The sequence below is a fragment of the Lepidochelys olivacea genome, assembly GCF_965140295.1.
Source record: "Lepidochelys olivacea isolate rLepOli2 genome assembly, chromosome: 4".
In the NCBI taxonomy this organism is placed as follows: Eukaryota; Metazoa; Chordata; order Testudines; family Cheloniidae; genus Lepidochelys; species Lepidochelys olivacea.
The window spans coordinates 13,532,292-13,820,649 of record NC_140414.1 but is presented as its reverse complement, the minus strand read 5'-3'; the positions used below and the strand labels follow the sequence as shown (position 1 = coordinate 13,820,649).

At 44.0% G+C, this 288,358-nt stretch overlaps 1 protein-coding gene across 1 annotated transcript; it reads left to right on the top strand.

The window, feature by feature from the left end:
- Positions 1-116,513: 116,513 nt before the first annotated feature.
- On the top strand, positions 116,514-236,763 carry TECRL (trans-2,3-enoyl-CoA reductase like; the record flags this gene model as incomplete). The annotated part of the gene is made up of 13 exons (XM_084625483.1): positions 116,514-116,747; positions 140,884-140,935; positions 180,063-180,107; positions 185,692-185,795; positions 209,819-209,934; positions 212,156-212,261; positions 214,426-214,498; positions 216,750-216,793; positions 222,902-222,959; positions 225,099-225,184; positions 227,250-227,295; positions 235,280-235,335; positions 236,575-236,763. 13 exons carry the CDS (start codon positions 116,514-116,516, stop codon positions 236,761-236,763), a joined length of 1,209 nt encoding a protein of 402 aa, XP_084481609.1.
- Positions 236,764-288,358: the final 51,595 nt, after the last annotated feature.

The window sequence follows — 288,358 nt, the reverse complement described above, 5'->3', positions numbered from 1 at the left end:
TAAAATGCTTTGAGATCTACTGATGAACTACATGAGAGCCAGTGCAATGCCATCTCTCTTTTCTCTCTCTCTCACACACACATATTATTTTAGGTATAAGGAACATCACTGGAAATGGCAATACCTCTGAAACAAAAACTATATATCTATAGGACAAACTCATGAGCCAGAAGTCAGGATCTGATTCTGGACTCACTTGCAACCCTGAATATGCTAGAGCTGATTATTCCTCCGATATCTTTGGCTTGCAGAATTGCATTCATGTTAATACTGGGAAAGTTACCATTTGAATCTTCCATCTCTAGTAAAAAACATAGATTGATTTTATAGTCTTGCAAATATGAAGATTTATTTTCTCTCAGGATACATATTGACAGAAGCTGCTTTGGTCAATATTTCCTGTTTGGTTTAAAAACCAAAAAGTCTTGGCTTTCATTGCAGTAGATTCAGATAGCTGCTTGTACTCATTGTACTGTAGAAGCACAAGAATAGCATAATGCTGCCTAGGCAGAGGAAGAAGAATTATTATTTGTATTATTGTAGAGTCTCAGGGCCCCATAGGAGCTGTCTTTCTAGCACAGAGCCAAACACCTTATGGTATAAATAGGCGAGAGTGAGACCAGGTATGAGGGGAAGGAGAGGTGAAAAGACTTGCCCAGCATCACACAGCAGAAATAGGAGTAGAATCCAGATCCCTCACTCCGTTTTTTATTTCTCAGCCCTATTGAACCATGCAGCCAGGGAACTCCCATGTCTGAGCAGGAAGTGTAGTCATATTCCTGTGACGGGTTCAGTCACAGAGACCCTCCCCTTGAGACTGCCACCTGATGTGCTGAGAGTACCTCCGAGCCCATGTTCCCTGCCAGCTTGGGACTTCAGAACCCAGCCTTGTTGAGCCAGACACACTAGCCTGCTGAAAACACAGACTCAGGTCTGAACCACATCCCCCAAAAGCTGCAGACTTAACTGAAAACAGCTTAAGATGTGCTCCTGTCTCCAGCACCCAGGTACCCAGCTCCCAATGGGATCTGAACCCCAAATAAATCCGTTTTACTCAGTATAAAGCTTATACAGGGTAAACTCAGAAATTGTCTGCCCTCTATAACACTGATAGAGAGATATGCACAGCTGTTTGCTCCCCCAGGAATTACTTTACTTACTCTGGGTTAATTTATAAGCAAAAGTGATTTTATTAAATATAAAAGTAGGATTTAAATGGTTCCAAGTAATAACAGACAGAACAAAGTAAGTCACCAAGCAAAATAAAGCACACAAAAACATACAAGTCTAAGCCTAACACATTAAGAAACTGATTTCAGATAAAATCTCATCCTCAGTGATGTTCCAATAAACTTCTTTCACAGACTGGACTTCTTCCTAGTCTGGGCCCAATCCTTTCCCCTGTCACAGTTCTTGTTCCAGCTCAGGTGGTAGCTAGGGGATTTTTCATGACTGCAGCCCCTTTTGTTCTGTTCCACCCCTTATTTACCTTTGGCACAAGACAGGAATCTTTTGTCTCTCTGGGTCCCCACCCCTCCTCCTAAATGGAAAAGCACCAGGTTTAAGATGGATTCCAGTACCAGGTGACATGGTCACATGTCCTGTGAGACCCCAAGCCTTCATTCTTCCCGGTCTGACTCACAGGAAGACTTACAAGTACTTAGAGCCATCTACAGTCAATTGTCCTGGTTAATTGGAGCCATCAAGATTCCAAACCACCATTAATGGCCCACACTTTGCATAATTACAATAGGACCTCAGAGTTATATTTCATATTTCTAGTTTCAGATACAAGAATGACACATTTATACAGATAGGATGACCATACTCAGTAGATTATAAGCTTTGTAATGATACCCAACAAGAAACCTTTTGCATAGAGCATATTCTGGTTACATTATATTCACCCTCATTAGCATATTTTCATAAAATCATATGGAATGCAACGTCACACTCCCCATTCGCCTTGGTGTACTTCTGCTCTCATCTTTCTATAGCAGAAAGAGATGCGCTGCAAACATCCATTCCATTAGGAGTCCTTTCCTGTGCTGTGGGAAAAACGAACATTCATTTGGCCGGGCATAAATTTGTATTTCTCAAGATGCGGAAAACAAACAAACATGCTACCTTATTAATTGGTGCTGACTCACAAATATGCAGGACAGATATTCTCCCCCGCCATGTCCCCCCCCGCCATTATCAAGATCTACTGAGTATTTTCTGAAGGAAAATTAAAAGTAATTATTACCATCAGTTTTTAAAATAATTAGCTATCTTTTGGTACCGGGTAAACCACAATGAGTTTGTGGTTACTTTGGGTTAAAAAAAATTCACCACATTCTTTTGTATCTACCCATCTGAACAAGCACCTACATGCTCCTCAAGACAGCTATACCAGTGGTGCAGCATCCATCTTTGGACTCTTCCCTTTGGGCTCAGTCATGCGAAGGCTTACATGCCCCTGCAGGAGGGTAAAGGGAAATGTTTTCCCATGCAAAATTTTGAGGTTTTTGGCAAAAAATCAAAAGCAGAAATATTTTGGCCAAAACCCTGCAATATCTGCATTCTGAAATGGCACCACATTTGTAGTTCAGCTCCGGCATGTTCCCATTCTCCTCTGTTAGTGAGGCCCCCTGGTTGGACGACAACTCCCATGATGAACCATGTTCTCCCCTCTTGGTGAAGAAAAGCCAGGCATGATGGCACTCACATGACCACAGTACAACAAGGAAGATGCAGCCTGACCAGGGAACCCAACCCTTAGATGAGAAAGGATGCAGGAGGCAACCAAATGACAACTCCCAAAAGGAATCGTGGCTGCATTTCAGAATCAAAACATTTTTGGTTTTGGCTGAAAACTGAAAATGTTTCCATTTTCAGGCATTCAGACTTTTTATGAACATTTAAAAAGCTCTGTGGAAAGAATAAATGTGTTGCAAAAAAAAAATTGTTGAAAACCAAGTTTTCCACCAAAAAAGAGTTTGAGATCAAATGTAACCACGAAAAGGTAGTTTGGTCATTTGCTGTAGTTGACCATGTGATGCTACAGTCCTTCAGGAAAACCCAATCGACACTCAGAACTGGCATGTGCTTAAATTGCACTGGAAGAAAAAGTCTTTTGAATCCTTGCAGTGCAGGCAGTCTAGGGAAAGGGCTCTTTTTTGGTCAGGTTATTAACACAGATGGGGAATGGGTGCTTCATTCTGATTCTCTTCTGCACTGTAAAGCAAGGGCTTGATTTGCCCTGTCCCCATGTATTTTAACAGCCCCTCTTGTCAAAAGCATGATCAAAGTCTTGATGAATATCCATTGTGTGAGCGGAGCAAGCAGACCTTACCTGTTAGAGCAAATCGCTGGCATTGGTGTTAGCATGCAAATCTTGATTTATGACCCCTGTCACCACCTTGTTAAGCTGAGGCTCTGAGAAAGGGGGCCCAGAACAACCTTTGTTTGCTGTGCTGGTTTGGATGATCTTCCTTCCTTTCGTGTGCACATGTGCATTGAGATTCTTGTCCTAGGCATTTATTTGGTCTTCGCCACACAATGGCTATTGCTAGACCAAAATACTGACATCACTTTTAGGATGCTCAGCTGCCACCCGTATGGCTTCAGATGACCTTAGCTTCATTGGTATTCAGTTAGAGTCAAAGACATGCTTGCCTCAGCTGTCTGGGCCTTGGTGAGCAGGTGGAAAAATGACCAGTTGAAAATGAGTTGTTAAGACCATTACAGCGAAAAGATGGATGCAATTAATTTTTCATTATGTACAGTGTCTGCGGATTGTAATCAGTTTGGATTGTTCCTCCTCTGAGGCACAAATAAAATGCAAATGGCTTTAGAATGAAAGGAAATGCTCTTTATGATGTACAGTGCTATTCAGAGCTGCCAATGGCTTGGAATAAATAGGAATGGTGAGGATTATGCGATGAATCTGCCTAGGAGAATCTAATATAAGTTTTGGTGCGGAAAAACCTCAGCTGCATTTGTCCATCAAGGGAACACGCTAGCCACCAAGCAACAGCGCAAGGCGTTAAACCTTATTTAATAGTATTAATACCAAGCTCTTACCAGTAGATCTCAAAGCATGTTACAAGGTGGTCTGTAGCATTATCCCCATTTTACAGGTGGGAGACAGAGGCACAGAGAGGGGAAGTCACTTGCCCAAAGGCAACCAGCAAGCCAGTGGCCAAGCCGCAACAAGAACCCAGGTCTCCCAGCCCAGCACACTGTCCACGAGGTCACACGATTACTAAGGAAGGCACTCGGGTTTGGTTTAGAAAAACCCACTGTGCAAATGGTTATGGTGGATGAAATAGCCATTTTACATTCATGCTTTTTTCAGTGCAAAGGGAGCAAACCTCAACAGCAACATCCTCTCGCCCAGCTAGACATTTATAAATCCCCGAAGATACACGGCCTATGAGACTTTCTTTCCTTTGAGCTTGTCCCCAGTACTGCTGCCCCGCAGAGGCCAGTCGTATTGCAAACACCGCACCTGGGGATGGCCTCCTGACGTACCACACCTGTATCTTTGGAAGGGCTGTGTGCTGGCTATCCAGTGGCTTGGGCACTGGACAGCTCCTCCGGAGACCCAGGCTCTGTTCCTGGCAATGCCAGTGACCTGCTCTGTGTCTGCGAGCGAGGTAAACAGCTCTCTGCTGGCTAGGGGAACACAGGGCTGAGCACTGCAACCGTTTTCCCAGCCGCTTGTGTGGAGAGAACGAAGCAGGCCCCTGGTTTTGCCCCAGCTCTGAGTGGCTGCCCTTCCCCAGGAGGTGGCATAAAGCAAGTCAGATGCACATTTAGGCAATGGGGCTTTTCTCTACAGCTCAATAGATTGGGCAGGCTGGAGACCAAAAGTAGGACACGAATCCTGTGTCTCCCAACAAACAGAGGGCAAGGTCGAGGAGGCAGGCAGCAGGCATTAGGAATCCATGTAGCTCAGCTGGAAGATGGTGCAGATATTGTATGGTGCAAGCAAACCAGAATACATGGTAATGAGATGCAGTTGGTAAATCAAATGACCGGTGAGGCTGGGTGCGTGGGAATAAGGCAATAACCCCCTGGTAAAATAGCACAGCGATACCATGCGTGTCAAAGCCATAAAAGATAATTAACCCCAGTTAGCTCCTGTCAGCTCTGGGGGGCAGGGATTGAATGTGGAGCTCCTAGAGGCAGCCACAGGCTCAGGTAGTCTTGCAGTGGGGGAGCTGGATAAAGCCTCTGGCAGCTTCTTTCAAATCCTAATTCTGCTGCCCTGGTCACTGTAAGGGGGAGAGGGCAGAACCAGTACATTAGTATCCCAGTAATGGGAAAGAGGAAGAGAAGACAATAGACAGCATTCTCTCTGCTTTGGGTAAAAGCTAAAGTGGCCACAGTATATGCAAGTTTTACTAACAGTCCCAGGTTCATATGATGTACGAGCATCCCACGAATTTATTGCAGGCTGCCTGACATATCCTGCTTTTTATTCACTGGTGAAAATGTTTGGGGTTTTCTTGTTTTGTTCAAGACATAGTGCTATCCTGGTTAAAAATTGTTCCATGCCTCCCAGGAACAGTCAATTCAATGGCATGAGTTCTTCCCTGTGAGGAACAAAGAGATAAGTCAGTTCAATGAACATAGACGCATATCAGAGCTGTTGTTTTGCTCAAACTGAATATGAATGACACCTGTTCGATGTTGTGCCCGAAACTCATTCACCTCCACGCTTTCTCCTGTGCTGTCCCGCCTATATAACATTTCCCTTTACCCTCCTGCAGGGGCATGTAAGCCTTCTCTTGACTGAACCCAAAGGGAAGAGTCCAAAGATGGATGCTGCACCACTCATATAGCTGTCTTGAGCAGCATGTAGGTGCTTGTTCAGATGGGTAGATACAAAAGAATGTGGTGAATTTTTTTTAACCCGATGTAACCACAGACTCATTGTGGTTTACTCTGTACACCTGTAAATATCCGCAAAGTCTTCGACAAAGAAACTTGTCAGTGCTTAGGCAGTTGGTGCGCTGAGACTAACAGCTTCCATGTTGACCAGTAACATCTCATTATTTCCTTTTGCTCCCCTGTTTGCTTGCTGCATTCACCCATTGTCTTACACTTTGTAAGCTCTTTAGGGCAGAGACAGATTGTTTTTTTTTGTTTCTACAGAGCCGAATGCAAAGAGGCCCTGGCCTCAAGGCACTACTGGAATACAAATTCATTATTAGGATTATAACATTGAATTAATAGAAAACAAAAATTCTCCACTCTGAGAATATGCCTGTGTCAGCTCACAGGGTGGCACTCGTGACTCTTTTAGATAGGTATTTTATGACCCTGATAAATGCAGCCACAAAAGTGTCCTTTTTTATCTGGAAAATATGGTTTCTAACCTTAGGTCCTGATCCAGCAAACTTCATGTGCTTAACTTTATTCATAATCCTGTTTACGTCAGTGGGAGCACTCACGTGAATAAGGTCACATGCCTGATTGCAGGATTTGGGGCCTTCGTTTGTTCTTTTTTTTTAATGAGGAATTAGCCTAGTGTTTTGCCCTAAGAGCTGACAGCTACAACTATGTTTTGGGAAATAATGCTAGGTGAGGTCAAGTGACCAATGACATTACCAATTCTGTGTGATCTAAGCAGTGTTTGATCATGCATGTGGTACACACAGGGTGGGATGTCCAGAAGTGCTCAGCATTGCCCTAACTTGGCTCCCATTGAAGTCAAAGGTAATGGTTTTGATGTCAGTGGGAGAAGAGTCAGGCCAATGTGCTTTAGAAAAATCACACCCACAATGCGCCCAGGTTTTCCCCAGGTCCCCATCTGAAGGCACTTCAGGTTTTTAGCAGTGTGTGGCTTTGGCCTTGTCTAAGCTGGCAGCAGCATGTAGGGTACATGTAGTTACACACCACGGTGAAAAGCAGGCTGTGTCCACACTGCGACGTGTAGCTACATGTGGGAGTGAAAGGCTTCGGGATCGGGGAGTCCCACAGGGAGCAGAGACCCCATGAGGGCCCAGCAACCAAGGAGAATGAATGCAGGTATTGCTGGCCCACCCTCGCAGCAGCTGGGGCAATACAAGAACTGAGAAGTAGAGGGGCCGGGGCAGCTGGCAGCGGAGCAAGCAGGCCAGAGAAAGAAGGCCCTGCCAGCAAAGTGGTGCAAAGCTGCCCTACAGCGACGACGACACGAAGAAGGGACGATCAGTCTGCAGAAGCCTACAGCACCAAGGGAAGAGCGGAGGGTACAGATTCTGCCTGCCTGGGCTATGGGCCATGAGCTGTGACCCAGTGGAGTGGGGTGGGCCTGGATTTCCGCACCTCTCCCTTAACAGAGATTTTAGAGCCAAAGGGGGGTCCAGGCCCCTTGAGGACAAGGATCAGCTAACCCCCTCCCAAACATCAGGGGAAGATGGTACACCCCACAGTGAGACAGAGATGAACCTCCTGGCCTCCAGAATAGGACTATAGAGACTGAGATGAGAAGAGCATGACTGCCCCATCAGTCTGAGTAGACTCTGCCTGACGCCCTGTCTGACCAAAGGGGGGCGCTGACGCACTGGGTCACCAGCCCACTTGGAGGCAGCGGGGACAGGCTTTGGCATTAGGGAGCTGCTGGATCCTTTTACCACTCCCTCTGCCTTTCCAGAGCCCTTCCCTGCAACTGGGAATGGCCCCAGCAGTAGGGAGCCCGTGGGACACTACACTGCTAAAAATAGCAGCACTGATGCAGAAGGCACTGTTTGGATGTGCAGAGAGCCGGAGGGGGTACGTACCCTAAGCATGTTTCTACTCTGCTCATCGCAGCAGTTCCCCACCACCTACACTGCTATTTACACCCATGCTGGGGGACGTGCAGTGTATGTACTCTATGCAGCGCCAAAAGTGACAAAAAAAAAATCCAACAACCCCCCCAACAACAACCCAGAGCATTTCACTGAAGAATGTGAATCCGGAGGGGAACTTCTTATTAGAAATTTGAATCTTTCTCTACTTTCTATTTCTATTTAATATTTTATTAAATAACTGCATTTTGCTTTCTTTGAATACATGCTCTGGGCCTGATCCAACAGCCCACAGCTGTCAATGGGAGTCTTTCAATTGGCTTCAAGAGGGTTTGGATCAGAACTTGCCTTCTGAAATGCCTTCAAGCTGCATGGCAACTTTAAAAAAAACCCACCATTGTAGAGGCTGAAACAACATGTGTACCCCAAATGAAAACACACAAACACAAAAGTGAGACAACCCTGGCTAAACAGAGTAAAAGGGGCCATGAGAGACAAGGACATCTTTTCAGAATTGGACGTCAAATGCTACTGAGAAAAATAGAAAGGCACATGAACTCTGGTGCATGAACTCAAGTGTAAAAGTCTAATTTTAAACAGAACAAAAAAGAGTTTGAAGAGCAACCAGCAAAAGACACAAACTAATAGACACTTTTCCAAGCACATCAGATGCAGGAAGCCGGCCAAGCAACCATTAGGGGACACTGGACTATCAAGTTGCTAAAGGAGCACTGAAGGAAAACAAGGCCATTGCAGAGAAGCTAAATGAATTCTTTGTATCCATCTTTACTGCAGAGGATATGAGAGAGATTCCCACATCTCAGCTAGTCTTTTCAGGTGACAGTTCTGAGGAACTGTCCAAGACCGAGGTGTCTATCGTGGTGGTTTAAGAATAAATTGATAAATTAAAAGTGATAAGTCACCAGGACCAGATGGTATTCACCCAAGAGTTCTGAAGGGACTCCAATATGAAATTGCAGAACTGCTACCTGTGGTATGTAACCTGTTGTTTAAATCAGCCTCTGTACCAGAAACTGGAGTATAGCTAATACAACAGGTGTCAGAGTAACAGCCGTGTTAGTCTGTATTCGCAAAAAGAAAAGGAGGACTTGTGGCACCTTAGAGACTAACCGATTTATTTGAGCATAAGCTTTCGTGAGCTACAGCTCACTTCATCGGATAAGCTATTACCAGCAGGACAGTGGGGTGGGAGGAGGTATTGTTTCATATTCTCTGTGTATATATAAAGTCTGCTGCAGTTTCCATGGTATGCATCCGATGAAGTGAGCTGTAGCTCACGAAAGCTCATGCTCAAATAAATTGGTTAGTCTCTAAGGTGCCACAAGTACTCCTTTTCTTTTAGCTAATACAACAGTGATTTATTTATTTTTTAAAAGCTCCTGTGGTGATCCTGGCAATTACAGGCCAGTAAGCCTCTCCTCACTACCAGGCAAAATTAGTTGACACTATAGTGAAGAGCAGAATTATCAGACACATAGATGAAAATGATATGTTGGGGGAATAGTCAATGTGACTTTTTTAAAGGGAAACTTTGACTCACCAGTCTATTAGAAATCTGTGAGGGGGTCAAGAAATATGTGGCACAGTGGATATAGTGTACTTGGACTTTCAGAAAGCCTTTGACAAGGTTCCTCACCAAAGGCCCTTAAGCAAAGTAAGCTGTCATCAGATAAGAGGGAAGAGCCTCTCATGTTTAAAAGACAGGAAACAAAGGGTAGGAATAAATGGTCTGTATATACAGGGGCCCCCAAGAATCTGTACTGGGACCAGTGCTGTTCAACACACATTCATAAGTGATCTGGAAAAAGTAACCAATGAGGTAGCAAAATTTGCAGACCACACAAAACTACTCAAGATAGTTAAGTCCAAAGCAGACTGTGAAGAGTTACAAAGGGATCTCACAAAACCGCGTGACTGAGCAACAAAATGGCAGAGGACATTCAATGTTGATAAATGCAAAGTAATGCACATTGGAAAACATAATCCCAGCTCTACATACAAAATGATGGGGTCTAAATTAGCTGTTACCACTCAAGAAAGATCTTGCAGTCTTCATGGATAGTTCTCTGAAAACAGCTGCTCAATGTGCAGCAGAAGTCAAAAAAGCTAACGGTATGTTAGGAACATTAGGAAAGGGATAGATAATAAGAGGAAATATCGTAATGCCACCATACAAATCCCACACCTTGAATTCTACATGCAGTCTAGTCACCCAATGTCAAAAGAGATATTTAGAGTTGGAAAAAGTACAGAGAAGGGCAACAAAATTGATTTGGGGCATGGAGCAGACTCCCTAGAAATTAAAAAAGCCTGGCATTGTTCAGCTTGGAAAAGAGACGACTAAGGGGGGGTGTGATAGAGGGCTATAACGTCATGACTACTGTGGAGAAAGTGAGTTAGGAAGTGTTATTTATCCCTTCACATAACACAGGAACCAGGTGTCACCCAATGAAATTAATAGGCGTCACTTTTAAAACAACATAAGGAAGTACTCCTTCCCACAACACACAGTCAACCTCTGGAAGTCATTGCCAGGCCATGTTTTGAAGGCCGAAAGTATAACTGGGTTAAAAGAAAAAAAGAAATTCATGGAGGTTAGGTCCATCAATAGCTATTAGCCAAGGTGATCAGGGATGCAACCCCACCATCTGGCTGCCAGGAGCTAAGACTGGATGGCAAGGGATTGATCACTTGATAATTGCTCTGTTCTGTTCATTCCCTCTGAAGTGTCTGACACTGGCTGCTGGTGGAAGGAAGGATACTGGGCTAGATGGACCATTGTCCTGACCTATTGTGGCTGTTACTTTAACTTAGGGGCCAGATTTCCCAAAAAGCCCAGCGTCAGCATCCACCATAATGAGTTCTGAGGGTTGTTTTTTTCAAAAGCATTCAGTGTTGGCCTACCACAGCTGTCACTGCAGTCAATGGCTGTTTTCACATTGACTTCAATGGGAGCAGAGTTATGTCAACACTGAATGGTTTTATAAGTCACATGGTAGGGGTGAAGTCCCTGTTCCATTGCAGTCAGTGGGAGCTTTGTCATTAACTTCAGAGGAGCCAGGATTTCACTCTAGGTGTCTAGCACAATGAAGCTGCTATCTAGAGCAGAGCCTTTGGAAGCTACAACAGTATGAAATAGAAACACTAATAATAACCAAACACTGAAATCTTTAAAGGTGATGGAGCTATGGATACCTGTAAACTGTGTTGTAAATCATCTTATGGTTTTACATTTTCTACCAAGGGAGAACATTTCCACTAATTTGAAATAACATAGTATATAAAACAGCATATCTGTTGTGCTTCCTTGTATGGCATAGCCAATTGTTCAATTGAACAGAGTGTATCCTGGAGATTTAAGAAACAGAATCCGCATAATTATGGAATTTATACTGACTGCACACAGAAGAGGCTCTCTTCACGGTGCACTGGCAGGATATGTGACATACAGCGAAATGGGAAGAAATGAGTGTTCAGAAAAGAGCTAGGGCAGCTATGAACCAAATTAAACTATTAATGGTTGGGAAGCCGGGAAGAAAGGCTCTCTGTCAACCTAGGTCAAGCCAGGGCTGTGAAGTGTAACCAAGTCCCACCTCTGACCTGCAAAGTCATCAGTCTATCAGCGCTGCCCCAGCCCTTTTCTTTATGGGCTGATTTTAATGGGTTTGTTAAAGCACACCTTTGACCTCATCTGAAAGTTTTTCCCCCCGTGTTTGCTGCCCTCATTTTGCCCCTCAGGACCTTGTTTTGTCATGTCCCGGTCTCTACTAGAGAGACATCTTAGCTCAGCCATGTCTTAGTGCCGTTATATTTGCTGATGTGCCATGTTAACAAGGTACAGCACACTTGCATATTACCACCCTAGAGCAACCTTCCTCCTTCTAATATATTTCCTCGCATTATATAATGTGTGTTTAATGTGGCACCCATAACACAATAGGGAACTATCCAGACACTCAAGAAAGGATGGTCCCTGCTTTGAGGTGCTCACACGCTAAGGGCTAGAGATTGTTGGGAATTTTCTGTCTGCTACAGGGTGGCTTGCCCAGTGGGCTGGAGACCCTGTGGCTAAGCCAGCCCTGACTACAGGATAAGCCCCCTCTCTCCCCGCCCAGCATTGAGAGGAATCAGGGGTTCCAATATAACAAGAGTCAGGGTAATCACTGGTTTCAGAGTAACAGCCGTGTTAGTCTGTATTCGCAAAAAGAAAAGGAGTACAGCTGTAGTTCACGAAAGCTTATGCTCAAATAAATTGGTTAGTCTCTAAGGTGCCACAAGTACTCCTTTTCTTTTAGGGTAATCACTGATAGTGTCCTGCTGGGGATAGAGCCAGGCAGGGAGCCAGAAGGCTCTTGCATGGTCCTGAGTCTCTCGGGAGAACTCAGAGCAAGAGAGGGAGTAAGTTTTGTTTTCAAAAGGGGGCTGGAGAGCCATGTCTCTTGGACAGTTTAGACACAACACGTCCTGCATCTTGACAAGGGGTTAGACTAGATGACCCTTGCAGTCCCTTCTAACTCCCTGTTTCTAGAATTCTAAGGAAAGCTCTCCAGGCAGGGAGAGACCCTGATCAAACAGAGGAGAGACTGGGAAATCCAGACAGGAAATAAAGAGGTGAGGTAGGAAGTGGTCCAGGGAACGCTGAAATATGGATAAAGGAGCAGACCTAGCTGTGCAGTACAGTGCCCGGGGCTGGAATCCAGATTAGAGGGTGAGATTGGGTTCCGCTACTGGCCCCGAAGAGGGGGCATACAAGCCCCCCCCAATGGTTGTTGAGCCCAAAAAGGGGGCAGCAGAGTGAGTAGAGGACTGGTAGAGGAAGAGCCACAGAGAGGGAGGAAGGATTTGTTAAAGGCAGGTTGGGACTTCTAGTTTGGACAACTGTGACCTCTCAAGGTGTGGACAAAAGACTGTGACCTCGCTGGAGGGCTGAGTTACTGATGGAGAAACCACCACAAGGCTCAGGTGACCACTGGTAAGGGGCTAGCGCAGTGAGAGAGCTGCAATGCCATGCCCAGCCACAAGGGGATGCCTAGCGGTGAATGGACTCTTGTTACGCTGACAGAGTGTCTTTTCTCAATGGAAAATTCAATTTCTGTAAACTGGAAATTTTTCTGTGTTGCCAAACTATTTTGAATGTTCATTGGGAAAATCTAATAGAAATATTTCTTTTTGGGTAGGGTCAACTCCTAACTGAAATACTTTGTTTTGTCATGCTGAATCAAAACCTTTAGTTCTTTGTCAGTTTGGCAGCTATATGATTCTGCCTAAGCCACTGCCATGATCCATGGGAATTTAAGTCTAGGTGCCACATGCCCCATTCTCCTCTGTGGACTGGGATCCCTAGTTGAACTACATCTCCAATGATGCACTTGGGTCTCTCCTCTGGTAGAACTAGCACAGTGCATCATGGGAGTGGCATGACCATCGTGCATCATGGGACTTGTAGACTAATCAGGGAGCCAGGTAACTGAATTATAAGTCACATGAAACACTGTGGTAGCTCACGCAGATACGATTCAGTGTCAAATCAAGGTGAAAGAAAACTTTTCTGCATTTCCAAATCCACATGTCCTGAAAGTTCTGTTTTGTGAAAATATTTGATATTTTGACTTTTCATCCCAAATTGGGATAAAAACAAATGTTAAAATATTGGAATTTTCTTTCGTACAGAAATGTTGAAGTTTGTTTAGTTCTCTTAAAGGACAAACACAAATAGACAGATTAGTACTAAAGAAAACAAGAAAAATCACTTTATGTGCAATTCACTGTAGGCTACTTGACAGAAGTACACTTTTAAAAGGACTTAAATATGGAGACGTGTCTGACTTTTTCTGTCAAAATCTATTTTTTTGTGTTTTCAAGAGATTAGGCTAGACAATCATAATGGTCTCTTCTGGCCTTAAACTCTATTGGTGAAATCCTGGCGCCATTGAAATCAATGGGAGGTTTGTATTGACTTCAATGTGGTCAGGATTTCCTCCGGTGACTATGTTTTCAAGAGCACTTTGGTTTGTTGGAAACTATTGATTTGATTGGATCTGGCCTCATTTAGTTTTAATCCAATCCTGGGTATAAAACAGAAAGTTGAGAGATCTATACAGGAATGTGTGGGGAAGAAATTAAAACAGACCTCAAGGAGCTTGTCCTCAGCTGGTGCAAAATAAAATCAATGGAACTATGTTGAATTGCACCAGTCGAAGATCTGTCCCAGAGAATATTTTTTCCAAGAGACGTGCCAATGTCCAAGACAGTCTGCAGCACAAGCAGGGAAACCATGCTGTCTGCATGAGATCAGCTAGCTGGCTGTTTTAAAGGAGAGTGTCTTCATCAATATTTCCATTTAATTGTTTCTGTGTTGTATGTTGTGCTTCTCACAAATCAATACACAAGGGGTGGGACCCATCTATGTCCCAATCCGTAAACATTTTTCCTAACAAAGACTAGAACATATAAAGTGTCTAGCATTGCTAGACTCTTTATCTACATTGCTAGGAAGCTGCCAAATAGCCTTTTGGTATTGTAATGAACTTTCTCTAATCGTTTGTTCTCTCTGCTTCTCCCTTGGATATGTTTCTATGTCACTCAGGAGTCACATCAATAATGTCAAGATACATCAAATCACAGAGCAGCTATTAAGAATAAGTGTGCTAAAAAGCCACTCATGCTTCAATTAGGCAAGCAATTAGTAATAGGTTTGGGGCACCATCAGCAGCACATTGGTGGGGTTTTGTTCTTTTTGTAGGAGTGACAATTTGTGAAGCAGCAGCAGGCAGGATAAAGAAAGCGATAGGGCAATAAGAATGCATGGCCTGGCTTTCACTGACTACACTTGAATGAGCAGAGGTCCCCTCTGTTGAGCAAAGACAGCAGCAAAAGGTGTTTCTTCCTTAGAGCTGTGTTTGCTCATCTCCTTGCTAAGAGTTTACTATTTAAAGCAACTGAAATAATAAGCAATAGGCTAAAGGGGGTCACACTCAATTGAGACTGAAGCTGGTCAGAAAATTTAAGTTGACACTGATTCTCAATAAAAAAATACCTTTTTTTTTGGTGAAAATCAAAACATTTAGAAAAAAGTGTCAATAATTAAAATTTTGGTCAAAACATTGAATATGTCAAAGTATCCTGTTTGAGTGTTTTGGAATATAATATTTCAAATTTTCATATCAAAATTACTTTTAAAGAAGTATTTTGTATAAAAAAAATAAAAGATCAAAATCAGGAATGAAATGTTTTGATTTTTATCAAAAATGTTTTTTTAATTTTTGTTTTGATAGAAGTTTCAATTTATTTTGTCTTCTACCATTTTGAAGTCACAGAATTTCCCACAAGATGGAAAATCTGATTCCCATCCAGCTCAAACAGAGACATTATCTTGAGTCTAACTTGAGCAGCTTGATCCATATTTATTGAATAGGAAATTCAGTGTCTTTGGAGGGGTTGCCAACATTGCAGTCCTCGTTTCTGCCATTCAGCATGCAGAAATATTTCAGATGGTAAAACCACTCCTCACACTGGTTAGCAGGGACACCCAAGAGTAGCCCCATCTATTTCAACAAAAGGGATCATGCAGAGGGAGGATGATCTTGTGGTTAAGAAACCAAATGGCAACTCAGGAAACCTGAGTTCTATTCTTGGCTCTGCAAGAGTCTTCCTGGATGGTATGGACAAGTCATTTATTCTCTCTGTTTTTCACATGCCTGTTCGGAAGAAAATGAGATAATAGTATTCCCTTTGTCTCTTTTATCAATTTAGATTACAAGCTTTTTCTGTATGTAGAGTGTCAAGCATAATGGGGCCCCAGTGTCTCTGGGGGCTTTAGGTGTGACTGTATTACAAGCAGTGATATAAAAATAATTTTGGGAGTAACTACTCACCAATGTGAGTAAGGCGTTTACAGTATGTCCCTTGATGAATATCACAGGTAAACAATTGGCATCCGACCCATTGTTTGTTTGCAAAGATGGTACATTCTGTATTCGAGCTTATCAGGTAGTCTCCCAAGTCACATGGTCTTGTGGCTTACTCCTGATTGGATGACTTAAACTTTAACAGGAGAATAGTGAAAGAATAGCAAAGATCAAATAATGCACGTCCAGTAGAAATTCATGAGACTTTGCTGGTTTGTGAATAATTTGGCCACCTCTCTATTTGTGACTAATGAACAGCAGGATCCCAGGTATACCAGTCCATTACATTGGAGCTGTTTGTTCATGAAACTGTGCTTTCTTCATAGGCCTGATGCTTTGTGCATCGCAGTCAATGTCAAAACTCCCACTGATCTCAAGGGGTAGAAACTGGTCCTATTTGATGAGTTCTAGTAACTATTCGCTCCCGAGCAGATTATCAATAACGGGTATTGCAAAGTCCTTCTGAAGCTGGGCAGTAGTTATGGTGGCCCAAACTCTATGGAAGTGTAACTTGTGGAAGTCAGTGGTGTTATGCCAGCTGAAAATGTGGTCCTGTACATATCCTGAAGCACTCAGCACTGGCTTTTGAAAATCCCCTGCCTCCACCTCCTGTATTTTGTACTATGGGTTTGTTAATGAATCCCTGCTAAAATTGAGGATTAGCATCACAATAGACATCAGGCCAATAATTATATGCTTGGCGGGCTAACAAGCCTTGGAAACAAATTGTCAGAGGCGAAGTATGTGCTAAAAGTAACCTGAGTGGTTAACTGAGTCTTGTTCTCTTCACAGCAACTTCAGTGGGAGCAAAGCAACATTAATTGTGTGTCCAGGAAGGCGGGAGGCCTCTAGTCCTCGTTTAGTGTGTGTCTGAAATAAGCTCATCTGAGATCAATGCACATGCAATAGATTGTGTTGCAGTGTTGTCAAGGTTCCTTCCCCACTCTGAACTCTAGGGTACAGATGTGGGGACCTGCATGAAAAACCCGCTGAGCTTATTTTTACCAGCTTAGGTTAAAAACTTCCCCAAGGTACAAACTATTTTACCTTTTGTCCCTGGACTTTATTGCTGCCACCACCAAGCGTCTAACAAAATATAACCGGGAAAGAGCCCACTTGGAAACGTCTCTCCCCCGAAAATCCCCCCAAGCCCTACACCCCCTTTCCTGGGGAAGGCTTGATAAGAGTCCTCACCAATTTGTACAGATGAACACAGACCCAAACCCTTGGATCTTAAGAACAATGAAATATCAATCAGGTGCTTAAAAGAAGAATTTTAATGACAGAAAAGGTAAAAGAATCACCTCTGTAAAATCAGGATGGTAGCTACCTTACAGGGTAATCAGATTCAAAACATAGAGAATCCCTCTAGGCAAAACCTTAAGTTACAAAAAGACACAAAAACAGGAATATACATTCCATTCAGCACAACGTATTTTATCAGCCATTTAAACAAAACAGAATCTAATGCCTATCTAACTAGATTGCTTATTAGCCCTTTACTCTGCTCTGGTTCCAGCAAAAGCCACACACAGACAGACAGAGAGAACCCTTCCCCCCCCCCCCCTCCAGCTTTGAAATTATCGTGTCTCCTCATTGGTTATTTTGGTCAGGTGCCAGCGAGGTTATCTTTAGCTTCTTAACCCTTTACAAGTGAAAGGGTTTTTCCTCTGGCCAGGAGGGATTTAAAGGTGGTTAGCCTTCCCTTTATGTTTATGACAAATGTCTATAACAGCTTAATCAGACTAGGTTCGTCACTCTCTCAGCGAACAGAAATGATTCTTCAAAATACGTGGAAGATGAATACATTGCATATGTACCTACATTTCCTTCAGTTCCATAATGCATGGACACACACAGGCTTGCTGTTGCTCAATCTAACTCTCCCTGACACTTGCTCATTCACCCATTGCGCTTTATCAGATTAAGGACCTCATCTCTATTTCTCTGCCACAAAATTTCCCAATCAGCTGTGTGGTGCGGCCAATACCAAAGGGGCTGAACAATAATTATGTATAAGTGATGAGTGTAGATGGCCCAAATGCTTAATGCCTCCTCTGTATTCCATTTGCCTGCAGCCTATCCCATGCAGCATGGATTAGTTTGCTACGGTCTGCTGATGCCTTTCTATCCAGACAAAACATCCCCGCAGGAGAAAAGGATCAAATACCTTTGTTCCACGACAGGCCAGAGGACCTGGCCACAGAATTCTTATTTATTCTTTTTCTTTATAAATGTCTGTGAAATCTGTTTAATAATTGTCTTTGCTGTTTCAGGGAAAGGTTATTGCAAAGCTTGTTAACTACAAGTGGCCTCTTTCTGGTACATGCGGTTCTAATGGGAAACAGAGCAGGGTTTTCAAAAGAACCTAAGGGTCTGGTATCTACGCTGCAGGAGGGGAAATTTTCAGAAGCGTCGAAGTGATTTAGGAGCACGAGTGACTGCGGTGGTGATGCTGCAGAGTCGTTAATGCTGCTCGGGCTGCCGTTCTCGGGGCTCCCGTGTTATCTGCGCTAGCAGGGAGTGCAGCTGGCTGACTCAGCAGATCTCAATGTTGTTCACAAAGAGAGACTGGAGGCTCGGTTCGGTGGTGAAGGCACTCGGCCAGGTTCATTGCTGACAAAGCGCGATCCTAGTGCCCCGTAGGAGCTACACGTGTATGCTTGTGACAGAGTGCCCATTCGATCAACATTGCCGTGATGCTGCCCCCTAGACCAGTACAAAGATGCCCCTCCTCTGACTTTTCCTTTTTATACATTGATACAAACTGGTTACGGGTTACACTCCAGATGTTATCCCTTATACCTTATTTGAACAAAACATCCTTATCCATCATCCTGTCATCTCCTCCTTCTTTTTACGAGGGGTCGGTGTGTTCCTGTACCATCTCTTTGGAAGGCGTTTATGTAGTTACTTGAGATCTGTGTGGTTTTGCACCATCCTCTTCAGTCAGGAATTTGCTTACTTCATTAGGTGACACCTGGTGTGTTACTATTCTGCCAAGGACAGGCCTACTCTGGTTTACAGCCTTTGGGTCACACTGCTAGCTATGCTTAGGGCCCCAGCCAGGTCTACAATCTGGACTATGAGAGGTAAGCAAACAGTTGCAACGCCTTCCCCCACAGGTAGGTACTATCACAAGGCCAGTGATTGCGAGCCAATAAGGGTCTGTCTGCCCCAGCAATAGAGCAGCCATCATGGAGACATTCCCCAAGATGGCCTGGCTAGCCAACTGGGAAAACCAGTCTGAGGCGGAAGGGGGACTTCACACCTAAGCTCCGTAACCAGGGCTGTGGGGTAATATGGAAACGGGGCTCAGACTCACAGGGAAGGCGGGGACTTTCAAAAAGCTCAGCTATTCAAAGAAAGCGGGGGACAGATTGGTGGGAGACAAAATGAGACCGGGCTGCATCTCAGGAGCGCCTTAGCTTCCAAAAAGAATGAAAGTCCATTCTACTCCTGTAAATTATGAGGAAACCCTCTCTAATTTAGCTTGTAGGGAAGCGGGATATCAGATGAGGCTACGTATGCCTGTTGGCTCTTTGTTGTTTTAAAATCCCCTTTTCTCTAATGCTTTGCTAAATGAAAATACACCATTTTAAGGGTCTTTTGGTCACCATATCAGTGGTTACAGGCTCAGAAAGGGGGAAAACACAGGTGCCTGAAACCCAGCTGGACCTGCAGGGTGATAGGCATTGTAATATTACAGGTAATATAACCAGACCCTGGAGAGCAGGAGAATTGCAAGAGTCCCCCCTGAGGCAGGTGTGGGCAAGAGGCCCAAGACACGAGGTGGCTGCCATTCAGAGAGACTGGAAAGGGGACACAGATGCAGCTAGCCCTGTAACTGTGACAATACTGACAGCAAAGTGTGTTAATGTTAAATGTAAGAACATCTAAGGATGGGGAAAATAGCCCAACCTTGATGATACAGTATTGCACTGATATGAGGGAGTGGGTTCAGGGGCTAGAGCACTGCACTGGGACTCTGGAGAGCAGGCTCCTATTCCTGGTTCTGCCACTGGGTTGCTGGGTGACCTTGGGCAAGTCACTTCACTCCGCCTGCTGTGTGCACACCAGGGAGTTACAGCACAGCACTTTGGTGTGCACTGCTATTCACACCCATGATCCGAACCATGGAACAGTGTAGGCATAGATTTGGTTAAGTGCCTATGGGACAAATGTTCCTATTAAACAGTTTTAATTTATACCCTGCAGGCTAACTATAAAGACTGAGGACCCTCCAGTTTGTGGTTCTGTGCCTTCAGTTTAGGGATGTAGATGGAGCTGACTGAGGGGAAAAATACAAAAATTCTTGTTTTTTGTTGACTTATTTCTCCTGGGTCTATCAGTGTGTGGGAGTGTTGCTGTTTTCAGCACAACTGCTTTTGCTGTACTAGTTGACTAAATAGAGGGCTTCATTCCAGGGCTGGAATCCTTCATAAGTGCCTTCAAATGAAGGACTTTAAGCAAGGAGAAACGGGAGTGGGAGAGGGCCCGGTCCAAAGTCCACTGAAGTCAGTGTGAGTCTTTCCACTTACTTTGCTGGGCTTTGGATCAAACCCATAAATAGTACATTTATTAATAATAATTTGTATTATCATAGCACATAGGACCCTGTTGTGCTAGGCACTGTACAAATTCAGAAGGGAACAGATAGTTCCTTCTCCAAAGAGCTTACAATCCAAGTACAAAATAGAGACAACAGATGTAGAAGCAGACTATGGCGAGATACAAGGAAAAGCTGAGAGAATAACTCAAGAGACCGTGGGTTAAATAATAAACTCTAGTGTCCTTACATTCCTTCACAGCACCATGCACACCAATGCGCTCCATAAATAGTTGCGCTGGTCAGAATATGGGGTTTCATCAAAATCATCTTTTTTTTTTCCCACGTGAACATGTTGATTTCAATGACGCTGACTAATCTAATTGCCTTTTATGATGAGATTACTGGTTCTGTGGATGAAGGGAAAGCAGTGGATGTATTGTTTCTTGACTTTAGCAAAGCTTTTGACACGGTCTCCCACAGTATTCTTGTCAGCAAGTTAAGGAAGTATGGGCTGGATGAATGCACTACAAGGTGGGTAGAAAGCTGGCTAGATTGTCGGGCTCAACGGGTAGTGATCAATGGCTCCATATCTAGTTGGCAGCCGGTATCAAGTGGAGTACCCCAAGGGTCGGTCCGGGGGCCGGTTTTGTTCAATATCTTCATAAATGATCTGGAGGATGGTGTGGATTGCACTCTCAGCAAATTTGCAGATGATACTAAACTGGGAGGAGTGGTAGATACGCTGGAGGGGAGGGATAGGATACAGAAAGACCTAGACAAATTGGAGGATTGGGCCAAAAGAAATCTGATGAGGTTCAGTAAGGATAAGTGCAGGGTCCTGCACTTAGGACGGAAGAACCCAATGCACAGCTACAGACTAGGGACCGAATGGCTAGGCAGCAGTTCTGCGGAAAAGGACCTAGGGGTGACAGTGGACGAGAAGCTGGATATGAGTCAGCAGTGTGCCCTTGTTGCCAAGAAGGCCAATGGCATTTTGGGATGTATAAGTAGGGGCATAGCGAGCAGATCGAGGGACGTGATCGTTCCCCTCTATTCGACATTGGTGAGGCCTCATCTGGAGTACTGTGTCCAGTTTTGGGCCCCACACTACAAGAAGGATGTGGATAAATTGGAGAGAGTCCAGCGAAGGGCAACAAAAATGATTAGGGGACTGGAACACATGACTTATGAGGAGAGGCTGAGGGAGCTGGGATTGTTTAGCCTGCAGAAGAGAAGAATGAGGGGGGATTTGATAGCTGCTTTCAACTACCTGAAAGGGGGTTCCAAAGAGGATGGCTCTAGACTGTTCTCAATGGTAGCAGATGACAGAACGAGGAGTAATGGTCTCAAGTTGCAGTGGGGAAGGTTTAGATTGGATATTAGGAAAAACTTTTTCACTAAGAGGGTGGTGAAACACTGGAATGCGTTACCTAGGGAGGTGGTAGAATCTCCTTCCTTAGAGGTTTTTAAGGTCAGGCTTGAGAAAGCCCTGGCTGGGATGATTTAACTGGGAATTGGTCCTGCTTTGAGCAGGGGGTTGGACTAGATGACCTTCTGGGGTCCCTTCCAACCCTGATATTCTATGATTCTATGATTCTGTTTTCCTTTTAACAGGCAAATTTGAAACGCAAGATTGCACTTCCTATCAGCATTTCAAAATGTCCAAACTGTTGAGGTTTAGAAAGAAGCTACGTCATTTCGATTCAAAATGTTGATTTTTTTTTTCATTTTGACATTTCTGAATGCAGGGTTTGTTTTGGAGTCGTTCTGCAAAAATGCTCAGTCTGTAAACTTTTTGTCCCGTTTAGGGATGTGGGGGGGAGTCAAAATATTGGATTTGACTGTGAAATGGCGACTCTGTTTTCCCAACAGCTCTAGTAAATCAGAATCCCTCCACTGGGATTTCTTATTAAAATATCATAGTCATTTCCGGTTTGATGTCCGTTTACGTGCTGGACAGTATCTTGTCTGATTTCTAGGAAAACGCCCTGCTTTACTGTATTTTTTTTCTTTTAAAGATTAAAAGGGATCTTGCTCATGTGGAAAGGAAATTCTGAAGGACACCCTGATTCAGCCAGGTAATTAAGCATACATCTAACTTGAGGCATGTGGATAGCCGCACTGAAATCAATGCTGAATTGGGGTATCAGAATATAGATATAACCTCTTATCTGAATACACATGAAAAAGATGGTGTTTTTAGCCAGGGTTCTCGCTCTCTTTATTAGACCATCACAAAAATTGTCTGTGGGTTTGTATTTAGTCAAGTAACCGATCATAAATCCTAACTTCCATTATAGGATATTACACTTAAAGTACTATAGATTCTACACAACACCCATCCCACAGCTTTTTTTCAGCTTTGCCTGTGGAAGTAGCGCTCTCTTGTGGAATAAAATAGAAATTCATGCTCTGTATTGCCGAGACCTACACAGCAAGTTAACCTGTCTACAACTCTAGAGGGGTATTTGTTACATCTAATAGATTTTCGAAGACACCAGATTACTTCCTTGAGACTTGCAGCACATGTGTGATGTATAATTTAAGTGACAAATCTATACATGATTTTTACGGCCACAGAAGTTTTATGCATTACAATCAAGGATGAATAAATTAAGAAATCAAGCTGTGCATGGCATGAATTTTATAAAACATCAGACTGAATATTTCTGTGGGCAGTAGGGGCTGGATTTTCAAAAAAGCTCAGCATCCAGTAACTCCCACTGTTTCCAAAGAGAGTTTCTGCTTTTTGAATAGCTGGCTACTTATTTAGATGCTGAGCTCTTCAGGAAAATGGTTTGAGTAGGACCTGTTCTGTGGGTGTAAATCAGCAGTGCTTCCAGGGCCGCCCAGAGGATTCAGGGGGCCTGGGGTCTTCGGCAGCGGGGGTTCTTCCGCTCCGGGTCTTTGGGGCACTTCGCCGAAGACATGGAGCGGAAGGACCTCCCGCTGCCGAAAACTCTCGTGGGGGCCCCTGCAGGGCCCGGGGCCTGGGGCAAATTTCCCCACTTGACCCCCCCCACTCTGGGCAGCCCTGAGTGCTTCACTGAAGTCCATGGACCAATCCAAAGTTGGTGTAACTTGACTTAACTCTAGTGATGTCCCTGGAGTGATGCTGAGGATCTGGCCCTATATTTGGACAATACCACAAAAAATTGGCTTGGATAATAATAGCCAAACTACATTTGGCAGGAGAATAAAGCAGAGAAAAATGGCTCCAGGCTGTTATATGTAACCAAGAGCAGTATGGTATGAGTTCGATCTAGAATGAGCATTAGGAAACCCAATGTACAATACAGCAGCCCCGGATATCAGGGTTATGGTTCAGGGTCAAATAAATGAAGATTATGGGCCCAATCCTCCTGTCAGGCACTTCCCTGTCAAAATTCCAATTGACATCACAGACCTTGCATCCAGTCCCAGTTGCGGCTGCCCCTCTCTGTTACACAAAAGGGTGTGAGTCCATGGGAAATGTGCAGGGGAAAGCCATCACACAGCTGGCCTGGTCCTCAGGCTTGCTGTTTCTGCTGCGTAGCCATCTAAACTCCTGGGACTCTTCTGCATTGCTCAAAGGGGAAGAGAAGTAGTAGAGGTGACTGTAAAGAAAACGGGAGGTGCTTGTCTTATGCACCGCCCAGCAGGAGTCATCTTTGTAGGGCTCCAGAGGAAAAGGAAGGTACACATTTATGGCACAATCTTATCAATACACTCGAGGGAGCGTGTTGTAATGCAGTATTTCCCAAAGTTTTCAGATCATAGAATCATAGAATACCAGGGTTGGAAGGGACCTCAGGTGGTCATCTAGTCCAACCCCTGCTCAAAGCAAGACCAATCCCCAACTCCAACTTGAATAAAGGCGACCCCAAAGTCAAAATTTTTCATGACACCCACCTTACATTTACCATCAGAGGAAAAAATCCACCTATGATAACACCGGTAAGCCTGTACAATTTATTGGTGTGTGTTTTGGGAGGTTGATAGTAAGGGTCAGAGTGTGCTGGGAGTGGGGGAATGAGATTTTCTTTCCCTTAAATCATAATATATTTTTCTACACCCTACCGACCCTAGAATTCAGAAGATCTGGGTTCTACCCCAGCTCTTATACCAAGCTGCTGTGTGACCTGGGGCAAATCACTTCACTTCTCTTTCCCCTCCCATATTTTGACTTGTCTGTTTAGATTGTAGAAGTTGTTTCTTACTAAATGTTTGTAGAATGGGACTCTGATCTCCAGTGGTGAGTCTCTGTGCTACCATAATAAAACCACTGAATTTTCTTTGTTTAGTCTTTATGGATAGTGCAACCGTATGATATATCCAACCCTTAAGTTTAACAATATTTGTGTTTAAAATATTAAAATAATTAAAGGAAATTTAAAGAAAAGACCTGATCTTTATACTGGTTAAAGAGGTGAAATATTCTTAGAATTACTTTTTTTTTCTTTCCTACAAATAGCCAATGTGTTAACTTGATGAACAGGAGAGAAATGAAGATGTCAGTGGTTTCTCGCTAGTTTTTTTTTAAATGGCCTTTAGATCTAGTTGCACTTTTTTGAAATCTGAAAATGACCTTAGCTTTGATATTGCTGATAGTGGATCTCAGGTTTTGTGATGGAGACATTGGCTGAAGACACCTTCATTCCGAAAACATAAATACATTTTAGAAGCTGTCAGCAGTTGTGAAAAAAATACACATAATTATTCATGAATGTATGTGACATCAGCATTCATTCCAGCTGTTCTCACTGTGATCTGTTTATGAGCTTTCTTTGCAAAACATCAAAACGTTTCCCTTAGAAGGCAAACATGAGATGGCATGATCAGCATGTCTTTATTAGTAGCACAAAAACTTCCACTTGGTCCACCTACCTCTCCAAATGGGTGAGGTTCGCAAGCTGGGTGCAACAGCATCGCACATCCCCCATGCATTCTGGGATACAGGAAGTCCTGGAGGAGGTCTTATACCTGGATTGCTCCGGCCTGTCACTGAGCTCCCGCTAGGTACACCTGGAAGCCAGCTAGTGGCGGATATTGTCGGGGTCCAGGGATGCAATTGCACCAAGGTAAATCTGGCCCAGGTGTGCACTCATACAACAAGTATCCATGAGTTCACATCTCAGATTTCTTCCTGAAGTGGTGTCAGAATTACATACCAATGAACTCATCCACTTCCCTGTGTTCTTTCCCAAGCCTCATGCTGGAAGGGCAGAAGAAAGGCTGCTCACGCTGGATGTGTGCAGAGCCATACTGTTCTATCTGGATAGAACACAGTCTTTCCAGAAAGCACCCAGACTCTTTCTGGTTCATGTGGAGAGAGTCAAAGGATAAGCTATGTCTACACAGAGAATATCAAACTGGATTGCCCAGTGCATCCGGTTGTGTTACTGGCTAGGAGGCATACATCTTCCTGGTTGAGTATGTGTTTACTCTACCAATATGCAGTCTGCCTCTGTGGCTTCTCCATGAACCTGCCTGTTCAGGATATTTGCAGAGCAATGACCCAGTTGTCCATACACACGTGAAAGAAACTGCAGCACAGATGCAGGCAGCCTGGGACAATGCAAGATTTGGAAGATCCGTATTACAAACCATATTCACAGGTACTCCTCACACCTGCCCACTGCGAGTCACCAGCTGTGGAATAAGCACACGGACTGGCACATGAAGAAGAAGATACTTACCTGTACAGTAACTGGCGTTCTTTGAGAGGTGTAGTCTGTGCACCTGGTTCACACCCCAAGCCACCATCCCTCTTACTTTGGTGTCCTGATGGCATGGGATCTCGTGTATGATGGGGTGTGATGGGGTATGATGGGGTGACTACCTTATCCACTTGCAAAGCTTGGGAGGAAGGGAAAGGTGAATGAGCTTCCCCCGCAGATACTGCTGATTTAGAAGATACTTAGAGGTATGTGCACTGGACATGCATTCACCAACCATGGAATATATATACGGACTGTATATCTCAAAGACATTCAGTCACTCTACAGGTAAGTTACCTCTTTTTAAGGATGGGATTTAAAAAAAACCACTAATGTCTACGCTATGAAATCAGGTCGATTTTATAGAAGTCGATTTTTAGGAAGCGATTTTATACAGTCGATTGTGTGTGTCCCCACTAAGCTCATTAAGTCGGCGGAGTGCGTCCACAGTACCGAGGCTAGCGTCGGCTTTCGGAGCGGTGCACTGTGGGGAGCTATCCCACAGTTCCCGCAGTCCCCGCTGCCCACTGGAATTCTGGGTTGAGCTCCCAATGCCTGATGGGGCAAAAACATTGTCGTGGGTGGTACTGGGTACATGTCGTCAGTCGCCCCACCTCCCTCCGTCCGTGAAAGCAACAGCAGACAATCATTTTGCACCCTATTTCCTGGATTGCCCGCGCAGACGCCATAGCACGGCAAACATGGAGCCTGCTCAGATCACCGCTGCCATTGTGAGCATTGTAAACACCTCGCCCATTATCCTGCAGTATGTGCAGAACCTGCGAAAGCAGGCAAGGAGGTGACGGCAGCGCGATCACAATAGTGATGAGGACATGGACACAGACTTCTCTCAAAGCACGGACCCAGCAGCTGTTCAATGCGAGAAGCCGCTGGGGATGGCATCGCAGTGATCAGAGGAGAGCCAAGCAGGCTCTAAAGCCTGCAGTAGGGGGCAGGAATCCCAATTTCCAATCTCAGGGGCTGCAGAAAGAGTTGTCTTTCCTGACTAGGTCTCAAAGAGCTGGACATTGTTATAGCAAGTCCTAGACCAAGGATTCACCAGGGGAAGGTTGAGAGCCCTCCACTCCTGGGGAAGTTCCCACTCCTTTTTCCCCTCTGTCCCCTTCCCCCACTTTCTTAACTTCCCTTCTCCCCATCTCTTACTCTCTGTAAGAATCATACAAGGACCATGGTTAAAAAGTGAAAGGAAAAGTCAGCGAAACCAATATTCCCATTGTTATTGCTGCTTGTTGTGTGCCCCACGATATCTGTGAGAGTAAGGGGGAGACATTTATGGTGGGGTGGGAGGTTGAGGCAAATCGCCTGGTGGCCGATTATGCACAGCCAGACACCAGGGCGGTTAGAAGAGCACAGCTGGGTGCCCTGCGCATCAGAGAAGCTTTGAAAACCAGTTTCATGCCTGGCCAGGCTACGGTGTGAAAGTTCTGTTTGTTTCTCCTTGATGAAAACCCGCCCCCTTGGTTGACCCTACTTCCCTGTAAGCCAACCGCCCTCCCGCCTTCGATCACCACTTTCAGAGGCAATAAAGTCATTATTGTTTCAAAATCATGCATTCTTTATTAATTCATCACACAAATAGGGGGAAAACACGCAAGGTAGCCCTGGAGGGGTGGGTGAGGAGGGAAGCACCGAGTGGGGTAGTGGATGAGGGGAGGAGGGAAGGACAAGGCCCCACTACAGTTCAAAACTTATTGCATGCCAACCTTCTGTTGCTTGAGCAATCCTCTGGGGTGGAGTGGCTGGGTGTCCATAGCCTCCCTCCCCACATTCTTGGGCTTCTGGGTGAGGAGGCTATGGAACTTGGGGAGGAGGGCAGGTGGTTATACAGGGGCTGCAGCGGTGGTCTATGCTCCTGCTGCCTTTCCTGCAGCTCCACCAGACACCTGAGCATGTCAGTTTGCTCCCCCATTAGCCTCAGCATTGTATCCTGCCTCCTCTCACTGCGCTCCTGCCTCCTCTCATCGCGCTCATTTAACGCAGGGGTTGGCAACCTGCGGCACACGTGCCGATTTTTGTTCCGTTCACCCAGGCCGGCAGCGGGCTGAGCGCAGCCGGTGGCTGGAACCCCAGACCGGCAGCAGGCTCAGCGGCTCAGCCCGTTGTCGGTCTGAGGTTCCAGCCGCCGGCTCCTGCCAGCCGGGGTCCTGGCCGCTGGCCCCGCTCAGCCCAGCCTGGGGTTCCGTCCATGCCCTTGGAGATTTTGGCATATATACTGGCATTTCGTCTTTTGGAACGGAGTTCTGCCTGAACGAATTCTTCTCCCTATACAGCGAACAGATCCAGTACCTCCTGTTCCGTCCATGCTGATGAGCTCGCCACGCTGGCCAAACAGGAAATGAAATTCAAAAGTTCCCGGGGCTTTTCCTGACTACCTGGCTAGTGCATCTGAGTTGAAAGTGTTGTCCAGAGCGGTCACAATGGAGCATTCTGGGATAGCTTCCGGAGGCCAATACCGTCAAATTGCGTCCACAGTACCTCAAATCTGGAACAGCGATGTCGATTTTAGCGCTACTCACCTTGCCGAGCTGGAGTACAGAAACCGGTTTTAAGAGCCCTTTAAGTCGACAAAACTGGGTTGGTTGTGTGGACGGATTTAGTTTTAATTCGACCCAACACGGCTAAATTCGACATAATCACATACTGTAGACCAGGCTCCGGAATTAAGTGCCTAATTCCTATAGAAGGTCAATGGGAGTTGGGTGCTTAACTCCTTTGAGCAATAAAGACAAGATTTTCCAAAGTGATTAGTGGTTTTTGGGTGCAACAGAACGACCAACTTGACATCTTATGGGGGCCCAGTCTTCAGGAAGAGCTGAGCACCCGACCTCTCAAAATCAGGCCCCTTTAAAAAATTATAAATGGGGCACCCCAAATCACTTCAGAAAATTGTGGCTTAAGGGGCCGATCCAAAGTCCACTGAAGTCAATGGAAAGACTTCCATTCAAGGGACTTTGGATCGGACCCTAAGATCTACCCCTAAACGCAACAAAGTTTTCTTTCTTTTCAGACGGTAAGAAACAGCTGAAATGAAATGAAAGGGGGAGAACAGCAGAGAGAGATTCACATTTAAATAAAGCCCATTTTGCAGATGCTAGGGTTAAGGTGCATAGCAATCAGTGCAGCTGCCATGTTTTGCTCTAATTGTCATCCCTGTTGTTCTTTTATATTCAGCCCACATGCTATAAGAAGAAATGAAGAGACAATTTCATATCCGCTAATGATTATGTTGATGTTATTAATTTAGACTAAGGATAATAATAAGATAGTGTGCATGAAGAAAGAATTCATTATGAAATTAATTGCTCTGATTAGGGGCAACACATGAGATAAGGTTTACATAGCATTTAAGAAACAATTAGTTTTGATGGCTATTCGGCAGCTTAAGACATGGAAATCTGGAGTGTGAGTTTTACATTTCTCCCCCACCTCCATTCATATGCTAAGTCCTCTGGTAAACATCGCTTGTGCAAAAGAAAATTGAAATCAGTGGATTGCAGCAAAGCTGGGTAATGAGGTATTATTGATACAGCCTGTAGATGTTCCAATTATTCCTGCCTTCGGTTTGGAAATGATTTCACAGCAACACTAAAAAAATGGTTTGACAAAGTCAGTCTGAATCTTTCAGTTGTTGTTGTTGTCTTTTTCCCTAATAGACATGGAAAGGGCTTGATTATAGTTATCTTTCTGAATATACTCTTGCTCTTTCTTTAGGTTTTCATTCTCTCGAGTGCTCTCTGGTAGAATGGCACCCTCAGTTTGTGGCACACCTGTTTCCAATTCATCGGCCATAACTGAAACGGAACACGGTTTTGTGTCCCTGGATCTTACTTGGCTTTGTTCTTGTTCCCCCTAAATTCTTAATGAGGAAGCCCGGGAAAAGTGTCTCTCTCCTGCAGGACAGCTAGTGTGTGTCATGGGTGGGCTCGTCACTGGCCTAATTCTGTTCCTAAAGAAGTCAGTGTGAGGTTTTTTTTACCGTGGACTTCAATGGGAGCCCAATTAGGTCAATACTGGGCGCTTTTGAAAAATCCCATCCTAAAACCAGGCTCCTCAGAATAAGGAGAGCTAAGGTGTTCCCAGCGTGTTCTGATTCTACCCTGCGCTGGCGCAGGAAGGGTTAATGGGAGTGAGAGCTCAGTGAAGGTACCTAGCCACACCTGGAAGGTGGGCCAGCCCCTACTGAGGAGCTCCACACTGGGGAGGAGCTGGGGGCTAGAACAAGGAGAGGAAGCTTGGAGCAGAATGGGGCTGCAGGGGAGCCAGAAGTCTCTCTCTGGGACTGGGGGTGAGGGTGGGGGAAAAGAGCACAAGCAGGGGTTTCGCTGGGGCCCAAAAGAGGGATAAAAGGCCAAGCTTGAGGACGGCAGAAGTTTCTATTTTTACACTGGGATTGATGGGGGATTCCAGGGGAGTGCCCTGTGAGTCCTAGCCCTGCAAGAAGGGTGAGTTTAGAGAGGTTGTGGAGAGGCCTGCTGACAGGCTCAGGGAGATACCGTATAGATAGACCTCGCCTGGTAACTGCAGGTTCCCTGCACTGGAACCCAGAGGGTGGTAGGAAACCACCCTCAAGAGAAGGATGATGGAGCCTGTGAGAGAAAGTTCTGAGGACGATGGGGCCAGAATCCTGACGAAAGGACTTTGGATTTTGTTACCCTGGAAGGGGTGAACTTAACATGACCCGGCTGGAGGGCCCAGTTACCGGAAGAGGGATCACTGCAGGGCCAGAGTGACTGTGGGCAGCGGGTGCTAGAGAGGAGAGAGCCTGCTATGCCATGCCCAGCCATCAAGAGGCGCTCTAGCAGTAAGTCCTCCTTTCACAGTCAATCACTGGGATCTTTGCCTGCTCTTGTAAATTGACTCTGAGCATGAGATTTGTGCATGAGATTTGCCTACTTCTGTCCAGCCATCATTATCCATGAGTTTTGTCTGCCACCACCGCCACTTAGTTCATACCTGGAACCAATGGCAGTTAGCCAAGTTCACTAAGCAAAGCGTATTGTTGCTCCTTTTCCTGACACCAGCATTATCCCGCTGCCAAGCAGTCGCTGAATTCTGGGCCCTTGCAGGTTGGCTTCAGAGTGGAGAAGAAATAAATGATGCACTTCAACAACTCCTGGAATGAGATGGTCAAGCACTGTTCAGTGCATTCCCTTTCTTCAGTTATCTCCTCCACTCAACATGCCCCAGGGAGCAAATTTGCCTCAGGAATGACTCTAATCAGAGCCCAAGGCAAAAAGAAAACTCTCCTGCTGCTCACACAGCTCACTCTCCCCTAAAGGTGCCTATTTCATAACCCCAAACTCAGAACACAGTATGTCTTCCTATGAATCAGAACTTGCTCGCACACTAAGGGAAAGTATTTGGAGTATTATCTGTAACAGCACCACCTGGTGCCACCTGTCATAACACTAATATGGGCCTGATCCATAGCTCACCGAATTGAATAGGAATCTTTCCAGTGACTTGAAGGGCCCTTAATGTATTTTCTAGAGTTGCTTATTGCTCTGAGTATGGCTCATTAACTTAAATTCATATAAAATACCAAGCTTTTAAAATCACAGTTTGTTCACTTATATGGACATATCCTTTTACTACCAGGAATAGCTTCTAGAACTAGGATAAGAGAAAATACACCGTGGGAAAAGATATCAACCATAACCAGATTCAAAACAAAGAGCAGGGCCTTGGGCTTCTCAGGCTCCTTGCTCCTGTCCCCCAGAACTCTGGCCGTAGCAGCTTCTGTAGCAGTTTATGGAACAGCCACTTTCAGTTTACTTTCTACTATAAAAAATAACGACACTAAACCTCCCACTGACTGCGCACCCCTGCCAGTAGATCATGTGAGCTGAGTAAACTGCAGGACTGGGGCCAAAATTTGCCATATTGAATATTCCCCAATAGCGAGCCAAATTCTTCTTTTGTTGACTTCAGTGGAAATCTGTGAAGTCAATGGAGTGGCTGTGGAATTTGCATCAGTGGAAGGGAGAGCAGAAGCTGGCTTGCAATTAAATGACCATGGAGCATAATCGTCAGATGCTCCTGGTCCAACACTCAGGAGAAGGTCCTAGAGGAGACATTGCTTGATAGGAACTTAGAAGTGCTGCGCTAATGCAGCACATTGGAGCCGACTCAGAGCAAAGAACATGGCACAGAAGTAATGACCAATAGCAGAGCAGGCTGCGGCTAATTTATGACTACGGTATAATGACAACAACCTTCCCTCCTCCCATTCCCCCCTCCCGCCCCCTGCCATTATATAACAGAAGGCAGCACTGCAGCTGGATATCAAGGTAATAAAAATCACCTGGATGATCAATAGGACTCCCCGTCCACTAGGGCTTTGAAGCCTCTGCTGTCATGCTTTCTGCTGTAATTAGGCCTTGATGAACTTAAAATATTTAATGACTGTGAAATTGCATGTCTGCAGAGACAATGCACATCTGGAATAACTGCCCGCAATTCAGCTGCCTTCGGAGTCCCACACCCAGGACTTCAAATAGTGTTTTCACAGTGAACCTGAAGCCGGTTCTTTGACATGCTAATGCCCGCCTTGGCTATGCCTGACAGCCAGACTTGATGGTGTAATGACAAACTTCAAAGGGCCGAGGACGCACTTTACAATTACTGGGGCTTTTGCTGGTGTGGAGGAAGTCTAGACTCAGACCAGTACACAGTGAGCTCGGGACCGCCCCATCGCAATCTCACCTTCTCATATTGAGTCAAAGTAGGAAAGAAGAGGGAGAACCAACCCAACAAACCCATAACTGCCTGCTCTTGAGATCAAACGGGAAGGCATGTTCGACGATGCAAATTGTCTGAGTGCAAGAGCAGCTGCTTTGTATATATATTAGAAAAAGACAGCTCTTGGGGATCAAGGTGGGTGGGAAGATGTGTGAAAACTTAATCAACTCCTCCTGACAATTGGCTTTCTCAGAGCTACAGGATGCAATAAGGAATAACTGGAAGTTTCTTTTGTTTGTTTCCCCCCGCCCCTGAGTCTCCCCCCCCCCCCCACATTTTCTACTGTTTTGCCAGCAAGGAAATGAAATCTTTTCTCCTTATCAGAAGTAGCTGTCCTGTACCACAACACAGTGACTCAGAAGTGGAGATGAATTCAGATTTGCAAGTTTTCTCCGTAAAGAAGCAGCTAAAACCTCCCAAAAACCCTTGTCTAAAATCAGTGCAGACCTTCCTAAGCACAGATAATGTGAACCTAGACTTTGATTAATAATTCAATATTACGGTGGCACACAAAGGCTACAATTAAGATCAAGGGCCCATTTAGCATGGTGTTGTATAAACACATCGTAAGAGCTTACACTATAAAAGGACAAAGCTGTGTTATTACCCTCATTTTGCAGGTGAAGGTCAGAGATTATGTGATGCGGGCAAGCGGGCTGTGAGAGATAGGGATTAAACACAGATCTTCTGAAGCCAACATCACTGTCATAACCACCAGGCCCTCTCTTCACTGGTACAACTGGTACAAGCTCTGTTTTACCCTCGGCTACACTCCGCCCTGGAGCAGCAACATTGAGAGCTGGCTTGGGCCTATTCCCAGGGCAGAAATGGCCTAAAAGGAGTCTTTTCCCCATTCTCTGCCTCTCTTCCCACATTGCATTGTATTTAACAGGAAAACAACAAATTGCCACTCAGGCACTAGGATATGTGCATCCTTCAGCCTGGATTTCAGGTAGGAACAGAAAGGTTTGCTTTTATTGCTCACAAAGGAGAACATGGAAATGGCCACATTGTGTCAGACCAATGGTCCATCTTGCCCACTATCACCATCTGTGAGTCCAAGACACCCCACAAGTCAGTCTCCTCCTCGCACATGGAAGGTAGTTTGCTCCTGGCCTCCACTTGCCACTTCAACAAGTCTGGCCTTGAGTCAGGGGGCTGGTCAGGGGGCTGGAGCCAGGACAGCTGCATGCTCATCTGCGTCAGGATCCAAGTGAGCCTTGTGAGGTGGGATTCATACCTTCCCTGTTCCCTAGTACAGGTGCACAGTCTGACTCATAGTCCAGCCAATAAATAGTCATTCTTGTATTCAGTTGATTAAGTGTATGTATTGGGCCCGTTAATTTCAATGGAGCTACACTGATTTACACCAGCTGGCCCCTTATGCCTCAAAAGAGTGCCTATGAATAAAAGGTTATATTAGGTAACCCCCCACCCACCCACACACACAAGTGAGCACAGTGCTATCTTCCTTGGGAAGAATTTAATGGGGTGGTTTGTTTGTTTGTTTTTAATCTCAAGGTGACTTACTGCCTGTTTTTCCGTAATGAGATGTGGACGCCTGACTTCAATAGCTTTTATTGGTGGCAAAATACAGTCAGCAATCAATTTTTGTAATTGACTAGAGAATGTAATTTACCCTGTAGTCTGCTTGGAAATGATGCTTTTTATGAGGAAAAGGGGAGGAATGGGAAGGAATAACTGGAAGTAGGACTGGAGAAGGCCTTTCATGCACTGTGAAACAAGCTGACTGGAGTGGAGGGCACCAGCCTGTTAGACGTTGTTAAACGTTCCCTCTGTGCACTTTGAACTCCCTGTGTGGCGTGAAGCCAGCTAGCACCCCTGGCTCTGGCCTGATTTCATGGCTGCTGAGTTCAACTCACAGATGTATGTGGGAAGCCCTCCCAGGGGCAGCTACATAGAGCATGCATGGCCACTAAAGTGCCACACTGAAGTCCAGGACTGCCCCAACTGGAGAATGGCCTCAGGGAGGCAATTGCAGATGCAATGGCTCCCTATACTCACGGCCTCAGCCAAAGCCCATTGACAGCAGGGTCCATGGGAGGAGGGGGGGTTCCTCTTGGATTGAACGGGTCTGTTATGCCGAAGAGAATGGTCCAGCATTGGAGCTGTTAGGCTGGACAGAAGATGGTACCCATATGAATAAAAACTGCCCAGAAGCTCACAACCCCACACCCTGGCAATCCCCCAGGTACATCACAGGACAGCACAGAGGCCAGGTGGCAAGAAGGGCTACCTGGAATGGGGACTGAAGTGGGATGTAATGTAAATCTGTTATATCCCTGGTTTTGTTAGCACACTAGGTATTAACAATCAAATAGGCCACCTCTTGACTGATTGATTTCTAGAGGAGAGGGAAGGCGTGGTTCACAGTAGATTGCAGGAGTATCGGAAAGCAGGGAATAAATTTCCCCTGCACATTTAACTAGTGTCAGGTTCACAGTGTTTAAATTGCAGACACCATATTATCGGCACGTCCCATGCTGTGCAGCTTTAACATTGTACCTTTCTCCTGAGTTACTTCTTGCTAATGATGCCACGAATGCATGCAGGTAATGAGCTAGAGTGCGACTTTACACACAGGGGTGAGCAAAGGGGTGCTGTCTCAACTGTTCCATCCCAGCAGTAGCCATGCATCTTAGCACCTCTTGGACACAAAATTCCTCCCTGGCATTGAGGACCAGGATAATAATTTATTACTGCCTCATAACAATACTATCATCCCATAACTCCAGTCGAGCTCCTCCTCTCTGCCTCTGCTGGCTCCTGAGTAGTGCGCTCACTTAACCCATTCCCTACACCTCCCTCAATGCCTTCTCCTGGGAGTAAGTAGATGAATGTCTTGTCTTACTTACTCTTACACCCTTGGACCTCAAGACTGGTGAAAAATTGATATTATTGGTGAAGTGACTGAAATGAAAAATCCCTCCAAACTTAAGTTTGGGTCAACCTAAAATGATTTTTTTTTTCTTTTCTTAAAAAAATAAAATGTTTGGGGTTAAATGAAGAACTGGTTTTGTTTGGACCAGAAGCAAGTGTGCTGTGTTGGTCTCATTTTGTGTGTTTGTTTTTTTAATAACAACTAAATAGAGCACAATTTCTAAATAAAATTCAAAATGTTTAGAAAATGTCACAACAAAGTGTTTCTTCCCCCAGTCTCTTCCCCCAGCCCCCCCCCCCTTTCTTTTTTTATTTAAACAAATCTGTTAGCTGAATTTGACCCAACTTCATGAATAGTTTTGGCCAACTCACAACTGCTCTTTTTTTTTTTTTTTGGCAAGTAAATTATTGTCCAAATACACCACCCAGCTCTGGTTCTTTCCCGCCCTTGCTCAGGTCCATAGCCTGAGTCAGATCTAGCTCTGTTCTAATTCAGGGCTCAGTTCTGGCATATGTACCTTGAACTACTTGGCGGGGGAGGGGGGTAAGATATTGTACAATATGGGCAAAGGCAGCAGAATCAGGCCTTCCATGTTAATTGAACACGTATTACATGAAGGGCCTGATTCTGCATTCTTAATTCATCCAAAGCTCCCAGTGAAGTCAGTTCCAGCTCCTGATTAGCATCAGTCAAAACCCAGTAACGTTGACACTGTTTCTGCATAGTCAACAACATACAAGTGTACACCGAGTGTTGCAAGGATGTATTTTAAAGCAAACCAAAACTTGACTGAAAAGGCTTAATTAACCTGAAGAGAGTAAAACCACAACAAATTTAATTTTGAAATCTGTGATTAATGCATTTTTCTGTTGTAAATGATGTACCAGTTTAATGCATTCCTAAATTGTGTCTTGACTGTCTTAAATAGCATTCAATTTTTTCTCTGTAAACATACACTTCAAATGTCAGATGAATTTAATATTTCATGAAGGATAATAGACATCTCTAACATCAAGGGGCCTGATTCTCCACTCCCTCCTAGTATATCTTCACCAGATCTTCTGCGGATGTAAGTGGCCATAGCTGCATTCACGTCTATGGAGCTACCCCAATTTACACCAGCTGAGAGCCTGACCCAATGATTTCCAGAGTTACAATGGAATATTTTAGGTTTTGTTTTGAATGTCTTCCTTCACAAAAAAATTAGAGCTGGTCAAAAACTGGAGTTTCCATCCCATTGCAAATTCCCTTATTTCGATATTTGTTCTGGACCTGAATTTTTCACAGAACAGGAATTTCTGAAATGCTCCAGTTCAGAGACATTGCAACATTGCCTCATGCCCAGAGTCTGCTTTGGGTTCCCTAACCAACTACATCTCACAAGGTGTACTTCTTGTAAGATGCCTGTAGTGTCCAAAAACGGGCATTATAGCAGGATGTGGCATAACTTCCTTTATTTTGTATGATGTTTGAAAAGCAAGAGGCTGAGATTATAAGTGAACCTTGAGATTCGAAAACCATTCTAATGCTTCTGGGGTAGCTAGGTTAATCCCTGTTCTGACACCATTGTAAGTGTGAATAGGGCAGTGTCACATAGTTTGTACCTCAACACAGTCACAATTTGGTGATTCTTTGATTTTTCTATTGGTGGAGAAGATACCACACCTTCTGCGTGTTGTCCGAATGCAGTTGAGTGCAGTCTGCTGCCTCTAGGGAAGGCAGAATCCTAGGACTTCTTCTATTGGATCTTCAATCAGGTCTTTGTTTGGGACATCACAAGGAGACCACGACTCAAGCCAGCGAGGGCTGGTGTCCTTTCCGTTGGCCTGTAATGTTGACACATGTATCCACAAAGACTTCTTGTAGTGCAAGGAATCAATGTCTTGAGTCCATAGAATTGTTGCAATTTTTGGATAGGTCCTCACTGTTGAGCTGCATACTTTGCAGTGAGGGCCCTATTTGAAGGAAGGTTTGGTCCTGACACAGCCATTATTGCCATTCCTTTTCTGACTGGAAGGTCCTTTAAGGGTATCCCGTTGCTGATTTGATGACATTCATTGTGCTTTCACATGAAGAAGGAGATTGCATGAAGGCTGTCATCTCCTCCCCTGGGGGGTAACAAAGACACACCAATAGAAGCAGTCTTGTGTGGCCACTCTGGGGAGTGGGAGGATAGAAGTCTTCAACATTGTCTTGGTGAGGATAGGCTTGTTGGAGATGTCCTGGGTGATCATGTCGGCAGCACATGGTCACATAAAGGGCGAGTCAACATTGACACCAATGTCTATGGGTTTAGGGCTGGGTTGGCACCATGGGATGCTGAAAGCGGTTTGTTGGAAACACAGTTGGGAGCAGGGCTTGGTCCTCACTGACTTTTGAGGATGTTCGGAGCATAGATAACTAGAATAGCTATTAGAAACCATACAGCTGGTACAATCGTAACCAGCAGCATCATGTTACGAAATCCTGGGCCAGATCCTCAGCTGATGTGAAGAGTGGTACCCCTATTGAAATTAGTGGCACTATGCCACTTAACACTAATGAAGGAACTGGCCCTCTCATTTTAGCTTGTCTGATGACCACTTTGTATGTTTTGCTAGGACAGTAGAGAGATGAGGGGTGAGACAATATCTTTTATTGGACCAAATTCTGTTGGTGAGAGAGACAATCTTTTGAGGAACACAGAGCGCTTCTTCATGTCTAGGAAAGGTACTCAGTGTCACAGCTAAACACAAGGTTGAACAGATAGTTTATTATAAGTAGTTTGCACATATTATAGGGGACCATTCAAGGTGAAGTAGCCTGTTAACACCCTGTAGTCATAGGACAAAAAGGGAGGTCAGTGGGTTACAGATTGTTGTAATAAACTATAAATCCAGTGTCTTTATTAAGACCTTGATTTCTAGTGTCTAGCAAAGTTATGAATTTAAGCTCCCAAGCTCCTCTTTTGAAAGTGCTGTGAAGCTTTCCTTTGAGGATGGAGAGGTCAGATATGGAGTGATCACTTTGTGAAAAGTGTTCACTCAAGGGTGATAGGGTGTTTTTGTTTTTTATCATTTTCCTGTGAGTTCATTTGAGAACATAGGGATTGTCTGGTTTCACCCACATAATTGTTGTTACAGCATTTAGTGCTCAGAATGAGGCACACCACATGCTGTGACAGTCACTTGTAGGACCAATGGATCTAGAAAGGGGTGTTGATCATTGTAGCAGTGGAGATATGGCTCCAGGTTTTACATCAGTTGTTCTGGCAGCATCTGTTCCTGATTTGAGTTGGTGTGTCCTGGTCTGTGGGGAGCTTCCTTCTGATGATGAGCATGCAGAAGTGTGTGTGTGGGGGGGGGTTGTTTGAAGGCCAGAAGAGGGGGTTCAGGAAAGATTTCTTTCAGGATAGGATCCCCATTGAGTATGGTTGTAGTTGTTTGATACCCCATATGGGTTCCAGTGTGGGGTGGTAAGTGACAATTAGGAGTGTGCAGTCAGAGGAGGTTTTATTCCTGTATTGAAGCAAGTTTTCTTGGGGGTATTTTGGTGACTCATTCCATAATACAATCTACTTCTCTGGTGAAGAGTCCTTGTTTGGTGAAAGCAGTTTTAAGTGTGTTAAGCTGTATATCCAGGACTTTCTTCTTGGAGTATTTTCTGTTGTATCTGAGTTCCTGGCTGTATATAACAGATTTTTTGGTGTGTTTGGGATGTCTACTGGATCTAGTAAGGAGAGTGTGGTGATTTGTGGGTTTCTTGTATACAGTTGTCTGTAGGGTTCCATTGTTGAAGTGGACCATGGTGTCTAGGAAGTTGATGCTAATGTGGGTCTGTTCCAGAGAGAGTTTAATGGACCGCTGGTGATTGTTAAAATTGTGGTGGAAATCTGAGGGAGTTTGTTCTCTGTGCAGAGGATGAAAATGTTGTTGACATATCTCATGTATATCATTGGTTTTGTGGTGCTTTTGGATAGTAGTTGTTGTTTTTTTCAGAAGCTACAGTGCACAAGGAAACAAATACCATTAAGCATCCATTTACATCGACGTGAAGATTGATTTCTTAAATTTAAAGGGGGAAAAGACTTGACTGTGGGATTTTCATAGCCCACTTGTTTTTGGTATCTACTCTCTACTTTACCTGGTTGCTAAGTACATGGCAATAATAAATGAAGATAGATAACCTAGGGGGAACATAATTGCACTGTAGAATAGTTCAGCCAAACTTTATTTTTCAAGCAGTTACAGAAGAAGCTTCTAAACTTAATATGACCTAGAAACTGCAAATTACCCAATACTCCCAGCAGCCCTAATTAGTGGGCGAAACTGAAGCATTTTACCACAACCTTCAAATCATCTCTTTGAATTCTCTCTTTGCTTCTACGTCTCACGAGTTTCCCCAAGTGTTTTGCTTGTCTCATTTCATATAGTTAATGAAACAACTCAATCAAGGAGCTGACTTCATACGTGAGCAGATTTAGCCTGAATTCTGAAGGGCTGGAATTGAAAATAGCTTCCCTACTCTTTGTCTTCCTCCTTTTAAAACTGGGCATTTGGTCCTCTTTTAACAAACACAGTTTGTCAGGTTTGAAAGACTGCATCCTCCCTTTTCCTCAAGGGATACTTTCCGTCTGATACCTCAGATGGAATTCATGAGAGCAGTTATGTAAAATGGGAGCCCCAAGTGATTCAAACCTAATGGCCACAGAGTCGCCTCTTGAGTTTGATTGCTACTGTGCAACCCCACCTTGTGTGATGTGGGACCTGGCTTCATGCCCTGTGTCAGATCTTGTGACTAAGATGCAATTCACACTTGTCATCACTGCAGTGGTTCTGGAATTGAAACACATTTCCAACTATGTATCTGTAAAACAAGAAGCAAGAAGTTTAGCCCTGGGAATAACAAAATCATGCTTAGCAAACATTTTGTTTCAGGTCAGTTTGACCCAGATCAGCATATTTGGTTTTATTGAATTGATCCAAACTGTTTCATTTTTGAATCGGTTAAAAAACCAAAATATTAAACAGTGCTCCCAGCTTGGTCAGCTGGGCCTGTTTTTTACTGAGGGAAACATAGTCCTCCAGGGATGCTGGCTCACAGAAGACTATGGAGGACCAAACTGCAGCTCTCACAAGGCAATGCACTAGGGAAATGCAGCTTCATGTTGATCTGAGTTGAAAAGGGAATCTTGAGTCAAACAAACACAACAAAATGCTGAGATTTTAGGAATGTCAAAATGTTTTTGCTAGAAAATGTCGAAACAAAACAGATAGATTTGTGTTGATGGCCCACCAAGGATACTTAGCTCTCACAATGGGCAATAGAAGAAACTCATTCTGCCCACATAGCTCTTCCTGTGGACACCTCAGCAAGAATATGGGCAATGGCTAACCACTGTGAGTCATCAAGCCATGTAAGGACATGTGATATGCTCATATGATCCTGGACTCCATCTTGGGCCAGTAACTTTCCGTGCACCTGGGCTGTAAGGTTTGTTTGAGACAGTGAATTTCCATGCACATGGGAGAGGGTATAATATACCTCTGAGATCTCCATTTTTGCCTTTTTCCTGCCTTGACTTTCTGGACTGTGGATTTACAACTTAAAGGAGCATATTGGACTATGGACAGAGGGCCTTCCAATCTTTTGGAAATTACCAGAGAGACTTTACAAGCCAGCAGTCTATAACATCACTGCTAGAAATCTGATCTAAGGACTTCACAATTATTTGCATGCATAGGATCTATTAACCATTATTAACTCTCTTTTTTTTCTTATTAAACCTTTAGTTTTTAGTTACTAAAGGATTGGTATCAGCATGATTAGTGGATAAGTTCTGAGTTATATTGACCTGGCTAAATGCCTCATCTCTTGGATTAGAAGAGCTCTATATGTGATTAATTTGGTTTTCAGTACTACTCCCCATAGAGTCCAGTGTCTAGATAGTGAGATGAGGGCTGGGATGCCTAAGGAGACTGCTTTTAGCTCCTTGTTAACCAATGTGGTGAGACAGAAGTTTACTTTTGCTACTGGCTTGGTATAATCTAAAGAGAGAATAACCATCTGTCTGGGGGGAGTCTGCCCTATTTCTCAGCATTTTTGTCCTGAATTTGGCATCCTCAGCTGTGACCCCTGAGGCACGATGAAACCCCTTCCCCCACCCCCCCACCCTCCCAAACTGGGTGGCATTGTGACCTGCTGTTTTGGGTTGCAGTGTCACTCACTGGAATGTGGTCCACCAGATGGCCAGGCCATACCTGAGTGGTGTCATGCTAAATTAAAGTGAGTGGTTCAATTGGATGCACCGTGTGAAATTTCTGAGGGTGCCCCTGCTTATAACCATCTGTAACACCTTCTACTTATGTAGTATTCAGACTGGTCCAAAGTGTTCAGTTAAAACTTTGTAAAAACCAGAAAATTGGATTTTTTTATTCAATAAAATTTATAATGGAAAATGTCTACTTTTGACTTTTCCTCATGAAAACCAAACCTCCATAAACCAAAAAGTTTTTAGTGAAAACTCAGATTTCCTAGGGGAATGTGATGGAATCACTTCAGGTCTCATGGCAAGTTGATACATGGACTCCAATTGGGTCAAATCAACAAAGATTTATTGCAGGGAGCTGTCCCCATCCAGGGAGGAAATGGGCCACTGTCCATCATGGTCAGACACCAAACTTAAGCGGGGCTTAGACAGGACAACAAACTCAGTCTCCTAGGTCCCAAAGGAAAACATACTAACCACAGGAAGCAACCCAATCTAAAAGTCCCATGCCAGGCTTACCTACCCTCAGGGAGGCTCTGGCATCCAACAGTCTCTGATTGGCCCTCGCCCCTGCTAGGCCTTCTTTCAAGGAGCTAGCACAAGATATATACCCCCTGTCGCATTTGGCCACTACAGACCTGGGCTTTGCCCCCACTTAACTATTTCTTCCAGGCTTGACACCCCTTGCAGGTGTAGCAGAATGGACGGCTCTCTTCAACCCTTTTTGGTCAGCGTGGAGTCTGCCCACCTCGTTACAGGTGGGGGAATGACCCACCCATTTTCTAGCCAAGATCATAACATCTATTGATCATTTATTAACCCTTTATAAACCAATTACACGTGCCCTTTGGTTAAAAGAACAAGATAACCCTCATCACCCATTTCTCCGATGCATCCTTCACAACAGTGCTGCACTACTCAGTCATCCCCTCTCCTTCTATCCCAAGGAGCAGCGACCCCACTCCCTTGTGGGTGGAAGAAGGGATGGGATGGAATTGGCTGGGTTACAAGTACAATGTCCTTCAGCTGGACATGAGTCCCAACCACTCCTGCCTCTGTCTGTTAGAGGAGCGTAGAAGAGAGACAAAAAATGCTAGCTAATGCAGGTGCAAAACAAAGGAACAAAAATATCTGATAAAAGTAACACTAATTAAAATACTGGAATCCTGCTCTCGACATCCTTGAGCACAGCAACGCTGAGCCTCTCTCCACCATGGCGTCTTCATGGATGGTGTGAAGGCACAGTAGGAAATTACATTTCATATGTAAGTGTAGAGCCTGGTGCATGACAAAAGCATTGAGAGCATCCTATAAGAGTGCCACCTACCTAGTCTAGCTTCAGGCTAGCTGTTGCTGCCTCAGTGTCCCTCACTCAGGTTGGATCTACCTACCTTCTGGCCTGGTTTAGGTGCTTCAGTGACTTGACCCTCTAGCTAACACATTAAAGAAAAACTCCACCCTTCCTAAGAGATCACAAAACACACCCACTAACAACCAGCCCTCCAACACAAAGAGTTCATCACCCCAGTCTCAGCCATGATCCACCCCATCCTTCCTGAGGATCTATCTTTGCTTTTCAACCCCTCCTGGGCTCCTTTGAGTCTTTCCATGCTCTCTACCAAGCAGCATCTCCCAGAACTTCCTACGTGGAGTATCCCATCTTTCCCTTTGGTTTGCCACGGGCTTATCTCTACCCCTGGAGGCCAGGCAAGTCATATGGCTAAATGAGGCATGTGACTCTTATTCTCTCCAGCTGGGGAGGTGAGCTAGGTTCATCACAGGTGGGGCTGGGCCATTCTTACCTTAAAGGTCCAGTCACTTTGTGACATATCTACTGGAACAAGTCAAAAATGTGAGCAAGTGCAAATGGGCACTCTATACTATAGATATTATGCACCTGCTCCAGGGGCTGAGCTGGGTGTGGGGAAAGAGGTGCACAAACCCACAGGCCCTGCAACTCTCAGTGCTGTACTTGGTGCTCTGTGCTCTTGGGAAGCAGGAATAGCATGGGTGCGCTCCACCATTGGAGCAGGCCCTGGTTGTGTCACATGAATGCTACTCACGATGGCGGTGCCATTCTCTAGTGTAGGCAAGGGCTAGCTCTCTCATTTCCTCTTCACGTTTCCATATAATAGCCTACAAGTATATTCCTTTCCAGCATCTCCCTCCCTAGTACCTCAGGCCTGGGATCCGTGTCTATAGCCACCAGAGTGTGCAGCCTACTGGTGATTTAGACTGTTGGCCCAAAGTAGTTTGTGACAAGAGCTGCAGTTCTGGATCACAACATGTTCTCAGAGGTTGGGGATTGATAACAACATGGTTACAATCTTCTGCCTCCAGTCTCACAAAACCCACAGCCAGATGAGCGATTAGAGAAATCTCTGCAGACCCAGAGATCGGCGCTGGCCCTGACTTTGCATCACCTGAAACAAATTTCCCCAGAAAAGGGATGCCAGATGTCTGCAGTGCATCCCTCTGACAGACAATAGGGAGTCTTTACTTGATGCCACTTTAGCTGGTGCCAGTGCCCTGCTGCTCTTTGCATACAAATCCCCTTCTCCCATCCCCACCCCTATCCATGCGTAGACATCTCCCATCCACCTGTGATGGATGATTGGACACAAGCCAATTAACTGCGGGCAGTGTAGGTGCCACAAGTCTATAAGCCCTGTAATGACCACGGTGTACAGTGGCTTCTTTAGGATTGGACCCTCCTGGAAGCAGGCAGGCCAGTGAGATGACAAAGAGCCATCAGGAAGAAAAGGTCCCCACTAGGCAGCTCCTTGAGCAAGCTGGATGCCTGTGTGACTCTCCAAGGACTCAGTGACTCATTAGAGCCCCACAGGGATGCTGGTGTCCCATGGGAAGTAGCAGAGCTTTCCCTTCTTCTCTATCCAGCTCTGGGGAGGGTCAGTCATGAATGGTGAGACTGAATGGCATCATTGTCTGGGGAGCCATTGGGGTCAAAGCAGCAGCCACTCTTCCAGGTACTCTGAGGTTATTTCAGTCAGCCAGCCAGGAAGAGGGGGCGATGGTACAGGAATAGGGGGCAAGCCCATTGGATTGAGACTGTGTCTCTCCCACTGCAGTCTTGGCACCGCATCCTTCCCCTGTTCAAGGTTACTGGAAGACTTCCATTGTCTTCAACCGGAGCAGGAGTTGGGACGCTGATGAAATACTTCACAGCTTTGTGAGTGGCCTGGAGTCCCCCATAGGGGCTGAAGGTTGAGGAAAATCTCTGGACTCAGGTAGACTTCCTCCTGCAGGACCTTGTCCTGGCCAAGGTACCCATGATTACACTCTCTGCTCCAGAATGTGATGAGTAGATAGAGAACATTTCCTTCTCTGTGGTAACTTTGGTATTCTTGCAGCCAGTTGGTCACTTATTCTGTCCTAGTTCTCTGCCCCCCCAGTTTGGTCAGGAAATAAACTGGGGGGGACGAAGGGGAGGGCTCAAGGCTCCTGGGATGAAATCCTGATCCCTCTGAAGCCATTTGCTGGTATGGGACCAGGATTTCACCCCTGGGGGATGTAGCTAAATCTCCCTAGGTGCTACATCTTGGTGTCTCCTGGATATTCTGTGGGATTTTCCCACATGGAATTTGACCTTTAATCTCTCCTTCTTTTTTACAAAAGTTTCCAAAGGCCTTAAGGTGACCCCTTGTCCCTTATTTTAAGGGACTGTCCCCTGTTTCTTTGATCTGTCCCTTTGGGTGATGACACATCCCTTATTTTAATACTATGATACATACCATTTTAAACATTCAGTGGAAGCTTGTGATAATTGCACTGTCTACTCGAGGGCAACAGAAATATACACTTGAGAGAAAAATACATCATATGCTAAGGAAAATGATCTTCCCCCTAAAATGTCCCTTAAAATAGAGCATTGCCCCTTATTTTTCATGTGGTTTGCCCTTATTTCCATCCAACAAAGGTGGTTACCCTCAGAGGCTTTGACCGGCAAAGTGACAGAGAGCTACTGGCTAAGCACAGAAAGGTTCAGAAGTCGCTGTTAAGTATTTATAAAATAAGGAACTCTTCACCCCTGTACTGCCTCATTCTGTAAGTGGCTGTGTCTAGCGGAATTTTCATGTGTAATAACTCCCTAATATTTGATCCTCAAAGATGCTTTGGGCTCCCTGCAAATCCCCACGAGCAACAGAACTAGGAGGCATAAATATACATTCCAGTGAAATCAGTTCGTAACCACTGAGGTTATATTTATTGAATGTGTTTGTGTTCATGCTGCTGCTCGACCAAGGAAGTGAAGCACTTGGATTGTTACTGTACCAAGTGTCAGAGGAGCAGCCGTGTTAGTCTGTATCCGTAAAAAGACCAGGAGGACTTGTGGCACCTTAGAGACTAACCCATTTATTTGAGCATGAGCTTTCGTGAGCTACAGCTCACTTCATCGGATGCGTGCACTGTATTTTCCACGGTATGCATCCGATGAAGTGAGCTGTAGCTCACGAAAGCTTATGCTCAAATAAATTGGTTAGTCTCTAAGGTGCCACAAGTCCTCCTGGTCTTTTTACTGTACCAAGAGTGCCACCTAGCGGTGACCAAGGACTTCTGCACTCCATGCATTGCCACAGTGAGAAATGTTTGCTGAACATAGAGTACTAAAGAACTCAGTATAAGACCTTTTCTCAACACCGGCGTTGTGTGGAGAAATGTTTCTCTGCTTTATTCTGTTGGCACACCCTTTTCAGCTTTTCTTTACATGAGAAACCGTAAGGGTGTGTCTAACCCCTCCCCTCCCCCAGCCGATGAAAGGGTTAATGTGGCCTGCAAAGAAAGGCCCGTTGGCCGCTGGAGGGATGAGTCCCAGCTGGGAGAGAGCTGAGTGGTTCGTATAAAGGCAGGGCATCTGGCACAGAAAAGGGCTATAAACAGAGACTGAAGTGCTGCTCCCCAAGGTTATGAGAGGGTCAGTGGAGTAGTCGTATTTAGCCTATTAACTGGTCACGGTGGGTTGAATGACAATTTATATCTATTGGCTAGACACAGCAGTGGGTTATGTAACACGGGTAAGGTTAAAAAACCCAGCTGATCACCTGAGATGGGAATGCAAAGAAGAGCTCTTCATGAAGAATTGAGATGCATTACGGTGACGGACAGTGCTACGAGGGGTTTAGTGAGTGTTAGGAAAGTGGGGAGACACTAAAAAAGCTCTGCTAGGTTGTTGTAAGGAGACAGAGCAGGGTAAGAGAGTGCAGTGGCACGAGTGTATGAGGAAAATAGCGAGTGGTGCTTATAGACTCAGGAGATGAGTCTGCTTCACCATAAAGCACACAAAGAGGAAATGGGCTGTAGGAAGAAACTTTGTTGCTGTTGTTCTCTGGAACGAGATAATGAAGAGACTGGGAGGGTTGAGGAGGCTGCCTGGGGGAACTCCTCTTATGAGTTGCAATGTTAAGGGGCCAGGAGAGAGAGAGAGAGAGACCAGCCACTGGGATGGAGCAAACTTGGTGGTGAGGGGCCCCAATAATAGGGCAGGATCTGGACTTCCAGGGGGAGAGTCCTGGGACATGTTCAAATGAGGAACAGAGGGGGATGAAAAATCAAGCCCGAGGAGGGCAGAAGGGGGCTTACGTTTATATTTTTGGTTTGGGATTTATTAGGGGTCCTGGGGAGAGCTCTGTGAGTCCTGGCTCTGAGAGAAGGGTGAACTTCGAGAGGCCTTGGGAAAGGCTTGCTTGGTACGAAGGAGTCCAAGGAAGCAGCAGCAAGGAGTCTGGAGGTCTGAACTGAGACTGTCTGTCCTAGGTTTCCTGGATTGGAGCCTAGCAGAGAGGCTGGGCCTGGATTCCCCTACCAGACACTGGGAAGGTGACATGAAACTCCTCACAAAGGAATATGGCAGCCCTGGGGAAAGTTGAATTACTGAATTACTGGGCCCAGTGAATTACTGGGCCCAGCTTCAACAGCAGCAGTCGGTTAGTTATTGTTTTTTTTGTTAGCCCGGAAGGGCTGTGACTAAACCTTGACTGGGTTGGAGGGCCGAGTCAGGAGAAAAGGTGGACTGGAGTGGCACTCGCCAGGGGGCACTAGATGTGGAAGAGCTGCCACACCACATGCAGCTGCAAGGGGGCACTCCTAGCAGTAAGTCCACCCTTCTACAATAACACTTTCAATAAGCAACCAGAAATTCCCCTGACGTACCTCCCATGTCAGGCTAGGTAGATTTGTATTACTATGCAGGTCAGAGCAAAGAGTATACACAAAACAGTATACAAGGGAGTAATGCCTGCAGGAATTGTGGATGCCAACAATGCCTGGTTCAGTTTCTGCATCCATTTCCGCTGGTGTCAGTCTGGAGTAACTTCCTTGAAGTCAGTGGTTGGTCTCCTAAAGGGCCATGTTTAAATTGTAATTAAACAGCCCAGCTGCAAGAGAGAAAATATAGGGCCAGAGCCTAATGTCACATCACTCGTATATCAAGAGTCAATAGACTATTGAAGACAGTGGAGCTATACTGATGTCAAACTGGTGTAAGTGGACTGAGAAGCATACTCATGGGGACAAGCATATCCTGGTGTAACACTATTGGACTTGCACCAGGGATGGTTTTGGCTGACATTCCCATGACCAATCTGGAGACTGTCCAGGATCTCAGTGCGGGGCAGTGAGGTCTGTTTGCTGGCCCCACAATGATGACTGGTGGAGATAACAGGCCGTTGGTCCTTCCTGGCAAGAAGACAACAGCAGGTTGGGTCAAATGAGGACTGTGAGGAGACAGAGGGATGCCTGGCCTGATGGGGCCCTCCATAGGTTTAGATAGCTCTGAGATCCTGTCCCTGGTGTCTGACTATGTCGAGACTGGTTGATTATGTGGTTTTACATATACCGGTAGATCTGCTGTGAGCTTGGAGATGGATTTTGGTGCTCGCCAGGCTGGTTTGCAGCATGCCTCCACCCATAGCTTGGCTATGACCACTGTAGGACTTGCAAGATTTGTCAGCTTATTTCCCTTCCTGTCCTAATGTACAGGAGATGGCAATCAATATTGCCTTGGTTATGCTGGAAGGGGTGGCTCCTGGGAGCACACTGTCTTATCTGCTACAGCACCATACATGGCTCACAACACTAACCATTCTGACCTCTGCCTCACCCACCTCTGGGGGGGGTGGGGTTACTGTTGGTATGGATCACCATGCCAGTTATGCAAGGGGAACTTGGTCCCACACAGCTTTCTCGGCTTCTGTCCCCGCCAGGTCAGGTGTCTGTGTAGCTCATATGTTGTAACTGAGTGAGTTGCTGCGTGCCATTCAGTACTCCCCGTGTCTTTCCCCAAGCCAGACTTTCCCATGATGGCTATTGTGCGTAATTTCATGCAAAAAGTTTGAAAAACTGAAATTACAAGACTCACAATGTCCTGCTTAAGTGAATTTTAGAAGCTTATCTGCAAGGGAGGGGGAAAATTACTTCCTTGAAATGTAATGGGACATCAATTTCTGGATTAAACAAACTGGCCAAATTTTCATGGTGAAACATCATGATAATATTTTTACCAGTTTGCTCCAGCCCTTCTATATAGTCACGTTTCCACAGAGGTTTCCAACACCACGTTACCCCATCAGAAAACTTTGCGAGCCTACAGATAACTATCTTGAGGTCACCAGGGATATTTAGAATGGGTGTTTCAAATGAGCACAAGGGGAATTACGGCACCTACGGTGAAGTTCTGGCCCCACTGAAGACCACAGCAAAACTCCCATGATCTTCAGTAGGGCCAGGATGTCACCCCTAGATCACAATGAAATTCAATAAGAACAGAAGGACCTGTGAGGCAGCATGCCTGGTTATTAGACCAGAGGAATTGAGAGCCAGGACTCCTGGGTTCTGAGCCCAACTACTACAAAGTCATTGTATGAGCTTGAGCAACTGATTTAACCTCATTAGCTGTCTTTCTCAGTTTACCCATCTGTAAAATGGGAACAATGCTCACCTATATAACAAAGGGGTTGTAAGGCTTAATTTACTGATCTTCAATACAATAGCATTTTCATTCAAGGATCTCCAGGCATTTTAAAAAAACAAAACATTATTATTATAGCACAATTTCTCAGGCAGGAAAACAGGCAGTTTTGAGTAATAAAACCTGCTTTCTCTTTTTATTCACATTGGACTTGTGAATATTTACACAAAATCCAATTTTTGGCTCTTGATAATTTTAGCATGATGGCCATTCCTTGGGCCAATCATGGGGGATGGTGGAGTGGGGCTTTTTGGTCATGCACCAGCAGAGATTAGCTCAGTTCTCTCAAAACTTGTAGTTAATCAGGACTGAACTCACATCTGCAGAGATTAAATCAAATGCACATTCAGTGTCCATCTGACTGTATATTGCCAATCTGGAAAAAGGAGCAACGTAAAGATCTAAATTGATAGTGTGATGACCTACAGTACAGAACAATGCTTTTTATCAGATGAATGAGCCATTAAAGATAGCCATGACTCCAAAAAAATAAAATGTAAGATATAAACGTATATTTTCTCTGCATGCACACTTCTTGTATGGTTCTTCATTTAGGTCACACAGGTTTTAATATTTATCTCCCCCCGCCCATCCCCCTTTATAGGCATAAAGATGAAAAGAGAAGCTAGATTCAGTGGTTTTCAACCTTTTTTCATTTGTAGACCCCTACAAATTTTCAAAGGGAGATGCAGACCCCTTTGGAACACTTGGACATAGTTTGCAGAACCCCAGGGCTCCATGGACCACAGGTTCTAGTTCAGCCACAAGCTACTGGGCCTGATGCAGGACTTGCTGAGTGAAACTGGATGGCCTGTTCTTTACAGAGGGTCACACTAGATGAACATAATGGTCCTGTGATGGGGATTAAGCCCCATCACCTGTAAGGCAACAGAAATAACCTAATTAGGGATGTTCCATCCTCAGGAGCTGATTAACTGATTGGATTCTGGCCAGAGGAGGTGGGGCTAGGTGGCATAAGGAGCTGAGGGAGCTCATATTTGGAAGACACCCAGGAGAGAGGCATCAGGGAGAGTTCACTTTTCCTGGGAGAAGGCCTGCAGGAATGTCTGATAGTTTAGGCTTGTCTGTGGCCGGGAGTAGAGCTACCGGAATAGGGTTAACTCCTGCAGTAGGGCTCCTAAAGTGGGGGAGACCTGGGCTAGGGTTTGTGAAAGCCAAGAATGAGGTAGAAGCCTGTGAGGGACAGAAAGTTGAGTGAGAGGGTACTTAGACTCGCTGCAGGGAAAAGCTTGGGTGGCCAGCACCCTGGTGATGAGGGGAGAACTGGAGGCAAGTCCAGGAGGAGCCAAGGGCTGGCTGTTTGGAGGTGCACCCAGGAGGAGTAAGTTTTAGGACTCAACCCAAGAAGGGTCCTGAACAGTGTGTGACTTGGCCGGAGGGCTGAGCCAGAGAAGACCCCGCAAGGGAGTCCAGAGAAGGGACTGTCTGGGACTTAGCCTCATGGCTGAGTACATGGGTGTCAGAAGGAGTGTGAGGCAAGTCCCCTGCAACGCTACATCTGGGCATGAGGGGGTGCCCTAGAGGCAAGAATCTGTGGTTCTACCTCTACTCTGGTTTTAACTCTATGAATCACTTGTGGCACCCCATTAAAGTAGATATGATGCAATTAAATCCCTGAATGACATAGATTTTCATAAAGCCACCAAAAGGCATCTTCCTGACTTCAGGGCTATGCCATGTCAAATTTCAAGATCCTGCTGTGTACTATGGAGATGGAAGATGTATTTATTTTTATAATAGAACACATAAGGCAATGCAAATATATGTGTATATTCTGTTAGGAGGGAGGAAGTGCTGGCATTTGACTTTTGAGAGACACATTTGCACTTCCAATCTTAATTGTTGTGTTTTAACTTGAAAATCCATTAAAGATTTCCTCTGCTGTGTACTGTGCAATGGGGACATGATTGAAGAAAAGGTCAGTCTTCACAAACCACTAGTGAAAATAAATACAGATAACTGTGACTGCACTTGTTTTATAGTATGAAGCCATTTTGCTGCTGTTCTTTAAACTAATTGAATACTTACCTGAAAGCCTTCATTATGAAAAGTGTGAATTGGGAGTGCTTTGCTCCAGGTGAGCCTTGAGTGGGCCTGACTGTTTTAAAAAAACAGCTAGCTGCAAACCAGCTGAGCGGCGAACAGCAGAGAGGCTAACAGAGGAAGTTCTCCCAGGGAGAGAGTAGTAGTCACTGAGGAAGCTCGTAGAAGGAAGGTAATATGGATGGGGAGCGTTCAGCTGTTGTGACCTGCACTGGATGTGCCATGTTTGTCTTTCTTCCACAGGACAGAAACGACTTTGTCTGTACAAAGTGCAAGCTGGTCTCCATATTGGAAGAGAAGGTTCAAGGTCTGGAGAAATAAGTATTGACCCTGCGCTGCATAAGAGAAACTGAAGATTTCCTGGACAGACGTCAGGATATACTTCTACGGACACAGTGTTCTGAAGATTCAGAGCAGGCTGCACAGTGGGGATAGGAGGATGAGTGAAGAAATTTGGCAGCATGTGTCCTCCAGAAGAAGAAAGGGGAGCATCCATGTACCAGCAACACAGATACAGGTAAGCAACTGTTTTCATATTCTCTCCACAGGTACTAATGCGGAGAGTGGACTAGATGATACATCTGAAGGAAGGGAACAGAAGGAGACTACGCCCATTGGAAGGCATGAGATGCACTGTCCTAGGGATGGGGGTTCCACTACCACCGCTCCCAAGAGAAGGAGGCAGGTGGTGGTGGTCGGGGACTCTCTCCTCAGGGGGACTGAGTCATCTATCTGTCGCCCCGACCAGGAAAACTGAGAATCTGCTGCTTGCCAGGAGCTAGGATTCATGATGGGATGGAGAGACTGCCGAGACTCATCAAGCCCTGGGATTACTACCCCTTCCTGCTTCTCCATGCGGGCACCAATGATACTGCCAAGAATGACCTTGAGCGGATCACTGCAGACCATGTGGCTCTGGGAAGAAGGATAAAGGAGTTTGAGGTGCAAGTGGTGTTCTCGTTCATCCTTCCCATGGAAGGAAAAGGCCTGGGTAGAGACCGTTGAATCGTGGAAGTCAACGAATGGCTACGCAGGTGGTGTCAGAGAGAAGGCTTTGGATTCTTTGACCATGGGATGGTGTTCCAAGAAGGAGGAGTTCTAGGCAGAGACAGGCTCCACCTAACGAAGAGAGAGAAGATCATCTTCGCAAGCAGGCTGGCTAACCTAGTGAGGAGAGCTTTAAACTAGGGTCACCGGGGGAAGGAGACCAAAGCCCTGAGGTAAGTGGGGACGTGGGATACCAGGAGAAAGCATGAGCAGGAGAGCGTGAGAGGGGAGGGCTCCTCCCTCATATTGAGAAAGAGGGATGATCAGCGAGTTATCTCAAGTGCCTATACACAAATGCAAGAAGCCTGGGAAACAAGCAGGGAGAACTGGAAGTCCTGGCACAGTCAAGGAATTATGATGTGATTGGAATAACAGAGACTTGGTGGGATAACTCACATGACTGGAGTACTGTCATGGATGGATATAAACCATTCAGGAAGGACAGGCAGGGCAGAAAAGGTGGGGGGAGTTGCACTGTATGTAAGGGTGCAGTATGACTGCTCAGAGCTCAAGTATGAAACTATAGGAAAAAACGGAGAGTCTTTGGATTAAGTTTAGAAGTGTGAGCAACAAGGGTGATGTTGTGGTGGGAATCTGCTATAGACCACTGGACCTAGGGGATGAGGTGGACGAGGCTTTCTTCCAGCAACTAACAGAAGTTACTGGATCGTAGGCCCTTCTGGTTCTAATGGGAGACTTCAATCACACAGCTATCTGCTGGGAGAGCAATACAGCAGTGCACAGACAATCCAGGAAGTTTTTGGAAAGTGTAGGGGACAATTTCCTAGTGCAAGTGCTGGAGGAACCAACTAGGGGCAGAGCTTTTCTTGACCTGCTGCTCAGAAACCGGGAAGAATTAGTAGGGGAAGCAAAAGTGGATGGGAACCTGGGAGGCAGTGACCATGAGATGATTGAGTTCAGGATCCTGACACAGGGGAGAAAGGAGAGCAGCAGAATACAGTCCCTGGACTTCAGAAAAGCAGACTTTGACTCCCTCCGGGAACTGATGGGCAGGATCCCCTGGAAGAATAACATGAGGGGGAAAGGAGTCCAGGAGAGCTGACTGTATTTTAAAGAATCCTTATTGAGATTACAGGAAAAAAACATCCCGATGTGTAGAAAGAATAGTAAATATGGCAGGCGACCAGCTTGGCTTAACAGTGAAATCCTTGCTGATCTTATACACAAAAAAGAAGCTTACAAGAAGTGGAAGATTGGACAAATGACCAGGGATGAGTATAAAAATATTGCTCAGGCATGCAGGAGTGAAATCAGGAAGGCCAAATCACACCTGGAGTTGCAGCTAGCAAGAGATGTTAAGAGTAACAAGAAGGGTTTCTTCAGGTATGTTAGCAACAAGAAGAAAGTCAAGGAAAGTGTAGGCCCCTTACTGAATGAGGGAGGCAACCTAGTGACAGAGGATGTGGAAAAGCTAATTTACTCAATGCTTTTTTTGCCTCTGTCTTCACAAAGTAGGTCAGCTCCCAGACTACTGCACTGGGCAGCACAGCATGGGGAGGAGGTGACCAGCCCTCTGTGGAGAAAGAAGTGGTTCGGGACTATTTAGAAAAGATGGACAAGCACAAGTCCATGGGGCCGGATGCGCTGCATCCGAGAGTGCTAAAGGAGCTGGCAGATGTGATTGCAGAGCCATTGGCCGTTATCTTTGAAAACTCATGGTGATCGGGGGAGGTCCCGGACGACTGGAAAAAGGCTAATGTAGTGCCCATCTTTTAAAAAAGGGAAGAAGGAGGATCCTGGGAACTACAGCCCAGTCAGCCTCACCTCAGTCCCTGGAAAAATCATGGAGCAGGTCCTCAAGGAATCCATTCTGAAGCACTTAGAGGAGAGGAAAGTGATCAGGAACAGTCAGCATGGATTCACCAAGGGCAAGTCATGCCTGACTAATCTAATTGCCTTCTATGATGAGCTAACTGGCTCTGTGAATGAGGGGAAAGCAGTGGACGTGTTGTTCCTTGACTTTAGCAAAGCTTTTGACACAGTATCCCACAGTATTCTTGCCAGCAAGTTAAAGAAGTATGGGGTGGATGAATGTACTATAAGGTGGATAGAAACCGGCTAGATTGTCAGGCTCAACGGGTAGTGATCAATGGCTCCATGTCTAGTTGGCAGCCGGTATAAAGGAGGGGTGCCCCAGGGGTCAATCCTCGGGCCGGTTTTGTTCAGTATCTTCATTAATGATCTGGAGGATGGTGTGGATTGCACCCTCAGCAAGTTTGCAGATGACACTAAACTGGGAGGAGAGGTAGATTCACTGGAGGGTAGGGATAGGATACAGAGGGCCCTAGACAAATTAGAGGATTGGACCAAAAGAAATCTGAGGTTCAACAAGGACAAGTGCAAAGTCTTGCACTTGGAACAGAAGAATCCCATGCATCGCTACAGACTAGGGACCTAATGGCTCGGCAGCAGTTCTGTGGAGAAGGACCTGGGGGTTATAGTGGACGACAAGCTGGATATGAGTTAACAGTGTGCTCTTCTTGCCAAGAAGGCCAATGGCATTTTGGGATGTATAAGTAGGGGCATTGCCAGCAGATCGAGGGACGTGATCATTCCCCTCTATTCGACATTGGTGAGGCCTCATCTGGAGTACTGTGTCCAGTTTTGGGCCCCACACTACAAGAAGGATGTCGAAAAATTGGAAAGTATCCAGCGGAGGGCAACAAAAATGATTAGGGGACTGGAACACATGAGTTATGAGGAGAGGCTGAGGGAACTGGGATTGTTTAGTCTGCGGAAGAGAAGAATGAGGGGGGATTTGATAGCTGCTTTCAACTACCTGAAAGGGGGTTCCAAAGAGGATGGCTCTAGACTGTTCTCAGTGGTAGCTGATGACAGAACGAGGAGTAATGGTCTCAAGTTGCAGTGGGGGAGGTTTAGGTTGGATATTAGGAAAATCTTTTTCACTAAGAGGGTGGTGAAACACTGGAATGTGTTACCTAGGAAGGTGGTGGAATCTCCTTCCTTAGATATTTTTAAGGTCAGGCTTGACAAAGCCCTGGCTGGGATCATTTAGTGGGGATTGGTCCTGCTTTAATCAGGGAGTTGGACTAGATGACCTCCTGAGGTCCTGATATTCTATGATTCTATGCTACTATTGATAGGATCCATCTTCCATTGGAGTGAAATGGCTCATTTTTTATTTAGGTAGTGCACAAAGCCCCATTGCGTGAATTTTATGACAAGGTCTCATGTAAACCTTTGAGATGTCCAGGAAGGTTGTCAGTCCTTCTAAAATGGTGTCATCCTCAGGCATCTTTGTTGGCCAAAGACTACTTTAAAGGTAAAAAACCCTCATTATGAACGAAGGGGCTAACCATGAACTGCCACCTAAGTGACTTCTGGTTAGCGAATTACTCTTCCGGTGTCTGCGAGGCAAGATGAGCGAGGTAATATCTCGTACCCCACCCTTTGTCTCTCTAATATCCTGGGACCGACATAGCTACAACTACACTGCATAGCAATGGAAGTCTTCCACTGTGTAACCTTTTAATGAAGCTGAGAGCCAGTGTTGTTTGGACACCTGCTTTTGGCTCTTGAAATGAGTCTTTTGCTTCTGTGTGACTTTGTTCTTTCAAGGTTGACCTTTAAACATTATCATCTGTTCCCCCTCCCCTTTATTGGTTGCTCAGGTGCTTGTATGCTGCATCTGCGGCTCATTGTTAGTTTTAGTTGTAAATTCATTTGGATGTGGGTAGGTCTACACGGCAATCGGGAGGTGTGATTGCACCACACATGCTCACGTTCGACCTAGCTTTGATCTAGAGCAAAGCCAGCTTGTGACACCAGACTTACACCAGTTAGCTCTGCCCATCCAGGACTCTGATATGTTCTCAAGCAGCCACCCGCCGAGGGTGACCTGATATTCAGAGCTTTGTCTTATACTTTGTTTTACCTTTTAACCCATTTTCCCTCTCCCAATTGTTCACACTTGCTATCTGGCCACCTGACCACCGTCCCTCCCGCTGAGGCTTCACTGCTGTTGTTACTTGAACAAGTATTGATCTAGCTAGACAGAAAGCCAAGATTTTCTTCCCAGTTAACCGCTTTCCCACAATTAGAAGGCTGTCCTTTTGCAAAAGGAAATTGGCCCTTCCATTTCCACTTGATATGGCTGAACAAATAGAAACAATGGCCTAAGTAAAAGGATCCGTTTGTTGTGGGTCAAGCAGGTGTGGCAAAATCCTAGTTTTTCCCTCAAGGCTTTTTATGGCATGTAGGGAAAGTGAGCATTTCTTCCACCACCATTCTGTCTCAAGCCATGGCTGTATATATTGTTGCCTTTCTTTGATCCAAGTGGCTAGTCACATTTCAGGGGCCTCGGGGCACATTCCAGCCAGGGGTAAAAATTGATGATAGAATCTGGCCTTTTCTTTGGTGCAGTCTTTTGTATTTACCAGGAAGGTAAGAGGTTCTGCTTCTCTGAATGCAGGAGGAACAAGAAACAGAAGAATAGTTTCTTAACTTACAACCCTCAACCTGTTTAGCCTGCACCAGACCCAAAACTCTCACCAGCTTTTTCCAGGATCAGACACCGTGCTTGAAGGCTGCTGCTTGGTTTTTTTGCTCTTTATTTTTTTTACTTCTGTCTCTCCCAGTTTCCAATCTGCTTTCCTTTCCCTCACACACATACTTTATCCAAAACAATACTCCACAAAATACTCTGCCCACCCAGTGAACTTATCCTAACAGCTATGTTAATAGAAGAGTGCATTCAGACCCGATCTCAGGTGTTTGTGACCCATGCAGTCACCAGGACCTACCAGTGTAACAAAATGAGTGCCTTACTGGGTCAATCCATGCTCCATCTTGCCCAGTATCCTGTCTCCGACTGTGGCCCAGGTTCCATAACATCTAGTCCAGAGTTTTACCCATTGGACCCACCAAAAAGTACACCAATTAAATATACTTGGTCCTGTGCCACCATAGGGGTATTACCCAGGGTTTTTTCAACCCAAAGTCCTTGGTAACTTTCCTCTGTGCAAGGTGGTGTCAGGAAATAAACCAAGGGAGACATGGCCGTCCAACTGCTAGATGGTTGAGACAAACAGGACCACACAAGAGTGCTTTCACTTAAAGCTATACTTTACTTAGTCTCAAACACTTATATACATCCACAACAGGTTAGTAAAACACCCACAACCCTCAATTACTGAAGTTGGGTGTGGCTCCTGAGTGGCACAGTGACAGTTTTCTGATGGCCAATCTTCCATCTGCCACTGGGGACCACAAGATGTGTCCAGAGTCCAACTACCCCAAACTTTCTTCCCTTATTCATTACTATTACAATAACATATCACTCAAAGAAAACTTGTTAAGCAAGCAATTTCACAGGTTAAGCAAGAGGTTTCCTTATGATCGTTGATTAGCCAGATGTGTTTTTTCAGAGTTCGCATGCCTTGAGGCCCTGACAGACCCATCCCTGAGGGCACATATAGAGGAGCTTCTTGTTTTTCTAAAATACATACCTCAGCAATTTCAACAGAGATCTCACCAGGAAGGATGAGGGGTCAAGCTGCCCTTCTGTGGTCACCCAAACCCCCTCTCCTCCTGCTTCGGTCAGGCTAAGGCTGCTGCATAGGCCCACTTACGGACTACTGGCTTGGCTACTTTTACCAATAAGGGGTAGTGGTTCAGGTAGTTTACTGGTCCACCAAGATCTTCCCGTACGGGGGGCTGGAGTAGGTGGCCTCTCAAGGTCCCTTTAAGCCTTGCCTTTCTATGAAAAAGAGAATGAAAATGGATATGTAAAAATGGCATCTCATTACTTGACAGATCTGCTTTCAGAGTCAAGCAGAAAAATGTCCGTACTGCCTCAGTCCTGCTGGCACTGCCAAGCCAGTACTGAAGAGAGCAGGGAGAGCAAGCTAGATTGTACTTCCGCTCATTATTGACAGAAGTGCTAACTTAGGCCCCCAATCCAGCACAGCGTACCTACATCCTTTGTTTTGCTGGACCAAAGACTAAATTCCAATTGCAAGGACAGACTCTGCCTTCACTTACACTGGTGCAATACCACTGAAGAATGGGGGTGCATAGGCATAACTCAGGACAGAATTTGACCTGCCGGATTGTCACTGTGACTCGTTCACCACCAGAAGCAAAGGACAGACACAGGTAGACACACCCAAAGAGCTCCGCTTGTCTTTCCAGTTGTCATGGTGATCTGCAGGCATTTAGAAACACAATCTTTCAACTTGCACAGTGAGCAAATTTGAAGCGGCAATTGCTGCTGGGTTGCCAATTCCCATGAGTGAAAATCATGGGATCTTTAGTGTTTTTCTGAAAGCCCCTGCTCCTAGAGTTATGTAATTACATGAGAATCGCAGCTTTCATTTGTGAAAAGTTTCTAACACTCTCAGTTGCAGAAAGAAGCTTGGAAACGTGAACTGTAAAAGGTTCAAAAACCAGTAGGCAAATGAAAAGATCCTTACTTTGACTTACAAATCATATGAATTTTAATTATAATCCATCTGATTTTGGGGGCCTGCCTTGTGATTTTGGAATGCTGGGGTTTGGCATATTGTCACTGAAAACACAGCTGATCTGGAACCCTACTGATTCTTCAGAGAAGAGCTATGCTGTATGCATCTCTTACCCACATTTTCTCCCTGAACCACTATGTGTTGATAACAGTAACTTGAAATGGATAGGCGGGAGATTTACCAGCAGTCACATAGTAATTAACACCAGCTGTAACTCCGTATGTGTTGTGGATTCCTGGCACTGCAAAGCAGTATGCCCACACTTGTTGCGGATTGGAAATTGCTACGCACGGAGCAGTATGCTGGGGAAGTGGCATCGTGATGACATAAGATACCACTGCAGTTGTTATACATTTTGCATGGAAATCTGGCTGTATGCTGATCTATAAATTGTTTCATTCTGCAGTGTTCGTTCTTTCCAATCTGTTTTCTTACTTCCCCCAAACCAGAGATAGCCGAGTGCACCAGTCTATGTACATACAGTTTTCCAGACACTGGTTATATTTCCTCGGCTGCTTCTGTTACCTTAGTCACAGTAGATGCCTGTTATCCAAATTGAGAACAGATAGTTGATTCTAAAATGGCTTGATTTCTCCCCCTACCCCACTTTGAATTTGGAACTGGATTTTTTTTCCCCCACCGGCATAGCTGGTTACATACCTGTATAACCCAGAACAAGTGCTGAACATGATATATTAATCAAAGCCAATATATGCATATTTTGGAAGGTAGGTGGAGTTAAATTTCAATAATACAATGTTTACATGATTTTGAAGTGATACAATGTTCTCTCTATCCTAGTAAAAATGAGAGAATAGAAGTTGATAAAATACAGTAGGAACCAAAGAGAAACAGTCAAGTGAAGTCAGACAACTAACAATTTTTACAAGTGCTTATATACAAATGCTAGATACTAAGTCTAAATACTAAGATGGGTGAACTTGAGTGTCTAGTATTAAATGAGGATATTGATGTAATAGGCATCACAGAAACTTGGTGGAATGATGACAATCAATGGGACACTAATACCAGGGTACAAAATACATAGGAATGACAGAGGAGATTATGCTGGTGGCACTGCACATGAAAGACAGCAAAGTGTAAAATACAGTAAAAACCTCAAATGAATCAAACGCTACCATAGATTCTCTATGGATCGAAATTCCATGATTGAATAATAAGAGTTCAGCGGTAGGAACATACTACCAATCACCTAACCTGGATGATGATGGTGATTGTGGAATGCTCAGGGAGATGAGAGAGGCTATAAAAATAGAAAAAAAAACCCATCAGTAATAATGTGGGATTTCAGCTAGGTACACGTCACCTTAAGATTTTTAAAAACACCACAGTAGAGGCGTAAATGAAATGTATAGCCCAAATTTGGAGGCCGGGGGGGGGGGGGGGGGCGACACAGTAAGAGGACCAAAAAAATGCCACCATGGCCAAACAGAGTAAAAGAAGCAGTTAGAGGCAAAAAGAATTCCTTTGAAAATTGGAAGTCAAATTCTATGGAGGAAAATAGAAGGATAAACTCTGGCAAGTCAAGTGTAAAAGCATAATTAGGTAGGCTAAAGAATTTGAAGAGCAACTAGCAAAACACTCAAACTAATGGCAAAAATCTTAAATACATAAGAAACAGGAATCCTGCCAAACAATCAGTGGGACCACTGGATGATCAAGGTGCTAAAGGAGCATGTGAGGATGATAAGACCATTGCAGAGAAGCTAAATTAATTTTTGTATTGATCTTCACTGCAGAGGATGTGAGTGAGATTTCTACACCTGAGCCATTCTTTTAAGGTGACAGAGCTGAGGAACGGTTCCCGATTGAGGCGTCAGTAGAAAAGTTTTTGGAAGAAATTGTTAAATTTAACACTAATAAGTTACTAAGGCCAGCTATATTCACCCAAGAGTTCTGAAGGAACTCAAAGATGAAATTGCAGAACTATCAACTGTGGGATGTAACTATTGCTTAAATCAGCTTCTGTGATGACAGCTAATGTGATGCCATTTTTTAAAAAAAGGCTGCAGAGCTGATCCGGGCAATTAGAGGCTGTTAAGTCTCTAATTGGTAAGGTGGTAAGGTGATTGGTAAGGTAAGGTGATTGGATATAGTGTACTTGGACTTTCAGAAAACCTTTGACAAGGTTCTTAAGCAAAGTAAGCAGTCATGGGATAAGAGGGATAAGAGGGAAGGTCCTCTCATGGCTCAGTAACTGGTTAAAAGATAAGAATCAATGGTCCATTCTCAGAATGGAGAGAGGTAAATAGAAAGTCTCCCAGGGATCTGTACTGGGACCAGTGTTGTTCAGTATATTAATAAATGGTCTGGAAAAAGGGGTAAACAGTGAGGTTTTGCAGATTACACTAAATTACTCAAGATAGACAAATTCAAAAGAGACTGCAAAGAGTTACAAAGGGACCTCACAAAACTGGGTAACTGGGCAACAAAATGGCTGATGAAATTCAGTGTTGATAAATGCAAAGTAATGCACATTGGAAAACATAATCCTAACTATGCATGCAAAATGACGGGGTCTAAATTAGCTGTTACCACTCAGGAAAGATCTTGGAGTCATTGCGGATAGTTCTATGAAAACATCTGCTCAATGTGCAGCGGCAGTCAAAAAAGCTGACAATGTTGGGAATCGTTAGGAAAGGGAGAGACAGAAAATATCTCAGATATTTAATAAGACAGAAAATAAGACAGAAAATATCATATTGCCTGTATATACATCCATGGTAAGCCCACATCTTGAATACTGCATGAAAGATCTGGTTTCCCATCTCAAAAAAGATATTAGATTTGGAAAAGGTACGGAGAACGGCAACAAAAAACACAAGGGGTATGGAACAGCTTCCATGGAAGGAGAAATTAAAAAGATTGGAACTGTTCAGCTGAAAAAAAGAGAGGATAGGAAGGGGGGATACAACAGAGGTCTATAAAATCACTAATGGTGTGGAGAAAGTGAACAGGGAAGTGTTATTTACCCCTTCATGTAACACAGGAACACCTAAGGGAGTTGGGCAACCATGGCTCCTTTGAAAATCCAAGCCTCAGTGTGTATTTAAATGCTTGTGTTTTCTTAATATGAACATGTTGGCTTTCAGAATAAAATATTAGATGCTTTAAAGAAAAATCAATAACTGAAATGCTGTTTCCTCCCCTGTGTGCATGCAAGAATAGATGAGCAAAGCCTGACAAGAAAACAAATAGGCTGCTAATTCAGCAATGAAAAGGATAATTCCCACTGAATTCCTGTTTGCTCCTGCTTATGGAAATGTACATAATAGCAGAGCAGAACATGGGGGGAATCACAACCTTTTGAATAATGTATCTGTCCACAAGAGGGTGCTGCTGCCTCACTGCATAGGAGAAGTGAGCGCCTAGAAGAAGGAAAAGAGAAATAGCAAATGTTTGATTTCATTCCAAGCTTCTCAGTGAAAGATTTGATTTGTAATTCAGTCAAGTCATTCCATTGCTGCTCCCTCACTTCCTATTTCTTAAAACAGCCCCCTTTCCTGGTACGAAATGCCCTGGCATGTGCTCGAAACAAGGCTGGGGATTTAAAGTAACTCAGGAGGGACAGAAGGGTGCAGCTGTTCCTAATGTACAAGACCTGCGAGGGAGAGCAGGCCGGAAGGGACACCTGGGATGTTCAGTGACAGGCCAGGCTCCTCATGAGTTGGCCCTTAGTCGTCAGATGAAAGCCGCTCCTGATGCCTTCACAGAGATACAGCAGGGGCTCCTGTGCTTCCCGCAGTAGAAGTAGAGTACGCACATCTGATTATTTCCACTGACGTCGGTGGCTGGCTGCGGTGCTGGGAGTGAATTGCGACAGATGAAATATGAAGCTGTGCAAGTCTGACATCCAGAGGGAAAACTTGCTGTGTTTCCACAGTGGGGAAGAAGTCAGATGTTCCCTTTGTTTGACGTGCCAGGGGCTAAGTAGTTATGAGGAGACTGTGCATGTAAAGGCCCTGTTTTTTTAAAAACTAGGCTATGCTGGAGAGTATACCCCACACCGAAAGGGTTGTGGGGAGCTGGAGAACTGAGCTAGGATACCTGGTGGCAACTACAGGGCATGTCAGGCTCAATTAAGGAGGAGACCCTGGGTGGCTAATCTCAAAGAAGGATTTCAAGGAAGGAAGCTCAAAGAGGATTGGCCTTGAGATCCTCCCAGGGAAGGAAGAAGTCAAAGGAAGCAGGAAGGAGTCTGAGCAGACCCTGGCTGCTCCCTGTAGGGTTCCTGGACTGGAACTCAGATTAAGAGTGCCTGGGTTTCCCTGTCAGTCACTGAGAGGGTGTAACCCCCCCTGATTCAAGGTGTAATGAAAGCCCAGAGACAAGGGGTGTCAGAACTAGTGGGCCCAGAGTCAGGGCAAAAGACCTGACACGAGGGCATTGGACAATTTGTTGGCAGACTTTGTTACCCCAGCAGTGGGGAGAATGGGACCATAAATGACCTGGATGGAGGCTTTCACAAGAAGAGGCAGACCATTGCAGGGTTAGAGCAGGTGTAGCAGGGGCCACTGGACGAGGCGAGTCTGCTACGGCACACCAAGCCATGAGGAGGCGCTCCAGTCAGTGCGTCACTCTGACACCAGAGCCTCAAGTTGGGTTCAGAAGGCTGACTTCAGGCTCTTCTTTCTGAAAATCTTGGCCACGATTCTGGGGGCATTCCTTACAAATAACATGTTTAATAGAAGAGGGCCCTCGCCCGTAGCAATGTCCCCTGTGAAAGGAGGGCCATTTGTGCAGCATGCCCAAGGCCGTGGGGGAGCCCAGATGAATTCTAGTGCAGTTCCTGCTCTGAAGGGAAAAGGATCTGGTGGTGGGGACGTGGGTTAGCGATTGTGGATGTTGTATGCAGTGTCTCTGAGGTGCAGCATGCAGACCCACCCCTGACGGAGGGGCGCAGGGCCAAAGTGGCTTCTGTGTTTTTTTCCAAGGGTTCATGTCACAACCTAGATAGCACGAGGACCTAACTTACAGCAGCCCATCCCCGGCTGTGTATGGGTGGCAACACTGCCTCGAATCTCCACAGGGCACCCCAGCCTCTCTCCGCCCTGACATGCCCTTCCTCCCCCTGACACACCCTGGAAAGTGGGGCCTGGTGCTGTGCAAGGCCACTAGGGAAGCCGAACTCAATGCTGGTGCTGGGGAAATTCTCTCCTGATGAGCAGAGAGTCCTTTCTGGTCCCTGTATGCTGCCATGGCAGCACCCAGAGCAACGAGGTGTAGAATCCCCATATCTTGCAGCTCCCCCACCATTTACATTCCTTAGCAGTTAGAAGAACTGCAGCTACTGTAATCTGGAACACAGACCTGGGTCGAAGAGCTCATTCTTTATACTGTGGGGGCTTCCATTTGTCACCTGAAGACCTAGAAACCCCATTAACATCCTTTGAAAACACTAGGCATGTCAAAAAGAACAGGAGGACTTGTGGCACCTTAGAGACTAACAAATGTATTTGAGCATAAGCTTTCGTGGGCTACAGCTCACTTCATCGGATGCATAGAATGGAACATATAGTAAGAATAGATATGTATATATAATATAATCAGAGAACATGAAAAGGTGGAGTAAGAGGCTAATTAGTTAAGGTGAGCTATTATCAGCAGGAGAAAAAAACTTTTGTACTGATAATTAAGATGGCCCATTTAGACAGTTGACAAGAGGGTGTGAGGATACTTAACTTTAGGGAAATAGATTCAATATGTGTAATGACCCAGCCACTTCCAGTCTCTATTCAAACCCAAGTTAATGGTGTCTAGTTTGCATATTAATTCAAGCTCAGCAGTTTCTCCTTGGAGTCTGTTTCTGAAGCTTTTCCGTGGCAAAATTGCCACTGGCTGCTGAAGAGACCTGAACAGAGATTCAGGCAGAGGAGGCCTGCAGGTTGGTGCTCTGTACGAGTGGGAGAACTTCAGGGAGTCTACTTCAGGAGATCAAGGGGAGGACACTGGAAGCAGGAAGACCTTCCTGTTGGGTGGAAGACCTGACTAGGGATTTCTGTTGTGTAGGCAGCAGCAGAATCCTTTCGATGCAGTGGATTTAGGATGGGCCAGGTGGCAGGACCTGGGTTACCAGTTCTGATGGATATTGGACTGAGGTGTGCATGTGACCAATAAATGCAACTCTGGGAAAGGGGAAGAAAAAACAGACTGGTGGAAGCTTCGTTGATGCACTGGCTACTGAGGAGGCCCACTGATTTATGTGGGAGTTAGGAAACAGAGGCGGAAGTAGGGTCTGATGCTGAGTGAGGAGGGTCCTTGCAACAGTGCGCCTGGAGCTGTACAGCTCTTTTGCAAGAACTTCCAAAAAGAGCACGGAGCTCTGCCGAGCTGTCCCAAGCCCTGTGAAGCCAGGTTGGGAGTATTGCTTGCAATCCGCTGCAATATCCAGGAATGTAGTAATCAACAACTCTGCTACTTTCTTTATAAATTGGATTCCTGGAACCACTTATTATGCAATCAATGACCCTCTTCAATTTGAAATGATTTACAGTATACCAAGCAGCAAATGGTCTAATACTCTGGAGACTGGATTAACTATTAATTGCAAGACTTGTCAATTCTGGGGTCAAAGATGGGATACTGCTTTTGAGAAGCAGCCAAAGCAAATGGGAAAATCCCATGCAAAGATCTGTAGGTTCTTTAATTGCCCTCATTTTGGACCTTGCATCAATGCAAAGAGATACGAAGCAATGCATATTTCAGTCAATGAGTGAATGTTACTGCGTCTGAAGGCAGTGTTTCAGAAAGCAGCATGGCTTAAATTGCAGGGCCTTCACTCGTTGGAATCTCTAAATGGAACTCAATTAATGGATCATTGCTGGGTCTGCCTTAGGCAAAATAAATACATTTGCCAACTGTAGTACACATGACAAGATGCCAGATATCTGAGTTAGGCTCTCAGAAGAAAATTCAGAACAGTTAACTCACTCATTATGGGCAAGATTGTGAATCCAAGGAAATTACTTGTATGAGCAGCTGCTCAGCGGTGTGAGTAAGAGGGCCACATTTCGAGCTTACCTGTTCTGTGTGGGCGAACAGGAGAATTTCTCCATGTACCATAGTGGATTAGAGAAAGGGATGTTAGGAGATAAACCTGGAAATATACAGGACGCTAATTGGTTAGAAATTCCCCCATCTACCAGTAAAACTGCATCCCCTGTTAAAAACAAACATCTGTGGGGATCTTTTCCTGGGTTGCTCATGGCCTGTTTCCATAGCATGTCTTGCTGTGACTGGGATCCTGTAAGATCTTAGATGCTAAGAGTGGAAGGTATCTTTGAGGTATATAACAGCAGGAAAGAGCCACATTCTGATCTTATTCACTCTAGTGTAAATCCAGAGTAACTCCAATGACTTCAGTGGATTAACTCCAGATTTATAGTGGTGCAACTGACAGAATTTGGCCACATAACCTAATTTAAGTTTTGTGTCAGCAACTCTAGAAAGTTAGCCATTAGCCTTTGCAAATGCCTTGTACCTTGATCATTTTTGCTTCTGTGAACAATTGTCTAAAGAATTGGAAGACCTTCTTTAAGGGGGTTTTTATCTGGGGGGAGGCAGGGCTGATACTTAGGCTCCAGCTCCACAACTGGTATAAATCAATGTAGCTCCCATGACTTCAATGACTTCAAATCCACAGATGACAGGTAGGAGACTCAAGGAGCTTGGCTTGTTTAGCCTAACCAAAAGAAGGTTGAGGGGAGATATGATTGCTCTCTATAAATATATCAGAGGGATACATTCCGGAGAGGGAGAGGAATTATTTAAGATCAGTACCAATGTGGACACAAGAACAAATGGATATAAACTGGCCATCGAGATGTTTAGACTTGAAATTAGATGAAGGTTTCTAACCATCAGAGGAGTGAAGTTCTGGAATAGCCTTCCAAGGGAAGCAGTGGGGGCAAAAGACCTATCTGGCTTCAAGATTAAACTCGATAAGTTTATGGAGGAGATGGTGTGATGGGATAACATGATTTTGGCAATTAATTGATCTTTAACTATTCATGGTAAATAGGCCCAATGGCCTGTGATGGGATGTTAGATGGGGTGGGATCTGAATTACTACAGAGAATTCTTTCCTGGGTATCTGGCTGGTGAATCTTGCCCACATGCTCAGGGTTTAGCTGATCACCATATTTGGGGTTGGGAAGGAATTTTCCTCCAGGGCAGATTGGAAGAGGCCCTGTGTTTTTTTTGCCTTCCTCTGCAGCATGGGGCACGGGTCACTTGGTGGATGATTCTCTGCACCTTGAAGTCTTTAACCCATGATTTGAGGACTTCAATAGCTCCGAGATAGGTGAGAGGTTTATCGCAGGAGTGGGTGGGTGAGGTTCGGTGGCCTGTGTTGTGCAGGAGGTCAGACTAGATGATCCTATTGGTCCCTTCTGACCTTAGTATCTAGGAGTCTATGAATCTGTGATACCAATTTTTACCAGTTGAGGATCTGCCCTTTAGTTTTTTGGGTACCTGGTGAGTCAGGTGACCCTGATTACAGGAGGCTAGAGCTGATCAAAAGATGGAAAATTCTGTCCTGTACAAAATTCCAGTATTTCAACCCTTATTTTCATTCTGCATCAGGATGAGCAATGGAAACATCAACTTTTGGCAGAACAATTTAGAAATGTCAATGTTTTATTTTGACATTTGCAATTGGAACAAAATGGTTTTGACGTGACTGAAAGGCAACAGTTTTTAGTTTCAACTCCATTCATAGCAATCGATGCATCCTCCTGAGCTTCCGCAGTGTTTAATCAGAGTTGGAGTTCCAGGTCCCCCACAACCCCATTCTCCCCTCTGCCTTTCGCTCTCTGGTAGACTACATTTCCCATGATGCATGGGGGTCTGCGCCTGTGGCTGTGCCTCCTGGGACTTTTGGGCTGACAAACTGAAAGAAAACTTTTCAACTTTTCTCAAGGAAAATTCCACCAAAATCAATGTATTCCCATGGGATACTTCAGTTAGAAAATGGGGTTTGTCAAAATTGGAAAATCTTATTATGAACTTTCGAACCAGCCTCCTGATGGATATTTGAGTGTGACCCACAAAAGGCTGCAGAACAAAAATTCCAAAGAAATCTCTTCTTTAAAGCAGACAAAGGGTAAAATGGCCAGTCGTGAAATACAGTTTAAAGATATGCCGCAGAACACTGAGCAATTTTTTTCCAGTTCAACTTCTTTGCCTTCCTCAGCAAGTTTCTCCTGAAAAAAGAAGAGTTGAAGGGGAAGAACAAAAAAAGAGGGAGCTGCAGAAATTGCCATGCATCAAAAGATGTCATCAATGATGGGTACTTATGCAACATTAAAGCGGCATTAAAAGTGGCAAAACGGATGTTTTTGGTTCTCTGGTTTTCTGTGTGAAACATTATTGCATGTGGATCAGTGAGGATAGTACAATTGAAGAGGCAAAACAAAAGGATGAAGCGTGGAGACCAGTGAGCATGAAAAAAGGAAAACAACAGAATGATCCATTCCACGCTAATTAAAAGAAAAATCACTCTGTCTCTTGCACTCTTTCTTCCAGTACATTAGTTGTTGCCGTTAATGCAATGCATCAAAGTGACAGGATGCTCTGCATCATCTTAAGAACAAATCTAATCAAATGGCAAAACAAAAGTAATGGTTAGGCTACATATCCAGGAGTGGTGTTTGCCTTTGAAAAGGGAATTATAAGGATGCCTTGACGGTGCAGCAGATTGGCAAAGTGATCAAGTTGGCATGCAATTATCAGTTTATTTGATAGTTTAACATGATTCGCTTCTGTGGCATGTTGATATTAATTCACTATAATTTGTTTTTATGTTAAGATTGGAGCTGGGCAAATAACGGACTATTCAGTTTCTTGGCAGTTCTGAAGAATCAATAAAATGTGGTTTGAATTTTTTGGCAAATAGGAAAAAGTCTGAAATCTTGTTTGAGTCAAATGACACATTTTGTTTTGATTGCAGGCATTCTACTTTCCTTTACAAAAGCCCAGGGAATGGGGGGTTAGTTTTAACAAAACTGGTGGGGATATCTCCTTTGATGCCCAACCGTTAGGGCACTCATCTGGGAGGAATCATAGAATATCAGGGTTAGAAGGGACCTCAGGAGGTCATTTAGTCCAACCCCCTGCTCAAAGCAGGACTGAGTTATCCCTCTCTGGGGAGACTTGGGTTCAAACTGCTGCTCTGGAACAGGGACTAGAACCCAGATCGCCCACTCTCAGATGGGTAGGAATGGGTAAGGAGAACACCACCGCCTCCTGTTGTGTGAACGGAGCTAAGTCCTCAGTGAGTCTAACCCCGAAAAGACCTCTTTTGGGCCAAAACTATTGGACAAACTGTTGTCAAATTCACGAATAGTTCTGGTCGATCCAAAATTGTTTTGGGGGATGGGGGTGGGAGAAGGGCAAAGAAGCTATTCTTTGGAAAAGTGTCACACCGCTTTAGTTAGGAGTGAACTTGTGAAATGTGATCTATGCGTTTATGTAACTGTTAAATATTAAAAGAAAAGGAGTACTTGTGGCACCTTAGAGACTACCAAATTTATTTGAGCGTAAGCTTTCGTGAGCTACACGTGAGCTGTAGCTCACAAAAGCTTATGCTCAAATAAATTTGGTAGTCTCTAAGGTGCCACAAATTCTCCTTTTCTTTTGCAGACTAACACAGCTGCTACTCTGAAACCTGTTAAATGTTAGGGATTTAATTCATACTGTACATACAGTTAAATTGTTCATTGGATGTTTCTTGATATCAGGGTTCTCAAGAAATGAACACTTACAGATAGCAAACAAATTACACCTATTTGTGATCCAAACAACCTAATAACCTATTTAGACCTAAATGAAACTGGAATTAAGATTGTACATAGGTACCATTGACTTAAATGAACATCTTATTTTAAAGTAAATAACTATTAAGATACTGTGAAAGTCTTGTTAAATAGACAGTCCAGCCCCAAAGTTTCAATTCCAGGCTACAGTCACAGATCCAGTATTCTCTGCTTACATTGTGATGTGTCCCATTGACTACAAGGGAAGAACATAGTTGAATTATATCATGCAAATTGACAGAATAAGGAGTAATGGTCTCAAGTTGCAGTGGGGGAGGTTTAGGTTGGATATTAGGAAACACTTTTTCACTAGGAGGTTGGTGAAGCACTGGAATGGTTACCTAGGGAGGTGGTGGAATCTCTTTCCTTTGATGTTTTTAAGGTCAGGCCTGACAAAGCCCTGGCTGGGATGATTTAGTTGGGGATTGGTCCTACTTTGAGCAGGGGGTTGGACTAGATGACCTCCTGAGGTCCCTTCCAACCCTGATATTCTATGAAATGGTAGAAGAAAGTTTTGCCCATTTCTCTTTAGGGCTTTTGAGTGTTTCTAACTTAATGCAATTATTCGTGTTCTGCAACATTATGTCCCAGAGAAGAAGGCAACAGTGACTGAAAGGAAATATAATCCTAGTATTTGCCGTTGAAATATTTGACTTAAATAAAAAACAGCTCTGTAACATCCAGAGCAATATGTTGTGGTTAAATTCATTGATTGTGTGTGGATATATTTTAGATCAGTGGATGTTAGCATACTTGATAAATAATGCAGTTAATTGCCTAATTATTACAAAATCAAGTGAGGAATTTGGGAAGCATTACAAGTAGCAAAGAGATGACTGAAAGGCAGAAGAAAAGGGAAAGAAGGGGAAATCAATTAAAAGCACTTCTTTCTAAATTGGACAGAATGACTTTGAAGTCAGTAAAGAGAGTTAGGCAATTTCTATCATATATTACGAGTGGTTGGATGAGGCTTCTCTGCCATTCAGACTCATGATAGCTTTGACCTGGATCCTGCAAAGGTGTCAGCACACGGTTACCTTTATGCTACGTGAGTTAGTCTAATTGAAGTCAGTGGGACTGCTCAAAGCATAAACTTAAGCACATGCATAAGTAGAGCTGGTTGAAAATTGGTTTTTGTATGCAACAGCTTTTTGACCAAAAGGGAATTTTCCATTAACATCTTCCTTTTTGGGGTGTATGCTTTTTTTTCTTCTTTGTTTTTAAATGAAAACCCAAACCTCTTTGGGTTTTGGTTTAAAAAAAACCCATGTTTTTGTTTTATAAAAAACAGAACTTTTTACTAAAACCTGAATTTTTACCAAAATGTTTCAGGTTTGTCCTCAAACATGATACTTCTAGGAAACTTAGATTTTAAAACTGTTTCAAAAGTTTCTATTAAAAAAAAAACAACAGGGCCAGGAGGGGGGCTTTTGAGCAGCTGTGTTTGTGTGTCTTTACAGAATCCAGGCGTTTGGTAGCAGTGAGTAAAGATTTAAAGGAAGACCAAACCGTCCTCTGAAGGTTGGGATTATCTGGGCACAGCAAAGAGGGTATTCAACAGGGAACTGCTTCCAGCACCCTGGCTATGAGGTCAGTTTCATGCTATCCCAGGGGATTTGGAGCAGACCTTAAGTGCAATGGCTCCAGAAGATCTGCAGTGCACAGGACGGTGATTGCTCCAGGTTCTTGTTTGGGGCTATGGCAAACTTTTTGTATCCTCCACTGCTCTGCTTACCTATGCAAGGCACCATCTAGCCCTCATAGTTCTAGGAAACCCTCTCTACCAGTTCTCCCCCAGGACCTGATCCGAGTCCCTCTGAATGGGAATCTCTCCATTGACTTTAGTGAGCTTTGGATGGGACCCATGTTGAGTATAACTAAGCCAATCCACCCTCTTATGATGCTCGATGAAACACTGCACTTCCATCTTTAATAGCAGCGAGGGGACAAGGAGTTGATCAGAACTGTGTGGGTGTCATGGGGCCATTTAACAATTATTGCCAGATCATCCCATAGGGAGAGTGGTGAGTCAGGAAGTCGAGACTGTGATTTGTGTTGGAAGAGAAGGCTGGGACTATGCTGCCTGCCTATCGTGCCATAACGATGCAATTAACTTTTGTCACCCTTGTAGCAATGTGAAGCATGTTGCTTGTAAAATTAAGATTGACAAATTTTGCAAATTGAGGGGGGAGGGGAGGAAGGGGGGTTGGGCAGCAATCCACATTCTGCAGCGCGGATGTTTGCTTTTTAAAGAGAAAACAAAATCCAGCTGTTGCGAGGCTGGGGTTGTGAGTCAGGGGAAATGGCACCTGCTATGAAAAGTTGGATGGCATGCCAATCACTCGTGTGCCACCCTTCCTTTTAGCGTGTCATATGAACCCCTTCAGGAGTAGCACTACAAGGCGCTGCAACTCAGAGACCCCTCCGAGGCTCAATTCCTCCGCCCCTTCCTTCTCTAGTGGTGGAAGATGGCCCTATGAAACTGCTGGCCTCTCAGAGTAAATTTCAGCGCTTCCTCCATGTCAGATCAGCCTGCCTTAGCCAGTAAGTGTATGGGTGGGGAGAGTAAAGCTAAGTCTCCACTCATTTGCCTCCCCACCCACCAGCTGAAGTAAAGGACACAAGCAGATAGCACCTCTTACTCCTCCGCACCCAGCACCAAGTTCTGAGTAGCCAGTGCTGGGGCATCAGGGGCTTGCTTATTCCCTTGCCTGGGCACGTAGTCCAACTCATCACCTAGTGCCTAATATTTAACCCATCCCTCGTATTTATTTGCAACTTGCCCATGTCACCCTATCTCCACCAAATGTTTTTAGACAGCAGGCTGTTTAGTTTTCAAACATGGTCTGAAGCATACGGAGAAAAGACGTACAATAACCCCCCCCCCACACACACACAGTCTGTTGCTTTTGCTATAGTAACTGGTTCTGTATTTCCTGTCTAATCACCTTTAATTCCTAGCCACTCTCTTTTGATGAACTTTTCTGTCCTTGTCAAACACATTGTCACTAGCTAGCAGTGCATTTGCCAATCTGTAACTTACTTCACTGTTCATCTCACGGTACATGTAACAAAAGCCTCCTTGCTTGTCTTTCTGGTTTTCCTCGGCTATAAATTATTTTCAGGTTCTATACAATGCCTCATGGCCTTCACAAATCTCTTTTGTTTACAAAAAGGAAAAAAAAAGCCATCTAAATCTCAGAAAAGGAGATTTGTCATATGTGGTTCCTGTATTTCAAGTGGTGCTCCTTCCCGTCTTGTTGTCCCTACCACTCCCCAGCTTTCTGTAAATAACACACTGGACACAGGTCAGTCCATTTTAGTAATATTTAAATGCCTTGATCTTCATTCCACTGACTCTTTGGTCTGCTAAGCCGTCACCTCTGGTAGCAGTGGTTTGTGTCAGGCCATCAGGAGCTGCTGCATTTGGAAACCTTTTTTACTGTAGGAAGGGTAGTCTAGTGGATAAGGCACTGGACTGGGACTCAGGAGACACAGGTTCTATTCCTAGCTTAGCCTTTAACCGGCTGTGTGGCCTTGGATAAATTACTATGTCTCCCCTGGATTTGAGTTCCCCCTCGGTAAAATGAGACTAGTGTACTACCTTGTGGGGTGAGGGGTGTTGTGAGACTCAAATCCACAGATGGCAGGGAGGTGTTCAGATACTGTAACAGTGAAGGACAAGAGGTTTGTGTTCAACTCAGTTTGAAATGTCTGTTGCCTGAGAGACTAATCTAGTCCCCCACTAAAGTCTCTCCATTGACTTTAAGGGGCTCTAAATCCACAGAGTATGGAAGGCGAGAGAGACTCCGAGCTAGACGCTTGGAACTCTCTGAATAAATAGATGTGATAGAAGCTCACCTGATCTTGGAGGTGGCTGAGATCTCCACCCTGCTCTCCTTCTTGGGTCTTTATTGCCCTATATTTAATGGGTTTAAACTGGAGGATGAGTTTATTGCCAAGTGTGTGTGCTACATACCGGGTGACCTGCATGGCATGACACCAATAGGAAATAGGGGCCATCTCAGTGCTTATGTGATCCTTTGTGTGCAGGTAGACTTGACAATGGGTTATGCAGCTTTCAGTGGGTTTGTCTGTTGGAGTAATCCCTACTTGGAATGGCCCAATGAAATTCTCGGAAGCGAAGGCTCTGGATTCTCAATCATGGATGATTCTCACTGGCCAAAGAGCAATGCTAGGGAATGGCAGCGAAAGAAGTGTACACTCTTTCTCTCCCCACTGACAGACATCAAGGGTATAATTCAAAGTTAGCACAGGACAATGAGTGGCTTGCTTAATTGTATTTTAATAGTGCCCCCAACCCCACCCATCTGTGTTTGCATCCAGCCCTCCTGCTGTGGGATCTGACAGGTAACAGATGTTAAGCGTACACTGAGCATACCTACAGGATCGGGCCCTAGTGGCGAGAGAGGTGCTCCCCTGCCTACTTGGAAAATCCTGCTTTGGGGACTCCGGGACTTCCCCCTGAATGAAGGCTGTGAGGATTTGTCTACACTGCAAAGAAAAATGGTGGCACTGAGACTATTGGTGAATTGACTCAAGCTTGTGGAGCTTGGGCTACAGGGCTGCAAACAGCAGTGTAGACGTTCAGGCTGGAGCGGGAGCCCAGGCTCTGAGACCCTCGCCAGGTTCCAGAGCCCAGGCCTGAATGTCTACACTGCTGTTTGCAGCCCTGCGAGCTAAGCCAATTGACCAGGGCTCTGAGACATGGTGCTGCAGGTTTTTCTGTACTATTCTGAACTGCTCACTTCCTGTGATTAGGTGTCTGTGCTTAGAAGGCTTTGTGCATGCTGGCCAGGGCACCCCTAGGCACCTAGGGGACTTAAATGCCTACAGACTTAGGTAACAGCTGGATTTTGGCATTCAGAATGTCAATGGTGCCTAAAGGATGGATTTAGTTACCTTAGCAGGCAGTGAGGCCCCAATGACTATTGCTTTCAGTCCTTGGCTTCTGTGTTTGGGGCTGCCATGAATGATAGCATCTCTTGTGACATGGCTGGACCGCTGCTCCCTGGGCAACAGACACATAAATCTCACACCCCGTCAGCAGTTTAGAGATCAATGACTGTTTTACAGTTACTACCAACCTGAGCTGGATTTGAACCCACAACCTAAGGGTGTTGGGGAGAGCATGGTATCCTGCTGCCAATTCTGTCACCTTAATGGTCACTCCCACATGTATGTATTTGTGATGTTAAGTGCAATTCAGCTACGGTATGTTCTGTAATGATCAGGGAGCTCCAATAAGTAGTGGTGGTGGTGGGTTTTTTAAATTCCACTTTTACACTTTTCCAGGCCTGTCGTAGTCAAAGAAATGTCCCCATCTGGCCACATGCCCAACCTCAGCTGCAAAAGTCTTCCTACCTATTGATATATCACCATAGCACTAGTTGTCACTTGTTATTCAGCGATAAATAAGCAGCACTTAGGGAGCCATTAAAATTGCCCTATATTTAATGGGTTTAAACTGGAGGATGAGTTTATTGCCGAATTCTTGCTTGCTGTCCCACTAGATGGCACACTTGCTTTAGCATACTAGATACTGCGGCTAACACAAATCAACAAGCAAAATGTCATCCAGAGATGTTCCACTTCAATTGTTTTCCATCATGGATGTATCTGTTTAATCAATTAAAGGAATATAACCCATTCGTATAGTACTAAATGGGAATGAGCAGGACATGCAAAATAGTTATAAACAAACGTAAGGTATTTTATAAACATAACCAAAAATATATTTGTCCAGATTATTCCTTTATCTTTTCATTACTAGACTACCAAACTTCCCCCGTGTTTTATAACACTTGATATTGACTGTTCCTTTTCCAAGGACCATCTGTTGCTCTTGAGCAGTGTTCACATCTCCCACTGACATCAATAGGTGGCTGTAGGTATAGATCTAGGTCAGCATATGTCTCCAAATGCTGGCTCTTTGTTGTTCTTTACTGATCTGATAAATAAGCTCTCAAGGCCCACATTCACCAGAGCAGTTAAACATATGCTTAGCTTTAAGCACAGGAGTCGTTCCATTGAAATGGAACAAAGATATACTTCTTCCATCTCCCCTTCTTCCAGGAGCTGTTTGGTGAACTCCCTGCATAATGTAAATAGGGTCAGACTTTGTTAAGGGGATATTTATAAATAGTTTATAAAGGTTTAATCGATTAAGGCGTGGTCTAAAAGTTATGTCAGTTAGGAGTGTGGTTAAAATCGCCCCCCACCCCAGCTATGCCAGCAAAAGCTCTGCAGTACAGGCAGCTATGCCGATAGAAGAGTGCTTCTAGCTGAGGTGGTTCAGGGAGGTGGTGTAGCTACGCTGGCAGAACTCGTTCTGTTGGCTTATGCTGTGTGCCCACTAGGGGGCTTGGTCACTAAAGCCATACTAGCAAAGGCTCTGTAGTATAGACAACCCCTAACAGAGGTTACAGACATGATTAGTATGTTGTTGACGGTTACCAGTAGAAGACGTTACAGATTGTTTATAATCATGGCTTATCGTCATCTATTGATATGGTGAACTTAATGAATGGTTAGTAGTTAGGAATACCTAAATACCAATCATTACTGTAATGATTACCTAGAATTAAGCGGCAAAGAGTCCTGTGGCACCTTATAGACTTTAACAGATGTACTGGAGCATTAGCTTTCGTGGAGCAGTACCCACTTCATCGCATGCGTGCAGTGGAAATTCCCAGAGGGAATGCAAGCAAGGATCAGGCTAGGAATAATGAGGTTAGTTCAATCAGGGAGCATGAGGCCCTCTTCTAGCAGTTGAGGTGTGAACGCCAAGGGAGGAGAAACTCCCTTTGTAGTTGGCGAGCCAGTCACAGTCCTTTTTTATTCCTGAGCTGATGGTGTCCAATTTGCAAATGAACTGAAGCTCAGCAGTTTCTCACTGAAGTCTGATCCTGAAGTTTTTTTGCTGCAGGATGGCTACCTTTAAATCTGGCTCTGTTGATCTGTTTCCTTATTTCCTCGTGTGTGTATCGTAGTTTTGAGAATGCTTGGTGAACATCTTGTAGGTGTTTGTCTCTGTCTGAGGGGTTGGAGCAGATCAACAGAGCCAGACGTGTACCCAGAAGCCTCCTGTTGCAAGACAAGCCCAAGAAAGAAACCAACAGAACTCCACTGGCCATCACATACAGTCCTCAGCTAAAACCTCTGCAATGCATCATCAGTGATCTACAACCCATCCTGGACAACGATCCCTCACTTTCACAGGCCTTGGGAGGCAGCCAGTCCTCGCCCACAGACAGCCTGCCAACCTGAAGCATATTCTCACCAGCAACTACACACCGCACCATAGTAACTCTAACTCAGGAACCAATCCATGCAACAAACCTCGATGCCAACTCTGTGCACATATCTACACCAGCAACACCATCACAGGACCTAACCAGATCAGCCACTCCATCACCGGTTCATTCACCTGCACGTCCACCAATGTAATCTACGCCATCATGTGCCAGCGATGCCCCTCTGCTATGTACATCGGCCAAGCTGGACAGTCCCTACGTAAAAGGATAAATGGACACAAATCAGATATTAGGAATGGCAATCTACAAAAACCTGTAGGAGAACACTTCAACCTCCCTGGACACACAACAGCAGATCTAAAGGTAGCCATCCTGCAGCAAAAAAACTCCCTTGGGGTTCACACCTCAACTGCTAGAAGAGGGCCTCATGCTCCCTGATTGAACTAACCTTGTTATCCCTAGCCTGATTCTTGCTTGCATATTTATACCTCCCTCTGGGAATTTCCACTACATGCATGCGACGACGTGGGTATTCACCCACGAAAGCTGTTGCTCCAATACGTCTGCTAGTCTATAAGGTGCCACAGGACTCTTTGCCGCTTTTGCCGATCCAGACTAACACGGCTACCCCTCTGATATCTAGAATTAAGTTTTCCTGGTAATCTTTGGAAGTTATGGAGTCTCTCCCACTATGACAAATGTCTTCCACTGATAGGTGTTGTGCAGTTATTCAGCATGAAATCTCAGTAAAGAAACAGTTTTCCAACAATCCTGTCCAGAGGGTTAACTAAGTGCCAAAAGTGTGGGTTACTGAAAGCAAACTGTTAGCAACTCCTGGGAACAATACAGACCTGCAGGGAGATCACACTGGTCTAAACCAGGGGTGGGCAAACTTTCTGGACTAAGGGCCACATCTGGGTATGGAAATTGTATGGCAGGCCATGAATGCTCACAAAACTGGGGGTTGGTGTGCAGGTGAGGGCTCCGGTTTGGGGTGCGGGCTCTGGGGTGGGGCTGGGATTGAGGGGGTGCAGGAGGGTGCTCCGGGCTGGGACCGAGGGGTTCAAGGGCAGGAGGGGGATCAGGGCTGGGGCTGAGGCAGGGGGTTAGGGTGTGGGAGGTGCAAGCTCTGGACAGCGCTTACCTCAAGCAGCTCTGAGAAGCAGCGGCATGTCCCCACTCTGGCTCCTACGCGAAGGCGCGGCAAGGCAGCTCTGTGAGCTGCCCCATCCACAGGCACCGTCCCTGCAGCTTCCAATGGCCGTGGTTCCCGGCTAATGGGAGCTGCGGGGGTGGGGGGGCACTTGCGGCGAGGGCAGCATGTGGAGCCCCCTGGCTGCCCCTACACATAGGAGCTGGAGCGGGGACATGCCGCTGCTTCCCAGAGCTCGCGGAATGGGGCAAGACCCAGACCCTGCTCCCCGGCGGGAGCTCGAAGGATGGATTAAAGTGTCTGGAGGGCCAGGTGTGGCCCCCAGGCTATAGTTTGCCCACCCCTGGTATAGACTAAAGGAGCTGGGTTAGCACAGCAGAACACATCATCACCCGCCCACCCCTCATTTCTTTTTCTCTTCTTGGTAGTTTCCTGAGCCATTCCCCTGCCCCTCCCTGTGGTTACTGCTTCATGGGCATTAATTCTATCCCCAGCACTCCGTGTGTGACAGGCACTTATCTGTCTAAAGTGAGAGCTTCCCCAGACTCGTGAGAACTGGAAGTAGAAGAAATCTGTGTGGAGATGCCATAGGCCTGGGGTCTTAGGCTTGTTGCAGATTCATGTCATTCTAGGAGGAGAGTGCCTTGTCACCTTTACCTTGATAAGCCTGTGAGTGTAAGAGACATGCCACAGGCAGCTTCTGTTACAGAGATAAACAGGAATCCACCAAGAAAAGAAGCAGATAGACTAGACAGGGTGTGGGCTCACACAGGCCCTGGAAGGGATGAGCAGTGCCGCTTTCAAAGGGTGACCTGTGCTCCAAAGAGAGGTTCAAGACCCTGCTGTGACCTATGCCTGGTTTTCTCCAAGTCAAGAGACTTAGTTATATGTTCTGGGTCTAGACCTTCTGGTTAAAGGGGAGAGAAATGTCTGTCTCTCCCCGTACCCCCCAGATAAAATGATATATTGGAAACTCCATAAGGGGAACTGGTGGAGTTTCTTTGCCCACTACCATCCCTGCCAGGTTTTTTCCATGGTGCGGGTGATATTACCCTGAGTGAGGACAGCAGGATTGGGCACCAAGTCAATAACCCCCAAAATACTCCAGCATTGACCAGTGCTCCCACACTTACATAGGAAACACTTCTTGTGCAATGGTACCACTTTACTTGACTACGAGCTCACTTGTCTGAGGCAGACACTTCCTTCATTCCTTTCCTTTGCAACCAGCAACTTCATCTCAACACTCTCCCCTCCTAGGTTTAATGAATTTGGAATCTGGACTTTGACCTCTTTGCTGGGCCTCAGTGTTCCTTACCCACCACTGCTTTGGGTGAACATCCAATGGCATGGCACTTGATAATGACTCAACTCTCAAGGGATGATTTAGTTGGGGATCGGTCCTGCTTTGAGCAGGGGGTTGGACTAGATGACCTCCTGAGGCCCCTTTCAACCCTGATATTCTATAATTCTATGAAGGACTAGGGTTCAAAGCCCTAAATGCTTCCAAGATGCCGTGCAGGATTTCGCCTCTTTTTTATACAGCTAGTAGGGCATATAGAAAATGGCTAGTTTTATGAGACCATCTCTGAGGCCTACATGTATCTGAGCTAACTTTAACTTATTTAACATCACCATGCTGCACAGAGTTCAATATCACCTTTTAGAGAACTCAGACACGAAGATGCAAATTAGGCAAGTTAATGGCACATTCAGGCATCAATAAAAGGCTTATGCTTTATTAGACTCTACAAAAGTAATACTGTAGTAGTAATAAAAATCTAAGACAGTAAGCTCTGGGTATTCTAGAAGTTTCTGGCCCATGTTTACCAGCACAATGCCATGGTATGTGACTGCCATCTACTAAGTCCAAGATTTCAATTTCTGAAAAATGTGACTGGCTGAAATAAGTGATCTAAAGTAGATTTCTGTTTCCATTTTACCTCCAGTCTCAGTGTTTGGTCATCAGTATAATGCTAAAATAACATCCTTAGAGCTAAGCAGCATAATTTCGAGAATAAACATCAGCTAATGTTTACCTTGGCAGGAAGATTGGAAACAATCTGCGTGTGTCAATCAGTATGAAAATGTAATTTAATTCAATGAGACAGAAATCAGTTTTTCTCCTAGGATCTGAGAGAGCTAAATATCACCCTCTCAGTCTAATTAATTTCTGATATTTGTACAATCTCACCTTTCCACTATGGAACAACATAGCTTTTTGGAGTTTCTTTCCTTTCCTCCTCTCTATCTTGAGCGCCCAGCTGAAGACCTAGGGTTTTATCTTTGTAGTCATGAGTCAAGTCTTACCACAACTTGTAGTCTCTCTTTAAAACAGGAGCAAGGGATCTGTAACACTCCATCAAACCACTGGTCCATCTAGCTAGCATCTTACCTCCAGCAATCACCACTATCTGGTGCTTCATAAGAAGAAAAATCTCTCCTCCCCAAGTTTATGTGCCTAGCGAAATGGGAACAAAGGCACAAAATCTGATGAGTTTGCAAAGCCATTTTTTGGCCCTGAAAGCACTCCAACAACCTGCCCCACCTGGGAAGGCTGTGGATGGGGATCTGTAGGAGGCACAGCCCGAGATGATGATGATTTTGATTCATGCAAGCATTGGAGGCCAGATCCAGTGAAGTCAATGGGAGTCTCTCCATTCTCTTCAGCAGGCTTTGGAAAAAGCACTGAAAAATATGCTTAGCTCTCATAGAAGTCAGTGGGACTTACACATGTGTTTAAAGAGCTTTTCTGACTCAGGGTCTCAGACTACGCCTATGAATGGTGGGGAAGAACAGCAACACCTGGGTGAGTCCTCTTTGTAGCACAACAGGCTCTGCAGGTTCAGGGAGTTGTGATTCTCACTCTCCGCTCTACCAGCATTACTGGTACTTGCTATGGCAGGACCAAGGGGAGCCAGTCAAGGATCAGAAGGGCCCCACAGCGCTATTTACCCTACAAATAGGCAGTAAAATGTCAATTCTTGCCCTGGCCCTTCATCTCTTCCCTCCTCTGCACACCCCACAAGGACAATATGCATGCACCTGTTCAAATAGCAAACATCTTGGTTCTCAATCTCATGCAAAAATGATGGCGTTGACATGAAAGAGGGAGAGAAGTAAACTCGTAGCAGTCCCCAGACTGGAGCAGATCAGGGGTCCATCCAGTTCCATCGCCTCTCTAACAGAGGCCAGCACCAGGTGCTTCAGAGGAAGGTGGAAGAAAACCCTGCAGTTAGGGCTGACCTGCCTCCATCAAAAGTCTCCTCTTGACCCCCAATAGATAGAGATTGGTGCAAGCCCTGAAGCAGGAGGATTTATTTTCCTTCCAAGACTCTTGGTTCATCTTTAAAAGTTTCTATGATAATTCTGAATATTCTTTTGTGATCCAGCTGAGCTCTTTGCCTCAATGGCATCTTGAGGGAGTGAATTCCACAGGCTAATTGTGTGTTTTAACATGACTGGCTTTTACCACACTCTTCTTTCCATCCATCATAGGTATTTATATGGCTCCCCTCATCATAATATCTGAGTGCCTTCTTTAATGTATTTATACCTCACCCCTGTGAGACAGGGCAGTGATATTATTCCCATTATACATATGAGCAACTGAGGCACAGAGAGACTAGGGGATAGATCCACAAAGAAATTTAGGGGCCTGTCACTTTGAGTATGTAAATCCAAAATTTAGATTCTCAAAACCCCCCACTCAGCTGCTGCCTAACTTGGTAGGTGCCTAGAGTGCTAGGGGCTTAAAGCTCTACCAGTGGCAGAACCCAAAAGCCCTTTAATTACATTGCACCAGCTGTTCAATTTATTTTTTTCCATCTCTTTTTCTCATTCTGCTTTTCTCCTTTTTGGTTATTGGATTATTCAGGATTTAACGCAGAGCAGAGTCACCTTTGGCAGCTAGTTTGAGAGATTAAACTGCCAATTCAAATGAAAAAAAAAACAAACAGTCGCCTACACATATACACACACATGTTGAATGCCATTGTGTGTTACTGCTAGACAGTGGTAGCCAGTTTGTCTAGTGTTTCCTAGCAAGAGGCTGCATCCCTGACTCAAGCTGGATGAAGAAATGTTGACTGCTTGGCTCGGAGACTGATGACTGTCAGTGACGTCACTTCTATGCAGTGTAGTTGTAGCTGTGTCAATCCCAGGATATTACAGAGACAAGGTGGGAGAGGGGATATTTTATCGGACACCACTTGTTACTCCTCGAATAGTCCCACTAGTTAAAATAATAACAGGAAAGTGCCCCACACAGTAATTGGAACAGCATCCTTGTTTGTGTTGCTCTCCTGACGACTGTGCTATTTTCTTTCTTCAGAAGTGCTTATTTCATTTGCCCTGCTCTTTCATAAACAATCAATGCAAGGAAATGTTTTTTTTTTTTGGTGAAGTATGGAAGTCATCAATATGAAATCAACACTTTTTAAAATGATCCTTTTTTCTTTTTTAGCTGAAAGGCAGGCAGATTGATTATATCCTTGTGAGAATGCTTTCTCTGCAGAGTCAGTTCTTAAACACCAACACAAGGAGACATCAGGGATGATTTAGTTGGGGTTTGGTCCTGCTTTGAGCAGGGGGTTGGACTAGATGACCTCCTGAGGTCCCTTCCAACCCTGATATTCTGTGATTCGGTGAGTCTATGACTTCAGACTTCTAGAGGGAAAGGGCCAGATTGTCAGTTCTACTTACAACCACGTTTGCACCATTCAGGTTATATAAAGGGGCCCAGAATCCAGCAGAAAAGGGCTAGCGCAGAATTTTCCTGTTGGAGGGGAGCCCCCTGCTTGGGCATCTGCCACTGCTGGGCCCTGCACCTTTCACAAAGGGAGGGTCTTGGGGACAGAAAATGTAATGTCGGCAGTGAACAGAGGACAAGGTGGTGCTTAGCTACACCTATCCTCTATTGGTGTAGGGTACATTAAGGATCATATACTACTGGTGGAATTGGTCTAGAGTCCACTAGGACCTAATAAGAGTGGTGGAAGTTAGAGTAGCTCTGGGAGAGCTCTGAAGGAGGCCCATTCTTGAGAATGATGGAGTCATAACCAGCTCCCCGATGCTCCCCAATCTGTTCTGCCCTGAAGCATCTGCCTCAGGATCTCAACTGCATTGACCCCCTGCACTGTGAAAATATAGGGAGGTATTTCCCAAACGTAACTCTGTTCCCACTGGAAAAACTCCCACTGACCTCATCGGGAACAGAGCTAGGCCAAGGCTGAGTACTTTAAGAAATTCCATCCATGCTCTGGGATATCAGCTGTGCTCCCAAAGTGGTGAAGGCTAGTGTGGGAATAGTTGAGTCCAGTCTTTGGACCAGTCATGGACATTCTTGGAGCTGGTGAGAGAGCCGATACTGAACAGCTGAAGAAACGAGGAGAATTACGGTGAGGGACCACACTATGAGCCAGAGCTGGATTCTGACCTTTATGATTACACTGAATAGTCCCTAACCTCAGGAGTAGACCCATGTGCTATTCAACCTGAGTAAAAGAATCCAATCTGGGGCCCAAGTATAACCGTGGCATTACCCAACAGCATGAGGTCATCACTGGGAGGTTTCATAAGGAGCTGATCTTCTGTTCTTCAAACAAGTTAAATATTAAACGAAATCATGAATACACGCATGCAGGACAAAGGTGAGCAATGTACAGAGACGTGTAGTAACGCTAAGGATCCAGATTGCCTGTGATTCTTTAGAGTTTTTAAACTTACTTAGATTGTCTTTTCATATCTAAATTTTTTTGCTGTAGCAGCAGCCTTGCGGTAGCATTTTTAGATGCTTCAGTCAAGGACCAGGACCCCATTGTGCTAAGGGCTGTACAAACACACTGGAAAAGATGAAAGATGGTCCTTGCCCCAAAGAGTAAGTAAAAAGACAATCTACATTTATTTGATCAAATTCAAATTACGGAACAGATAGACACTTCAGCGTGTTCCAGAGACCAATTCTCACCATCTCTCCATGAGTTATTGGGTGGGAAAATATGATATTGTACACCTTGCACCTGTATTTTGGATACAGATGACACATGGCCATGATTCTCTTGATGGAATAGACTATGGTGTTTTGTGTTAACCTACAGATGCTCCCTACTGAAACTAGTTGAGTGCATGTTTCATTAGACCACACAAGTCCTGAATACACCCGAGCTTGTCTGATGCATTTTAGTTTGTCATTGCATTAAATGAGGGGAAACATACAAATTCTGCCTGAGGTGATGAGCATAGGCAGAAAATAGCAAAATGAAATTCTTTGGGAAAAAATATGGTTTTTTGCACAGGAGTTAAAAAGAATCTGAAACACTTGCAGACCTTGGGATGGAGAAACTGTAGTAAGCTGGAGGAGACCTAAGGGTGACAGTGGAAAGAAATCAGTCATCCATTTGGAATGCACTAAGAAAGAACAATGCAATTTGGATCTGGAAATGCAGAGCTATATGGTTCTGGTGCAATCACTGCTGGAACACTGTATTTAATATTGGGCACCATGTTGTCAGGGTGACACTGACAAAGTGGAGGGAGAACAGAGATGAACCATCTGAAAACGATCTCAGGGTCAGTGACTCTCATGGTATGAGAGAGAGGAAAAGTACTTAATGTGTAGGGCGAGATCTTCCTCTGGTCGAAGTTAGCATAGCTCTGTTGAATTCAAAAGAGCGACAATGATTTACACCAGCTGTGGAGCTGAGCTATCTACTTTAACTTTGGCTACTAGCCAACACAAAGTGTGGGAGAGGAGCTTAGGGATCTACAAATAATTGAAGGGTGTGAAATATCAAGGAGGAAGAGTAATGAGTTTGTGTAGTACACGGAGGTATAAACTAGAGGTAGTTGGATGTAATAAAGGAAGTGAAAAATTCAGACCAATACCAGCAAAGCCTCCTGACAGTGAAGTGTAATAGGTTTTGGAAGCACCGTCGCTGGAGACTTCTTTAAAAACTTGATGAGATGAAATGCCAGTGCACATTTTCTGTAAGGAGCGATACTGCATTTGCATGAAGATTGACTTCAGTGAGTGCTGGGGATACTTAGGACTGGGTCCATAATAATTAGCTCTTCCCCAGTAAACTAGACAAGTGTGGGCTTCTCACCATATGCACATTTACTACATGCCTTTCAGGTTCATAAACTCATACCCGAAAACAGGTATTTGCCTCCTTTTAATAATCAAATATTTGCCACACTCTGTTCTGCAAAACTGGTCAGTGGAACTTTTCCTCGACAGAGGAAGCTCACCGGGGTAAATGCTGAATTTCTAAGCTAAACTGTTTCAAAGTGCTGAGGGAGCTAAAATGTGTGAGAGAGCTTTACAAAAAGGCAGGGTGTGCTTTTCTGGATCCCTCATAGCTTTAAAACGCTTTTTCTGCTTTGTCTAAAACTTCCCAGGAAATTTCTACCCTGCCAAAGGACTTTACATGCCAGTTTTCAGGTGGATCGGTTTAGTTTTGGCACCATTCGAGGATGAGGAGTGGGGTTAGAACAGACCTTTATAAAGATGTTGGAAAGTCTGTCGTAATGTAAGAGGCAATATAGGCCAATGTCCTATCCAGTGGACCAAGAATCCTGGGTTCTATTCCCTTCTCTGCCCCTAGCCTGTGTTCTTCCCTTGGGCAAATCACTTTCCCTGTCTTGTCTATTTTCATTGTAAGCACTCTGAGGTATGGCTTCTCTCGCTATAGGTATGTATCTTCACTGCAGAGTTAACTCGGGTTACTGGAGCCTGGGTTAGCTTAGCTCAGGTGAGAGCAGCCACACTACAAAGCCAGCTGCATTCCCCCATGTGCATTAATAGGACTTTGGGAGGCATATCCCATGGTTCTTTGTGCTGCAGTCTCTGATTCTTCCCCAGTGAATTGTGCGAGAACTTGTCCAGGCACACAGGGGGAATTGTGGGAAGGCACGGGAGGACCATCAACACTCAAGTGATTGTGCCTGCATCCTTGCTGCGAAGTGGGTATGTTGCCAGCCCGAGTGGAAGCAAAACCCATGCTCTAACACACACACCCAGCCAGCTTGAGTTAAAAGCACCACTAAACTCAGGCGAGAGGGCTTTTTGTGTGGCGAGGAGCGGGGATTAGAGGGAAAGCTAGGCCACATTTTTTTTGACTGAAACTTTTTTCCATAAAAAACTGCAGATTTGGGTTAGCCAAAACCAGTTTGAATCCATGTCAATTTTGGTGAATGTTTTCAGTCCCCCGCCCCTCCCCTCAAAACACCTCTTAAAAATCCCCCCAAATCAAACATTGTATCATTTCCCAAATGAAACACTGAGTTTTTTTAATTCAAAATTATTTTTTTTTAAATTTCCTTTGATTTTATTAAAGAAAAGAATAAATTTAAAAAAAAAAGCTCAGAATGAGAACACAACATTTTGGGTTCAATGAAACATTTATTTATCTATTCTATTTATCCCCCCCCCCCGCCCCCGCCAGGATCGCCAATGAACTGAAAAATCCATTATTCACACAGCTGTAGTTTGGGAATGTTCACAGAAGAGCTGGAGGTGTGACGTCCAACTCAGGTGGGCAAACTCATGCTGGTTCCGATTTGACCTACCCCACTAATAATCGAGTATGTCGCTGCAGCAGTGGGAGGTATGTGTGTGTGTAGGGTTTCAGATGGGATCATACTCAGGTAGCTAGCCTGGTCCGCTACTTATGCCACTTGTTTTTAGCATGCTAGCTCAATTACAGATAGCATGGGTATGTTTCCTCAAGGTGGACATTAGCCCTCCAGACATACCCTGAGCAAGAGCTCAAGTTAAGGCTGCATTGAAGACAAACCCTGTGTCTACTCATGGTCTGCCACAGTGGAGTCCTGAACTCAGTTTGCGCATCCCAGAATACAAAGAATAGCTATGGAATCATTACTGCTTCCCTGTAATACATCCATGAGCAGCAGAACGGAGTGTTACCATTCCCATTTGTGAACAAACTGTAAATCATTAGCCGTGACACTTGAAGAATGGAGATTATTCTGAATTTACTAAAACGGCCAATTCTCAATTTATTATACAGCTCATTAGAGAGATGTGTATAATAAATTACCCAGCCCTTCTTGTTCAGCTAACCTGCCAGTCCCTGGTTCATTTCATGCTCTGGATTATTGGATGTGGAGAGGAGATGGTTAGTCTGCCTTCATCACACTGTGTGCAACTGACAAACAATGGCTTGACATGGCTTTTCTCTTTCCCTAGGGCTATCCCCAGCCCAACCTGACCACGCTGGCCGCCAGCCCACAAAGGCTCTGTGATACATGGGAGGCAGCCCCTGACTCAAAGGAAACACAGCTCTCTCCACAGCAGGCGTCCTGTTGATTTCAGCTGCACATGGCAGGCTGTCACAAGCTCGGAGGCTGTGTGTAAAGTGGGGAGTTTGATCGTTCCTCATTACATCTGTCATCTAGGAATAAAGGGGGAGCATACCGCAAGCCCTCTTCCTTGTCAGCAAAGGAGATCAGGCCGAGGACAGCATTAATCACGCTGAAGATCTTTTTGCTCTCTCTAGCAGTGAGCTAGGGGTGTCGAGGTGTGACCGCCTCCATAGGAAGCCCCCCACAAGAACAGTGGTAGGAATCGCAGGAGCTTTCCTGAGTCTTTGAGATTGCAAATCAGGGGTGGAAGATTCTCCCCTCCCACTTCGAAACTGAGTGGGTGTGTCTGTGTGTACTTTTCTGAGCAAAGATGGTGAAGAAAACAGACCCTGGGCTAGTTCCCTTCCCCATGATGAAGCTGCACAAGGTGATTAATCCAGCCTGGGTCTCTAGTAACTACATGACCCCACCAAGTTTGGAGAAATAAATGGTAAATGGAAGGAAGGTAGATTCCTCCCCACCCAGCTATCCCCATCCATTGCAGAAGCTTAATGGCCGGGACTTTCAAAGGTACCTAAAGAAGATAGGGGGCCTAATCCTGTTGAATTCCAGTGTGTGTTGGGCATCCTGAGGGTGCTGTGTGACAATCCCAGCCTAGAAGTCCCACGAATGGAGCTGTTGTTTGTGTGCAGTCCAAGCCAACCTGTATTCTGTTCTATAAATGTTCTCCTATCGCACGCCTCACCATAGTATCTGAGCACTTTCTAATAGTGCATTAAGCCATGTGAGTAACATCTGCCATGTGTTTCTTCTCTTAACTCTTGCCAGGGGAGAAGTGTGTGCCTTGGAGTGTGTTTGGTTGGGAATTATTAAAAGTAATGTGGAGAGAGATACTCATTCCTATACATCTGTTAGAGAAGGGAGCGTCAAAGGCAAGTTTCCACATTAGGGGTCCCCAGGCGTTTATCTCCCAGGTCCTCTCCATACCAGCTGTGTATATGTTCTTGCATGTCTAATCCCATTCTCCTCAGCGGTCACAGCTCTCAGGAGGTTATGGCAAGAAACCGTGACTGATTTGGGGACAGCGGACAAATGGGAGTAGATTCTGTCTTTATACTGAAAATCAAAATTTGAGTGATACCACTCTTAGGAATTTCCACAATGTTGACCAGCTCTAGTTCCATGTCATATCTTTTCCCCTGTCTTCCACTCACTGTGACAGAAAAAGGGCATCTCTAGAGGGTGGAAAAAGCTCCATGAAATTGTTGATTGTATCCTCCCTGACGAGGATGGTTCATTGTAAGAGCTGTTTTTTTAAAAAAAATCAAATATTTTGACCAAAAACTGGGGAAAATTTTTGTGAGAACTTTTTGCTGACAATTTTCTGATTTTCCAACCTCCCCTATTCATGGTCATGCCAACAGGACTAGCCCTTTTCACAGGCTGAACATGTGCCATAACTCTGGCTGTTCAAAGGTTGGGGAGTGTAATTACTCCCTTCTCCTTCCCTTCATGGTAGCATAGGATTTGACACACACACTCACTCACTCACTCTGAATTAATTTAACTAAATCAGTTTCCAAACAGCTAGTAAAATTGGGAGAGCCGCCTGTTGTGAACCCACTTATTCTGGATTTCAGAGTGCCCTATTTCAATTTTGTTTAAGCCAATAAAAGAACAAATTAAACAACATGAATATAGGGTTCTCTTAATCTAAAATTAATGTGCCCACATTAGGAAGTTGTGTTGATTTCACTCAATCAGATTTCAAAATCAGTTTTTAGTTTGGTGTTCAAACTGTGCATAGACCAACCCTTAGGCCCGGTCCACACTCCAGAGTTAGGTGAACATAAGGCAGCTTACATCAATCTAACTTTGTAAGCATCTACATTTAAAATATAACTCCCACCTATGTAAGTCACCCACTAGACCAACTTAACCCCACCTTCGTGAGAGGCAAAGCGCCTAAGTCAATATAGTTAGGTCAATGCAGTGTCAAGGTAGACATTGCATTCCTTACACCACCTGTTGCTGCCTTTCCGGCTGTTCTGGCTGTCAGTCCCTGGTGCCTGGCAGGCAGGGTGGCGGGGCTCGGGCTGTCAGCCCTGGGTGGCAGAGCTGGGGCTATCAGTGCCCCACAATGCCCCACACCAACAGTTAAATCAGTGCGAGCACTCTTGGTGAGGACACACACCACTGAAAGAAGAAGCATAGTGTAGACATACAAAACTCATTTAATTACTGTGGTGGCTGCACGTCGACAACTTAAATTGACTTAATTTTGTAGTGTAGGTGAGCCCATAGACAAAATCACAATCTAGCCTTTACTTTGTACTGAAATATTAAAGGCATCATTGCTGTTCAAAAGTATGTGAAAATATTAAGGCCATTCAGGCACTTAAATCAAGGGACCAGATTTTCAAAAGTGCTCTGCACCTGTAGAGAACAATAATATTTAAATAGGAGTTGAGTGTTGTTGTTTTTTTAATAGACAGTATATCCTAGTGGCTAGAGCATTGGATTAGGACTTGAGACATGGGTTCTATTCTTGGTTCTGCCCCTGGCCTGCTGGATGACCTTGGGCAAGCCATGCCACTTCGTTGTGCCTCAGTTTCCCCAACTGCAACATGGGGATAATAGTTACCTCCCTTATAAAGCATTTTAATGGTGGAAGCCCTATATAAGTGGTAGGTTTCAGAGTAACAGCTGTGTTAGTCTGTATTCACAAAAAGAAAAGGAGTACTTGTGGCACCTTAGAGACTAACCAATTTATTTGAGCATAAGCTTTCATCATCGGATGAAGTGAGCTGTAGCTCACGAAAGCTTATGCTCAAATAAATTGGTTAGTCTCTAAGGTGCCACAAGTCCTCCTTTTCTTTTTATATAAGTGGTAGGTATTGTTATAAAATCATTTATCGATTGCCCATCATATACAATTTATAGTAATGTTAAGTAAAAAAAAACAACCAACCAAAAAAAAAAACAGTTCACAGACCTTTGACCAATATGTTATGATTCTCACCTAAATATATTTAGAATAGTGGAGAGAATGCAGAATGATAGAATTTCCTTTTTCTCCAAATTCTATGTCTACAGCCTACTTTAATTGCTTTACTGTAACAATATAATGATAGGATGTTAGACTGGTATGAATAATTCAGTACAGCACAGTGATAACTTTATCAACAAAAATGGTTTATAGTGATTATTTAATGCATTTTCTAGTTATTTCAAAGACAAGCAGAAATGGAATCTGAGCGTGGTATGTAAAACACTGCAGAGAGTGCACTGCAAATGTATTTACGCTATTACTGGGATGGTGAAAAAACCGGAAAGTTATGGGAAGGCACTTGAATAAAACATTTTTTGTTTCCCATGAATGTGTGATATCTTGTTCTATTAAATACTCACCAAGGATGTTTTGAGAAATATTCCTATCCAGAGCTAATTGTTTGTGCTGTAGATGAATTCGCTGTTTATGAAAAAGGAAGACCTGAAGAAGATATAAGGCTTTCTTCTAGCAAGCGAAGAAATAAATACGGTACTGTGTTTACGCCAGAGACGTACTGAGGCTTTCATGCACAGACTGCCTAGATCAGAAAGATGCTGGAAGCTCACAATGGAGCAAGCACTTTGAATGTGATCGTTCTTGTTGGTTTGCTCCTAGAAAGCAAACCCTTCCCCTGCACCCTCCTTTTTGAGAATGTCACACGATAGAGAGGGCCATTGGAAATACCTGCAGGAAGCGGGGGTGGGGGGCAAACTGTGCATGATTCCTCCCCCCGCCCCTTTTAAGAAACATGGTTTTGTTTAGAGCACTAGTCAAACAGCTGCTTTTCCAATTCTGGCTTAGTTTCTTTTCAGCCTGAAATACCCAAAGCAGCTCATCCGTTGGTAAGAGAGCTCTGCTTTCTTTTCAGAACCTGTCTGTCTTTCACAGCTCGGCGCCCAGCTTAAATTAAACCCAGGTTGATGGTGCCTGAGAGTTGTTGCTGCTATTAACAAATAATTATGGTGGTCCTAACGCAGACCAGGGCTCCATTGTTGCTGTACAAACACAGTGTAAGAGGCTTTCCCTGACCCTAAAGACCTTACAGTCTAAATAGACCAGACAGATACAGAGTGAGGGAGGAAATAGAGAGGGGCAGGGACTTGCCCTAGGGCTCATGGCAGGGCAGGGGCAGAGCGGGGACTAGAAGGCAGGTGCCATAAGTTCCGATCCAATAGACCATGCTGCCTCTGTGTACCAATCAGTAGCTGAGGGTGGCTTTTAGAGATCTCTGAAATGAATTGGTGCTTCCAGTCCAGTTACTAGAGCAGCGTTTCTCAAACTGGGGTCCGCGGAGCCCTGGGGATCCACGAGGGAACTCCAGGGGGTCCGCGGGCCCTGCTGATCAACTCCTCCTGCCTCCCTCCCTCCCTCGATCTCCCGGAGGCTACTGAAGCCAAACTGGGAGATTTTAGGTGCTAAAAGGCCGGCCTCCCAGTGGGGCTAAGTCAGGCTCCCTGCCTGCCCTGGCCCCGCGCAGCTCCCAGAAGCGACCGGCATGTTCCTGTGGCCACTGTGGGCAGGGGGTCTCTGTGCACTGCCGATACCCCGAGCACCGACTACACAGCTCCCATTGGCTGGGAACTGTGGCTAATGGGAGCTGTGGGGACAGAGCCTGCGGGCAGGGGCAGCACACGGAGACCCTCTGGCCCCCTGCCTAGGAGCTGCTGCCAGAGGGATGGGTCGGTCGCTTTCAGCAGCCGCCCGAGGTAAGCACTACCTTACACCCCAACCCCCTGCACCATTCCAGAGCCTGCACCCCACACCCAAACTCCTTTCCAGAGCCTGGCGAAAGTGAGGTGAGGGTGGGGGAGAGTGAGCGATGGAGGGAGGGGGGATGGAGTGAGCAGGGGGTGGGAAGAGATGGGGTGGGGCTGGGGCCTGGGGCTGAGTGTGGGGACTTGGGGATCCTTGAAAAAATTTAATTCAAAGTGGGATCCTTGGGTTGTTAAAGTTTGAGTACCGCTGTACTGGAGGCCATGTGTCACATCACAAAAAAGCAGGGTCAGAATTAATACCAACTGGCAGCCTCATTGGTACTCAGGAGAGACACGAAGGACTGCTTGGGTATGGATTCCCTAAAAGTAGTTTTTCCAGGCCAAGGTTTAGGCCAGCTGGTAGGTGGAACTGTAAGAGAATCAGAGGGTTTTTTTTCATTCCGGGGTCAGTTTTGTGGTGGTGGGTTTTTTGTTTGTTTTTTATTAACTACTTCTGTTTCAGAATAGAAACAAAAAGTTTCAAAATTTTCCATGAGCCAATTTTTTTTAAACTGATTCAGGGTCAATTAAAACATTTCATTTTCACAGAACTGCTGGTTTTTCCAATTTCAACTATCGACTAGTTAATATTATGTAATATTAAAAAAAGTGATTTTGGAATAAAGTGGAAATATTCTGAAAAGAGGAAAACACTATTTTCAATCTTTATTTCCAAATGAATTTTCATCAAAGATGACAATGTCTGCAAAACACTCTGCTTTCAATAAAGCGGCATTTTCTGATGCAAAAAGTTTCAGTCAGAAAACTTCTGATCAGCTGTACTGGGGTGGCAGTGAGGGAGAGGGTTTCATGCTTGCTGGGCTTGTTTTATAGGCTTGTTCATGCTGGGCTTGTTTTATAGCCAGAGAAGTCTTCAGTCACCAGAGTTGCCAGTCCAGCATCTTTCACCAGCACCTATGTTCATACACGCAAGGAATGCATCTGTCTCTAATGCAACTGTTCATTTGTGTATGCAGGTGACTGATGCACTGATATTTACTACTGTACTTGACTTTCATACTTAGAACTGGGTGGGAAACGGTTTCCTCATCCCACAGAAATGTTTGAAATGTCCCCCCAACCCCAATTGGAATAGAAAATCAAAATTCTGAAAATGTTTGTTTGCAAACTTAAAAATTCCCCCACATTTTTGTTTCAGGTTAAACTAACTTTTAGTGGTTTCAAAACGTTTCATTTTGAGAATGACGATTTTTAATTTTTTTTTTGGTATTACAATTAGCTTTAATTTTAAAATGGAAAGTCCTATGTGGTTGTTTAGAAAATGGCAATACGGGACACTTTGATAAAGTGAAACTTAAAAGCATTCAAATATTTTTTTTCCTGAAAAACGTTTTTGTTTCAGCAAATTGGTACTTTATGCCCCCTGCCCTCTCACACCCTCTATGCGTAATGTCACAGATTATGAACGTTGATGATATGGAGTAAGTCTGATGTTCTGCAGAACATTTGAGCATGCTGATACACCACGGGCTGCTTAACAATGTTCATGGGAGTCAGCGTTGGCAGTAGTAATGCAGCAGAAGTGTCCATATTTGGAAGAAAGCTTTCTGCAGAAGTGCAGACAATAGTGCAACTGAGAGCCTAGGAGACAGTAGGGAGCAAAGCTTTGGCCTCTATACTGATAGCAATGAGACAATAGGAAACAAAGCTAGCGGAAAAAAAGACTGTAAATATTTTTTTGAAAAACTGTGAGGAATTTTGCTCTTTCTTTCTTTCTTTCTTTCTTTCTTTCTTTCTTTCTTTCTTTCTTTCTTTCTTTCTTTCTTTCTTTCTTTCCCCAGAATTTTGAAACTTGAAAACTTTGAGCAGCCCTAATAAAATCCCAGTAACGCTGTAAATACACCTGTGCTGAGCTGATTGGTTTTAGCTGAGTTCCTGTGAAAGGCAAATGAATAGCCGTGGTTTTGCTGACAGTGTTTTGAGGTGACTTGGTTTGATTTTTTTTTCTTTTTTTTTTTTGCCTGCAGAGGGCACAGAGCCAAATCATCAAGGGCCTTCTCTTGGGTTGCCCTGAGGCAGAAAGCCTATTGAACGGGGGAGCTGGAGATGTTAGGAATATGTTGAGGCAAACCTCAGATTTTGATGAAGCTTCTGAAAAGGATCTGTTCACCTGAATGCTTTTTCCGAGGAGGCCTGCTGGGGATTTCCCATGCCTGACTGGCATACTGTTTCCGGGGTTTCCATTGTGTTATCTCGGATATAACGATGGGCAAAACTCAAAAGGTTCGCAGAGCTCGTTTTGTTTGCGTAAGCACCCGGAAGTTCAGTTGCTTCTTCAGATCTTCTCTGATCCCTACCGAGGAAAGACTGGGTAGGAAATCTCATGAGTGCAGGCAAGGCTTCTAGGAGCTTCCGTTTGCTGTCAGTCCGCAAATCCCATAAGAGCAGTTTCACTGGTAGAGCTGGGTCACGAGAAGAATCTAAAAATTGGAAAAGTGTGCAAAACTGAACATCCAGACTTGTTCAATAGAGGTTCACTTTGAGTTTTGAGGAAAGATTTGGGGTCAGTTTTATGGTTGCATCTTCCTTTATTTTTTTCTGGTTCCTTATGCATACAGTAAAACCCTCCACCATTGCCAACTCATCCATGGGATGGGAAGAATACCAGGTTTGGTTTAATCTACTGCTCCTTAAAAAAAAATTGTCTCTGAAGTGCTTTAAACATCCCTCTGCATTAAGCAAGACCTTGTGTGTATCCAATTTCATAATTATTTCCCCATTCAAAGACAAGTGAAAAAGTATCTTCAGTGTCGCATCAGAGTGGGGGGGAGGGGGAAGAGCAATAAAGTCTTGATCTAATTGTCTTTCATTTTTCCATTCTATTACCTTTTACTCAGCGCATTTACCTCTTCACCCATTAAAATAACTGTCTGATGGTGGCACTTCTTGTTGAAATGATATAGATATGCTAAGTGGAGTGTGACAGATGAATTCTCTAATTTGAAAATCTACTAGCTATTAGGTAGCAAGCAGACACTTTTGCCAGCTTTATTGACTATTAAAGCCACATTTTATAGCACACGCGGCTCAAATGACTGGATTTTCCACCTTAAAAGCCTGATTTTTCTAAATCTAAAATAGCTCCCCTTTGGGATCAGGTGGGCTGCGTAATTCTGGGAGACTTATACATCCCAGAGAAAATCTCTATTGGTGTTATTAAAACATGCTTCTCATCTGCTTTCTGCATTTAACATTTTAATGTTTCTGGTGCATAGGAAACCATAATCTCACTCAGTAGCACAGTATACAACTGCCACTAGCTTCCGCTCAGACTATCTTTGCCAAAGCCACTGCTGCTTAGAGTGCCAATAAAAGGACACTTCTAAGCCTGTATAAATGAACAAAAAGAACAGGAGGACTTGTGGCACCTTAGAGACTAACCAATTTATTTGAGCATAAGCTTTCGTGAGCTACAGTTCACTTCATCGGATGCATACTGTGGAAAGTGTAGAAGATCTTGTATACACACAAAGCATGAAAAAATACCTCCCCCCACCCCACCCCACTCTCCTGCATGCTTCCAATGCATCCAATGAAGTGAGCTGTAGCTCACAAAAGCTCATGCTCAAATAAATTGGTTAGCCTCTAAGGTGCCACAAGTCCTCCTGTTCTTTTTGCGAATACAGACTAACACGGCTGCTACTCTGACACCTATAAATGAACATAGTTCTGTTAACATCAGCGGAGCTATCCTGAGTTATACCAGCTGAGGTTTTGGCTGCAAGTCTAGCTTAATTCCTGTTCTTGCTTCTGTTCCATTTCACTCAGAAGGTGAAGGATTTGTTTATCCTCTTTGATAAGCTGTTGATATCTTTTCCCTCTCAGTTCTTCAGTTTTTGTTACCAAATTCTGTGATAGTCTTCCCTTTATTTTAAGTAATGAAAGTACTAGAAGTTCATCTTGTATTTATTGTGATAGAAAAGAGCATAATAACTATATTTATGCATCTTATGGCCAGGATATTTTCATTAACATTAATTAAAGCCATCCAGTTACCATGCCAAAAAAAGTGAATTGTCAAACCTTTGCATTTATAGGTAGACCTGGTTATTATTTTTCTGTTTAGCCTTTTACCTTGAACACACAGTTAAATTTACTAGTTTTTGAACTGGGATTACTATTGAATAGACCTGTGTTTAGCTAATTTTTTCAGTTTACTGGCATGTCCAAACAAGAAAAAAAATCACCTGAAACAATTTTCGTTTAAATTGGTTAATCAAAATTTAAAACAAAACACCATTTTGAGTCTGATCAAACACCTTGATTTCAAAATATTTTGTTTTGATTTCAAGCATTTGTAAAAGCTTTACATATTTTTTAAAAAAAGGAAAATGAAGGGAATTTCAAAATTGAAATATTTCATTTTGGAAATATTGAAACAAAATATTTTTATTTTAAAAAAAATCCAGAGACTAACAGTTCAATGCAACCAGCACAAATCTGCAAAATGCTTCAGTCTCACCAAATCAGGGATGGCAAGGATAATCTAGTCTAAACCCCTGTCAAGATTCAGGATTTGTTGCATTGCCCAATGGGAACACTGTGCTCCTGGAGTTGCTGGTATTCAGGTGAGATGAAAGATTAAGATCCCGAGCACGTCTGGCATAGGTGCCCATGTCTAATGGTGCCGGTGGGTGCTCAACCCCTCTTGGCCCCTGGCCCTGCCCCGACTCCACCCCTGTCCCGCCTCCTCCTGCCCCCATTCCAACCCCTTCCCCAAAGTCTCTGCCCCAACTCTGCCCCGTCCCCGCCCCTATTCGACTCCTTCCCCACATCTCTGTCCTGGCCCTGCCTCTTCCCCACCTCCTCCCCCGAGCATGCCATGTTCCCGCTCCTCCCCCATCGCTCCTGGGGCTTGCTCCAGCTGTTTGGCAGCGGCAAGAGCTGGGAGGTAGGCAGAGGAGCGGGGGCGCGGTGTGCTCAGGGGAGGAGGCGGAGGTGAAGGAGGAGGTGCAGTGAGGCTGAGGGGCGTGGTGGGGATCTTGGCTGCCTGTGGGTGCAGAGCACCCACTAACTTTTCCCCCTGGGCGCTCCAGCCCCGGAGCACCCATGGAGTCAACACCTATGGTTCTGGTCATTTAAGATTCTGTGGCATCTGGTCTAAGGGGTTTGTTTGTTAGTTCTGTGACATAACCAATGTAATGACTAGAGCAGAATTTTTGCCCTATGGGAAATTCTGATATTTTGACTTTTGTGTTCATCCTGAATTGGGGAAAACTGTCAAAAGATCAACACTTTCTGGAACAAAAAGTTCCAAAAGTTTTAATTCAGAAATGTCAAAATATTTGTTTTTTTTTTTTTTTTTTTACTGAAATTGATGTTCCTGAATCCATATGTTTTCATTCCATTTCTCAGCCTGAAACAGGAACCTTTCAATTTGGGTTGGGCTGACATTAATCTCTGTGTCCACCTGTGCTGCTACAATGCCTCATGGGATTTGTAGGTTTGGGACCCTCATGCCCCCGATAGGTCTTTCCCTCTGGCCAGGTTACATCTTCCTTGATGAATAGTGGTCTCTTTGAAAACATCTGCACAGCTAAAGAGAACCCCTTGGCAGTGAGTCTCAGAGCCCTGATTTACAGACTCAGGCTTGTGTTACAGTGCTAACAATAGCCGTGTAGGGGATCCTGCCTGGGCGCTGAAGCCCAGGAAGGGAGTTGGTTTCAGACCCCAAGCTCCAGCCTAAGCGAGCCCATCTACGCAATTATTTTTAGCACCATAGTATGAGCCCAAGTGTTGCTATTAAACCCCTTTTCACCCCAGAGGTGGCTGCATTACAAGAGTGAGTGAAGTAATCCCTGCCTCTGTTTATAGATTCCAAGGCCAGAAGGGACGACTATGATCATCCAGTCTGACCTCCTGTATAACCCAGGCCATAGAACTTCCCCACAATAATGCATGGAGCAGATCTTTCAGAAAAAAACCCATCCAACCTTGATTTCAAAATTTTCAGTGATGAAGAATGCACTAGCTTGGTAAATTGTTTGAACTGTTAATTACTCTCACAGCTAAAAATGTACACCTTATTTCTAGTCTGCATGTGTCTCGCTTCAAATTCCAGCCATTTGATTTGTGTTGTACCTTTTGAAGGGGTTGATCCTACCAAAGCACAGGTGAGGACTATTTGAGAGCAGCTCTGGGCCACCATTAGGGCTGTTAAACATGGTCCTTTTCTTCTTCTTCTTCTTCTTCTTCTTCTTCTTCTTCTTCTTCTTCTTTTAACTAATGGCCCAAGAAAGTGTAGGTAACTCTAGAGGAGCAGACATAGCTGGGTGGTACCCTGGCAGAGCTAACAAGCTATTGTAGAACGGATACACAGCACAATGGAAGGAATTACTTTACGGGGTGACATTTATCAAAGGATAATTGGTAATCTGCAGGCATTTCCATGTAATATGCTCACTGTATAGAAATGCAGTTCTATGGCAATGTAACTGGACAAAAAAACATAAAGGAAGACAGATCATTTTTGCCTCAGAACTGTAGGCCAAATCTTTACCTGTGTTAAAGTTCATAGTGCTACGCTGACTTACACCAGTTGACCTGGCTCTATAATATGTGCTAGAGTTGGTTGGAAAATAAGTGGTTTTTCCATGGAAAGTTTAGGATTTTTTTTTCATTTTTGTCAGATTTCCACAGAAACGTTTGTCTTCAAACTGATGTGATGTCTCATGGGAGTTGTAGTTATGGTGCCTTCAACTTCCATTTGCCTCTGTGGGCTGGGCTCCTGGGCTGGACTACATCTCCCATGATACACCACATTCTCATTCCTGGTGGCAGGGAAGGGGTGCATCACGTGAGTTCCTAACTATGACACATTATGAGAGAGAGAATCTGACCACAGAGCCAGGCAGAATGGAAGCATAAGGCATCCAAACTACAACTCCCATGAGGCACCACAGCACCCTTTTGAATGAAAATATTTCAGGTCTGGGCTGTAGTGTTTCAGCTTTTGACCAAATATGAAAATTTTCAGTACAAAAGTTGAATGAAGGCCAGAAATTTTACAAGGACCTTGAGGAATTCTTGTACTTTTACTGAGAGGTTAAGAAATCAATATGGTAGCACAGAATGAAGGGGAAGCTGAGGTTGTGCCTCTTGTTCCCCACCACAGGTAGTTCAGTGCTTAGCTAATCAATGTTCATAACCCAGAGGGAACTATCTGAGTCCATTTAAATGCAGTGAATTTGGAAATAAGATGTAAATGCCAAAATAGCAGTCTGGGACAGATTTTTGCAAAATTTTAGCTGATTTATTTATTTATTTATTCAAATGTAGTCAGTAACCATCACCATAGCATCTGAGCTGCCCAGATGACCAGATAGCAAGTGTGAAAAATCGGGACAGGGTGGGAGGTAATATAGGAGCCTATATTTAAAAAATAAAGCCCCAAATATTGGGACTATCCCTATAAAATCGGGACATCTGGTCACCCTATTTGGGCACCTTTATAGAAGGTAAACACAGATGTAAATAATAGTCACAATATGCAGTAAATGAATCTCACTAATCACTTCCCCCACCTCGCAATACATCTCTTAGTCCTTTTTAGCCTGAATAGGACAGAGTGAAATACCTGATGCCTTCATACCAAGAACAGTAACAACCAACAGTGTCCCTCAGCATTAAGGAGACTCCCAGCTTTGGCCAATTCATCATGGAGCTGACGAAAAGCCAAGAACCCTGACACACAGACCAGTGCTAAAAATAACCGTGTCGATGATCTCACTCAGTAAAGCATACGGACTCAGAATGTGTCCAGTGCTTGCTAGTAGTTTTCTGTCAACAGAACAAAATGGCAGACAGTGACACGGTGAGTTCCAGGTATATGGCACTGACATGGATTGTTCAGTTTTCTTTGCTGGTAATAAACCTTTTGACCACATCATGACAGCAGAACATGGAAGGAAGGTTTTAAACCAAGACTCAGGGTCTCCCTAAAAATCATACTCTAGTTCAATCACAAGATATAGGCTTGATGCAGGAATCACTGGATGACATTCTCTGGCCTGTGTCATGCAGGAAGTCAGACTGGTTGATGATCATGGTACCTTCTAGCCTTATTATGTGTTACTTACTATAGCATATTGAAATGGCAAGCACTGAGTGTCATTTTCCAAAGTGCTCATCAACTACAAGTGGGGCCAGACTTTAAAAAACGCTTTTCGGTTCGTAAAATCTTCTCACCTTAAAGTCTCATATCTCAGTAATCTCCATGGCTAGCATCAATTGCAGTGTATCCCATTGGAAAGCTGTGAATTTCCCCTTTCCAATGGTATGACACTTTGATTTCCAGCTCTGAAGAGTTGTAAAATATTAGACCTTAAAGCAGTCACTGGTCCAGGATTGAATATTGCCTATTCTCTGCCTCCAACTTGGAGTACAAATTCCCCATTTGTGGGTGGAGGGAGGAAGAGAGACTCATATCTTTAGCAGGTTGCTATTGTGTTTCTTTTTAATGGCACTGGTTTGAAACAGCTCATGGACTTAGAATAAATCCAGTGGAGATATCATCTCAGCTTACCCATAGCAAGATGACTCATGCAGAGGGCTGATTTGCAGTCATTTAATAGTTAGCTAAGGCTAAACTCAAAATGTGTCTGTATGCCTTTAAACTTTCAAACAAACACCAACAAAAGAAACCAGTTGGCTGTACAACTGCAAAGGTGCAGTCCAAGGATAGACCTTTGCCCAGGGTTAGGACTCAGCTCTTTTCCTGTCCCAGCTCTCCTACTTAGCTGATGCAGGCAAGCTAATTAATCTACCTGATGGCTCCTGATTGGTTAGTTCCTCCTGGCCTTTCTAGACCCTGGAGGACCAAAACTTGTTGAGTTTTCTAGGCTGGGGGCAGAGAAAGTCTGGTATACCCTGTCATAGTTGGATTAGTGGGCAGAGTGCAGATCAGATGCCCAAAGGTCAATAATTAATGTAATCTATTTCATGGCCCTGCAAATTATGACACAGCTTTCTCCACAACTTATATATACATTACATTGAATGCCATACAGGTGTACAGATCACAGCCTTGTTCTGCCTGTTGGCAGCCTGAGCTTACGTATCAGGTCCTGTAAAGGTTTCAGAGTCTACTATGGCAACTGCTTTAGCTGTGTTTGTCTTTCGTGCCAAATTACTTACCACAGAGTTGTCAGACGAGGACTAATATAAGCAAGCAAGTCTCTCCTGTCCATTATGCCGATGGGCAAGGCAAGAAAATGTGTTGTTGACTTACGCGATACAGTCAGTTCTTCCCTGCTGGCTTCACTGAATAGCAGACGGCACTTGAGAATGCTTCCCTTTTGTACGCTTGTAAACTTTGCAAGTGGGTGCGATATAACCTAGCACAAGTAAAGGGAAAATAGCTGGCAATGGAGAGTGTGGTGAGAAACGTTTCCTCCTTCAGCCATAAAGCTAGCTAATTCGGGGAGGGGGGGAGAGATCATGGCATTGCTGGATTTGATGCTCTTCAAGGTATCGGGGCCTGCACTGTAATCCCACTCTTTTCTGAGGTTTCTATTAACTCATGCCGCGCTACATCTTAGTATAAGTTCATAGCATAGGATCATTTTTGTCCTTCCTGGCAAAGTGAAGTTTAAAATAAGATAATTAGGGGAGGAAAGCTGAAGACCATGTCCTATTTCCACTTGTGCTTCCAAGGAGGCATTGTTGTCTAGTGAAAAAGGCTTTTCACTGCAAGTGTGGTCACCTTGTGTGGTGGGGGGTACTCACCCCTGGAGTGCCCCTAGTAGTCCTAGTGAAGCAGTACAATTACATCTCTGCCTCAATTTCACCTAGATGGTTTCAATATGTCTAATGAGGTTTATGTGTATTCAGCAGTGACCCTTCAGGGGTCTAGTTTATTTAACCCAAAGGTGGAACATTATGCAAATAGGCCTCCGCCCCAGTGTCTCTAGCTGGAGGGGCTGAGTTAACTTACCCCACTAATGTCCAGGTCCCCTTATTAGTAAGACCCTCTTACTGTGGAACCCTCTTCTGGAGTCAGTGCCTCTTGTCATCAGCTGGAGGTGGGTCTCTCCTCTTGGATCAAGGCCCCCACAATTTTCAAACCACGACGACTCTTCCTCAGAACAGCATATAATTCCTCTGCTCTGGCTTTGCTGCTACACGGTGAAGTCCTTCCAGGGTGACCAGGTTCCACTGAGACTTGGCAGTCCTATCTCCTCCCTTTTAGGAGCCTCCCACACCTAGGACACTCTTCCTTGGTTTCCTTTCCTGGTGAGCCCCTCCACCAGGTCCCCCTGAGACACCCTCCCTTTGAGAGCTTTCACTCTGTTTCTCTCCCCAAGATCCTTTGTTCACAAGCCAGCCTCCCGTCCCGCACTGGGACTAGCTGCCTTTTATCACGCCCATAGTACTTCCCTGCCTAACTAATGGCGTCTCAGAGGTAGGCTCAGTTCCTGACCTCCTGAGAAGGCCAGCTACCAGCTGACACCTGGGTTCTTGTCTTAGCTCTGTTACTGTCCCACCAGGTGACCTCACCTTTGTGTCCCATCCCACACTTCATTGGTTTGGATTGTGAGCTCTCTGCGGGCAGGGCCTACCTCACATGTGTTTATCTGATGCCAAGCCCAGTGAGACCCTGATCTCACTGGGGGTCTCTAGGTTCTGCTGTAATCTGAATTATAATAAAAGTCCTGGTTCTGACACAGACTTCCTATAGACTCTTAAACAAGACACTGGAACAAAAAAAGCCCCCAAGGTATGAGTTGATCATTCATTTATTTCTAGCACACATTTGGCTCAGACTCTGACTGGGACCTGTAAGTGCTGCTTTGGTACAAATAATAATCAAGAATTAAGGATAACACCAGAGAGGAAGTAAAACAAAATCCAAAAGCAAGGTTGCTTCAGTCTTTCACAGGTGTGCCCAATGAGGTAGGGCTTCTGTGGAAAAAATAGTTTGATCACGAGATTAAAAACGTATGATAATGCATATCCACAAGAAGGCTGAATTAAGATTGCCCAGGCAACCTTAAATCTAGCATTTCCTAACAACCAAGTGCTTGACTTTTCAACCTTAATGTTCTTTGGCACACATGTGCATATACAGCATAATACAAATGTACAGCTGGAAGGGACCTCAATACGTCATCTAAATCCATTCCCCTGTACAGAGGCAGGACCAGGTGCACCTAGAACATCCCTGGCAGATGTTTCTGTCTAATCTGTAATAATGTACATGTCCTTGAGGGAAAGAGTTTAGCATTATTCTAAAAAGGATTAGATATTTATATGGATCACAAGAGTATCCCAAATTATAACAGTAAAAAATTAAAAATAAACAAGATCTTTGGAAGGGATTTAACCCCTCCTGATTCAGAGTTTAAGGCAATCTCTAACTAACGGTAGTGAGGAGAAAACTTTCCTTGGGGGTAGCCCAGAACTGCTACTGCAGGGTTTCTTGCACCTTTCTCTGAAGCATCCAGTGCTGGCTGCTGTTGAAGACAGGATATTGTGCTGAAGGACTATGGGTCTGATCCAGTCTGGTGATTCCTACAGGACTCCATTGTTCACATGCCAAACTCCAAAAAGAAATCTATTCCACACCTCTGCTGCATATAATATTCTGATTGGAGCTGTCTAGAGGAGGACCATTCCATTTCACAAGTTTTGAGGTGAAACAAAAAATCTTCATACCTTTTGAATGTTTTCATTCCACAGAATTATGTCAAAACAGCTAGCTTTGGATCAAAGACATCAGGTGTTTGATTTGGGTGTCTCTCTAGTCAGAAATGATCAGCAAACCCTAGACCTCAAAAATCTTCCTGGAGAAAATGTTAGCAAAACAGCATATTTTGAGAAAATGAAAATGACCAGCTCTAGCTCTGATTGAGTGATCTTCTTTTACCCCTGGTTCCATATAAATGGGGTTGGATCTTCGAGTCCTTCTTCTCCATTCCACTCTGTCTTGAATTGGTTCCTCAAAAACTCCACATTTAATCAAATCTTTTTGTGTAACATCCATCCATCTAATTTTGGGCCTTCTCTTACTCGCCAATTCTAAGTTTAACACCCTGTTTCCTATGGACTCTTCTAGTCTTGTTTCTGCATGCCCCCCAAACCATTCTAAGCCTGGATTCCCTTTGCTTTTTCAATAACAGGTACCACCTTCATACATCCTCTAAATTGTTCATTCCGAACATGGTCCACCCATCTTAACAGTTTCATTTCCATTGTATTCAGGATCTGCTCCTTTCTCTCAGTGTCCAGCATTTAGAGCTGTACAAAAGTGCAGGCCTGATTACCAGCTTGTATATCTTGCTTTTCAATTTGATAGGCATTCTTCTATACTCTAATCACTCTGCACACTTCTCTTCATTTAGTCCATGCCTTTGCTGTTATGCTTATAAGTTTGCCATTGAATTCACCATTATCCTGTACTATGACACCTAGGTAATTTAACTTCCATTTTATTAATTTCTGTTGATTTTCATGCCATTTCTTTCAAGTAGACATCTCAATCTTCCATCTTCTCTTTGCTCTCTCCCATGAACACAGTTATCGGCAAAAAGCATGCACCAGGGTGTTCTCTGTCAGTGCTTCAAGCAAAAAAGGTCTGAGTGCCAAGCCTTGGTGTCCTCCAACTCTGACTAGAAACTGTTCAGTGTGTCCATACGGCCTTCCGCCCGTGGTAACAGCACCCTCATACATGTCCTGGATGCATCTGATTATAGTCTACTGGTATCTGTTCCATTCTCATACGTCATCAGATGACTTCTCTTGGGACATGGTCATAAACCTTCTCAAGATGTATGAATACTATGTGCAGGGTTTTCCTTGTTTTTTCTATATTTTCCCACAGACAATCTTAATGCACAGAGAGCATCCATTGTTGACTTGCCTGGCACAAATCCAAACTGATTGTCACTGACAGTTATAGTCTCTTAGCAATAACTTTCTCCCAGATCTTCACTATGTGGCAAATGAGTTTTTAATAGCATGGTAGTTACCACAATAGCTTATGTAAAGGATAGCCGGCTTTATCTTTGTTACATTGGGATAGACACATGGTTTTGTCAGTCCTACTCTGCTCCCATTTGTGGGAATGACTTGGCATCATTGTATTTCTATTCATTATCCTTACTTGGTGGGTGATGGACTTCCAATAATGCAGTTCTTTGATCTGATCCTAGTAAGCCACAGTCCATTATCCACTCAGGATGTGTTCTAGGATGGAGGGTAAAAAAACGAAACGAAACAAAACAACGCTGTCAGTAAAATACTCCAATGAAAGTAAGTGAGGACATGAAGTAAGGTTGCACTGACAGAAAGTGCTGGATATCAGCACCTGTGCCTCATTAATCCACTCAGTCCCTCTCTCTCTACTCTGTGAAGTGGTGTGATAACACACAGCCACGATAAAATACATTTGAACTTGCTCTCCATGCTTTCTGGCCAGCTGAAAGAGACTCTCACAGCAAAACCCCATGGCATTCGCCTCAGAGTTTGGGCACGTGTTAGGTGCAGAGAATTCTTCTGATCTAGAGCGTGCACACTTTCCTCATATTGCTGAGTTATTTGCACAAGTGAAGTGAACGCCACCACTCAAGTGAGGAATTAGACATTAGCACGAGGAAAGGTTGCCCAATGTTGCCTTTTAGGATGAGCTGAAATGAAGCCAAAATGTAGAAAGTGGAGTTTTGTCTCTAATCCAATGCAGTGTCTTATTATTAGTCTGATTGACAAAGGGACTCAGTGCCTTTATAAAAGCCAGTCCAGTAGCTCCCTCCTCAGCAATTAAACAATTAGCAGGCAAAGAGTTTGCAGTTTAATAGACAAGACAGGGAAAGGAAAGACAGGTGAAGTGACAGAACCACCAGGACACATAGTCCAATAAGAGAGCCAGAAATAGAACCAATGTCTTCTCAGTTCAAGGCCTTCCCCCCACCCCTTGACCACACTGCCTTTAATAGTCAGTCTTTCTAACTATAGATGATTTATGTTTTGTGTGACTTAGAACTACTGGAGCTGGCCTCATTACCAGGGCTTCACTCACCAGTGTGATTTGTTGACAATGACAATATTATCCCTAAAAAGGTTTGGCAGATAGTGATAATGCTGACCAGAAATCCCAAATGTCACTCACTCACTGTGGAGACAAAGCATCATAGAGTGTTTTCTGTGGCGAACAGCACACTGGAGAGTGAGGGAGGGTGCGAGAACAGTAATCTTACACTGTGTGGGGTTCAACAGCAAACATATGGGCACTGCTATTGCAGAAGCTTTTGTGGGCCAGTTGCCAAATCTGGAATCCATAAGGGGGCTCTGAGATGATAGAGTCAAGACAGCAAAAGTTTGTAATGTCTGCAGTGCTCACAGCTTGAAACATGGCAGGCATATCCTGACGCTCAGCAGCAAGCATCCATTTGAGCACGAGTCCTTGGGAACTTCATTCAGGCTCACTCCAGGCTGCACAGTATATAAAAGGGAATTTCCTCCAGCTGAGTCCAGATGCTGGGCTTTGGTGAATCTCCACTTTCATGCTGAGATACCTGCTAGAAAACAAATCAAGTCTGATCATGCTTCTCAGAGACACTGTTCCTAGATTTCTCATGATGTCTGGGTGGCTCATGGAGTCCTGGGTTCTATTCGTACAGCCATAGAGTCTCAGGGGTGGACCAAGACCTACAGAGCCCTACACATAAATTCCCTGACACTGTGACCCTACACATGTGATGTGGCCTCACTCCTGCTTGGAGCAGTAATAAGCCATCTATTGGGCTAGTGGAGGAAGGATGCCATCACCACTCCCAGATCATTGTCCTCAGGTAGGGTTGTGTTGGCAGGGACCACACCCTTCATCCCAAGGCATTACGTTGAATGGAGAGTTCAAAGCTCTTGTCATGCTGTCTGCAGCCTTTGGCAGATGTAACTACACTGGGGTCATGTTTTTCATTTTTTTTGGGAACATGAGGGTAGAAACTGACATTTTAATAATTGAGATTCAGAGGTCATGATGGACTCCAGGCAGAAGGGCCAGGGCAGGGGCCTGTATTCAAACGGTGGTACGCGTACCTCTAGGGGTACGTGAGTTCTCATCAGGGGCTTTGTGAGAAGAATCCTGTAATGCTGGACAACGCCTTTTATTTAGTCAGACTTGGCAATCTAATCATAGGTATATTATGACCCTATCTCAGATGGGGGTATGTGGTAGACTACATTATTTGGAAAGGGGTACACAGCCTAGAAAGTTTCAAAACCACTCTATGCCTTAATCCAGCCCTCAAGATTCCCATTCTGAGTACCACAGCGGAAGCCATCTGTTGGCACTTGGCTGACAATAGTTTGATGGAGAGAGGCTGGCTGAGATTCACTCTGTGGGCTGATGCTCCTCCTCCTTGCCCTACCAGCTCCATAGCTCTTTCTGCACCGTAGCTTGCTGTCTTTATAGTAAAAGGAATCCTGCAAGTGCAGGATCAGGTAACCCATGGCAGCGTGACATGAGGGGCACCGTACTGCTCTTCTAACCGTAGCAACACTCACGCCCACCCCCTGCCACTTAGTTCTTCTGGCTAATAGCAGCATTCAGTTAAAACATTAGTCAGATGGGGCACAAGTTAGGCCTGGCCATTGTCCCCTTAATGGCTGTGATATTTGGGATAGCCGGTTACCTAGGTGTCTCTCAAATCATTCCTTGGAGCGCTATAGAGCACTTCAGTTTGCCAGCCCAGCTTGCGGAGGACTTAATGGCTGCCCCAGCCTTTAGCTCTTCTGCCTTGCAGCCACAAAGGGCAAACGTTACCCCTCACTAAAATGAACACTGAAATCACTGGCCTAGGTTGTCAGAGGCTGGGTTCTCGGCACCCAGAAATGAAGGCACCCAACATCACTAGTCATCCCTGCAAATCTTATGTGCTATATTGATGAGAATGTTGTTCCGCAGAAGGCAAATAAATAGATTTAGGTAATTTTGCTTTGTTTTGTGTAAAATTCATAACAGGTCTTGTTATGTGTCTGTTTTGCCATTGTTTCATGACAGAAAATTGCTGGCTCCCTTTGTTTAGGGAAATGTGTTTATAATGTATTGATCAGTGTGGCTTATAGCTGCCATGTGAAATGCAGTCCTTAGAGGATATGGGTCTGTTACATGTCGCAGCCAAAGAGGTGGTGTATTTAGCTCAACCTGGTAGGACGCAGGCCTTTGGTTGAAGAGGTCCCTGGTTCAACCCCTGGTGTCACCCAAGATGATGGCTGTCATGTAAGCAGGAGTTTGTCCACATTACACAGTTTTCATAAGTACGCTATGGAGTACTATATCCATATCTCTCTGCTTGTCCAGACAAAGGAGCGCATGAGGATTCAGAGTTCTACCCCCAAGGTTTTGTGAAACTCAAACTGTCTGTCATTGATGGTCTTTAGGCACATATCTTCCTAATGCTGCTCTCTCTGATATTGAACTTTCTCCAGCATCACATGAAATAGTGATGTTACACTGCAGAATTAGCACACTGGGTTGTGATGCCTCTCATTCAAGAAAAACTGCCAAGTGTAATATGACCCATTGCCGCAGACTGACACTAATTGCAGTAACATTCAGGTGTAATTTAATGTCTAGCCATCTTCCAGCTGTCTAACATTTGTTAAATCATGCATTCACACTGGGGGAGGGTATATTGTGTAGACTGTCTGTCTGGCTATTGGTTTCCATTCCAATTCTGTTTTCAGTTGCTCACATAGAATAACAGAGTTAGAAGGGACCTCAGGAGGCCATCCAGTCCAACCCCCTGCTCAAAGCAGGACCAATCCCCAATTTTTGCCCCAGATCCCCAAATGGCCCCCTCAAAGATTGAACTCGCAACCCTGGGTTTAGCAGGCCAATGCTCAAACCACTGAGCTATCCCTTCCCCCTTTTATCAGCTGATATTTCCCTTGCTTGATCTCTGCCTGTAAGTGACTAAATCTTGAAAAATGTTGGAACAAAACAAGTTTTGCCATTTGGGGCACAAAAATAAATTAATAAAACCCCACAATCTCACAACTGGAGAGAAGGTTCACATGAGGCCCAAGATGAACAAAACCAAACCCACTCTGCTTTTCCTGATTTATGCACATGATTCTTGTTGAACTAGCAGGTGGTAAACCAGCAAAATCCCTGCCCCCTTCCCTTAATACAAATTAAGAATCTGTGAACCCCCAGCAAACACTGCTTAATCAAATGGGTATTTTTGCATCTAAACCCCACTGGGGTAAGCTCCAGTTGATTGCCTCCACTCAGCATGGTGCTTACAGCTCCAAGTCTGAAATCCCCTGCTACATTTACCCCTCCACATACCCCATGTCAATGCTGGCATGATAGGGTCTTCTGGTAGGACCACCAGTGAAGCCAGCTGTGACAGAGAGTTGGCACCATCTCCAGTGGACACCATATTATCAAACACCCAGTCGCTGAGCCCTGCTGCTGATGCATGTGGGGCTAGATCCTCAGCTTCTCCAGAGCATTACCAGTACAGCTGAGAATGAAAAAGATGGCTATGCACTACTTTCATATTGCCCGGATACCCCAAACTATGGGGAGCTGGTTCAGCCGCAAGCATAACTTAGAGCAGCCTCATGGTTGGTCTATGTTATGCAGCCACCATGTTCCAACTGTGTGCCTTTCTCCCCAGGCATGATACCTACGCTTTGGCAGCTGTATCCTTGGTTTCAATGGAGCCGATTTAAGCCAGTACTGAGTGCTTTAGAAAAATCCCACCCTGAAGGGTAGGGTGGGGTGTGTGTGTGTGTAAAAGTATATACAATTTAGCCATTCCATATAAAAAAGCTATGGTGAAAATTGCATGGTTAAGCACTTGAAAGTTAGAAAACACCAAAGCATTGTACAAACATATTACAATGCAGTCTTTAATTACATAATCAAATACTAGTGATTAAATAACACTCGAAAATATTATATACCATTTTATGCAACTTTGACTATATGGTATGTAGCATCTTGTGATAGTGTATATGCCTCTGTGTAGACAAGATTCAAGTAGCTATGCACATGTACACATTCCTATTTTGATTGTTTCAAAAGAGGATCCTAGTTGTAAAGAATCAACCCACAGAACAGAATCAACAGCATTTTTAAAGTCATTAACCCAATAGGCACACTCACGCCTCAGCTCCTGGCCATGTCAAGTACAGGGGCACACAAGCAATTTATAGCCAGCATTTTCAAATTGAGTGCATCAAGTCAGGCACTTAAAATACATACATAGGCACGTGAATAAAAGGGACATAATTTACATAAAGACTGAGCACACACAACTTACACCAAAATTAATGGCAGGGTCTCGGAAGATGAGGCCCTTGGTTAGTTGCTGAGATATTAATTTGGGTGCCTGCCTAGCTTTAGGCTGGCATGGGAACAGCCATAATTTGGCCAGTGGAATCTCTCCCTCTGGAACGTAGCTCATTTCATTTCATTTCATTTCATTTCATTTCAGGGGCTCTCTCTAATCAAGATTCCTGTGGGAAAGGAGGAATTCTACAGATTGCAATGTCGGTGATAAACCAGTGATGGGTGAGCTATTGCCGACAGGAGCTCTGAGTGACAGAGATGCTGCATTAACAGCCAAAATACTGTAGACCAATAGGAAATTTCCTTCGCTCCAGAAGGCGGAAAATACCAGTACAAAATATTAGCAGATATTATTAATTGTGGCAGTAGCACCCAGAGGCCATAAATGAGATCATTGCCCCAGTGTGTGAAACACCATTCAAAGACACAGTTAGAAACAACTCTTCCCCAAGGATCTAACTATCTTCATAGACGAAACAATGGATGGGAGGGGAAACTGGTAGGAAGCGAATTGCCCAAGGCCCCAGGCAGGTCAGTGGCAAAGCCAGGACAGGGCAGGTCTCCTAAGTCTCAGTGTACAGCCCTAAACGTTCAACTGTGCTGCCTTTTTCCAAATGCTTCTTGCTAGATACATATTTGTTTCTTGCAAGGAAGCATATTAGAAGGCTGAAAAAGGTCAAAACGCTGACATCCCTTTCATGTGTAAAATCTCAAATTGTTCCATCAGCCTGAACCTGTGGTCTATATACTTCCCTGCTGCACAGAGGGGAGCAGACCCACCTGGAAAGCTGCATAAAAGCGTGTGTTGCCCAAGGGCCAAGTGGGGAAAGCAAGCAGGGCCAGGTTTTGACAGCAGAGGCGACAGTCAGCACGCTCCTTCCAAACACTGGCAGCAGGAGAAATTGTAGAGACTGGAAGCTGGTGGAAGCAGCTTCGATTCCCACGATGTGCTCTTTGGCTCTTCCCAGAGTTCCAGAATGAACTGGGATCAGTGGCTGCCAAACCATCGTGCCATACAATGGTAATATCGACTAATATTGGCACAATCTCTCCACACAACTGCTTGGGTTCCACGGGGTTGGGGACATTCCCTTTGAGGCCTCTGGTCTTTCTTCAGTCCCCACCCACACCAGTCTTTGGATAGGGAGCATGTGCGTGTACTGCACTGCCAATGCAGATGTCGAATTTGGCTGTTAATCCCCCACCCCCATGTGCACTTCTGCACAGGAGGGAACCATATGGGCCTAACTATTTTACATCAAAGCCAGTGGTAAAATACAAAGATGAAATTTAAAGGGTCAGCACAGCCCTTGACACATGAGTGGCCAATAAGCTGCTTACTGTATGCCAGCTCCCTTTTAAATCTCGGGTTATCATCTACTCGCCCTATCTTTGATTATTTTTGGAAGAGTAGCTCTCACCTACCTTGTACATAAGTGCTTTGCTTTCCATCCATCAGTCCCCACTCACTGCTATCAAGGGTGCTCTGTTCCAAGCCCTACACCCATGAGTTAAGAGGAAAAGAAGGAGATCAGATCCTCAACTGGTGTAACTCAGTATAGCTCCATTGCCTTTAAGGGTGCTGTGCCAATGTACACCAGATCTGGCCTGATCCAATTTGCCACCAAAAACTTTGATATCCAATAACATTTGCTTACCTTACTGCCAACAGAGTGTTGAAGTAATATGAATACAAAACATCTGTAGATGTTTTATTTACTTGAAATGGATTCTGATTGACTACTGTTCATTTGTCAATATCAGATAATAAAATTATGTCATTTAAATGTATCCAGGAAGTGAAAGATTTTTTTCAATATAAGCATCATAGGTTTTATTGTTATACTTTTAAAGCTTTGTATTTCATTTTAAAATGTAACCACATATGTTGTTACACGGTGTTTGCTATTCCAGTACGTGCATCTGATCTAGTAATTATTGTCGTTATTCTTTCATACGTCTGTCATTTTCAATGCAATTAATAAACAGCTATACATTTGTTAAGATATATTTTGTATTTCATAGATTGAGAGATTTTAAGGCCAGAAGGGATGACTAGCTTGTTTAGTCTGACCTCTATAAAAAAGGCGTAGAATTTCTTCCAATTATCCCCATATTGAGCTCCATAACTTCTGTTTGACTAAAGCTTATCTTCCAGAAAGCCAGACAGTCTTCACTGTATGTTCCTCTGGGATGTTTACTTTTCTACATTTTCATTTAACCCAATACAGTTAACACCAATCTGTCTGCTTCCAAGTGATGTAAACAGTTAGACTAAATTTGATCAGATTTGTCCATATTTCTTCTACTTGACATACTGGCTACTCTGTGGTTGTATTCAGAGTAACAGCCGTGTTAGTCTGTATTCGCAAAAAGAAAAGGAGTACTTGTGGCACCTTAGAGACTAACCAATTTATTTGAGCATGAGCTTTCGTGAGCTACAGCTCACTTCATGTCGTACCTATTATCTGGTTTCTGAGCTGAACGATGGACATCTTCATCTATCGTAATGTAATTTTCTGTTTGGCTAAGAACAGAAAAATATCATTTTTGTAGATTTTTTTGGGGGGAGGAAGGCACTTCGATACTACTGTGCTGAGTGCTAAATATAAGAACTAGATAGGTAGGTAGATAAACCTAAGGATATTTTTTTTCCAGATTATCTCTTTCTATAAGCTTTAGGCTATGTCTACATTTGGAGCTAGGAGTGTGATTCCCAGTTCATGTAGACATACTTCTGCTAGTTCTCATCCAGCTACCATGCTAACAATAATAGTGTAATAGGTTAGCACAGGAAGTAGTGAGTGACAGCATAGGTTCGCCATACTGGGTATGTAACCAGGTTCTGGCGGATTTGTACTCAACCCAGCTAGACTGTGTGCTGCCCTGGTTACACTACTATTTTAGCACACTAGCTCGATGAGAGCTAGCACAAGTATGCCTACACAAGCTGGGAATCACACCTCCACTCTTAGAATTCTCCAGTTCAGTTATAGGCTGAAATTCCTTGTCAACAATATCTGATAGTATGGGTGATATCCTGGCCCCATTAAATCAATGGCAAAACACTGATTGACTTCAGTGGGGGCTAAGATTTAATCCTATATTTATAACCTCCACCCAAAATCACTTGTATCTGCATTCCAAAATCAAGGGCCTTATCCAAAGTTCATTGAAGTAAATGGGAGACTCTCTATTGGCCACAAAACTGCTTTAGCAATTAAAATGGGTTTTGTACGAGGCCCCAGGTGCAGAAAGGTGCCATGACACGTCCATGTATGACATCTGGGGTATTACTACCTTTCTTCTGCTTTGATTCAGGTTAACCTCCATAGTCATATCAGCCAGGGGTAGGATCACATAATAGATCAAGTAGTATCTCTTGTTAATGTATATAGTCTTGTTATCCATACCTATATTTTGCTATTGTGTGTGCTCATTCTGTTTCCATTGAAGTCAAGCCATTAATTTCCATGGGAGGAGGTTTAGGCCCTATTTATTCAGTTTTGTAGTCCCATATCTCTTTCCGATTTGGCTGTAACTGGTCAGGTGAGATCAGCATTATAAAAGGAAAATAACTTTTACAGGTCTGATCCTGCAAATACTTATGCATATGCTTAACTTTATGTACCGTGGATTGTCGTAGTCAAGCCAGTTGGATTACTCACACATGTAAAGATAAGCGTGTGCATAAGTTTCTGCAAGATCAGGGCCTTAGCCTAAACATTTTATTTTTGGTATCTTTGCCACTGTCAATGTATGAATTTTAACGCATTCTCCTTTCCATTCTGGTGATTTCCCAGATATTGCAGAGTGCTTCTTTGTATTCAGCAAAATAATTGGTTGACTGCTAAATTATATTTAAATAATGGTTGATTTAAAGGTAACAGAGCCTTATTTTCAGTGCAACTGTGTTAAACGTTTATCTTAGAATATCAGGGTTGGAAGGGACCTCAGGAGGTCATCTAGTACAACCCCCTGCTCAAAGCAGGACCAAGCCCCATCTTTTGCCCTAGATCCTTAAATAGCCCCCTTAAGGATTGAACTCACAATCCTGGGTTTAGCAGGCCAATGCTCAAGTCACTGAGCTATCCCTCTCCTGACAGCTTGCTGCTGTTTAATCAATACACAAGATGGGTTATCCCACAATGGTGTTCATTGTCCGTGAAACAAGCGGGATGACTTTTTCTGTGCCTACCCTTCCTGAACCAAAGCTGCAAGGCAGATTTTAATAGGTGGGATGGATTCAGCCCTCATTTGGTGCTCTGCCAGTAACATCCTGGAGATTGTGCTCGCAGAGGAGTGCTGTTCCATGTTTATGGGAGAGAGGGGTTCCTGCTAAATATGTGCCATTCAACAGCATACAACGGTGAGACCCTTGAGATGGAAAACATCAATATGGGGCCACTACTTTGCTCAAATTCTATGAAAAGACATTCAGTGACAAATGCAGCAGTAGTAAGGGCATGATGTGGAAATGTGTGTTGTTTTAACCAGACCCTTATTTAGAAAATTAAGGCCTCTTTTAGTTCAGTGGAACATCATAAAAATGGCTAATAGGGTATTGAATTTAGGGGGGAGGGGAGGAAAGGGTTCAAATGACCAGGACCCAGGAAGGTTCTTTAGCATGTACATAACTTTAAGTACATGAAGAGTCCCATTGATTTCATTCTTTCTGAGTATAAATGCTTTCCTGAAATGGAGTCTTGCACTGGTATAATTTCTTTGGCTTCAAGGGTACTGGCATAGCTGAGGAGAGAATTCTGCTCTGAATATGTAACATACCATGCATTGCATTAAATGTAGCCAAATGCCAATCCTTTTCTGCCACCAGGATATGTCAGCAGCTCTCAAGTTCTGCTGATGAACTCCTGGCATTTTGTTGTTTTAACTTCCCCTTGCGCATTAACAACCATCTCTACGGTAGACAACGTTTCACATATTTTTCATATATGGACATGTTTAAACACCTAACCCAGATAGATAACTGTGGAATTCTTTGCATTTCATTCCTGATTCCTTTCTGGTCCGGGAATTTCAGGGACTGACTTGTCATAGTAGAGAATCAAGATAAAGGGAGTAAGTAGGACGTGTTGTTTCAAATGCTGGTTTAAAAAAAAAAAGCGGCACATCACAATAGCAAGTTAAATATAGAAATGGATTAGAGAGCCATTGTTTTCAGTCCTGCTAAATAAGACTGGACTCTCAACATGGAATGCCACTTGACCTTTAATGTCTCATCAGTCCATGCTTGTATTTAACTGATGCAGGGAGGACACATTTCCCCTTGGAAGTGTCCTGTGTCGACATGACAGTTGCTGCTGCTGGGTCACACAATGTTCAGGAGGCATAAACCCAGCGCTCCAGAACACAAGAAGGACTTTGCTGTGCATGGAGCCGTGCTGCCGGGACCACAGAATGACATGAGGTCTTTTTTCAACTTGTCTCAGCTTGTACTCTGTGCTGGCCAATTCAGATCACCACCCACACTCAGGCATTCAAAAATCACTTACTTTGAAGTGGAAATCCTTGATGCCCAAAGTAAGAGGCAGATCTGTGTGGTGGATAAGGTGAGTGTGTGTCATTTTCGGCACACTGCTGTGTGTGTGATTAAAAAGATGCATTATCCTAACATGGATTTAATCTTGTTCATCTTACTGGGACATACTCAGAATGTCTCCTTATTCACTGTCCTTTGATTCTTTTCCCTTGTGTTTCAAAACCTTTGGAAATAAATAAGTTTGGATTTTTTATACCTGCTGACTGCTCATCAGAATCAAGCGGGTACTTTACTTGGGTCTTAAAGTTTATGGGATTGCAATGCTTATGTCATGGCCTAATACTTAAAACAGGCACTTCGGAAAAGGTAATCCAGTTTTATAAGATATTTGCAACGACTTGAGTCACTTAAGTGCTATAAGTTCTTTCTAGGGTCCAGATGCGTTCAGTAGAACCTCATTTATCCAAAGCGGAACTGGGATCCAGAGTAGATTTTCATGTAGGGCAGTTTGGCTAAGAGAGATTTTTGTGTTAATGACGGGGTTTAAATTACATTCAAATTATGGACAAGTGTGGCGAAGGGATTGGATAAGATTGGATTCTACCACATAAGTAAATGCTGGCTTGAGAAAACACCTCAAGAGACTTTATCTAAAAATAAACATTTTCACCACAGATTTCTATTGCAGATTTGGAGGCTGGATTACCCATGGCTTTTGGGGAAAAGAGGATAATTCATTTTTGCACAGCGAGTACGTGACTATGTGGACTCAGAGTGGCCAAGTCAAAGGCTTGACTTAGATGTGCTCTTTGCAAATATAGGATATAAGTACGGGAACATAGGATTTTCTATAGCAGAGCTGACCACTGATACATTCAAAGCTACTTATTAATGTTGGATAACTACAAATATAGGGTCAGAGTCTCAGCTGGACAAAAATCAGCATTGAGTCAATGCAGCTATGCCAGTGTACGCCAGCAGGCAATCTGACCTATTGTATTTTGCTATGAAAATTTGTATCCAGAATATTTCTTTAGAGTATAGAACATTCACATGGCACAGCAGAATTATGAGACTTGTCGTTTGGCTGAACAGTAAGTTTATTATCATCCCCACTGGAGATTCTTCTTCTCCCCCACTGGAACAAATAACTCAGACTTCTGAAGATATTTATTTTAACATCTTTTATATGTGCAAGCTGGGATACACCAAAACATTTCCAGCATTCCTGGTCTTTCAAAGTACCATTCTGTAATACAGATATATGGCTAATATTAAATAAATCCATTAGTTTGTCTTAATATTGCAAAATATTTAATGATCAACAAAGATATAATACATTATTTATTATCATGTAATGTGTGATTATGTCTGCACTGCAGAAGTAACTAGATCTCCTATGATCATAATAAAATAATAGTACTAATGTGATTTTTGAAAATATACTGAATAAAGTCTCCAATCAAAATAATAATAATAATAATAATAAATTAATTAATTAAGCATTTACCTAACTTTAAGTTCATCAGTAGTCCCATTGACTTCATGGCATTTACGGCAACGGGAGCAGAATTACGCGAATGCTAAGCACCTTTGAAAAATCCCATCCTCAATGATTTGTCTAAACATTACTGTAGTGTACTGGAACAGCTACGGGCCAGGATGCCTTGGGTTTTAGTCCTGATACAGCAGAACCCCGTTTATCTGATCTAATTGGGACCGGGGCCAGATCGGATCATCAAAAATCTGTAGAATAGGAAAGTTCGAGGCTGCTGCATTACAGGAGAGAGACCCCACTTCTGGACCTGTGTGCACTGGTTGTGCCATGAATACGGAGAGATGAATAAAATAGGGTCAGATAAACAGGGCTTTACTGTACCGACCTGGGGGCTTCCCTGTGGTGTACAATAAGCTCCCCCTCTTCAAGAGAGGACTCATTGTACTTGCCCACTTCATACCTGAGTGCTGGTTGTGACATGCTCCCTAAAAGCCAAGTAAAAAAGGCTCAGTTACAGAAAGGGCAATAGAATTCATGGGCTTGTGGCTTACAGTCAGAAAGCCAGGGCCACCTGTGCATTGGCTGCCATGAGCACCTCCCCTACCCCCGCCTCCAAGCATCGCACAAGAGATCATTGAAAAAATAGCACAAGCCTCAGACTTCCAAAGCTGCTGAAGGAGTTTGGATATCCAATTCCCATTCAGCCGAGTGTTCAACCCCCTTAGGATACCATGGAAATCCTATTCCAAAGCAACTCCAAAGGCAGAGATTAACACATTCATTCTGTATTGCAACTAGAGCTCATTGGTATCAATGCACCATAGTTCTATAATTTATTACAGCAATGAAGAGAACATTTCACTAAATTTCACATAACCTGCTGCTTAATTAAATGGAGCACAGACACAGACCTAACATGACACTTCTAATGTCTGCTTTCTATTCTAATATAATTGCTATTAGCTTCACTTCTCAGCACTGTGTGTAATTATTTCTTGTCAAGATTAATAACAGGCGGGCACACCATGCACATATTTTAAAATATATATCTTCTTAGTCTGTCCTTGCAAATTGTTAACAGTTCAGAGTATGCTGCTTAGCAAATGCATGTGTAATATTCCCAGTTTAATAAATCTGACTGGAAAACTAAATCACTAATGACAGAGCAAGTGCCTCTTCTTTGCTCACCCTTATGGAGGCTCAGGTGGAGGGAACAGATGATTAATCCCTCTGAAGATAAGTACCAGGCACTGCTACCCGTTGGATTAGTTGTCACCATTACACTGGCACAGAAATCCCATTAAAGTTAATAGAAGATCTGTGCATTCAGTAAGGGGAATCCTAGCGCTGTAGACTGTCTAGCAAGGAAGATAGTCTTGTGGTTAAGGCATGAGAGGGGGATTTAGGAGATGTGGGTTCAGCTGATCACACAGACTTCCTGTGCGATGTTGGGTAAATCACTGGATTACTCTGCCTTAACTTGCCTTCTGTAGAACAATAATATTTCCTTTTTCTTGTCTATGTAGTCTGTAAGATCTTTGGGGCTGTCTCTTAGAATGGGTATGTAGTATGCCTAGCACAAAAAGGGCCTAGTCTTGTTTAAGCCCACCTTGTTTATTCACTAATAATGATAATGGGATACTTAGATATAGAGATGTTGACGGATTCCTTCTTTCTCTTAATATCTCTGGGGGAAAAGATGTCAGACTGTAGCTGCACAAAGAATAAAGTTTCTGCAGGGAGAGGTATAGGAAAGGGGGGTTACGAGTAATTCAGCAGTGCCGATACCAAATATTTAAAAATGATGAGTCAGGAGTTCCACTCCTCACTCCCCAAAAACCATGAGATTGGCTTAAAAATCTTAAAATGTAAGCACTAATAAATGTTAGGTTCTTTTTACATTTTTTATGGTTTCTGAGCTTGTAGATTACACTTGCTTCACATTTTCAGGCTTTTCTCTGAAACCACGAAGGTTAGAAATACATCTTTTAAAAGCTGAAATTCGCACATAATCCCCTGTCTCCAGGAGCTGGGGCTTTAAGAAAAACATCTAATATTGCAAGACTTGTGATACAAACCCCAAGAGTTGGCTGCACTGGTAATACATTTTGCATAGGTGTATGCATGCCATAGAGGCACTGTACACAATTAATAATAATTAATAATACCTAGCTCTTGGGACTCTGCTATGAATGTTGTTATACAAGTGAAATGAGGGACAGCTAAAAATAGCTGCACTCAAGGAGCAGAGCCCCATCGTACTATATGCACATATTGTGACTGTACAATCTGTGCCCCAAAGATCTTACAATGTATATCAGTTTTACCTGCAAGGTGATGAGCATTCAAGCCCAATCCAGCAAAACATTGAAGCATATACTCAATTGTAAACATATGACTAATCCCGTGGACTTCAGTGGGACTGCTCACGTGCTTAACTTTAAGCATGTACTTAAGTATTTTGTTGGATCAGGTTAGAGCATTCTGCCCTTGCAAGATTGAGTCCTCATAACCCTATCCAGGAAAGCTTCTCTATTCCAGTTTCACACATGCTACACTTGAAGCAAATTGTGAATATGGGCATAGGACAGGATGGTGAAGTGAAGTCCAAACATTTTATCCGCATGTGTTTGTAATGTGTGTATTATTCATGAATGGTGACGCTTGAGTGTATGCTACAAATAAGTGTCAGTAAAAAATGTAGTCATATATTTATATTAAATCTCAAAACACTTCTAAAGAAGGGGGGAGGAGAAGGGTCCCACCAGCAGTAACAGTGGCCTCTATGGTGGGGGGAATATTTTAGTATTTTTATGCTTTTGTATTGGGGATATCTTAGAGATTAGATGTTACGGGGAAAAGTCTAGAGATTTTTCTGAGAAATTTCAAATGGTCGTATCTCCAAAATGTTTTTGTCTGGTTATTCTTCAAAGTTTCCCTAAACTTCTCTTCTAGGAGGAGACCATGCACTCCACATTTTCGGCAGAAAGGGGTTATTGTGAAGACATTAGAAAATTGAGGGGAGGAATGAAAAAGGGACTAAGAATAGGAAGTTAGTTGCAGACTTAGGCCCTGATCCTTCGAACACTTAAGCACTGCGTAAGTATGATCTCATGAGGATTCCCATTGAGTACAGTGAAACTACAGCTACTAGCTTGCTTAAGTTTTTGCAGTATTGGTGAGGAAGGCCCTAATCTTTCAAGGAGATTTGTGTGGGCTGATACTTGTGCCCACATGATGTCCCAGGGAAACCAAAGAGGCTTCACACAAGCGTAAAGGGTCCAGCAGAATTGATCAGTGTACACGATTGTGTCCCAATTCCTCCCCTTTCCCACCAGACAGGTAGTAAGTTACTTCATCACTTTTCATGGAGCAGCTTTATGACCGTGTGCCCAGCCAGCTATTCCGGCCGTTGAATGATAGATAGAGCCAGAGGTTTATTGGTAAAATTTGCAGATGAGACAAAAAATGGTGGAGTGATAGTTAATGATGGGGACAGATCAGTTATACAAGCTGACCTGGATTGTGTGGTAACATTGGCTCATTTAAATTAAATGTATTTTAGTGCATACAAATATAAGGCTACGTACATCTAGCAATACAGAATGTAGGTCACACTTATAAGGTGGGAGACTATATCCTGGAAAGCAGGGACTGTGAAAAGGATGTAGGGGTCATAGTAGAAAACTAACTCCTAGAATGTCAGGGTTGGAAGGGACCTCAGGAGGTCATTTAGTCCAATGCCCTGCTCAGAACAGGACCAACCCCCAGTTTTTGGCCCAGAACCCTAACTGGCCCCTTCAAGGATTGAACTCACAACCCTGGGTTTAGCAGGCCAATGCTCAAACCGCTGAGTTATCCTCCCCTCTGATGCACATGAGCTCCCAATGTGATGCTGTAGCTAACTGGATGACCATGATCTTTTCGACGTATACATGGGGGAATATCAAGTAGGAGTAGGAAGGTGGCATTACCTCTATCTATGGCATTAGTGAGACCATCATTACTGGAATACTATGTCCAGTTTGGGAGTCCACACTTCAAAAAGGATGTTGAAAAATTGGAAAGGGCTCAGAAAAGAGCTACAAGGCTGATGCAAGGTCAGGCAACCCTGCCTTATAGTGCAAGAGTAAAGAAGCTCAACTTCTTTAGCTTATTCAAGAGAAAGTTAAGAGGTGATTTGATCTCAGTCTACAAATGCCTACATGAGAAAGAGATTTCTGATAGTAGATGGCTCTTTAATCTGAGGCAAAGGCATAGTGCGATTCAATGGTTGGAAACTGAAGCTAGACAAATTCAAACAAAAATTCAGGTGCAAATTTGTAATAGTGAAGATAATTAACCAGTGACCTAGGGATATTATGGATAATCCATCACTTTGAGTCTTTAAATCAAGACAGGATGTCTTTCTGTGGGCTTGTCTACATGGGGAAAAAGCCTGGAGTCGTTAATGTGCACTGGCTACTCCGCACCAGCTCCCCATGTGGACCCTTTCACACTGTATTAAGAGTGTGTTAAGCTAAAGCACACAAAGGCACTCTTAATACTGAGGGAGGCGTGGTCTACATCTAAAACTTTGGTCGACCTAGCTACATAGATCAGGGCTGTGAAAAATTTCACTCCCAGTGCAGCGTAGTTAAGTTGACCTAACCCCCACTGTATATGCAGCCAGATCCACAGAAGAATTCTTCTGTCGACCTACCCCCTGCCTCCTAAAAGGGTGCATGGAAAAACCTCTTCCATTGCTATAGTAAGTGTCTACACTACAGGGGTGCAACTGTAATGTAGACCCACCCTAAGAATGTCCATAAAGAGAGTTAATGTGAATTAGCTATTTTGTTTTCAATTCACACCCTAGCTCCCTCCACACTAATGTCCCCAGGTAGAAAAGCCCCCAAGCTCAAACAGAAGTTATGGGGTTTTATGAGGGAATCACTGGGTGAGATTTATCAGCTTGTGTTTATACAGCAGGTCCAACTAGATAATCATTATTTAATTGATCTTTAACTATTCATGGTAAATAGGACCAATGGCCTGTGATGGGATGTTAGATGTGGTGGGATCTGAGTTACTACAGAGAATTCTTTCCTGGATATCTGGCTGGTGAATCTTGCCCACATGCTTAGGGTTCAGCTGATCGCCATATTTGGCGTCGGGAAGGAATTTTCCTCCAGGGCAGATTGGCAGAGGCCATGGGGGGTTTTCGCCTTCTTCTGCGGCATGGGGCACGGGTCACTTGCTGGATGATTCTCTGCACCTTGAAGTCTTTAACCCATGATTTGAGGACTTCAGTAGCTCAGACATAGGTGAGAGGTTTATTGCAGGAGTGGGTGGGTGAGATTTGGTGGCCTGCGTTGTGTAGGAGGTCAGACTAGATGATCATAATGGTCCCTTCTGACCTTAGTATCTATGAATCGTAATGGTCCCTTCAGGCCATAGAATCTATGAATCTCTCCCCACCCACTTGCTCACAACAGGCAGTAACTCCTGTTCTCCTTCCTAAAGCTGGGTCACAGTCTGCAGGGGAGTGAGAAGGCCTATGATTAGAGATGGTTAACATATTTTGTTCAAGCTTTTACATACATATATAACAATGTCCCCCACCCCCAGCCTACATTTGTGTTGGGTTTCTTTCTGTATCCTCGCTTTTTCCATTTTGCCAGTGAAAAGGAATGGGGAGGAGGTGAGCGAAGGGAAGGAAAAAAAAGAAAAGGGAGGAAGACAGAAAACCCCCAAAGCCAGTCAGTACGTACCTACATGGGGAACAAAAATTTAATAATGGGCTTTTCAATCTAGCCAGCAAAGGTGTAACTAGATCCAAGGGTTGGAAGACAAATTCTTCGTGGAAGTAAGGTGCACATTTTTAACAGTGAGGGTAATTAGCCATTGGAACAACTTGCCAGGGGTTGTGGTGGATTCTCCATCACTGAGCAATTTTTAAATCAAGATTGGTGTTTTTCTAAAAGACCTGCTCTAGCTCAAACAGGAATTCTTGTGGGGAAGTTGTGGGGCCTGTGTTATAGCGAAGGTCAGACTCGATGTTAACAGTGGTCCCTTGTAATCTATGCATATATGTTCTGGAAAGCTATGAAAAACTGAAAACATGTCGATGTTCAGTTTTCATCTTTTTTCATCAAAACCATAGAACATTTCAAAATTGTTTATGCACTTTACTTACCATTTTCCAACCAGCTTTATTTGTCCTTTATTCCGAACTCCAGACATAGTCTAATTTGAAGGTTCTAAATGTGCAATGGTTTGATTGAACACTGTTAAATCAACTCAGCCATTTTTGTTTATGCTGCAGCGTTTGCCACATATGATTTTTTTCTTCAGATTAACTGGAGTAAAATGCATTTTCCAACAAGTATTGCACAGTGTAATTAATTTTGCATGAGTTGCTTTTAAGACAGAATGTGTTGTACAGCATTGTTTTGCAGGAGAACTCACCCATGGGAAAGCAACAGAGAAAGCTTTCCTCATCAAAAGCCTTCAAGCTCAGCAGTTATGTGATTCAGCATTTGGCTGGGTGAGCTATGCACGAGGACACACGCCCAGGGCTTGAGTCTCTTACAGGGCAGGGATTTCTTTCTTGTGAACTTTCTGAGGTCTCTTCACAAGCAGATCTCACTTCCTAAAATGCATAGGACAGGAGCTCTGCAAACCGTGGGAAGCCCACTTTCTCTCTGCTCTGCAAACCAGCCCCCACCATTCCAATGCCCCCACCTACTACTGCCCCTTCCCCATTGCAACTCCACTCTCCGCTGTCCCATGCCATTTTCTACTTATCCGAAATAAGCACATAAATGTTAGATGCATCATTGCCAACTGTTGTGATTTTATCACAAGTGTCGTGATATTGGGGGTTTTCTTGATGCCTCAGCTCCTGGAGTCATGTGATTATGTGAGACTCTCAATTTTCATTTTTTGAAAAAGTATCCTTCAGTGCCTCATGATTGCAGAGAAAAACTTGAAAATGTGTACCCTGAAAGCTCACAAACCAGCAGGCAAATAAATAAGCCTTCAGATTTATTATTATTATTTTCTATCTCATGATTTTTATGACATGCTCATGATTTGGGGGGCTTGCCTCATGATTGTTGAATGCTTGAAAAGCATGATATAAGACCTGTGTATTATTGTTATGCCTTTATTAACATTCATAGGTACAAAAATTATTTAAACTATGGACTGAACATTGATGTCTCTCTCTATCTGCTTCATTTGGAAGCTCTCTGGGGCAGGTATCATCCTTTTGTTTTATGTTTGTACAACACCTAATTCAATGGGGTCCTGCTCTATGACTGGGGTTCCCCAACATTACTGTAATACAAATGAATAATGATAATTAGTATTATTATTAATCAATGTAATTCTATGGCCCCTGTTACTCTATGATATGACATTGTGTAATCAGTGTTAGCCACAAAACAACATTAGGCTTGATTTTGATTCCCCTCGCACCGGTTTTACATTTGTGTAACTATCTTCGCTTACCTAGACTGTAAACGCTTTGGGCAAGGGACCATCTTTTTGGTCTGCATTTGTACAGCACCTTGCATAATGTGGTCCTGCTCCATGGATTAACTTTCTAGGCCTACCATCTTCATCATCATAATTCAATGGAGTTGCTCCTGTTTTATACTGGTATGAGAGCACAATCAGGCCTCTTGTCCTTATTTTATAGAAACTAGACCCTGGTATCATATCCCACCCAGAAGGAACTTCGCTGATCTCCACTCTCTGAAGAGTGGAATAATAAAGTAACTATTTTCCTCCATAGCGCACAAGCAGCCAAATAAAGCAGGCATGAGTCAGGCATGTATAATCATCTCTAGCAAGTAAAATTAACTTCCCACACTCTGACCTGTATGTTATATTTATAAATATCGCATTCATTTGTACGTGAGCAATTGCTACCTTTATAATAGGGTATTAAGTGTTCTTAAAGCTATTTCCTGCAATAACATGACATTTCATTTTACATCAGACTCTCCTCTTTGTCTGTACAATGTGGCAGTGACGGGCTAGGAGAAGTAGCATTGAACAGGTCCTTTTCTAGGAAATGTACTCAGGTTCTCTCTTAAGACAAGAACAAGTTTTATAACAGCTGCCAAGACTCTTGATCTAGCAGTGACCATCACTGGGAACAGCAGCAGCTAACCAAAACCTTTATTTTCAGGACCTCTAAAATCCAGATAGGATATTTGCATAATACTTTTGAAAGATTCTTTAGACATTCTGAACACATTCCATTCTGGGGTTTCTCCAGCTATTAATTACAACTATGAACTGTAAAACTGTTTTCTAGTATAATTTAGTTGCCTTACAGCTATCTGAGTATACACTTCATAAATGAAAAAAATGCAAATAATTTTAATGGAACTTCATGAACTCCAAAGGTCTTTTTAAAGGAATATGTGCTTTATTAAACAATGGAATTATTAGAAACCTTTCCTCCTAGTACTTACTGTACATTGCAGCCCTTGATTATCCCTTTGTTAATTGTCTTGAATACCTTTTAAGGTAGCTTTTCTATCCAACCAGTGATTATGTGCTAACTGTTATGTCCGTTGATAGAGCTAGGCCAATGTGTTCAGACGAAATAAGAAACTGTCTGAACCTTCAAAACAAAATGCACTTGGTTCTGATCCAAAGATCATGGGAGTCAGAGAAGGAAATGCATCTGTTTGGATTGACAGGAAGGGAGGCCAAGGTTGGGAATGGAGGAAAGGCAGGTTTCAAAAGCCTCTTCTTCAATACACAAAAAGAATGAGAGACAAAGAGGGAAAAGTTTCAGAGTAGCAGCCGTATTAGTCTGTATTCGCAAAAAGAAAAGGAGGACTTGTGGCATTTTAGAGACTAACCAATTTATTTGAGCATGAGCTTTCATGAGATGCATCCAATGAAGTGAGCTGTAGCTCACGAAAGCTTATGCTCAAATAAATTGGTTAGTCTCTAAAGTGCCACAAGTCCTCCTGTTCTTTTTAAAGAGGGAAAAGGAAGACCTCAAATGATGTATTCAGCTAGTGGGCCTGATTCTCCATTGCCCCACAGCTTCTGCAGTCATCAAGACCATGGCAAAGCTAATGCAAAGGGGGCATAAAATGGTCCTGTTCTGATCTGGTGTTGTTTTACATGTACTTTGCACTGGTGAAAATGGCCATGCAAAGGGCAGGGTGGTGAAGAATCAGGCCCCAGGGTGGCGAAGACTGAGATGAACAGAATTGTTGGAGGACAAAATTAGGGGCTCTCAGACAGTGCGAATCGTCAAATCTGTCGAGTGTCTCCCCGGTGTTTTGGTTTTTTTCTTGCAGCCATAACATTTCCTTTAACAGGGAAGCGCACGGGGCCTGACTGGACTTAGCACGGTGGCTCTAATTCCCCAGGTTTGGGTTCATGTACGATGCGCCTCACTAAAGAACCACCAACCTTTCCCGGTGGCAGTGCCCTGCCCTCCAGCAGTGGGAACAGCCCGCCTCCCTTGCAGCGGCGGAGATACGTGCAGAAAGCATGCCCTTCCCTCCACCCCCGCCTACAACGTAGCCCCTGTGCTTTTGCTCTGCGCGGGGGGGGGGGGGGGGAGTCCCATGAGAGACCATGCAGTGACACTTGGCCCTGCACAGTGCAGGACTCCACAACAAAGGGGTGGGGACAGGTCAAGGACTGGCTGGGTGCAGGCTGGAGGGTCCACTACTATGCAGATCCTCTTCCCTGGAGAGGGAGTGCTTCGTGACTGCAGTGCCTAGTGGGGCCTGCCTTCCATGCCTCCGCCCCAGCTCCCTGGGGAACTACCCCGTGGCCGAGCCCAGCGGCTTAGGGGTGGGGCCTGCCTTCCATGCCTCCGCCCCAGCTCCCTGGGGAACTACCCCGTGGCCGAGCTCAGCGGCTTAGGGGTGGGGCCTGCCTTCCATGCCTCCGCCCCAGCTCCCTGGGGAACTACCCCGTGGCCGAGCCCAGCGGCTTAGGGGTGGGGCCTGCCTTCCATGCCTCCGCCCCAGCTCCCTGGGGAACTACCCTGTGGCCGAGCCCAGCGGCTTAGGGTGGGTGCTGGATTGAGGGTTTGGAACAAACTGCTTCACCTTCGAAAGAGGGGCATCCCGGTCTAGCAAATAGGGCACTGGCCTAGGGCTCAGATAGCGGAGGGTTCTCGTCTTGGCTTGGCTACTGACCTACTATCCAGCCTTGGGCGACTCAGTGGAACTTGTGTGTCCCTTCCTAACCCTATTTTCAATATAAGCTCTTTGGGTCAGGATCTGTCTCTTATGATGTGTTTGTACGGCATCTAGAACCATAGGCCACTGACCTGGGCTGGGGCCTCTAGGTTCTACTGCAATAGAAGTAATAATTCATTTACAAGCATATTACAAGCAGACATTTGCCGTGTGACCTAGTGGCTAGAGTCTGGGACCAGACTGGGACTCAGGAAACCTGGGTTCCATTTTTGGTTTGGCCACTAGCCAGCTGGGTGGTTCTGGGAAATTCACTTCACCGCCCCATGCCTCAGTTTCCAAACCTGTAAAATGGGGATAATGATTCTGACCTCCTTTGTAAAGTGCTTTGAGATCTACTCACGGAAAGGGCAACCTATGAGCTAGGTATTATTATTGTTAGTTACTTTTTCAAAACTGAATTAGACTCCAACCACCAGATAGGGAGGGGAAAACAAAAATAAACTAAAGAGAAAACCCGACCCTGGGTAACTAGTTGAACCTTGCAAAATACCCTGCAGGTGAACAAACTCAAGTTCTATTAAACTGGAATCATTGGACTCACATCTTCCTACTCTCATAGAAATGTCAATACTGTAACTGATAGTTTCATGTAAAAGGGGAGATTTGCATGTATTATTTTCTGCTTGCTCTTCCCTATTATTTCTCTTCTTCCGATGTGGTTTTGGACACAGAATACCTGGGAGCAGCCTTTGAAGCTATTGATTTATTTAGCAGTGATCAGGTTTTCTGCTAGGGAGAAAATTACTAACCTTGGGGCATGAAAAGTTGGTAAAGTGGGTAATTTAGAGAATTATAGAAACCATTGAAGAAGATTCCTGCTTTAAACGATAATAATTTCCAAAGTTCGGAAGCCTCTTTTAAATGTCAGGCTTTTACTTATTCATTCTCTACTATAGTGAAAAGACTCTTTAGACCTGAAAAAAAATGAAATCCAAAATTTAAGGGCCTGATTTGAATTAATCCCTTTGACATCAATGGGCTTTTCATCAAGCTGTTCATGAGAGCTATCATCCTGGCTAGGAACTGTAGGTCATCTTTCCCCCTGATGTAAGTCCAGGAAATTAAGGGGAGTTACAACAGGGATGGATATGGCCCAGTATATATCTATGGGGGCAGATCCTCAGCTGTGTAAAGCTGAGGATCAAACCATTATATTGAGAATAATTCATGGGTAATTGCAAGTTATGACTGTACGGTAGCATTGCAATATTACAGGGGGCCTCAAATGCTATATTAGTCTAGTGGTTAATCAGCAGAACCCATGATGGAAATGTGGCTGTATGATCACCACCTACATGTGTATTACTATAGCATTAAAATGTACCAGGGTATGATTTATTGGTACATGTTTTAGGTACTTTCTGAAGTATGAGGCCTGTGGTACTTCACAACGTACCTGAGTAGTAATGTAGCAATGGACTATAAATAAGCCCCGGAATATATTAATACTGTAATCATAATATGACTTTCTAAGTTTAAATCATTCTTTTTTAAAACTATCTTTTAAAAATCATCCTCTCCTTTTTAATGTGCGCTGTACTTCCACAATAAAAAAAAATGAGTTAAAAAGAGAGGCCGCAAACATCTTCTGTTGATAGTCTTTGGTGTTGTGAGAAAAATATTGGAATTTCTAACCACACCAGTCTTAGAGTTGACTTTTAATCCCTGTTACATTGTATCCTTTATTTCCTGCTTTCTCTTGCCCCTTTCTCCTCTTTTTATTTCCCTGCAAGGACTGCTGGGAAGTTGCTGTCAAACTCCTAAGTTGGCAAAGTGCCTGCTAGGGCAATCTGTGAAGGGAAACACATACTTAGAGGCAGTCCCGGCCCTGAGGAGCAACGATGGGTGAATAACTGATTTTTCAGTTCTCTGTCTGTTCGAAAAAACCAACCATCGACCCCAACCAACCAACCAACCAACCCCAACCAACCGACCATCGACCACAAACAAATTTTTTTTCCAGAATATTTAGCAAATCGAAAAGTTGAAAAACAATTCATTTCAGGTCAAATAAAACGATTTGGTCCACTGAAGCTAAAAATTTTTAACATTTAAAAAAAATAAAAGTAAGATCATTTCTCAATGAAATATTATTTCAATGTGAAAAATTGAAATGCTTCATTTCAGAAATGTCAAAACAAAACATGTCAGCTTTCCTGGATTTTGTTTTTTTAGTTTGACTGAAACAATTTGTTGAACTCAAAACAAATCCACAAAATGTTTTGGTTGAATTGAATCCACATTTTTGGCCACAAAACCCCAAACCAAAACAAATTTTGGCTGAAAAATTTCTCGGAGCTCTGCTGAAGAGCATATGGATTAAATATACAAAATAAGATAAGAACAGCATTATTATCCCTGTTTTACAGATGGGGAAATGAGATACAGAGAGATACTTGTCCAATGTCACACAGTAAACCTGTGTCAGAGCAGGGAACTGAACACAGATCTCCTGAATCCTCTTAACCACAAGACCTTCCTTCTGAGCCTGCAATGTGAACTTAACCTTGGTGGTGTCCTTTCTGTATGATGCCATGAAGTGATGTTGCATAGCAAAGCTGGTGAGGTTTGCTCAGAAATGAGTATACATGGGGGGCATAGTAAAGTCAGGAACAGACTGAAAGCTTTTTAAATGTTAACAGACTTCTTTCTCTTTCCATTTTACCTTATCACACCCCAATGCCTTAAGTATTTTCCTGCATTATCTGTCCTTTGCTTTCAGCAATTTCCTTGCAAAGAGAGACTATTTTAAGTGCTAAGATGACACTGGGAAGATAGAAAATAATGACTGCCCCTAAGTACTCAAGTATTCTCAGCCTCCGGGTGCAAAGGGATTCTGTAACTGTAAATGAAAGTGAAGTCTCCTACAACATTATTAATAGCCATGCACTACTTCCACCACACTTTTCAAATATAGATTAGATTGATTCCAAGTTCTCCAGGATGACAACAACCCTTTGTTTAGAGCACTTGCGGAAATTACTACCTAATATATTACCTAAAAATAGCTACTACTCTGATATCAGTCTAGTATACCTTTGGGACTAAATTCTCTAATGTTATAAATCGGCACAGCTCTACAGAAATCAATACATCTGTGATGATTTGCACTCGCAGAGAATTTGGACCCTCTATTCTTGATATTTTTGGATGCTGTCTGCAAGTAAAATTAATTCAGAACGACAAAGTATTCCATTGAGATTATTTTATATGTCAAAGCCAATCTGAGCACACAATTATCGGTAGTAAATTACTAATTGTGGTCAATCAATACCCACGTAGGTGATAATGGGCTTGAACTAAAACCATAGCTCTGAACATCCGTGAATTCTGGGAAAGTCTGGCTCCAGATCTCAGTTTAGGGTATTTAGGCTCCTAACGTCCATGGATTTCCACACCTCTCTGTATCTGGGCCTTAGTGTTTAACTTCCACAGCAATCCATGGTTAAGGTGTCAAATTCCATGATAGAAGATTTAATCACTGGCAGTTGCTGAAGATGCTTTCCTACATGTAACCACTTATCTCCCATAAGCATGGGACTCTTGTGAATAATATAACATATCCCTTGAGAGGTTGGAAGTGATTATCATGATACCCCTTCATGGCTCAAGCTCAAATGGGGTCAGAGCTGGAGAGCATGTAGGGAGGATATGGACAGTGCAACATCCTTTTAAATACTGTTTGAAAATGAGCACAAAGAAGAACAAATCAGCTAAAGCTATGTCAAAGGCATAAAAAATGAAGATGAATTCAAATGGCTCTTTCTTCGCACTGATTTTTCATCAATTCCTGCTGATTACTGATAGCACAGCATGTGCCCTAAGCAAGGGCTGTGTATGAAAGCAGTAATGAAGAGATACCTGTTGCATGCTTCATTTTAACAAATAAATGGCATTCCCATTAGTTATTGTGACGGGACACCCGCCCACTTCCCGGAATGCATTAGGACTGGCCCTGGGAGGGATAAAACCAGCCTAGGGAGGCTAAGCAGCAGGCAGCCAAAGGAGTGGCTGCAGGGGAAACAGCCAATTAGGGTGGTGACTGCAGACAATTAGGGCGGGAGCTGGGCCAGCCAATCAGGGCCTAGCCGTCCCATATAAAAGGAAGCTGCAGACCAGAGCAAGTTAGTCTTCTGCAAGGAACCCTAGGGAGAAGACTAGCCTCTTAGAGGGCTCCTTGCGCGCTGCCAGGAATTGCAGGCTGGAGGCCCTGGGAAGAGGGCAAAGAAGCTGGATTCAGAGGCAGGAGCCAAAGGAACTGAGGCTGTGGGGAAGTAGAGAAAGTGAGCTGGAAGGAAGAGGCAGCAGGAAGCTGCTGTTTGGGCCTGGCTACCCACTGTAGCAGCAGCCAGGCTGTGTGGACTGCCAAGCTGCTGCGAGGGGTGGCTGGGCTCTTGTTGGAGGACTCCCCCAGAAAGGGGGGATACCAGATGGTGCCATGGCTGGAGGGCTGTGCCACAAAGCAGATACTGAGAGGAAGGAGTTGTAATGAGTCTGGAGGCAAAGAGAAGAGAGCCACTACCACCTGAGGGTGCATCTGCTGGGACTGAACTAATTCCTGAAATGCCCAGCAGGAGGTGCCAATGTGGTGAGTGACCCAATGACAGTTATTTATCTACTTTCTGGGCTGGATCCTCAGCTGGTGTAAACTGACATAATTTGTGTTATCCTCAGCTGGTGTAAGATGACATAATCTACTTGAGCAGATTTACGCTAACTGAGGATCTGGCTGTCTAATGTTCATGAACAGTGTGATGTATTGAAAATTGTGTACAAATTACAAGCCATAATTTTAAATCATAAAGGGTTTCCTGGTCCCTCTTGCAGGCTAGGGAGTTCTGAGGGAAGTGTGTGGGGTGTGATCAGTCAGTTGGCAAAAAGCCAGCCTAAAGCAAGGTTGGATGAGTTTTAGCTCTCTGATGTAGTGAGCAGCCTGCTTCGTGTCTCTCTGTTTTTGGTTCTTGTATGTTAAGGTTCTGGATTCTAAGAAATAAAGTCTTTACCTTTCTACCTTTCAGTGCGAGTTTCTTTTAATTTATCCAACTTCTGTTTGTCCACCATGAGTATAACAAACAGTTCAAATGGTGGAGTTTCAGAATTTCAATAGCCATTGAAAATTAGTATATACAGGAGGTGCATAGTTCAACAGTACTGGGCTTCCACAAACTTAAAAAAACTAATTAAAATTCAACTATCATAATGAAGAGGAAGATCATTTATTTGCTCAAATTCTATTACTCAAATTCTTATTGACATTCTTTTAACTTTAGCCACTGAAAATAATCATTCAGCACTAGAAAGTACCTAATTGTGTTGCATCCATCAGTGGACTTACAGTATTATCTTTCCTCAACCTATAAATGTGAAAGATGCAATGAAAAAGGGATAGGTAGCATTTGTGATATCCTGTATGAGTAAGGTACTTCTATAACAACACTCCACCTCTTTCCAGCTATAGATCTCAAAGCACTTTCCAAAGGAGTTTGGTATCATGATCCCCATTTTATAGAAGGGGAAAATGAAGCATAGGGAAGGAGAAGTGACCTGCCCAAGGTCACCCAGTGCTAGATCTGGGATTGAACTGAGGTCTCGAGAGACCTCAGTTCAAACATGCTATCCACTAGGCCATACCCTCACTGTAAGAACTGATCCCCTAACACTCTTTAATGAATTTTACCTCAAAGCACCCCTGTGAAGAAGGGAAGCACTATTAGCCCCATTGTACAGATGCATCCCCAAGGCACAGACACTAAGTGTGAGATGCTCAAAAGGACTTCTAACTTCTTTTGAGCATTCCACCTTAAGTGACTTGCCTCATGTCATTGAGGAAGTCTGGGATACTGTACCTTTAAGAGGCTCCTGTTATGTAAGCCAGAGGCAGAGTGGGAAACTGAGACATTGAATGGAGCAGACCTCTGTCCAGGGCCTTGTGCTCTGATGAACACCTCAGGATATAGCAGAGTTTACCCACCTGTCAGCCTACTGGACCATCTTCCTTCCTGGAGGTGACACCTGATATACTAGACCATCATGGTGTCTCATAGTGACAGGTGAGGTTGCAAAACACTTTCCACTACTAACCTCGCTGTGATGTGTGTATAAAGCCCATACTGATGATAGGGTTAAGGGGAGTCAGAGAGCCCAGTTAGCCCTTTCTGTGGCACCTGGAAGGGAGGCAGGTAATCAAGGATTAGTCCCAACTGGGGAAAACCAAACTGGGTGGCTCCCTATAAAGGAAGGACTGAAGAGTCACCAGGGAGGTGTTGTAGGGACCAGCCCTGGAGGGCAGCGGGAGTTCCAGGGGGTTGTAAGAGAGTCTAAGAGATCCTGAGGAAAACTTCTCAGCAACAAACTGGGAAAAGCTGTCTGGAGAGATGAAATTCTAGGAGAGAACTGGAGAGCACAGCTCCATGGCAGATGTCTGCAAGCAAACAAAGGTAGGAAAAGACCCAGGCAGCCAGTGAGGGTTCATCAGAAACAGACCCTAGCTGCCTATCAGAAGGGTCTGGATTCTATGCTCTTATTTGTAAAATCTTTACCGCTCAGGCTGTAACTTTCTGCACATGGGCCCCTATCTAGGAAAGCCCCATCTGCTTAACTTTGAGCACATGTTTAAATCCCCTAAACATCAACTTATTAGCTGAGTTATGTGAAGATATAAAAAATACATAATTTTCCAATTGTGTAATTTAAAGTTTTCCTTCTCCCAAAGAATATGGGAGAACAATTCAAGACTGGCTAAATTGTCAAACGTACAATGGAAGCATGCAAAAGGTTGGGTGATGTGGCTCGAGTAATGAGGCAGGAAAATGATCTTTGCATGGATCTAAGAGTAGGTGGCAAGATGACATTTTTCATGGCTGGAAAGCAGAAATTTTTCTTCTGAATACTTCCAAATAAGAACTGCTTTTAAAATTAATTTCTTTCTTAAATAGACCAAGATTGGTCTTTACTGTGTTTTGACCTTTGCATATTTAACCTTGCTTTTACTCCAATTCATGCTGGTTATCACCTTTTCCAGAAAAAATTAAAGGGAATAAAGGGGAGAAGAAATTATAACTGTCACAGCATATTTCAAAAAGTTTGTATTCAATTAAGTACAGTGGGTAATGAGGTGGTGTGGTGGTCCAACCTTACAATTCCATTTCTATTTCCATTGAACAAAGAAAGGAACAAAAGGTAACTAATGGAGCATGCAGAGGACATTCTGATTTCTAAGATGTCTCAGCATCGTCTTCAAGCTGATCAATATTGCAATCCATAACTTCACTGGGTGCTTTATGAAGTTTTTTTAAGGCCATGACTCACCAAAATTGTGTTTAATCCTTCTGCAGGATAAAGAAGAGAAACCTTGACTCCTAAATGTCCCAAATCATCCTGAAGAAGAAAATGCCTTTTCTCCTTCTATTCTGCATAGTTCTTCGGAAGTATGGAGAAATCATTTGCTGGTTGTTCAGCAAAACAAACAAAACAAGTTGTTCAGCCTTCTAGCCTCATCAATGCTCCAGGCACTCTTAAGTGTAAAAAAAAAAAAAACTTGAGTGTGACTCCAGATCTATTAAGTAGCCTGACCTCCTTAAGCCATAAGTATAATAGTCACAGGGCTAGTCTACACTGGAAGTACTATTTTGATGCAGCTGTAGGACATCTGGTGAAGAGATTTTATGTATCCTGTCAGCATAAAAAACCCAGCTCCGCGAGAGGCAGATGCTCTCAATGGGAGAAGTGCTTCCATCGATATAGCACTGTCCACATCCACGCTTAAGTCAATGTGGCTTATGTTGCTCCGGGGGGTGGCTTGTTCACACCCCTGAGTGACACATAAGTGGTAGCGTGTACAAGCCCATAGTTGCTTGTTAGGAATACATATGATTACCTCAATGGGTATCTCTAAATACAGACCCCATCCCCAACTTCATCACTCTTTTTTAACAAATCTTCAGAGCTGGGCAGTGAGAGCTTTTGACTGAATGTTTTTGGGTAGAAAATGATGATTAATGACAACTGAAACTTTTCAGTGGAAAGGGTTGGTTTTGGTTAAAATCTTGTTGGAAGGTTTTTTTCCTCAGGCTCCAATTTCTGGTCAACCCACAAGAACACCTAAGAATTGCTTGGTTCTCAGAATACTCACCTGGAATGTAAGAGACCCAGGTTCTGGTCTCAAGCTCTGCCTGATTCAGCTATTTGGAGGCTGAACTCTTTTTGCAGAGTGTAGGGTGTGTTATGAAAAACTTTGGAAAGTCTTTGTCCTGTCCCAGTGTGGAACAGGAAACTTCTTGAACTATCAAACTTTCATGGGCTGGAGAAACCATTTTCTTCTGAGCTCTATCTAGAGGAAGGGTCCTACACTTAGCAGCTCAGTTCTTGCCCTGGGACCCATCATTGGAATGCCCACTGACTTCAGCCCAGAGAGCTAAAGTTTGGCAAAGTCCTAAGTAATTGAAAGAAGGGGCTTATCAAGGGAAGTGTTTAGTACCTCAGGCTACAGGCATCAACCCTTACGCTTAGGGATCGCATTTAAAAATGGCAACTTGTCAGAAATGTTTCCTCATTTCTTCCCAACTTTGGCATGTCTCCCACAAAGTTACACTGCTTTGAGCTACGAAGGAGCCAACATTCACTCCTGGGCAAATGGTAGCTGTGAGGTACAATACCTCCTGGCTAATCAGGGCTCAAAACAGGAGCTTTTTTGTTGAATGAGGGGAGGCAGCATGGTCATGTGGATCAAGTGCTGTCTCGACTAGGAATCAGGAGGCTTCCATTCCTAGCTATGCTGCTGATCTCTGGGCCTCTGTTTCCCTTTGTCCACTTTGATCATAGGTTTTTTGAGCCAGCAATAGTCTCACTGTGTATTCAGCAGCTGTCACAATAAGGCTCTGCTCTTGGGTGGGGCTGCAGACACTAACACAAGTAACTAGTGCCTGTAAACATTTAGAAAGTCAGGAATCCTCCCTTTCTGGTGTAAGAACAGACCCTGAGCATGAGCAATACTGCCCTTGCCTTATGACAGGGGTATAAACCTTTAGAATCTTGATCTGGGTCACGTCTCTGGGGCCAGGAAATAAAATGTCCAGAGTTTTTAGTCTGGCTTCCTGTGCTTCAGACCCTTAGTTCTGTATATACAGCCCTTGCTTCTAACACTGGGAAATTCCAAGCTTCCAGTTCATAAAACTTTGTGTGGGGAAAGGTATTTTTGGTAATTTTTAGAGATTTCTAAAATGTAGTCTAACCTTCCCTCTCCTTTCAAGACCTCCGCAGGTATACTCATGTAACAAAGGGATTCTCGCCTTGTATAAAAAGGCAGAGGAATACTGGAACCAGGCCAAGTCTGAAAGCTTTGAAGCATGTGTGTGTACATTATAGGATGACATGGTTTTCTATAAAGGTTCTGTTGGTACTCTGTGGAATGGCTTATGTACACACCAGATACCGATAAAATGTTTTCTCTTGTCATTGTACCCACAGGGTAAGATAATGCTGGTGCTAAACTCCAAAACAATGCCCAAGAATTCAGGATCAGACCTTCCTCTCATGTACCTGGTGTAATTTCATTGGGTGAAATCCTGGCCCCACTGACGTCAAGAGGGTGTTTTGCCATTGACTTCAGGGACTTCACGCAGTGAATTTAGTGGAGTTACAGCCCTGGCTACAGATTAACTCTCACTTTCAACAGACACTGGACCTTGGCTGAGGGAAGGAAGAGTTATCTAAACTGGAGATTCACAGAAATGGAGGTCTGGTTGGGGGAGACCCGAACTTTAATTATTTAAACCAGCAGTTCTCAAACTATGAGGTGGCACATGTTGAGCGTTGCTTTAGCTAAAAAATAGAGCAGAGCTTAGGCCTCCATTGGGCTCTTATACATAAATATAAGAGGAGGAGGGATAACTCAGTGGCTTGAGCACTGGCCTGCTAAACCCAGGGTTGTGAGTTTAATCCTTGAAGGGTCCATTTAAGGATCTGGGGCAAAAAATTGGGGATTGGTCCTGCTTTGAGCAGGGGGTTGGACTAGATGACCTCCTGAGGTCCCTTCGAACGCTGATGTTCTATGATAAGTCAGGATGACCATGGGATGCTAAGTCTGCTTTGAAAAGTGATACTGATGATCACTTACTTCTGCACTGCTGCTGGCGTGTCACTACCTTCAGAGCACCAGCTCTGCCTTCAGAGCTGGGTGGTGATCTATGTATTTGTGGGAGGTGGGGATGTAATCACTACAGATAAAAAGAAAGGGGGAAGGCAATCAAATAATTACGTTTGAGCACCGCTGATTTAAGCTAAGCACCACCCCATTTATTCCTTTGGAATTTAATGGAAACTGTTTACTGTTCAGCTGGAACATATGGTTACATTGCTCTGTTCTGTCAAAATCCATACCTAGTTGACTGTCTATTCTATATCTTACTGATTTAGAAATGTTGATTTGTCACTTATGCTAAGGATGAATTCATTATATAGTTGCACTGTATACTGAATTAATTTGGTTTCTGTATTGAACTATAGCTGTCGATTCTTGATCCTCTCATTTCCTTGGATCAATATTTTCCCCCCATTCTTTTCAAAGTTTGCAAGGAAGGAAGTCTAAGGTACTTAACTGGCCCCACTACCATGGTCTCTGAGTGCCTAACACCCCTATGAGTTAGACACATAGTACTTTCCTCATTTTAAAGATTGGGAAGTAAGCCACTGAGACCAAACATCTTGGTGATAGTTTCACAGATGACTGTGGCAGAGCAGAGACTGGAATGCGGGTCACCAGAGTGACAGGCTGACACCCTAACTACTGGACCATCCTTCCCTTACAGAATTCTACTCTTTATAAGCCCCATGTAGGAAAATGCCACCTTCTGCATATTTACTTCAGGCTTTCTGTAATCTCAATCATCATAATTTAAATTAGCCCTTTTTAACCTATTGGAATCACCACACAAGATGCCCTTCTACAGCCTAAACTAAGATGATCCCACCCTAGCCACTGTATCTTCCAAAACCTTGACGAGCGGCAGTTCTGTCCTATTACTATTTCACATGTTCCTAGGCCCATGGCAGCCAGAGCCGGAATGGCCCCAGAAAGGAAGCTTGCTGTAATGCCCTATTGGCAACACAAGCCATGTATGCTTCCCTGAGATCTGCCATGTTCCACTAGAACGTCGACAACTTGCACCAGCTGAGGATTTTCTTTTCACTTCTTTGTCTCTCTGCCTAGATGACCAAGATAGGGTGGTGGTATGTAGACCTTCTCCTCCTACCAAGAGCTGGACTGAGAGCATTAGCATATATTCCAAAAGTCACGAATCCCTCATGGGATTTGATTGCTATTTCCCAGGGCCTGGTCTGAACTGTTAACCTAAGATTCAAATTCTTCGCATCCTTCACCTTTAGCAAGCCATCTCTTTCCCTATTTGCCATATATCCCTAGTGTCTATCACAGATACAATGTACATGATACTTTTTTAAATCAACATGAATTGTAAAAAATATTTGGTAGCACCTCAATTGTTTTTCAAAAGTAAAATACTATGATTTGATTTGTACGTGAACAACAGTACAGAAAATAAACTTGTCTGCTTGTTCCACAGGTCACTGATTGTCAGGATGACAAAACTTTATTGCTCTTCTGTACCTCTAAGAATTAGAGCAATGCAGTCCCTTGGCAGTTATGTCCTGGCCATGTCCTGATTGCCAGTCTAATAAGAACTCATGAAGACCAAGATTTATTATGACCATCATGCCTAAGAGCCCCAACCAAGGACCTGGACTCCAGGGTCTAGTACTAAGTGCTGTACAAACTCAGAACAAACAGACCATCCCTGCCCCAAGGACCATACAGTATAATACAAGGCCAATAGATGGCTGCAGACAGACATGGAAGTACAAGGAAGCTATGAGACAATATTGGTCTCATTCAGCACACCAGCGATCTAAACCTTGTCAAGTGTGTGTTTTGGTTTTTTTAGGCATCACGCAAAGGAGAGTTGTAAGGAGTATAATGAAGTAGCTTGGCAGTTCTTTTTGGGAAGACCGATTCTGGTACCCTTGTACTAAGTAGTTCTTTACTCCTTAAGCAGGCCCTCTCAAACTGCCCACTCCCTACCTGTTCCTAGCTCCAAGGCCAGATTCTGACTCCCTTTCTTATAGGGAGTAGTACCTTTGTTCTGATCTTTGGGGAAGGGACTGTCACATGAGAAATAGCAGCTTTCCTCCTCCACAGCTGGAATTTGTGCCAATGCTGCTTATATCGGTTATGGCCACATCAGGCTAAACCCAGTTATAAACAAAACATTACATGGGCAAAGAGTGTTGGTGTACAATCAAGAACAGTGAAGTCACGGTTTTGCAATGGACATTGCCTGAAGCAGCTGTATGCAAACTGAAATGGCCACGTGTGAAATGAATGTATGTCCCCGTCCGCAGATTAGAAGAGGAGAACAAAGGAGTAAAGACTAATCTGCTCCTGTCTGTTTCTTTTTCAGGTACCTCCATCATCAACCCTCCTTGATGTAAAACATAAATTTCAGAAAGCATGTAAGTACTCTGAACATCCGGCTGGAAGGGGGGAAGGCTAATGCTTGGGAAAGTTTGTCAAATTAACTTTCATGATACTTCACACAGGACTTAGATTGTCCTGACAGCTGTTTTGGAGTAACAGTGACACCGTGGGAGTGCTGTAGCCTCCCAGAGCTGTAGCCGGGTAGTATAAAATACATCTAACTCCTAAAAAGGGGAAGACCTTTCTGGTCTTAATATTACAGTAGCAACTAAGGGCCACCACAGAGATTGGGCCCTGCAGTAAGTTAGGTGCTGTACAACACACGGTGACTGTCTTGCCTATCTAGACTACATTCTTCAAGGCGAAGAAGGTAGTGTTTATAGTGGGTTGAGATTCTTTTGCTGAAATGTCTCCTCCATCACAAAATGCCAACTTGCCAAAATGGAAAGCTTCTGCAGACAAATATTGGCTTTGATTAACCCTTTGTTGGGAAGGCTTCAATTCCAAGATGCAATTGCTGGTCAAAACCAGAGATGGGCAAGGAGCTGCCACCCGCCTCCCAACTAGTTGATGGCCAAGTGGTTGGGGCACTCATCTGGGAGGTAGAAGAGTGGCACCTAAGTCCCTATTCAGAGCAGGGACTTAACCTGCCTCGTCTGCTTCCTGGATGAGTGCTCAAACTACTGGGGCTATTGGCTATTTGGGGTGTGTATGTGGGTGCTCTCCCTGGTTCGTGCAGAAATTTTAAAGGTCTTGGTTTCATCTTGAAGCTCAACAAAACCAAATGTGAAAATCTCAATCTTTCATTAAATGGAATTATTGCTTTCTGCCAGTTCTGGTAGTATTGTCCCCATTTTACAGATGAGGAAGCGAGGCACAGAGGTTGTGATTTGCTCAGGGTCACACAGTAAATCTGTCACAGTCCAGAATTACGCCCTCCCTTTCTTGTTCCTTTAACCATCGGACAATCCTTCCCTTCTTCTAGGGTTGTTCTTCTTTTGGTCTTTTTTCAGATAGTTGAGTATAAAACAATAGATCCTGATAATTTGTAGGTTATAGAGCTGGTGCCCAGGCCTGGGCAGAGAATAGAGCAATCTTACTTGAATCTACATTCCCTCCTCCTCCACATGCACCTATAAACATGAGTGGTGACAAAAACCTGGGAATCGGAGCTGGGAATGCACCTAGAATCCAAAGCTTTGTCAAAAACATCTATAAAGAATCCTGATGGGCGTGAAAGGAACTTAAGGTTTGCATGGTTCTTACCTCTGGTATATGATACTGTCCCTGGCTCACTTCTGCAGCATGGGCATTAATTATTTCCCAGAATAAGTGACTTGAGGCTGTGTATGTGTCTTCCAAAGATGAAACTAAGGAAACATTTGACATCTAGTTCTCTTCCTCCTGCAATTGCTGATTGTAGACGCAATGATGCAACATGGCTCCTCTTCCTCTGTTGAGCTGATGGGCAAATTTGGGAGATAGTGTATTTGAAAACAACTGGAAAGAAAATTAGTAAGTGTATTGCTCTGTGACCATCCTCTTATTCACTATTCCCTTTGGCTTAGCTAAGGCTGTTACCCTGCAGATCCTCATAGATAATATCCTGATGTATAATCACTGTTGTATATAAGCACCTTCTACATTAACATGGTCTTACTGAAACTGGGTTGGGCAGTCTTACTGGACCTTGACCATTGAATAAATGACATGTGGGCTTGGAATGCCATTTAATGTATGCTCTTGATGTGAGAAAACAGAGTGGTGTGAGTTCAACTTTTACATTGAATAGTACCTTCAGAGCCTGTTCCAAAGCCCACTGAAGTCAATGGGAATCTTTCTACTGAGTTCCATGGACTTTCCATAAAGGATATGACCCATAGGTAGCCCTGCTGTTATGATGTACAATGGTGATAAAGCAAATATCACTATAGACTATAGAATATAGGTTTCAGAGTAACAGCCGTGTTAGTCTGTATTCGCAAAAAGAAAAGGAGTACTTGTGGCACCTTAGAGACTAACCAATTTATTTGAGCATAAGCTTTCGTGAGCTACAGCTCACTTCATCGGATGCATACTGTGGAAACACAGTGTGAGTTAAGTGAGCTGTAGCTCACGAAAGCTTATGCTCAAATAAATTGGTTAGTCTCTAAGGTGCCACAAGTACTCCTTTTCTTTTTATAGAATATAGCTCAATCCACAGGTGCTTACTGCCATATGTCCTTTTTAAAATTGGGTAGGCACAAACAAATATGTTACAATGTCGTCTTAACTCTGAATTGGCTCCAAATCCTCATAATATTGAAGTAAATACAACAAACTTCATAAGTCCTGATTCTGCCACCCTTATAGTGCCTTCCTCCATCACAACTCTCTGAGCTCTGTGAGAGAAAGGTGCTACTCTAGACAAACTAATGGAAGCAGAGGTGGTCCCTTAGGTTCACAGTTATGCTTCAGACATCTGTTTGTAATTCCCATTCTCTTGAATAAGAGCTCAACACCAGGAGAAAATACCTGGTATTAAAAGGCTCTTGACTCCAAGAAAGGCAAAATAGGAACCATTGGCAGGAACTTAAAGCCAGACAAATTCAAACTAGAAACGGGGCACACTTTTTTTAACAGGGAAGGTGATTAACTTTTAGAACAAACTAGCAAGAAAAGGGGCTGATTTTCCCATTGTTTGCTCTTTTTAAATGGAGACTGGATTCTGCTTTGGAAGAGATGCTTTTGTGAAACACAAGTTACTGGGCTCAATACAGGAGTAACTGGGTGAAGTGTTCTGGCCTGTGTTATGCAGGAGATCAGACTAGATCTAATGGTCCCTTCTGGGCTTAAAATCTCAATCTCAGGGCTGAATTGGATTGTGAAAATTTACAGTTGGTAACTTTAAACATCCCTTATGGTGACTGCTCTTAAATTATTTCTGTTTGTCTCTGTAAAGGTTTGAGAAATTCAGAACAGGAATGGCTTGAAAACTCTTCGTGTTCTTGTGAAGAATGTTGTGGGCAGCTGGGGGGTTGTATCAGTTCAATTATGTTTGGTTTTTTTTATAAATTCACTTAAACTGTTGCTAATTCCTGTACAAACTCTTAAACTGACTTAAACTCAGTTTATAATGAGACATTAATGCTAAAAATGCCACACAAGGGTGTACACCAGTTTAACTAAGATCCAGTTGGAATTTTTTTGGTTAAACCAGTGCAACCTGGTGTGAAATCAGCCTTGTGACACCATTCATTACACTTAATAGTACTTTACTCCTCATGTAGTCCTAACGACTTCACTGGAGCTGTGTATGGAGTAAGGTGCTACTTAGCATGATAAAGGTATGACCATGTAGCTCTATATTGCTCACAGGGAGAGCTTTGTGACATGGCTTTTCCTGTAAGATTTTGTTCCCCACTATTCTATTACTTCTGTCTAGTCTCCCTAAAAAGCTGGATTGTTTTCTTAGGGCTGGTCTGCACTATGGGAGCGGAGGAGGGGGTAGGGAGAGAGAATCAATCTAAGTTATGCAACTTCAGCTATATGAATAATGTAGCTGAAGTCTACATACTTAGATCTACTTACCATGGTCTCTTCACTGCGGTGTGTCCTACGGGAGATGCTCTTGCATCGATTCCCGTTTGTGCTTCTCGTTGAGGTGGAGTATCGGAGTTGACGCTAGAGCGATTGGCGGTTGATTTATTGTGTCTATACTAGACACGATAAATTGACACCCCCCCCACTGGATCAATCACTGCCCATTGATCCGGCCAGTAGTGTAGACAAGCCCTCTGTCTAGCATTTCTTTCCTACCAGTTCTGATTTGCTTGCTTTCTTGTGTATTTTTTCGTCAATCCAACTTTAACATTTTTGGTTTACCTTCATCCCTTTTCTCCCACTCTTATAGCTGCAAGCATTCATATATGTGCATATGCATGGATGCACAATGGGGCACAAGGGGAAGGCAATCAGAATATACACCCCTTTTATGTAGGGGTAGAAAATAGTTGCAGTTGTAGAGGTTACATTTTCAATGTGGTGCTTTCCATAATGCTCAGTCTATGTGGAATTTTATCTTCACCTTAGATAATTGAGTATATGAGATCTCATCCACTAATTACCCTCATTCTATGGTTCCCAGACTCAGGTATTCTCGAATAAGCATGCATGTGCACCTGCTCTCTCTATCCATTTCCTGTTGATCACCCTTGTCAAGTTCTCTCCCTAGCTCATAGCCTGTCCTGATGAGCAAGTCCTCTCTGTGCAACACCAATCCTTTCCTAGTAGTGATGAGGATCTGATTCACTGCCCACGGCAATGAAGAAGGGAGTGACAACTGAATTATAGATTGACTTATTTTAAAGAGCAGGATGGATCATGCTCACCAGGTTACAAGTCGTTACTGTTTTTTGAGATTCTAATTGCAGTAGATTCTAACTTGGTCTCCAAGACTTCATAAGAACACATTCTGAAGTCCGTTCTCACTCCTCACTAGGGCAAAACTCCCATTGGCTTGACAGAGTCCCACTGAAGTCAAATTATAACCCACTGAGTGTTTGTTACATTGATTTGAATGGTGCAAACCTGCTCCACAGCAGCTGAGGATCAGGCCCTCTAGCATCTATGAATCAGGGAAGAGTAGTTTAGGGTGAACTACCATCCCCCTCTGAGGTTCAGGGTTTGTTCTACCGAATCTGATGCAAGTTGAACACTTGGGTCTTCCAGTTCCTAACCCTAGATCATGTAGGATATTCTCACAGTAATACATAGTGGTTAGAGAGGGTAGATCTTTTCAGCTGTAGATCTCAAAGCACTTTACAAACAAGGAAAGTATCATATATCTCACTTTTACAGATCTAACTGCTAGCATCTCCTCTGAGTTTAATTATTCTAGCAGGAAGTGTTGCCTAGAGCTCCAGAGTTGGACTCAGAATGCTGTTATTCCTGGCTCCTCCATTGGCCTGCTGGGTGGACTGGAGCAAATCACTCCACTGCCTTGTGCCTCAATTTCTCCATCTGTAAATGGAGATAATGATACCACTTTCCTTTGGAAAGTGTTTTGAGAGAAGACCAGAGCATTACCATTTTGTTCAGGCCCATGCTGAGCAGTGGAGCGTGACAAAATCAAGCATTGACAATTAAAACATGTTGTTCCTTATGTGCTTTATCTAGTGCATTGGTTCCCAAACTTTTTTTTTCTGCCAAATACTCATTTGGTATCTGTCTAAATGTCCTGGACCCCCTTTTACTTTCAGTATTACTGGAATACCTATGGCAGCATGACCTCTCCCACCCAGAGTGTCATTTTGTTCTCAAAATTGCTGGAACCCCTTTTTAGGCCTTGTTCAAGGGGTAGACCCTCCTCCCTGTGACTCACAGCAGACTCTCCAGGGACCCCACGTTAGGAACCATGGGTCTGGTATGTGTATGTGTGTTTTGTCAGGCTTTGCTTTTCCTTTTGAAAAAGCATGGTTTGAACAAATCACTGTTTTTAATTAGAGGGCAGGCTAAACTTTTGGGGCTGATGTCTGTGGCATTCTCTCTTTAACTTTATTTTGCAAAGTTTTTGTTAGAGTTGGGAAAGATTCTTGAGGACTATAAAGTGGAAAATGTAATAACTACTCAAGGATCAGAGACCCAGCCTCTAGAACAAGTGATAAAATGGAGATGTCATCCAGCATACTGATCGAGGAAAGGATTTCAAGGTTATGGGCAAAAACTACTGAAGGGAAAAAATGGTTGTATCAGCAGAAGAGTAGAATGAACCTGTGGGATCATAAAGCAACATTACTACCAAAAGCCAGCCCGAAGAGGGCTCCATAACCTCCATAGGACAGGAAAGAGCAGAACTGTCTGAGGTCACAGGGGACATGGCTCAGGAGCGACCCATGAGCTGAAGCTCTGGCTGGAGGCAGCAGCCTGGCAGCAAAGGGAAGGCTAGATAGCAGGCAGCTGGGGAGATGGGGCTGGAAGGTCTGAGGGCTGGACAGAGTCACTCCCTGTTGCTGGCGGGGGACTAGCTGGAGCAGTGGGTCTCAAACTTTTGTACGGGTGACCCCTTTCACATAGCAAGCCTTCGAGTGTGACCTCTCTTATACATTAAAAACACTTTAAAAAATATATTTAACACCATTATAAATGCTGGAGGCAAAGTGAGGCTTGGGGTGGAGGCTGATAGCTCGCAACCCCCCACATGTAATAACCTCATGACTCCCTGAGGTCTCCCAACCCCCAGTTTGGGAACCCCTGAGCTGGAGCTTCAGCAGGAGTGGAGGGGTCACGGTGCACCCCTGGACTGCACTGCCCCTAGGGGCAGTGTTGGGAACTGCTGGGTTTATCTATTAGCTGTAACTGTTAAAGCAATCAAGGCCAGGGTGTCTGCACTTTTTATTTCTGGCAGCCCGGGAAGAAATCTCTTACTGGTCTGAAGTGTTCCAGGGAGTCTACCCTGGGCTGGACCCCATACAGCCCAATGCTTGGTGCATGCACAGAGCTTGCCTCTGCTACACAGAACACACGGCCAGACAGGTAGGGGGAAGTGGGGTCCGTTACAATACACAACAGGAGCTAAAGAGAGATTCTGGCTGGTGCGTGTCTCGGCCATGTATGCTCAGGGTGGCAATCTGTCCCCTTCAAGTAGTGGCTGTACCAGCTTGAGATTGAGCTTGCTACAGCCTTGGCTGAGAGATGCCTCTCTTAGCACAGACAGTAGAGGCTTATGCATTAAGCCAAAGAGGTCCTAGGCTTGATCCCAGTTGCTGCTGACCAGGATCTGTCTGCATTCTTCTTGATCTAACAAGTGTTACTAGAGTGAGCTCAACAGAATGAAAAACAAACAAGGGGACTAAAATCCTTGTCCTCTAGCTACACAACCTGAAGCTGCCATCGTTTTGAGATAAAATATACTACAAGAGTGCTCTTCAAATGAGATGTCTATGTAGGTAAATACTTAGTACATACAGCACCAGTAGATAGAATCAGCCATAAGTTTTAGAGGACCAATAGAATGTGTTTCTGTGTATTGCAAAGGGCTTCCTCCATGCAGAAGTTTATGTGGGCTGCTCAACGAAGGAGATCTCCTTCAGGGCCTGTTCTAAAACCCCTGGAAGCTGGTGAAAAGATTCCCATTGACTTCACTTGGTTGTGCATGAGACCTTTAATGCATGGTAATATTGGGTACCCTCTGCCATCTGTGGCTTTGCAAACAGAAGGTGGCAATAACACAGCCATAGGAGAGCACATGGTCCTTTTCCAGCAGCTCTGCGGGCCTCTACCCAGCCCCCTGCCACCTTCTTTCTGAACATAGAATCATAGACTATCAGGGTTGGAAGGGACCTCAGGAGGTCATCTAGTCCATCCCCCTGCTCAAAGCAGGACCAATCCCCAATTAAAACATCAAGGGCTGTCTGCCAGCTCTGCTCCTCCGGGGCCTGCTTTTGCTTCTCAGCTGTGCTCTGCTCAGACAGCGTGTGGGGAATGCTGACTGTTTGGAAGAGGAGCAGCTCATTTAAAAATGGCTGCTTCCTGTTTGCATCCAAGCCTGGGCCAGGTTTACAAAAGGGGGTGAGTGGCTGTGTGGGCCATGCTGGAAAAGGGATACCTAGGGTGAAGCCTTCCCTTCCAGCAGTTGCAGTCCACATGTTCAACAATTGAGTCAGGTGCAGCCAAAATCATGAGATCAACTTAACAAAACAGGACTCTCAAAATCACACATTTAGGATCTTTCCATTTCCTAGCTGGGGTTCAGCCACATAGGATACACCTCTTCAAGGCTTTCTCTGCAATCAGAAGGGCTAGGGACTTTTTTTAAAATGTAGATTGAGATTCCACCTGACTCCAGGAGCTTGGTCTTTAAGGAAAGACACCAAATAGGACACAGATAACAATAAAATCATGGGAGCTGGAAAAACTGCAGCTATGAGAAAGGATGAGTATTCTTAATACATCAAGTAATTCCATTTGCAGAACGGGCCTGACACTAAGCTACATAGGTCAGAGAGGTAACCAGGCATGCTCTGGGGTTTAGTCATTAAGAGTATCATGAAGGAGGCCAGTGATTGCTCAGCAATGCCTTGCCTACCAGTTCTGTAGAAGCAGGGAAGTCTGATAAGAGTCTTGCTAAGAACCTGCAATTCCTCTGATCTCTCCACACTGTCTCTTCAAGCTGGAATCTAAGGTGGGAGAAAGTTAATGAAATCTGTCAGTTTGGATGCCCGGAAAGACAGATCTGCACTATGAATACACCTGCTGGGGACTCGGAGGTTAAATCGTGCAATTTATGGCTCTCCCAAACCAGTTTTGTAGTCTAGGCCTGTCAATCAGCCAGGAAGCCTTCAAGTGTTACAGAAGCGGAAGAGACCCAAATAAGCTGTATCAAGGAGGACATGAAGGCTCACAGGGGGATCTTTCCTGCCCTCTCCGCTGAGGAGAGCAGGTTTTTTATTTACATAATATGAAGGGGTTTTTTTGGAAGAGTGACCTGATCCCATCCTGGGGCCAGGGGCTGTGGCTGGATTCTCTCTCTGGACAGAAAGATGGTTGTGGAGGGGACAGTTGGTAACAATTCACACATTCTCCAGATAGCTTTCTCCAGCCCGGAGCTATGACTGCAAACCATGGGCTTGTATAGGGCAGCCAGAATCCCGCTGGCAAGATTGGTCGACTGCAAGGCAATATCCATAGCGTCCAATCCGCAGTGCAGATTTACCGATGATGTGGGCTTGGCAATCACTTCCATCCAGTCTTTTCAATCAGATTTCCTCTGTCCATGTTCGTAGTAACTCAGCTGGAAATGCACAATGACTTGTGTTCAGCGGGGACAGATAATTAAAGCAAAGGGAGTGAAGAAATACAGCAAGTTCATTTGGGCAAATTATTCATTCATCTTTGTTGACCTTGCCAATGGAAATGGGTTGACTGGGAGAAGACGTTCGGAGGTTTTGGTGCAGATCAAAGCTACAAATAGAAACGTGTTATGGTGAATTTCTGTACCACATTAATGCAAAAATCTTTAAAGCTGTGTACTAGAGTTCCTTACAACGATCTTACTGTCTTTGAGACGACTACGTTTACTGAGCAGGTTTTAACACACGCTTGGATGTGTTTGCTATTATTACTGTAGCATCTATAAACCCGAATTCAGAGCGGAGCCCCTTACTCTGTTTGTGCTACGTGTAGTACAAAGTAAGAGACAGCTCCTGCCCCAAAGAACATACAATCTAAATGGGAGGACAGATAAACGCTTTGAGATCGTCATGCCTATTTTACAATTAGAGCAGAGACAGTAAGGCCCGGATCTACGGAAGGCCGCAGGTGCCCAAGGGTTATTTCAGCAGTAGAGCAGCACAGCTAAAACACTGCAGCTGGGCCACTGTAGTGCCATAGTATAGATCCTTCCTACGTTGCTGGAAGGGCTCGGGGTGTGTGTGTGTGTGTGTGTTCATGTTGTTAATCCACCTCTCTGACAGGCGGAGCTAGGTCAATGAAATAATTTTCCCATCCACCTAGCTGCATCTACACCAAGGGGTGAGTTTGAGCAAACTACAGAACTCAGGGCCTGGCTACACTTGCAAATGTAGAGCACTTTGAGTGAAACCCACCTTCGGAGAGCGCAGGAGGGAAAGCGCTGCAGTCTGTCCATGCTGACAGCTACAAGCGCGCTGGCATGGCCACATTTGCAGCACTTGCAGTGGCATTGGGAGCGGTGCATTATGGGCAGCTATCCCAGCATGGAAGTGGCTGCAATGTGCTTTTCAAATGGGGGGGGGGCGTGGAGTGTGACAGGGAGTGTGTTGTGTGTATGGGGGAGAGAGAGAGTGGGTTTGGGGGTCTGAGAGCATGTCAGCATGCTGTCTTGTAAGTTCAGACAGCAGCAGACCCCCCCTCCCCGCCTCTCTCTCTCTCACACACAGCATTCCACACTAACGGTCACTTTGTCTCGGAGCAGATAAGCAGCCAGCCGTCAGAAACAGAGTTTTCAAAGGGCATTTCCGCATTCCTACAGCCGATTCCAAACAATGACGAGTGGCCACTTGACTTAAGGGGATTATGGGATGTTTCCGGAGGCCGATCAGAGCGCAGTAATGCAACACCTCGTTCACACTGGCGCTGCGGCGCTCCAGCAGGGGCACAGCAAACTTTATTCCGCTCGCTGAGGTGGAGACCAGCAGCGCTGTAGCCACGGAGTCAGAGCGCTCTACATGCCTTGCCAGTGTGGACGGGGAGTGAGCTAGGGTGCCTGGGGGTCCTTTATTGCACTGTAACTTGCAAGTGTAGCCAAGCCCTATGGGTGTGAAATTTTTCATGGCCTTGAGCCATGTAGCTAGGCCACTCTAACTTCTAGCTGTAGACCAGGCCTAAGTCTGTGAGGGGGTGGGGCTTAGGAATCACCCCTCCCCTCAGCATCTGCTATTGGTTAGCTTAGGTGGTGCCCCTGCCCACCTCGCATAGCGTATTGGCTGCTGTGAAGCCCATTCTTAAGCGCCAATCTCTCCCCATTCATTGTATGGGGAGCCTAGGGGCCTAATTCAGGTGTAGTGGATTCCACCGAGCAGCTAAGCGTGTAGAAGCTAAGCATTGCCACACTCAGCATTGCAGTGACTAATTGATTCATTAAAGGACACATGGACTGTCCGTCTCAGAGCGGGGAACTGAGTGCAGAGCTCCATGTGGCCCCCTAGCCTCTTATGTTTTGTTTTCATCCACACAGCAAGAAATATGAGGCTGCCCAATTGGTTCTGTTCTAGACACATCTGCACAAAGGTTTTTGTATCACAGACAAGCGCCTGTCCGCTGATCTAGACTTGTGTTAGCTGAACCGGTGGCTCATTTGTCCGAATAACTGAAAGTCACATGGGGAACTTGTTAGTTTCATTTACTTATTAAATGAAGTCCATACAGTGGAGGTTCTACCACTGATCTCATTTGGTTTTAAAAGAAGAAGAAAAAAAGCTAGATTGAGTGATCAATTCTGAGACCTTTCCTGAAAGGCATTTTAAATGTTTAGTTCATACTTGTCCCCCACCTTGTTTGTGTCTCTTCATGCTCCTAGGATTTATCTACAACTCCGGTTGGACAGGTTTGCATAGCAAGGGTCCATGAAAGAAGGCTCCGGCTGCCACTGACGTATCACACTTGTCTGTGTGTCTCAAGCGTGTGTATGGTGCATGTGTATAGAGGAAAGGCATCGGGGTCACCAAGTTAAAAGCTTCTTTTGATACCCTCCATTTCTTTTTCATGGAGAGTTTGAATTGGGGGGGGGGGGGGTGGAGTGATCAGCTGTTTGATCAGACTCAGAACATTGGATCAAATATTCCTGTAGTGGTGTTTTCCGCAGTTACAAGCTACTCCTCGTAGAGAATCGTTATGATTTGTGTTAACTCATGACACTGGTGAGGCAATCCTGAATTCCTCAGACAAGGAGGGTGGCTTTGTGTTTCAAACTCTGAGCAAGGATTTAGGCTGTCTGGGTTCAGTTCCTGATTTTGCTGTAGGCTTCCTGGGTAACCTTGGGCAAAGTCATGTAGGGCAGACATTTAAAGGTATTTTGGTGCCTAACTTGAATAGAAATCTGGTACTTAGGGCCTAATCCAAAACCTATGGGAGTCATTCCACTATTTGAATGAGTTTGGATCCGGCCCTTTCTCTTTCTCTGACTCAGTTTCTTCTCTGTAAAATGGGAATAACTTTCTCCCATCCTTTGCCTGTCTTGTTTAGGTCACGATCCTGTAAGAAGACCTTGGGACTTTAGCACATATTTAGAGTTAGCATGTGTTTAAGTGTTTTGGAGACTCCCAATGGATGCTTACATGCTTTGTTGAACTGGAGGAATCTAGAAGAATGGAGATTTCTGAAATCCAAACCCTACTCTGCTGGTTAAATGTTTTTGAAAATAAGAAGGCCTTGATAAACATAGAAACGTTTCAGCATTTAAACCATTGACAGAACAGTCAAGATCAACTCAAAAACATTAATGCAAATGAAAATTGTTTCCTTTTTTGGCAGCTGCTGCTTTGATGTTATTGCACTGCATTAGCAGGACTACAGATATTTCTGATGAGTAATGTAGTAATAGTAATAATAAAAAGGCAGTGAATCTATTGAGACGTACCTTGGAGCAGAACTGGTCCTCTTTGCTCTTTGGGCCATTTTCCCTGGCTGAGATTTACAGAGCTCTCACACTGCATCATAACGACATCCTATGTAAACAATCTCCGAACAAATGTAAAATGTCATTTAAACGCCTCATTAGGAAAAGGAAATTTCATAGATTATTGGATGTTTCTGTGACCTTTTTTATTTTACTTTCATTTATTTATATTTGCATTTGCGGGGGATTTAATTGGCAGATATGCAAGAGCAATGATATAACTCTTTTCCAAGGCTGTGCTATTATTTATCCTATTTATCATTGTAGTGCATAGAAGCCAGCTGAGACTGCGGCTCCAATGTGTCAAGTGCTGCATAAACGTGGAATGAGGGCCTGAGGAGTTTACTGTCGTCATCACAATGAAGCAGGTTCAGGCCTACAAAATGCTACGAACTTTGATCTTTTTTTAAAAAAAAACCTTAATTAGTAAATTTGGACTAATTTAGACTCCGACATTCAAATTTTTCCCCAGTAACCAGAGGTGAAAGTAAGCCAGTCCAGTCTAGTATGGCATACCGGACCGATCGGCTTCCCCAGGCTGGTGATTTAAAGGGCCTGGGGCCTCCCAGCAGCGGCAGGAGCCCTGAGCCCTTTAAATCGCTGCCGAGCCCCGCAATTGGAGCCCTGGGGCTCCGGCGGTGATTTAAAGGGCCTGGGGCTCTGCTGCGGTAGCGGCAGCTGGAGCCCCGGGCCCTTTAAATTGCCCCTGAGCCCCGGGGCTCACAGCCGCCTCTGCAGCTGGTAGCTCTGGGGATGATTTAAAGACCCCGAGGCTCCCAGCCGGAGCCCGGGGCCTTTAAATCTTGATTTAAAGGCCCCGCCTCTTCCATTTGAGGCCACGCCCATGCTCAGGACTCCAGCGTATGGGTAAGTCCTTTAAGTTACTTTTACCCCTGCCAGTAACAGACATTGTTAGCATTAAGGCTGTGTGCTCAGTGGGTGTGTTGGGACAAACGGTGGACACTGGGAACAAACAGTGTAATGAAAGCTCAAAGGCAGAGCTGCTGAGCCAGGAATCCTGGCCCCACTGTTGTCAATGGCAAAACTCCTACTGATTGCAATGGGGTCAGATCTCTCAGCGTGCTCGGCACCTACAAATGGGCCGGATTTCCCAAAGATCTTCGCTCCCATGGAGGCACCAGAATGAGGTGAGGAGATTTGCAGAAGAGCTCAACACTCAGCTGTTCCCCAGGGGAGCTACTAAGATCTTCTGCAAATACAGCCATATGTGGCATGTCTGGTGATCTGCTGTAAAGTACGGTCCTGCAGGTACTGATGGGATACAGAATCCCGAAAGACGTGGCGATGCTCTCCCCTGTTAAAAGTTAAAACAAAGGAACGACCCCTCTGTTCTGAGCTCTCACAGGGACCTATGAGAGGAAGAGGAAATTCTGAACTGACTTTAACGATCCTAGTGCAGCCTCTGAAGCAGGCCAGAGCAGAATCCCATGACTCTCTCGGCAGGTAGGCCCAGATCCACAAAGGCTCCTAATGTTTGTTTAAATCAAGGGAACTTAGGAGCCTAATTACTTCTGTGGATCTTGGCCATAATACATACCCAGCTGACATGCTGTCCAGTCCCAGCTCCCTGCTGCTCCAGTTATTGCCAGCCTGTCCTCTGGAAACCTCCTGCTTCCAGCAGGCCAAGTAACCAAAGTAACCTCTGGGGTAGGCTGAGACAATGGAAAACGGAGAGCATGCACTCGGGACAAAGGGGCCTTGTTAGGGCACTATGGAGGGAGATGTACTACAAAGGATTAAGCTTCTGGTGAACGTTTATATGTTACCATTCCTGTACGTTAGTAGAGAAGAAGGACAGACCAGTGGTTAGGGAGCTAGTCTGGAACTTGGGAGACGTCAGCCCAATTCTCTGCTTGATCACAGGCTTTCTGTGTGAACGTGGGCAAGTCACTCAGGGCCAGGTTTGTAAAGGTATTTAGGTGCCTAAAACTGCCAATAGGCACCTGGTGGGGTTCTCAAAAGCACCTAGGCACCTAACTCCTATTGCTTTCAAAAGGGACTTCCATTTGACTATGTTTCAGTGGCTTAGCCAAAGTAGTTCTGAAATGGAGGGAGAATTCATCCGTGCCAGATACAGAACTGGTACAAATTACTTCCCCCTGGAACAAAGGGGAGTTGGGTGCCTGATTCTGATTCGGAGTCACAATCTGGACCCAGATCGGCTGCTAAGGCAGCACAGATTCATGCTGCCCTTTATTCCGGGCTTGTGGCAAAGCTACCATTTAGCCCTATGCTATTAGCTGGAATTAATTTTCAGTGTAGTGGATTAAACAATGAATTAAAAGAATTTAATTTACAATATGCAAGAAATAAGGTCAATTAAAATGGACTCCGTTAATTGTAGCAGCTGCTGGTGGAGCTGTGTGATGTTTGAACACTCTGCCACTATGGAAAGTGAATGAATGCATCGTAATTAGATTAGAGATTAGCTTTATGCTTTAGTTAGTCAAGCAAATATGGAAATAAAACTACAATTTTACCTCTATTAATAACTGCTAATTGCCTGAGAGGTGGTGTTTTAAAGAAGTGGGGCCACCAGATCATTGGCTTTAGCCTTTCTGTGCAGGTCGGGGATGGACTGTAAAGGTGTCTTTAATATAGCTGGGCAGGAAATGGCTTCACTAGTCCTCAAATGTTTTTGAGTTCAAATTTTATTCTCATCTCAAGTTGGGCTGGAAAGTTGAAATCTCAGTTTTTGCAAAAGCAAAAAAACCAACATTATTTCTGGTCTATTGAAACATTTCACTTTAAAAATTATTTCATTTTGATTCGTCCTTTTTTTTTTAAGCCTTTTTTGTCTCATTAGCTTAAATTTTGAAATGAAAACTTGCTTAGAATCCGAGAACTGGAATTATTCACTTTGAATCATTTCGTTGTGACAATTCTGAAACTTTTCCCAACCTTCTTATTTTGAGTCTGGAGATTTGTCAAAACGGACCTCGATCCATGAATTCTCAGTTGTGACAAATCCGCATTGTTGCCGGGGGGGATGCGGGGGGAGAATTTGTGAAAACATTCCTGACCAGCTCCAATCTTTGTCACCTTTACTCCACCCCCATGCCCCAATTCTCTCCCCCTCCCCCATATTTTCTGATCCCAGAGAGCAAGTTGCAATGTACAGTAGCCCTAAGGCTACTCTGAGCTATGCAGCTGCTTATGGCATTCCAGCAGCTGGCAACTGCTGAGTGGAGACAATGGCCACACCCGCTTTTGGTCAATCACTCCCCTTATACCAGTGGCCACTACTGTCCCTATACCATCCAGCGATTTCCCCACACATGGGGAATCCTCAGGCAGCTGATTCTACCAGCATCATGGCTGTTTTGAGTTGAGGGACTGGCCAAATGTTTGTGAAAGAAGGATTGCAAATATCACCATCCGAAAATATCCCAATCCATGCGGTAGGCAGAAAACAGACACTGAGTTTTTTATAAAGCCCCCAGTAAAAGGAGCCCATGGTAAGAATTCTACTGTTGTAGTCAGCTGGAGCATGTTTCATTAACTCTCCCACTCTGCCTCGAGTGTGTGTGGAGATCATTGAGCACCTCCTCAGAGGTGGTCAGCCCTGAGAATGTGCCACTTATCAAGGAAGACAAGAGAAGTCAAAGCTGACATAGGGTTCTGTTCTCTTGTCCGTGCTGAGTGTGAACTTCCCAACAGAAGTACCCTTTCTGAGAAAGATAAGTACAGGAAAGGGGTTCTGCCCAGTTGGATTAAATTCTTATCAGCTGTGTGTTCTCTGCCTATAGCTCTGTCCAGAGCTGCTGGGTAAAAAAAATATTTCACAGCCTTAAAAGTAAATGGCAGTGTCCAAAACAAAGCTTTCTGCAGCTCTGATAGTGGGATGAGAGCATATGCAAGCAGTGTGCTGGGAACAAAGCATTATCAAAGCAACACTTCTTCACTGCCAGCCACGGCAACTCTTTGTTCTGTCTGAAACTGGCACCGGCTGAAACTGACCCCAGATTTTTTAAGAAGTAAAAATAAACCTTTATTTCACAGTGTTGTTTTTGAGTCCAGGCAGGATATTCCAGTAGTTATGGTATTAGGCTGGGGTTTGAGAAACAGGGCTTCAGTCCCCTACTCTACTGTCCATTTCCTGTGCATGGGCAAGAGCCAGACTTCCAAAGCTATTTAGTCAAAGCCAATGGGAATTAGGCACCTAACCTGCTTAGGCATTTAGGGGCATTTACAAAAGTGCCTGTCTGAATCTTTAGATGCCTAAACAGCTTTGAAAATGGGGCATTACTCTCACTGTGCCGCAGTTCCCCATCTGTACCATGGGGGTAATAGCACTGCCCATCCTCCCAGAGGTGTGGGGAGGGTGAATGGATTACAGATTGTGAGGTGCTCCGACACTATGATTATTGGGCCATATAAGTACCTTTCTTTGTTCCATAGTGTGAGATCCCTTGTATTTTTGTCACGCTTTGTACTGAGCTTCCATTTATAAAGGGTTAATAAATGATTGATTTCTATTATACACGTTACAGGCATGAGCAATGTGTTTTACCAATGGTTATAAATACATCAGTAGAAGAAGGTGTCAGAGATGGTCATAAGCAACCTGCTGACCTGTTGGACTCCGTAACAGCTGAGTAAGCATTTGTTAAAACATCTATTACTCATTTATTGACCCATTATAAACACATTGGAACATAGCCACTGCTCCTTGCTGGGGGCTTGTGGAAAAGCCACAAGTGAGCCCATTGTTTTTTCTAGCCCATGTGAACAGGAATCAGCCTTACTAGTGGGACGTCATCCTGATCGCATGCCCTGATTCTCATGGGTGACTTTAATTTTCCTGATATCTGCTGGGAGAGCAATACAGCAGTGCATAGACAATCCAGGAAGTTTTTGGAAAGCGTAGGGGACAATTTCCTGGCGCAAGTGCTAGAGGAGCCAACTAGGGGGGGCGCTTTTCTTGACCTGCTGCTCACAAACTGCGTAGAATTAGTGGGGGAAGCAAAAGTGGATGGGAATCTGGGAGGCAGTGACCATGAGTTGGTTGAGTTCAGGATCCTGACACAGGGAAGAAAGGTAAGCAGCAGGATACGGACCCTGGACTTCAGGAAAGCAGACTTCGACTCCCTCAGGGAAAGGATGGCCAGGATCCCCTGGGGGACTAACTTGAAGGGGAAAGGAGTCCAGGAGAGCTGGCTGTATTTCAAGGAATCCCTGTTGAGGTTACAGGGACAAACCATCCTGATGAGTCGAAAGAATAGTAAATATGGCAGGCGACCAGCTTGGCTTAATGGTGAAATCCTAGCGGATCTTAAACATAAAAAAGAAGCTTACAAGAAGTGTAAGGTTGGACATATGACCAGGGAAGAGTATAAAAATATTGCTCGGGCATGTAGGAATGATATCAGGAGGGCCAAATCGCACCTGGAGCTGCAGCTAGCGAGTGATGTCAAGAGTAACAAGAAGGGTTTCTTCAGGTATGTTGGCAACAAGAAGAGAGCCAAGGAAAGTGTGGGCCCCTTACTGAATGAGGGAGGCAACCTAGTGACGGAGGATGTGGAAAAAGCTAATGTACTCAATGCTTTTTTTGCCTCTGTCTTCACTAACAAGGTAGGCTCCCAGACTGCTGCGCTGGGCAGCAGCAAAATGGGGAAGAGATGGCCAGCCCTCTGTGGAGATAGAGGTGGTTAGGGACTATTTAGAAAAGCTGGACGTGCACAAGTCCATGGGGCCGGATGAGTTGCATCCGAGAGTGCTGAAGGAATTGGCGGCTGTGATTGCAGAGCCATTGGCCATTATCTTTGAAAACTCGTGGCGAATGGGAGAAGTCCCGGATGACTGGAAAAAGGCTAATGTAGTGCCAATCTTTAAAAAAGGGAAGAAGGAGGATCCTGGGAACTACAGGCCAGTCAGCCTCACCTCAGTCCCTGGAAAAATCATGGAGCAGGTCCTCAAAGAATCAATCCTGATGCACTTGCATGAGAGGAAAGTGATCAGGAACAGCCAGCATGGATTCACCAAGGGAAGGTCATGCCTGACTAATCTAATCGCCTTCTATGATGAGATTACTGGTTCTGTGGATGAAGGGAAAGCAGTGGATGTATTGTTTCTTGACTTTAGCAAAGCTTTTGACTTCGTCTCCCACAGTATTCTTGTCAGCAAGTTAAGGAAGTATGGGCTGGATGAATGCACTATAAGGTGGGTAGAAAGCTGGCTAGATTGTCGGGCTCAACGGGTAGTGATCAATGGCTCCATGTCTAGTTGGCAGCCGGTGTCAAGTGGAGTGCCCCAAGGGTCGGTCCTGGAGCCGGTTTTGTTCAATATCTTCATAAATGATCTGGAGGATGGTGTGGATTGCACTCTCAGCAAATTTGCAGATGATACTAAACTGGGAGGAGTGGTAGATACGCTGGAGGGGAGGGATAGGATACAGAAGGACCTAGACAAATTGGAGGATTGGGCCAAAAGAAATCTGATGAGGTTCAATAAGGATAAGTGCAGGGTCCTGCACTTAGGATGGAAGAATCCAATGCACCACTACAGACTAGGGACCGAATGGCTAGGCAGCAGTTCTGCGGAAAAGGACCTAGGGGTGACAGTGGACGAGAAGCTGGATATGAGTCAGCAGTGTGCCCTTGTTGCCAAGAAGGCCAATGGCATTTTGGGATGTATAAGTAGGGGCATAGCGAGCAGATTGAGGGACGTGATCGTTCCCCTCTATTTGACATTGGTGAGGCCTCATCTGGAGTACTGTGTCCAGTTTTGGGCCCCACACTACAAGAAGGATGTGGATAAATTGGAGAGAGTCCAGCGAAGGGCAACAAAAATGATTAGGGGTCTAGAACACATGACTTATGAGGAGAGGCTGAGGGAGCTGGGATTGTTTAGCCTGCAGAAGAGAAGAATGAGGGGGGATTTGATAGCTGCTTTCAACTACCTGAAAGGGAGTTCCAAAGAGGATGGCTCTAGACTGTTCTCAATGGTAGCAGATGACAGAACGAGGAGTAATGGTCTCAAGTTGCAGTGGGGGAGGTTTAGATTGGATATTAGGAAAAACTTTTTCACTAAGAGGGTGGTGAAACACTGGAATGCATTACCTAGGGAGGTGGTAGAATCTCCTTCCTTAGAGGTTTTTAAGGTCAGGCTTGACAAAGCCCTGGCTGGGATGATTTAACTGGGAATTGGTCCTGCTTCGAGCAGGGGGTTGGACTAGATGACCTTCTGGGGTCCCTTCCAACCCTGATATTCTATGATTCTATGATCCCTCTGAGCTGGAGAGATTCAACTTGCCTTTGACTTGCCCAACAAAATCATGGTCTATCCTGTTTTATTTCTTTCCCCACCCCAGGATATATCGGCACCAATTGCATCGGCTTTCCTTAGATTTGTAATAGGGAAGCCCAATACGACCTTAAATACCATGGGGCAGATAATCCCTGCTGTAAATGGAAATCTCCAGCGTGTACCAGCACTAGTTTTAATTGCTGCCACAGTTTCAGAGTGAGCAAAGGCATGCCTCTGCTGAATCAGCTGCATCAGTCAGGTATGCAAAGGACCTGTATCTCTTGAATTGCTGAATACTGAGGTGGCCATCAGCTCTTAGCGCTGGTGTTAGGTGTTGATTTCGCTAAAGTCTCGACTTTAGCAGGCAGCGGCAGTGTTAAATGGATTGATTTATAGCTACAACTGCCACTTCGAATGCCAGTCCCGTCAGAATATCTGTTTTCCTGTTTTGCCACATCCCACTTCGTTATTAATGCAGTAAAAATCATTTAAATGCAAATGCATGCCTAAAAATTCAAAATTAATTATAGCTTCTGCAGGCTACATGGAAAATTAATAATGCATGGACTTGGCTTTTTCTTTAGACTTTACAAGCTGAAAGGAGAAAATAATTTAATAACACTAAAAAACACAGCTAAATGTTTGCAATTTTTTTTTTTTTTTGGCAATCTGCTGCTGAAAATGTGGGCATCAAAAATTGCTTTTAGGGTCCAATTGCTTTAAATCTAAAACAGAATACTTAACACAGAAGCAACAAACTGATAGGACCTGCTACACGAAAAGCAGAATGTTATTTTCTGCTACTTATAACAGTTGACCTTCATCAGGTTAATTCATAGTAAGTGTTTCCAATGTGTTCATTATTCTTTAGCTGTGAATGAACAATTTTCAATCTTAAGTATTTTTTTCATCTTCCTTGCTAACAAAGCATGAGAACTTTTTTCAAATAAATCAATAGACTCTAGAGCTAAATGAACTACCTGATTTTTTCTGAATTTGTGGGGTCCTGGTTGGACTCAAGCATGAAGATTCATAGATTTGAAGGCCAGAAGGGATCATTGTGATCATCAAGTCTGACCTCCTGTGTAACAGGCCATAGAACTTCCCCAAAATAATTCCGACACTATAACTTTTAGAAAAAGATCCAATCTTGATTGAAAAATTGTCAGTGAGGAGTCTCCGCCATGACCCTTGTAAACTGTTGCAATGGTTAATTACTGTCAGCATTAAAATTGTGGCCTTGTTTCCAGTCTGAATTTGTCTAGCTTCAACTTGCAGCCATTGGATCATGTTAGATCTTTCTTTTCTTACGAAGAGCCATTTGTTCCTCACGTAGGTCTGTGTATATATAATTGTCACCCCTTCCTTCTCTTTTTTGAAGCTTAATAGATTGGGCTCCTTGAGTCTATCTCTATAAGGTAGGTTTTCTAATCCTTTAATCATTCTCTTGGCTCTTCTCTGAGCCCTCTTCAGTTTATCAACATCCTTCCTGAGAGTGATGCAAGTTCATGGCTGCCTGCATGTTCCAGGATAATGGGGGGATTAACCATTTACAATTAATTGCCAACTGCACAATGACCTAGAGTTGTAACAGTTGCTGTCACGGCTAACCTACGTCAGCTCCTGCTGCTACACTCTGATCCGTACAGATGGACACGTGTACCTGTACAGAGCCCCACTGACTTCACTAGGGCAGGACTGGCACTAAAAGGGCATCTTTGTTCCTTTGCTCACAAAACATGCCCATCCCAAGCTCAGCAGGAATTGGCAGGAGGATCCCCCATGCCATAAATTGCGGGGTTGGCAGTAGACTCATCAGTCCAAAGTTTTTAAGAGGTGCATGCACATGAGATGCCCAAGCCCCTTCTGTGCCTATAAAAATGCAAAGCCTCCCACTGGTGGCTGCTTATGGCTAGACATGCAGGGCCCTGTGTGTGCAGATTTGGCATTTAGCAAGTGGTCAGGCCCATATGAGAAAGGAAGGGTGGTTGGGGAAATACAGTACCTGCTGGAGATGTGGGTTCTGATCCCTCTTCTATCCCAGACATCCTGTGTGATGTGGGGCATGCCCCTTACACCCAGATCTTCCAAGGTGTTTAGGTCCCTAACTTCCATTGGTAGCAATGATTTCAATTGGTATCAATAGACTCTGAGCTCTCCACCTGTACAGTGGGGATCATAACACCGCGTTATCTCATGGGGATTTTATGAGGGTAAATACACTGAAGATTGTGAGGTGCTCAGGTGCTAGGGGGCCGGAGAAGTATCATAGATACTTTTTGCAGCCCTTTCTGGTTTAAAAAGTAACTATGGCTAGCATGTTTATTGTAAGCATTCCTCCTGGTCCCATGTTGTGTTGATACAACGCTATTTTATGTATCTGCCTACTGCGTGGATTGAATTGACCAGTCTCCCGTTTTCTGTCACCTATCACCATCCCAGTACTGCCGACCCAAAGAAAAACTATGAAACAGGGGCCTCAGAATAATGAGATTACAAAAAAAGAGTCTCATCTTTTTGAGCCAAATAGTACATTTTGCTGCCAGGTCCCTTCCGGTTTGCGAGCCTTTAAGGGGTGCTTGGGTCGCATTTCTCCATAACCAAGTGGGCTAGAAAATTACTGAAAGAAGACAAATGGGATGCTCTCGTCAATGGGATGCTGCCGGAATTTGGATTTTCAGAAAAACACTAACCGCCGTATGACACCAAATATTGACTTGACTGCACCGCTACAGCCATCCTCACAACCAGCTCAGTGACTGTGTGTGCGTGTGTGTAGTCTGTGCTTGGAAGGCTGAAAATAATAAGGGGTGGGAGGGGAGACAAATGCCATTTTCCCATCCTGTTTTCTGACCAGCTCTGCCTGTGATTAACAGCAGCAGTAGCCCGGAGCTGACTCTGCAGCTCAGGATCGCCAAGCCAGAGGAACTAGCCTGCTCCCAGCATAGTTCAGGCCAGAACTGAATCTGACACCAAAGGAAACCGCGGGCAGTCTGCAGTTTGCTGATACTGCTCAAGTGGTCGCCATGTCCCTCCTCCAGCGACGTAACTCCCTCCTCCGTCACCCACCCTACCCAGGAGGGGTGGTCACCCCGTGCAGATCCATGTTGCTGCATAGCGCCACCCACGGGTCAAATGCAGAAGCAACAATCTATCATCCACCACCCTCTAGGGTTTGTTGCCCACGTTGCTGCTGCTGTTTTCTCCTTCCTCCTTCACTAGCGCTGCTGCTTGCTGGCACTGAAGGTGCCGCGGGCTCCTCCTTGTTCCCTAACAATAACAACTGTGTGGTAGGTGACCCTCTTCCCTGTCAGCGGCAGCTCTTTTTATATCACAATGACAGGTGCACATTCAGCTGCAAGACCATATGCCCCCGTGTCATGTGTAGAGGTGAGTTCATACTGTAGTTCTTCCTAGTCACTAATCTACCCTGGCCTTTGTATCTGATCGCACTGCAGTCTGCCACGCTGTCATTCAGGGCTGAAACATACACAAAGTGTCGCCAGGCGTGACGCATTTCCATTGCTGAAACATCCATGCTTAATGCCCCGTGTCTTCCCTTCTTATCTCACGGCTTTCCATGTTGACGTATTTATTATAGGCCCAAATGTCCAGCTGATTGCACACAAGCAGACTCCAGCACCCACTGTCTTCTGTTTTAGAATCAGCACTCGACTCCTGCACGAGCATTTGTTGGAGGAGGCTAGTGATTTTTAAAACCTTCTCCCCATCTCAGCCTGCCTCCTGCTGCTCTCATCCCCAAAGCCCTCATATAACAGCAGGTCTCTTGAGTGCTAGTCTAATGCCCTATCCATGGGATAAAAGCTATGCAAAGCGTGTCCTTTACATTCAGGAGTCAAAGGATTATGTGGTAGACAGTGATTGACTCAGCACGAGTGCACGAGAAGGACATGTAAGTTGGGAAGAGTATAGGAGGTGAAACTAGAATGACCAAGCAACTAAAAAGTACAGGGAATTTTTCAAGACATTTCAGAACAATTTTACGGAGTTGAATTATTGCTGTCAACTATCCACTGCCTGTACCGTGTTTGTTGCTGAAGACTGCAAAGTCCATTTTTCTTCCTTTAAAGATGGGTGCTGATAGTTTTATCTTGTCACCAGGAGATATTTCTCCATGCCTTTCTGTGGAAAATGTGTGCTCACACATGCCATTAACTGGTCCTCGTGCTCTGCCCAGACAGCATTATATAACAACTGGAGTTTAATGTTCCCATTGCTGGATTGTAGCTCTAAAGAAATCATACTCATTGCTCTGGTCAAAGGGCCACAGTTAACACTTTGGGGTAGATACTCCATCCTGTTTCACTCCCTTTGTACTTCTCAGGCTAAAGATCACAGCAACATTATATACCAGGCCACAAAGCCATCAGCTCTTAAGAAACTCCAGCTAGTACAAAACTCAGCAGCATGTCTCCTCAGCAACATGGGCTACCATGAGCACCTCATGCATGTCCTCTGCTCCCTATGCTGGCTTCCTATGGAATATTGAATCAAGTTTGAGGTCTTGGTCCTTATCGTCAGGACAATCCATCACATGGGCCCGGCATATCTAAAAGAGCCTAAACAGGGATGAACATTGGTCAACAACTCCACACCTCTGGCACAATGGAAGTTTCTACCACAAGGGTAAAGCTTGTCTGTGTAGGAGTCAAACATTTCTCAGGGGCCAGTCCGTGATCATGGACTGAACTCCACCAGGAGCTGAGGAAAATCTTAAACCTCACCACCTTCCACTCCAAGTGCAAGGGGCATTTCTTCCACCCGCCTTCTCCAACATAAACACATAACAGCATGTATATCTAAAAATGAGCACAGAATCCCTTCCAAACCAGAACCCTTTGCTGCACATGAAATTCTCCCCTTGGGGAAAGGATGGGAGCGAGAATGCATGGCACGTGACAGGCATTGACCATGTTGCTTAGATGCATTGGTGGAAGGCCCTCAGATACTCCTGGGATGAGAGTGGGATAAGAACCTGAACAGAACAGCAGAGAGGACACAGCAGGTGCTCGGATCACTCACATTGGATCTGCTTCTGGGGCAGGCCAGATTCAAACACTCGCAGGGTGCATCTCAGCGACTACACTTCCATTCCGTTATCTAATACAAAATTTCTTAACACAGTTGCCCATGGTATAGCATGATGAGTGCAACTGGAGAAAGAGAGACAGGTTTCATAAGGGAACTAGTGTGGTGTGAGGCCAGGGGCTCAGCAATGCAAATGGCGCTCTAGTTGCTTGCCCTCAGCCTCGGCGTGTAATTGACCTCTCAGCCTATGGAATGAAGATCTCTCTCCTACAACGCTGCCTGTATTGCTAATGAAACACATGGAAATCATACGTTACAGCTTCCAGGGTTGGACACTATTGGCGTAGACTCGGGCTACGTTTATACTTGGAGCTAGGGGTGGTGTCCCCAGTTTGAGCAGATGTACTTGTGCTAGCTGTCATTGAGCTAGTGTGCTAAAAATAACTGCAGTAACACGGGTAGTGGTGAGTGGCAGCATGGGCTAATTGCCCTGAGCATGTACCCACAATGTCCACATGGGTACACACTTGGGTCAGCTAGCCCGTGTCGCCACAGCCTGCTCTACCCCCGCTACGATACTAGTGTTAATATTTTGTCATTTCAGTGGCAAAAGTCTGTCGCAGACTGTCGTGTCAAGCAAATATTCTTATTTTCTTTTCTCCTTGTTCCACAGCCGGGCTTTATCGTGGCTTCTTTCATGGGTGGTTGTGCTTCACTTCCTGTTTGCTGCCACAAGTCTTATGCGTAGAGCTGGGCAAATTTTTTTAGGTGAAGAAGGTAGATTCGGCAAGACCAAAATGTTCTGTGAATTTGTGCCTGTTTTACCAAATAGTCTGTGTTGCGGGAGGGCGGGGTTTTTTTCGTTTTGTTTTTTAATTGAAATACCTTTGTACCTTCAATTTTTTAAAAAAAATTAAAGAAAGTTTAGAAATTTGAAATTGAAGCAAAATATGTCGTTTAGGGTTGAATGAAACACTTAAAGAAATATTGAATCTGAAATAATTTTTTTTCAGTTGTTCAAGTCAACAAAAATTTTGAAAACTTTCATTTGCGGGTCAACCCTAATTAATTTCGCCCCACTTTTTTAGAATTGCCGCCAACCGACAAATCAGTGACTATGTCTTAGCAGAATGAATCCCTAGGCTTTTTCTCAAAATGAAAGTGGAAAGAAGAAAACTCCAGTCATTTCAGCTGCTTTCTGTGAGCATTCGCGGCTCCATGAAGCACTGATACTCAAACTTCCGTTCAGCAGAGGACTCAGTTGTCAGGATGATGATATCTTTATCTACTCCTGGTGACTCTGAAGTGTTCTTGAGAATTGTCAGATACTCCATTCCAACCAGTAGAAATGACATTCATGACCTCTGCTGTTTAAGGGTTGAGGATGTGAATACCAACATTCGCTCAGCATTCACTTGTCATGGAAAGACCTTGACAAGTTTAGTTGTCAGATAAGCTGTGTGTCACCACAATTTATATACACCATTGAATCAGCTACATTCCAGTCATGGGAGTTTCATAGCAGCATAATGCCAATGATTTATAGGTATTAGATCTACGCCCGAGTTAGATGAGGTACATTAGTCAGATATAGGTGCAGTGTATTTTGTGGGAAAGTCCTGTTCTATTTCTCAGCTGGTGCATCGCAATCTGTGATCATATGATGGGACGTTTATGAATTGCTCCTATTGCAGCATTCCCTAGAACATCCTATGTTTCTAAGGTTTTTAAAAACATGCTGTTGATGATTGATTATAGTAATTTTGTTGTTCATATTGTTCTATTCATATCACAGCAGGTGCTGCATGTAATTATTAAGCATCTTTGTTATTAGAGATGCATGGGTAGTAAAATATAATCAGAAGCAAACAATTTAACTGATAATAAAATTAGCAGTTCATGGAAAGTCAGTCTGCTAAATTATCTGTTTTTTAGATGGTTTATTGCTTGAAGGAGTAACTGTTGAAGGGCTGAATTCAAGGGAAAATGCCTAATTGCACAGAGGGAGGCATATTTACTATACCTTTACTTTTTCTGTGGTATACATTAAGATTTCTTCCTTAAAGCGGTGTAACACATTAGCGTCCAATCATATACTTTATGACCGGATGAAGTAAAGCACTGAAAGAACTTTTCTTACCGTTTTATGAAATGGTACAAAATGATAATGTTGTGATAGGGAACCCCTCAATTACATAGAGCCTGGAAAATTCACAACACTTACCTTTGATCTTTCAAAGCACGCCAGGGGGCTTTTACCAGGAAGCGCCCATTAAAGTCAATTGGAGTCATGCAGCTATAATACCATTGAGAGCCTTTAAAATTTTATATGAACCTTTGCAAATGTCACTAGTTCCTATGATTTTAGGCTGACTCATTCTGTGGCCTTTTTAATCCAAAAGCATACACAAACGAATCCATGGCATTGCACTGCTGGGAAGGTATGGTGCCTTCCTGTATAACAGATTCCTTTGGATACAGCTTCTTGCTGTATTCTACCTGCTTTGAAATGGGATCTGTCCACATTTTGATAAATGAGTTGTGTCTTTGTCTATCATCTCCACAGCTCCATTAAATACATGTTGGTGTTGTTGTTGTTGCCAGAGACAAAGTAAGTGAGGTAATAACTTTTCTTAGAGCAACTTCTGTTGTTGGACTGGACAAGCTTTCAGGCTTCACAGAGCTGGAAAAGGTAACTACAGCATCTAAGCTAAATGCAAGGTGGGACGTATCGGTAGGTGTAGGGCGTTCATGCAGCTGTAGCTGCAATTAAGCATTAGGCAGTAAGGTGTGTTACAAATCATTGCAATAAAACCAATGTCTCTGTTAAGTCTGTGGTTTTTAATGTCCAGTGGAGCTATAAATTTGAGCTCCCAGGTTCATCTTTTGAAGGTGTTGTGCAGGTTTGCTGTGAGGACGAGAGGTTGGATATGCAGTGATTGTTCTGTGAAAACGATGGGAGATAGGGTGTTTTGTGATCTTTTACCATTTTTCTGTTTGAGTTCATCTCAGAGCATAGTGATTGTCCGGTTTCACCCACATAGTTGTTGTTGATCATTTGATGCACTGGATGAGGGACACCACATGTGGTGATAGTCATGTGTAGGACCCAGGGATTGTGAAAGCTGTGTTGTGGGTGATACAGATCATTACAGAAGAGGAGATATGTCTGCAGTTTTTTCATCTGTTGTTCTGGCCGGGTCTAGTGCCACTTTGAGTTGGAGAGTCCTGGTCTGTGGGGAGCTTGCTTCTGATGGAGAGGTTGAGGGTTGTTTGAAGGCCAGAAGAGGAGGTTCAGGAAAGATTTATTTCAGGATGTGGTCCCTACTGAGTATGGGTTGTAACTGTTTGTTTGATGAAGCCCCATATGGGTTCTAGTGTGGGGTGGTAAATGACAACTAGGCATGTGCAGTCAGGGTTTATTCTGTATTGAAGCAGGTTCTTCCAGGGTGTTTGGGTGAATGGGAACGCTTACCCCTCCATCTCCTGAGGCTACGGCACTGTATCTACCTCTGCTTCTAATGGGTGTGTTACATGAGATCTTTAGCCTTCTCAATGTTGATGAGAATGAGACAGAAACTGTAAAACCTAGAGCTAAAACTGAAAGTCCAGCTCTATAGAAACAGACTGTGACTCAGGAGACCATGAGTTCTATTCCCAGCTTACCCTCTGGCCTGCTGGGTGACCTTGGACAATTCAGTTCACTGCCCCGTGCCTCAGTTTCCCCATAGGTAAAATGGGGATAATGTACTGACCTCTTTATAAAGTATTTTGAGATCTACTGATGAAAATTGCTATATAAGAACTAGGTGTTATTGCCGCACTATATCACTCTTTGTTCGGTGTGTCTGTGGGTTGTTTGTTTGACTGTTTGCTCTCTGTGTACAGGTTATGTAGCTATTTGAAGTCTCTGAGAGATTAACTGGTCTCTGGTAGTGAAGGCCAAGCTGAGCAAAGCAGGGATAAAAAGTCATTTGCTAGGCGAACTCGAAAGTTCAGACCGAGGCAGCTAACATGAGAGTTTCAGAGGGAGTTGAGAGAGGGAGCGTGAGAGGCTTTCCTTCTAGGTTCAGCTTGTACAGTTTTGAGATGCCCAGTGATAGGACAATGGTGATGACCTGCAATGGATGTGCCATGTTTTCTTTCCTGCATGACGCCGGAAGGGGACTTCCTAAAGTGTGAAGTGAAAGTTGCTGGAGGAGTGTCTGTACTAGAGGAGAAAATTCCTGGATTGGAAGGGCAAGCAGAGATGCTACTGAAAATCAGAGAAGCTGAGGAATTCCTAGACACCCAAGTTCAGGAAACATCAGTACCCCAGGTTCAAGGAATGAAGGAGCTGGCCACCAAGGAGTCATAGAGGCATCCTGACAGTTTGTGACCACCAGAGGCAAGAGGCCACACCGACTATGATGGGCAGGCTGTGGCCACCAGAAAGGAGAGGACCTGGAGGAATTCCTCACAGCTAGAAGTTTCCAATCAATAACAGGTCCTCAGTGTGGAAATTGGAAGTTACTTCTCATAATCCAGCTGCTCCAAGGGAATGGAGAGATGTATGTGACAGCTCTGCCCAACTTGTAAGAAAATCAGCCTTGTCCACAAAGAGTTATTCAATCATCCAAGCAAGACAGACAATCCTTATTGGGGATTCCATACTCAGAAGAATTGAAGGAACATTCAGCAAGAGACAGGTGGACAACAAGATGGTGTGCTGCCTTCCTGGAGAGGTGTCACTCTAAGATTACGTAGGTTTTGAAATCGATGGGAAAGGATCCATTGCTGATGGTTCATATTGGCACTAAGGACACTGCATTGCAGAACATCACGCAGATAGTAGATGACTTCAGGGAATCTGGAAGAATGCTAAAGGAGAACATCCATGCAATTTTCTCTGAGACCCTTCCTGTTCCATGAGCAAAGGAAGAGAGAAGGCAGAAGATTCTTGGAAGTGAACTGCTGGCTAGGTAGGATGGAGGAGTTTGGTTTTTGTGGAACATTGATCCACCTTCTACAGGGAGAGGGCCCTGTTTAGTTTGAATGGCCTTCACCTCGGTAGAAGGGGGACCAATCTCACTGGGGACAGGCTGGCTAGAGCAGTCAAGAGGGGATTAAACTAATAGCAAAAGGGACAGGTAAAATAGTGAAGATATGCGCACTCAGCACATAATCAAGATGTTGAGACCAAAATTAATCAAGGAACCAAAGAACATCACCAGAAGATCCTGGGTAACAAACAAGAGGAATTGGAATTTCTCATTTATGAGCATAAATTTGATCTAATTGGTATAACTGAAACCTGGTGCAATGATTCCCATGACTGGAATATTAAAATCAGTGGTTATAATCAATTTAGGAAAGATTGGGGGCGGTGGGAATGGGAGTGGAACAGAAGAAAATGATTTTGAATGTTTATGGATCAATATCCTACCAAATAGAGCACAAGATAGGGTGTTAGTTGGGGTCTGCTATAGACCACCAAATCACACTATGGAGCGGAATGACTGGCTCCTTACATGCCTATCTATAACATATTGTGGGGAAAAGCTGTGTGATCATGGGGGACTTCAATTTGGGTGACACACGCTGGAGCTCCCATGCTGCCAGTAGTAAAACATCCTTGGAGTTTCTAAATATTATAAGTGAGAATCTCCTAACTTGAAAAATGTTGCATACAACACAGGGGAGCTCTCAATATGAGCCCTTGGCTTGATGGATAAAGAGGAACTGATACAAGTGATATATACCTGGTGCTGTAAAAGGGCCAATTTCGCAAAGCTGAAAACAATTCTGAGGCAAACCAGCTGTGAGGAAGAATTTAATACGAAAAACTATGTGTGATTATTGGAAATTATTTAGAACACTTTTACTAGAGGTGCAAAAAGCCACAATCAAGGAAGAAGGCTGTATCAGTTAAAAAAAACCCAACACCTGGTTTAGAGGGGAAGTGGAGGTGTGTGTATATAATCAAATGCAAGAAAAGAGAAGTAGATAGTAATGAATACAATTCAGAAGCTAGGAAAGTATATTAGGAATAAATCCTAACATTGATCTATTAATAGATGGAAATGACAAAATTATTTATAATAATGGAGAAAAGGCAGAAGTGTTCTGTATTTGATAAAAAAAACCAAACAAACAACCCAGATGTTATGGTCATATCATATGATAACATTTTTTCCCTTTCCATTAGTACCTCAGGAGGATCTTAAACAGCAGCTACTAAAATTACACATTTTTAAAATCAGCAGGTCCAGGTAACTTGCATCCAAGAGTTTTAAAAGAGCTGCCTGAGGAGCTTTTTGGACTGTTAATGCTGATTTTCAGTAGATCTTGGAACAGTTGGGAAGTTCCAGAAGACTGAAAGAAAGCTCATGTTGTGCCAATATTTAAAAAATGTTAACGGGATGGCTGGGGTAATTATAGGCCTGTCAGTCTAACATTGATTCCCAGGTAAGATAGCAGAGTGACTGTTATGGCACTTGATTAATGAAGAATAGAAAGAGATGAAGTTTACATGGCACACAATAAATGGATTAAAATCTATCTGACTGAGAAATCTCAAAATGTAATTGTAAATTGTGAATCATCGTAGAATGGATGTGTTTCTCATGGAGTCCTGCAGGGATCATTATGGGGCCTACACTATTTAACATTTTTATTAAGGACCTGGAAGAAAGCATAAAATCAACCCTGATAAAGTTTGCAAATGACACAAAAGTTGGGGGCAGTGGTAAATAACAAAGACAGGTCACTAATATGGAGTTATTTGGTTCATTTGATGAGTTGCAAGCAAACAATATGCATTTTAATATTGCTAAATGTAAATGCATACATCTAGGAACAAAGAATGTAGGCCATACGTACACAATGGGGGATTATATCCTGGGAAACAGTGATTCTGAAAAAGATTTGGGGATCAGGGTGGATAATCAGCTGAACATGAGCTCCCGGTGTTATGCTCTGGCCAAAACAGCTAATGCAATTCTTGGCTGCATGAACAGGGGAATCTCAAGTGGGAGTACAGAGGTTATTTTACTTCTATATGTGGCACTGGAACAACCATTGCTGAAATAGTGTGTCCAGTTCTGGTGTCACTATTCAAGAAGGATGTAGATTAATTGGAATGAGTTCCAAGAAGAGCCGTGAGAATGCTTCAAGGACTAGAAAACAAGACGCAAGGAGCTCAAGCTATTTAGTGTAACACAGAGAAGGTTAAGGAGTGACTTGATTACAGTCTATAAGCACCTACATGAGGAACAAATATTGGGCTCTTCAGTCTACCAGAGAGGGGTATAATACGATCCAAGAGCTGGAAGGTGAAGCTTGATAAATTCAGACTGGAAATCAGGCATAAATTTTTAACACTGAGAATAATTTACCATTGGAACATCTTACCAAGGATCATTGTGGATTCTCCATCACTGACAATTTTCAAATCAAAATTGGATGATGTTCTAAACGATCTGCTGTAGGAATTGTTTTGGGGAAGTTCTCTGGCCTGTGCTATACAGGAGGTCAGACTAGATGATCACAATGGTACCTTCTCGCCTTGGAATCTATGAATCTGATTCGCCTCTCCCTGTTAACTTTGTCACCCACACTAATGCATTCCGGCTCTTTGTCACCCTCTAGTCACTCAAACACCTAAGAGGATAATAAGTTTGCCACTTCCTTCGAGCTAAGGGTATTGGTTCTTCAGCTCAGGCAGTGGAGATCAGAGAAACTAGGTTCAGTCCCTGCAGATGACCAATCCAGGAGTATCAAAAACCTCATCCTAATGGGTATTACTTGGTGGTGTGTATTAGTTTGGTAGGGCCAAATCCTGGCAAAACTCCCATTTGCTTTGAGAAGGCCAGGCTTAGCTCTGGCAGAGAGCTCCTCCGCCGGTGACAGTCGGTGTAGCCCTGTGGACTTCCATGCAGCTATGCCCATTCACGGCAGCAGAGTCTGTGACCCTTACTGTTTAAGAGGGCTAGGTAAATACTCCAGTGTCCTGATTGTATGTTTGTCTCTGGAAGGTCTGTTGTTCAGATGATATGCAGGACAGATTGAGATTTAAATGGAAATAATGTTAGCAAATGGGCAGAAGAGTGAATGCATGATCACATTCATGGCTTCTACTGGCCTCCTATATCAAACCGAAGCTCCTGTCTCTGTCTTCAAGGCTCTGCCTATCCCAGCTCCTGACTTTCTCTCTCTGCTGTTATCTCCACTGACTCCTCCAAGTTGCACAACAAATTGACTTCCTTTTCCAGTTCTCATATCTGGGCTTTCTTCCATGCAGCTTTCTCTACCTGAACCCTCCGTCCCCCCCGCCCTCCCAGAACTGATCTGTCCTAATGCCATCCTCTCTCCTCCAAGTCCCTCTCTCTAAATCAAATCCCTTCCAAATGCTTAATGCTTTGTCCCCCAGGTGTAGGGCCAGATTGTGATTCCTTACCTGTGTTGAATAGTACCTTACTGCTCAGATAACTCCTTTGGAGTAAGGTGCTATTCAGAATGGATTAGGGTATCAGAACCAGGCCCACTGAGGCAGTAGCTAATCTGATACCAGGCCCTCAAATCACTACCCAATAATCAAATAATGAGACCTTTAAAAAAAAAAGGTAACTGTCAAAACACATGGTTGGTCTGTGTCACGGTTCAATAACTTCTCAACCACTGTTGTTGCTATGCAAATAATATATAACACAAATAATCATCAGAACAGGGAAAGGGGCAAAGGGAAAGTAATGGAGATTTTAAAATCTACAATAGGAACACAGGAATTGCCAGACTGGATTCAACCCAAGAACCATCCAGTCCAGTTTTCTGCCTCAAACAGTAGCAGATGCCGGATGCTTCAAAAAAAGGTGCAAGGAACTTCCTCACTTCTAGTAGGTAGAGATTGGTTTAAACCCTGAAGCCTGATGGTTAATATCCCTTCCAAACTTTGTTAGTATCTTTGCGTTATCATACCTTTTGAATCTCACTTCGTTGTTAGCCTTGATGGCATCCATGTGGCAATGAGTTCCACGGTCTAATTAGGTGTTGTGTGGGGAAAAGTGGTTTCATTTTCTCAGTTTTGAATGATTTTTCTTATGGATGTGTGCTTGCCTCTTTAGGCGTGGGAGAGGTAGAGACAGCCCTAGGTGGGCAAACTAGAGAAGGGCAAAGCAAGCAACCCGGAAAATGGAAATGATTACTCCATGAGCGCAGCACGTTGGTGGGCAGCAGCGGCTCAGCACACGCAGTAGCAAGGGCAATCATTTCCAGCCAGCACCAAAAGCGATGCATCCGATGAAGTGAGCTGTAGCTCACGAAAGCTTATGCTCAAATAAATTGGTTAGTCTCTGAGGTGCCACAAGTCCTCCTGTTCTTTTTTCAGAAATTAGTGTTCCCAAGTCATATGCCTGAGCGTCTAAATAAAACTACCTATTTGGCGGGAATGCACTGATGAGTTTTGAAAATCTCTCTGTAATCTCTACCTCCTGGACAAAACATGTGTCACCTTGAGTATTTGGAAATATTTCAGTAATCAAATAAGGCCAATATTCATACTGTTCAGGAAGTGTATTTTTTTTTTCTTGCCAATCCCTAATGCAATAAATACATCTTTGTAAAGGGTTCTGCACAGTGGTGAGCTGGAGCCGGTTCACACTGGTTCGCGCAAACCGGTTGTTAAATTTTGAAGCCGGTTTAGAACCAGTTGTTAAAGGGGTGGGCAAACTGTGGCCCGCGAGACCGTCCTTTCCGTCCCGCCTGAGCTTTCGGCTGGGAAAGCTCCCCTGAGAATTTTTACTCACCCAGCGGCACTCCGGGCCTTTGGTGGCACTTCGGCGGCGGGTCCTTCACTCGCTCCGGGCCTTCGGCAGCACACCCGGAGCGGCTGAAGGACATGCCGCTGAAGGACCGCCGAACACCCAGAGCGACTGAAGGCACCAGTTCTTCAGCTTCTGGCAGCTCATCACTGGTTCTGCATTGTAATTTTTGGTGGTAGTCAAACTTTTTCATCTGAACTTTGTGTGTGTGTTTTAAAAATGGCTTTTTGACAAAACAGAAATTGTGATTTGAAAAGTTTTTTTTCGGGGGGGGGGGGGCAGTGTTCATTTTCTCCATGAAAACCTTAAAGATGTCAAAGAAAACTGTAGAAGGTTCATGTCAAAAATTTTCCCTGGAAAAAAACTCATTTGTGACCAGCTCTAATAACTTGGCTTTTATTGTAATTCTGCTCGACCAGTGTGGTGTTTAGATTAATGTGCTGAGACTTTTCTGAGCCCCGTACAATGAAGCTTTGGTCCATAACCATGGCTATGAGGCTTTGCTGCAATACAAATAAATATAAGAATGATTGAAGGATTTCAAAGCGTGCCTTGTAGTGATAGATTCAAGGAGCTCAGTCTATTTAGCTTAACAAAGAGAAGGTTTAGGAGCGATGTGATTCGTTTATAGGTACCTACATGGGGAACAGAAACGTGATAAATATAGGGCTCTTCAATCAAGTGCAGAAAGGTATGGCGGGATTCAATGGCTGGAAATTGAAGTTAGACAAATTCAGACTGGAATTAAGTGGCAAATTTTTAACAATAGGAGTAATTTACCATTGGAACAACTTACCGAGGGTCATGGTGGATTTCTCCATCCCTGGCATTTTTTAAATAAAGATTGGATGTTTCTCAAGAAGATATGCTTTAGTTCAAACCAGGAACTAATTCGGGAAGTTCTATGACCTGTGTTGTACTGGAGATCAGACTAGAGGATCACAATGGTCCTTTCTGGCCTTAAAAGTAAAAAAAATATATTAAAAAAAATTATAAGGATGGGCACACTTGCTTTGCCTAATTTTATACCCACCCGAACAGCAAGGGTTAAAAGGTATGATTCAGACACACATGTTTTGGGGATTGTGTTTAGACAGTAATAGACGGCTCAGAGGAGGAACGCTAATGAAGAATTAAATGATATATAAAATTATGCATAGTACAAGGATATCCCCTTTTAACAAACTGGAGATTGTCTGCGTTGTTCTTCCAGCCCTAAAACATAACACGGGATTCTCTTTAGCTAGAATGTCTCTCTCTCTGGAGCCAACAGAGCCCCGTTTGACTTCCTTGAAACCAAAATGTCTCATTTCAGTTTCGACAAAACGGCATATTTTGCTGAATTGTCCTCCCCCCCCCCCCAAATGTTCCTATCTGCTGTAATTATGGTAGCACCTATAAGCTAGTCATGGAGCAGGGCCCAGTTGTGCCAGGTACTGTGCAAACACAGAACCAGGAGATGGTTTCTGCCCCAACCACCTGAAAATCTAAGCAATTGACAACTCAGTCCCTGCAATATTCCACAGATTGTGAAGCTCACATGCAAAACATAAACCTCTCTTGCTCGTGGAACCTGAGAGTAGCTGAATAGCACAGTCAATTGAGATTAGCTGCATATCCTACTTAAACCAAAGGTCGTCTTGCATGGAGAAGGTGGAGTTGAAATGATAAGTCTGTTTATAAAGCAATGATGTGCTTGGGATAATGCACTGAAATGTAGGATTACATGCCTAAAAGCACTGCCTCTATTTGCCCTATTGACGATTATGAGCTGTGCCTCAAAGCACAGAATCAGGCAAATTGTTTTTTATTGAAACATACAGTAATGCAGGGTGAAAGAAAAATCAATTTAGCACAAGCACATCACATTTTGGGCCCCAGTAACTATTGATATCTGCTGTCCTGGAGCAAATCATATCCTCGACACATCTGACAGCTGCTGTTTCTCTATCTTCCTTTTGTTATCTCTAATAGCCACGGTCTGTTCTGCTACCTTGAAAAAACTAGTTGGTACTTATTTGATAGATAGGGTTTTTCTTGTGCTTCTAGCATCAGTTTGTGGATAATGCTTTGGCCTGAAGAGATCAAAGCTAAAATTGATCTGTGTCACCAGTACACCTTGTGTAGTCCAATGCCTGTACTCTGCTACTGAACGCTCTGACAAAAAGAAAAGGAGGACTAGTGGCACCTTAGAGACTAACTAATTTATTTGAGCATAAGCTTTCGTGAGCTACAGCTCACTTCATCGGATGCAACTCTGACAAAAGTTACTCTCTCTGCCATAAATCAAGAGAATTCTAGGCTGCATTCTTATATTTTAGGGACTGTGTGCTGATGTGTGCATGCAAGTCTGTTGTCCACAGCTTGTCTAACTGCAGGAGCAGGGTGAATAATGCGTATTTTGCTTTCTTGGCTATTTTTAAAAGTAAAAAGAAATATCTGCCGGAAAATGGCAAATTTTCAGTGAATCAAAAAGTTGGAAAAAAATTCATTTCAGGTCAAACAAAACGTTTAATTTGACCCAAGAGAAACATGGTATTTCAATGTTAAGAATGTTTAACCTTTTTTAAAAAATAAAATAAAAAAAGAGGACATTTTGAAACGAAAAAGTTATTTTGACCAAAAAAATCAAAAACTGTCCAAATGAAAAGTTTGATATTTTTTTCAGATTTTTTTTCTTTCTAATAAAAAAAAACTGTCAGAAGCTTCATGAAACATTTCAGTATTAGTGAATAGTCATTTTTTATTTAAAAAAAAATTGGCCACAAAACTTTGTCCAGCTCTACCTGCTTGTACATTTTTATTAGAAGCTTTGTCAAACAAGGATTTTATTCTGCTGTCTTCTAACGATTACAAAACACCTTGCGTCTCTCCAAAGTGCTCAGCTTCCATCAGTTTCAGGTCGACCACCACTACCAATTTAAACAGCAACATAGTAACCAAATGATATTTATATCCTCCACTGTTCCTGTGTTTTCTCACAATAAAGAAATTTAGAATTTTGAGCAACTTTTCATGTATGTGAACAGATGTATCACAGCCCTAAAGAAAGGAATGGCTGTGTTTGAATTGAATGGATTGGCTAACTGGCTGGAAGGGAGAGGTCTTTCTACACCACGGAGCCAGTTTAAAGTCCCAGGGATTGCAGCTTTAGTTTCAGAAAATTTGACTCCTGATGTGTTTGTTGTTAAAGACAGGTTATTGCTTTGTGTCCAGGCTAGTGCATTTGGATCAATATTTATGCCCTTGCTGAGAGGAAGGTGAAATTACACATCTTTAAAAGACTGGCTGCTCCTCTAGGCCTTGTCTAGGAAAATAAGTTATGCATAGAAATTATGTTTGCTAACATGTTTCAAAACCACAAATGAAGACGAGGGTTTAACGGATTTAAAACACGTTAGATGGTTGTGATCAACCCTGGGGGATAGAGGGATGCAGCATTGATGAGAGACAGCTAATATGTGTTCTACATAACCTATATTACTTGTCTAGACATGGCCTTAGCAAACCACCCAGCACATAAGGTTTTGCCTCTAGAGCCTGATTTTAAGTGTGCAATTGATGAGGGTACCAACAGAAATCATCCAGAACCTCCCCCATTATTTTCTTCACAGGGGCCTTCTGTTTTGTTTTGACAGTGACTTATTTGACACATGAGGGGATTTTAAGACGAAGGAGAGAGTGTGCCTGGGTGACAATCCATGCTGGTTTTTCACCCTCAGTGAGACTGGACAGTTTTTATGTTCTTAAAAACAATTATATCCATTGCTTTTAAGTCAGATTTCCCATGGAAGTTCTGTAATCATACTCTGGGTTGTTTGGCCTTGTTCTCCATCCAGTCTGACTCAGGGTTGTGAAGGTGGATCTAGCTCTGCCAGCAGCCAATGGCTGCAAAGCACTGCTGGGGATCTCCAGAGGAGAGAGGACAACTGGATGTACCCATTTCCCCAGCAAGGTGTCCTTCCCCTGCAGTGGGGGAATGGGCGGTATAGGAGATCCTTCAGTGGTTCCATGCTACTTGATGATCCTCCTATATGGGGGAGATCTAGGGGCTGGATCAGGGGATTAGAAGCACTTTGCACTGGAGGAATGTCACAAAGTAGGGCCAAAGTTCCTCTTTTTTCCTTTTGAAATAGTATATTGCAGAGTCCCCTCTCCCGCAAGGTGGAGTTTGCAGGCTTGGCAGGTGGAAAATGCAGATGGTTGAAAATTTTCCATCCAAACTCTTTTATTTATTTATTTGTAATGGAAAAATTGGGGTTTCAGTATGTTCACAGATATCAGCTTTCCTCAACAGATATTTTATTTTTTGTTGGAAACCCCCAAAACTGAAAAAGGGGGTGAAAAACTGAATATGTTTCTGTTTTTAATCTGAAAACCAAAAAGATTGCAGAATTGGAGGGCTTGGGGGGGCATTTTCCTCAAAAGTTTAAATTCTCACCAAACTTTTCAGCAGAAAATAAGTTTTTACTGAATTTTTCAAACAGCTCTAATAGAAAACTCAACTTTTTCCTTGGAAGTTGGGCAAGACTGATATGGAAATCAAATAAAAGTCTAAAAGCAACATGGACTCCTTCCCCCTCCACTCCATACACACAGACTCCTTGGTGCAATTATGCCGCAAAGCTTGGGCATCCACACATATGACACTCATCTGCTGATTGCACACTTGACATTCAAACCGAACCAACCAGACAGTTTGGGGGTGGGAAATTTCCCCTATAACTATATGTTCTGTACTGCATGTTCATTCCATATTTCCACTCTATTTGACTTTTAGAGTTAAAACACGTAGACAGTTTTATGGTCTCACAGTTCTAGCTATGATCTAAAAGGACACTGTTGCTACTAATAAGAAATGAGGTTTAGAAGCTACACCATGAAATTAAATGTAATTCTTTATGAATTAAATAGGTCCCCAGTGGAACCCTTCCCGTATTGGCCTGCGACTAGAACGCAGTAAGTATTTATTTGGATGTCAAACCACCTACTAGTATATTACGAATCTGTTAGCTGGTGTTTCTTCCTAACACTATTACACCATATGGGCTACGCCATTAGCACTTTTGCTAATTAATATGTATGACTAGCTAATTAGCTTCCCCTCAATTAAGGAATCTGTTTGAGGATTTTCATATTACCCTCACTCAGCATGCACCATCATGTCAAATATTAATATTAGTATGGGACAGCAGTTTTCAGTGGAAAGCTGCCAGTGCCACCATCAGGAGTGGATTTACCATGCAACAAACCATGCGGTGGCACGGGGCCCCCAAAATACAGGACAAATATCTGACAACCTGCCCCCGAGTCCTGGCCGGTGGTGCAGCAGGGCTCAGGCAGGCTGTCTGCATGCCATGGCCGGTGTCCCCATGCCGCTCCCGGAAGTGGCCGGCTGCTGGCACATCTTTGCATGCCACTGGCAGGCACAGGAGGCAGCTTCGTGCTCTGCCCCCACCCCCGGGCAGTGCACAAAGACCCACTCCCACCCCCTCCTCCCAAGGGGCACGCAGAGACATGCCAGGAGCAGCGCAGCAGGGCTAAAGCAGTTCTCTACCCGCTCTGCCTCCCTCTGTCCCTCCGCTCCACTCCCGGAAGCAGCCGGTATGTCCCTGCGTCCCCAGGGCGTGTGTGTGTGTGTGTCTGCACGCTGCCCCCTCCCCGAATGCCGACTCCGCAGCTCCCATTGGCCAGGAACTGTAGCCAATGGGAGCTGCAGGGGAGGTGCCTGCGGGCAGCAGCGCACAGAGACACCCCCCACCCCCCGCCTAGGAGCTGCTGCCAGAGGGGTGTGTGTGCTGGCCACTTTGGGAGCTGCACTGCCCACCTCCTGCACCCCAACCCCCTGCCCCAGCCCAGAGCCTGCACCCAAACTTCCTCCCAGAGCCCACACCCCCTCACCCCTTCTCCCATACCACAACCCCCTGCCCCAGCCTAGAGCCTGCACCCAAACTTCCTCCCAGAGCCCACCCCCTGCCCCAATCAAGGTACCTCATTTTATTTTCATTTACTTCCCATTACTTATAATATAGGAGAAGGAGGAAGGGGAAAAAAAAGGATGAAAAATGGCTGGGGGGTGGGGGTGGGTGGACAAGAGATAATATTCTTTTTCTTGGCTGGGTTCTGAGGGTGGCCCCCTGAAAATGAAGCTGCTCACAGGGCCCCACAAACTCTAAATCTGCCACTGGCCACCATCATTGCTGACACCAGTCATCACCCTTCTTGGCAGCCTCAACAGGAAAACCGGGGAGGGCTGAATGAGCCATTGAGACTGGCCTACTGGTCTCTCTCATTTACATAGTTCTTGAAGGACATGGGCAGGGAGTGGAACTGGGATGGACAGTGCCCAAGCTGCACCTGTGTGAATCAGTAAAGGACTTCAGATGCCAGTGATGTCATCCTGTACCCTTTACTTCCACTGGTGCCTTCGCAGAGTAGTGGGCACTGTCTAGGATTCTCTGCTCCGTGCCTCCCTGCAGTTCCTTTGTTTTGGCCCTGTAGCTTTTTTCCCCCCCTTCCTGTGTTTGCATTCATTGCCCCTCATAATTAGTTGATCCTTGTCTTTCTGTAGCCCTCCTCCTCCTTTCTATGCAGGATGGCTGCATGTGGGGGGTTTTGGGTGGAGTCGCACCTATGTCTCTAGGGATCATGTAGGTTAGACACTTTAAATGCATTGACTCTTCAGTTCTCTTCACTGAGCCATGGGCATTGTCTGAGGTGGTCTACTTTGTGTCCTCTTCTGGATCCCTGATTTTGAACCTGTGATTCACCCCTCCTTTTTTTCCCCATTGTTTGTCCCCCACCATTTAGGTGATCCTTGGTTTTCTTTGTGGCTCCTCTTTTGTTGAATGGGCAGCCATTATTGTTTCACCCACCGCTGGTGCACTTTATATGTACCTTTCACCCCACTTCCCTCCCTGCACTGTTCTGATGTGTCCCAAGCAATCTGTTCCCCTTTGTCTTTCATTTTCATAGATATTAATGTCAGAAGGGACCATTATGATCATCTAGTCTGACCTCCTGCACAGTGCAGGCCACAGACTCTCACCCACCCACTCCTGCGATAAACCTCTCACCTATGTCTGAGCTATTGAAGTCCTCAAATCATGGGTTAAAGACTTCAAGGAGCAGAGAATCCTCCAGCAAGTGACCCATGCCTCATGCCGCAGAGGAAGGTGAAAAACCCCCAGGGCCTCTGCCAATCTGCCCTGGAGGAAAATTCCTTCCTGACCCCAGATATGACAATCAGCTGAACCCTGAGCATATGGGCAAGATTCACCAGCCAGATACCCAGGAAAGAATTCTCTGTAGTAACTCAGATCCCACCCCATCTAACATCCCATCACAGGCCATTGGGCCTATTTACCGTGAATAGTTAAAGATCAATTAATTGCCAAAATCATGTTATCCCATCATACCATCTCCTCCATATTTTCTTTGGTTTGGAGGTGGAAACATATCGAAGCATCCTCAATTGTGTGCGTGAATTGTTTGGGCTTGTGAGAGACTTGACCAGTTTGATGTTCTGTGTACGCAAGCTATTGTTGTTCCCAGGTTTAGGCCCTTTTGAGAGCTTTGCTTCCTCACACAGAATATCAACCTGGCCAACCCTCTCACAAGCCCAAACAATTCACACACACAATTGAGGATGTTTCGGTATGTTTCCACCTACAAACCAAAGAAAACAAAAGATAAAATGCAGACAGGACTACACTCTGTCCTTGTCCTGTATAAGGAATTCCCATTGAAAGGGACTTTTTATGCCAAAATGGTGAACAGAATGTGGCTCATATTTAAATGCAGCCAAACTCACCCATTAGTTTCAAATCTAGCCCTGTCCATACAGTGGGGCTTTCTTCGTGGGGTGTTCATCACTAGCCCATTGATTTCAGTGAGATTACTCTCAAGGAGTAAGGTACTACTCCATGTAAGTAAGGGTAGGAGAATCTCAGGCCTAGCTTGCAAATACTTCACAAAGTCAGAAAGAGACAAAACCCACTGGATTTTGCATTTGACAAATGCTCTACGGCCACCATTTATTACAAGCTAGATAACAGAAATAACAATAGCCCACTGAGTTGGAGGATATGTAAAGACACTTGGACTTGCTCCCAAAATATGAACCAAATTTTTGGAGGTTCAAATGGTTTTGTCAGTATGCTGTTAGTAGTATTCCAGTAGCAGCCTCTGACGGGGTTGGGACTCACCACCACAGCGCCTCCTGCTGGTCACTCTGGTAATTAGCTCAGTTCATGCAGAGTGCCCTCTTCCAGTAGTGTCCTGTCTGTCTCTCACCCTAGATTAGCATCTCATAGAATCATAGAATATCAGGGTTGGAAGGGACCCCAGAAGGTCATCTAGTCCAACCCCCTGCTCAAAGCAGGACCAATTCCCAGTTAAATCATCCCAGCCAGGGCTTTGTCAAGCCTGACCTTAAAAACCTCTAAGGAAGGAGATTCTACCACCTCCCTAGGTAACGCATTCCAGTGTTTCACCACCCTCTTAGTGAAAAAGTTTTTCCTAATATCCAATCTAAACCTCCCCCACTGCAACTTGAGACCATTACTCCTCGTTCTGTCATCTGCTACCATTGAGAACAGCCTAGAGCCATCCTCTTTGGAACCCCCTTTCAGGTAGTTGAAAGCAGCTATCAAATCCCCCCTCATTCTTCTCTTCTGCAGGCTAAACAATCCCAGCTCCCTCAGCCTCTCCTCATAACTCATGTGTTCCAGACCCCTAATCATTTTTGTTGCCCTTCGCTGGACTCTCTCCAATTTATCCACATCCTTCTTGAAGTGTGGGGCCCAAAATTGGACACAGTACTCCAGATGAGGCCTCACCAATGTCGAATAGAGGGGAACGATCACGTCCCTCGATCTGCTCGCTATGCCCCTACTTATACATCCCAAAATGCCATTGGCCTTCTTGGCAACAGGGGCACACTGCTGACTCATATCCAGCTTCTCGTCCACTGTCACCCCTAGGTCCTTTTCCGCAGAACTGCTGCCTAGCCATTCGGTCCCTAGTCTGTAGCTGTGCATTGGGTTCTTCCGTCCTAAGTGCAGGACCCTGCACTTATCCTTATTGAACCTCATCAGATTTCTTTTGGCCCAATCCTCCAATTTGTCTAGGTCCCTCTGTATCCTATCCCTCCCCTCCAGCGTATCTACCACTCCTCCCAGTCTCGACCTATGTTGCTCCCAACTTGTGGCGTCCTCTTTGGGACACTGCCCTCCGGCAGTGCCTGCTGCTCCAGTCTCACCCCCTTCCGGGGCTTTGGTGTTATCAGCAGTCCTTCTCTTCACCCCAGCCACAATGGCCAACCACACCCCCACAGTCTAACCCCTTTTGGCAGGGATCTGGTGCAGTCTGTGATGGCCACTCCTAACAGCCAGGTGGAAGTGCAAGGGGGGGACCCAGGGCCACCCTCTACTCTGGGTCCCGACCCAGGGACCCTTTGGTGGCAGCCTTCCTGCCTGCCCTCCTTCTCTCCCTTTGTCCATCTCTCTCCCTGGGCTGTTTCCCCTTCACACCAGGTAGGCCCTTTTTCTCAAGGACCACAGCCTGGCCCCCGGCCCCTCACCTAGGAGACAGACCTTCACCCTCTGAAGGCCTGGGAGAGGCTGCCTGCTTTCTTCCTGGGCAGCCTTTATATAGGGCCTAGCCTAGCCCTGATTGGCTGGCTGTAATATTGGCCCTGATTGGCTCTAACAGGCCCTCCCTGATTGGCTGCCGCCTTGTGCAGCTGTTCTGGCCTATTGTAGCCCAATTTGGCATGGGGGTGGGGCACCGCCCCACCACACAACCCCACTGATGTATAAATGCATAATGAGAGAGAGACTTTGCCCTAAAGAGCTCACAAGTTAAATAGACTAGAAGGACAAGGAGAAATAGGTGAAGTAACTCAGCCAAGGTCATACAGCAGGTCAGTGGCCGAGCTGGGAACAAACCTCAGGTCTCCTTACTTTCAGTCCACTGTCTGACTAGGTCCAAGAAGGTTGACAGAGAGTTCTTGGGTTATAGGAGCTCGTCCAAACAGAAGCTGACTTCCTAATCGCTACTGTTCCACCCATCACTAATTACCACTGAGCATGAAAAAAGCAAACATTTGACCAGAAACAGTTCAGGGATTCAGAGACTGAGACATCGTCTCACATGGTGCCTTTCTGTGAAACCTTCCAAGGCATGGTCTAAAACTGCTTTACAAAAGGGTTTGTGCAATTATGAGCAATGAGTCCCCTATAGAGTAGATGAACATGAGTCAGCCACATAACAGCTGTTGTGCATTGCTTCTCAATGTGGTGTCATCTTCACAGGATAAAATCTAATACAAATCCTATGTGCGCTAGATGTGGAGAGTAAGACCTGAAAGCACCAAATACATCAGAAAACAAACGGCTTCCTTTTCACTTCAGGCCCAATTCATGGGGTGGAATGTGAATTGCAACCACTGCTTAACTCCTGTGTGTCTTGCATTTTATGGTGAGTCATTGCAGGGGATGTATTATTCAAACCATTTTATCTTGCTTCTTTGACATTCTAGATGGGCCCTATTTGAAGGATTCCGTTAGCATTCAAAGCTTGGCAGTTTCCTCCATCATTACTCTGTACTTTACAGATCTGGGTCAGCAGGTCAGTTGGACCACAGTAAGTATGTCCTTGTAACAATCAACACGATAGATCTTAATGTACAACACATTTCAAGCTTCAGATTGCTCCCACTTCCTTGGCCTGTCCTTCTCTATGTCAAATTGCATAATTATTTTATCATCCCTCAAACCCGAATTAAGTGATAGTCAGCCAAGTTATCAACCTAGTAACTCAGACATCTGATTAAAGATTAGAGGATGGACATAACAATAGTCCCTGAGGCAAAAAAATCAATTTTTAAAAACAATTTTATCTTATCGTAGGCTAACTAGTGAAGGACCTTTAACCAAAGATGTTTATTTACTGCACAGGCTCTTTGGGTTTCAGAATGAAAGGAGATACAGATATAAAACTTTACTAAAACAGGAAGATAATCTGATATAGTAGCTCAGTGCATTTACCCATCAGTTCACCTGAAAGGGGAATAGGAAGGACCAGGCTATAGATTACGTTCTGAAGCTGACTAATGAAGCTAAGAATGCCAAGGTATTTTAACCTCTTTGATACGGAGTGCCACAACGACAGAATTAATTTTCAATAGATACTGAAATTTACTTTATGAAATAGCAACATAGTTATATTACAGTAACGCCTGCGGGAGGGGGCTGACTGATCATTGTGCTAAGAGCTGTACCAACACATAGTAAGAGGCAGTCCTTGCCCCAAAGAGATTACTGTCTAAATAGACAAGACAGTTAAAGGGTGGAGAGGAAATAGAGGTACACATCACACATCAGGTTGCAGAGGTGGGATTAGAACCCAGGTCTCCTGAGCTCAATCCAGTGCTCTGTCTACTTGACCATGCTGCTATACCCTATGGCTTTTCTATAAGCTATGATATGTGATTTTTGAGAGCCCCAGACCCATCAGCAAACAGAGCTTTTGGGGGAGGAGAGGGGAATTCCTGGTTTTTGCATGTGGAAACATACGTTATTTAGAGTTGCTTGGTTTCTGAAAGTGATAAAAGGAAGTATGAAGTCATTCATAGCAATCAATACTCTGTAAATTACTTACACTTCTTTTAATGTTGCACTTGAATTAGTTTTTAATTGCCATCAATGAGGAAGGACCAGATTCTCACAACCTTCCCCATACTGAGTATTCTACTACTTAGCAGTCAGAATTAAAGCCCTTCTCAATGGACTAGTTGGAGCCTGCATGAAGGGCAGTGTGGAACTGCTGCCTCCCAGAGGCAGTCCTAGGATGGAATTGTGACTCAGGGAGCCACCCGCATCTTGGACAGGAAGGAGTGAATGACCACAAGTCTTAGAAGGGAACAGCTTCCTCTTGGCATGTGCCTAGGTAGCTACTCTTGATCCTCTCCCAGCCCTCTTGTTGGAGGGGCATGCAACAAGAAAGCAGGGCCTCCTCTCTGCACTAAGCCAAAGATCCAAGTAGGTTGAGCCAGGGCTTAGGAAGACAGGGGAATGTGACTGTCCTGCTCGCCTTGAGCATGGCCAGGGCCCAGTCTAGCCCACTGTGAGGAAGGCTGTGAGAATCTGGCCCTTAGTATTTCCATTTCTTGGTCAGAATCGATAGGAGAAGCTAATTGGTAGCTTGTAGCCACAGCCCTGCCATGGGGCAGGGGAGCACTGGAAAGATTCCCACCTTAGAGAAACAAAATGTTTCTTAGAGCTGCTCGCTTGCACTGTGGGAAATTAATCTGTGACACCCCCCCCCACAAGGGACACAACACACATCCCCCCTCCTCCCAACCAGATACTAGCCCTTGTGCTCCCTGAAATATACGGGCTGCCATTCTGGCTGGTTCTTACAAGATAAGTCTTGGCTGCCAAGCCTGGGCGAGCTTCGTACACGTGGAGCATCCCCATTGCACAGTGCTACCCGTGCCTGACCCATGTAACTGCACCCACGGTTCTGTACTAGCCCGTGTGCTGGGATGGATTTCTGGGGGCATAGCCCATGGTTCTTAGCGGTGCGTAAAAGCTGGCTACTCTTATTAATTCATTCACAGGGTGCTCTCTCTTACCTCGCAGGGAGCTGCTCTCTGTGGCAGGGACAGGGGACAATGCTTTATGAACATAACCTCCAAGTGGGGTTACTCATTGTTTATGCAGATAGTTCTGAAGGTGAAAGCAAACAGCATTTGGCAGGAAGAGCTTTTAATGAGCGTGTCATCCAGGAACTCAGTTTGCAAACCACCAAGTGGGCCATAGCGCACTCAACTGACTTCTCTACCTCTCCACTTCTTTCCTGTCCGCCACGCTTAGAAGTGGGTCTTCACATCACACCTTCCCCAGAAGGTGGGTGTGAGATTCTGGACAGCTGACAGTATGCCGGCAGGAGGATGTATTGGATGGCATCTCTGTATGCTGCACTTCCGCAGCCATTGAGCAGGCAACGGTTGGGTTAAGACACAGTGCAGAAACAGGGAGCAGTTAGACAGGAATATACAACCCCGATGGAATTGTGGGATAGCACTGGAGGACTAACAGCACCCTCGTTTGATTCACATGCATTCTCACTGCAAAGTAGGCATGTTGCAAGCCAGGGCCAGCTCTAGGCTTTTTGCCACCCTAAGCAAAAAAATTTTTGGCCACCCCCACTTTTTTTTTCATACCCCCCTGTCACCAGCTTCGCCCAAACTTCACCCCTTTCCCAAATCCCCAGCCCTGCCTCCTCCCCCGGGTGTGCCTCATTCCCCCCACATTGCTTCCTGCGGCTTCCCCCCCCCCCGCAACCCTTTGCCCTAGCTCACCTCTGCTCCTCCTGCTCCCTTGAACAAGCCGCCACTCCGCTTCTCCCCCTCCCTCTCAGGCGAGGGAGAGGCAGCGCATTCAGGGGAGCAGGCAGAGCGGAGGTAAGCGAGGGTGGGGGGGAGCGCAGGAAGTAACGGGGGGAGGGTAGAGGAACCAGTTCCCCACCCCAGCTCACTTCCGCTCCACCACCACTGCCTCCCCCAAGCACGCTGCCACTCGGCTTCTCCTCCCTCCCAGACTTGCCGCGCGAAACAGCTGTTTCGCGTGCAGCAAGCCTGGGAGGGAAGGGAGAGAAGCGGAGCTGTGGTGGCGCGCTCAGGGGAGCAGGCAGAGGCGAATTGGGGCGGCGGGGGCACATTTCTAGGGGCGCAGCAGGGCCGGCGCCGGAATGCCGCCCCGAGCACCTGCTTGTTTTGCTGGTGCCTAGAGCCGGCCCTGTTGCTAGCCCAGGCTGAAGTGGAATTCCAGCTCAAGCCTACAGCCACAGCTGTCCCTGTTAGCTCAGGCTTAATGCACCCTCCAGCCTGGGTGCGAAGTTTTTCCTGTGTGGAAAGATGGGAGAATTAGGGACAACATGTGGGCTCTAGCTGGGATAACTCTGTAGGGAAGACATGCCCACACAAGCTGACTGTGGGCAGTGGTCCCTCAGTGCCTCCCCTGCACAGCTGCATAAGGTGTAATGGAGCAGCAATATGATCTGCCCCTCAGTAATCCAGGTAGGTAGCAATCACTGTGCATTACTAACCATTACTGCAAATCACTTACAGAACGGACCCATTTTGACTGTGCCTAAGCAATGAACTAGTGCTTTGCAGACACATCGGCAAAGGGCATGTTACTGCCCGACTTTTGTCCTGGACAAGGGCAGCTTCCGGGTCAGAGCTGCAAGATGGCACATCTCTTCCCTGCAATTTGTGATGGTCTTACAGTCCTAGCCCTCTAGGCTTTCACCTGTAGGCATTTGTAGCTGTTCTGCTGAATGAATGCCACATAGATTTCTGCTACCCTGGAGGGCAGAAGGCAACACCCTGAAAGGTGCATTCTTGGAGTCTGAACTCAGAATCGCAGGAGCATCTGCCCAATATGCTCTTCCCTTTGCATGTTTAGTTCCACCACTTCAGCCAGATCGTCAACTGGTGTAAATCAGCATAAGTGTGTTGACTAGGGTTGTCAACTCTGACTGAAGCTATACTGGGAGATGTTTTTCCCCAACATGACAATGTCATTTTCTTAAAATAGCCTATTAAAATCTCCCAGATTGCTTTCAGTAATCACCAGGAGATCGATGCTGATTCTGGGAGACTCCAGGCCAATCCAGGAGGGTTGGCAACCCTAGTGTTGACTTCAGTGGAGTTAATTCAATTGACCACGTATGGCCCATTGACTTCCATAGAGCTATGCTGATTTACACCAGCGCTTCTGGTACTGTTTCATGTTTGTAGATTATTTAGTTGTAACAATAACTGAGTTTAATCTCTTCCTTCCCAGTGGTTTATGTCGCCTAAAACAGGAGCATAACCAAAGCTTAATTCCCCATTGTCAATAATGAATTTATAGCGAGTCATCAGTACCACAGGTGATAGCATCTTTTACTATTTAATTCATGTGTAGAAAGTCCTCTCCATGGGTTTCTCAATATTCATCTTACCACATTGTCATAGAATCATAGGCTTTAAGGTCAGAAGGGACCATTATGATCATCTAGTCTGACCTCCTGCACAACATAGGCCACGGAATCTCACCCACCAACTCCTGTAACAAACCCCTAAATTATGTCTGAGCTATTGAAGTCCTCACATCGTGGTTTAAAGGCTTCAAGATGCAGAGAATCCTCCAGCAAATGACCCGTGCCCCATGCTGCAGAGGAAGGTGAAAAACCCCCAGAGCCTCTGGCAATCTGCCCTGGGGGAAAATTCTTTCCCAACCCCAAATATGGTGATCAGCTAAACCCTGAGCATGTGGGCAAAACTCACCAGCCACACACCCAGGAAAGAATTCTCTGTAGTAACTCAGATCCCACCCCATCTAACATCCCATTACAGGCCATTGGGCATATCTACCGCTAGTAGTCGAAGATCAAATAATTGCCAAAATTAGGCTATCCCATCATATCATCTCCTACATAAACTCATCAAGCTTTGTCTTGAAGCCAGATATGTCTTTAGCCCCCACTGCTTCCCTTGGAAGGCTGTTCCATATACTAAACTGTCTCACTTCTCAGCAGGAGGAATATTCTTCCTCACTGTGCCATTAGTTTAAATATTCAGAACTTTTATGGTAGGGTTATTCTATAACAGCATACAGTGTATAAACTATTGTATTGTACAATAAAAAGCATTTAAAACTTTTATTTATTTAAGATTTATGGTTATTGATGATTATAGTAGTGCTCCGTGGCCCCAGCCAAATGAGCTGCAGCAGAGATTTGAGCACCTGAGTGCACTGGCCACCGGGCTACTGGGTATTCTGTGGTGGGTTGGCCCCCTAAGCCGTTTTTTCATGAGAAAGGGCTGACTTGGTTTGGGCACCTGGCTCCCGGAGAGAGTTCACAGCTGAGAATCCCAAGCCGAGATTAGCATCTCCCTTCAGACCATCAGTCAATCATCTAGAGGGCCAGATCCATGGGAATTAGGCACCTTTGTGAATCTGGGCCCTAAACCCCATCTCTTCCCTCTGCATTTCAGGCCTTTTGAGCTTAGACAGATCTCCACTCAGCTTCTTGGCTTCTGAGAATCCCTCTCTCTAGGTACCTAAGTCTCCCCATGCGGGATATGAGAGCCTGGGCACCTAACTTGGAGATGAAGATTCCACTTGGCCACAGGGCACCTAAAAGTTAGTCATTGCAACTCCTAAGCCACTTTTTGAATCTAACCCCAAGTTATTTAAGAGCCTAAGTGCCAACTTCAAAAATGACAAAGGCACTTTAGGACCCTAAATCTCATCAAAAGACAATGGAGCTTAAACTCTTAAGTGCTTTGTCACATGAAGTACTGTAACTGGGCCTCACCGTGCCACGCTGGGTTCAGCCTCCTGGCCCCGCTCCCCAGTGAGTCAGGACCACTTCTAGCTGGTACAACATCTATGCTCTTTATTCCTGTGTCCGGTCCCCACCACCAAGCTCTAACTATTTACAGGTTCGGACTAGCACAGGCCTCAATGGCACCAGGCTCCTAGCTCCCTCTGAGCCTACTCTCCTCTCCTGGTCTCCATCCCCCTGGGCTCACTTCCTCCTAAGCTTTTAGCCCCTGTTAACGAGGCAGGCAGGTGTGGCCAGTTTCCAGGCCAGTCCTAGCTAGTGGCCAGCCCCTACCCATTTCTCCTGACTGGGTGGCAGGAGCTGTTTAGGGCTTCCTCTGCAGTGCCCTGCCACCAGTACTCAACAACTAACATTCCCTCTGAGGACAGTTCTTCCCCACAAACTAGTCTCAACAGGTGCTGCCAGGTGCTGAAAATCTGGCCAGTTGATTTAGATGCCTAAGTGGGTCTGGAGCTCTTTCAGAAGTTGGTCCTATGTGTTTTCCAAGCAACTAACATACTTTAGATGGCTATATAGCCACTCTTAAGAGGTTTCTTCTGTTTGATTTGGAACCAATTCCAAAGCAATTCCCTATTATAGGTAAAAGTGAATTATCAGACCAGTAGAATTTTGCATATCAGAAAGAACTTTTAAAGTGTAACCAGTGTATGTAAATAATATAAAATTAATAATTTTTTTCTCTCAGTTTATACAGTAATATTCCTTTAAGAAATGTCGAGGGGAAATTGTTCTCTTCCAGCTGTCTCTTCTAGTGCTGGATGGATGAGGTAATATTTACTAGACCAACTTCTGTTGGTGAGAGAGAGAAACTGTTGAACTCCATAAAGCTCTTTTTAAAGTTGCCTACTGAGTTGGTCAGAAAATGGATTATCTGTCCCTCAAAACAATTTGAGATTTGTTTATCTGGAGCTGTTTAAAAAAATCACTTTTTTTAACAAAATGGAATTCTGGAAAAAAAATTGGTTCAGGTCAATTATTGGATTTTTTTCCCTAAAAGATCTGCTCTATGAACTATTTTTGAGAATTTCTTTGCCCTTTGCTAAGATGGAGGACAGACTAGATGGTCACAGTGGCCTTTTTCTTGCCTTAGAATCTGTGAATCAAAGCATTTTATTTCAATTTCAACTTGTTTTTTTAATTTTTAATTTTGTATATATACAAGTTTTGAAGCCAAAAATCAAAACTTTTCACTCTAAAAATGTCAAAACAGGATAATTCAATATTTTCAAAACTTTTTTCAATTTTTTTTTCTAAAATAACATTTCTTCATGATTGATACAATTTTGTAAAACATTTCAGTTGAAAGAAAATGGCTTTTTCTTACAGGAAATTCCATCTCTAGTCTTTTCCCCTCCCTGTTTCTTCCGGAACTAAAATTAGCACAAACTTGTAATTTACTTCTGTGTAAGAACTGTTAGTTGTTTTTGCCTAGCACTGGGAGTAGAAAAGGTTAGTTTTCTGCAGCAGAGATGCTAGTGGGATCTGAGTTCACAGATCATTTTTATATGGCTCCTAAAAAAATGCTACCTTGGTGGGTTTGAATTCCTCATTAATGGGGTGTTGGTGTTTTGTTTAATCTGTGACCAATTTGGGGCCTAATCTAGTAGGCAGAGACCTCTTTTACATATTGCCTTGTTGTGTGGCTGACAGATAACAATACACAAGGCTCTTATTGTAAATCAGCCTCAAGCCACTCCTCTGTCTATCTAATTCACGTTTTTGTTAAAACTCTCCTTATTTGGGCAGTGATTACACAATCAGGTTTAGCTGGGTCTGTTATCTAGCCACTAAGGGTGTCAGGCGCCATCATTATCCTCATAGTCAGAGGTGAAGAAAATATGATAAAAGCCAACTCAAAGAGGTGAGCATGAAGCTTTATTAATTTGCAGTTTAAGTCTGCCAATTTAATGAGGTTGTTAAGACCTGAAGACAGAACTTCATTTAGGCTTCTATTCGGCAATGTATTTAAGCATGTGCCTAAGTTTAAGAACATGAGTGCCATTGACTTCAAAGAGATTATGCATATGCTTAAAGTTAGACAATTTCTTAAGTACCTTGCTGTTTGCGGGAATTAAAATGCTTGGTTTAACAGCAGAACTGGAATACATTTAGGGTTTGTCTATACATGCCACTTAGGAAAGTTAACTCGGATTAACTAACGGTGTGAATTTAAAGTGGATTAGTGGATTAGTGAAACGCCATTAAACCTCTAGGTGTATGCTTTTATTCTGAAATAAAGTGGATTTCATTTGATTTAGATTAATTCAATTTTTAATTAAAATAAATTAGATTACATCCAATTTAATTCTGAATAAGAGCATCGATGCAGGGGTTCCATTAATCCACTTTAAAGTTAATTCAGATTAATCTTTCTGAGGGTCCCCATGTAGATGCCTGAGATTGTAATGATTTAGATTATAAACTCTTTGGGGGCAATGATTGTCTTTTTGTTCTGTATTTGTGCTGTGCCCAGCATAATAGAGTTCTGGACCAAGACTGAGGTTCTTAGATATTAGTGCAACTCAAGTCATTAGTAGTAATCAGTCACACTGTTCTAAGTGCAGGAAGACTTTCATTCTCTAACTTGACTTACTACTGCACACTGCAATGGATGTCTGTTAATATAAATAATACAGTTGGTTGAAAAATGGGAATTATGTTAGATGGGAATTAAATTCTTTTGACCATTTCCCATAAAAAATCATTTTGACAGACCACTGAAACCCCCTTTTTTCCCCATTTTTGAAAAATTGTTTTTGTTTAAAACAAAATGTGTTCAGTAAAAAAATTTCAGCATCTGAAAACCAAGAAAAAAACAAAAAACATTTTAACCAGAAAATGGGGAAAAATCACAGAAAAAATTAAGTTTGGTCAAAGAAACATTTTTTTTACTTTGGCACCCCCCGCCCACACACATAGTCTCTAATAAATAATGGAAACATAATGAGGATAATAGCACTTTTTGTCTTAAGCCTGCTTTCCAGACTAATCAATCTACACCACACGCCTTTGGGGCAGATAAGTAATGTAATTCCCGATGTAGAGACATGGGAAACTGAGACAGAAACGTTAAATGGTTCCAAAATAAAAAAGTATACTAGCTATAAAGCTATCCCTCCCCCTGCTCCCATTCATGTCTGGGTAATGCAACTCTGTGCAGGAGGAGAGGACATGGTTTATTGAAAGGATCAGGTATTCCTGTTCCCTGAGAAAGGAAGAAACAAGTCACCTGGTTCTTCTCTTGCTTATATAACCCACACCCACTGAGCATGCACTCTCCCCTGCTAGTGATGGCTAGGTTGATGCATGTGCTCTAGCCTTGGTTAATCAGCTGGGGTCATTTAGCTCAAACAGGCGTGTGTTTCATGATCCCAAGTTCCCAGGTTCAGTTCCCCCCCTGCCAACAACAACCCATCCTGGTGAGTGGTGGTAAACTGGGAGTAATACCACTGAATAAAGACATGTGAAAAGTACTTCACTTAGGAAGTAAAAATCAAATGTATGACTACAAAATGGGGAATGACTGAGTAGGTCGTAGTACTGCTGGAAAGGATCTGGTGGTTATAGCGGACCACACACAGATATGAGTCGTCAATGCACTGAAGCTTCAAAAAAGGCTAATATGATTCTGGGATATATTAACAGGTGTGTTGTATGGAAGACACAGCAGGTATCTGTCCAGCTCCACTCAGCACTGGTGAGGCCTCAGCTGGAGTACTGTGTCCAATGGTGAGCATCACAATTTAGGAAAGATGTGAAGAAACTGGAGAGCGTCCAGAGGAGAGCAACAAAAATGATAAAAGATTTAGAAAATCTGATTTAGGAGGAAAGGTTAAAACAACTGGGCATGTTTAGTCTTGAGGAAAGAAGACTGAGGAGGGGCCTGAGAACAGTCTTCCAATATGTTAAGGGCTGTTCTAAAGCAGACAGTGATCAGTTGGTCTCCATGTCCTCTGAAGATAGGACAAGAAGTAATGGGCTTAATCTGGAGCAAGGGAGACTCAGGTTAGATGTTAGAAAAAACTTTCTAACTCTCTGGGTAGTTAAGCTCTGGAATAGGCTTCCAAGGGAGATTGTGGATTTCCCATCATTGGAAGCTTTTGAAAACAAGTTGGATGAACACCTATCGGGGATGGCCTAGGTTTACTTGGTCCTGTCACAGCACTGGGGGCTGGACTTGATGACTTCTGGAGGTCCCTTCCAGCCCTACATTTCTCTGATTCTATGAAGTCTGTGTAAAGAAATCGGGGTATGTAAGAAGAGAATCACACTCCAAGCCCTTACGTTTCAATGTATTGTGAGAGGAAGTTGCTAAATCACCAAAGAGCAGTGGTTCTCAACCTTTTCCATAACAGGACCATCTCCTCCTCTCTAGTCCAGACCTGTTCAGGACCCCTCTCCCAATGTGGCCATGTGGGAAGATACCTTGATACCTGTTTGGGAACTCCTGGGGCAGGGCTGCTTTCCACAGGTTGAGAATCTTTGCCGTAGAGAAAGCAAATCATGTGGCTTGGACTCAATGTGAGATTGTGAAAGAGGCCAGGGAATGGGCTTGTATACAATACCACAGTCCAGAGGTCATCATTTGGTAAGAGGCAAGACAAATGACATGCACAAAGTATGGGGAAGTAACGGGGGAATAGGGGTCCCAGCAAATTTGTGTGGTCAGTGTAAAGAGGAGAAAGAGAGAGCAGTAAATGAGATGCTGACAGGATCAATGAATGGGAGAAAATGTGAGATCAAGATAGAACGTGAGCTGATGGTTGGGAGGATAGGCCAGTGGATGACTGGAAGAGTGAATCATAAATAAGCCTGGGCCTGTGGATTTTGTGGCCAATTTGATGACAATTATGTGGCAAGGCCCTCTGATTTCTGTAATGCACCACCAAGGAATTCTGGGGTAAACTGAAAACTCTGCAGTAGTGACAATAGCAAAAGAACATACAATGTTATTAACTAGTTCTACATGCTTAATGTCCTTAGTATACAATTGTCTTAACATTGACTAACACAGGAAGGTATCAGAAAGCTGCATTTTGACAAAGCTTTCTGATTTGTTACACCCATTTACACCACTTGAGAATCTGGTCCCAGAAAGTAGATATGCTGAATAAGAAGGTGTTTTTTTTTTTTACAGTCACTTTTCTGATCATAATTTTGAGACACAAGTGACCTCCGTTCTAAACAGACGCTTGGTTCATGGCTGAGATTTCTGATTCAATTCATAATGTTACATATAATGCATGTTGCTTTACTTTGGCACAACTGGACAAGCCATGAACTAATGCGTGTCAACACTGTGAACTTTGAAATGTAGCCTTCTGCAAAGGCAAACTGTACACACATGGTTGTTGTTTTTTTTCTTTAGTTAATGAAGTTAAATAGTTTTCAACTTCCAGAGCTATCAACAAAGAACAGATTGAGTTTGCCTGACACTGTATATAATGGTATAATGTTGTTTAGGCCTTTCTTTGGCCCACATACACTCTCGGCCCTTTGTTATTGCCCAGCAGCTGCAGAGAAATCTACTGATAAGGGAAGCGGGGACCTTCCTGCTGTTGAAATTGGCCAACTGGCTGATCATAATTCATCAGATGCCAGTGCTAATAAGGCCAAGTAGAATGCTGTGATTGTTTCTCTCTGTGTGTCAGGAGCAAAAGCCACAAGCATATAACTAACCTTGCCAGAATGTCAGTTCTCCAGGAAGGCAGCTGGGAGCGTAGTGAATTTTAGGACAGGCAAATGTTTTATGCACTGTTGAGCATAGCACATGTGCAAGAATGGGTGCATGCATATTAAAGGCCCCCCCGTGGGTTGTTGTTGTTGTTGTAAGGGCAAAGACAATGTAGACAGAATTCCAGGGCACTAAAGTAGCTAACTCATTTTCCTAATTGCTGATTTCTATTCCCCGACTCAGAGCGGTGCCTTCCTCGACTGAAACCCATGAGATTACTGAGAAGGTGGGGTGCTACTCACTTTGAGGAAGGCTGGTAGTCTCTGGCCATCTGACCTGTCTATATTTGGATAATTTTGTAGGAACTGAGGCTCAGCAGGGTGGATTTCCAAAAAACGTTCAGCGCTGGTCTACCTCTGGCTCCTGTTGATGTTGATAGTTTTACCATTCATGTCATTGGGAGCAGAAGTAGGCCAACACTGTGTCCTGTTGGAAATCCCACTTTAAAGGTCTCTTCTGGGCTCTTACAGACCAGGAGTAACTGGGCCCTGGTCAACCACCTTCATACAACTTTTGAACAGTGGACTGTGGAGTTGACCAACACATTAGCTGGTGACTCTTAGAGGGCTGCCCAGTCCAGGTACTGATCCCACTCATTCCCTTGAGATGTATGGGTGATCTCAGTAAAAGCTTTAGGTTAGCAAGACAGGATAATTTAATCTATATCATAAAATAGCAAACATCTTTATGCAACACATTGAATGTGGCACTCAGGAGAGGTTTGTACTTTTAGAAGCAGGGGTCCCATAGCTAATCCCAGCTGCCCATGATCTACCTAGAGGCCTGGGAATGTGTAACAATTATATAAACAGTATTACTGGCTGGGAATCCCCAGTTACCTAAGGGACCCAGCTCCCATTAACTTTATTCTTGGACAATCCCATCCTCGTACTCGCGAACACATTCTTAACTGTTACAAGCTGAATGCACCACAGTATTTTCCATTTTTGTACAATTGTGTGGGTTAGAGCCTCATTACTGTTGATTCTATACAAAGTCTATGTACAACATAGAACGTTACACCAAAGGAAAGCTGCGTGACTTCTGATTTATGCAGCAGAACAGCAATGGAGTTTGTACGTGTTCACTGATCGGAAGATTGTTGGATTACCTTGAACGCCCATGATTCTTTGTATTGTAGCAGAGGAATGCCATGAGGCTGGAAGAGTGGTTGGGCATGCAAGGGTCCATGGACTGTTTATTAACAGCTTGTGACCTCCCACAAATTTGAAATTAACAAGGGGCTGCAAATAAACTCTCGGTCTCTCTTACGCTCTCCCCAAACATCTTCTCTGGATTCTAGCTGCAGAGTTTGAAAGCCATTTGGAACAGCAAGCTGCAGGCTGCTAATCATCTCTGTGTAACTGGAGTAGTGTCCCATCGAGACCACTGCTCTGGCCTGGGCAGAATTGACTGTTGGTTTGAGAGTGTCATAAAATGTGATTATTAGGGATGTGGTTAATAGATTCTTTAGATCCTCAAAAGCGTGTTCTTGTGTCTTTTATCCCGGATCCATGGAGTCCATTTTATACAGTTCAGAAAAACAGTTCAGTTGACTGTTTAAGGACAGGCTAGGTAGGAATTTAGCCCAAGAAGTTATTGTACTGAAGAACTGATCTATATTTCAGGTTTAACTATAGCTGGATTTTTCAAAATGCTCAGCACCAGATGAGCCAGATTTCCAAAAGACCTTAGCACTCAAGACCTTATTTAGGTAGCTAAATAAGAGAGGCATGTTGCCTAGTGGATAATGCACTGGATTGAGACTTGAGAGATTTGGGTTCTCTTTCTGGTGGCCTCAGGTAAGCAGCTTAACCTCTTTTTTGCCTCAGTTTGTGAAACGGAGATAACCCTCCTTTGTGAATGGCTTTGAGACCTCTAGATGAAAAGTTCCATGGAAATGCACCTCACTGTTGTAAATAACCAGGTTTTCAAAAGGGCCACTTCATTTAGGTGCCTACAGGGGAGTTGATGGATGCTGAATTCTTTTTGAAATCTGGCCCACAAATATACCCGGTGTCCCATAACTGCCAGTCATTCTATGCCCATGTTGGAGTTAGGTTACAGATGGGTATGCACATGTGTCACCTGGGTTGTGCCTGAATATAGACAAAGCTATAATAACTGTGCACTGATTTACAATCACTTGTTTGTTTTCGGGGGCTGGCAGGTATGTGTCCTACTGAATTGGCAGACACAGCCTTAGTTCTCTGCAAGGAATAGGGAGGGCTAGTGGCATCCAGCATCCCAGGACTGGTACTAGACCTTCCCTCTCTTTTGCCATAACCAGCAGAGCAGGCCCGGTACATTTCGCGGTTCACGCCTCCAGTGATTCTGGGGGGTTCTGACTGAGAATTCCTCCTTGGCCCGCTGCTCCACCTCAGCCACTTGCAGCACAAGCCAGGACGGAGCCTTAAATAGCTAGAAATGCTGCTTCACTGTCACTGTAACCCCAGGCCAAGAAATACAGGCCCGGGCAGACTCTGTCTGCAGGAATTAAAAGATAGCACCGCGGATTTGGGGAGATGTTCAGGAGCTGGGAACAAAAAAGTTGTTTGACTGTCCAGCTAGCACTGCAGAACTTTACCGTCTGCTGCCAACCTGCCTCCAAAATCCTTAACAACAGTAGAGATAAAAGGCCAAAAATAGAGATCATTTGAAGATATTGCCAAAATGGTGCCCTGTTGACTTTCCTGAGGTCGCAGAAGTATAAGTGGGGGTAGAAATTGGCCCAGAAGCTAATGCTGTATATTAAGATTTGACACAGTAACACTTGGAGATGGGATTTTTTCAAAGGAGTTTAAGGGAGTTAGGCACTCAGTGCTGTAGGATTTGGGTGCCTGTGGGTGTTGAGTCCCTAACTCTCTTAGGTTCCTTCGAAATCCCAGCCACGATCAACACACACACACACAGAGTAATAGTCTCTATAATGAATATAAATAGAAGATATGCAGTATCATATTGACTGTGTGGTATGCACTGTATCCATTTGGCCTAGACTCAGAGTTGTACACCCAGCCACCCTCTGTCTTTCATTCGTCAAAAAATTAAACTCAGTCCTTTAGATAACTTATTTACTGCCGCTGTGGTCTTTTGTCCACATGATTGCCCCATACATGCTTAAAATATGTCATTGCTATTGCTTTGCTGATAGCCTCAAGCAATGACCCAAACTCATTGCTCCTAGCAAGGGTGCTCTCTCAACCACTCCCATCAGCTCCCCTCCCTGTGCGCACAGTACCTTGTTCGCATCTCTCACTGATGGAGGTGTCACCCATGAACTGGCAAACTACCCTTACATGGCATGGAAAGAGCCAAGGTACGTAGCTGAGAAAAGAGCAGCCGGGAAAGGTTAAATGGCCTCTCTGGAGTTCCATCCCGCAGCTCACCATAAATGAAATAATACTAGACTAGTCCAAAATGCAATATGATCCACACTAGGGGTCTGTTACATGGCAGGGAAAAAAGGGCATGTCAAAAGTGTTATATGGAAGAATCAGTTAGTATATTCTCATAAAGACTTATTTGTGACTCTGTGGGCTTCTAGTTTATAAGTATGGAATTTTCCTGCTATTTCTTATTACGTCAAAATAACGTTTCTACTTTGTCCTCCAGGCTCCAGTTCCTCCCTCCCCCAATTTATCTTCTTTTTATCTCTTTTTGATTTAACTAGTGCATGAAGTGCAATTAGCTGGCATTAGAAATCCTGTGATCCCCTCTGGTGGTCCCACTGGGCTCATGTCGAGGCTCTAATCCAGCTGCATCAACCAGTCAGAGAAATTGTCTCATGTCTCTGCCACATTCCATCTGGGTTACAAGCAATGAATAACTTTAAGGAGCTCCTTTCACCTCTTATGCAGTCATGTCTCCTAAATATATTTACTGCCTCATGTGGTTTGGGATTATAATCCCTGACCTGATTGTTATTCAGGGCGGTCAGGCTTCATTGGCATGACACACTGTACAAATTCTACCAAAGGGTAAATAAAATAAGAGCCAGACCCCTCGGGACCTGTCAGAGATAGGAATAATCTGATCCATGCAGGATGAATGAGGAATCAGGCTGGGTATGAGGTTTGCACCCCTGTGTCCCTTTGTCATTAATCAACATTAATGCTGATAGAATTAACATGCTAGGGGCTACTATCATTCTATAATCTCAGATCACTTTTTGTGATATTTTTAGTAGGTCAGAAGTTATTGAATAACCCATTGAGCGTCTGATGTTCAGACATGCTAAGTGCCCGGCAGCTCCAAATGAGACCAGTCCGAGCTCTGGTTCCTCTGAAAATCAATCACTGAGCAAGTGCGCCATTTTCAGAAGCATTTTGCAACTGCTGGCAGAGAATGGCTCTTTGTCCCCTCCTAATGGCTGGACCACAAGTGGATGTTTATGAGTCTGCTACTGCCTTCAAGCTAACTGGTGTGGTCTTGTAGCTCAAGGGGTACAGGCTTTAGATCCAGAGTTTCCAAATTCAGTCCCTGCAGCTGACCCCTCCTGTGGCTTTGTTACAAGAGCACCAAGGCATTGTTTGGCCTTTTATTTTCAAAAAGGAACTAGTGGGTTGAAAAATGTTTGAAAATAAAGTTGGCTTGGGGGGCAGGGGTAGCCTAGATGACCTCTTAAGGTCCCTTCTGGTCCTATATTTCTATGATTCTGTGCACAAAGAATTGGAGTGTTCCCACACACCCAATTGTGGACTACACATCTGATTGTGCCAGTGGTTAACAAGGCAACAGCAGATGGTGTGGACAGGGAGAAATAGAGGCCCCTCTGATGGATCAGTGAGTAAAGATGCTCCTAAGCACCTGGTGATGAGCTCCTGCCCATAATGGGTTTGCCCCCCAAAAAAGAAAGACTTCTTCAACGCCACCAAGCAAATGGGACAGTGGCAGATTTGTGGCATACTGGGAGGGAGAGAAAAGGGGAGGCAGCTGTCCGCTGCGTGGGATATGAGAAACTCCTAGTGGGGACAGAAAATGAGGGCATGTCCCTTCTGAGAGCAGTCCACACTCGTACAGAGCAGCACACACTGTTGTACAGGGGTCACTAGAAGTGTCCCTGACAGAGTCAATGTCCACCACAGGAAGGTTTGTTTCAGAGCACTCTCCCAACAGTAATACTAACTATAGAGTTCATCAACATTTTTAGTTGAAAAGGGATTTCCCCAATTTTTTTTAAGGCAAACTTTTGCAGAAGAAATTCATTTTCAATGATGGTTTTTTTTCCAGGTTTTCAAAGACTAACTGTATACCAAACATTTTATTGGCAAAGATTTTCAGTTTTTGAAAACTGTTTTTTTTTTGTGTGTGTGTGTGTCCAAAGTGGTTTTCAACAACTAAAGTATCGTGGGTTTGGGTTTACATTTTTTCATTGAAAAACTGACTTTTTGAAGGAAATTTCAACCAAAAAAATGAAAAAGAAACCCTGAATATTTTTTAGGAAAAAATGGTATTTTTATCAGCTCTAAATAATAATCCCCAGCACTTATCCCATGTGCTGCCCCATGCAGCGATCCAGACCTCATCTCTCCCTGCCGGCCCAGACCTCCTTTGATTGCAAGACTGATGACAGGCTCCGGGATCATGTGCCACTAAAGTCCGCAATTAAGTGTTTTGTATTGGAGATTGATGACATGTAAGCCCTTCCCTGTCCCTATAGACCACCTTGGTCAGGTGGGGCTTAGTCAGTGTCACAGACCTATCATGACATGTTGTTGGTGTTGCTGGTGTGTGAGGTTGCTTCTTGTGGTGATAAAGCACAGCATATACAACTCAACTGTATCTCTGAGTGGCTTGTTCCTCTGGCATATGGAATCAGCTAGCCCATAGCTTGTATATTACTGCTGCTTGGGCAAAGTCAGGCTATAGTCCATCCACAGGGCCCTGCCTGATTCTCCGCCTTCTGTCTGAGTCTGAAATTGGGCAAAGGGTCAAGAGAGAACACGTTTCTGCTGCCGTGCCAAGTAGCCACACACTGCTGCTCTGTTCCTGGCTACTCCCCACAGAACAGCTGCCATGAGCTGTCAGCAATGGGCTGGGATTCATGCTGGGTGATCTCAAGCAAGCTACTCGCCTCTCTCTGCCTGTCCCCTCTCCCACCCTGTGTCTGTTTAGTGGATAAGCTTTTCCTGGCTGGCACTGTCTCTTACGATTTGTTTGTACTGCACTTAGCACAGTGGGACCCCCAGACTGATAGGCGTCACTGTAGTATCACTTATAATCATTCTCACTTGCACCCAGGCGTGCTGCACTGGGAAGTCCATGGTGAGACTGTTTTTTTAAGGTGTCTTGACCCCTCACATTCCAGACCCATTCACTCCACAAACTCTGGCAGCCTCAGTTCACTTGGGGATGAAGTGGCATGTAAGAGGTGACCAGACCTCACGCTGGCCTCTCTGCCCCCGGGCTGTGCCCTCCTTTATACAGACTCAGCTTTTTTCCTTCTTCCCGCCTGTCTACTTCCGGACCGGGTTAGGGAAACACTCACTTGGGGAGAGGGGAATTGTGCACAGGCCTAATTCAATTAAACAAAACCTTCTGAAAATTGAGCCTTACATTTATCGGCTGAGATTTTCAAAGCCACCACATAGAATTGGATGCTCAATTGGGACATTAGTGGATTGACACTATCAGAGAATTTGTCCCATAGTAGCTAACAGAGGAAAAGGGAAGAGTTTTAGTGTCCCAAAATAAAAGCCATCCCAATTTAAAGATTAGCGCTCAAGGAATCATAGAATCATAGAATATCAGGGTTGGAAGGGACCCCAGAAGGTCATCTAGTCCAACCCCCTACTCGAAGCAGGACCAATTCCCAGTTAAATCATCCCAGCCAGGGCTTTGTCAAGCCTGACCTTAAAAACCTCTAAGGAAGGAGATTCTACCACCTCCCTAGGTAACGCATTCCAGTGTTTCACCACCCTCTTAGTGAAAAAGTTTTTCCTAATATCCAATCTAAACCTCCCCCACTGCAACTTGAGACCATTACTCCTCGTTCTGTCATCTGCTATCATTGAGAACAGTCTAGAGCCATCCTCTTTGGAACCCCCTTTCAGGTAGTTGAAAGCAGCTATCAAATCCCCCCTCATTCTTCTCTTCTGCAGGCTAAACAATCCCAGCTCCCTCAGCCTCTCCTCATAACTCATGTGTTCCAGACCCCTAATCATTTTTGTTGCCCTTCGCTGGACTCTCTCCAATTTATCCACATCCTTCTTGAAGTGTGGGGCCCAAAACTGGACACAGTACTCCAGATGAGGCCTCACCAATGTCGAATAGAGGGGAACGATCGTGTCCCTCGATCTGCTCGCTATGCCCCTACTTATACATCCCAAAATGCCATTGGCCTTCTTGGCAACAAGGGCACACTGCTGACTCATATCCAGCTTCTCGTCCACTGTCACCCCTAGATCCTTTTCCGCAGAACTGCTGCCTAGCCATTCGGTCCCTAGTCTGTAGCTGTGCATTGGGTTCTTCCATCCTAAGTGCAGGACCCTGCACTTATCCTTATTGAACCTCATCAGATTTCTTTTGGCCCAATCCTCCAATTTATCTAGGTCCTTCTGTATCCTATCCCTCCCCTCCAGCGTATCTACCACTCCTCCCAGTTTAGTATCATCCGCAAATTTGCTGAGAGTGCAATCCACACCATCCTCCAGATCATTTATGAAGATATTGAACAAAACCGGCCCCAGGACCGACCCTTGGGGCACTCTACTTGATACCGGCTGCCAACTAGACATGGAGCCATTGATCACTACCCATTGAGCCCGACAATCTAGCCAGCTTTCTACCCACCTTATAGTGCATTCATCCAGCCCATACTTCCTTAAGTTGCTGACAAGAATACTGTGGGAGACCGTGTCAAAAGCTTTGCTAAAGTCAAGAAACAATAAATCCACTGCTTTCCCTTCATCCACAGAACCAGTAATCTCATCATAAAAGGCGATTAGATTAGTCAGGCATGACCTTCCCTTGGTGAATCCATGCTGGCTGTTCCTGATCACTTTCCTCTCATGCAAGTGCTTCAGGATTGATTCTTTGAGGACCTGCTCCATGATTTTTCCAGGGACTGAGGTGAGGCTGACTGGCCTGTAGTTCCCAGGATCCTCCTTCTTCCCTTTTTTAAAGATTGGCACTACATTAGCCTTTTTCCAGTCATCCGGGACTTCCCCGGTTCGCCACGAGTTTTCAAAGATAATGGCCAATGGCTCTGCAATCACAGCCGCCAATTCCTTCAGCACTCTCGGATGCAACTCGTCCGGCCCCATGGACTTGTGCACGTCCAGCTTTTCTAAATAGTCCCTAACCACCTCTATCTCCACAGAGGGCTGGCCATCTCTTCCCCATTTTGTGATGCCCAGCGCAGCAGTCTGGGAGCTGACCTTGTTAGTGAAAACAGAGGCAAAAAAAGCATTGAGTACATTAGCTTTTTCCACATCCTCCGTCACTAGGTTGCCTCCCTCATTCAGTAAGGGGCCCACACTTCCCTTGGCTTTCTTCTTGTTGCCAACATACCTGAAGAAACCCTTCTTGTTACTCTTAACATCTCTGGCTAGCTGCAGCTCCAGGTGCGATTTGGCCCTCCTGATATCATTCCTACATGCCCGAGCAATATTTTTATACTCTTCCCTGGTCATATGTCCAACCTTCCACTTCTTGTAAGCTTCTTTTTTATGTTTAAGATCCGCTAGGATTTCACCATTAAGCCAAGCTGGTCGCCTGCCATATTTACTATTCTTTCGACTCATCGGGATGGTTTGTCCCTGAAACCTCAACAGGGATTCCTTGAAATACAGCCAGCTCTCCTGGACTCCTTTCCCCTTCAAGTTAGTCCCCCAGGGGATCCTGGCCATCCGTTCCCTGAGGGAGTCGAAGTCTGCTTTCCTGAAGTCCAGGGTCCGTATCCTGCTGCTTACCTTTCTTCCCTGCGTCAGGATCCTGAACTCAACCAACTCATGGTCACTGCCTCCCAGATTCCCATCCACTTTTGCTTCCCCCACTAATTCTACCCAGTTTGTGAGCAGCAGGTCAAGAAAAGCGCCCCCCCTAGTTGGCTCCTCTAGCACTTGCGCCAGGAAATTGTCACCTACGCTTTCCAAAAACTTCCTGGATTGTCTATGCACCGCTGTATTGCTCTCCCAGCAGATATCAGGAAAATTAAAGTCACCCATGAGAATCAGGGCATGCGATCTAGTAGCTTCCGTGAGCTGCCGGAAGAAAGCCTCATCTACCTCATCCCCCTGGTCCGGTGGTCTATAGCAGACTCCCACCACTACATCACTCTTGTTGCACACACTTCTAAACTTAATCCAGAGACACTCAGGTTTTTCTGCAGTTTCGTACCGGAGCTCTGAGCAGTCATACTGCTCCCTTATATACAGTGCTACTCCCCCACCTTTTCTGCCCTGCCTGTCCTTCCTGAACAGTTTATAACCATCCATGACAGTACTCCAGTCATGTGAGTTATCCCACCAAGTCTCTGTTATTCCGATCACGTCATAGTTCCTTGACATCACCAGGACCTCCAGTTCTCCCTGCTTGTTTCCAAGGCTTTGTGCATTTGTATATAAGCACTTGAGATAATCTGTTGATCGCTCCTCATTCCCAGTATGAGGCAGGAGCCCTCCCTTCACAGACATTCCTGCCTGTGCTTCCTCCCGGTATCCCGCTTTCCCACTTACCTCAGGGCTTTGGTCTCCTTCCCCCGGTGAATCTAGTTTAAAGCCCTCCTCACTAGGTTAGCCAGCCTGCTGGCAAAGATGCTCTTCCCTCTCTTCAGAGAAAGTCTCTCTGTTGCAGTCATTTATAAGCACTGCTAAAGATAGATTTCAAAAACAATGCATGGGGGGAGGGGGTCCACTGAGGGATTGCCAAGCACTATTTGGAGAAAGCTATTCAAAATTAAATTCATTTAAACCACAGGCATTTAACACATAGAGTTCTAAAGCACTGCAAACAGCCACCTTTAAGCTAAATAGTCCATTAGTTATGAACATATAAACTCCTTTCCACAGTGTTATGCACTTGAGTTACAATTTGCTCATTGCAATCTCTTGTACATGTGTAGTACAACATGGTTTTAATCTGGAATTTCATTCCAGAGAGGCTAGACAATCAGATCCATGCTCCTCGTTGTTCTGGTCACATTATATTTCCCCCAGCAGGGATTCTCTAAAAAACTTTGTGTCAATATTAATGGAAGGCTATTTTCCATGAGCTGGACTGTAACTTTACAATCTGCCCTGAGAAAAGGGCGATACATAGCTGCATTGCCCAATGGAGAGAATAGAGAATGGAGTGTGAGTGAGCCCTGGTCTACACTAGGAAATTAGGCTGGTATAACTTTGTTGCCTAACCCCCAGTGTAGACAGCGCTACGCCAAAGGGAGATTTCTCCAGGCAGCCTAACTACCGTCTCTCAGGGAGGTGGAGTACCTGCGCCGATGGGAAAACCCCTCCTGTTGGCATAAGTGGTGTTATCCCTGAAGCGCTATAGTGACACAGCTATAGCATTTTCAGTGTAGACAAGCCCTCTGACTATTCCCCCCCCCAAGTCAACCCAATGACTTCCCGGCTTTCCCCTTGCTGTGGGGCAGGAGTACGGCCTGGTTTACACTTAAAACATATACCGGCATAGATGTGTCAGGCAGGGGTGTGAAAAAACCCACAAACCCAGCAACATAGCCATGCTGACAAAGTCCCCAGTGTAGACACACCTATGCCGACAGAAAGTGATTTCTGTCAGCATAGGTAATGTCAGCTGGGGAGGTTCCTACACGGCAGAACTTCTCCTTCTCTCAGAGTATGCTGTGTCTACACTGGGGGCTCTGCTGACATAGCTATGCTGGCATTAGCTCTGTGGTATACACCTAGCCTAAAGGCTGGTCTACACTGAACACTTACCTCAGCATAGCTACATCTCCAAGGGGTGTTGACAATCCACACTTTTGAGAGACCCAGCTGTGCTGACTGAACCCCCGGGATAGACAGTACAGTTCTTCTGCCGACCTAGCTCCCACCTCTCGCGGAGGTGGATTAGTGATGGGAGAACAACCCCCCCCCTCCCCCGTGTGCCCAGGCACCTACTGTGGCTGGTGAGTGGGGCAGAGAGGGGACAGAGCCAGGATACCCCCTGTTCCCTTGCTGAATGTCCTTTCCTCTCAGAATTGTGGAGCTACGTCAGCAGAGCCCCCGAGTGTAGACACAGCAGACTCTGAGAGAAGGAGGAGTTATTTTTCTTTGGAAAAAGGTGTTGTTCCTTATAGACCTCTGTTGCCTGTCTGCGTACATTCCACTCCAAGGCTTGGGAGTGCAATCCCTCTTCAGTGATTTCGGTGGAGGCTTTCACTGAATAAGGACTGCAGGACGGGCCCCCAGACTTTATATGTCAATGAGCTATAAATGGCTAGTTGAAGAATGTTGTAATAACTAGTGCTGGGTGGGAAAGAGTTTTCCCATCCAGTGATAATTGTTGTTTACTGTTCCGAATTAGAATGAAAAGTCAAAATCTTGCAAATTTTTATGAAGCAAAAATCCAAACTCAGATTTCAGGTTCGGTCAGTTAAATCACTTTGTTTCAATTTCAACCATTTTTGAGGGTTTTTTTTTTCTCCCATTTGCTTGTATGATAATTAGCTCAAGTTTTGAAATGAAAAGTTATTTTTGAACCAGAAATGAAACCTTTTGACAATTTGGAAACTTTTTTCAAACATTTTCCAGTTGAAAAAAATGGTCAGAGCTGATCCCCGGACTTGAGGGATGTTTTGGCTTTGCATTGGCATAAGAACAGCCATACTGGGTCAGATCAAAGGTTCATCCAGCCCAGTATCCTGTCTTCCAATAGTGGCCAATGCCAGGTGCCCCAGAGGGAATGAACAGAACAGGTAATTGAGTGATCCATCCCCTGTTGTCCATTCCCAGCTTCTGGCAACAGAGGCTAGGGACACCATCCCTGTCCATCCTGGCTAATAGACATTGATGGACCTAATCTCCATGAATTTATCTAGCTCTTTTTTGAACACTTTTATAGTCTTGGTGTTCACAACATCCTCTGACAAAGGGTTCCACAGGTTAACTGCACTTTGTATGAGAAACACTTCCTTTTGTTTGTTTTAAACCTGCTGCCTATTAATTTTATTTCATGACCCCTATTTCTAGTGTTCTGGGAAGGAGTAAATAACACTTCCTATTTACTTTCTCCACACCAGTCATGATTTTATAGACCTCTATCCTATCTCTCCTCTGCCCCAAGTTGTCTCTTTTCCAAGCTGAAAAGTCCCAGTCTTATTCATCTCTCCTCATACGGAAGCTGTTCCGTACCCCTAATAATTTTTGTTGCACTTTTCTGAACCTTTTACAATTCCAATATTTTTTTTTTTGTGATGGGGTGACCACATCTGCACACAGTAGTCAAGCTGTGGTGTACCACTGGGCCCTTTGCCATGGCAGATCAAATACTTAGGTACTTCTTCTTATTATTATTCCTTTGTTGTTCAATTCCCCACCCTGAGAAGTCTTTTTTTCATTTCTAGGTTTTTCTGACTGAATACAGTGGGCCTCTACTAATCTACTTGCTCTTTTACATTCGTCTCTCAAGTATTTATGCTGAAGAGGAGAATATGGAGAGCTTCCGCCACCCAGTAGTTCAGTAAGTGCATGAACCAAAGTCATGCAGGACGGTAAGCCATTAAATGTTCCAGATGAATGGATGACGAGACTGTTGTTTCTTAATGCTAGAGCCCAGAGAGGGCTTGACCCTACATTCCTTCCACATCCAAACCTCTCCTCTCTGAAGTCAATGAGAGTTTCAGGTTGTTGTTGTTATTGTTAATTATTATTTGTATTACAGTAGTACCATGCGGTCCCACCCCAAAATGGAACCCTGTTGCATTCGGCATTGTGTGTGTGTGTTTACGCACAGTGGGAGACAGTTCCTGCCCTGAATAGTTTATATCTAAATAGACAAGCCAGAGGAAAGGTGTGATGGGAAACACAGGTGGGAAGTGACTCACCCAAGGTCATGCAATAGATCAGTGGCAGAACGAGGAATAGACTCCAGGTCCTCAGTCCTGTGCCCCCTATCCATTAGACCAGAGTACCTCCCAGTAACCAAATGAATTCAGGATCAGGACCACAGCATAAAGGATGGTCTTATAAGATTAATGGCATCAGTCTTCAGCAAAGAGGATACCCAGATCTGCTCTTTTCAGGTAGTAAAGAAGAAGCATTGTCAGAGGAGAACATTCAGAAACAAAGTGATGAATAAATGGAAAGTTTTTCAAAAGGATCTAAGAAATTTAAGTGCAAGGCTCTGATTGAATGAGGCACATGCTCCTAAATCCTGTAGGTACTTTTGAAAATCTCACTCTAAAAGTTCAACCTGGACCAGATGGGATCCATCCAAGAGTTCTGAAGGAGCTTAATAACAGTTGCTGAGCTACTAATAAAAAAATATTCAGCAGAGCAGCCCATGGGCACAGCAGTCCTTTTGTGTGCTATCGGGTGTTGGATCGGGGGAATCTAAATAGACAAGCGAGAGAAAGGTTGGGAGGAAGGAAGTAATATCATAGACTGGGAGGGAGATGGGGAAATAAGGCACAGAAAGATTGAGTTGGGAGACCTGTGCATAGAACCCAGAATAATTCTTGAGTAACACAGTGCCAAAAGACCAAGTAACATGTGGGTTCTCCTCTGGGTTGTACATTCAACAGGAGGTAGAGGGTTTTAATAGAAGAGAGGTCAAAATATCTGCATTATTTATCTGGGGGCTGGGATGCAGAGAGTCTTTCTGCGGATCCTTTTAAAGCTATTTAGTTGTGGTTCCTGATGTAAGCCAAATGTTTTTAAAATTCTTGACAAGAAGGAAAGTGTGATTCAGCCTTCTGCACAGTCGTTAATTACCTGATTTTCCTAAGCTCAAACCTTGCTGATTTAATTACTTCAAAATTGTTTAATCTTTGACTTGTATTGGGAATTTTGTACGGTGGCCAAAGTATTTGAAACTTCACACACTGAACATCACTTTTCATTTATGTCTCATAATTGGCTTTCAATGAGACAGACACAGCTAGTACAGTAAATACAACCAAGATAAAATGCTGCCATGAATCACTCTTGACATTTGTTTTTTTAAACCCAATCTTTATGAGCTGCAGCTCGTTCTCTGAAGCAAATCAGAAGTGCTGGTGGTTGTTTCATAATCCTCCTCAAAAGGGAATCAGTGTAATAAATTCTATAACAATTATCTCGTTCCATTGTAACGTGGAACAAAAAAAGCCATTGCAATGGATTCACTTTGCAGCAAAATCTTGTTTTGACTCCGCAAGGAAATGAAATACAAACTACCTCTGTGCAGCTACTGTACTTACTAAAGGGCAAGCAAACCATTCAGAATGTTTTCAAATGTCAGACACATCCTACGAGAGCATTAAGATATCCCTAAAATGTGTGAGACGTCTGTTGGAAGCATTGCAGGCGTCTGCTTGTATACACAGCTGTCCTGTTTTAATCGACTGTCATAGCTGTACATTACATTCTGAGCCTGCTGTGTCCTTTTTAATTCAAGGTGGGTAAAATATGTTGCTTCCACGGTAAAATGGATACAATGTTATATAACTCTGTGAAAACGATTCCATGAATATCAGGATTCAGTTGCTTTTGCGAAGGCAAAGTCTATGCCCAGAGATTTCAAGTGTGACTCTTCAGTTCTAAACTATCAGTCCTTATTCTTTATGTGAAAATAAAGGGTGATGTAGCAGAAAGTGCGTGGGCAGTTTTTGTTGTTGTTTTGTTTAAAAAAGAAGAAAAAAAACGACCTCACCACCCATCCTTCATGTATCTTCATTCCCCTTTTTTCATTGTTTTTCCAGCTTGGCCTGCTTCTGTCATTGTTTACACTATGTCAGACATCTTCTGGAGACATTATTTGTTCACAAGATTTCCGGAGGGCACACGCCTCTAAAAAATATGATAAAGGTGACAATTATATTTATCATTCTATTCAATATAGAGAAGGACCTCATGCTAACGGGGCCCAGAACAATGACAGGGAAAGAAAATTCATTTGTTTTCCAGGCCCAGTAATTATGTTCCCTTTACAGTATTTAAACCGCCTCAGGATCCCGCCTTCAGAGGGCGTAGCATTTCTCTGACGGAATGGTATTGGTTTGCCGTTATCCGTATTATGTTAACAGCTGGAGTTCACAACTAAAATCCGACTCTACTGTGATACTTGCTGAGCAAACGTAAAGTCAGAGACAGTCCCTGCCTTGAAGAGGTTACACTCTAAAGAGAAAATGCAACTGAAGGATTATTATCCTTATTTTAGAGATGGGAGGCTGAAGCAGGGAGAACATCATGTGACTTTCCCAAAGTCACATGGGGATGCAGCGATAGATAGATGAATAGAATTAAGGTCTCCAAAGCATTTGTCGGGCACTGTAAGCAAAACTCCATCCTTCCTCTTGCTCCAGCTGCTGCATTATGAAGTAAGCTGTAGCTAAGCATGAGGAGCAATAGGGAACGTTAAACGAAACGTCTTTCAGATATGTTTAAGCTTTGTAGTCGAGAAGAAAAGGTTTGGCTCTGCAGACAGACCCCTTTGACCCAAGCAAGGAAGGAGATAAGGTTTAGTGGGCATGTGCTGAGGAGGATGTTAACTTTCAAATGAGATGTAAACTTGAGGTCTTAATGAAAATAGCACCTCAGAATATGAGGTAAGAGTCCCAAAAGCACCTGTAACTTTCCAAAGGGACATAGGCACTTGGGAGGAACACTGATTTTCACTGTCATTTAGGCACTGATGAGAATTAGATCCTGTGGTAGTTTTGGTAAGAAGTAAAGTATTCACCAGGGCATCTATGCAAGATTACAACTGGATCATTATATGGTACCCTTTCTTTCACCCCCATCATTTCAGTTCAATGGGGTTTTCTTCAGTCACCATCAAGCAACTGCCATGCTCCATCTGCAGAAATGGCTCTCTCTCACAGGTGGACGAAGTGATGCTGAATACATAGGATTAGGTACAGTGCAACTGAGTTAATTTCAGTGGAACTGCACCTGCCCCCATCAGGGCCAGATCAGATCCATAAGAGCCAGTCCTGCAACAAACTCCATTTGGGTTGCACTTCATTCCTATATTGAGTCCCATTGACTGCAGGTTGCAAGGAACCTCTGGAATGGAATTAATGCCCAGTAAAGTACTTTGGGGTTCTTCTTGTTGAAAGAAGTGATAGACATCTAAGATAACATCAAGAAAACATTAGCTGTAGATAAAAGATCTTTGAGGCCGGGACTGTCTTTTTCTTTTGTGTTTTTACCACACCTAGCGCAAGGGGATCCTGGTCCATGACCAGTAATGCTCACGCTACTATGGCAAGACAAATAAATTACAATAATTAATAAATGTTAACTCAGTTCCACAAAAATGTGTGTGGGAGATTTAAAATGCTAATGCATTTTACCCAAAGAAACACACATTTGCTGAATAAGTGACTCTACAAGAGTTACTGATGTTGGACGAATAGCACATAAAAAGCTTTGTCACAACCGGTAATACTTTATCCAGGAATAATATTCCACCCAGTGTAGTCCCCAAAAGGGAACTTATTTGCATATGTACTTCTTTGTGATTTGCTTTTTATTGCCTTTGAAGTTTTACCTGTGTATGACCATTGCTATCTCAGTTTGGAACATAGGGGCTGAAAACAAATTACAGATTGACAAGCTGAACCTAGCTACAATCATCTCTTACAAATAGATTTTAGATCTGTATGAGTCAGAAGGAATATGCCTGTACCATAGCACTCTGATAAACACTCCTTTTATTGGGCTAGATCATTGATTTACCGCGATCCCTTGGTAAGGGAAAGCACAAAAGTGGCGATGCTCTAGGAACAGGCCAAGAGTCATTTAAATCGCTGTTAAAAATCTGCTTCTAATTTCCAATTTGGACTTAATAATTCTTAAGAGGGAAGAATAAAAATTAATTTTTATTAATGAATCATCTTTAAAAAGCACTGTAGTCATCTGGACTTGGAGCACTGCCGCTAGAAAATGTATATTAAGTATAATTTGAATTTACCTGTAATTTTTCCTCCTAAAATGTATCTTTTTCTTTTTTTTTTCCCTATTCCAGGGCTGTGCCTTTTACTGGGGATTCACTTCTTGGATTGCTTACTATGTCAATCACCCCCGATACACTCCACCATGTATGTACCATGGAAATGACATTTTTTTTTAAAATCTTTCTGGGTCCAATCTTACGCTCATTGAAATCAGTGGAAGTTTGGGCCTTGACTTCAATAGAAGTAGGATCAGACCATTTGCCTGTACAAAGCATAGGCTTGCATTATTTGTCAGTAGAAAGATTAATGTAAGCATCCCTCTTGTACTATGGCTGTGAACATATGTTACTGTTTAACCCAGCTTAATCATCACTGAGTTTTGTGAACATGAAATATTAGCCAATTGAAAGAAACAGTGTGATAAGTATTATTCTCACCTCTGCAATATGTTTACATTAAAAATATACAAGGGGATAAGAGCTGGATGAGTATTTTCAAATGAGAACATTCTTGCTTGATATATGAAAACGAAAAGGTTTGTGAACCCAAGAAGGCTTTATCAAATATTTGCAGCAACACTGGGGGAAAAAAATCTTAATTTTTTCCTTTTCTTTTTCGTGTACAGTCTTCATTCATCATTGTTGCATCACTAGTCTTTCTGGATGTTTTTTGTCAAGTCATTGAACTTCCTTTGTTTCTTTTTTGTGTTCAGGCATAACCCTCAGTGCTTTCTTCTATTCATGTGCTTGGTTGTCGCACCTTCCTTTGGCTCTTTCATTTTGCTGGCACTTCATCTTTGTACTTCTCCTTTTCTTTTCTTTTCTTTTTTTTTTTTTGGTATGTGTGTTGTCAGGACACTGTCTGTGGGTTTTGGGAGAATACAGGATTTGCCCTGCCAATTTCAATTACTCAGATTAGTGTCACAGTGGGATTTTTTTTTTTAAAGTTCATAAATGGCATATGTTCAATTTTAAAAAATCATCACATTTCATTTTGAAAAATGGCATTTCTTCAAATGACCTTTTAAGTTTGTGTGGAAATGGCAGTGGTGGATTGAACTTCTGTGTGAAAACGAACTCTTAGATTCTGGGTCATTGAATCAGCAGGCACTGAACGCAAGTATTTATTTGAAACACATGTTTTTTTTTTCCCCTTAGAATACGCTGAGTATCTAATTCCAAATGATGGCCATTTTGTCTATTCCTTCTACAGTTCTCAGTGGAGGTCATCTCCACATCGGGTGCTCTTATTCCTAAAACTACTGCTCTTGAAATGATGCTTCTGTAGTAAACCTCAGTGAGCTGGATGGTACCATACTCCGATGATTCAGCAAAGAATGATATGAATGTCAGCCCCTTCCTTTTGGGAAATATACATGGGCAGACCCCTGAGTCTCAGACCAAGAGACAGTTAATTTGGTGACACACAGCTGACTGGGGAATAGCATGCAGGTATAATGAGTTGAGCTAGGTTGAAAAGGGAACCCAGAAGAACATCTAATTAGCAGACACATGCTCAGCAGCAGTGGCAGCTGTGCTGGCCGTCCTGGCAGCTGCTGTCATGGCACGTCACCCTTGCACAACTGAGGAGCTGCGTGTCAGCCCAAGTTGAGACAAGCTGGGTTTGGGAAGGAGGAAAGGTAGGACAGGGGGTTGGAGTAGATGACCTCCTGAGGTCCCTTCCAACCCTGATAGTCTATGATTCTATGACACGGGAAGGATCTGCAGTTTCAATGACAGTGAACATGCTCTGTGCGCCTAAAACTATGATTGAAGCTCTGGAGGAAGGCTGCAACCCTCTGCGATGTTCATGATGTAACACTATCATGATGCATGGATACCAAAGGGGTACGGAAATGCAGGGTTGGGTAGCTGAACATTGTAGGGACTAAATGTATTTATTGAGGTGATCTGGCTGAGTTGCTGGTACTTGATATATGATGCCTTAGTGCTACAAAAAAGGAAGGGCAGGATACATCTCAGCTTCATTAATAGTTAAGGCAGTGCGGACTAGCTGATTAAAACACCTCTATTGGAAGCAGAAGATTTGGCTTCTAGTCCCACTACTGCCATTAGCCTTTGGATGACCTTAAGCATGTCTCTGTGCCTCACTCCCCCATCTGTAAAATGGGGAGAATGATGCTTGCCTCTTTTGTAAAGATCTATGGGTAAAAGGTGCTCTATGTATCACTATTAATTAGTGACAAAGAGACTGGCGTTGACCAAATACATTTGTTATCTGCATAATGCTCAGACAATGTGGGTGAAATTCACCCTTGTGCAAAGTCCCTGAGGGACATAAGCATTTCTAGCACTCTGCACCAGGGTGAACTTTACCTATAGTGAACCATGCACATAGACTAAAGTGTAACTTATTATTTCCTTCTGTTTTCCAGCATTTGGCAACAGGCAAGTTATTTTTGCTGCCCTCGCTTTTCTGGTATGTACTCAAATAAAGTATTAAGGATGCTTATGGGATAAAACAGACTCATTATTTGTCAAGAGGAATAACTTTGTGTCAGTGAAGATTAATGCCTGGTCTTGCAGACCTTCAGCATGTCACTCGTCTTATTAATGTTAATGGATCTATTGAGCTTTCTGGGGCAGGAACAGTGCGTATGTTGTTTGCGTGTACTTTGCCTGCTATGTTGGTGCCTTGTTCCCTGTCTGAGATCCTTAAGTGGTACATCTTGATGATAATGATGCAGAATTACGTCTAAAGTTGAAGATTTAGGCAATTGCTATCGCTTACCGTAATTTCTCAAATGCTGTGATAAAATCAAATGGAAATATATCCCAAACTGGCTTTCCAATAAAGTTGTCTTCCCTAAATAACATGCCTGCTATCACCTGGAAACAGATTTTTTTTATAAAATAGGGGCATCTATGGATGAAGAATGGCTAAGATTTGTTTCTTCACCTAGTTTTCACCTTGTTTTTCCATTGACGGGGATGTCATCTTCCCAGTATTTATGTGCTCGGGTGCTATTTTTACAGAGTAGAAATATCTCAGTGCAGCTACTTCGCTCTGTAATCACAACAGGAAGTAGCTCATGCCACTGGGGTTGGTTTTGTAGCATAGCATTAGATCTGCACCCCATGTGGGGCTAAAAGTTCCAAATTACAGTATTTCTGAGCTGGTGATTTTTCTCCTCTAGGTCTCATCCACTCACAAACACTGTGATTTAGGAGCAGAATGGGATTAAAGTGCTGAGGTCTCTCCAGGAGAAAAGATTCTAGGAGCCAGTAGTTAACACAGAGCCCAATTCTTTCCTCAAATACAGCCGCACATCTCCCATTGAAGTTAATGGGAACTGTACATGTATATCTGACTGTACAGTTGGACCCATACATACTAGCATAGCAGGTCCATATATTAGAGTCTACTAAGTGAGATGGAGTGGTCCAGGGATGTATACGAATACACTCGTGTGAGAGTGTAGAACTCTAAGAAAGTTGAATATGATGCTTAGATTATCACAGCCGGAGTGCTGGGGATCTAGTTAAACAGAAGAACGCTCCTGGAAGCTTATTTTTTGTTCCACACAGTAGTGGCCTCCTATTCAAAAGTGCTAAATATCCACAAATACCATCAAAATCATAGGCAGCTAAATGTGCTCATTCCCTTTGGAAATCAGGCCACATGAGTATGGGTGGGATTCCAGAGATGCAACAGGAAAAGAGGAGAGTGACTGATTTGGGCTGATCCCGGAAAGCCACCCTAATTAGGGAAGTGCTTCAGCATGTACTTAACATTAAGCAGATGTGTAAATGGTTCCCTGAATCGGAGCCATTAAGATCACAATTTTGGCAGTGTTCAGATCCTGGAGGCTCAAATACACCCCATGTTTGCCTGACCAGACCCAGGCTAGTGAAGTAGAGCTGGAGAGAAAATAGTTTTCCCATCTCGTGAAAATATTTGAGATTTCAGAATATTGTCTGTTTCTCAGGGAGATAAAACCAAGACCTTTCATTTTTTTTCCCACAGAAAAGTCCATAAACAAACACAGAGACAAGAACAGGCTGGAAGTTAAGGCACTCACCGGGCACACAGGAGTCCTAGGTTCAACTTCCTGCTCTTCTGAATGGGAGTAGGGATTTGAAACTGGGTCTTCTCTAGCCCAGGTAAGTGCTCTAACCACCAGGCTCTTTCTCTCCCTAGGCTTGATCAGAAGTTCCATCCTGGACCTGAGAAACCGTCCTGACAAAAGTTTTGTGGAAACTTTTCTCACGAAAAGCTTCGGTTTCAATGAATCAGTATTTTTCAACCAAAAAAAAAAAAAAAAAAAGACACTGAAACATTTCCAACCAGTTTTCTAGCAAAGACATACAGTACACTTATGTGAAGAAAGAACTTCATGTAGTCACTGAAACCCTGTGGGTGAAAGCAGTAAGTGCTTAACTTAGTGTGTTGTGTCTGCAGGGGATCATGTGTTAATCCAGTGATGCATACAGTACCTTACTGCTATCACGACTATAGCATTCTGTATCTCAAAGTCAGTGGAAATGGATTACATCTGCAGTTTATGTTAACAATAAAAATAGCACTTATCCAAAGTAACAGCTTAGTAAAAGCAGTCCATTTCTTCTTCAACTTAAGTGGAATCTTCTTTTTATCATCTTTTATGGTTGATTGCAGAAAGAAATGGTTTTTAATTTTTTTTCTGCAAAATATTGCAGACAACAGTCAGTCCAGAAACAGGAGCAGGTTTGAGGTCTGAGCTCCAGGATATTTATACCATTGAAAAGGGAGCCATCTCCCTAGATACAAGTGCTTGCCTCTAGTCTTAGCAGGTTCTAAGATACTGAAGCCTCAAATTGCAATATGTCTGAAAAATCTAATTGAGGTCATTTTTACAGGGTCCTCAAATATATGACCAATGTTTTTTCTTCCTTCATGGCTTGTCTTTATCAGATACCTTTGATTTGTATTAAATATGTGCTTCTACATTCATGATGAACAACAGCACAGAATAATTTAAGGAGCTCAGCAGGCCTTTCTGAAAGATGTTTCTATTTGGAGAAATGGAAGCAAGCCAGCCAAGAGAGAAATTTTCACATAGGGTGCATTTAAAATTTAAGAAGAAAAATGTATGTGCAACTCATTGAGGAGATAGAAAATGGCCACACATTGAAAATCAGAAGTTTTGCAAATTCCCAGATTTTAAATTTTTAAGACATTAGCTTAAGGGCTGGTTTATATTTAGCTATACTTCTCCATTTGGAGGATCACCAGCCAAATTTTAAAGAGGGAGATAAAAGCTAATTACAGCTGACTGCAGCTGCAGCATCAAAGGTAAGCTAATAAGAATCCCAGCAAAAAGGCCCCTAACTTGCTTTTACTTATAATTGATTACAGAATTAATAGGTGTTAAGTATAATTTATGAATGGATGGTGCTGCAGTCATATGCGTTTCAGAGTAGCAGCCGTGTTAGTCTGCATCTGCAAAAAGAACAGGAGGACTTGTGGTACCTTAGAGACTAACCAATTTATTTGAGCACAAGCTTTTGTGAGCTACAGCTCACTTATTGGATGCATTCAGTGGAAAATACAGTGGGGAGATTTTATATACACAGAGAACATGAAACAATGGGTGTTACCATACACACTGTAATGAGAGTGATCAGGTAAGGTGAGCTATTACCAGCAGGAGAGCCGGGGTGGGGGTGGGGGGGAGGACTTGTGTAGTGAGAATCAAGGTGGGCCATTTCCAGCAGTTGACAAGAATGTGTGAGGAACAGTAGGGTGGGGGGAATAAACAAGTAAAACTATTTCCACATGTTTATCCCCTCCCCCCCTCCGTACTGTTCCTCTCACGTTCTTGTCAACTGCTGGAAATGGCCCACCTGGATTCTCCTACAAAAGGTCCTCCCCGCCCTCCCTCCTGCTGGTAATAGCTCACCTTACCTGATCACTCTCCTTACAGTGTGTATGGTAACACCCATTGTTTCATGTTCTCTGTGTATATAAAATCTCCCCACTGTATTTCCCACTGCATGCATCCGATGAAGTGAGCTGTAGCTCACGAAAACTTATGCTCAGATAAACTTGTTAGTCTCTAAGGTGCCACAAGTCCTCCTTTTCTTTTTAGTCATATGTGTGTAACATATTTGCATTTGCGTAGTGTTTCATGTATATTACTTTTAACTTTGAAAATTTGTGATACGATTGTTTTGTAAAAGAAAAAAAAAGCTGGGTGCTTATTTTTTAAAAATATAATTTTTGCCAGGAACATAGCAATTGTAGCCACTTTTATAGTATTTTGGAACATTTTTTCCTCTTCTATCTATTGGCATTTTTTGAGGTGCAGAGGTTTTCCATTTTTTATTTCTCATGGGTGAAATATGGAGAAAAAAGAACTGGGTCTCATCCTGACTTTCTTACGCAGCCAAAATAAAACTTTTAAATAGATCTGTTCAAACTGTCCCAATGAAAATCTCAAAATTTATTTGAGCACAAGCTGAATGCATGCTGAATGCATACGATGAAGTGAGCTGTAGCTCACGAAAGCTTATGCTCAAATAAATTTGTTAATCTCTAAGGTGACACAAGTCCTCCTTTTCTTTTTGCGAATAGAGACTAACACGGCTGCTACTCTGAAACCTGTCAGATACGAAACAATTTCAGTTTAAATTGTCATGAAAATTGTGATCCATGTTGTTTTGATATTTTCTTGTGAAAACCAGAAAAACTGCTAAGAAAAAACTAGAACTTTGTTGTTGTTGCTCCTGCTGAAAAATTTTCACTGGATTTTTTTGTTTTTTTTAAAACCAGCACTAGTTTTCAGTAACAGCAGCATTTTGCTTATTACAGTAGCAGTTCAAGGCCCCATTTCAGATCGGAGCCCCATTGTGCTAGGTGCTGTTTAAATAGTCCCTGCCTCAAAGAGTTTACAATCTAAATAGAAAAGATAAAGTGGGGGAGAGCAAGCAGAGATGAAGGGATACAGCCAGTCATTGGCAGAGGTGGGAATAGAAAACCCAGGTTTTCTTTGGATCCATTCACTGGACCATACTGCCCTTCATGGAGCAATTCCTTCTGAGTAATATTTGACAAATTCATTATCCAGCCCATTTCTTTTCATTGTGTAACTTATTCAGCAGATTGTTTTTGTGATCCTTGATCAACACAAAGAAGGTCTGGAAAACATGGAGGAAGAATGGGCATAATGCCTGACAGTGAGTTTATTGGTTAGGTCCTGATCCTGCTCCCACTATAATGGCTGAACTCTCTTCAGCTTCCATGGGGCAGGATCAAGTTGTCATGGACTCACAGGTCATGCCCACTCTTCGCCCCATATGGTTCCCGGGGAGAACCCCTTTCAGTGTGACAGCCCTTCTCCGGGGTCCACTCTCTCTTGGGGGGTTAAGCCCCTCTGCCTCCTGGAACCGCACTTCTCTGAGCTTCTTTAGCATGCCTGTCTCTCACCATGGCCCCCCTCAGGAAGTCCACTCGCTCTGGGCCCCTGGGGCCTCCACTCCCAGAGGGAATAATGCAACTCTGTTCTCTAGACGGGAGAGACTCTCAGCCAGCGTAAAACAGGCAGGTTTATTGAGTGTCTCAACACAGCATAGGAAACTCTCAGGGTCCTCAGGCCTGGCCTCCCTGAACACAGCACATGTAAGTCTCCCCTGCATCCAAGTGGGCTCTGCCTGATCTCTCTCTTCAGTCCAGAGCCCCCCTGCTTCCCAACTGGGCATCTGATATCACCGCCCCCAAGCCCCGCTTTGTTCCTTTGTCTTCTATCCAGGTAAACAGGGTTGCCTGAGCTGTCCTTTGCACCCCTCTGGCTGGAACCAACTGGTCAGGTCACCGGGGTCCTCTCTTCGCAGCCCATTGTCCCCCACACTGGCCAGAACAGTCTGTGACTCCTGATCTGGGCCTCCCGGTCACCAGGTCACCAGTTGCTGGGGTCCCCATCCTCCAGGCCATTTGGGTCCAGGCTGGGGTCCCAAGTTCTGTCGATGGTCCTCTGTAACAACCAACTCCCTCTCCCATCACCTCGTTAAACCAGTAACACCCAGGGAAAGTGCGTCCCCCTCTGCATGCAAACCATTGGAAAAATCAAGAAAAAAAGACAAGAAAAAGCCCCACTTTGTCACACAAGTCCACAGCCAGGAGACGATGGTGTGCCAGAAACTTGTCTTGCAAAATCCCTTTAGTTAGCCTACTGTGGATGATCCCAAGGCTATCTCTCCTGTTAGATCAAAGAGTCTGCTGCTAGCTTGGAGGATTGCACCTACACTTCTCTCTGCAACCAAGGGTAAAATCCTGGCCCGCTGAAGTCATTGGGAGCTTTGCCATTGTATTCAGTGGAGCCAGTAGTTCACCTCAACAGTTCACCCAGTGCATGGTTTTCTGGGGCATCTGGGTTCTCACAATGAGTGTAACGTATTTCCATTTGAATGGGTTTCTCGATATTTTTTTAACGCTCTGCTATTCTTTTGGATACAGAGTTTAATCCTATTGCTAAAATCAACCAGTCATGCAGTTATCTGGTAACATCCTAAATGTGTAACAGTGACCATGCTTTCCATTTTTTTGCAGATGTGTGAAGCTGGAAATCATTTTATCAACGTTGCTTTAGTCCAACAAAATAACTCAGGTTTGTCTCCTCTTTCTCCCCCCCACCCCACCTACTTCACACTGAATTGCACTTTATCTATGGACCTTTTCCTGACATATTGTAACCTATACGTCTGCCTACAAAATAAGGAAAGATGAGTGAGATATCATGTCATTTGTTTTAACACCTGCTAAATAAATGTGGTGATATTTGTAACATTGCTCTTCTAAAGCTTATGGCAAATTTCTCTTTGTTATAAATATCCACAATTCCATTGTTGATTGGAGTGTTTAAATGTATTAAAACACGCTGTCGACGGACAATGAAGGATTTAATTTTAATGAGGATTCAACAAACATTCAAATAACTAATTTGCATAGTTTTCCGCTCTAAAAATCGGAGTGTGCGCAAACGTGCTGCTAAATTGTGCTCCGCACTTCTCATTTTTGCAGAGCATTTTGGGCAAATAATTATGGCTACAGAACATTTTCTAGAAAGCAACACATATTGCACAAGAATAATTGTTTTTCTTAGCCTAGGCCCCATTTCAAGAAAACACTGATTCACATGGTTAATTCAATCTCTACACAGTAAAGCAGTTAAGCATGTGCTTAAAGTTAACCATGTGCTTAACAGGGGCCACAATGTGCAGTAGAAGCAACAAATAAACCTATTTACACACACACAACCTCATCTCTAAAAACCATGACAGTGTCAACAACATTATGGCCACTGTGAGACCTGAAAGGTATTTGCATCCTTCTCACGCGTTGCATTTTGTAATAGCAACATTAGCATTATGGAAGGAAGAGGTCAGGGTCTGGACCACAACATTATCTTACTGTATTATTGTTATTTTATTTTATTATTACTGCAGTGCCCTTTCTTTCTGAGTCCTGACTATGTTCCTGGGAAATTCTGTTACTATGACATAAAAATTGCCTTTTTTTTTTTTAAAGAAGGCTGGAATTCCAAAGAGGCCTAAGTGGCGTAGGCATCCAGTTGCCACTGACTCTGAGAAGCTCTCCCCCAGTACTGTTCCCCTCTGAACGCCATTACTGCCCACATGGCAGCCCCATTGGGTTCAAAGCACCAGCCAGTGGTGCTGGGCTGCACCAGAGCAGTTTTCCAGCGCTTCTTTTGAACCCCAGAACAGGATCCCAATGGTCCTAACAGGGGCGCGACAAAGGGCCAGCAGGGGCTCCCCTGGGCCAGCAGCTTCTGCCTCCCCTCCCGGCCATGCCCAAGACAGCCCGTACGGGAGGAAAGTGGCCTGGCACTGGGGGCCTGGGACATAAGTGCTGGAACATACTGAGCTCAAGGAAGCGTTGGGATTTGCTAAGCCTGGTACCACTGCCAGGGCAGGGCACAGCCGGGAGAATGCAGAGAGAGGTACCACAGCCTCCCAGCACCCCTGTTCTGCATGGGAAATCCCCGCATTCAGCCCACACCTCCCCCTCCTCCCCCTGGCTGCTGCCCCACCCAGGGCAGGGGAAAGCACCAGAAAGACATCAGGGGCTTCCTCACTGGGCAGGGATGTGGGTGCCCCAGCCTGCTTCCTCCTGGGTGCGTGGCTGCCCTGCACTGCTGACTCCATCGCAGTCAGGAAAGGAAGCTGCACCCTCCTACTTTGTTGCACCCCTGTCCCTGCCTCCCCTATGGCCAGACCCCCTTCTTCTCTCCTTTTACCGCTCCACAGGCCGAAGGGTCCTGGCAGGAGTATAGTGCCCCCACATCTCCATTTGCTGCCCGTGGACCAGTGTCAACAGGGCTCCCAGGGAGAAGTGAGTTCTGGCACTTCTTTTCTCAGGACTCAAGCACTGGTGCCAGCAGGTTCTGTCAGTCCTATGGTTACACCTGATGGCAACTTCAGCCACTACGCATGAGCCTACTGGTTCTGCTCTGAGGTGGCGAATGGTCCCATCCTGAGATCAGTGTCTCTCTGCATGTTTGTAGGGAGTATGCGAGACCCACTGGCCAGCATGTCATATTGGTCCTCTGAGCCCCAGAGCACAGGAGTCTGTTGCAGCCCCAGCTCATGCTGTGGGAACTTGTGCTTTTAGCTCTGCAGTTTCCTTCCTTCCCCCGTGTGTCAGTGCAAACGGTGGCCATCATACATGCAATGATCCCTGCTGTACTTACATTGTGGGTTTGTTTGTGTTTTCTTCTTTCCCAAAGGAAATAAAACCTCTTTTCCAAGTCCAACTTACAATCCCTTCACATGGCTATTCACACTGGTTTCCTGTCCCAACTACACATATGAGGTATGCTGTTTTCTTCTCTGCCTGGGGGAGGGGCAGCCCAGTCAGGTCACTGCCCAGGTGCACCAAGCCTTGCCCACAATGAACATCCCTCCTCTTTAGTGCAGTCCCCTTGACTCCAGACACATCACAGGCCACAGAACCTTGCCCTCCTGTAACAGACCCCCTAGCCTCTGGCTGAGTTACTAAAGTCCTCAAAGCATGATTTAAAGACTTCAAGTTACAGAGAATCCGCCATATACACTACTTTAAACCTGCAGAGGAAGTCAACGCCCCCGCCCCACCAGGGTCTCTCCCAATCTGACTTGAGGGGAAATTCCTTACAGACCCCAAATGTGGCGATTAGTTAGACCCTGAGCAAGAGGGTATGACCCACCAGCCAGATACTTGGGAAAGAATTCACTGTAATAACTCAGAGCCCTCCCCACCTAGCATTCCATTGCTGGCCATTGGGGATTTTTGCCACTGGCAGTCACCGATGGTCCACATACCATTGTAGGTAGTCCCATCATACCATCCCCTCCATAAATTTATCAAGTTCGGTCTTGAAACCAGTTAGGTATTTTGTCGCCCCCTACCCCCACCTCCCTTGGAAGGCTGTTCCAGAACTTCCCTCCTCTGATGATTAGAAACCTTTGTCTAATGTCAAGCCTAAATTTAGTGGCCATTTGTATATATGCATTTGTCATAAATATAAAGGGAAGGGTAAACCCCTTTGAAATCCCTCCTGGCCAGAGGAAAATTCCTCTCACCTGTAAAGGGTTAACAAGCTAAAGGTAACCTCGCTGGCACCTGACCAAAATGACCAATGAGGAGACAACATACTTTCAAAAGCTGGGAGGAGGGAGAGAAACAAAGGGTCTGTGGGTCTGTCTATATTCTGTCTTTGCCGGGGATAGACCAGGAATGGAGTCTTAGAACTTTTAGTAAGTAATCTAGCTAGGTATGTGTTAGATTATGATTTCTTTAAATGGCTGAGAAAAGAACTGTGCTGAATAGAATAACTATTTCTGTCTGTGTATCTTTTTTGTAACTTAAGGTTTTGCCTAGAGGGGTTCTCTATGTTTTTGAATCTAATTACCCTGTAAGATATCTACCCTCCTGATTTTACAGGGGGGATTTCTTTATTTCTATTTACTTCTATTTTTATTAAAAGTCTTCTTGTAAGAAAACTGAATGCTTTTTCATTGTTCTCAGATCCAAGGGTTTGGGTCTGTGGTCACCTATGCAAATTGGTGAGGCTTTTTATCCAACATTTGCCAGGAAAGGGGGGTGCAAGTGTTGGGAGGGTTGTTCATTGTTCTTAAGATCCAAGGGTCTGGGTCTGTAGTCACCTAGGCAAATTGGTGAGGCTTTTTACCAAACCTTGTCCAGGAAGTGGGGTGCAAGGTTTTGGGAAGTATTTTGGGGGGAAAGACGTGTCCAAACAGCTCTTCCCCAGTAACCAGTATTAGTTTGGTGGTGGTAGCGGCCAATCCAAGGACAAAGGGTGAAATATTTTGTACCTTGGGGAAGTTTTGACCTAAGCTGGTAAAGATAAGCTTAGGGGGTTTTTCATGCAGGTCCCCACATCTGTACCCTAGCGTTCAGAGTGGGGGAGGAACCTTGACAGCATTTGTTCTTGTGTCCATATTGGCGCTTAACTTTAACTCCTCCCCCTCCCCGGTATTTATCCCTCTGATGTATTTATAGAGAGCAATCATATCTCCCCTCAGCCTTCGTTTGGTTCGGCTAAACAAGCCCAGCTCTTTGAGTCTCCTCTCATAAGGCAGGTTTTCCATTCCTCTGATCATTCTAGTAGCCCTTTTTTGCATCCTTCTCCCCAGAAAAAATGCTCCCAACTGACCCTCAGAGTCACCCCTACCCTCCCGTGCAGATGATTCCCTCACTCCCATCTGAAGCATTGGATGCTCACCTTTTATCCAGCCACCCAACTCCTCCTACCTGCAGTGCTGTGAAGATACCCAACCGTCTCTTCTTCCAGTGGATGGCAGTGGGAGCCATTGTGCACAAAGTGCAGTCAAAACCTTGCCACAGACAGGATTAACAATTCTTTTTCTTCATATAGATTGGGTCTTGGATTAGTTTTACAGTGATGACACAAACACTGCCAGGTAAGACAATTGTGAACTGGAAGCAAATAACATATAAATGAGTTATTGGCAAAGGTGAGTTTCGTAAACCTACAATCACCCCAAAGAATAATTGATGGACTATCACCATCAAATCCTCCATTGTATCCCTATCACATTACTCTTCAAAGTGTCATCTTTAGGAAGCTGGATACCGGGTGGAGCTGGTCAAAATTTTCCAAAAACAGTTGTTGTGGTGGTTGAACACTTGCCTTTTTTGTACATCAGTGATTTTTGTGAAAAATTATTCTTTTAAAATATTTTGCAAATAAAAGAAATCTGAAATTTTATCAAAAATTTGATAGATTTTATTTTCATTTACCATTAATCTTTGTTCATGACATTTTCTGGTTTTTTTTTAATTGGACTTTATTTAAAAGAAATTTCACCCAGGGACCAGATTTCCAAAGGCACTGAGGCACCTAAAGATGCAGATAGGAGCCTCTTGGGATTTACATACGTGCTTAAGTGAGTTAGGCACCTAACTCCCATTGAAAGCCTGCATAGAATCTTTTGAAAATGCCACCAGGGGCCTATCTGTATCTTGAGGTGTCTAAATTCCTCTGGAAATCTAACCCCATGTGGCTAAGCTGACCAAAAAATTCATTTAAAAATATTTCTTTTTTTTGTTACCAGAAAATAAGAAATGCTACATGCAAAATTTTGCAATTAAAAAAATACTTTGAAACATTAAATAAACGTGATTTCAAGACTGGATGACAATTTTCATGACAAGCTATCTGAAAATGATTTTTCTTCATTTATCACAATGTAAACAAAAATATTTTCCAAAAAGCTTTATAGATAGTTACTCTGGGAAAGAGGTGAATGTGTAGCGAGGGTCATGGTGCTATTGAGTTAAGAGGCAAGTAACGGAATGAGCTGCAGGATACTTATCCTTCCCCTGCTGGCCCTGAGGTACCCCAGACATCTCTTAGCAGTGCCCTTCAAGCTACGGGCTTTTTGTTTTGCTAAATGATACAGTCGTGTTCACATCTGATGCCCTGGGCTGTTCTAATTCTTCTCCCATTAATTGTATTCTTCCCTGCGACACTTTCCACTCTCTTGCCTTGTTAGCGCCTAGCGCTTTGTATTGGAGCACTTTCTGGAAGCCAGATTAATGGAGCCTTCTCAAAGTGGCTACCTACTTATGTAGGTTAAAATTGATCGGTGTCGTCTGTGGGAACATAAGCGTGTCATGACACTGGTATCTCTCCGCCACCACATGCTAATGTTCCTAATACCTTCTGTCCTGTTTGACGTACACTTAGGGTATGTCTCCACTGCAATCCGTGGTGTGATTACAGCATGGATACGCAGACCTGCACCAGCACAGCTCAAAGCAGCAGTGTAGACATGAAGCTTGGGCTTTAGCTCAAGCTGTACAAGCATGCCGGGAACCCTAGGCACAAATGTTACTAGCCTGATGTCCATGTCCACACTAATATTTTTGGATGTGCTGGCATAGGTAAAGCTAGTGCAGGTACATCTAACCCATGTTGCAGTTACCCCTTGGGCTGCAGTTTAGGCATATCTTACGGTCTCAGGCTCGATATGCCTGGTATAGGATCATAGAATATCAGGGTTGGAAGGGACCTCAGAGGTCATCTAGTCCAACCTCCTGCTCAAAGCAGGACCAAGCCCCAATTTTTGCCCCAGATCCTTAAGTGGCCCCCTCAAGGATTGAACTCACAACCCTGGGTTTAGCAGGCCAATGCTCAAAGCACAGAGCTATCCCTCCCCCAATAGTGGTAGGTACCTTTATTAATGCCAATGGTCTTTTTTTCTCACAGACTAGATTGTGCCTTTAGGACCTGATTTAGCACCCACTGAAGTCAATGTGACTGTCTTCTTTCACTTCAATGGGCATTGGATGAGGGCCTTAAAACAAGAGTCGGGGCACACTGCCACAGAGAGATCACCCCTCAGACAGGCAGGAAAGGTAGTAACTTGACACGCCCCTTGATGGGTGAGAATTCTTAGCTTCAAGCACATGAAATCCTGGCCCCAGTGAAGTCCATAGCAAAAACCCCCATTGACTTCAGGAGGGTGAAGATTTTTACCCCATGTGTCTACTAACATGCTTAAAAATAAGCAGTATGGGGGGGGGGATTTTTTTTTTCTGGATTAGGGCCTGGATGCCCTTGACATAACTGAACAAAATGAATAGCCCAAATTATATTTGAATATAATCCACGATCAATGAACCAGAGAATTCAACAGCTCACATCAACCTCCCCCTGTAATAGTTCCCATCCAAATTACATGGCTATTCAAAATAGTAAGGGAGAATTATCCAGTGTTTAGGGCATTGTGTGAGTGACCTGGGCACAAGCTCTCCCTCAGTCACAGACTTTCTGTGTAACCTGGGGCAAGTCACTTAGCCTCTCAATGCCTCATCTCCTTGTCTGTACAATGGGGATAATAGCCGTGCCCTACCTCACAGAGATATGGCGAGGATAAGTACATTAAAAGACCGTGAGGTACGCAGATACTAGGGTGATAGCACTGGTCGTGAATTTTTTGATGAAATATTTTTTCAACAGAAAATGAGGCTTCTCAGAAACCAAAACTTCTTGCAGGAAAAGGTTGATTTTGATGAGTTTCCAATTTGGAAATCGTTTATTTTGGGGGAAAAATAAAGCATTGAAATTGTCAAAACGTCCCATTTCAACAATGGCAAAACAAAATTTCTGATTTTGGTGTGAAACAGCTTTTTGTTTCAAATTTAAGTTAATTTACAGTGAATTTAAGAAAAATGTCAAAAAGGTTAAAGTCAAAGCTAAATGTTTCAATGGACCCAATCCAATTTTTTCCCAATGAAAATTTTAGATTTTTTACTTTTCATCCTAATTTGAAACAGGAAATATTGTTAAAGTCTCAAAAATTCTCCCAGGTTGGGAAAACCATTCCTCACCCAACTCTAGATAATGATGGGTGTGACAAAAGTTCCTCCTCTGCCTTGGTGGGTCCTGTGCTTATTGGCGGATTTGCTCGCCTCAGAGATTCACGGCCACCCTCAGTTTGGCTACTTTTGCTAGTGGCTCAAACCTGCCGTTCACTCAGCTAACCTCATCACTGGCCACCATGGAGAAAGGGAGGAGAACAATCCCCGCAGTCTCTGCTGACCCACCTAGTGGATTGGGGAACAGGCCAGAGACCTTCCCCTCTGGCGGGACCCACAGTCCAGGTCACCTCCTCTTGTCTCAAATAGGGAGTTGAGGGGGATGGGGGAAACCTGGGCCCACCCTCTACTCCGGGTTCCAGCTCAGGGCCCTGTGGATTGCAGCTGTCTACAGTGTCTCTTGTAACAGCTGTGCAACAGCTACAACGACCTGGGCTACTTCCCCATGGCCTCCTCCCAACACCTTCTTTCCCTCACCACAGGATCTTCCTCCTGAAGCCTGATCACGCTTGTACTCCTCAGTCCTCCAGCAGAATGTCTTCTCACTCCCTGCTCCTTGCACACCCTCCCCTAACTGATGGGAGGTCCTTTTTAAACCAGGTGTCCTGATTAGTCTGCCTGCCATAATTGATTGTAGTAGGTTCTTAATTGGCTCCAGGTGTCTTAATTAGCTTGCCTGTCTTAATTGGTTCTAGCAGGTTCTTGATTGCTCTATTGCAGCCCTTGTTCTGGTCACTCAGGGAACAGAAAACTGTTCATCCAGTGGCCAGTATATCTGCCTTCTAGCAGACTCCTGTACCCCACTGGTCTGGGTCTGTCACATGGGGTATGTAAGATACACAGACGTGCTTAGGAAATGTAATTTAAAACACTGTGCTGTAAGTGACTCATGCTGTAGAGATCCACCTTCCATTTTATTCATGGTAATTATGAGTGTTGTTGACAGACGTTTTCTTCTTTGCAGTTGGAGTTTTTGCTTTCCTGATGGCCATCCAGATGGCCCTCTGGGCCCAAAAGAAACACAAGCTCTACCTGAAGAAATATAATATGGGTGTGCTTAGGAAAACAGCCATGATTCCATTCATCTTCTAAGCTCTTCAAGCACTAGAAACCCGTATTCACTGTTTGAGAACTGATTCTGGAAACCAATGAACCCTTTCATTTAGTAACCAAAGAGGGCTTAGGCAAGAATTGTTGGGTATCATTTTCAGACAATTTACATCAGAATGGGGCGTTTTGAATTAAGTGAACAGAATCTGGCTTTGAACCCTCGGTTTGTGTTAGAAGATATGATTTAATTAGATTTTGTGCAATGGAGCTAATCAGGAAGACAAGAAAATCTGGCTTGTGAATGTTGGGCCAGATCGTCAGCTGGTATAATGGGTGTTGCTCTGTTTCAAGCCAGTGGGGTGATGCTGATCTACTCCATGTGAAGATCTGGCCCTTTTAAGGTTCAAACCAAATGCCGATCAGATTCTGAGTGTTTTGCATTGCAGGAAATGCCACAGCTTTAACTGTATTCAAAGCAGCATGCTCTGTGTAAATCCTTCTAAACTGTACCAACAAACAGTGTTGGTTTATACAGTATTAACACAATTAGGGTAGCTCTGAAGTTTTGTTTTACTGAACCGATTCCTGACTACTACCAAGTTGTTTGATGATGCAAACTGGCTTAAAGTCAGCACTGTGGAGAAGTCTGCTTTTTTTTGTTTCTAGGAGGCAGCATGGCCTAAGTGGATCGAGTGAGTATCAGGCAAATGAAGTTCTAATTCCAGTCTTATGAACATAAGCACGACCACAATGGGTCAGACCAATGGTCCATCTAGCCCAGTATCCTGTCTTCTGACAGTGGCCGGTAGCAGAGCATCCGGGGGAGTGCTCAAAACAGGGCAGTTATGGTGTGATCCATCCCCCTCTTCCCCTCCCGGCTTCTGGTAGTCCCAGGTTTAGGGTCACCCCAAGTATGGCCCACCTTACCACGTATGTGGTCTGTTGCCATGAGTAAATCACTTAAATCCAGATTATGACACCATCTCTCATGCTGAATTAGTCACACCAGAATTAATGGAACTGTTTGTGCAGTAAGTTTCTACTCGGTGTGAGTAATGGGATCACAAATTGGTCTGTAACCTCTCAGTGCCTCAGAGTTTCCATCTCAGACTAACACTTACCCTCTATAAAGCACTTGGAGATCCTGAGATGTACCCTGTACCTAAATACTAATTATTACTGAAGGGGAGAGGATCCCCACCTGAATTCAGTGCCTATCTTGGTTCAAACATGCCCGGACAGGTACTCAGCTGGTGCAAATGGGCAGCGCTTCATGGATCTTGTTTGGCGTCGTGTGCATCTTGAGGTTGCTTTTGGAAATAAGGCCTGGTTTGAGTTGCTTAGTCAGTTCTTTCTTTGCTTTGCTTTTTTTGAGTGTCATTATTCTTCAAAAGGGAAGATCTTTTATTCAAATCCCTGGAAACTCGAAGTAAATTCATTTGCAAGTCAATGACTCATTAATACGGAATAACACAATTTTTAGAGGCACGGTATGATGGAATTGTAGTAGCTTTGGAGAGTAAAGGGGCCAGAGTTGCCTCATGAAGCATTAATGCACTTAACCCCACATCTTCAGTTCTTCATTCTATTTATTTGGCACCTGAATAGATGCTTCTCACATCCTCATGGCAGGTCAAAAAGCCTGGCTGAAAACTTCAATCATTAGTGTAGAACCAAGCTACAGTAGCAAAGCAGGACAAGTTCAGGCTCTGAGAGAAACTGTTATCTTGCCTAGCAGTACCATTCTCAAGTGCTCTAACAAAGTTAATTTGTCCAATAAATTGGGTTCATATCCCTCTTCAGATGTCTAATCTACAGGCTTGCAGTGTTTATCCTGTTAGCAAGACAAGCAACGAGTTACGTGTGTTACTATAGTATCTGTTATAAATATTCAAGTGAAATAGTAGCCAAGCCACATTGTAAGTTTCATCAATTCTGCTAGACTGGTAGATACAGTGAAATATGTTGTTTTAAAAAATTGGAAAACTAGGGAGAATATAACTGAGTTTGGTTATATGGCTAGGGTAAAAAGAGAAGGAAATAAGAAGAAGGGTTGAGTTGAAAACTGTTTAAGGTAATGATGAAACGGAAAGACATATATGAATTTTTGGCTACGACAACATCGTTGGTGGACCCATAAATCCTGGGAGATGCACATATCTTAGACCTTTCAGTAAAACACAGTGGATTACACTGAAACAGATTAGGACTGTGTAATGACATGGTGCATACCAAGTAAATCCTGTGTAAGGATGATGTATGTAAAGAATAATTTCATTTAATTTTGGTAATGTAAATACATAATTTCCCATATATTTTTTTAAACTGGTGAGCTGTTAACACCTAGCATTTTTTTTCATTGCTACCAATAGATATACCAGAATCACTGTGAACAACCAATTAGCGAATATAATGTCCCATAATAAAGATCTATTTTAGAAGATGATATTTGCTGTTTGCTTTTGTGTTCCAACTTCTAATTACATTATTTGTAAAGATGTGTTTTATAGACTCTTACCAATATAGGGTTTAAAGGGACCTCAAAAGGTCACCTAGTCCATCCCCCTGCTCTGAGGCAGGAGAAAATAGATCTAGACCATCCCTGACAGGTGGTTGTCTAACCTATTTTAAAAACCTCCGATGACCAGGATCCCCCAGCCTCCTTTGGTAACTATTCCAGCATTTAACTATCCTTATAGTTAGAAAGCAACTTTTACATTAAAGATTGGATATTTTTTCTGAAAGATTTTCTGAAAGACTGGTCACCTAAGTCACATGGTCTTTTTGCTGCTCCCTGATTGGATGACTGAAACTTTTGAAGCTGGACAATAACAAATATTGAATGATGATGAGTGAAGGTTTTCTGAAAGACTGGTCACCTAAGTCACATGGTCTTTTTGCTGCTCCCTGATTGGATGACTGAAACTTTTGAAGCTGGACAATAACAAATATTGAATGATGACGAGTGAAGAATGAACTTGCTGTTTCCAGTCTCAGATGAATAACTGTTCATACTAAAATATGTGATAATTCTAGGGATTCATAGATATTTTCATGAATTCCTGGAGGCTCACTCAGTACTGATGGACAATTAATAATATGGCCCCACAAACTGCAGAATCAAGAAGTAGTGGTGAGATTTCATTTCAAAGATTGTATTTCTCTTTTTGTTCTTTAATATAAGTAATTAAAAGTTCCTTGGTGAGCATAGTGAGATCGCAAGGAAGCATATTTTGGATTTTAACTGATCAGTGCTATATTTTAACAAAGCAATGCTATATGCATGGTTCCTCTTTGTAAGTCCAAGCAGATTGGCCTAAGATAACTTCAGACTATTGCTTTAAGCAATTTTTTTTTTGTATTTTGTACTAAAAATTAAACTGCAGGGATCACATTGGTAAGATTACCTTAAAACAAATGCTCTGGAGAACTACTGAAAGTGTGGTGAAAAACAAATGAGAGATACTGATTATTATAAGTAAATGCAATTAGAAAACTTGGTGATCAGCATGGGGCTAGAAGAAAGTCCATCCATGGGGGCTGGTCAAGTGTCTGGCAGCACTTCATGGTCCTGCAGCTTCTTTTGTGGGTTCTGCAAACTCCTCTTCTCAGTCCTGTAACCATGGAGGAGGAGAGAGACTAGCCACATGGATTTAGTATCTCACACAGTGTCCTCAGTTTTATATATCTGGATTGAGGGTCTGTCAGAGGGATAGCTGCCATCCTGTCTCTATTGGACACTTATCAAATAGCTCTGGCTCTTAGCTGTTTCTATGTTGCTTCCATCAATACACAGAAGATGGCAACGGTGTATAATACATTTCTTCTCTGCTTTACTTAGAGGCTTTTTATGTTTAATTCATTTGAAGGATTGTATTTTTGTGTTTGCCTGTATTACTCAGTCTATATATTGGAACTTGCCCCTTTTTAAGAAATTTCTTTTACTGTTTCAAAGGCATACCCTGGTTAGTTGCTTGTATCTTTTAATATTCTCTTCGCTGTCATTTCTAGAGTTGGACAATCATTTAGAAAGGAAACCAACAAAACCCTTTGTGGTTCCTCTGAAGGTAATGGGCCCAGTCTGTACAGTCTTTGATTATATATAAGTAAGCATTTCACATCCTTGAGGACTTACAACAGAACAAAACATTATTTTAAAGAAACAAGACAGGCTAACTACATATGAAGAGACAGTGCACGTTTCATAAGGCAGATCCTCTCCTGATCAGGAGACTCTGACAAGAGGCCAGGAGAGGCAGGGAGAAGCCACTGGATGGAGCAAGCGGTAGAAGGGAGCCTTGATAAAAGGTCTGGATCTGGACTGCCAGGGAGAAAACCCAGGGAGGTGCTCAGCTGAGAAACAACACAGGAGAAATGTAAGCGGGATGAAAGTTCAAGCCCAAGGGGAGAAGATGTGGTTTACATTTATATCTTTGGGATTTGTTGGGAGGACTTCACGGGGGAGCCCTGTCAGTCCCTGCCCTGAAAGATGGGTGACTAGAGGGAGTTGTGGAGTCTGGGAAGAATACAGGTATGGAAGGGGCCAAGGAAGGATCTGTGGGAAAGGCCTGCAGGCAGGCTGAGGTAGGAAGAAGCCCAGGGAGGAAGCAGCATGCTGGTCTGTATAGACATACCTTGCCTGCTTGATACAGGGTCACTGAGCTGAAACCCAGTTTTGAGGGAGAGCCTGAGCTCCCCTACCAGCCACAGAGAAAGGAGGCATGAAACACCTTGATCTAAGGAACTACAGACTTTTGAAAGCCCTAAGACTTTCAAGGGGGTGTACAAACCACAGAGCCCAGAATCAGAGGGCTGAAACCTGCTATGAGGGCCTTGACCTTCTGTTTGTTAGACTTTGTGTTATCCTGGAAGGGAGGGACGAGACTAGAAATGACCTGGCCAGAGAGTTGAGTGAGTCACAAGCAGAGAGAGACCATTACAGGGTCAGAGGGAGCTGTTGGCACTAGACCCTGCTACAGTACACCCAGCCATGACAGGGTACCCCAGCCAGCAAGTCAACTCCTCTCAGATTGCTTGAAGACTTTGGTAAGCATCAGAGCCTTCTGTTTTAGGGAATGTGGATTTCAATCTCAGTTAATCTGACACCCTTTATTCAAAGTGTCTTATACCTTCAGATATATATGCCTGTCTCCCATTGTCTTTTGCTTCTTTAGAAGGAATTAACCCCTGGAATGGGTGATTATTGGAATCCAGATCCCTATGTAGAGGGGAATAGGGCAATTGCCTCCTGATTATGTAGGCAAAGAATGAGGGCTATATTATCTGAATTCTATTATATATTCAAGGCAGAGTTGACGTTGATACATCTCATCCCACCCTGCACCGGAAAAGTCATTCTCACAGACTGTAGGTGCAGCAACCAGCTAGCAACAGGAGACAAGCTTAACTTTGGAAGGCAACCAAAGACTTTCTGTATACAGTGCTATAAAATCCTCCTGGCCACAGGCAAAATCCTTTCACCCGTAAAGGGTTAAGAAGCTAAGGTAACCCCGCTGGCACCTGACCGAAAATGGCCAATGAGGGGACAAGATTCTTTCAAATCTGGAGGGGGGAACAAAGGGTTTGGTCTGTCCGTGTAATGCTTTTGCCGGGAACAGATCAGGAATGCAGCCTTAATACTCCTGTAAAATTAGTAAGTAATCTATAAATAATCTAGCCAGAAAATGTGTTAGATTTTCTTTTGTTTAATGGCTGGTAAAATAAGCTGTGCTGGGTGGAATGTATATTCCTGTTTTAGTGTCTTTTGTAACTTAAGGTTTTGCCTAGAGGGATTCTCTATGTTTTGAATCTGATTACCCTGTAAGGTAGCTACCATCCTGATTTTACAGAGGTGATTCTTTTACCTTTTCTTTCATTAAAATTCTTCTTTTAAGCACTTGATTGATTTTTCATTGTTCTTAAGATCCAAGGGTTTTGGTCTGTGTTCAACTGAACCAGTTGGTGAGGATTCTTATCAAGCCTTCCCCAGGAAAGGGGGTTTAGGGCTTGGGGGGATATTTTGTGGGAAGATGTCTCCAAGTGGGCTCTTTTACTGTTCTTTGTTTAAAACGCTTGGTGGTGGCAGCATACAGTTCAAGAACAAGGCAACGTTTGTACCTTGGGGAAGTTTTTAACCAAAGCTGGTAAGAATAAGCTTAGGGGGGTTTTCATGCAGGTCCTCACATCTGTACCCTAGAGTTCAGAGTGGGGAAGGAACCTTGACAGGGGTGTATAGTTAATGCCTGCCATACCAGACATACACTATATCCTCCACTTTCCATATTAGCTGACTATAAAAGAATGAGAGTAGTAACGCCATCCTTTTATGGTGAAAATATAGCCAAAAAGAGACCTAGTAGGACAGATGAATAAAAGGAGTTTCCCCTCATTTTTAAAACTCTTTTAAAACTCTATCATCAAAAGACTCTTAATTTCACATTGTTTTGTATAATTTAAATGACTCTGAACCTGCTTTTATCACACTAGGAGCCTAGATAAAGCAGCCTGATATCAAAGAGAGCCTACTGTGATAGTTAAGTGTATTAAAATAAAATCACTGAATGCAAAGACTTGTAGATCAATATAGAAGGGAAAGAAAACTACAGACCTATTTATATCTAGTTATAGTTGCCAAAAGTGCTGCTAAAGTCAAAGCAAATTCAAGCCGTAAAGAGTTTTCCAACAAGACAGTATTTCCTGTGCAGTGTTTTATTTGCAGATCTTTTCTATTTTTTAGTTCACTGTGAGATTTGTCTTTAACGCACATTCCTCATCGTCAGCATCCATTAAAGATTTTAGAGGAATGTGCAATACGCGGATTTGCACAGATAAACAGAAATTAAGTTTTAGGTTGTGATTGCATCAGAACGAATATCTGCTCTTTGTTCTTATTGTTGTGAAAAGTCTTGGTTGAGTCCCCTCATGCACATAATTAATAAGAAGATTAACCTTCACAGAGCGAAGGATTTGTGGGAACGTTTGCTCAGTGCCACTGTGGTTTGATAAACGTATGTTAAAAAGTCCTAACCTGTATCAGCCTGAGTTTTCTTTTCCCTGCACACATGAATCGTTAGCCTCTTTGTTTGACACTTTACATGCGTGCACTATGTACATCGGCTCAGCTGGTGAAAAAAGAGAAATATCCAATCATTTGATTATTTGTATTTGGTAAAAATGCCAAACCGCTAAGCGCCCCACGGGGATCTGGGCATACAAAGTTCATCTGCTTTGGTCCAACTTACAATTGATTTGAAGACAGGGGAATCAAGAAAAACTGTGGGGGCATTTACAGTTTAAATAGCTATGCTAAGGTTGGGAAATGTCCCATGGACTGATGGATGGAAAAATGTCTTTTTTTGCAAAAATCAAAATTTTTTCACTGGAAAATTTCAGGTTTGTGGAAATTTTGGTTTTTTTCCCCTCAGGAAAATCAAACTGATGGCTGCCAGGCAGGAAACCTCTTGCTAATTTCATTTTCCATCTGCAGGGAGCTAGTGAAATTGACAAGAGCCAGCAGCTGGCCAGTCAAGATTCCACTTGGGTGCCGTTGAAAGTATTTTTTTCTGGAAATCCCTTCCCAGGAGATATTTCACATTTCTGACTTTTTGTCCTGATTTGGGGGGGCAGGGGCGAGGGGGAGGGGGGAATCAGTAACAAAAATGTATCCGTGATAGGGATTTCTATTTCCCAGCTAGCTCTAGTACCCAGCAATATTAGTTAATTTCTTACTGAAAGAGCATTTTTTATTTTAAGGAAAATGTAGTCTCAGTAGCTAGCTCCCTTCTCAAACTCATATTCTTAATGGTAGAAACAGTCTTTGCCAGCCAGTCCTATTTGTGTTCCAAATATCCGACCATTCTGCTCAGTGAGAAAACTTTAGTTTCAAAGTTGCAGCTCTCGCAGAGCTTGGACACTTTCTTCTACACCGTAACAAGGCAGGCTGCAGTGGAAATATATCACATGAAAATGTTCTCTCTTCCTGACACTGATCACCTGGAAAGGCTGTTGTGATCTTTCTATTTGCACAAGTATTATAGCCGAGATACATAATAATAATTTTTTAAATAACCATTAATTTTTAAAAAATGGTAGTTTGCTAAGATTTTTTTTTAATTGAAGCGGTTTTCCAGGTTGAAGGGCATTACCACATGAGGAAGCATTGATGGGAGGGTGTGAGGGCCCAGAATGTGGTCACAGTGCGCTGTCAGGGATTAGTGGCTGTGTCTTTCTGGAAAGAAATTTCACCTTTTCTGACAATTGAGCTTGACAGCTATGGATTAAAGATGACACATCTCCAATATTATATCTAATGAAAAGTACCCATCCTTAACCAACAGGGAATATTTGTCACACACAAGAACTTTGTATTCTTCCACTCCTTGGCTTACATCACATCTCTCAATGCCCTTTGCGCGGCCTTCTGAAGTTGGAATCCTCCTAACTTACTCTCTGTAACTATTACACAGCCTTTAGGGCCTGAATCAATACCTAGTGAAGCCAGCGGAAAGACTTCCATTGACTTTGGAATAGTCTAACAAGGAAGAAACCCTCAATGCACTTTTATCACCCTCGTCTCCACAACATATGATCCTCGCATAATTGTTAATGGATTTATCCTCATAACACCTTTGTGAAGGAGAGAAGCATAATCCCCATTTCACTGCCAGAGCACGGAGAGTGAGTCACTTGACTAAAGTCACACAAGAAGTCAAGTGACTAGCAGAGAGGTAAATTTGTGTCTGGTGAATCACAGTTGAGAGACCTATCTTCCCTGCCATCCTTCTTTCAGAATAAAGACATACCCCATCTCCTTCAATCCTCACTCTTCAGCATCTACTTTCCAGACCGGAAACTATTTGAAATGATTCTCTGTCCAAAAACATTAGCATAAGCTAATTCTTCCACCTTTGCTTGGATACTTTCCCAACATCATCATACTATTGTACTTTAGCTCTGTGACAAGATAAGCCAGATGCTTATCCAGTCCAATGCTGGGCTCTTTTATTATTTAGATACTCCCAGTGGCGAAGCTAAAGGTGGCTGGTTTTTATTTGGATAAAGGGGCAGATCATGACTCCAAGACAACCAAAGGGCTGTGGCATAATGAGAATGGTGGTCTAGCCCATTTAAAAGTTTGCCTATGAAGATGGTGTTATGATATACAGATAAGGATTACTGAACCTGAATAACTGACGTGCCAAAGATTGACCTGAACAGTACTGTTGTAGGTATCACACCTTAACGGCAGTTAAATAGTTACTAAACTTTTGTCAACTGCATAAACAATGGCAATTAGGCATCCAAAAGCCCTTAGGTAGCTTTGAAAATATCTTTGGAATTCCGCATGTTAGTTCACTCAACCGTAAATTCAATCCCAGGAATTTGCATAACTAATCCGGGGTGGGGGTTGTTGAAAGAATTATGGTTGATAAGTTCTTATTTGTGGGTGGCTATTATTGTTTTTCTGGGTAACTAAGAACTCTCTACTAAAAGATGGGCTGGACAATCAAGGCCAGGATTTTTCTCAAATATGAGTAGAGAAAGCAGGCTTTTGAAGCCTTACATGGGCACCTAAGTAAATGGCCTGGTTTTTCAGAAATGTTGAGCATTGACAAGCTTCCAAACAAGTCACTCAGGGTTTCTGCACCCTCTTCTGAAAGTGGTGTTACCCACCATTGTTAGAGAAAGGCTCTTAGACTAATTTGTTAAGTGGTTTAGCCAGTATGGCAGTGGCGTTCAACCAGCCGTCATTTGCGAATTCCTAAATAATTGCAGTTGGAGGTGCAGACCCCTTTACAAATCTTAGTCTCCAGCCGTCTGTGGACCACAGGTTGAAAACCAGTATGGCATTTCCTATGGTGCCTATATACACATTTTTGCTCCTCCAGCCTTAGTGGTGTCTGTCCCAACGAAAACTACAGAACAGAAAGAGCTCCCTGAAAGCAGCAGTTCCAGTTAGCTAATACCCACATTCTTCACAACACTACTGAGATTCCCGTTCTTTGTCTTGTGACATGGCAGGCTCCTTGCCACAGCAGCTCGTGTACAAGCTTGACGTGGCTTTAAGGTTGGTATAATCTCATATTGACTGATAGCCACTCCTGTTGGTACAAGGGCTTCTAAAAAGAGGAATAGCCATAGCAACTGGAAATACATGATTATCGTTTTAGAGCCCATGTTTTTAAACACCTGGCTCTCATTTTGTAATAAGAAAGGAACGTGATGGGCCAGCAAAGCACTGCACCACGACTCAGAGACAAGGCCAGTGGCTTTTATTTACAAAGCAATATAATGAGATGACTACTGAGATCTAGGGGATTGAGGCAATGAACTTGGAGTTGAGAGGTCTGGGTTTCTAGTCTTGCAGTTCCTAATGACTTGTTGTCTACCCTTGAACGAATCATTGCTTCGTCTATTTAGATGGCGTCTGCCCCAAAGAGCTTACAATCGCTCCCTAGTGTGTGCAAAACCTGGCACAATGGAGTGTCTAAGTGCTACCATGATAAAACTGAATATGGGGTAAAGCAGCCTCCTGCTCAGATATGTAAATGACTTTCCAGGACAACACTACTGTAATCTGTGCGAAATTGAAAAGTAATGGGTTAGAAATAGTGAAGGAAATGCTAGCATTGCCCATGTCTGCAGCATGAACCCTCAGAGATACATGCTGCTGCCGAGCTTCAGAGACACTGCACATTGGTGTTTCCTGTGGCCCAGCCTCCCCTCTCAGCAAGGATGAAGACCTCCTACAATTGCCATGTATGGCAGGCACCCACTGGGTAAAATGCCACTGTCACCCCGCTAGGTGGAAAGGGTATTTCTGCCCCTTGAGTGACTGGCAGCTGATGGACACTGGCTTGGTGAGCAGCTCTGAAATGGGGCTCATGCTGGGCCGTGGGAGCTAGGGTAGACCTCAGAGCGACCACTAATACAAGAGGGACGGACGCTCACTGGTCTCTCTTTCTCTCCCCTGCAGAAGCTGAGCTGGGCTGAAATAATGTCAGGGTGGGAGAGAGTGTGCAGGGGAGAGTTTAGGAAGCTCTTTTACTTGAATGCCACACCCAGAGCAGGGTGGCGTGAGAGTGGGGCATCTCCTCTCCTCCCCTGCTATGGACCCCTGCATGATGGGTCACCGAGATCAGGCTGGCATTACCCTTGATGTGCTACGGGTATGGGGTGAGCGCACGCCTTCTAACGTAACATGGTGACAGGCTCTGGCTTAGCCTACACACACACGGTGATGGTGGTGCACACTAAATAAGGCCTGCACCCACACCTGGCTGACAGTGGTGAAGATCTAACCATCATAGCCAGTGGGTGCCTAGGAGTAGTAGGGTGCCAATAAAATTCTCTCAGTGTCATTGCTTAAAGTGCAGGTGGGTGGAGGGCAGGCATCACAACCCGGGACCAGAAGCTTTGGTAAGACGAGGGTTAGACTGTGACCCTTTGCCCTCCCCGCCCCGTACTTTAAGCATTGCTCAATGTAAGTGTTTTGGGTTCTGTGACTTGCTGGTGCGCCATTCTACCGAACAGTCATTGCCACAATCAGTGTCTCTTCCCAGCTGTCATATGCAGGGAATGGTCCCATGCGAACAGAAAGACAACAGCAACGCCGGTTAGCAACTGCTTCGAAAAATGTTTCCTTTTATTTACTTGCACACAGTTTATACAAGAGCACTAAATCTGGACAAGTGCAACAGACTATAGGGCAATCAAGCCTAGCATAGTTTTATTATATTCCCAGGACTGCTGAGCGGCTATCTCTGGATGCCAAAGGCGCTATCTGGTGTAATCACATTGCTGCGCTGCAATTATATGTGAATAACGCATTATAAAACTTGTTGACAAGACGCCTGCTTCCAAGCAGCTCCCAAGAGTGGTCATTTTTTCAGATATTGTTGAGCACATGGAACTAAAATCAAATCCTTCAGTGGCCCACAAATGTAACATTGACATATACGATCAATAGGCTGCTACAGCGACAGCAAAACTGCCTTACTGGAGATAAGGGGATAAATGCAAGGGAAAGATGGGCAGTGTTTTTGGTGAAGAAAATCAGATTGATGCGTTAGTTACGACATAAGGCGATGAACTTGTTTGGCAGAGATTAAGGACATACACAAGGTCACTAGACATAAAAATTTCATGCGGCAGCAGACAGGGCTGGCTAAATTGACACTCATTTTCGTCGATAAAAATGTTCACGTTAGCAGACAGGCTCGAGGATGATCAAAAGGTGAAAGAAGGAGGGTTGCAGGAGACAGCCAATAGAGCCATTGTCTCCCACAGAGTTTCTGTAGCCAGTGGCCGTTGTGTTGCGGGCCCAAAGGGGGAAAAGTGAGCAAAACGCAGGCACCTTGCTGTGCCTTTGCTCACACAAGATCTTGCAGAGCTAGGGTTGCCAACTTTCTAATTCCCTGAAAACTAAACATCCCTTCCCCCAAGGCCCCGCTTCTTGCCCCACCCCTTGTTCCTCCCCCTCGCGTGTCGCTCTCTTTCCACCCCCGCCTTCCCCTGGGGCTCACCTACTGCCTGCAGAGCCGGGCTCAGAGGAGCTGACCCAGAGCCTGAGGGGCTGGGGTGGGGAAATCAGGGCACAGCAGGATGCGGGGGGGAGACAGTTACACAAATCCCCCAGACGGTGCCGGTACCTACGTTGGAGCCCGGTCTGTGAGCCAGCCAGTTCTCTCCGGCAGGCTGGAAGGAGGTGGGAAGAGCAGCAGCTGTTAAGCAGAGGTACCGGCTGCTGCTCTTCCCGTCTCCCTGTGGCAGAGACCGTTACTGCAGGTAACCAGATTTTTAGCTGACTGGACGCTGCCAGTTTCCCTTTTCGACCGGACGTTCTGGTTGAAAACTGGACACCTGGCAACCCTATGCAGAGTACATGTAGGCGTCCTAAAGTTGTGCTCCAGTACAAAGGTGTGGGGGATAGGGATCAGTAAACCCGAGGGGTGAAATCCAGCCCTACTCAAGTCAATGGCAGAGCTCTCATTGACATAAATGGGGATGTGTCTATCAGGATTTCACTTTTACTGGTAGTTCTGCACAGTGAGTGGTGGTGGTCAGATCGTCCGCACACCCTCTGTGCTAAGAGCTGGACACAGGAAGCCATTTACAGTGTGCAATTCTATCTCGTCTCAGTTGCCAGCTGGGGGGCTGTTCATGTTAATGAACTATCTACCTATGCACCTATCTACACTCTTGGAGCATGCTGCGGGACAGTGCCCTTACTCACAAGCATGCAAGGTATAAAGGGAGTGGTGGCATGACCAGAGACAGGGCAAGCCATGGCATGAAGTGAAATCTTTAAGATACTAATGATGCGCTTAGCCATGTGGTAGGTTGGTGGGGTTTGCCTCAGGACCATCCCACCAAATGTGGATGCACCCTAAGGCTCTGCAGAGGGGGTTGGACTTTGACGCAGAGACCCTGTACCTTTCCTGCTGTTCTGTCACCCACTGTACCGACTCCCTCCTTTTTTTGGTAGCACAGCTCAACTGAAACCACCCTCCTATGGACAACACTTGATGGGAACTACCCCAGTAATTTGTATTGGGGAAGTTGCGGCTTGGCCTAAAACTACAGACATAGGTGTCCCATCTAGCCCTAGGCCCTGGCCTTCTCCTGCCTGCCACTGCTGTGTTCATCCCCTCTGCTTCACAGGGCACAGAGGACTGGGGGAGTATCAGCCCCCCATGAAGGCAGCGGCCCACACTCCTGTCCCATGTGGGTTAGGGGCCCTCTACGCTCAGAAGTCCAGCTGTGGGAGTGTGGCAGGGGGAAGCGAAGTTAGACGCTCACAAAGACTAGATGTGTCACCGCCAGGGGAAACATTCAACAGAGAAAGTGAACCAACTGGTGGGAGGGGAGGGAGGAGAACTACACAGATGTCTAAAGATCAGCATTGTTGGTAAGCGTTAAAAGATCATTGATTGTGGTGGCTTGTACACATGAGCCATTCAATTCCCTTTCCTGTCACTCGCACCTGCAGCCCATTTACCATTCTTTCAACTCATTAGCTTTTACAATGTATATTGGCCTTTATTTGGCTTCATCCATTTCATCTCCCATGACTAGCCATCAGAGCACTTCACCTTTCAGTGTCTCAACATTTATTTGAATACAAGCCTGCATTTCATGCAATGGGAAGGTAAGATGTAGCCACACAAGGCTGGTTGTAGCCACGCAAGGCTAGTACTACCAAGAATTGTTCTCGGTCTGATATTTCTGACAGTCCTCTACAACCCTCTGGAACTTTTTATGATTCATTTCAGTTTCCTTCATACGCAGAGGGGATTTTGCATCAAAATATCCAACTGCCTCAAACTGACAACGCCATCTGCTCTTTGAGCCTTAAGTGTCTTGTTTTAGTTAATAATTAATCTGGCTAATTTTGTCAGCTCACTTACCTTTTCCACATCATTGAAAAAGCTCCTCTCTGCAGCGTAACTGAGGGAAATATTGTGGAGCTCACAATAAATTACATACGCTAGTGGAAACAAGTGTTTCTCTTTGATAACAGAGTGATTGTCCCAGGTCAGCTCACCCCCTCAGTGGCTATAAGTTAAAGTTGAACAAAATCCACCTCAGCTACTTTGATTTCATGTCAAGTCTGCCATAGGGAGCTCAAGAAACATGAGACGCGTTCCTTCTCCCTGACCCTGTAATTCCCTCAAAGCTAATGACATATGTTGGTGGTATGGAGCAGTTGTGTGGTCCACCGGCTAGAGCTATGTCTCAGAAGACCTGGATTCTTCTCCATGATCTGCTGTGAGTTTTTGAACAAATATCTGCAGATCCATTTCTCCTCTCTAGATCGCAAGCTCACTGAGGCCAGAGCTGGCTTATGTGTTTGTACAGCACCTAGAATGATAGTCTCTCAGGCTATGTCTGCACTGCAGTCAGGTGGTGTGAGTGCAACATGTAGAGATGTACCTGAACTAGCTTTGATCTCTCTAGCATGGAGTACCCATAACACTGAAGCCAAAGCAGCCGGGTGTACAAGCACACCTGAGACACTAGGTGTGTACTCAAGCCACATGTACTCAAGCGGCAGTTTCACCGCTATTAATACCAGAGCTTGCTAGGTTAAAGCAACTCAGGTATGTCCACATGTGCTGTGATCACACCTCCCAGTTGCCTTGTAGACATACCCTTAATCCCAGCTGGGCACTCTCCGTGCTACCACATGACAACAGTCCTCTTGTTTTGCAGATATCTCCAGGTGGGTTGTAATTGGCCCCTGTGTATTGCCCATTCTCAAAATGCAACTTACATCACTCATGATCGACCCGGAGCTACATCCCTTCCACACAAAGCCAATCTTAGCTCATTGTTAGTTACAGTACATTTTACAGCAACTGAAAGCGTTCCCCTTGGCAGCAGCATAGCGAGGTTGATGCTCAGTGGTTGTGAAAACCTCACCTGGCATGTACTTCTGCACCAGACACGGCCACACAGATTGCTTATACAAACCAGCTGAGTTCAGCATAAGATCCTATCACGCTGTGCCAGGTATGGCTAAGGTTAGCTTTAAATAAAGTGTTTTACACACACGGTTGGTGGGTGAACAGTGTAATACAGGTTAGTATGCCCTTACACCGGGAGTATGCCATTACACCCCCCACTGTTTCAAACTAGAAGAGGCCCTGTCAGTTTGCCGAAGCAGAAATACCATGGCAGTTCCGCAAAGGGTGGGATTGTGACCTGGATGGATTTCTGATCAGTATTTAGATTGAGCTTGATGCTGGAGGTTGATCACGGTAGATTAGAATGCAGGGACAGCGGAGAAAAGCAGGAGGGTTCAACATGACTTTGAGAAGAAAGCAAAACAACAGGGAAAGCTCTTCAGAATAATAAGCTATCTCTAGGGGTTTTTTGTTAAAACAAATATGGTGAGAAGTGATGGGATATTAGAATAGACCTGGAGCAGTGCGACTAGAAGACTAAACATCCATTGGGTCTGGACATGTAGATGTAAACAGGGCTATTAGCCAGCTTACTCCATCCCTGAGAGCAGGGTGGCTGAGGAATGGTAAGAAACAGGTGATGCCTTGACGCCAACTCATTGGCCAGAATAACTGAGCTAGTGCAGATGGAATCGTTGTTTGCTCTGGGGTACACACAAGTAGCAAATTACCACCTCCCGGGGCACACAGCAATCAGGGGAAGGATCCAGGTTCACAGAATCACAGGGTTGGAAGGGACCTCAGGAGACCATCTAGTCCAACCCCCTGCTCAAAGCAGCACCAATCCCCAATTTTTGGCCCACATCCCAAATGTCCCCCTCAAGGATTGAACTCACAACCCTGGGTTTAGCAGGCCAATACTCAAACCACTGAGCTATCCCAGGTGGTGGCTAAGACCCACGAGCTTCCAGAGTTGCTCCTCAGGGGTGCAGTTTACACCCCGCCCCTTTCTCAGACCTGTGTCTGGGCACAGTCCACTATTAGCAACCAGCACTGCTTTGAAATGATGACCGATGGAATGACATCAGCACAGAAATAATATGAAGTCACCCACAAGACAGAAAAGCCTGCTTGCCGTGACTTTAAACATACTAAGGTTATGAATGAGTTAATGTACCTGAAACAGCAGCCCCCTTCTTCCTCCTGTTAGTCGTGTATCTCATTTCTTAAAAAACAGAGTGTCTGCAGTTGCAGATGGCTACTGTAATTGAACTGACTGCCATAAATAAGGTGGATGGATGCATGCAGACTAATGTACTTCTCTAGGAGGCTTGGTTGTGGTCCACTGAAAAGAACAGCTGGCTGTCAACAACATATTTATCAGGAATTTAAAAGACAACAACAGCCACATAATCCAGCACATTTAATGATATAGTCGAATAATTGCTGTATAAATTGCTCCTTTTGATAAACTCATACATTTTGGGGCTGCAACTGTGATTTACTTTCCTGTCTGGGGAAATAAACAAAGAGTTGATGGCCTTGTGGTGATCAGGACTTGAAAACATTTGGTGGGAATAGTGTTTATCAATGCAGACTCCTGAGCAGTGAAAAACTCTGGCATCATGAACTTTTCCAGGGCAGCCCATATGGACATTCATAAGTCGGCCTTTGTGGTGCATGAGGACCTGCATAACAATGGAGTACTGTTGTACAAACATACTACCCTTTGTGGTTGATGTACTCATGTGCTCCTGTAGGAAGGCAAATTATGGGCATGAGACCCATCAGTGACCCTGGGGAAATTAAGAAACCCCATTCTCTCAAAGCCAGTGATTACCTCTGGAATATCTTTAATGCCCGCCACCTTTGGGCAAACCAGACACCTGATTGCCTCCAAAACTTCCACCACCACTTCACCCACAGTCGACTTGCCTACATCAAACTTGTTGGCAATGGACCAGTAACTGCCTGGGGTAGCCAGCTTCCAGACAGGCAAGGGTGACCTCATGCATGTGTCTGTATGCTGGATGGTTAGGGCAAGCTGTTCACAGAGCTCCAGAAATGTAGCTTTCTTCATGTGAAAGTTCTGGATCTACTGCTGGTCATCCCAGGTCTGCATGATGGTGTGATCTACCAGTCTGTGCTCGTGTCCCCGCACCAGTCTATGGAGGGGGCCTCAGAGGCTGTACCGAGCTGCATTAGCCAGTGTGGGTCTGTCATGGCAGGGTACACCTCCGCCTCCTCTGCCCACTCCTCCGGAACCTTTGGTAGGACAGACAATGCTGGCAACATGTCCCCGAGTGCCTTGTGGGTGCTGTGCCAGTTTCCTGACAGGACTGAAAGCACAAGCAGAGAAGCTCTTCAAAAGGCCCCTCCTCCATGTTGCTGGCTTTGGTAGCACAGACCAAAAGGAGCGCTCGGCAGGCTGTTCTGACAGGCTGTTCAAGCTTCCTGTAAGGTGCAGGGCGGGCAGGAAAGTTTTCCCACAGTGCACCACAGTCTTAGTGCTACAGCGGCCACGTTTCGGGAGGTCACTTGTGACTCTTGGATAGGGTTGATTTGACTTGAGTGTGGGTAAAAAAGTCTTAACGTAGAGTTAAATAGCAGTGTAGACGCTCACGCCCAGGGTTCCTTAACACGAGTCAGCTGACTGGAGTCCTACTAACCCTGGGCTTATATTGCAGTGTAGACAGACCCTTCGGTTCTTGCCAGAGCCAATATATTTCAAAGCAGGATCCCAGGATTTACGCCCCCTAGGATTCTTCCTTGTCTTTTGCCCACTCCCCTCCTCTCTAGCAAGTGACTGCAGAGTTCCTTCCTGCAGCGCCTCTTGCTTGCTACTTCCTGGTTTTATACCAGCTCATCATCACTTAGAGCTTATCAGTCCTGACTGTCCTCCCGGTGCAGCCTGTCACATGGTTAACTGACCCTTTTTACCTAGCCCGGTCTTGCATGGGGTAGGCACCCCAATGCATGCCGCCATAAAAAAAAAAGGCATCTATGCCCCTGTACATACAGCGTAACAGAGTGTCACTATCCCAAAGTGCTTACACTCCAGCGAGACAAAGGGGAAACAGCATCATAGAGAAGTGACATGACTTGCTCAAGGTCATACAGCAATTCAGTGGCAGAGCCAGCAATAGAAATCAGGTAGCTTGCTTTGCAGCCCAGGTTCCCAATCCATTAGACCATGCTGCCTCTCAAAGCATTGTTTATCAGATTCCAGAGAAGGGAACACTTCCACCAGAGGCACAGAAATCCCCCCCACCACCCAATTAATCCATCAGTTAAAACACCGAAGGCTCTGCATTTCTGTTCCTTCAAACCTCTGATCCCAGCTACCTTCAGTGTGCAACACCCTTGTATAAGCTGCTTCAAGGAAATAAAAATGTCATTGAAATAAATGACGGAAACAAAAGTTTATTTTTGTAGCTAAAGAGCTATTCCTTTCTGCTAACAGACCAGAGGGCTTGCTGCTCTAGGACGCCAGCCTGAACGGTGCTGAGCACCCACACTTACTTGAAATCAATGCGCGTTGAAGGTGCTAAGCAGCACTTATCCCTGCAAGGATCAGGCCCTTAGACCAAATTCAATATTTGTGTTCACGCACATCAGTTTTGATATTGATTTGGGCGCAGAGGATCAATTCTGCAAATATCATCTGGAAATGGACTTGATTCTTGTTTACAGAAGAGGCAAAATGCACCATAAGCAAGGAGCATGGTTCACAGAAATCACAGCACGGCTGATTCTAGCATCCAATGAAGAAGACAAATGCTGTACACCGCTCCTGATGATACAGTCCTCCTTTGTAAAGCGCTTGGAGAGCTATAGCTGAAAGATGCTGTAGAAGAGCTAGGTAGCATTATTATTATTAGAGCACTACAAGTTGAAGTTTAAAATTGTTTTGCTTTTAAAATTGTTTTGTCTTTTGCAAAGAAAAACTATGCAACAATTCTCAATCATACACCCGGGGCAAGATTTTCAAATGAGTCCGACTGTGAATGTTGTTTCACTGAGGTGTATAAATGGAAACTGGGCTGTTTTGAAAATCTGGCCCTAATTATAAGCCATTGAAGAAGAAAAGAACAATCAAATATTTGTACTAGTAATCTGCTCAAAAACTCACTGCTGACTTGCCCCATAAAAACACAAAGCAAATCCATTCCCCCATGACCTATTAGATGTCACAAAGGGCTACAAATTATTACATTTAGTTAATACAAAAATCAAAACGGTTAGAATTATTGGGATCCTAATAAATAATATGTTTTTAATAGTATTAGTGGTATTCTATCACTAATATGTTTGAGAGGAAATAAATATTAACAGTAAGACTAATTGATATTGTTATTAGTCTGTATTACACTAGTGGCCAGAAGCCTCTAATCACTGCCCTTAGCCACAAGATAATATCTGAGATAATATCTTTTACTGACCAACTTCTGTGGGTGAAAGAGAGGAGTTTCCAAGCTTCACAGAGCTCTTCTTCAAGGTGAATTGTTGAATTACAACAATCCGTAACCCACTGACTCAGACTGAGGACCTATTAAGTTTCCCCTTCACCTTGAATGGGCTCTTGTGATGTGTTAACTTCTTATTGCTTCTACCCTTGTATTTAGCTGTGACATCCTGAGTATCTTTCCCAGACCTGAAGCAGAGCTCTGTGCAAGCTTGAAAGCTTGTCTCTTTCACCAACAGAAGTTGGTCCAGTAAAAAATATATTACCTCCCCCGTCTTGTGTCGCTAATGTCCTGGTACTAACATGACTCTCACACCACTGCAAGTACTAATCCAGGAAAGCACATAATCATATACTTCACTTTAGACATGTCAGAAGTTCCACTCAAATCAGTGGCCCAGATTTGCAATAGACTCAGCACCTCTTGTCACCCCTTGAAAACTCTCAAATGCACAGAAGATCCATTTTTGACTTAATGTTACATCATGTAGCAGGTGAGCAAGGAAAATAAAAACATACTGAGACAACAAGAAGTTTCCAAATCTCAGTGCACTAGTGTTGTTGAATGAGTCTCCAAGAGGGTATTTTTCTCCCTAAGGCAATCCCTTTATAAGCCTAGCAGGGGATGTTCATTTGGGCTGGGCGAGCAGGCCTATTCTCAGCATTAGTTTATAATAGCCTTTTTTCCTCCCCATTGGTAAACCTCAAATCACTTTACAAAGGACATGAGATTCACTATACCCATTTTACAGATGCGGAAACTGAGGCACGGAGTAGGGCAGTGATGTGACTTTTTCAAGGTCACCTAGCAGGCTAGTAGCAGCTCCAGGAATGGAACTTAAGTTTCCCATGTCCAAATCCAATTTTCTAGCCACTAGGCAACACTGCTCTATCATCATATTATCCATGCACTGTCTTATTGTTTATTCTATGTATTGCGGTAGTGCTTAGATGCCCCACACAGGGCTCAAGACTTCATTGTGATAGATGCTGTACACACATAATAAAAATGAGACAGTCCTTGCCCCAAAGAGCTTACAATCTAAGTATATCATGAAAGACAACAGATGGATGTGACAAGGTAACCAGGAGATAACTAGTGTAATAAACATTGGACACAACATACAAGGTGCCTAGCCATCATCAAAAGTTTGTAGCCTTTATGGCATACATGAGTTTTAAGGGGACATTGGAAGGAGGATAGGGTAGCAGCCTTGTGGATTTGTCCATAGAGCTCCTCCTAAGCATAAGAGTGGGGATGGAAATGTAATCCTTCCTATATTTTAATTGCCAAGTTCATCTTAAATGTGCTGAAGGGTATGGGAGGAATTTTTTGTTATAAAGACAAACATATCTTCTATTTGTATTGTCATCTAGATAAAAGAAAAAGTGACAGAGAGGTATGGTGTATTGAAGACTGTGTTGGAATTGCAAGCTATCACTTTAAGAGCAGGGTTTCCTGGCCCTTCTTATAGGCTAGTGAGCACTGTGGCAAAGTGAGGGAGCAGAGACAGTCTGGAAAAAAGCCAGTTTAAAGCAAGGTGGGGAGAGTTGTACCTTGCTGCCTTGGTGAGCAGCCTGCTTTGTCTCTCTCTGCACTTGGTTTCTTAAGTGTCACCATTCTGAATTCTATGAAATAAAGTGGTGTTATGTTGCAAACTTCCAGCAAGAGTAGTTATGTTTGTATCTAACTTCTGTGTGTATGCCATAAACATAGCAAAAGGCACTGATGATGACCATAAAAGGAAGTGGGTGAAACCAGGGATGGTAGGTGTATGATTGAAAGAACAGCAGCAGATGTCAGGTTCTATGCGTGTGGCCTTAAGAGGATTAGCGCTTAACATAAGTCTCCATTTTGAACACGGATACCAAATCAGCACAGGGAATATTTGCATGATTGTGGGTCCCTCATCTCTCTTTCAATGGTCTTACCACAGAGAAATTGCTATGTTTTGCAATGCAATGTCCTACTGGTTTTTAAAGCAATGCAAAACACTACATAGGCCCTACTACAGTGCAGGCAAATACCCGACTTAGTGATACAAAATCTTAAAGATCTTGGCCCTAAATGTATGTTACCAGCAAGGCATTAGAATTAACAAGTCTAGCATTTTTGTGGCAAGCTAACACTTCCCTTTATTATTCAGTTGAACTAAGTTAAGTTTCCCGACAGTAAAAACTGTCACCCTGAAGATGATAATACAGGAAATCTCATGTCATGAAAAGGTATGTGCCACAGAAGAGACAGTACTGTGTTCTTTACTTAATTAACTTATACATTTCTTCACAGTATGGTACATCAAGTCTGGTCATAAAAGTGGCAATATTAGAGCATGCATAAAGAACAAAGTGATTCAGGGAGATTGAAGAATCATTTATGGCAAATATACATGCCTTTGATAGTTTAATGGACTCCAAAACAGATATTTTACTATCATCCATAAAAATACCTAAGTAACTTATTTACTGTAACTGAGTGACATTGTCAGGGCCAGATGGTTGTGATGATGCTATACATATATGGACCACACATAGTTTGTTTAAAGGGATTTTCTCTTGGGTGTGAAATACTGGCACATACTGAAACTTGCAGTTGCAGTAGTTTGAGTTCCATTATTTCTATGACATGTTGTTAGGTTATAAAATGGGTGGATGAACACAAGAATAATTTATGCAATTTAAGGAAAATCTAATTCGAATATCTCATTTCTCCATTAAATCTTCTACCCTGAACTCTTGAAAGACAAGACAATTGCAATGTAAATGTAACCAGCTACAGAAAATAAATAAAATAAAATGTAAAATGAAGATGGGAATACAAATTTAAATGATGTAATCTCCAAAGAGAACCAGCAATCAAAGTCTAATATCCTCTTGCACCAGATAATGAAACATTGAGGTGAAGATAATACTATTTCTCTCCACACGATAGTCTTCAGCATAGTTAAACCCATGAATGAACTGATGAAGTGGGTTTTTTTATATAAGCAAAGGTAATATGTCAAGGATTTTAAGTGAGGGGAAACAATTCTCAGCCCATTTAGTGTGAATTGGGCAGAGCAAAATATAGCTTTTTTTATTATTATTTGTGTGATGATTAAATTGCCTGTAAAAAAAGTATAGCATCACCTTTAAATGTTGAGGAGCTCGGGAACCGTACGGAAGCTTTTTTCTTCAATATGCCCTGATGGTAGTATAAATATTAGCAAAAGCCCTACAGCTTGATTCTTTCACCCTTGCATTTTGTGTGGTCATCTACATCTGAGCAAAGTCGGTCCAAAATGCTACTGGATCCAAACTAACATTTGACATCCACTTTGCACTAACTTTCCATGGTAATAATTCCCACCACAAAATGCCCTGTGCAAGAGATCCAGCCCTCCCGTTTTCCATACCACTGAACGGGTATCCTACTATCGTCAATACTGGCTAGTGTTAAAGAAATGTTAGTGTACCCCATAGATATATTTTGTCTTCTCTAGCTGGAAGATGCATGTGTGTGAAACAATCAGAAGAAGCTCTATTAAACTGTAGAAGCTCTGAGATTAATATATTTACCCTGATGCTTCTAAATTGGGGGCAGAATACATTGTCTCTGATTTGGACCTTGGTCCTGCGTTAATTCCTTACTGGAAGAGGGAAGGTCATGCCTGACTAATCTAATCGCCTTTTATGATGAGATTACTGGTTCTGTGGATGAAGGGAAAGCAGTGGATGTATTGTTTCTTGACTTTAGCAAAGCTTTTGACACGGTCTCCCACAGTATTCTTGTCAGCAAGTTAAGGAAGTATGGGCTGGATGAATGCACTATAAGGTGGGTAGAAAGCTGGCTAGATTGTCGGGCTCAACGGGTAGTGATCAATGGCTCCATGTCTAGTTGGCAGCCGGTATCAAGTGGAGTGCCCCAAGGGTCGGTCCTGGGGCCGGTTTTGTTCAATATCTTCATAAATGATCTGGAGGATGGTGTGGATTGCACTCTCAGCAAATTTGCGGATGATACTAAACTGGGAGGAGTGGTAGATACGCTGGAGGGGAGGGATAGGATACAGAAGGACCTAGACAAATTGGAGGATTGGGCCAAAAGAAATCTGATGAGGTTCAATAAGGATAAGTGCAGGGTCCTGCACTTAGGACGGAAGAACCCAATGCACAGCTACAGACTAGGGACCGAATGGCTAGGCAGCAGTTCTGCGGAAAAGGACCTAGGGGTGACAGTGGACGAGAAGCTGGATATGAGTCAGCAGTGTGCCCTTGTTGCCAAGAAGGCCAATGGCATTTTGGGATGTATAAGTAGGGGCATAGTGAGCAGATCGAGGGACGTGATCGTTCCCCTCTATTCGACATTGGTGAGGCCTCATCTGGAGTACTGTGTCCAGTTTTGGGCCCCACACTACAAGAAGGATGTGGATAAATTGGAGAGAGTCCAGTGAAGGGCAGCAAAAATGATTAGGGGTCTGGAACACATGAGTTATGAGGAGAGGCTGAGGGAGCTGGGATTGTTTAGCCTGCAGAAGAGAAGAATGAGGGGGGATTTGATAGCTGCTTTCAACTACCTGAAAGGGGGTTCCAAAGAGGATGGCTCTAGACTGTTCTCAATGGTAGCAGATGACAGAACGAGGAGTAATGGTCTCAAGTTGCAGTGGGGGAGGTTTAGACTGGATATTAGGAAAAACTTTTTCACTAGGAGGGTGGTGAAACACTGGAATGCATTACCTAGGGAGGTGGTAGAATCTCCTTCCTTAGAGGTTTTTAAGGTCAGGCTTGACAAAGCCCTGGCTGGGATGATTTAACTGGGAATTGGTCCTGCTTCGAGCAGGGGGTTGGACTAGATGACCTTCTGGGGTCCCTTCCAACCCTGATATTCTATGATTCTATGATTCTAAGAGACACAAGTCACATAGACTTTCCTAATCTAATACAGTAGTCTTATAGGTATATATGACACGTTTTTACAAAGCTGTTGAATGATTAAGTATAACCTGTTTCAGAGTAACAGCCGTGTTAGTCTGTATTCGCAAAAAGAAAAGGAGTACTTGTGGCACCTTAGAGACTAACCAATTTATTTGAGCATAAGCTTTCATGAGCTAAAGCTTATGCTCATATAAATTGGTTTGTCTCTAAGGTGCCACAAGTACTCTTTTTCTTTTTAAGTATAACCTGTAAAATAGAACGATGCTTACATTAGCTAGAAACTGTGCTAAACTTCAAAGTCAATGGAAGGATCAATATTTTCTTAAGGAGCAGTTTTTGAATAGGTTTGTTCTCTTCCAGCATCTCTTGTAATGCCTATACTGACTTCTAACCACCGTGTGTAGTTACAGCACATCCCATGCTGTGAAAATATATCAATATATCTCTTTCATCGGCATTTGCTGTGTGTGGCATCTGTTGCCTGGGAAATGGGGGAGGAGCACAGAGGTGGAGATAAATCCAACTTTAAAGTCATGGACAGGGGGAACTTTGGATTTAGCCAAAAAGATGGATGGAGATCATAAGAATTGCATGGGGGGTGAAGGATGGAGCCTGTTTAGTGAAGTTATTTACCAAACCAACGTAATATAATATCACTGGATAAATTGCTTAAATGAAGGCATAGGACTGATACCACATGCTCAACATATCAATAACAACGTTAGTCCTGGAAATTCTGCGCTGATGACCTTTAAATGACAGATGGGTTTCTGACTTCTGCTAGTTATGCTCCTAAACTTTTTAAAAAGCATTTTATAAGTAAAATCGTGTAACATATTTGCAAAATGGTTGTAGAAAAAGTCCATGAGGAATGTGGACCCAAACTTATAATTAATTGAAGCATCCTTCTAGCAAAAGCACTGCTAATTTCTCTTAGGAACATACTTGGTCTGTGGTAAAACAGTGACTATGTTAAAAAAAACAACAAGGAAATGCACAAGAAATGTGGCAGATGGTTGTATCCTAATCTGCACATGAAATCTCTCTCAATTACAGAATTAGTTGCTTAGCATTTCAAAGTACATATTCATTTCCCACACTAACTGAGGGGTGGTATTGGGAACTACAGGATCTGGTTGAGAAGCTGAATAATCTTCAATGCAGAGTTTTATGGTTGTTCCCCGCCAAAGTGAGTTAAAATCCAACAAAGACATTTTGCCAGATGGTAACTGGCAAGGCAATGTGCTGTGCTGCTTTTTTCAATCAACGAATGGTCAGGGGAGAAGGACAGCACAAAAATCTCCTAGTAACTTGAGCGGTTGAGATGAAATTTAACTCCTTTCCTAAAAGGACAAAACTCATCCTGATGCAGAAAGGAGCGTGCAAACTCTACATGCTACGGGAGTCCCACGTAAGCCTTCCCAATAAGTAGGATTTCAATTCTGCATTGGCCTTCTGCACAGTGGTGAACTTCACCCAACCGTCCAAGATATTTAAGACACATTAAATTTCTATTGCACACATGCACGCACCCTGTAAAACTGCAAAACCTGGGTCCAAGGAGCCAGCCGCTTTATTATTATGAAAAGATTAAAAATGCCACAGCAACTTTTTGCTCTAGTTAATCACGTTTATTACATTTTATTAGGTGCCTCTGAAGTAAAATGGCAGGAAATAATCTATAAAAAGTAATGTGCTCTTAAATACAGAGGCCACGCATCTGAGCATAAAACGGCGACTGAATCTCTAATTTAGAGGAGCTAGTATGATTAAATATGATTCCATATGCAAAGTGAACATTTGGAGGGAAAACATGATGAATGCGCTTAGTACTATCAATCTAATTTGTATAACAAGCATTTTCATTGAAAGTCATGTTTTCATTCAAAATGTGAAAAGATTACAAAGGAATAACTCAGTGTTATTAAAACCTGCTCCACATATTTATATCTGCACTCCGATTGCTGGTACCCCATGGCTTTACGGCTCTGTTTGTCATTTAGACGACCCAGAAAAAAAACAAATCTATGACAACTTTTAATTAAATTGTTTAATTAGTAGTACACATCCAGGCTGTGAAATATTAATTGTGGCAAATGAAAATAAAATATTAGATATTTAGTTTCTGATTGCATGCCATGTCAGCAAAACCACAGATATTAGCAGTTTATCTGTGACAAATTAATATTCATTAGCACTCTATTAACTTTCGTAACAACCTTGGAAAACATTATTTCCCCTTTCTGCTTGTAGTCATAACTTCAGATTGTGGATTTATTTTCTCTGTTATATTGCCACCATTTATTTTTTTCTAGGAAAGGCTTTATTATTTTTTCCCTTATAAATAGAGGGGGAAATAGGTTCATGTACAAACTTGGTCAGTAAATAAAATCCCTCAGGTTAAAAACTGGTTTATACTATTCACTAAAATGTGACTCTCCAATATCATTCAGTGAATTGTCAACTGTTAAATAACACACATGATCAGAAATTGAGACCCAAGACAACACTTATATAAACATAACTGGATTTTTAAAATATATACTAAAGAATGCACTTTTTCCACAAATTTAAACCACTTTTAGATACTTGCAATATCACAATGAATTTTTTTTACAGAGATAAGGAAAGATATTAATGCTTGCTTCAGATGTTGGACTGGTTTTACTTCTACATCAAAATTTCTATTCAAGTTAATGGAGCTATGCCAGTTTAAACCAGCTGAGGATCTAGCCCAATCCTGCATTTTGGGTGGACCTGGACTGCAGAATCAGGCCCATACAGAGCAGTATTTTTTATACCAATTTATTTTTATGGACTGATTTTTCTCAGTGCCCACAACTGAGGACAGATATTCAAAAGCGCTCAGCGCTGATCAGCTATCACTGAGAAAAAAAATGTAGGTCCCTGAATAGCAGCTGAGCTCTAATGAAAGTTTGGGTCCATCTGTAGGTGCTGAGAACTTTTAAAAATAGAGCTATAAATGTAGAGGGCCAGATTTTCAAAGATAGGCGCAGATGACGACACACATTTTTAAGACATGCCTCACTTTTGCAAGCATCATATGCATGCAAACGGGTGTTTGTGCTATCATACGGTCAGTTAGGTTGTGATGGAATACTGGCTGAATTGTTAAAAAGCATGAAGGATGAAGACTGAAAGCCCTGTCAGAGGTAATAAAGAATATATCTGAGACTGGAAAATTACCAGAAGACTTTACAACCTCACTGTGTATCCAAATCCGCTCAAAACAACCACCACTATTTGTTGTAAAACCTACAGAACATTCAGAATAATATCTCATGCCTCTAAGATGAGTTTTGCAAAGTTTTCCTTGTATTCAGTCTTGAACAACTGATAAGGAAATAAGTGAACAACAATACAGCTTCAAATGTGGACCGAACACGACAAACACTTTATGCATAGATTCCAAGGGCACAAGAAACCATTGTGTTCATCTAGCCTGACCTTCTGCATAACAAAGGCCAGAGAACTTCCGCAAAATAATTCCTAGAGCAGAGCTTTTAGTAAAAGATCCAATATTAATTTTAAAGTGTACAGTGATAGAGAATCCACCACAACCTTTTATTGGTAAGTTGTTCTAATGGTTAATTACTCATCGTTAAACAAAAATTATGCCTTATTTCCCGTCTGAATGTATCCAGCTTCAACTTTCAGCCATTGATAGTGTAATACCTTTCTCTGCCAGATGGAAGAGCCCATTATTGAATATTTGTTCTCCATGTAGGTACATTTAGATTGTAAAAACATCATCCCTTAACCTTCTCTTTGTTGAGCTAAGTAGATAGTGTTTGAGCTTCTGGACTCTAAGGCATGTTTTCTAATCCGTTAATCTTTCTCATGACTCTTCTCTGAGCTTTCTGAAATTTATCAACATATTTCTTGAATTATTGACACCAGAATTGGACACAGTCGTTCCCGCAGCAGAGTGTAGAGAGGTAAAATAACCTACTGACTCCTATTCAAGATTCCTCTGTTTATCCATCCACTGGGAGCTCATATTCATCTGATTATCTACCATGACACCCAAATCTTTTTCAGAGTCACTGCTTCCCAGAATAGAATCCCCCATCCTGTAAGAATGGTCTACATTCTTTGTTCCTAGATATACACATTAACACTGAGCCATATTAAAACACATAGTTTGTCTGCCACAAGCTCACCAAATGATCCTGATAACACCACATCAGTGACTTTTATTCTTCATTATTTACCACTGCCCCAATTTTTGGGTCATCTGCAAACTTTATCAGCGATGATTTTATGTGTTATGCCAGGTCATTAATAATAGTTAAATAGTGCTGGGGCAAGAACCAATCCTTGTAGGGTCCCTCTAGAAATACACCTATTTGATGATAATGATGATTCCCCCTTTACAGTTAGCCCGCTTTTAATGCATTTTATGGGTGCCATGTTAATTTGATACCTTTCTAGTTTTTAAAATAAAAATGTCTTGTGGTACCAAGTCAAATGCCTTACAGAAGTCTAGGTATATTACGTCAGCACTATTACCTTTCTCAGCCAAACTTATGATCTTAAAATTATATATAAAATTAGTTTAACAAGATTTGTTTTCCATGAGTGAACTTGAAGCTCATATTCAGCTGAAATTGGAGAGAGGGGGTGGGGAACAGTATGCTTCTGTTTTATTGACTTCCAAGAGACATTTGATAGAATTTTCCATTACAAATTGCCCAACATATTAAGATCCATAGGGACTGATGGATATAAATTCTGAATAATATAATAATTATACGTGAATAAGAAGGTAATTATAATAGGAGATGAAATGTAAACATAATAGAGATCAAGAGAGGAATGAGACAAGGATACATAAAGTCACTGACTTTATTCAACATATATAGTCAGTGTTTGAAGAAATTAATAAAAGAAACAAGAAAGTATTAAAATTAATGGGAAATGGGTGAATAACATTTGCTATGTAGATGACACAGTGCTGTTGGTTGATTAAGAAGAATGTCTGATTATGTTTGTAGACATTAGATATGAATATGGCAGAGAATATGATCTAGAGTTCAGTTGAACCAGGCAAACTGTGGTGGTATGCAAGGATCCTGGGAAAACTATGCAAGATTCCCATGAATGACATAGCTGTACAGCGAGAGAAATTATTGCATCATTACAAAAGATGGAAGACTGGATGCTGAAGTCAGCACTAGAATAGCAAGAAGAAAAGACAGGTTTCAGAGTAGTAGCCGTGTTAGTCTGTATCTGCAAAAAGAAAAGGAGGACTTGTGGCACCTTAGAGACTAACAAATTTATTTGAGCATAAGCTTTTGTGACCTACAGCTCACTTCATTGTATGCATTCAGTGGAAAATACAGTGTGGAGATTTATATACACAGAGAACATGAAACAAAGGGTTTTACCATACACACTGTAAGGAGAGTGATCAGGTAAGGTGAGCTATTACCAGCAGGAGGCGGGGGGAACCTTTTGTAGTGATAATCAAGGTGGGCCATTTCCAGCAGTTGACAAGAACGTCTGAGGAACAGTGGGGGGTGGGGAGGAATAAACATGGCTTGAATAAAGTCTGGGAGTGGATGGGTCATTACACAAAGTGAAACTATTTCCCCATGTTTGTCCCTCCCCACGCCCCACTGTTCCTCAGACGTTCTTGTCAACTGCTGGAAATGGCCCACCTTGATTATCACTACAAAAGGTTTCCCCCCACCCCTCTCCTGCTGGTAATAGCTCACCTTACCTGATCACTCTTCTTATAGTGTGTATGGTAACACCCATTGTTTCATGTTCTCTGTGTATATAAAATCTCCCCACTGTATTTTCCACTGCATGCATCCGATGAAGTGAGCTGTAGCTCACGAAAGCTTATGCTCAAATAAAGAAAAGAGACATTCTGGAAGAATAAACATCTGAAGACAAAATTCCATCTCATAAAAACTTATATTTGATCTGTGTTTGATTGTCCATGTTTCCAACAAAAGAAAGAAACTACAATCCTCTGACTTATGGTGTTATAGAAGAATTCTAGAAATATCATAGATAGATCACAACCAACAAAAATTATGGGAGATGATTGGAACTCAGCAAATGCTAGTCAGAGATCTTCTGAAAAGAAAGATTTGATTTGCAGGACACCTCTTAAGGGGTTCAGTGGGTGATGTATGTTAATGGGCACTGAAAGAGAAAGTTGATGGCAGAAGAACATTAGGCAGTAAAAGATCTTGGATAGGAGATGTGATATCTTTGGTGAATCAAAAGGGCAATTCCTCCACAAAGAGATTAGCAGAGGATCGTACAGAATGGGCTACCACGGTTGCAAACCTCCAGTAGTGGTGTTGGCGCATAAAAAAGTTCAGTCAGGTGTTGTGGCCAGTTTTAACAATGTTACAGAGCCCCTAGAGTTTTGGAGGACCATTTTATACACTGGTTGGGTATTTATGCACATCAGTTAGGTATTTACAAAGGTATGCAAATCTAGTGGTGTTTGAGGGGGATGCACAAAGACAATCGCAGAGTGGCTGAGTGACGCCCCAAAGCATTCGTACCATGTGTCCTGAGCTTCCTTTGCCTGGAAGAGGCACAAAGAACCCTGGTTCTTGGCATTTCTGGGTTTACAATAACTCTTCAAACTAGTAGGCTTGTTTTAGCACAGACAGAAATGAAGTATTTTGAAAAGGCTAAATGCTGTCCAGGCATCTGGGGGAAGATGGCCAGAATAGTATAAAGGGGTCCTACAATATTCATAGCGGGGTGGGGGAGAGGGAAGGATTCTCTTGGTACAGGCACTGTGAAGATAGCTGTGAGGCTGCCTTCTCAGGACCCCCTGGCGAGATCTGGCAACAGGGCGTGCCTAGCATGGGGTTGGGGCAGGAGGGACACAGCAAACATCACTGCAGAGATTCCAGTCACTGCCATAGTCCTTGGGATAGCCTGGGGAAGCTGCCATAACCCAGGTCCCTCAGGGCCTCTCCAACCCCCAGAGCAGCCCAGAATCAGGAGGGTACAAAGCCTCCTTCACCCCTAGTCCACTGGCTTGTGAGCTCTGTGCTGTGCCTCTTAGAGGTACATTACAGAATCTCACCCCTGAACTGTCCAGTGAAAACTATAGCCATGCTTTACACAAAGCTTCACCTTCCTTCAGGCTGTGAATAAAATAAAACATGGTCAAAATATCTCCTAGAAAGCCTCCTCAGCAAATACACTGCAGTTCACCACTACCTACTCTTAGGTATGACATACTTTTCACCGCATCTAGTGAATTAGAAACGTGTATGGACCACAGATCTGCACACAGTTGGAAATGTTTGGATCCAACCAGCTGACTACCGTCATCTCACAATACAATGGTCAGTATTTCATATTACTGTCCATTTGCAATAATGCTGTTACACTGCTGGGGTTGGGGCAGGAGGGACACAACAAACATCACTGCAGAGATTCCAGTCACAGAGATTCTCAGCCTTTGTCAGATCAGTTTCAGACTACTTAAACTCAGATCCCAGTGAAACTCAAAAGAAAAAAAAATACTTTACAAAATTACATTTTCTCCAGTCCAGTGTTTAGTTAGATTAATTGCATTGCCCATGAATTCCCTTAGAGATTTTTGGAGCAGAATATGTTTTCCATTTGCTGATTAAAGGAGGTCAGAAAAATTATCAGTTTAAATTCAGTCCACATTCAAATAAGACACTAAAATGTGGGATTTCTTTTCTCATTTCTCATCTTTCAAGTTTTATGAAGAAACTCGTATGTAAAGCTCAGAGAGGAAAATGGAACACTAAAACTTTCTCTTCTGCCTTTCACCAGCCTCGGGGGTGGTGGTGGGGACCCCGTTACATCAGATTTTCTACTAAGCTGCAGATCTGTAGAACCATGGTTATTCCAGCTCTATTGCACAGCAGTGAAATGTGGGCACGAAGGAACGCTGGAGAGTGGTGGATTGACATTTCTGATTCTCATTGACTTTGTCAGCTGCTCCATATTATGTGGCAGGACAAGATCAGATGAGGATATTCAAAGGTGAACTCAGCAACTGCCTCCATCAGCACTGGTTCAGTTTTGGTGACTTTCTGGCTATGGACATGTAACCCTTCTGCCCGTCAGAGTTGGCAGCAACAAGGGCCGGGTTCAGTATCTTGGGGTTCCATTCCAATAACACAATGCAAAACCGGCTCGAGCCCCCACCCAGTGACCTGGGACAAACATATACCACCCCTGCTGGGTGCCTCCAAGAGGCAATACTTCCCCTCTCGCAAGCACAGAGTCTAAGTGTAGCAAAAAGCCTTTTAATAGCAGAGAGAAACAACGTGGCATTATGTTGGGGAAACACCACCAACAGGATCCATAACACAACCCATGAGCAAAAAACCCACCCCAAGCAAATTGGGGCGTGTCCTTTCCCTTTGGTTCTTGAGTCCAGCAACCCAGAATCACCCGAAGTCCCAAAAGTCCAACGACCCAAAAGTCTCTGTCCCTGGTCAGGGCAGCCCCAGAGTTTGAAAGTTTATCTGCAGAGTTTTACCTACCAACCTAGGTGGAGATGGGGGGGGGGGGGCTAAGGGGCACCTTACGTGATCCAAAGCTGATGGCCCCACCTCTCCAGGGGGCTCCACTCTGCCAGCCACCTCATGAGCTGCTTCAGGCATCTGACAAACTGCTCTGTTCCATGAGCTGCTCTGCTTGCCATCCCGCAAACTGCAGTGCTCTGCCAGCCATCCTGCAAACTGCTCCACCATATATCTTCAGGCTCCCCCACTACTTAACACAACGCTCAGTGATTACAGCTATTAGTAAGTTTAGCTCTTTTGTGATTTCAGCTTGTAGTAGGGGAGCCTCAGTGCTGGTGCACCATTAGCCCAAAATGAATTCAGCTCAGCAGCCAAAAATTAGACTCCTAATAGAATCAAAATTAGCTCTGATATCCTACAGTAGAGAGAGGAGTAAGTGCAATTAGCATGTAAGGCCCTCACCAGAGGGCCCATACCACTAAATATTAATACTTGTCTCCAGCCTCTCTCAATTCACAGAATTTTGGAACCCATGTCCCTTGCCTAGCGAGTGCTACTTAGTTGATGGTGAGTCCCTCCATCATAACAAAAGACCAAGTACAGTTCCACTTGATTCCCATAGTCAGGGTAATAACAATTTATTCTTCCTGTCCCAATAACAGAGACACTGGGGATCCCACAGCAGCCAAAGTGACCATTTGGTCAACTATGGCCTCATTCTAGGCGGGTGGGTGTGCCTATGCAAATGAGATCAGCCCCTGAAGTTCTTTTCCACAAGTTGCCACACCTCACCACCAGATGTCATGGTGGAGCTTATCCTGACTCTGCTTACAGATATATTATTAGGTTAGATGAGCAGGGATTTCCGAAGTGTGTTTACAAAGGAATGTCACTGCAGGGCTGGTGATTTTATGGCCACCAAAAGCTTTGGTAGCACAATAAGATCGCTGGTAGTGGACATAAACTGAATATCCAGCAGGAGCCCATTAAGGACCTAGCTAAATGTCAATCCAGCTGACCCTTGATATCCAAGGAGGGTATGTCCCTTTGGTATTTGCCATGTTGATGATAATTATGATGATGAAAACCTTCTCTAATTGTCATCTACTATTTTCTAAATATTTAGTGACATTTTTAAACTTGCAGAATTATTAAACAAAGACAATGGAATTCTGGGTGTATTACTAGCCATGTCCATGTTAAAAGAGTCTCAGTGGTTTACCTAAACTTATCTAAAATTAATCTAGTTAGACCAGTGCAAATCCTTAATACAGATACACAGAGTGTTCTTCTGTACAAGACAGTTACAATTGGTTAATAGGGTGGCCTAGGGGTATATGACTTTAGGTTATGAGTGTTAGGGGGCTTATTCCTTCACCCACTTACTTCCCTGGTCCTTCTCGCGTGAACAGAGAGCAACAATACCCGAAGTCCAAAGGTGCAAACAATTCAATGTTTATTGGGGTGAACTTCCAGCAAGCATGATTCCAGTTTCCTTCCTTAGTGTCCCCCTTCCCAGCTCTGACACCACAGAGCCTTACCTGTGTCCTTGTTCCCACTCCCCCGTCCTTAGCAAAACATGATTCCAATTCCCCACCCTCATTCCCAGTTCCCATTTCCCCCCTTAGAAAACATGATTCCAATTTCTCCAACCCCATTCCCTGTTCCCATCACCCCCCAACACACACATCCACCCACTTCCTGATTGACTGTAGACTATATAGTAAAACTTGAGTTCTGCTTAGCTATACCTTAACCGATCATTTTCCTGAAATTTAACTAACCAATCCTAACATATTGTAACATTATTATGTAACCAATTATATCCCACCACCCAGCAAAATTTAGTTTACACCCAGCAAAATTAATTATACAGCAGACAGAAACAATCACAGAACCAGACAGAGACCATGCAAATAAACAATAGCAAAGTGGGAACTATAATGACAAAACAATACAGAAGTGAGGATTTCACATCCCAGCTATTGATAAGTGAGTTCTTGCCAGACAGGATGCTATCAAACTAAGTTTCCTTTTACATCTTCTAGGCACTTCCCTTTCTTTGGAGGCGATGGGCATTATCAGAACAGGATTGTATTCCTAACATCCCAATAGCACCTGATTTCAATGTGACTAGTTTGTGAGGAGGTGACCGGTCGCTTCCCAGCTTATGGCTGCCTCTGCTGCTTAGCCAGAGGCCTCAGCCTAAGCACAGGGCCTCAGACTGTCACAGTAAGAGAAAAAAGAAAAGGAGGACTTGTGGCACCTTAGAGACTAACCAATTTATTTGAGCATAAGCTTTCATGAGCTACAGATCACTTCATCGGATGCATTCAGTGGAAAATACAGTGGGAAGATGTATATACACAGAGAACATGGAACAATGGGTGTTACCATACACACTGTAAGGAGAGTGATCACTTAAGATGAGCTAATACCAGCAGGAGAGTGGGGGAGGGGAGGGAAAACTTTTGTGGTGATAATCAAGGTGGGCCATTTCCAGCAGTTGAGAAGAACGTCTGAGGAACACGGGGGGGTGGGGTGGGGGTGGGTGTTGGAGAAACATGGGGAAATAGTTTTACTTTGTGTAATGACCCATCCACTCCCAGTCTCTATTCAAGCCTAAGTTAATTATAGCCAGTTTGCAAATTAATTCCAATTCCACTGAATGCATCCAATGAAGTGAGCTGTAGCTCACAAAAGCTTATGCTCAGATAAATTTGTTAGTCTTTAAAGTGCCACAAGTATTCCTTCTCTTTTTGCGAATACAGACTAACACGGCTGCTACTCTGAAACCTGACAGTAAGAGAAGGCTCTTACACCGGCAGACAATGATTTTGATTCTTTCTTTTATATCTCTATAACTAGCCAAGTGATAAGAATACACCTAAATTAGAGGATAGGCCTTTACAGACAGGCCTGAATATCTATATCCTAACAATGAGTTTGAATTTTTAGTAAGTGGAGCAAAGGAAAGAGAACTTTAAATCTAAAGTTATGCTTTAGCCAAATACAAGTTATTTGACTCAATATAGGGGTTACATGTTTAAATTCTCTGGGCTATACTATGCAAGAGGTCAAAATAGATGATCTAATGGTTACTTCTGGCCTTAAAAATATGAGTAAAGTGTGAATGTAAAGTCTTATTTCTGTGTATGTTTAATTTAAACCTGTTTCCAGGTAATTCATCTGAAATAAGACTATCCTCACGAGGGCTTGCAACAATTTAACTATCATAATGTTTTAAACCTAATTTAAGTTAAACACGATACAAGTTTCCCATGTAGACAAGCTCCGTTCCTAAAGGAGTGGTTCTTGTATGAGAAAGCAAGGATGTAGCCAGGTTACATTCAGGTTTTGTAAGAGGTTAACTAGATCTAGTTTTAATTAGTTCAGTTAAATTGCTGCAACTTTTCTATTATAGACAAGGCCACTTCTTTTTTCTTTCCTCCTTTGCAAGGAGAAAAAAATCATGGATTTTGGCTTCTGCTGCTGCTCTACAAATATTGTTCCCGATGTGGGGAGAGAGGGGAAGGTGGGAAGGGGAAAAGGGTCAGAGAGAATAGAAAACTAGCCAGTCATTTCTAAGGTAAAGCAATGAAGAAACTGTCATGACCATTATTCAGCTAATCAGGGATAACGCCAGTGACCTCATTCTGTCAGCATATATGTACGACCATGACCGCTTCTTTTATCAGGAACAATGTGATGCGACAGTGCAGCTGTTATTTCTGTATAGATAAGAACGCTTTCCCCCCCAACATACCCGTGAACAGTGATGCCTGCTTGTAGCTTTCCCTGTCATCTCACATTTCTCATGTCTGACACATTTGGAATCCAGTCCTAATAAAGAATTTATTTGAAAACCCTTGTAAAGTTTCATGGGCTCCTTTCACTAATGGGAAATAATTGACAGTGGTTCGATGTAGTGTTAGTTTGAGGCACTGGCTCTCCTGCTCAGTTAATGCAGGATAGACGGTGAACTTGGTTTTATGGCAGTTCAGCTGTGAGACTTTCATGCAGGGTAATCCAATTGTTAACTGCTCAGATAATTGAACTGACTTGAAGCTGCATTATACTGGTTCATAGTTCCTGACTTACACTGCCAGCAGGATTAATACATTTTAAGGATAGAAGGAGCCATTAAGATCATCCAGACTGACCTCTTGCACAACAGAGGCCAAAGAACCATAGCTAATTGAATTTCTGCATCAAGCCCATAACTTGTGCTTGAGCTATCGAACATCCTTTATAAGGATGGTCAGTCTTGATTTAAAGACTTCAAGTGATGGAGCATTCATCACATCATTAGGTAAGCTGTTCCAATGGTTAATTACTCTCACTGTTAAAAATATGCACTGTTTTTTCTTGTCTGAATTGGTCTAGCTTAGTCTTCCACCCACTGGATCTCATTATGTCTTTTTTCTGCTAGATTAAAGAGCCACCTACTATCAGAAATCTCTTCCCCATGTTGATAGTTGTAGACAAAGATCAAGATGCCGCTTAACCTTCTCTTAGATAAACTAAATGGATTGAGTTTCTTAAATCTCTCATTATAAACCATGTTTTCTCGACCTTGAATCATTCTTGTCATTTTCTGACCCCTTTCAATTTTTCAGTATCCTTTTTGAAGTGCAGATGGACAAAGTATTCCAGTAATCATCTCACTAATGCCATATACAGAAGTAATACCATCTCCCTATTCAGACTTCATATTCCCCCCACTCATACAGCCAAAGATCATGTTCACCCACCTAGTTACAGCATCATACTGAGAGTGCATGTTCAATTGGTTATCTACTGTGACCTCAGTCATTTTCAGAATCTCTGCTTTCCAAGATTAAGACTCTCATTTTATGTGACCTACATTTTTTTTTGATCCTAGACCTATGACATTGTATGTGGCTGTATTAAAATGCTTGTTGTTTAAATGAGTCCACATTACTAAGTAAAATTTGCAGACGACACAAATTGGTGGAATAGTGAATAAGGATGGGGACAGTCTGTATAGTTGACCTGTTCCCATTCTTATTTACAGTGCTACCAGCATCGCCTATACAATGGATATCACTGACCAATCAGAAGCAAACTGGCTTGCCCTTCTCTATCCCAAACATAAACTGCTTTTTGTCATTTTCAAGGCACTCCATGGTCAATCCCACCCTCCCTACCTCTTCTGTCTCGTTTGCTATTGAGGTGTTGACATTCACCTCTGATCAGCCCTCAATGCTAGCCTTCAGTACCCACTTGATGAATTCTCAAAGAAGGGCCTTCAGACTCTCTCCCCTGCTGCCCATCACACTTAGGAGGATCTGTCCAAAAACATCAGTAAAGTTACCTCATTATCTACCTTCAGATCCCTCCTCAAGACTCTCCTTTGCTGTGATGCCTACAAAAACCAGGCAGCTGGTGTGCTGAGACCACATCTACTCATGGTGACCACTGTCTCCTTGTACCACCCCACCTTGGAGCCATTTGTCACCTGGGCTTTAGATTCTGGATCTGCATTCCGAATAGAACTTTCCTCATTGACCACATCTCTAGAATCTTGCTCTAATTTTCCACTGGAGCTTTGATATAAATTGGTTGTTTGGAATCTTTTATTTACGCGCATGCACTGATGTATTCAGGCTTCTTTATTCCTTCTATGCCTACCCCCAAAAAGTAATGTGCTCCCAACACCCCATCCCATGAAATTAATAGCAACACCCCCCCGCTTGGAAAACAATTAAAGAGAGCTTTAAAAGACATTTAGGCCCAGGAAATGGGAAAGGAAAGCTACTGTAAAAGTCAGAACCTTCAGTTGCTGCTACTTTGATTCCAAACCACGCACAGTGTGTTAGCAAACAGGTTTCCAATTTTACATATTTAATTACTGAGCAAGAATTTGGGTAGCATATTTTAAAACACTGGGGCAGGGTGAAGAAGAAACAGTGAATATTCAGGCCCTGTGGATTGCTGGCAATATTTGTTCTGAGTAATGCATTAAGTGGAAACTGAAAATTGAGGCAAGATTTCCATATTGCATAATGAGCATCCAGGCAAGAAGTGCATTGCTGCTTTTTAGGGCTATGGCCATTACACTTTAATGCCCGGTATGCAATTTAAATTATATAATGATGATCCAGGAATAAGTGGAGCAGAACCACGCTGAAGTGGATGAAACTTTTTTGGGAGCTATAGATAGAATACGACTTGGGGGAGGGGGAGACAGAGAAATAGAAAGGCAAACTCAAGTAGTGCAATTTGAAGAGGCAAGGAAGATATTTAAGGATTCTGGAAGGAAAGTAGTTTTTCATGGAAATGACTCAGGTAAATCAGAGAAGATTGGGGAACCTAAGACATGTATGTAAAAGGGGACAGGTTGGAAGGATCTTCAGTGTGGATGCAGAAGTACCAAATGATGCGTGTGGAGGGAGAACTTAGCATCCAGACTGATGAGGGTGAAGGAGGTTGGGAAGATGATAGATAGCAACTCAGTGGGAGGTAGAAGGATGATGGTTCAGAGTTAAAAGGAGGAGACAGAAGGGCAGGAGGAACACTAGTAAAAGGAAAGTTTCCGGTCACCACAGTCAAACCAGACTGTAGGGAGAAGAAGACACGTTTGCAGGAAAAGGATCTGACACATCAGTCTGAGAGGGAGAAAACACAGGATTCATTAAGGACAAGGAGGTGAAGGAACCAGGACACAGAGAAATTAGGAATGGTCCCACACCTGGTTAGCTGTTGGAATTAAGGCAACAGTTCAGACAACTAAAGCACCATGGCCAGTATTTTCAACAACTAGGAGGCTAAAATCAGGCTCCATACTAGGGTGATCAGACAGCAAGTTTGAAAAATCGGGACAGGGGATGGGAGGCAATAGGTGCGTATATAAGACAGAGCCCCAAATATTGAGACTGTCCCTATAAAATCGGGACATCTGGTCACCCTACTCCTTACTCCATATGTAAGTGCAGCTTTTCAGCACTGGTCAATGCCCATGGCTATCACTGAAAACAGTGGGTGCTGCTGTGTGGTGAACACTGATGGAAACCTGGCCATTTCATTTAGGATCCCAAATGTAGCTGCCAGGTGCTGATACTTTTTTGAAAATCTGGCCTTTGGGCCCCTCCACATATGGTCTGAGTTTCAATAGCAGCCATTGGACGCTCAGTAGGATTAAGAAAAGGAGTACTTGTGGTGCCTTAGAGACTAACAAATTTATTTGAGCATAAGCTTTCGTGAGCTCCAGCTCACTTCATCGGATGCACTCACGAAAGCTTATGCTCAAATAAATTGGTTAGTCTCTAAGGTGCCACAAGTACTCCTTTCCTTTTTGCAAACACAGACTAACACGGCTGCTACTCTGACACCTGTCAGTAGGATTAGGAGCTTCTCATCAGGATCCCCCACAGAGGCAGTCAGGGCCAACGCAAGGACAAACCTGAGGCTAGGAGCAGTGGAGGAATTCATAGTCAGCTCCAGGCCTGGGTCAATACCGAAGGTCAAAGTTCAATTCAGGTTTCAGTATCCAAGTCTGGAGGCAAAGTCTTAATCAAGCCAACGTCAAGCGAGGAATTCAAGAGCAGGAACAGTCATGACCCCTGTAGAAGATCCACACTGCTACCTGCACACTTCCTGGAATGCCCTGGTGTTTATACAGGGCAGGGAGGCAATAGGAGCCATGGTATTGCCGCCCCTTACACCCTTGAGGTGGAACTTCCCATGGTCTGTGTCCCCAGTGGGTCATGGAAAATGGAGCATAGCTTAGTTACAGCTGCTGGGTGGCAGCCTGGAGATGCCAGCTACCTGGTAGCACTACAGGCCTGGGTTCTCAACCGTTGGGGCTTTATGCTTCTGCATCACAGCTTGATACAGAAATTGTTGGGTGAGGTTCTATAGCTTGTGCTAGAGAAGAGGTCACACTATATGATCAGAATGGCCTGAAAAGCTATGACAAATGAGGGCACTTATTTAGATGCTGAAACATGAACTTAGGAGCCTGCAGTTAAGCACAATTTTGAAAATCTTGGCTCATGTAACCAGAGGCTGAAATTACCGGTTACAAATGGGTGCATATACTTACACACACAGAGGAATTCTGAATTCTGAATTTTGTTGTTGGATTAACATTGAGGGCTAAATTCATAAAGAAACTTAGGCAGGGTGATGCTGAACATCAGGTGCCCGACTGACAGGTGTCTGGAAAAATCACCAGGATTCACAAAGCCGAAGTTTAGAACCTTGGTGCCTTATACAATGAATGGGAGGAGACAGACACCTCATAGAGTGGGATTCACAGAAGTCAGCAAGCTATAGGCTCCTTGCATAAACTAGCCAATGGGAGCTGCCAAGCTGAGGGGAGTGTGCTAAGCCCTGCCCTTCTCTCAGAGATAGACTCCTTCCTCTGCCTGGGAGTCTCAGCTGCAAATCTTCTCTCGGCACTAGGTGCTACTGCTGTTTTAGCAAGAAACGGAGGGTACTGTCTCTTATCCTCCCCATTGGTTGGGGTGCTCATCTGGGATGTGGGAGCCCCACCTCCACCCAAGGGGGAAGGAGGGATTTGAGCTGAAGTCTGCCACCAAGGAGTGAGTGCCTTACCACTGAGCAATGGGACATTCTAGCTTGGAGCTCCCTCAGTCTCTTCTGAGAAAGCTGTCCCACCGTGGATTAAATAATAAAAAAGAATCATGAAAGAATCATGCAAACAACTCTATGGCCTGTTTAGAGTGCTCCCCTGGGCAGTATGAAAGCCAAGCTCCAGTCACCCTTCTCCAAATACTTTTTTTTTAAAATTAGTTCTCCACAGTGGAATAGCTTCAACAGGATAGACTAAGGGTACCTATCTCCAACCCCATCAGAGTATCCCATGGTTCCCATGGTTAGGGCATGCACCTGTGATGTGGTAGAACCCAGTTCAAATTCCTTCTTCCCCCCTCAGGTGGCGTGGGCACTCCCACATCCTCGGTAAGTGCTAGTCACTGGGCTAGATGCTATGAGGGAGGCCCTTCTTGTCCTCCCCCTTGGTGTTTAGTGAAGCCTCTCTATAAGGGCCCAACCTGGTAGGTGAGCTCTGAGCATGCTCACTGGATTAGCCTCTGCAGGTGAGTTAGGCACCTACGTTCCCCTGGTTTGTGCTTAGCTGTGGAGCTTAGGCAGCTGGACGCTCGGCCTGGGGCTATACTGCACATCCTCAGAAGCAGAATCATAGGTAACTAGGGAGCTTTTACCGCAAAAACGTAGGTGCTGAAAAAGTTTGTTTGGTGACAGAGTTTGGGAGAGCTGAGCACAGGCTTCGTGAATCCCAGTGGGACCCAATTCTGGGAGCTAGGCACCTAACATGTCACTTAGATACCTAAGTCCTTTTGTGAATCTAGCCCTGAGAGGCTATGTAGTCAATTTTGAATATCACTGAGTTATGATCAAAATCCTGTCCAGTGTATCCTAAAGAAATGACTTAAAAATTCACTGAAATTCTCCCACATTTGAGAGGCAGTTTTTATGTTGCATCCAGATTCCCAAGGAGACTTGTTTGAGCGAACTAATTAAACATTGATGTCTGCAAAGGATTCTATGAGCAGTGCTTTAGAAAGCATTTGGCTTTGTGATAAGGTTTGCTTACCTGATAACCCTGAAACCTCTAGTTATGTTACAATATTTATAAATGGAGGAGACATTTACAGCCTCATAAAAGCTTGTGTTTATTGGGATCAAATTGCAATTTTGTGCTGAAACTTTAATATGTGGCTTAACCTTTCTTGTAACTTTGTTATAAGAAAGTTTACAGCTTATGAGGATGAATGTATAATGTCAAAAAGGCTGGCAAAAGCCAAATGACATGAATAAAGTGTCACAGGAAAAGGCACTTCCAGACAACGCTGCCTAAGCTGTAGCTTGGCCTTGGTTCCTGGGTGATCCAGCCTGACAGGACAGGTTGAAATGGCAGAGTGATGTGTATGCGGTTTGGAGAATAAGCTGTGCTGGACTGACTGAGACCTCTGAGGTGATGCAAGTTGTCTCCCTCTTTTTCGCAATTCTGGATGGAACAGCAGGACCTCCTTCCCACCTCCTCTTGCTTATCAGGAGCCTCCATACTCAGCTCTATCAACTCCATCTACAAACAGGTTTCAGAGTAACAGCTGTGTTAGTCTGTATTCGCAAAAAGAAAAGGAGTACTTGTGGCACCTTAGAGACTAACCAATTTATTTGAGCATAAGCTTTCGTGAGCTACAGCTCACTTCAACGGATGCATACTGTGGAAACTGCAGAAGACATTATATACACAGAGACCATGAAACAATACCTCCTCCCACCCCACTCTCCTGGGGGTGAGAAAACCTGGATTTGTGCTGGAAATGGCCCACCTTGATTTTCATACACATTGTAAGGAGAGTGGTCACTTTGGATAAGCTATTACCAGCAGGAGAGTGAGTTTGTGTGTGTGGTTTTTGGAAAAAGGGGCGGGGGGGTGAGAAAACCTGGATTTGTGCTGGAAATGGCCCACCTTGATTATCCTACACATTGTAAAGAGAGTGGTCACTTTGGATGGGCTATTACCAGCAGGAGAGTGAGTTTGTATGTGGGGGGGCGGAGGGGGCGGAGGGTGAGAAAACCTGGATTTGTGCTGGAAATGGCCCAACTTGATTATCATACACATTGTAAGGAGAGTGATCACTTTAGATAAGCTATTACCATCAGGAGAGTGGGGTGGGAGGAGGTATTGTTTCATGGTCTCTGTGTATATAATGTCTTCTGCATCTACAAACACATACTCTCCCCAAGTCTGAACACATGGCTTGTTCTGCCTCCCTTCCCCAAACCGCTATCATTTGGCACTCCCCCAGCTGGCATGCCTTAGGAGTTTAAGATATCTTGATCTTTTTCTTAATTGGATTGATTCATACTGCGGTTCTGATTGCTTAGCACAAGCCCTGCTGAGTCACAGCAGGAGAGAATGTCCAATGTACATATGGGAGATAGGTGCCCGACCCCCACTAAAATTCAGGGGGAGTTGGGCACCTAACTGTTCTTTGTATCTTTGAGAATGACCACTTCATGCCTCAGTCAAACAGGTTTTAACCAGGAATTCAACCCCTTTAAAACAAAGCAATGAACATGCCATGACAATAGGAGGTTGAACTCTAAGATAGATAACTGCAAAAGTTTGTTTCCTTCAACGCACATTGTAGGCCCTATAGTAATACAGAAAATGTATACACTTTAATTTGCTATATTTTAATGATTATATTAATGGGATTTAATAAGTAGCTTTTCAAGCACCTTGACTTTGAGCTCTGATAGAGAAAAAAAAAAATTACAGTTTTCCTGGCAGGGCAACAGTTCTGTAATTTCTTACTGTAGTCATGACGTCTTGTAGGCCTTGAGAAAGTGTAAGCATCAGCTGTGTGAATGGGTAAGGAATAATTTTTCTAAATTGAAGGACAATGAGTCATAAATTATGACCAGGAAAGTGGCCAGGCCCTGAGGTAAAAGAAGCCATTTAGGAGCCCCATCTGTTGACCCAAACAAGAGAGTTGAGATTGTGTTGGTGGTTTCATCATCTCCTGTTATTCCCCTGTTTTTGCTTGCTTGGTTAAAAACAAGCAGAATTGTGGATGTGACAAAGAACCAGTGCCCTAGAAAGGAGGGCCCCAAGAGTGGCCCAAAGATCAGACTGACCTCATTTGACCGGGGCTGGACAATACACTTGGAGTGGAAATCTGTGATCCCCTGATTTGATCAGAAGATTGCAGGGGAGGACCTGTGGGAGGAAACCAGCCTGTGTTTCACCCTGAGAAGACCAGGTAAATGAGGAAGAAGTGTGCTTCTCAGAAGGTCACTACAGAACTAACCAGATGGTTGAGATTTCTGCTTTCCCTCCCAAGGAAAGTTGATGGGAGGATGATGCCCACTAATATACTGGTACCTAAACCACAAGACATCACCTTCTTCCCTTCACTTCAGTTCCTGACTGACTATGATGATCCACAGACCAAGCAAGTCAAAAAGCAGATCATTTTTCTTTTCCTAAGTAAACAACTTATTTTTGTCTCCTTAATAGGATATCTGAATATCTGTGCAGAGAAGTCTGCCAGGGAAAAAAAAACAACTTTTCTTAGCCTTCTTAAATGTGGAAGTGTGTGTCTGTCCGGAATAGCGGATGTATATAAGCCCATAGTACAAGCTATCTTTGGGCATCAATTAATCTAGGTTTAAATTGATGAATGGCATGTAGAAAGTGAATAGGGGAGTATTATTTACTCCTTCACATAACACACAAACTAGGGGTGACCTAATGAAATGAATAGGCAGCAGGTTTAAAACAAATAAAAGGAAATGCTTCTTCACACAATGCACAGTCAACCTGTGGCATTCATTGCCATGGAATGTTGAGAAGGCCAAAAGCATAACTGGGTCCAAGAAATAATTGGTTAAATTCATGGAGGTTAGGTCCATCAATGGCTCTTAAGATGGTCAGGGAGACATTCCCGTGTACCAGGTGTCCTTAAATCTCCACTGCCAGGACCTGGGACTGGACAATAGGGGATGGATCACTCAAAATGGTTGTGTTGTGTTCATTCCCTTTTAGGCATCTAGCACTGACCACTATCAGAAGACAGGATACTGGGCTAGATGGAACAGTGGTCTGACCCCGTATGGCCATTCTTACGTCAAAGCAAACCTTACCACACATCAGTAGAGGTCACCCACAGTAAAGATTCCAACCTTACCCATTGTTACCACAAAAGAAAGTGTAAGCTGCTAAGTAAACTGCATAGAGATAGAAATACTAAGTCATTCATCCAATCATTGGTGTTACAGAACCATAGAAATGTAGGACTGGAAGACACCTTGAGATGTCATCTGGTTGAGCCTTTCCCACCCCTCCATGCTGAGGTAGGACCAAGTATACCTGGACTATCCTAGATAAGTGTTTGTTTAACCTGTTTGTAAAATCCTTCAATGACAGGGAATCTATAGTCTCACTTGGAAGCCTAGTCCAGTGCTTAACTACCCTTATAGTTCACATTTCCCACCTAATATCTAACATAAATCTCCCTTGCTTCAGATTAAGCCAATTATGTCTTATGGACATGGAGAACATTTGATCACCATCCTCTTTGTAATAGTTCTTAACATATTTGAAGATTTATCAGGCCCACCTTTAGTCTTCTCAAAACTGAACATTTGTCGTTTTTTTAACCTTTCCTCACAGGTCAGGTTTTCTAAAACTTTGATCATTTTTGTTGCTTTCCTCTGGACTCTCTTTAGTTTGTCCACATCTTTCTTAAAGTATGCAACCCAAAACTGGACACAGTTCTCCAGCTGAGGCCTCACCAGCACTAAGTAGAGTAGAACAGTTACCTCCTGTGTCTTACATACAACACACCTGTTAATACACGCCAGAATGATATTAGCCTTTTAAAACTGCTTTTTATTGTTGACTCATATTTTATTTGGGTTCCAATATAACCGCCAGGTCCTTTTTAGCAGTCCTACCACTTAGTCAGTTATTCCCCATTTTGTTGTGCATTTGACTTTTCCTGGCTAGCTGAAGTACTTTGCACTTGCTTTATTCAATTTCATCTTCATGATTTCAGACAAATTCTCCAATTTGTGAAGGTAAATTTGAATTCTAATCCTGTCATCCAAAGTGCTTGCAACCTCTTCCAGGTTGGTGTCATCTATATACTTTATAATCATACTGTGGTGGATTAGTGGTGGTCCCTCTCCCCCAGAGTCAGTGGGAGGCCACTCCTCCTCACGACATCACTGGGTATTTCCCACAGTCAGGAAATTAGCAGAGCACTACCCCGAGTCTATGGCTCTGGCCTGCAGAGCTGCAATCGGTTATGAGCCTCAGCCTGCAGTCAGGGCATGGCAGCAAAGAGTCTATGGCTCTGGCCTGTACTCAGGGCAGAGCAGCAAGAGGGTTGGGTGTCCCAGCTCCAGCAGACGGCTGACAAACACAACACGCTGACCGGGTCTCTGGCAGCAATACAGCCAGACTAGGGTTGGCTGCCCCGGGCCACTGCCATCCACCTTCAGTTTCACTACTAATTCCTCCCTGTTGGCCAGAATCAAGTCTAAAATGGCCGCCCCTAGTTACTTCCTCTACTATCTGTAGCCAGAAATTTTCCCATTACAGTCCATGTTAACTTTGTGATTTGATTACTGATTGTGGTCATGCAAATGATTTAATCAACTGTTGGTCTCAGATTGTTTTCTTTTAATTAAACAATTTTCATTTGCATTATTGTTAACTCCTTGATTTCAGTAACTTGATTTACATTGTAACCTCAATCGGATTTTCATATTGTTTAGTACTTTAGGGAACTATAATATATTAGTTAATCGAATAGTCATTTATGCTTTTGAATAAAAGCCATACAAACACACCAATTTAATTGTCTCTGATGAAATGGTGATGAGGTAAGAACAACCTTAATTATAGGAACTTTAGTGAAACATTAATAAATATTTGACTCAGGCTCTGGTACTGTATTATTGCTAAAATGTTCCAGCTGATTAAGTAGCACATTTGATAGGGGACCAATGCTGCTCCATTGATAAACCTGTGTATCAACAGTAGTGTGATCATTTATTTTTCTCTTTGATAGAAATATACCCATGGTAGTCTGAGAACATGTATTTACATTTAAAATATGACCAGTTTTTATAAAGCAAAACATTGACATTTGTATTATAAAGTCAGCTCAGAAATAACTCCTCTGAAATAATAATGAAACTCAATACACTGAACTCCTTTCCCACAAGCAAAGTCCAGTGCAAATAGAACTTGCCACGTGTCCTGAAGGCCAGTGACTGTGGTCTTTGTTTGCCTGATGCAGAGAGAGAAATCTAGAACCCAGAGAGCGCCTTCACTGAAAATTCAGGCTAGGACTTTGGAAAGCACATAAGGAATTTAGGAACTTAAGACCCCTGAGAGCCAATGGAAATCATGTTCCTAAATCCTTTGGCGTTTTTGGAATGTTCCACCTCCACATCTCCAACCACCGAGAGTTCAGATCTGAGGATCTGTAGCAAGATCATCCTTGTTGATGTCAACTGTTGGGACAGAGTCCAAGGAAGGTGGTCTCTACTGTAGTCAGAACCCAAACCATGTAGGACTTTACAGTTCAAATTTAACCACCTGAACTGCAAATGGAAGTAAGCAGTAGCCATGACATAGATGAGGCACAGGGATAATGTGCTTTGATCCCCAAGTGCTCCATATATGTAAATAGTTGAGGAATTTGGAAAGGTGATGCCAGAAAATCTGGAAGTATAGAAATCTCTTCAAAGAGGAACCACACAAAAGGGAATAGTGGTGAAATTGGCTAGTCATTTGAAAGACTATATAGTTAATTGAAATTACTCAGTTTTCTTTATACGAAGAGAGACTTACAAGAGTGCCCTATACACGTATTTACATATTCTTTTTAATCGGTAAGGTCCCAGTGGATGGCACTCAAGAATATATACCATAGTTTCTGGGTTTTGTAGAACTAGTAAACTGCCTTCTTGTTGTCCTTTGAAAATATCTTCCTTGATACAGCTCTTAACACACTCTGCATGAGACGCAAAAACTAAGTTACCTATGTTCAGTACCAGCTGAACTTTTGAAATGGTGTTAGAAAACAGCCCTATACGGGGCACAGTGCAGTAATCCAGATCTGAGGATAAGAAAGGCATGGATAGCTGGAAAGTCTGCAATCAAGAGGAAGGGTGCAGTGGCCTAGGCAAAGGTGAAGCATTACAAGAAGAAATATTTCAGGAATATTTATCTTACTTTTTAAAGCTTTGTTTGCTTCAGCTACACTTGTACTCCTTTTGTATCTGCTTTCCAGGAACGATGGAATTTACAGGCAGAAGTATTCTTGGGAAGCAAATTTCAAAGTCACATGTATACGTAGTAAGGGAAAATGTAGAGCTGGATTTTCCAAAGTGCTCAGCATCCAACAATTCCCACAGTTCTTTTGAAAATCCAACAACAGGAACTGTTGAGTTCTGAGCTTTTTGGAAAACCTGGCCCTTACCTGACACACTCACGCTTCATGGAACAGAAGAAGCACCATGTGACCTAACATTCCATGAAATGTGGTAGTGGGCAGCTAGACTGCACTACTGGGAGATATATTGGGGAAAAATTAGTGATCAAGGTATCAAGAGTGACTGACTAAGCCTCGTCCAGACTTCAGGCCACAAACCTGCGGACACACATGATTAACACTGCACAACATTTCAAGCCTGCTGTAATGGTCCCTTTCCCTTGACCACCTCCCTGGTACTCTACAGAATGTGAGTGGAGTGACATGTTGTCATCTACATTGACTCTGCACCACTCAGAAGTACTCCTTTCTTTAGCAACCTTATGGCTGCTCCCTCCTGTTTTGGAGCACTTCTTTTCCCCAACTATACCAGGCTGGCTCCCAAGACATATTGGCCCTATTTGTCAGGAAGCTAGATCAATATATCATGCCCTACACATAGGACCTGGTCCTCCACTACATTTCTCCAGTTTTACCGCAGTGGAACTCCACTGAAATCAGTGGCGTTCCACCAGTATATAATTGGATGTTTGGCGAATCAGACCCATTGTATACAGATAAAATTTCAGTGTGTGTGTGTTTTATAAAAACTAATGTCTTACATATCTTCCTAAAATGTTTTCAGTGGGATTTGTCAGGAGCCTAACAAGGGCTGTTGGGACCAAGGGTCAGAGCTGGGTGAAACCTGAGGCTCAGAATAGCGGAGAAGTTCGTAGTCAAGTTCCAGGCCAGCCTCAATACCAAGAGTCAGAGTCCAAGTCAGGTTTCACAGTCAGGAGAAGAAATCCAACTCAAGACAAGGTTGAAGACAGGAATTCAAGGGTATATCTACACTGTCATTAGACATCCGTGGGTGCACCATGCCCCCCCTCTTACAGAGTCCTAGAATCCAGGTGCCAGCCCAAGCATGAATGTTTACCCCACAATTAAACAGCTCCTTAACCCAAGTCAGCTGGCAAAAGCCAGCCGTGGTTTTTAATTGCTGTGTAGACTTACCCCAAGGGTTGCCTGGACATTTCCTGGAACACCCTCTATGGTTTATATAGGGCGGGAAGCCAATCAGGAGCCTTAAGGCTGCTGTCTGTCAGACCCCTTGAGGCAGGACTTCCCATGGTCTGTGTCCACAGCAAGTTGTGGGTAGTGGAGTGCAAACTGGTTACAGCTGCCAAAGGCATAGAGATATCTTTTGCAGCTCTACAGGTCTGGGTTCTAGACCTGCTGGGTCTCATAGGCTTCTTCCATCTGTGTCCTTATCCCCGTAGTTATGGCTTAAAATCTTTAATTTACTTTCTCAGGAACTCTAGGATTTAACATAAGTCATTTTTAAAAATAAAACCCCGCAAGATTATTTCTGGGATGATTCCACCGCCACATAAATCTTAACAGCTTTTTCAATGCATGTACTGCGTCTTTTCAAAGATGTCCCCTGCTGAAACCAGCATGAAAGCTACAAATTTAAAAATGATTCTTAATTTGAAGACCTTTGAGTTTTGAGACAGTAAACTTGCATTTTCAAACTTCCTGACATTTATGCTGAGACACCATGTTTATTTGAACTTATTTTTCATTACCAGTTGTGGCAAGATGGTCGATTTTAGTCTGGTGGGTCCTGCACTTTTCTTGGTGGGGAGCTAAGATGCCACCCTTTGCCCCTGCTCTTTGTTAGGAGATAGATATTCAGGCCTGTCGGTAAAGGCCTGTATGCTAAGAATTTACGTGTATTCTTATCACTTGGCTAGTTATAGAGATATAAAAGAAAGAATCAAAATCACTGTCTGCTGGTGTAAGGGCCTTCTCTTACTGTGACAGTCTGAGGCCCTGTTCTTAGGCTAAGGCCTTTGGCTAAGCAGCAGAGGCAGCCATAAGCTGGGAAGCGACCGGTCACCTCCTCACATTCCAAACTAGTCACACTGAAAGAAGGTGCTATTGGGCCGTTAGGAATACAGTCCTGTCCTGATAGTGCCTATCGCCTCCAGAGAAAGGGAAGTGCCTAGAAGATGTAAAAGGAAACTTAGTTTGATAGCATCCTGTCTGGCAAGAACTCACTTATCAATAGCTGGGATGTGAAATCCTCACTTCTGTATTGTCTTGTCATTACAGTTCCCACTTTGCTATTGTTTGTCTGTATAATCTCTGTCTGGTTCTGTGATTGTTCCCGTCTGCTGTATAATTAATTTTGCTGGGTGTAAACTAATTAAGGTGGTGGGATATAATTGGTTACATAATCATGTTACAATGTTAGGATTGGTTAGTTAAATTTCAGGAAAATGATTGGTTAAGGTATAGCTAAGCCGAACTCAAGTTTTACTATATAGTCTGCAGTCAATCAGGAAGTGGGTGGATGTGGGGAGGGAAAAATGGGAACAGGGAATGGGGGTGGGGAAATTTGAATCATGTTTTGCTAAGGGGCGAAATGGGAACAGGGAATGGGGGTAAGGAAATTGGAATCATGTTTGGCTAAGGGCAGGAATGGGAACAGGGACACAGGTGTAAGGCTCTGTGGTATCAGAGCTGGGAAGGGGGACACTAAGGAAGGAAACTGGAATCATGCTTGCTGGAAGTTCACCCCAATAACATCGAATTGTTTGCACCTTTGGACTTCGGGTATTGTCGCTCTCTGTTCTTGCAAGAAGGACCAGGGAAGTAAGTGGGTGAAGGAATAAGCCCCCTACCACTCTTGGGTGCCGAGGGCCCCACTACTATCCCAGGAAGGTGGTAGAGGAGGGAAACAGGGGAGGGGTCTGGGTTTAAGTCCCAGCCCCTCTCAACCCCTGTGGATTTCTTACCCTTGTCCCCTTCAGGTCGGGTTACCTTGGTCCTTAGATGCTGGGGGGAAGGGAGTCTCCCTGTCCTGCGGGGCAGGGTCTCCCTTACTCCAGTTCTCAGGTCTTCCAAATCTCTCAACACACCTCCAAGCTCCAGTCCTTCCTCCTCCTCCTCTGTCTGCCTAACGTAGGTGGTTTTATTAGGTTCCTCACAGGGCCTTAATTGACTGCACGTGCTCCAATTAACCTGCAGCCACCTTCCCTAGTCTACAGGGACCCACGCCTTAATTAGCCTTGAGCTTATCTATTTCCCCTCTAGCACTCTCCCACTGGTCCCTGGCCCTCCTGTAACACATATTCCCCTCCCCCTCCCCCCACTGAACACCACGGGATTGGGCTACTTAGGGCAAGAGACAGTGTTGTCGTGACAGGCTGTCTGCATTGCCATGTTTGCTTCCGGCTCTATGCTGTATCCGGAAGTGGAAAGGTTGCAGGGATAGAAACCATCTAGTCACTTGTGCATTCCTCTCCTTGTTTGCGTGCGTCCATTGGAGTGGGGCATGGTCTGTCACAAGGGTGAACCGCCGCCCAAGCAGGTAGTATCATAGAATCTCCATGGCCCATTTAACTGCTAGGCATTCTTTTTCTACTACAGTGTATTGTTGCTCCCTGGGCAAGCGCTTTTGGCTAAGGTAAAGGATTGGGTGCTCCTCATCCCCCACCATCTGTGAAAGGACCGCCCAAAGTCCTACCTCCAAGGCATCTGTTTGTAGGATGAATTCCTTTTTAAAATCTGGGGCTATGAGCACTGGATGACTGCAGAGGGCTGTCCTTAGGTCTGTGAAAGCTTCTTCTGCCGCTTCAGTCCACTTAACTATCTCCGGGCCCTGACCTCTTATCAGGTCCGTCAGAGGTGCTGCCCTTGTGGCGAAGTGAGGGATGAACCGGCGATAGTACCCCACTATCCTTAAAAATGCTCTGACTTGCTTCTTGCGGATTGGGTGGGACCATTCCTGTATTACCTTCACTTTGTTCCATTGGGGCTTCACCAAGCCCCTTCCGACTACGTACCCGAAGTATCTGGCCTCAGCTAACCCTATTGCACATTTGGGTGGGTTAGCGGTGAGGCCAGACTGTCTAAGAGCATCTAGTACTGCTTCCACTTTTCCCAGGAGCGTCTCCCAGTCAGGGCTATGGATTACCATATCATCTAAATAGGCGGCAGCATACTTGGCATGGGGTCGAAGTAATCTGTCCCTCAATCGTTGGAAAGTTGCGGGGGTTCCATGGAGCCCCAAAGGGAGGACGGTATATTGGAAAAGGTCATCGGGTGTAGAGAAAGCGGTTTTTTCCTTGGCGTCCTCAGCCTGGGGGATCTGCCAGTAGCCTTTTGTCAAGTCCAAGGTGGTTAAGTATCTGGTCTTACCTAACTGATCCACAAGCTCATCAATACGTGATATTGGGTAGGCATCGAATTGGGATACCTCATTTAACTTCCGGAAGTCATTACAAAACCTCAGGCTGCCATCAGGCTTGGGGACCAAGACAATAGGACTGGACCACTGGCTGTGTGATTCCTCAATCACCCCAAGTTCCAGCATCTTCTTTACTTCTGCCCTAATTTCTTCTCTTTTTGCCTCTGGTATGTGATAGGATTTTATTGTCACCGTTGCTCCGGGACAGGTGACAATGTGGTGCTGGGTCAGCGTCGTATGGCCTGGTTGTGTGGAGAACACACCTTGGTTCCTCTGGATCATTTCGATAACCTCTGTTGATTGTTCTGGGGCTAATTCGGGGGATATCTTTACCTGCCTTTGTGGGCCACCTGCCTGGGATGGAACTGGCAAGACAGCCAGGCACATCTCCCAATCATGCTAGGGTTTCAGTCAGTTGACGTGATATATCTGCTCTGGCGTTCGGCAGTCTGGCTGCTTAACCTTATAATTCACCTCCCCAGTGGCTTCCACGATCTCATAGGGTCCATGCCAACTTGCCAGGAGCTTACTTTCTGTTGTTGGTACCAGCACCAGCACCCGTTCTCCTGGTTGAAATTTCCATGTTTTTGCCTGACGATTGTAGTAGGTTCGTTGGGACTCTTGTGCTTTTTCCAAATGCTCTTGTACTACAGGGGTCACTTGGGCTATTTGTTCTCTCATCTGGGCTACATGTGTAATGACATTCTTCCCCAGGTTGGGTTGTTCCTCCCATTCTTCCTTCGCGATGTCTAATATGCCACGTGGGTGGCATCCATACAGTAACTCGAAGTGGGAGAATCCAGTAAATGCTTGGGGAACTTTTTGTATTGTAAACATTAGGTATGGGAGGAGGATATCCCAGTCTTTTCCATCTTGGGCCACCACCTTTCGGATCATGCTCTTGAGAATTCGGTTAAATCGCTCAACCACACCATCTGTTTCGGGATGGTAGACCGAGGTTCACAAGGCTTGGATGTGGAGCAGGGTACATAAGTCCTTCATTACTCTCAACATGAAGGGAGTCTCTTGGTCTGTCAGGATCTCCTTAGGGTTGCCTACCCTAGCAAAAACCTGCACCATTTCTTTTGCAATTGCCTTGGACATGGGGTTTCTTAAAGGAATGGCTTTGGGGTACCGTGTAGCGTAGTCCAGAATGACAAGTATGCTTCGGTGGCCCCAGGCCATTCTTTCTAATGGGCCCACTAGATCCATTGCTATCCTTTCAAAAGGTACTTCAATCATAGGCAAGGGTACCAACGGGGCCCTTAATTGAGGTCGGGGGCTATGCAGCTAGCACTCTGGGCAGAAGGAGCAATAGCGCTGGACTTCTGCCCGTACCCCCGGCCAGTAGAACCTCCTTAGGACTCTATCCAGGGTCTTGTCTGCTCCTAAATGTCCCCCAAACAGATGGCTGTGAGCTAACTTTAATACGGCCCTTGTGTGCTTCCGTGGCACCAAGAGCTGTTCTACTACGTCCCCCCCCCCGTATTGGCACTACCCGGTACAACAGATCCTGCTTGATTATATAGTCGGGCCCTGGGCCTTTGGTTTTCCCTTCTACTGGCATGCCATTTACCTCTACTATCTCCTCCCTCACGTTCCCATACAGTGGGCCATCAGCTTGGCCCTGCCCAAAACAGTCACGTGCGGGACCGACCTGGCCTGATTCCATTAGAATGGGCTCCCCTCCTTCTCTTGGGGTGCTTCCACTTGTGATGGGGACCATTTCTGAGTCTCCCCGGGACCTCCTCCCAACCTGGGCAGCTCTTTGGTTTCCTGCCAAAATCCTGGTTCCTAGTCTTTTGTCTGCCCTCCTTTCCCATCTGAATTTTCGAGACTTCCCAGGGGGTGAAAATAACTCTGGGGAAAACCCAGCAAAAACTGTGATAGGGTCATCCATGGGCACCTCAGACTCTGCTCGGGGTTTACTTCCCTCCCCTAACTCGATGGTGGGGAGCAAGCTCTCGAACCCAGGAAAGTCCCTGCCAATTAAGACCGGATAGAGGAGCTTGGGGACCACCCCTGCAGTCATCTTGGTAGTGTCTCCCTGGATCTCAATCCGTATTGGAATTGTGGGGTAGAAATTTACTATGCCATAGACACATGCCACTCCAGTGCTTTTGGCCCCGCTCAGTTGGTCTTGCCCCTCTAACTTCCCTGAGACCAATGTGACAGCACTCCCAGGGTCCACCAAAGCTATCGTCTGGATGCCATACATTTTTACAGGCCTGGTGTACTCATGTGGGGCCATTGTGATCCCTACCAGGCTGATTAGTCCACATTGGTCCCCCAGATTACATTGCATGGGCTCCTCCCTATTGGGGCACTGGGCTGCTATATGTCCCAACTCCCCACACTCATAACAGCGATATCTCATCCCAGAGGTTGCCCTCTGTCTTAGACCCTCTGACTCACTCCCCCAACTCTCTCCCCCTGGTCTCCCAGGTCCTCTTGTGGCCTCAGGCCGCTCCTTGGGGCCTGTTCTTCCGGCTATGGCTTTCTTGGTGTTCTCGATGATCTGGGTCCTCGGGGTCAGGACTGGTTTCCTGAAGTGCTGTGTTCCACCTTCTGGGGTGTTGAACAGTTCACAGGCTGCCAGTTGTCTCTTGATGAGGGTGACCAGTTCATCATGGGTGGAGGGGTCATCCTGGCCTACCCAGGCTCAGAGGCCCGAGGGTAGTCCCCTCATATAGTGGTCCAGCACCAGGAGCTCCATCATTTTCTCTGAGCTGAGAGCCTCTGGGCATAAGCACTTCCTGACTAGGTGAATTAGGTCAAATAGTTGTGATTGGGGTGTCTTGTCTTCACAGTCTTCATGGAACCTCCGGGTTCGCAGGGCCATTGTTATCCCTGCCCTGGCCAGGATCTCCGCCTTCAGTCGGGGGTAATCTGCCGCCTCCTCTGTGGTCATATCATAGTAGGCCTTCAGGGCCTCCCTGCACAAAAATGGGGCAAGGATGCTTGACCACTGGTCTCAGGGCCAGGCCTCCCGCAGGGCAGTCCTCTCGAAGGCTATGAGGTTCGCCTCCATATCATCCTCCAGGGTCATTTTCTGCAGACAGTACCTGGCCCGTATGGTCTGCATCCCATCATACCCGTGGCTCCTCTCTGTAAGGGCCTTCACCTGGTTCACTAGTTCCTGCAGCAGGGCCTTATCTTGGGTGGCCTGGGTCATCAGCAGGTGATTGGTCTCTTGCTGCAGCCGCATGGCCTCCTGCTGGGCAGCTGCCTGGACTCGGGTAGCCTCCTGCTGGGTGGCAGTGGCTTGCACCAGTGCTTTGACCACATCCTCCATTTTGAGGCAGGGTGATTGTGACTCCCCTGGACTATGTTCACGGCGCAGAAATCCCACTACTGACACCACGTGTGGCAAGATGGTCGATTTTAGTCTGGTGGGTCCTGCGCTTTTCTTGGCGGGGAGCTAAGATGCCCCCCTTTGCCCCTGCTCTTGGGTGCTGAGGGCCCCGCTACTAGCCCGGGAAGGTGGTAGAGGAGGGAAACGGGGGTGGGATCTGGGTTT